At 35.4% G+C, this 288,358-nt stretch overlaps 2 protein-coding genes across 7 annotated transcripts; one reads left to right on the top strand and one right to left on the bottom strand.

Annotated features, from left to right (window-relative positions):
• Positions 1-73,136: 73,136 nt before the first annotated feature.
• On the top strand, positions 73,137-205,994 carry TMPRSS15 (transmembrane serine protease 15; the record flags this gene model as incomplete). 4 transcript variants are annotated; one of them, XM_082655188.1, is made up of 26 exons in its annotated part: positions 73,137-73,281; positions 76,186-76,316; positions 76,601-76,668; positions 82,482-82,633; positions 85,498-85,542; positions 87,320-87,355; positions 101,355-101,486; positions 107,433-107,541; positions 115,474-115,580; positions 122,468-122,608; positions 123,299-123,448; positions 132,656-132,761; positions 133,039-133,189; positions 135,728-135,863; positions 143,955-144,044; positions 146,574-146,699; positions 148,667-148,807; positions 167,152-167,262; positions 168,600-168,729; positions 179,381-179,476; positions 183,363-183,412; positions 184,138-184,312; positions 196,728-196,909; positions 198,175-198,270; positions 201,452-201,591; positions 205,839-205,994. In XM_082655188.1, the coding sequence occupies 26 exons, from the start codon at positions 73,137-73,139 to the stop codon at positions 205,992-205,994; spliced, it is 3,102 nt and encodes a 1,033-aa protein (XP_082511314.1). The 4 variants fall into 4 exon arrangements, with proteins under 4 accessions (XP_082511314.1, XP_082511316.1, XP_082511315.1 ...); XM_082655190.1 differs by lacking the exon at positions 85,498-85,542; XM_082655189.1 differs by lacking the exon at positions 87,320-87,355.
• Positions 205,995-209,647: 3,653 nt separating this feature from the next.
• CHODL (chondrolectin) lies at positions 209,648-228,720 on the bottom strand (the record flags this gene model as incomplete). Of its 3 annotated transcripts, none has more annotated exons than XM_082654702.1 (6): positions 209,656-209,867; positions 212,196-212,298; positions 214,175-214,261; positions 218,018-218,175; positions 218,315-218,624; positions 228,642-228,720. In XM_082654702.1, 6 exons carry the CDS (start codon positions 228,718-228,720, stop codon positions 209,783-209,785), a joined length of 822 nt encoding a protein of 273 aa, XP_082510828.1. In that variant the 3' UTR covers positions 209,656-209,782. The 3 variants fall into 3 exon arrangements, with proteins under 3 accessions (XP_082510830.1, XP_082510828.1, XP_082510829.1); XM_082654703.1 differs by having other exon boundaries at positions 214,175-214,246; XM_082654704.1 differs by lacking the exons at positions 212,196-212,298; positions 228,642-228,720 and having other exon boundaries at positions 209,648-209,867; positions 218,315-218,580.
• Positions 228,721-288,358: the final 59,638 nt, after the last annotated feature.

Below are 288,358 nucleotides of genomic sequence, written 5' to 3'. Positions count from 1 at the left end.
GAAAGAATTCTTATGGTTGTAAGTTATTTTAGTGCAACAATGTTTTGCTTTAGATTCTATAAACCCACAACACACAGCACAATTTCTTTTTTTATTTTCATTTTTTTATTAAAGTAATGGATGTACATGGTTTGAAAAGCCAGTTAATATTGTAAGGCTTTAAGGAAACCCAGCAGGCCCTGCCTCTCTCCTCACTGCAGAGCACAATTTCTTGAACACAGTAGAAGCTCAATAAATATTTGCTAATTTAATGATAAATGACAGCAATTGTTTGGCTTCAGTCTAAAATAGTTTGCAGTTTTAAGCATGAAAATTTTTTATGTAATATTTTTTTCTATCCCTCCCATTAGTTACACAAAATTGTAAAAATCATTTATCTGTTTCTGATATTGTAGTTCATTCTCCCTTTTGAGAGTATTTCTCTCCCACAAAGATTTGAAACACATTTTCCTACCACATATCTAAAAATAATTTAATATGGGGAAGAATCTGGGGTTGCAGTTTGAAGTCATAAAATAATGCATGCTAAAAATGTGGAGTATATGTATCTTTTCTTATCATGGAATATTTATAAATGCCACCTACAAGGACATCATTTCTCAGGATGTTCTAAGGCCCTAAGTCAGCTATTTAATGGAGAAGAATACTAAGAAATATGATTCAGATAAAATAGTTTTATGGTATATAATTCTTTTTTCATACATAATTTCATAATATTGTGTGCATGTTCCTATAATTCAGACTTGCACATGTTACATCAAACACTTTTTTGGCTTCTTTGCAGCAGAGTAAGATACAATTTTCATTAATACTTAACTTACTATAATCTGCATCATCAAGCTTTTTGTAATTAATGTAGCATTTCTAGAATTCTGTCAATAAAATTAAATCTTATATTTAATAGATGTAGTTAAGGATCATAATTTTATGTGAGCAAATAAAATCTGTACAAAGTCCAAAAGTGATCTTGTTTAAAAAAAAAGCCAGAAGTTCAAACTATTACAAGCTATAAGTCAAAGCAATTGCTCCCTTGTTTGTAGTACATGTGCTTTATCTTAAAAGTTATAGCACTTGCTGGTAGTGCCTGATAAAGTTAGCAGTTTTCAGCCTAATAGCACTGCTATCATTATTCAAAATAATTTATAATTTATTATCACTTATTCAAAATCAGAAGAAAAATCAGCATTTTTGAAATTAAACCTCTTCCCTTTTCCCTTCATTTTGAAGTGATTGGGAGGACAATTATATTTTAAGCATAAAAAAAATTGATACTAATTCACTGTTTTTACCTCTTTTTGTTTAATAATAGCAAACATTCTAAAGACAGACTTTTATTTTAGCTTCCAGTTTGGAATTTTTTTAACATTTGTGTGAACAAAAATAATAATTTGGAATTGGCATTTATACATGGTTCAAATCAAATTAAAAAATGACTAATTTTTCTACTGGGCTATTATATGAGTCCATAATAATTTACAGCCTCTATTGGAAAATAAGGCAAAGCAATACACTTAGGTTTCAGCTCCCTTAGAAATAATGTTGCTATTATAAGGGTCATTATGAGTGGCATGCTCACATGGAGACACTACACCATTGTCTCACATCTTTCCAGTCCAGGTAACTGCATGGTCTCATCCTACTCACATGAAGCAGATATCTCTGGGGAGGCTGCCGAATTCATCATGATTTCGATTCTGTGACAGGGCATACTTGGGCCTGTGTTTGAGCTGCATGACCTTTGCTCCTCTACCACGGAAGATGAAGGTACATTTGTGTCTTAGATTAGGCTAATCTGCTTCTCCCCACTCCATCCTATGAAATAGACAATTGGAATGGAGAATCATGAACCCAAATAGTGCTAAAACCTAATAACATCTTTTGTTGACACTATGAAGAGTCTGTGAAAAGTTGTTTTTGGTACCTCCAGAACTTCCCTCATCCTTGACCTTTCTAGCGCTTGGCTAATTAGCTCTTCCTAGTTTCTCTGCAAAATTCCTTTTTGTTGATCACAATAGCCAGTTCACATATCATACATCATATCCATAGCAAAAATGTATATCTTTCTTTATATTGTTGCCTACATACTTATCCATGTACCTCTGTTGATATATGGATAGATGGCTAGATGATAGGTAGGTGATAGATTATAGGTGACATATGGATATCTTTATATCTCTGTATATATGATATATATTGATATATATGACATTTTATATATTTCATAATACACATAGGGTTACAGTGGACTTAAGAGCTGCCCCTTTAAAAGTAAAATGTCCCTGATCACATTGAATAACTTAATGGTCACTGGCTTATGACCTCTGTTTAATACCATCTATCTGTACCAAAAGACTCAATCACATGCCAATGAGGCTTTGACCAAGATAGCACAAATTCGTGAGAGCAACCTAGCTGGAATAGTCTAGAAAAAGTAGATAGTAAATTATATCAATAAAATCAACTTTCCTGTTCATTAATGAAAAAAGTACATTAAGAAGAAGGTTGCCATTTACAAAAAATTGCCTTACTCAATAATTAATTATAATATGCAGTCAATAAGATGGAAGAGAGAAATTAGGAATGGATATTCTCAAGGTGTGAAATGCATAGTATAATCAGTTGTATAACCAATTTTCTTTATTAGAAAGAGTACTTGTCTTGTCCAATTCCCTGCAGCTGCTATAAGAATATTTCCTAGATAAAGATTGATTTATTCAAAATATTTATGTGAAGAACAGATAACTAAAAAGGGATTAAAACACACAGACACACATATGCATTTACAACAGATATGAGGAAAGAAAAGATAGTGAAAACAATACAAGATTGTTGTAAAAAAAAAAAAAAAGTCATAGCTGTGCCTGTATGGATACAGCCTGCAGACTTTATCAACTAACGCAAGGACAAATTTAAGGATCATAATCACAAAATGCACATTTTATAAAATAACATTCTGCTAACCAAGCTGACCTGAATTTTCAAATAAGCATAATATTCCTTCCGTGGTCAATGACCTCTCTTGTCTTTTACACAAAGTAACTACTCAAAGGCAGAGAGAAACGTGTGCTTTGATAAAACTGCTCATTCTTAAAGAGCTTCCGATTTTTATGCTGCACCAAAAACTCAGCTTTAGATAAGAGTGTTTTATTTCCATTTAACTTATTTATTACCTTTCTCCCTTGGGACTTGAAAAATTAGGCTAGAGCTACAACTTGGACAGATAGATTCCTTACCTAGCCCTTAACATGATTTCGATAGAATTTTATTTGGATACAAACAACATCCATCTCATAGTTCTCATTACTATAATCACATGCTTTATTAAAATAGTCTTACCAAACTTATATGTTACTGTGCCCTCTTATTGAACTGCCTCTAGAATTCACATTTTCAGTGAGGTCATTCATATTCTAAAGTACTTCTAGTGTAGTTTTTCTTATTGCCCCAACCTCACACATTCCCATTTATTGATCTAAACATTTATGCAATTTCTTTTTCTTTCCCCACGGAATTACTGTATGTAAAATTTTGTGTATTATTCCTATTGAATCTCTGGGCATATTTCCTCTTCCTAACTCCTACTTCTTGTCATGAGCTGCTCTATTATTGGTTTCATTTCTTGGTTGTTTTGTGTGTGTGTGTGTGTGCTTGTGCCATTCGTTTAAATTCATCTAATACTTTATTTTGGTGATTTGTGACATAATTTTGAGCTACTTTGCTATCATGAAGCTAATAGAAACCTAGCCAATTAGATGATTAGATATGTATCACTCATTTAGCTTTAAATTTTTCACATTACCCTGTTTTCTATGCTATGAGAAATGTCACACCAATAATTGACTGAGTTGAGTTCCACACATGAAAAGAAATAAGTTCACCTCTAGAACATGACCCATTTATTTATTTTCAGGCTAGTTTCTGTTAGAATATGATATATAAACTGTGAGACTTATTCATTATTTCTACCTCCAGATTTCTTTTCACTGAGAGAAAATGTTTGTTTAGTGATATGAAAATAAAATTGCAGGCAATCACACAAAGGGTAAGCATCACTCATTCAACAATTATTTCTTAATATTTAATCTAAATTTTCTATCCTTGATAGTTATTTCTCTATTGAGTGATACCCACTTCCAAAGCAACTTCTGACTGAAGCAACAATATCTTCAGAGAAAGATGAATTGTGCTGTCTCTCTCTAGGAGCTTTATTTTACTTCCCATTTTATCAGTTTGTTTCAGCCACGGTTACACAAAGGACAACTGCCCGTATTGCCTGCCCTTTGCTCTCACCCCAGCAGGCCGACCACAGTGATTGTGTTGTCTTGACCCCCATAATGTTACTGGATGTATTTAATTCTCCTGTCTGTCACGCTGATAAACTTCCTTGGCTTCTGCCTTGCAGAGCGAGACCTCAAAAATCTACCCTAGCTGAAAATAGCAGCATAGATACTACAGATAGAAAAAAGGTATAGTTAATTCATAGACATGAGATTCCCAAACCACAAATAGAATACTAAATTCTTTTTTTTTTTTATATATATCAAAACAGCCTAACTTCTTTTAGGAGACAATGTGTAAACTTGATACAGTTCTATTGAACTTCAGACTACTGAAACCCAACATTTCTGCCCTTGACAGTAAGAAAAACTGAGTTCCATCTCTTCTAGTTCACTCTGTAGTGTGTTCCACTATAGACAATGGTGTCCGGGTACCTGCTTTTGTATATCAATCATGCCTGGAAATAGAGATTTAAGAAGTCTTAAAAACAATGATGCTAACTTTTACAAACTTTGTGATTTCTCTACTTCCAGACTAATCTTTTTAAAGATACAAAGATTGGTTTCCCAGAAAAGCATTTTGTGGGTATTTAGCACTAAAATATCTATTAGTGGAAAAGCCTTATCTTATACCAGTACATTTCAAGTTTTTGAAATAGAGGAAATAAAGCCTCTCTGGCTTTGTTTTTTTACAATGTTAAATACTTGAGATAAGATTATTTACCCTTTGTTTCCCCCATTCTTTCATATTTCTTTTCCTCTCTTCCAAAAGCCTTCATATTAATACAATAAAGTTTATCACTATTGGTAACTGCTTCAAAAAAAAAAAGAAAAAGAAAATAAAGAATCTGTGCAACTCAAGTGAGACATATGTGAAATCAATGAGTAGAACTTATTAATTTGCATTATAAATGAACTTTAAGACTTTAAGCTCTTCTTTTTCTGCTTGTTTTATACACGTTGATCACCTTCACAAAGAGATATAGGTCAGTGTAGTCTAGGCCTAGAAGCACCACATGGTAATATTGAAATGTGTAATTCTTAGTCACTTTCTACAATATTCTTAAAATTTTACAAGAACAAGGAAGCCCTTAAAAAAGCATTCTCATTTTTGTTTTGTATATGGGAAGGGAATATATGAGACCAAGTATTGGGATCTGGAATTATATGTAAGAAAATCATAGCTAAGGATGACTTGGAGTCACAAAGAAAAGTTGGAGGGAAATGAAAGAAATGGAGAGTGAGTAATACAGGTGCTTTAGTGTCACTTTCTCTGGGAGAGGACAAAGGATATTCCCCAACTAATCCTTACTTGTTCCACAAAGTAGAACGATGACTCTAGTAGATTTGTTCACCTGAAAATTTACTAAAACACGCAGCTACTCTTTGTTTCAGACCCAAGTAAATAACAAAATAAAATATATTTAGGACAATTTACCAAATTTACTAAAAGCTAACAATGTTTCTAGTTCAATTTTAGTTTTCAGGGTAATTGAAAATTCAGAATCATTTTACTTACTGTAACATGAAAAAAAACAAAGTTATCTTTAACTTTAATAAAGATACAGGACTATACTGCATTTGCAGAGATAGTATACAGTACTGAGTCTGAGTTAGTCCTGTGACTAAAAGAAATAAGACTGATTACTTAAAATTTTACGGCATACTTGTGTTGCCATTCCCACAGGATTACAGAACAGAGTTTATAGGAGACTCTCCAAATTAATTCTGCCTATTAATAACATTAAATTCTCACCAAAATCTGTTAAACTATGTGGCTCTTGCACTATATACTTCCTCCCTTCCTTATATAAAGATTTTAATTATTATAAAGAATATTATAATAATAATTTATGAGGAACAAAAAAACAAAGACCCAGATGGAATTACATGGTGATTTACTACACAGGATCCAAGATTTTCACAAAATTTTTAAAATGCTATGTATAAAATTTATTTTTTGTATCTCCTGACAAATAACAAATATTAATAATTTATCCCAGTGATTCTTTTTTTATGGTAAAAATGCTTCAAGGCCCAGGAATGCAAACTGAATTCCAGGGAAATTCCAGAACTTAAGGTATCAAATTATGTAGTTAAATTGAGATAAGAAATTATAGGGGGACGAGGGGAAGATGGCGGAAGAGTAAGATGCGGAGATCACCTTCCTCCCCACAGATACCCCAGAAATACATCTACACGTGGAACAACTCCTACAGAACACCTGCTGAACGCTGGCAGAAGACCTCAGACTTCCCAAAAGGCAAGAAAGTCCCCACGTACCTGGATAGGGCAAAAGAAAAAAAAGAATAAACAGAGACAAAAGGATAGGGACGGGACTGGCACCAGTGGGAGGGAGCTGTGAAGGAGGAAATGTTTCCACACACTAGGAAGCCCCTTCACGTGTGGAGACTGCGGGTGGCTGAGGGGGAAAGCTTCGGAGCTGAGGTGGAGAGCACAGCAACAGGAGTGTGGAGAGAAAAGTGGAGAGATTCCCGCACAGAGGATCAGTGCCGACCGGTACTCACCAGCCCAAGAGGCTTGTCTGCTCACCCGCCGGAGCGGGCAGGGCTGGGAGCTGAGGCTTGGGCATTGGTCAGAGCGCAGGGAGAGGACTGGGGTTGGCGGCGTGAGCACAGCCTGCAGGGGCTAGTGCGCCAGGGCTAGCCGGGAGGGAGTCCGGGGAAAAGTCTGGACCTGCCGAAGAGGCAAGAGACTTTGTCTTCCCTCTCTGTTTCCTGGTGCGCGAGGAGACGGGATTAAGAGTGCTGCTTAAAGGAGCTCCAGAGACTAAAAGCCCGGCTAAAAGCGAGGACCTCAGAGACGGGCATGAGATGCTAAGGCTGCTGCTGCCGCCACCAAGAAGCCTGTGTGCGAGCACAGGTCACTATCCACACCCCGCTTCTGGGGAGCCTGTGCAGCCCGCCACTGCCAGGGTCCCGTGATCCAAGTACAACTTCCCCGGGAGAACGCACAGCGCGCCTCGGGCTGGTGCAACGTCATGCCGGCCTCTGCCACCGCAGGCTTGCCCTGCACTCAGTACCCCTCCCTCCCCCCGGCCTGGGTGAGCCAGAGTCCCCGAAGCAGCTGCTCCTTTAACCCCGTCCTGTCTGAGCAAAGAACAGATGCCCTCCGGTGACCTACATGCAGAGGCGGGGCAAAATCCAAAGCTGAGCCCCTGGGAGCTGTGAGAACAAAGAAGAGAAAGGGAAATCCCTCTCAGCAGCCTCAGAAGCAGCAGATTAAAGCTCCACAATCAACTTGATGTACCCTGCATCTGTGGAATACATGAATAGACAACGAATCATCCCAAACAGAGGAGGTGGACTTTGAGAGCAAGATTTATTTACTTTTTCCCTTTTCCTCTTTTTGTGAGTGTGTATGTGTATGCTTCTGTGGGAGATTTTGTCTGTATAGCTTTGCTTCCACAATTTGTCCTAGGGTTCTATCTGTCCTTTTTTCTTTTCTTCTTCTTTTTTTTAAAAAAAAAAAATCTTTTTTCTTAATATTTATTTTTTATTTTAATAAGTTTATTTTATTTTATCTTTATTTTACCTTTTCTTTCTTTCTTTCATTACTTCCCTCCTCCCTTCCTTCCTTCCTTCCTCCCTCCCTCCCTCCCTCCTTCTCTCCTTTCTTTCTTTCTTTCTTTCTTTCTTTCTTTCTTTCTTTCTTTCTTTCTTTCTTTCTTTCTTTCTCTTTCTTTCTTTCTTTCTTTCTTTCTTTCTTTCTTTCTTTCTTTCTTTCTTTCTTTCTTTCTTTCTTTCTTTCTTTCTTTCTACTTTTTCTAAAAATCTCCCAGAGATCTCTATCTCAACACCAGCACTCAGCTTCACTCAACAACCAGCAGGCTACAGTGCTGGACACCCTATGCCAAACAACTAGCAAGACAGGAACACAACCCCACCCATTAGCAGAGAGGCTGCCTAAAATCATAATAAGTCCACAGACACCCCAAAACACACCACCAGATGTGGACCTGCCCACCAGAAAGACAAGATCCAGCCTCATCCAACAGAACACAGGCACTAGGCCCCTCCACCAGGAAGCCTACACAACCTAATGAACCAACTTTAGCCACTGGGGACAGACACCAAAAACAACAGGAACTACGAACCTGCAGCCTACAAAAAGGAGACCCCAAACACAGTAAGATAAGCAAAATGAGAAGACAGAAAAATACACAGCAGATGAAGGAGCAAGATAAAAACTCACCAGACCTAACAAATGAAGAGGAAATAGGCAGTCTACCTGAAAAAGAGTTCAGAATAATGATAGTACAGATGATCCAAAATCTTGGAAATACAATAGACAAAATGCAAGAAACATTTAACAAGGACCTAGAAGACCTAAAGATGAAACAAGCAATGATGAAAAACCAATAAATGAAATTAAAAATACTCTAGATGGGATCAATAGTAGAATAACTGAGGCAGAAGAACGGATAAGTGACCTGGAAGATAAAATAGTGGAAATAACTACTGCAGAGCAGAATAAAGAAAAAAGAATGAAAAGAACTGAGGACAGTCTCAGAGACTTCTGGGACAACATTAAACGCAACAACATTCGAATTATAGGGGTTCCAGAAGAAGAAGAGAAAAAGAAAGGGACTGAGAAAATACTTGAAGAGATTATAGTTGAAAACTTCCCTAATGTGGGAAAGGAAATAGTTAATCAAGTCCAGGAAGCACAGAGAGTCCCATACAGATAAATCCAAGGAGAAATACGTCAAGACAGATATTAATCAAATGGTCAAAAATTAAATACAGAGAAAACATATTAAAAGCAGCAAGGGAAAAACAACAAATAACACACAAGGGAATCCCCATAAGGTTAACAGCTGATCTTTCAGCAGAAACTATGCAAGCCAGAAGGGACTGGCAGGACATATTTAAAGTGATGAAGGAGAAAATGCTATAACCAAGATTACTCTACCCAGCCAGGATCCCATTCAGATTTGATGGAGAAATTAAAACCTTTACAGACAAGCAAAAGCTAAGAGAGTTCAGCACCACAAAACCAGTTTTACAACAAATGCTAAAGGAACTTCTTGCAGCAAGAAACACAAGAGAAGGAAAGACCTACAATAACAAACCCAAAACAATTAAGAAAATGGGAATAGGAACATACATATAGATAATTACCTTACATGTAAATGGACTAAATGCTCCCACCAAAAGACACAGATTGGCTGAATGGTTACAAAAACAAGACCCATATATATGCTGTCTACAAGAGACTCACTTCAGACCTAGAGACACATACAGTATGAAAGTAAGGGGATGGAAAAAGATATTCCATGCAAATGGAAACCAAAAGAAAGCTGGAGTAGCAATTCTCATATCAGAAAAAAATAGACTTTAAAATAAAGACTATTAGAAGAGACAAAGAAGGACACTACATAATGATCAAGGATTGATCCAAGAAGAAGATATAACAATTGTAAATATTTATGCACCCAACATAGGAGCACCTCAATACATAAGGCAAATGCTAACAGCCATAAAAGGGGAAATCGACAGTAACCCATTCATAGTAGGGGACTTTAACACCCCACTTTCACCAATGAACAGATCATCCAAAATGAAAATAAATAAGGAAACACAAGCTTTAAATGATACATTAAATAAGATGGACTTAATTGTTATTTATAGGACATTCCATCCCAAAACAAAGGAATACCCATTCTTCTCAAGTGCTCTTGGAACATTCTCCAGTATAGATCATATCCTGGGTCACAAATCAAGCCTTGGTAAATTTAAGAAAATTGAAATTGTATCAAGTATCTTTTCTGACCACAACGCTATGAGACTAGATATTAATTATAGGAAAAGATCTGTAAAAAATACAAACACAGGGAGGCTAAACAATACAATACTTAATAATGAAATGAACACTGAAGAAAACAAAGAAGAAATCAAAAAATACCTAGAAACAGGGCTTCCCAGGTAGCGCAGTAGTTGGGAGTATGCCTGCCGATGCAGGGGACACGGGTTCATGCCCCGGTCCTGGAGGATCCCACATGTCATGGAGCGGCTGGGCCGGTGAGCCATGGCTGCTGATCCTGCGTGTCCGGAGCCTGTGCTCCACAACGGGAGAGGGCACAACAGTAAGAGGCCTGTGTACCACACACACACACAAAGAAAACCTAGAAACAAATGACAAGAGAGATACAACGACCCAAAACCTATGGGATGCAGCAAAAGCAGTTCTAAGAGGGAAGTTTATAGCAATACAATCCTACCTTAAGAAACAGGAAACATCTCGAATAAACAACCTAACCTTGCACCTAAAGCAATTAGAGAAAGGAGAACAAAAAAAAAAAAAAAAAACAACTTTAGCAGAAGGAAAGAAATCATAAAGATCAGATCAGAAAAAAATGAAAAAGAAATGAAGGAATCAATAGCAAAGATCAATAAAACTAAAAGGTGGTTCTTTGAGAAGATAAACAAAATTGATAAACCATTAGCCAGACTCATCAAGAAAAAAGGGAGAAGACTCAAATCAATAGAATTAGAAATGAAAAAGGAGAAGTAACAACTGACACTGAAGAAATACAAAAGATCATGAGAGATTACTACAAGCAACTCTATGCCAATAAAATGGACAACCTGGAAGAAATGGACCAATTCTTAGAAATGCACAACCTGACATGACTGAATGAGGAAGAAATAGAAAATACGAACAGAACAATAACAAGTACTGAAGTTGAAACTGTGATTAAAATTCTTCCAACAAAAAAAGCCCAGGACCAGATGGCTTCACAGGCGAATTCTATCAAACATTTAGAGAAGAGCTAACACCTATCCTTCTCAAACTCTTCTAAAATATAGCAGAGGGAGGAACACTCCCAAACTCATTCTACAAGGCCACCATCACCCTGACAAAACCAGACAAGGATGTCAAAAGAAAGAAAACTAGAGGCCAATATCACTGATGAACATAGATACAAAAATCCTCAACAAAATACTAGCAAACAGAGTCCAACAGCACATTAAAAGGATCATACATCATGATCAAGTGGGGTTTATTCCAGGAATGCAAAATTCTTCAATACACACAAATCAATCAACGTGATACACCACATTAACAAATTGAAGGAGAAAAACCATATGAACATCTCAATAGATGCAGAGAAAGCTTTTGACAAAATTCAACACCCATTTAAGATAAAAACCCTGCAGAAAGTAGGCATAAAGGGAACTTTCCTCAACATAATAAAGGCCATATATGACAAACCACAGCCAACATCATCCTCAATGGTGAAAAACTGAAAGCATTTCCACTAAGATCAGGAACAAGACAAGGTTGCCCACTCTCACCACTCTTATTCAATAAAGTTTTGGAAGTTTTACCACAGCAATCAGAGAAGAAAAGGAAATAAAAGGAATCCAAATCAGAAAAGAAGAAGTAAAGCTGTCACTGTTTGCAGATGACATGATACTATACATAGAGAATCCTAAAGATGCTACCAGAAAACTACTAGAGCTAATCAATGAATTTGGTAAAGTAGCAGGATACAAAATGAATACACAGAAATCCCTGGCATTCCTATACACTAATGATGAAAATTCTGAAAGTGAAATCAAGAAAACACTCCCATTTACCATTGCAAAAAAAAAAAAAAAGAATAAAATATCTAGGAATAAACCTGCCTAAGGAGACAAAAAGACCTGTATGCAGAAAATTATAAGACACTGATGAAAGAAATTAAAGATGATACAAATAGATGGAGAGATATACCATGTTGTTGGATTGGAAGAATCAACATTGTGAAAATGACTCTACTACCCAAAGCAATCTACAGAGTCAATGCAATCCCTATCAAACTACCACTGGCATTTTTCACAGAACTAGAACAAAAATTTTCACAATTTGTATGGAAACACAAAAGACCCCGAATAGCCAAAACAATCTTGAGAACAAAAAACGGAGCTAGAGAAATCAGGCTCCCTGACTTCAGACTATACTACAAAGCTACAGTAATCAAGACAATATAATACTGACACAAAAACAGAAAGATAGATCTATGGAACAGGATAGAAAGCCCAGAGATAAACCCATGCACATATGGTCACCTTATCTTTGATAAAGGGGGCAGGAATGTACAGTGGAGAAAGGACAGCCTCTTCAATAAGTGGTGCTGGGAAAGCTGGACAGGTACATGTAAAAGTACAAGATTAGATCACTCCCTAACACCATACAAGAAAGTAAGCTCAAAATGGATTAAAGACCTAAATGTAAGGCCAGAAACTATCAAACTCTTAGAGGAAAACGTAGGCTGAACACTCTATGACATAAATCACAGCAACATCCTTTTTGACCCACCTCCTAGAGGAATGGAAATAAAAACAAAGATAAACAAATGGGACCAAATGAAACTTCAAATCTTTTTCACAGCAAAGGAAACCATAAACAAAACCAAAAGACAAACTTCAGAATGTGAGAAAATATTTGCAAATGAATCAATTGACAAAGGATTAATCTCCAAAATTTATAAATAGCTCATGCAGCTCAATAACAAAACAACAAAAAACCCAATCCAAAAATGGGCAGAAGACCTAAATAAACATTTCTCCAAAAAAGATATACAGACTGCCAACAAACACATGAAAGAATGCTCAACATCATTAATCATTAGAGATATGCAAATCAAAACTACAATGAGATATCATCTCCCACCAGTCAGAATGGCCATCATCGAAAAATCTAGAAAAAATAAATGCTGGAGAGGGTGTGGAGAAAAGGGAACACTGCTGGTGGGAATGTGAATTGGTACAGCCACTATGGAGAACAGTATGGAGGTTTCTTAAAAAACTACAAATAGAACTACCATTTGACCCAACAATCCCACTACTGGGCGTATACCCTGAGAAAACCATAATTCAAAAATAATCATGTACCAAAATGGTCATTGCAGCTCTATTTACAATAGCCCGGAGATGGAAACAACCTGTGTCTATCATTGGATGAATGGATAAAGAAGATGTGGCACATATATACAATGGAATATTACTCAGCCATAAAAAGAAATGAAATTGAGCTATTTGTAATGAGGTGGATGGACCTAGAGTCTGTCATACAGAGTTAAGTACGTCAGAAAGAGAAACACAAATACTGTATGCTAACACATATATATGGAATTAAAAAAAAAAATGTCATGAAGAACCTAAGGGTAAGACAGGAATAAAGACACAGACCTACTAGAGAATGGACTTGAGCATATGGGGAGGGGGAAGGGTAAGCTGTGACAAAGCGAGAGAGTGGCATGGACATATATACACTACCAAACATAAAATAGATAGCTAGTGGGAAGCAGCCGCATAGCACTGGGAGATCAGATCGGTGCTTTGTGACCACCTACAGGGGTGGCATAGGGAGGGTGGGAGGGAGGGATACACAAGAGGGAAGAGATATGGGAACATATGTATATGTATAACTGACTCACTTTGTTATAAAGCAGAAACTAACACACCATTGTAAAGCAATTATACTCCAATAAAGATGTAAAAACAAGAACAAGAAATTATAAACAATAACCTCTCAATATATGAAGGGTATATTTAGGCATTCAAACACTTAAGAAGGAAGTGACCTCTTTCTTTTATTACAAACATTTATTTACATCCAAAAGCATTCTGTAATCACCCATGTCCTACTCCTGCCTCCGAACTGTAGTCAACAAATAAAAGGAAACTGCTGGAAATGCAACTGTAGTGAAGCCTATGTTCATTAGTCAGGTGGACCCGAGAGCCAAGGCTTTCAGCAGCCAGCTGCAATTGCTTTTTCCTCTGACATTTATGTTAAAGCCTTTGATTTTCTACTTTATATACATGCAAATGTTATTAGCACCAGAATGACTTCCATTCAGAATAAGTCATAACTTAAGACATGCCTGAATACTCCGTATTTTGTTTTGCTTTTTCAAAATGAAAGTTATTACTAGAACACATTTACTGAACCTTACAGGGTGCAGCTTGCTCTGTGAAAGGTAGAATTACATATGGTACCACCTGGAGGTCTTGAGAGGGTAAATTAAAAGGCAGGGAAATAAGTATACATACAAAGCATATGAAATACAGTTACTCATTTATTGTAAATGAAATAAAATGAAACACTGTGGAAGGAAGCAATTATCCACTTATGAAGCAGGTCTTATATTTTTCAAGCTTTGCCTCATTTCTCAATGTGTAACTTAAATATGACTTATAAAAGTATATAATTAAAAAGTTCTTAGAAATAATTGATGAAGCAGATAAAAAGTATGCAAAACTCTCATTGATTACCTTTTTGATAGAAGGACTATATGTTTCCCTGGTTTGTTCTGTTCTATATATGCACCAAAATTAAAGGTTCCAGAGAGCTTTGGAAAGGAAGCCAGTAAGAGACGTTGCAGCCAGTGAACAAGAGAAATATCTCCTTCATTAACCAGCAATTACATAGCAATTATATATCAATCTGAATTGGCTGGTGTATTCCCATAATGAAAATAAAGCAATTGTTTATTGTTTACAGCTTCATTGAGGTATGATTGGTAAATGAAAATCATATATATTTAGGCTGTATAACATGATGTTTTGGGTTTTTGTTAGTGTATAATGTGATTATTTCATATACCTTTCCATTCTGAAATGATTACCACAATCAAGTTAACACATCCATTAACTCACATAGTTAACTTATGTAGTGTATGTGTGTGTGTGGTGAGAATAATTGAGATTTACTCTCCTAACAAATTTCAAGTATGCAATACAGTATGATTAACTATAATCACCACGTTGAACATTATATCCCTAGAACTTATTCATCTCATAACTGAAAATTTGTACGCTTTGACCAACATCTCCTAATCTCTCCCACCACCCAGCCCCTCACAACCATCATTCTCATCTCTGGTTCTGAGTTTCACTATTTTACCCTCTGTATGGAAATGACATATGAGAATATTTGTCTTTCTTTCTCTGGCTTGTTTCACTTAGCATCATGTCCTCCAGGTTCATCCATGTTGTTGCAAATGGCAGGATTTCCTTCTTTTTATGTTTGAATAATATTCAATTGTGTGTATATATACCACAAAATGGCCAATGGTACATGGTAACGTGTTCAACATCACTAATCATCAGGGAAATACAAATCAAAACTACAATGAGATATCACTTCACACCTGTAAAGATGCCTAGTGTCAGCAAGACAAGGGGTAACAAATGTTGGCAAGGGTGTGGAGAAGAGGGAATGTAAATTGGTATAGCCATTATGGAAAACAATATGGAGGTTCCTCAAGAAATTAAAAATATAAATACTATGTAATCCAGCAATCCCACTTCCAGGTGTATATCCAAAGAAAATGAAATCCATGTGACAAAGAGTGATCTGCACTCCCACGTTCATTGCAGCATCATTCATAGTAGTCAAGATATGGAAATAACCAAGTATGGGTACATGGATGGATAAAGTAACTGTGTATTTTGCCAGTGAGTGTGATAGCCTGGAAAGAGCATAGAGGAAAAAAGCTATAGCACTAAGGCTAAATCACCCACTGAAGGGATTCTCTTTTTTCATTGTTTGTAAATGAATGGGTTCGAAAAGAGAAGGTCAATTAGCCATATAAGCTTTCTAAATCTCTAAAGAGCTAAAAATGAAAACAAAATCTCAATTTTGTAACCACTGTGAAAATAGAAATCTGTAGAATTTGTTTGAATTACTCGTGTATATTCTATAATTTTGTTATTTTTATGTAAATATGTTCTCATTGTAATTCACACAATTGGCCTGAACTTTCCAGTGAAACTCTCACTGTTCTTTTTCTCTTTTTCTCCTTAGCCATCATCTCTCTCTCTCTCTCTCTCTCTCTCTCTCTCTCTCTCTCTCTCTCTCTCTCTCCCGTCTCTTTCTCTTCTGTCTTAAGGAAACTAAAATTACAGAAACTCTGGATTCTGAAATATTTTCCTTTTGTTCTGGGATTATCCAAACATAATCTTCCTTTTCTGTTTACTCCCTTATCTTTTTAGCTTAATTTATTGGTAGCATCCACAGGGCAATATTATGAAATAATATCTTCATCATATTGTCTTCCTTGAAACATAAATCTTACATCATGGTCTTCTGGTCCTGATTGACCCCCATCCTCCTCTTCATACAGACACAGGACTTCTCCCTCATGATTAAACCTGTATTTCTCAGGTTCAAGAACTCTACTCTGTTCCTCCTCTTTTCAACTCTACTCTAAAACATTTTCCAAGAAAAAAAAAAAAGACTTTTTTCAAACCCTGGTACATTACTTATTTTGTATTAAATTAATTAAAGGTAAATTACTCTGTGTCATATTTGCATCTCAACATTGGATTCATCAAGGTTTATTACTCAACAGATTAATTGTTGTTCTCACATTTTAGCTCCATGATAGGAAAGTAAGAATTTGTTTTCCTTTAACCTGAGATTTTAAGCTGTGATATTTAGGCAAACATTTCTCTTTAACTGAAAGCTATTTCTACAATCAATTTTTTTTTTCTTGCTGTCACCTCTCATTTTTATTTTCCTTAGACCAAGTTCAAGTTCTCAACATCTTAAAAGGTAAATTTTAAGTATATTCTACCTGTTTCAAAATTTTTATTTTATTTTAATAATGTGTGAGACAACAAGCAAAGACTATGGTGTTCTTTCTGTTCTTTCCTCATATGTGACCATTTACAAATACAATAGTTACTTGATTGTGTCTAACAGTGATTTTCCTCACAAAATGGATTTCCTTTCTAGGTATAACATACCCCCTCAGGTGAGAGACCTGCATTAGAGACGTCATGGATAAAACAGCAAGTTCAAGCAGAAATTGTGAGACTATATCACACTCTGATAGAGCAAAGGTTTATAGGAACAAACTATTAGAATTTATTGTAATTCACCATACTGTGTTTTATACTGCTATTGTACATAATCATGAATAATATTTTAATGCAACTTTTAATCTTTTAAGACTTCATTTCTCAAAAACCCAATTAACTGCAGCATTCTATGACCTTGAGTGCTAGCAATTTTGGCTCTTTTTAGGGTGGAAATGTATTTTCTTTGTGTTATCAACACTGTAACAACATTAGTTGTGACTCTTTCCCTATCACTTGAATGTGTACAACTGCATTAGGAAGAATAAATCCAAGTCATATCAGAATTATAAACAAAAACAGAACAAAATATAATGACTCTCACAAAAACTTAACTTTTAAAAACAATATATTTGACCAAGGCAATTTTGCATAGGAAGTTTATAAAATTTTGCAAATAATTTTAATAAACAAAGATATAGAAAGAAATTCCTCTTCCCAGAAAGGAAGTTTATGCCTATTTTAGAACAAATGGAAGTAAATTCCAGACAACCCCAGTAGCCAAAGATAATTGATAACTTTAAAAGGGCACTGAAAATAATTCATTTTAAGTTATGACTAACATTCCATAGTAAATAGTTAAAAAGAGGGGAGGGATGTCTGAATGAAATATTATTGTAAAAGAAGAAACTAAAAATTATGAGACAAATTTTATTTCATAAGCTATTTCATAAAATTTTGCTTAAAACAGAAAATATGTATTATATCTGAGAGTGGAAACAGCATTAATGAAATGTTGATTTTTCCTTCCTATAAAAAGGGAAATGTTGGAGATTTTAGTTTTTCATGATGTCTAGCTATTATTAATGATACAATGTACATAAGGTATATTAATATTCTTTTTTCTTAATTGAGGTAACATTTATAACATTATATAAGTTTCATGTGTATACACTACAGCATGCCCACTACTGAAAGTTTAGTTTCCATCCAACACCATACAGTTGACCCTCCTTTACCTACTTCACCCTCCCCCCCACCCTCCTTCCCCCTGGTAACCACTACTCTAGCTTGTTTTTTTTTTTTTTTTTGGTTTGATTTGTTCATTTACCTTGGGTTTTATTTGTTTGTTTGCTTATATTTCACATATGAGTATAATAACACAGTATTTGCCTTTCTCCCTCTGACTCATTTCACTTAGGGTCATCCATGTTGCAAATGGCAAGATTTCATCTTTTAATGACTGAATAGTATTCCACTGTATATATATATACCACATCCTCTTTATTGATTCATCTATTGATGAACACTTATGTTGCTTCCATATCTCGGCTAGTATAAATAATGCTGCAATGAACATATGGGTGCACATATCTTTTCGAATTAATGTTTCTGTATTCTCCAGATTAATGCTCAGAGTGGAATAAACACATCATATGGTAGTTCTATTCTTAATTTTTTGAGAAATTGCCATACTGTTTTCCATAGTGGTGCAGCTATTTTGAGTTGACTTTTGTGTATGGTGTGATATAGTGGTCTAGTTTCATTCTTCTGTATGTGGCTCTCCAGTTCTCCCAGCACCACTTACTGAAGAGACACTTCTTTCTTCATTGTAGGTTCTTTGCTCCTTTGTCATAAAATAATTGTCCGTATACGAGTGGGTTTATTTCTGGGCTCTCAATTCTCTCCCATTAATCGATGTTTCTGTTTTTCTGCCAATACCATGATTACTATAGCTTTTTAATATAGTTTGAAATCAGGGTGTGTGATACCTCCTGCTTTGTTCTTTTTCTCTCAAGATTGCTTTGGGTATTCAGGTCTTTTGTGGCTCTATATAAATTTTAGGATTTTTTGTTCTATTCCTGTGAAAAATGTTATTGGGATTTTGACAGGGATTGTATTGAATCTTTACATTGCTTTAGGTAATATAGACATTTTAACAACGTTAATTCTTCCAATTCGTGAGCACAGAATAGCTTTCTATTTCTTTATGTCTTCTTCAATTTCTTTCAACAATGTCTTAGTGCTTTCAGTGTACAGATCTTTCACCTCCTTGGTTAAATTTGTTCCTAGGTATTTTATTATTTGTGTTGCTATTGTAAATGGAATTGTTTTCCTGATTTCTCTTTCTTCTAGTTCATTGTTAGTTTATAGAAATGCAACAGATTTTTGTATATTAATTTTTACCCTGCAACTTAACTGTACTCATTTATTACTTCCAAAAGTATTTTGGTGGAGTCTTTAGGATTTTCTATATATAAAATTATGTGATCAGCAAATAATGACAGTTTTACTCCTTCCTCTCCAATTTGAATGCCTTTTATTTCTTCTTCTTGCTTAATTGCTCTGGCTAAAACTTCCAATACAATTTTGAATAGGAGTGGCAAGAGTGGGCATCCTTGTCTTGCTGCTGATCTTAGAGGGACAGTTTTCAGTTTTTCACCATTGGATATGATGTTAGATGTGGGTTTGTCATATATGACCTTTATTATGCTGAGCTATGTTCATTCTATACATATTTTATTGAGAGTTTTTTTTTTTATAATAACTGGGTGTTGAATCTTGTCAAATGCTTTTTCTGCATCTATTGAGGTAATCATGTGATTTTTTTATCCTTCATTTTGTTAATGTGGTGTATCACATTGGTTGATTTGCAGATGTTGAACCATCCTGGTATCCCTGGAATACATCCTAATTTATCATGGCATATGATCTTTTTAGTGTATTGTTGTATTTGGTTTGTTAATATTTCATTGAGGATTTTTGTGTCTATGTTCATCAGAGATATTGGTCAGTAATATTCTTTTTTTGTGCTGTCCTTGTCTGGCTTTTGTATCAGGATAATGTTGGCTTTGTAAAATGACTTTGGAAGCATTCTCTCCTTTTCAATTTTTTGGAAGAGTTTGAGAAGGATAGGTATTACTATTTTTTTTTTTTTTTGAATGTTTGGTAGAACTTCACCTGTGAAGTCATCTGGTCCCGGACTTTCGTTTTGCGAGAGTTTTTAATTACTGTTTCAATATCCTTCCTAGTGACTAATCTATTCAAGTTTTCTATGATCCAGTCTTGGAAGTTTGTATGATCCTAAGCATTTGCCTGTTTCTTCTAGGTTGTCCAATTTGTTGGCATATGATTGTTCATAATATTATCTGATAATCCTTTGTATTTCCCGGTACTCCTTGTTATTTCTCCTCTTTCTTTCTGATTTTATTTATCAAAGCCTTCTCTCTTTATCTGTTAGTGAGTCTAGCTAAAGGCTTGCCAATTGTTTTTATCCTTTCAAAGAACTAGCTCTTGGTTTCATTGACCTTTTCTTTTGTCCTTTTAGTTTCCATTTATTTCCACTCTGCTCTTTACTATCTCTTTTCTTCTACTGATTTTGAGCTTCATTTGTACTTCTCTAGTTCCTTTAGGTGTAAGGTCAGATTGTTTATTTGAGATTTTTCTTGTATCTTGATATATACCTGTATTGCTATAAACTTTTCTCTTAGTACCACTTTTGAGACATCCCACAGAATTTGGAATGTGATATTTTCATTTTCATTTGTCTTCAGGGAATTTTTGCTTTCTCCTTTGATTTCTTTGTTGACCCAATAATTGTTTAGTAGCATGTTGTTCATTCTCCACATATTTGTGATTTTTCCAGCTTTCTTCTTGTAGTTGAATTCTAGTCTCATATCATTGTGATCAGGAAAATGCTTGATATGATTTCAATCTTCTTAAATTTAATGAGACTTGTTTTGTGTCCCAACATATGGTCTGTCCTTGAGACTATTCCATGTACAGTTGAGAAGAATACGTATTTTGCTGCATTTGGATGGAATGGTCTAAGTAAATCTATCAAGTCCATCTGTCCTAATGTTTCATTTAAGGTTGCTGCTTCCTTGCTTACTTCCTGTCCAGATGATCTATTGATTGATGTAAGTGGGATATTAAAGCCCCCTACTATTATTGTGCTGCTGTCAGTTTCTCCTGTTTGATCTGTTAATAATTGCTTTATATATATTAGATCCCCAATGTTAGGTGCATATTTATTAATAACTGATGCTGTGAGTTCGTCATCAAATTGAAGACCTCTGTTAAGCAAGAAGGAATTCTGTAGTACATAGCCTTCAGACTTGAACTGCAACATAGACTCTCTTTTGAGTTTCCAACCTGGTATCTCACCTTGCAGGTTTGGGACTTGCTGGTCTCCATAATTATGTGAACATATTCCTTAAAATAAATCTCTCAATCTCTCTCTCTCTCATATATATGTATATATATACACACACACACACACACACAAACACACACACACACACACACACACACACATTCTATTGGTTCCATTTTTATGGAGAAGATGATGAATACATAGTGTAAATAAATAGTTTAATAATTTAAGTAAAATGTTATAATGCTATTACAGAGGCTTATTCAAAGAACCATTGAATTCATCATCTAAATAGAATAAAAAACAAAAATCATACATTCCTGTCAATAGATAGAGGAAAAAATATGTAGCAAAATTCAACAATTTATTATAAAAAAATTTAGTGAATTTAATTTGATAAATGATATCTATGAGAAGCCTACTGTTATACCATATTTACTGGTGAAGTATTGAACTCATCCTGTTATGACTGAGAACAAAACAAGGATATCTTTTCTTATAATATATTTTTCAACATTGTGTTGGTGATCCAATCCAATGCAATGAGGTAAGAAAAAGAAATATATAACATAAATATCAAAAAGTAGTAAAACTCCTTTTGTGTAGTGCATTCATAGCCATTCAGTTCTACAAGTGTTTTAATTTCTATTATGATTTTCTCTATGATCCATAGAGTTATTTAGGAGTACTTTTTTTTCTTTCCAAACATTTTATTCTTGAATTCTAATCTTTTTTATCCTGGGCAGAGAACATGTTTTATGCATTAGCTGTTCTTTGAAGTCATTGAACTCTCTTTGGTGATGTAATATGTGGTCATTAAAAAGAAAAAAAAAATATGTGCATTTGAAAAAAAAAAGTAGTAAAACTATCTCTGTCCCAGAATACATAATTAAAAAAAAAAACAAATCTATCAGGAAACTACAGCAATTAATAAGTAAATTTTTAAGAGTCACATAAGAAAATGTCAAACTTTAAAAATCAATTATATTTCTTTATGCTATCAATAATGTATCTTTTTAAAATTCACATATAAATAGCATCAAACAAAATTCTTAGAAATCAATTTAACTTATTATGTGTAAGACCTCCAAACTAAAAATTACAAAATATCTCTGAGCTAATTTGTGACAAATTAAATAGATGGAGAGTTGCATCATATTTATAGATTAGAAAAATCAATATGTTTAGTTGTTAATTCTCCCCTGATTGATTTATATAGTCTAACCATAATTCCAGCAATTTTTAAATAGAAATAGGAAAGCTGATTGTAAAATTTACATAGAAATTAAAAAGACCAAAAATATTGAAAACAGAGCAATACATGGGCAGGATTTACACTATTTGATAAATATTTACTTTAAAGCTATAGTAATCAAGAGATGAGATATTAGCTTAAGGATAGACATATAGATAACTAGAACAGATTGGAATGTCCAGAAATCGATGGATACTTATAAGATACAATTGGATACAATTTTTGATAATGTACCAAGTTCATCAGGAAAAATTGCATTTCAACAAATCATACTGAAAAATGTATATCCATGTAGAAAAAAGCAAACCTGACTTTATACACACTATGTACTTTACACCATACACACATTAAAAAAAAGACATATTATTGACATAAACATAAATGATAAACTATAAAGGTACTAGAAGAAAACAAAGGAGACCATCTTCACCATCTGAGTTAGACAAAGAAATAAGACAAAAATTCAACAACAAAAGAAAAAAATGATGAATTTGATTTTGTGAAATTTTAAATGGTACAATTTTCCATTATAAGATGTTTTCCACTACAGAAAGCTTACATGATCAATAGGAATACTGCTCATGGTATTTGTGGCACCTGTTTCAGTCTTCATATTTCTCAGTTAAGAATTTTATTTTGAGAAAAAAAGTCATGGTCTGGTAGGATTGAGTCTCTTTTATCGATATTACAGAGGTGACATTCAGAGATCACCCTTAATCCCTCCCTTGACTATGAAATGTATAGCTTTTGCAGTAGGATGTTAATTTTGAGGCTTCCTATTCTTAGAGACAGGTTCACTTCTCACCAGTTTATCTACTGCCACATGTCAGAAATTTCCTGAATGGAAATTTTGTCCAACCACTTTCTAAAAACAGTCCCAACTCTTCTGAGCACTACTCTGACATTTATTAAAAGATATCCAGCTACCATTATTCAACTTCATCTATTTAGTAAGTGCTTGAGATTTTTATTTTGAAATCTCAAAGTTCTAACAGCTCTGGCTCAGTGTGCATTCAACATTTCTGAGTCAAATGTCTAAAATTTCCCAACCTGAACATGGATGCCAAAAGTAGACTTTATCATGCCTTCCCCATGGTACCACTCTCAATTTTTGCTGGAGAATGCCCGAGCACTTCACTACCTCTAATTCTTTTTTTTTTCCTCATGCAAAGATTCCATTAGCCATTTCCAAATAGTGTCTGAATTAGCTAAATGACAAAATAAGAGTGGGGGAATAGCTTAATCTCAATCCTCCTTATCCTGTCATTCTAATTGAACTGCTTTAATAATATAAGGCTATTAAAAATAGGTTTATTTGCTTCTGATTAGTGAACAAAGAAAGAGGTAGCTGCACCAGCTATACTTCCATTAAACTCCTGGCCTTAGTCTCAAAGCAGTATCCTCTCTCAGTCTGGATTAAATCATTTTTAACAAAGGATATTACTGACAATATAAGGACATAATAACAATGTAAGTGGTCACTTCTCTAGAATCAAACATTATAATTTCGGGGCTCCCAAACTAATTTGGTTGTCCAAAGTTTATCCAAGTGTTCAGGCTACAAAATGTTAAACAAAAAAATGGCTATATCAATTATGGCCCCATCCATTGATAAGGATTCTTAAAAGTTGTCATCTGCATCTTTAATATCTATCCTCACTAGAAATGGAAAGCATAAACTTGCTGCCTGCTTACTATCAAGTTCTTCACCTTAGAAGTGAAAGCCTACTTTTTAGCCCAAATGTTTTACCTTCTTTGCTGAAACTAAGTTTTGTACTTCAGGATTTTAAACTCTTGCATTATTAATGACTAGTATAAGATTTTTACTTTCAAAAATAAAACAATGCTAAGCACTGTTTTATACTCCTAAACCTCCAGGGCGAGTGGTTGTGAAGCAATCTCCTGTGCATAGGAGATACTATACCACCTAAGGTTCTTAATCAGCACCCATTCCAAATTAAGTGGAGGCATAAAAAGTTGCTTATGTGTGCATGCTCTGAGACAGAACTCTATTCCTCCCAAGGGAGTTAGGGTAAGAGAGAAACATATGTGTCTCCAATAGTGGCCTAGTTAAGGAGAAAACACTCAAATATTCTAAAGCTGACACTATCCACATGCTTACTTTCCTTCTTCATGTGTAATCCTGTACGAAAAATCATTGTGATAGTAGACCACACAGATTGAGGCATTTGGTATAAACACAGTGCGCAGCAAGTTACATGTAATTTTCCCAATGCTTTCAACAATCCTATGAAATAGTTACAATTACTCTACAATTCACAGTGAGGAAACTGAGGCTTAAATGAGTCAGGTGCCTTACTGAAAAGGTCACACAGTAAGGAACACAAAACAAATTCATGTGCAAATCTATCTGATTCCAGAGCTCACTTTCTTAATCACAACATGATATTTCCTAAAAGTGATGGGCTAAAATATAGAATATTTTATTGCCTAATTCAGGCTACTTAAACATTTTATTGTGAGGAGCAATATATCTTACACTAAACAATGTTACTTATCTTTTGTAATAACTGTTCACACCTTTTTTAAAGAGAAAAATACAAATCTCTGGGGAAATCTCTTTTAATTTTGAAGTATGTGTATCAAGGATAATATGTTTATTCTAAGTATAAACTTTGCTGACTCTTATAAGCAGCAGTAGCACTACTTATGTATTAAATTATTCATTTATGATTTAAATTCATGAACAATATCCAGCTCTAATTAACAATTCTAAACAGCTCTGCAGTAAGAATCTTGCTAAATATTTGTACTGTTTCCCCATGCTATTTTAAACAAAGATTATTTTAATTTAGTGATTTGAGTATCATATTGGAATTTAGAAAACTATATAGCTCTCTTCAGCTTCATTACTAAATTTCTCCTAAAATATGAAGTTGTTCAGTTTAAATGTCCTAAACACTGAGAGATGTAGCTGGCAGAATAAGTGGACTTTATGTGCTGTATATGTTTTATTAAACTGAATTCTAAATGACATAATTTTAATTGTTAACTTTTTAAACCCTATTTGACTAACAATTTCTAAGATAAAAATAAATTTGCCTAAAGAGTTGCTCAATGAAACTGAGTTTGCACAATCATTCCATTTTAAGATTTGGAAATAAATGCTGAAGTTCTAAGGAATCTCTTGTAATAGAGAGTTAATCCCTGAATGCCCTGTACATATTTTACTTAGTAAAATTTCCTTCTGTGGGCTCTTTAAAGTTATCTATTAAATAATTCTGTAGTATCTGTTCAAAAAGTAATTGCAGTAATTTTATTTCTTTGAAGAAAAATAATTGTTTGACTTTTCTAATTAAAGGATTTATTTCCCATGTTAATTATATTCATTTGATTGTATTCAAGAAATTCATTTTACTTTAAATAATTTGCAAAAGGATTCGTTTATTCATTTTAGTGATCTACAAGTAGCCAGAACTTAATGCTTCTGAGGAAACCAAATCAAATTGTGTCTAGATTGTTATTCAAAACTATACAAGAGGAGACATTTTACTTTTACTCCCCTTTGGTCCTGATTTCATCCTCTCAATTGCTAAAATTAGTAACAATTATTTGTTATCTCTTGTCTCCTAAAGTATTTTATTGAGTTAAATGACTATACTTCTTTCCCCAAGACTCACTGATTTTCACTTTAATAACTGACATAAAGCAAGAGTCTCTTGCTGAGGAATTTAAGGAAGTCTTCTCTCCCTAAGCACAGGACTAAAGGATGAGCAGCCATTCCCTTGTAATGAGAAAATGTTCAAAAGTGAATTTTGATAAATGAATAATTTCAAGGTATGGGAAGTTTAATAGGGATTTAGAAACTGAAGTTCTGATATTTCTGGTAAGTAGAGGTCATGACTTCACCAGATCAATTATTTCCTAATAGCAGATATATTTTTTAACTAACTCACATTTTGATGAGGAAATATCTGGAACATATCTAAATAGCTTTCCATGAAGGACTACAATTACACAATTCCATTGGCAATAATGAAGCCTTATCAAAACATTAAAATTAATCTCACATGCTCCTAAGAAGAGCCACGTATTTTTATATTAAAATGGCTTTGGGGGCAAAAGACAATATTCTACCCTAATTGAAGAATTTAATCACTTGTAATTCCAATTGAAGGAAAAAATCGCATCAGGATAAAATGGTATTACATCAACAAGGGGAAAAATATGATGCATTCAACATCTAACCAGTTTTTCTAGAAAATGATTTTCAGAATGCCCAAATTTCTAATTAGAGTTTATTTCATAATTACGAGTATCCTCTTTGAAACTTTGCAAATTGAGTTCTTTACGTGAAATTGTCTCCATTATAGAATAAAAGACTTCAGATATTCCAATATTAAATTTCCAATACTCACATTTCTACCTTTGATAACTAGGTCTCAAGAAACAAAGGATAAGTTTGAAAATGCTTTCTGCTGGCTTAGAGTATCAACTCTGTATTGAAATTTTATCAATTAGTTCACATTTATCTGTATTCCTATTCAATAATACAGCACTCAAAATATCCTACTGAATCATAATGTTGCATAATATGCACCTTCTGTGTGTGTGTGTGTGTGTGTGTGTATGTGTGTGTGTGTGTGTGTGTGTTTGAGTTGTAAGCAGAGAATAACCTAAACAAGTTATTGCTACTCCTCATACCTATATGTGCTAATTTCAACAAACCATGCTTAGGAAATTGTAAATCCAAAACAAAGAATCCCAAAGTATGGGGAAAAGCTTAACTAAGTTGCTAACTCATTCAGTTCCTATGTATTTGGAGGTGCCATTACATTAATATTAGCTCATTTATTGCCAGCTGATCTCTCTCCAAGAGCCACAAAGTAGGAGATAGTTTTTCCATCCTGCACTGGTTTCCAGAAGTCCAGAGACAATTTGTCTCAAGTAAAAATCATAACAATTTTTTTTTAATTCAATTGCCTCAGTTGGAAGCAAAAATCACAATGAATGTATAAAATCACAACTAGGAGAGTAATTGCTTTGTGCATGCCATGTGTGTGAACCTTGACATTGGATTGACAGTAATGATTGCCTCTAAATTCACCTGAGCCAAAACTTATAGCCTGTTATTCTGTTTTCATCTTGAACTGCCATATGAAAAGTGAAACTTTTCCTTCAGGGGAGTATACAAAGCAGAGTGGAAACAAAAAACAAAAGTAAATTTAATAACAAGTAAAATATGTTAGTGTCTAGAAAAGCACAAGCTCTGCTGCAAAGATTTTTTTGTAATTGCAGAAAACTGTTGTAAGGAAGACAAACCAGAGCCTAGATAAGTATATAGGACTCTGTTTGTTTAGGAGTTTTTTAAAATTTTTATTGGAGTATAGTTGATTTACAATGTTGTATTATTTTCTGCTGTACAACAAAGTTTATCAGTTATACATATACATATTCATTCTTTTTTTTAAGATTCTTTTCCCATATAGGCCATTACAGAGTACTGAGTAGAGTTCCCTGTGCTATACAGCAGGTTCTTATTAGTTACCTATTTTACATATAGCAGTGTTGTATATGTCAATCCCAATCTCCCAATTTATCCTTACCCCCACCCCTATCCCCTGGTAACAATAAGTTTGTTTTCTACATCTGTGACTCTACTTCTGTTTTGTTAATAAGTTCATTTTTCCCCTTTATTTTAGATTCCACATATAAGAGATATCATATATTTTTCTTTCTCTGTCTGACTTACTTCACTCAGTATGACAATCTCCAGATCCATCCATGTTGCTGCAAATGGCATTCTTTTGTTCTTTTTATGGCTAAATAATATTCCTTGTATGTGTGTACCATATCTTCTTTATCCAGTCCTCTGTTGATGGACATTTAGGTTCCTTCCATGTCCTAACTATTGCAAACAGTGCTGCAATGAACATTGGGATGCATGTATTTTTCGAATTATGGTTTTCTCCAGGTATATGCCCAGGAGTGGGATTCCTGGGTCATATGGTAGCTCCATTTTTACTTTTTTTAAGGAACCTCCATACTGTTCTCCATAGTGGCTGTATCAATTTACATTCTCACCAACAGTGTAAGAAGGTTTCTTTTTCTCTGCACCCTCTCCAGCATTTACTATTTGTAGATTTTTGGACTCTTCTACACTGGAGTCCCCAGTTAGCTTGAAGACCTCAGTGTGGCATATTGGGAAACCAAGATTTATCCATCTTAATTAGAATATTGGCTTTCATTTTGAGGAGTTTACATCTAAACAAGATTATACATTTGCAGTTTTGTACAATATCATGACTTAACATCTTATAAAAGAGTTGTGGCAGAGAAATCCATGATCAATCCACTAAGATTAAAAATGGACATTTAATTCAGTAGGTTTTTTGGTGAACTGCCTGCAGTTAAAATAACTTCATAACTATCGGTAACCTTATAGTAGTATTTGGCACATTATTTCATCTTACCTTTTTCGTTTTCATCATGGACCTTTCATTAAGAAATGTCCTTTTACATAGGTCCAAACTCCCAGGAAACTGAAGAACTGTATTATAATAAAATTCCTAACAAAATCACTGCATCAGAAATGAAAAAGAAGCATTCAGTGTTTTTTGAAAAGTAGGTCAATCATCTGCATAAATTTGATAGAACATTGCACTGTAATGTTGTGCCAGTGATTAATTGTGGATTATCTTGAAATGAGTAGGATAGAAATAATCAGCCAATTTGTAATGAATATCACACATAACTATAGAATTTATTTTACAGCTTCAAATATTAGAATGTCTCCCTGGCTTTGTTATTGTTTACCATGTATACATGGACTAAATATTTATAATCCAGGTCTGTATTAACTTCTATTTCACCTGACAGATGTAATAACTTCCAGTATTTTATTTGAAAAGGCCGGAATTTATATATACACATGACAATCGAACCCCTGAGGCTGATGCCAGAGGGTGCCAGGAGAATACTGACATTCAAGGCTGCGTGGATTTTTTTCCCAGCAGAAGGAGCATTTAAGTGGGTCATGGCCCAAAGGTATTGAACTTCTTCCCTGGCTGACAGCTATTTACCAGAGCACAGTAAAGTAAAGGAAGAGGATTAAAGAGCTCCAATTGATCAGAAAATAGCATTAAAAGTTGAAACCTGTCTCTACTCCCAGGACTCAGCTTTTGAAAATCTTTTAGTGAAACTATTGTCAAGGGATGGCATAATCACAGAATGAAGTAAGAAGATTTAAAATTCTTAAGCAGACAAAAATGCATTGAGAGTCTTAGTTTTAAGGGCCCGTAGGAAAATAGCCTTGTGAAACTGAATCACAGGGAATAACAGGGAATCATTGATCCTTTCAAACTATGACAAAAGATTTCAGGAGAAAATAGATCCTTCCATTCCACAGCCCCAGATGGAATAGAATGTTAGAGAAACATGTGAAATAATGGAATATGCATTTTATTTAATTTGAAATAATTCATACAAGCAATAAAAAAACATAAGGTTATTTTCATTAACTTGAAAATGAATATGCATTGTATATAAAAGAATGCAAAAAGTGTATATAATGAACTATTTTCTATGGCTGTATATTCCCATGGAGTTTCCATTCAACCAATTTCTGCCACAAGTTGAAAATGAAAGACTTAAATGAAATGTAAGTGATGGAAAGCTGAAAAGTACATGTTTTAAGAAAAAATTGGGTGGAATCTTATAAATGATACATATCTTATTTTGTATTTTCTAAGGGTTATCATTCCAGTTTGCGTGGATTTGTCTTTGGGAAGAGAAGATTGGTGAGTTTCCTGGGTCACCTCAGAGTAAGATATTTCCCATTGAAGCCTATGTAAAAAAATCTGAGAGTCGTTGAAAGATTTCAGTGAAGGTCTGGACATTTCTCATTGCTAAAATACTCATAATTTTGAAAGTTTGGTTTAAATAATGAAATGACAATAGTAAGTGGGAGACATTGAGTGCTAGTCATGTGCCAGGGACTTTTCTAAACACTTTACATAAATTGACTCAATTACAGTCACAAAGACCTATGGAAGGAAGTTCAATGAGTAGCCCCATCTTATTCAGGAGGAAACTGAAGTACATAATAGTTCAATAATTTGACCAAAGTCACACAGTCAGTAAGTGGTAATATCAGGAATTGAACTCAAGAATGTTAATTCTTGTTTACACAAGGGAAAAGGATATTGATAGAACTTGTAGAGTGATCCTGAAGTAAGAAGACACACATGCATGTAGTACTTTGACAAGTCACCCCAACTCAGAGCTACTTTTCACCTGTGAGATTGCAACTAAGCAGGACCCTATGGGGCCTTTCCGAGACAGACCCCTCCCCCATATCTTCTGCTTTAGCTTCCCTCTGAAGTACCTAGATAACAGTATCTGAGGCACATTTCCTGAGCTGTTTTACAGATGCTAAAACCACCACCAAATGGAAGAAATTAACTACTTGATGACCAGGAGCACATAGAGCCCCCCCACCCCAGACCTACTGATGCCTAAGGATTGATAATGTTAACCCTTGTGACACCACCCTGGTACCTCACCATCAACAAATCAGAGAATTGTGCAGGAGCTGATCACACACCCTGGGACTCTCCTATCTCACCTTGCCTCTAAGAATGCTTTGCTGAAACCCATTCGGGAGTTCAAGTTTTTAGAGCATTAGCTGTCCTGCCCACACTCTTTGCTTGGTGCCTTACAATAAATGCACTTTCCTTCACAACAACCTAGTATCAGTAGATTGGTTTTACTGCACCGGGGTGAGAGGACCCGTTTTGGTTCATTAACAAAATGGATTAGCAGTCTCCATCTCACAGCATTACTACATGCATGAAATAGAACAAAATACATGAAAGGTTGTTTTTTGTGAACTGTTAAATTTTGTATAGAAATTCTATTTTTCGTATAAAATACATTTTCAAAAGCTCTTGGAATAAAGTCATAATTCATTTGATAAATATTAGCCTCTTCCCTTCCTTTTCCCAAATGAAGGTACGAAAAGAGCAGCAACTCACCTCAGTGTGACCTTTAGGTCAGAAAAGCAAATTATGTTTATATATTTTAATTACTCAAACATCTATTCTTCATTTACCAAATTGGCTCATATAACTCACCTATACAAACAGCATAATTATCAAATATATTTTGAGTCAGTTTTGTTTAAAAAAAAAGAATAAGACATGCTCCATATATTGTAAAATTATCAGGCAACTTTCAAATCATTGATAGAAATCTTTTATTTATGTTAATATGTAGTAGTTAAATTTTATCTAAACAATAGTTTTTGACATTTATAAATAAAAATTGTAAAACAAATGCAAATATAATGGATTCTGGGAATCTGAATATCATAATGGGACAACATTACAACATGATATTTAAAATTATATAAATATATCATGTTGTCATTATAAGGCATATATTAATAAATTTGTTTTATCATATTCTATACTTAGAATTTTTTCAAAAACCAACCAAGCAAAAAGAACCAAACTTTACTGATTCCTCAAAATGCATTCTTAGTGTGTTGCATCTATTGCCTTATTCAAACAGCAAATAGCCTTATTCAGAAGGCGCTATTATTACCTCCACGGTGAAGATGGTGGAAATGTGGCAGGAAATTTACCTAATCCCCCAAGTTCCCAAAGCTTGTGTCAAATAAACTGGGCTGTGCAATGAGGAAATCTGGCTCCAGACTCAGCATTCTTAGTGACCCTCCTGTAGTGAAGTGTATTAAGATCTAAGATCAGTTAGACACAATGTCATAATCCTTTTTGCTGATGCATAGACCAGTATTCTCAAAATATACTAAGAAAACCAAAAGACTGTGGACCATGTTGGGAGACTGTGTTATAAAGCATCTTCTTGGATCACCCAGGGCCAATGAAATCAGAATCCTTTGTGATGAGTCTAGATATATTTTTTTTAACCTAACTTTAACGAAATCCCCAAATGATTCTCAAATCCATGAAACTTGAAGAAAACTGTGTGCTTTTTAAATAGGATACAGTCTGTGTTCTCAGCCCCTAAAACAGACACAGTATGCAAGCTCAATAAATATGTTAAATAAAATAAATTATAAAAGGATAAATGTGTATCAACAAATCCTTTTCTGCACAAATCAATAATAAATAAAAGCAAACATATTTGCCATAGCAGACACTCCATGCACATACGTTCAAACCAGCCTTCTTGGTTTCTTTCTTCTCTCATTTTGCTTCACCTGTTCCACCACTCTGAAAATCACTCCTGCACACCATTCTAGGGTTGATGAAATATAAGTGTGAAAGACTTTGGAATTTTCTTAAATGTTGGTAACTGCTTTGAAAAACAAAAGAGAAGCTCCTGAGGAGCTTATATATGTCCAAAGCACCAAACTTAGTGTTTTTTTAGAATTAAACATAGAGAGGGAAAATATAAATATTCTCATTTTTAAAGATAAAAATACTATAATTTTCACTGTCAACTTTCTCAAGCAACTAACTGTGTTCCTCATTTTCTTTTCATTTCTCCAATAATTCCCAAAGTTGCGTTTACATATACAACTAAGAATCCCAATACAAAAATGTCACATGACTCTAGGTGGTAGCTCTAGGCTTCTGTGATAAAAGAACTGTTCCCTTTCCCATTAGTTATTTATGTCTGTTTTATATGGATGTTTATTATGCTATATTGAAGGTCACATGTCTATGGTTATCTGTAGCTTTCCCTAAAAGTGATTGGGTTAATCATATGTTAGATGTTGTGTGAAGACAAGGAAATACAAATTTGAAATGCCAACCATGGAAAAACTGTTTCCCTAGATAATGGGTTTGAGTATCAAAGATGATTCTGCTTGTGCCCAGATGGTATTGATTAATGACAGCCTCTGGTTACCTGGCCATGTAAATTTTCCTTTCTTGAACTGTAAGTTTAAAATAGTTGCCTTAGACTGTTCAGGCTGCTACAAATAGTAAAAGACCATAGTCTGGGTGGGCTTATAAACAACAGAAATTTATTTCTCACATTCTGCAGGCTGGAAAGTTCAAGATCAAGACATGTGCAGATTGTGTCTGGTGAGACCCCCTTCCTGGTTCAGGGGTGGCTGTCTTCTCCCTGTGTCCTCACATGGCAGAAGGGATCAGGGAGCTCTCTGTGATCCCTTTTACAAGGGCATTCATCCTATTCATAAGGGCTCTACCCTTCTGACCTAATCACTTTCCAAAGTCCCCACCACCAAATACTATCATGTTAGGGAATAGGTCTCAACATACGAATTTTGCATGGACACAGCATTCAGTCTATAGCAGTAAGTTATTTAAACCAGATAATTCTCTTTGAGAAATTTTGTGTTAAGCTGCTGTTAGTGGCTATTAACTGTTATGTACAAGTTCTAGACTTAAGTTGTGAAATACAGTGTTAAAGAGCTGCTCCCCTTGAGGCCAGGTTTGATGGTAAGAGCAGCAATTAATATTCAGAGGAAATTAGCCAAGGGAGAAGGGGACTCATGGGACAAATTGAGAATCTTCCCGCATTTCCAATAGAAGCTTTGGAACTTTATTTTAGAAAGACAGCAGTCTTGTATGTTTTTTCCCCTCTAGCTTTAGTTCTTCCTTTTGTCTCTTCTCCTGTTCTGTTTCCTCATTTCTTATTTTTCTACACTTATTTAATTAGAGTTAGCTTGATGATTTATTCTTTTTTTTTTTTTTTTTTTTCTTTTTTGCGGTACACGGGCCTCTCACTGTTGTGGCCTCTCCTGTTGCAGAGCACAGGCTCTGGACACACAGGCTCAGCGGCCATGGCTCACAGGCCCAGCCACTCCGCGGCACGTGGGATCCTCCCGGACCAGGGCATGAACCCGTGTCCCCTGCATCGGCAGGCGGACTCCCAACCACTGCGCCATGAGGGAAGCCCCGATGATTTATTCTTAATTGTAAATATACACAAACAAAATGTTCATGGATAGTCTTGGGGTAAAGGTCAGGGATACACAAGGCCAACATATTTGAACTTAATTCTTACCAACATACAGAGTCACCTGTTTCTCCTAACCTGTTCAATAACTTCTTTCATAATATCTTGTGGTGACTAACTACACTTATCATCTCCAAAGTTGATTTTTTTCAGCTAAATAGAATTTATAAATTAGAAACATAATAAAATATATTCTACTTTTGCACTTATTTTATTCATTCAGAACATTGTCTTTGTGGACCCCAGAATGAAATAGTCACAATAAACGTTTTGATAAACACTTTGATTTTAGCTTAGGAGGAATTACCATTGACTACCTGGATAGGAAAATAAACAGTAATATTTTGTATTCTTGCTCAGCTAGCTGAATAACTGGAGAGCCTCATAAGCTGTCCCAAACTCACTCTAATAAGAAATGCTATTTTCAGGGTTGTGGGGCTTTGGCCTTGTGTGATGGAGGTGAGTTTCCTCTCCCAACGATGCCTAGAGAAATTGTGTCATTAAAGAAAACCTAGTACTGATGAATTTGAATAATTTCTTTAAAATTTTTACTATTTTATAGCTTCATTTCCATTTGGAATAAAAGTTTGAAAGAGTGAATGAAAAATACATATGAGGAGAAAAAAGCACAGAAAACATTTGTTTGTTCACATAAACAGTCATGTGGTGCCAGAATGTTTTATTACTTATAGCAGATAATCTGCTAGCAAACACATCAAGCATGTCCATGCCAAGAGCTAATGATAGGAAAAGTAGGATAAATATAATTCTGGGAAAGATTTGTATTTGATGGAGATGAGGCAGGAGACAGATGGGCCCTCAGGGAAAACGGTTTAAGTTCGTTCCCTGTGGACCGAAACTCTGAGAGGAGAATAACAGGACAGTTGAGAGAGGAGGCTGAGCCCTGCCCAGATAGAAGATAAGTGACCACATATTCTCGAAGTCAGGAGACCTACCCAACTACACATGTGCAGAAAGACTCCTTGGAGGTCAAAAGGGGAGTGATGCCATCTGATGCTCTCTACTCATAGGCCTCTTCGGTAGAATCCATCTTGGCTAACAGTTGCATGCGCACACATGGGAAAATCCTGAGATACACCAAATATGGACTCTGAACCAGGCAAATCAAAATGATTGGTCAAAGGAAACACGGAAGAAATGCCCCTTAAAAGTGATTCAAACTGCCACGAGGGTGCGACTACTCTCTGAGCTCACCCATGTGTCTATCCACATGTACTGTACTTCTTTTTTCCTAATAAATACTTTACTTGTTTCACTACTTTCCGTCTTTGTGGGAATTCTTTTTCTGCAAAGCTGTAGGGCCAGGGCCTTGTCACTGACGACTGGTCTAGCGGCCAGGATTCAGTGCTCTCACCGCCTCGACCCAACCTCAGTCACTGGCCAGGAACTGAAACCCTGCTTGAAGGCGCTGCAGGCCGAGGCCACCCAAGAACAGAGAGAGCAGAGAAGATGTGGGAATAATTTTTTTAATGAAATAAATGAAAATAACGCTCAAAATAACTAAGAAAGAATGCTCATTGATATTAAAATTTAAGCTGTATCATTGGAGAGATAGGAATTTTAATAACAGAAAAGACAATTGTAGTGAAGTAAGAATACAGGAAGAGGAGGATAAAATGAATAGGAGATTGGGTTAAACTAAAGAAGAATTTGCTCACTGGAGGAGGGAATTTAGTAAAATCAAGGTATCTTAAAGCTGACAACTTTTATAATCTCACTTTTCTGCAAGAGTCTCCTGAATGTTCAATTGTTCAAATAGTTCATCTTAACTCTTGCTTTTGGGCAGTGCCTTGATCATTTTGCAACATAGAAATAGTTACCATTTAAGCAGAAAAAAAAACATATTATTATCAATCATTATAGTACACTGATTTCCTTTCTAATCAGGTCCTTAAAGTATGGCAGAAAAGATATTACAATGAACGCCTAGCTAACATTCATATGAATAGGTCATGACAAGAATTTAACAAAGCATTATTTGAAATTTTAAAATACACAATTATTCAAAATGCATGAATATTGGCTGCTTGTTTAAAAAACTGAAGTGTTTTTATTACTTAATTTCAAAGTTAAACATTTTAGAATTTAAAAAACATACATCCAGGATTCTGATATACACCAGATCTGTGAGTTGGCAAGGAAATGCAGGTTCCAAGTGCTCATAATCTCAATTCTTTCTCCTATCAGGTTATACAAACTCTTTGTATTGACCCCCATAGAAAGATGTATCACCACAGTTTTGTCTAAGTAAATCCACATAGGTAAGATTTGTCTATAACTTTCCCTAAGCACTTTCCCTGGGAACCTAGCAACCCCATGCTCTTTAATTACAGGACTTCATGATAACTCCCTGCCCCCTTCACAGCTATCCTACATGAAAATATTCTGTGCCATTTAAGTCATTATCTCAGACCTCAACTCTCAGTTCTTAAGTGATTTTGGCTTTGGATAAACATCTCTGAACTGGGTTGCACTGCTATCCACTCAGAATATTTTACACTCTAACAGGAGATTTAAAGATGATATCGTTTCTCCCCATGCTATAATTTTCTGCCTTTAAACCTAACTAATCTGTTCTTGTCCACCTATAAATCCTACTTAATATATACTTCTCCTTAACCTGCCTTACTGTTATTGATTGTTGCTCCTTTGATCATGATGCTTTTATAACTTACATCCTTTCAAAACCCTATTTCTCTAAGAAAATATGACGAATGTTATTTGAATTGGAAAAAATAATGCAGTAGGTGTGAAAATTCTCAGCTCTATATTTTATACTCTGATAACTCTAATACTTTAAAGTTTTTTATTAAAATAAAAACTGCATTCACTATTTTTGTCCAAAATTCTTTCAAAACTTTATTGAACATACTGAAAAGAATACTGCTTCAAAGAAAGAATGAAGACTTCTGAAAAATAAGTGTTCCTGCCTTGTTATCATCAACTAAATTATTCCGTTGCTGACTATCTCTTGGTACATCTTTTAAACCCCCCGAACTACAGTTTCTCCATCAATAATATGATCACAGAAATCATTGCTTCCTTTTGGAGATATTAGCAGAATTACATTAATTTTTAAATGTAATGAACTATTTAAATGCAAAGCATTATAACGAAAAAGGCCATTTGCTGTGGGTAAATTTGTAAAAGCAAATTCAGAGATGAGTATGTGTAAACCTCAAATGGCCAGCAGTAATTCCTGAGAAGCATATGAGAAATTTTATCTGGAATTGGATATAAAGGGAGAATTGACTTTTTAGAGCAGATTGCTTTCAACATTAACCATAAGAAAAAAGATTTATGAGAAAGAATGCAGAACAGATTAATTAAAAGATTTCAGAGAAAACCATATGGATTTAAGGGCTTCGTGACTCTAAGAAAGAACAAATGAATGATCTACAACATTCTTCATTAAAGCATTCTTTCGTGATGATTTGAAATTGTTAATTAAATCTAGTTCAGTGTTCTCCTAGTGAAATTTCAACTTCCTTTAAATGGTGGCTGCAAAAAGAAACATAAGTTGATGTGCATCCATGCCTGACACAGAGGTTTTCTGCTTTAGATTTATTTTCTAGGCCAATGCTCACAGTGTGTCAATTTTCAATACCACACTACCCAACCAAATTTCTACCAAAAAAAAAAATTGCATACATGTATGCACATGTATTTTGCATATAATTAGAGTGTGATTTGTTATTATTGCTGTTTCTGTTAAAATCCCTACTGTGACTCAGAACCATGTTTATAGTGTTGGCAGTAATTTTTAGTAATCACTGATATGAAGGTCCTTGAAAAAAATAGCATAAAGCACCATACAAATGTAAAGAAATGTTTATGGTTTTTGCTTAACCACTTTTGTATCCTACAGCTTACCATGTGCTGGTAAAAGGGATAATCTGAAGAGGAATTAGCAATTATGTTTACCTTTCCTTGAATAACTGTAATTTTTGGATTTTATTTGAGGAAAGTGGGATAAAATGATGGACAGATGTTTTCAAATGTTCAAAAGGAGAGAAAAGTTAATTACAAAATTTCTGCAAGACTCCAGAACAAATTGTTAAATCACAAGGTTTTATGAAAATGTGTAAAGTTAATGTCAGTGACAAGAAGGTACATCGGAATGTATTTGTCCCTTATCAAAATCAGAGGTAACTATCTTTTGGGGAAGATAGGCTAAATCTTTATTACTTTTAAGAGAAATGATGTGGCAGAAATTCCAGAACATTAATCAAAGAGTTTCTCCTGCTCCTTTATTTTCAACATGAGAGTGTGCAGCATGTGGATAGAATCAAACTAGTTTCATTCCACTGTTCCTGAAATCTCTTCTTGTTTTATCAGTTGGAGTGGATCAGACCACTCGTCCCCATGAGTTGGAGTATTGGACGGCTCTAAAATTAAAAGGACAGATATTCCTGGCAGTGGTAAGGTCAGACAATATCTCCATTGTCCCACTGAAGGCAGGTCTAGTGGGCAAGACACTCCTTATTATTTAATATTAACATTTTAAAGAGTAAATTTATATCTTTTATGAATTGAGGTTTTCACCAGGTTGTTTTAAGTTTCACATCTTCAATTTCTTTCCAGATAAGAACTTTGTCTTCCTAAGAAAAGTACACAGAAATTTTTGTGTGACTTACTTGATAAAAATAAAGTCATAAATAATTACTCCCAACTTTTTTCTAAGAGAAAAAATTTTTTTGATAATTTATGGGTATAAAACAATAAAAGAATCTGACTATTTCCATAATACCTAAGATATCTAGATGTATCAGTTTCCTAGAGCTACCATAACAAAGTACCACAAAGTACGTGGCTAAAAAAACAGAAATTTATTCTCTTCTTCTGAAGGCTAGAAATCCAAAATCAAAGTGACAGCTAGGCTGTGCTCTCTCCAAAACCTCTGAGGGGAGGATCCCTCCTTGCTTTATCCAGCTTCTGATAGCCTCAGGCATTACTTGGCTTGTGGCAGCATAACTCCAATCTTTTTCTCTGTCTTCACATCACATCTTCCCTGTCTCGGTGTCTTTGTATGTCCATCTTTCTTATAAAGACACCAGTCATATTGGATTAGGGGTCCACCCCCTCCAGTATGATCTCATCATAACTTTGTTATTTACATCTGCGATGACCTTATTTACAAATAAGGTCATACTCTGAGGTATTGAGGTTAAGATTTCATATCTTTTTAGAGGTGAGACAATTCAATCCAAAACATGACACAAAACTAAGCTTACATCCTTTTTAAAGGTTATTAAATATTGGATAATTAGATCAGAAGATTGATGAAGACATAGTGTCTCCAACTAATAAAAGAGTTCAGAGAATTCTTAGCAGAGGAGAAAATTATTGAAATATGTCTTAAAGAATACAAGGAGGGCTCTAGTAAGGAAAGAGTGTGTGTCATGGTCCAAACTCTGAAAAGAATTTCCAGACACAAGGTAGAATGTAAAGAGGATAGAATTTATTAGAGGGAGTGGTCGCTGCCAGAACAGCAGGCTGACTTCCTAGTAGTCTGGGAGAGCTGACCCCGAACATATGCTATTAGTCAGTTTTTATAACCAGAGAAAAAAAAGGAATAGTCCGAGGTGAAAATTTCGTTTACTGATTGGTCGAGGCACATATACCTTCCTTCTATAGTCTGGGAGTGGGACAGAGCATATGCTTTTCCTTATTTGGGATGAGAGAGGAACAGGTCCTGTTGCCCAGGTGGGCTCAGGTATTTCGTATCCATTGTAACATGGTGGGGAGGGCGATGAGAGTCCGGTACGGTGTGTAACGCTGAAACTTTTTCAGGCAGGGTTGTCCTTTGTTCTTGAAGCACCATTGCCCTTGGAGTGCCACAGAGTGGAGAAGAGGATAGCTGTAGACTAAGAGAATACTTTATACTAAGGAGTGATGTCGTGAAAAAGCAAAATATGTTCATGAAACTACAAACTATTCAGAACTAAAATTTCAGATAAGTGGCAGGAGCTGAAGCTTAAGATAAACATAGGAACACTTATTAAAATTCTTTGCATCGGGGCTTCCCTGGTGGCGCTGTGGTTGAGAGTCCGCCTGCCGATGCAGGAGACGCGGGTTCGTGCCCCGGTCTGGGAGGATCCCACATGCCGTGGAGCGGCTGGACCCGTGAGCCTTGGCCGCTGAGCCTGCACGTCCAGAGCCTGTGCTCCGCAGCGGGAGAGGCCACAACAGTGAGAGGCCCGCGTACTGAAAAAAAAAAAAAAAAAAAAAATTCTTTGCATCATATTCCAAATTTTTCAACTTATATTTCTAAAAGCAATGGAAATTCATTAACACTTCAAATGATGGAAATATAGGTTATCTTTGTGTTATAAAAATCCAATCTTGTAGAAGTGCCAAGGATTAACTGGAAAGCATGTTTATCAAATATTCAGAAAATATACTGTGGAAATATTGTAGACATCTAGTAGGTATTGCTAATTATGTAGATAAAGCCTATGCTTTCTAAAGAGGAAGAACTTATAAAATTATATGGAAATTGCAGTAAGTAATATTATATATATGAAACTTTTAAAAATAAATTATTCAAGTTATCCAACAATGGCTCAGGTTGCCTCATATGATGAACACTTAAATATATTTGGGAAAATTTTCTTATTAAAAAAAAGAAGGAAAGATGTACACAATAATTAAAAACAAAATTTTAATTGCTATTCAGGATGGTGGTTTGAATCGATCTGTTTACTCTCCTTGAATATTGTCTTTAAAAAGACAAAAAAATAAAGAAATGGGTGGAAAATTCTGAAACTTCTACTTGAAAAGGATGTAATCAAGGGAGAGAACCATAAAAATATTTTACATGGTATTGTCAATATAAGACTATATTGAGGAACATGTCAACCTACTGAAATTCAGCATGTGCAGGAAAACTCTGTCTGGGTTGGAAGGGCACAGGATCTTTAACATTATCTGAGTCAGGCCAGGATAAAGCAATAAGATCCTAGTCTAGGCCAGCTCTTGGGGCACTTGCAGCCCAGGTGGATCACATATTTCTATTCCATAATTTGATGCAGCAGGTATACAACCCTTTATCTCTCTTTACTGGTCATCTACTCAACAAAGAAAGGAAGCCACCTGGACAATTTTCTTCTAAACACATTAATAAAAAATCAAAGGATAGCCTTGCTACTGGAGAGTCCCATCCTATAGACTACTTTGAGATAGATTGATGTGTGGTAGGACTGTGTATGGTAAGCAAATCTGGTTTCTATGGATATATGGAGCATTGCTTGGAAAATGTCACATAAGTTATACAGCTTATGAGAATCAAATGGAGATGTTTCAAGATCAAAAGAACTCTCTTTTGTGTAAGTAATGTAACTGCATACATTATTAGAGATTTCATATACTAATGTGGATCAATTCTTCTGATGCAGCAAGAAAGCACTACAGGTGTTGCACTGGTGACCCAGGACCTCTCCCTGCTTTGCTTGTGCCTCATGATTACATGTATCCTTGAAATTATTAGGAAACCTTGAAAGTAGGTAAGATGCTAAATGTGTGTGAGGCTGATTTTGACAGTCCAATAAGGTGTTATCTCACCAGAATATAGAGCAGCAGATTTTGACAATCGTGATCATCTTTCATTTGAAATGTATGGCATAAGTGAAGTAAGAATACTGCCAGAGATTACACCTAATTAAGACACACCAGTTGGACAAGTGAAAAATGCTCAGATGTATTTGAAGTACTACAGCAGAGATGAAGAATGGACCAATCCACTTAGAAATGAGTCTTCCGTCTAGGTCATCACCAGTATATTTCCTCTCCCCAAATCATAACCAGACCCATAATCAAGTAACATAAAATTACCCAAAGGAAAAAATAATTTCCTTTTCTGTTTTAACTGGAACTAAATGTTTTGAACAGAGACTCATACGTCCTCTGAGAAAAACTATTTCAACTATCAATATCAGAATAATGTGGAACCTCATTTAAGGAAAAAAAATCACTTATTATGGCATACGATATTACTCATTAACATGGATACACATCTAATAAGGGGCTTAACACAGAATCCCAAATTTTATTGCCTCCTTTTTAAAAAATTTACTAAGAACAGAGGTTTTTATAACTACAACTGTGTAAAGTTGATGGGAGCTAAGACATATCAGTCAGTGACAATAAACATAACAGGATGATTCATGAGCTGAAAACACATACATGCACACATACATATTTTTAATTACTTGGCATCATCCTCTGGTGAGTTAAAACTATATCTAAATCAAGAAATGATTTCATAGAGAAGGAAGCTGAAAAGAGGGAACATGAAAAAGACAGGGTCTTGGTGCTCTGGCTGGGTGTCAGGCCTGTGCATCTGAGGTGGGAGAGCCGAATTCAGGGCATTGGTCCACCAGAGACCTCCCGGCTCCATGTAATATCAAAAGGTGAAAGCTCTCCCAGATATCTCCATCTCAATGCTAACACCCAGCTCCACTCAACGACCAGCAAGCTAAAGTGCTGGACACCCTATGCCAAACAACTAACAAGACAGGAACACAACCCCACCCATCAGCAGAGAGGCTGCCTAAAATCATAATAAGGTCATAGGAACTCCAAAACACACCACCAGATGTGGTCCTGCCCACTAGAAAGACAAGATCCAGCCTCATCCACCAGAACACAGGCATTAACTAGTCCCCTCCATCAGGAAGCCTACACAACCCACTGAACCAACCTTAGTCACTGGGGGAAGACATCAAAAACAATGGGAACTACAAACTGATAGTCTGTAAAAAGGAGAACCCAAACACAGTAAGTTAAGCAAAATGATAAGACAGAAACACACAGCAGATGAAGTAACAAGGTAAAAACCCACCAGACAAAACAAATGAAGAGGAAATAGGCAGTCTACCTGAAAAAGAATTCAGAGTAATAATAGTAAAGATGATCCAAAATCTTGGAAATAGAATGGAGAAAACACAAGAAACATTTAACAAGGACCTAGAAGAACTAAAGAGCAAACAAACAATGATGAACAGCACAATAAATGAAATTTAAAATTCTCTAGAAGGAATCAATAGCAGAATAACTGAGGCACAAAAACGGATAAGTGATCTGGAAGATAAAAGACTGGAAATAACTACTGCAGAGAAGAATAAAGAAAAAAGAATGAAAATAATTGAGAACAGTCTTAGAGACCTCTGGGACAACATTAAATGCACCAACATTCGAATTATAGGGGTCCCAGAAGAATAGGATAAAAATAAAGGGACTAAGAAAATATTTGAAGTGAAAACTTCCCTAATATGGGAAAGGAAATAATCAAGTCCAGGAAGCACGGAGAGTCCCATACAGGATAAACCCAAGGAGAAATACACCAAGACACATATTAATCAAACTATCAAAAATTAAATACAAAGAAAAAATATTAAAAGCAGCAAGGGAAAAACAACAAATAACGTACAGGGGAATCCCCATAAGGTTAACAGCTGGTCTTTCAGCAGAAACTCTGCAAGGTAGAATAGAGTGGCAGGACATATTTAAAGTGATGAAAGGGAAAAACCTACAATGAAGATTACTGTACCCAGAAAAGATCTCATTCAGATTCGACAGAGAAATTAAAACCTTTACAAACAAGCAAAAGCTAAGAGAATTCAACACCACCAAACCAGCTTTACAACAAATGCTAAAGGAACTTCTCTAGGCAGGAAACACAAGAGAAGGAAAAGACCTACAATAACAAACCCCAAACAATTAAGGAAATGGTAATAGGAAAATACATATCAATAATTACCTTAAATGTAAATAGATTAAATGCTCCAACCAAAAGTCATAGACTGGATGAACGGATACAAAAACAAGACCCATATATATGTGGTCTACAAGAGACCCACTTCAGACCTAGGGACACATACAGACTGAAAGTGAGGGGATGGAAAAAAGATATTCCTTGCAAATGGAAATCAAAAGAAAGCTAGTGTAACAATTCTCATATCAGACAAAATGGACTTTAAAATAAAGACTATTACAAGAGACCAAGAAGGACACTACATAATGATCAAGGGATTAATCCAAGAAGAAGATATAACAATTGTAAATATTTATGCACCCAACATAGGGATACCTCAATGCATAAGGCAAATGCTAACAGTCATAAAAGGGGAAATCGACAGTAACACAATCATAGTAGGGTACTTTAACACCCCACTTTCACCAATGGACAGATCATCCATAATGAAATTAAATAAGGAAACACAAGCTGTAAATGATACATTACACAAGATGGATTTAATTGATATTTTGGGGACATTCCATCTAAAAACAACATTATACACTTTCTTCTCAAGTGCTCATGGAACATTCTCCAGGATAGATAATATCTTGGGTCACAAATCAAGCCTTGGTAAATTTAAGAAAATTGAAATTGCATCAAGTATCTTTTCCAACCACAATGCTATGAGACTGGATACCAATTACAGGGAAAAAAAAAAACTGTAAAAAATATAAACACATGGAGGCAAAAATATACACTACTTAATAACAAAGAGATCACTGAAGAAATCAAAGAGGAAATCCAAAAATTCCTAGAAACAAGTGACAATGAAAACACGATGATCCAAAACCTATGGGATGCAGCAAAAGCAGTTCTAAGAGGGAAGTTTATAGCAATACAATCCTAACTCAAGAAACATCTTTTATTTTTCTTTTTTTTAAACAACTTTATTGAGATATAATTTACTACCATAAAATTACCTGAAGAGTATAATTCAACACTTTCTGGTATTTACAAAGTTGTACAACCATTACCATAATCTAATTTTTGAACATTTTCACCACCCCTAGGTAATTCTTATACCCATTAGCAGTCACCCTCCATCTCACTCCCTAGCCCTTGCCAGCCACAAATCTACTTTGTGTCTGTATGGATTTGCCTATGGAATCCATATTTATAAATGCACTTCCAGGCAACTCCCATTGCATAGATCCATGGTCAGGCATTTGGGAGTCACTGGACCAGACTATTCCAAGATCATTCCCTAGTCTAAGCTTCCACAGCACAGGATGACAAGTGTTGACTACATCCAAGTAGCAAGCACTTTGCTCAGTGCTGGGGCTCCAAAAGAAATACAGTATAACCCTGCCCTTCAGAACCTACAGATGGTGGGAAAACCAGAATATACAAATAACTTTTCTTTGAGGTAAGAGGAACTATTCAAAACTATTATTGCAATGAGGGGAGGAAGACTACTACAAAAGGAGAGTGCTCTGTTAACAGGCTGTAAGATCTGCGAGTACCTCCTAAGCTGATAACCTTCATACAGTGTGAGAAGTACTGTAATAGCACATGCATAAGAAAGAGGCCTAAGACAGAGACGAGGGGGTGGTTAATTCTGCAGGTACAGAAAGGCATAGAGCAATGGGAACAAGTGAACTGGGTCTTGAGAAGTGAGAAGTCATCCTCAGAATTAACAGTGGCTTAGCATTTAATTTTTGAGGGCTTACCACACACCTATTATGCTAATTGCTTTCCATGCATGATCTCAATTATTCCTCACCAAACTCTTGAGTCAGGTATCAATTTATTTCTGCTGAATTTTGATTAAAGGATCTTCCCAATAAAGCAAAAAGACGCTGAGGCAGGAAGGTGGTAGCTTTGGGAACAGGCAGAAAAGCAGGGAGGGGGAAATGCTGAAGCTGCAGAGCAGAGGTTTCCTCATCAAGCTCTTCTTTAGCCAAGGCTTCCTGAGCTGTTGACTCCAAAGGAATAGGGGGCACGCTGTCCATTCATTCACGTATCTATTCAATCATCCATGTGCCAGGCATTGAATTAGGTGCAGAGGCTACAACCGGTGGACAAGAGAACATGGTTCCTACCACTGTGGAGTTAACATTCTGGTAGGGGAGACACACAGGCCAATTCCATCCCAGTGTGATAAAGAGGAATGAGAGGGTGCTGAGAGCAACTCCTGTTCTTGCAGGATGAAGGGGGGCTTACTGGAGGACCTCGAGCTCAGGGTAGCTGAGCACCACCAGTGAGGCACAGGCACTGACACTATCTCCCTTCACAAAGGACACATCCACAACCCTGACCCTCTGCAGACCTGAAAAAGTAGGGTCCCGTTGCCACGCCTCCGTGTCCCGGTCCAAGACAAGTGTCTTCAACAGAGCTTGTTCCCTGAGGGAAGAAACAGGTCCAGTGGGCTGTCCAGCCCAGATCTCCCCACCCCGCGGTCCGGCTGCGACCAGCCACACACGGAGCATCCAAGCCTGGGGGTCAGGGCTCTACCTGGGGACCCTCCTGGTCTCACACCCTCCCTTCCCTGGGACCCAGATGCATCACCAAGAAATATCTTAAATAAACAAACTAACCTTACACCTAAAGCAATTAGAGAAAGAAGAAAAGAAAAAAGAAAGAAACCCAAAGTTAGTAGAAGGAAAGAAATCATAAAGATCAGAGCAGAAATAAATGAAATAGAAACAAAGAAAACAATAGCAAAGATCAATAAAACTAAAAGTTGGTTTTTTGAGAAGATTAAAAAAATTGATAAACCGTTAGCCAGACTCATGAAGAAAAAAAAAGAAGACTCAAATCAATAGAATTAGAAATGAAAAAGAAGTAACAACTGACACTGCAGAAATACAAAGGATCATGAGAGATTACTACAAGAAACTCTATGCCAATAAAATGGACAACCTGGAATAAATGGACAAATTCTTATAAAAGCACAACCTTCTGAGACTGAACCAGGAAGAAATAGAAAATATAAACAGACTAACCACAAGCACAGAAATTGAGACTGTGATTAAAAATCTTCCAACAAACAAAAGCCCAGGACCAGATGATTTCACAGGCGAATTCTATTAAGCATTTATAGAAGAGCTAACACCTATCCTTCTCAAACTCTTACAAAATATAGCAGAGGGAGGAACACTCCCAAACTCAATCTATGATGCCACCATCACCCTGATATCAAAACCAGAAAAAGATGTCAAAAAAAAGAAAACTACAGGCTAATATCACTGATGAACATAGATGAAAAAATCTTCAACAGATTACTAGCAAACAGAATCAAACAGCATATTAATAGGATATTGCACCATGATCAAGTGGGGTTTTTCCCAGGAATACAAGGATTCTTCAATATATGCAAATCAATCAATGTGATACACCATATTAAAAAATTGGAGAAGAACCATATGATCATCTCTACAGATGCAGAAAAATCTTTCGACAAAATTCAACACCCATTTATCATAAAAACCCTCCAGAAAACAGGCATAGAGGGAAATTACCTCAACATAAAAAAGGTCATATATGAAAACCTCACAGCCAACATCGTTTGAAATGGTGTAAAACTGAAACCATTTCCTCTAAGTTCAGGAACAAGACAAGGTTGTCCACTGTCACCATTATTATTCAGCATAGTTTTGGAAGTTTTAGCCACAGCAATCAGAGAAGAAAAAGAAATCCAAATCAGAAAAGGAAGAAGTAAAGATGTCACTGTTCGCAGATGACATGATGCTATACATAGAGAATCCTAAAGATGCTACCAGAAAACTACTAGAGCTAATAAATGAATTTGGTAAAGTAGCAGGATACAAAATTAATGCACAGAAATTTCTTGCCCTCCTGTACACTAATGCTGAAAAATCTGAAAGAGAAATTAAGGAAACACTCCCATTTACCATTGCAACAAAATGATAAAATACCTAGGAATAAACCTACCTAATGAGACAAAAGACCTGTATGCAAAAAACTATAAGATACTGAGGAAAGGTATCAAAGATGATACAAACAGATGGAGAAATATAACATGTTCTTGGATTGGAAGAATCAACATTATGAAAATGACTCTACTACCCAAAGCAATCTACAGATTCAGTGCAATCCCTATCAAACTACCACTGGCATTTTTCACAGAACTAGAACAAAAAAATTCACAATTTGTATGGAAACACAAAAGACCCCAAAGAGCCAAAGCAATCTTGAGAAAGAAAAATGGAGCTGGAGAAATCAGGCTCCTGGACTTTGGACTATAATACAAAGCTATAGTAATCAAGACAGTATGGTACTGGCACTAAAACAGCAATATAGATCAATGGAACAGGATAGAAAGCCCAGAGATAAACCCATGCAAATATGGTCATCTTATTTTTGATAAATGAGGGAAGAATATTCAACAGAGAAAAGACAGCCTCTTCAGTAAGTGGTGCTGGGAAAACTGGACAGGTAGATGTAAAAGAATGAAATTAGAACACTCCTTAACACCATACACAACAGTAAACTCAAAATGTATTAAAGACCTAAATGCAAGGCCAGACACTATAAAACTCTTAGAGGAAGTCGTAGGCAGAACACTCTATGACATAAATCACAGCAAGATCCTTTTTGACCCCCCTCCTAGAGAAATGGTAATAAAAACAAAAATAAACAAATTGGACTTAATGAAACTTCAAAGCTTTTGCACAGCTAAGGAAACCATAAACAAGACAAAAAGACAACCCTCAGAATGGGAAAATATATATGCAAATGAAGCAACTGACAAAGGATTAATCTCCAAAATATACAAGCAGATCATGATGCTCAATATCAGAAAAGAAACAACCCAATTTATAAATGGATGGAAGACTTAAATAGACATTTCTCCACAGAAGATATACAGATCGCCAACAAACACATGAAAGGATAGTCAACATCACTAATCATTAGAGAAATGCAAATCAAAACTACAGTATGGTACCACCTCATACAGGTCAGAATGGCCATCATCAATAAATCTACAAACAATAAATGCTGGAGAGGGTGTGGAGAAAAGGGAACCCTCTTGCACTGTTAGTGGGAATGTAAATTGATACAGCCACTATGGAGAACAAGATGGAGGTTCCTTAAAAAACTAAAAATGGAACTACCATACGACCCAGCCATCCCGCTACTGGGCATATACCCTGAGAAAACCATAATCCAAAAAGAGTCGAGTACCACAATGTTCATTGCAGCTCTATTTACAATAGGCAGGACATGGAAGCAACCTAAGTGCCCATCAACAGATGAATGGATAAAGAAGATGTGGCACATATATACAATGGAATATTACTCAGCCATAAAAAGAAACGAAATTGAGTTATTTGTAGTTTGGTGGATCGACCTAGAGTCTGTCATACAGAGTGAAGTAAGTCAGAAAGAGGAAAACAAATACCAAATGCTAACACATATATATGGAATCAAAAACAAATGGTCATGAAGAACCAAGGGGCAAGACAGGAATAAAGACACAGACCTACTAGAGAATGGACTTGAAGATATGGGGAGGGGGAAGGGTAAGCTGTGACAAAGTGAGAGAGTGGCATGGACATATATACACTACCAAACTTAAAATAGATAGCTAGTGGGAAGCAGCCACATAGCACAAGGAGATCAGCTCAGTGCTATGTGACCACCTAGAGGGGTGAGATAGGGAGGGTGGGAGAGAGGGAGATGCAATTGGGAGGAGATATGGGGATGTATGTATAGGTATATCTGATTCACTTTGTTATAAAGCAGAAACTAACACATCATTGTGAAGCAATTATACTCCAATAAAGATGTTAAAATATAAATAAATAAGAGAAATTAAAAAAAATTAAAGAAATGATTTGAGCAAAAAAAAATTCTGTCTTTAAAATTCTTAATGAATGTGAGAGATATCAAGAGGTTCAATGATAGTAAAGCACGTTGGATGATTTTAGGAACAAAACTGTGAAGCTGCTAGTACAGTGCAAGTGATCTCAACTTTCCAAAACTAGATTTGAAACTTGATTCATTTAAGTAGAACCTCAACAGGGGGCACACCAGTCATTTAAAAACAAGACAAAGAATTGTTACACCTGAAGAATCAATACAAATCTCCCACTACAAGATACAAGAGAAAATATTTTAAGTAGAAGATATGAATGAAATCCCCCCTCTCCTTGACCAGTAACAGTGGTCTTGAAAAGACTCATGAGACACAGTAAATGTCACCCAGTATCAAGTTGACTTACCTTTAAGAAAGAATCCAGGACAGGTCACACAGCATGCAGTGTGGAAGTCATGTGACTCCCAGGCACAGGTTGCAACATTTCTAAATCACTCTGCATTTGGGACATGCATGTGCTAATAAGAGAAAAGGCTGACTGGGTACCACTTCAGCACAGGTAGGTTGTCAACTCTGGAATCCCTTCCATCTTTATACCTTCTTCAGCACATAACTTCCTTGGGCTGTCTAGTGCCATTCTCCAGTGTGGCTGCATCTCATCCATTACTAGTTACTCAGTGCTTACAGAGTTCTCAGTAAGAATTTTGGTGACACAAAACAGGCCCTGAATTGGCACAGATTATATTCTGCAATTTTTTCCACAGTTCATTTTGATCCTGTGAACGTTCCTTAAGTAAGTGTTGCAACAGGCATTTCACCAGAGGAAATGTCACAGACCAAAGAGTAATTCTTTCTTTCTGGAGAAATATTGCATCATGATTTTCAATTGGATTAAATGAAAGAAAATTTTGAGACAATTAAACACTGTTTTCAGCTGAGCAACATCAGTTCCAAATTGAAAAGTTCAAAGAAGTGTATTGAATACTGAAGTCATATAAATCAAGGACATAAAAGACCAACTGAAGAAATTGGGACATCAGAAGAAAAAGCCTGTGTGTGTGTTTACATATGAATATCTATTAAGTACTAAACATTATACATATGAAAATAATTTAAAATTTAAGAGGCATGGATACGAAAACCAGAAGTTTTCCTGTATGTGAACTGGGAATTCTAAAAAGAATTACATGGATGAAGAAAAGGGAATAATTAAATAAATAATAGACAAACAATTTCCTGATTTGAAGAACGATTTGAGCAAACACATTTATTAGGCCAGTTTCATGAAAAAATGTAAATCCCCAGGCACATTTTGGTGAAACATTTTGTATTTTAAAGATCTGGGAGGAGAGGACGTAACAGAGTAGCCATGGAAGAAGCACACGTGCAGGGAACAGTGCTTTGGTCTTGAATGTTGCCAAAATCTGTTCCTGGATAAGACAAAGGGGTTAAATCAAGAACAATTAGAACCTCGCATCTATGACATTTTCTTGAGGGAAAATAAGCTAGTGAATGGAAATGTGATGGGACAGCCTTTGGGGAAATAGAGCACCACTGAGTAGCTCTGCTTCTGGTAGTGAACTAGTAATAAATGACGTGACTGTAACTAAAGTCCTCTGCCAGCTGTGACTAAAACAAATAGTTTTTATTCACATAGCACCATCCAAAAGGAGGGTCTGCCTGTATCAAAACACTGCTTAATGATATAAAAAGGTAAGAATTTTCTTTTGAATCTTTAACATATTGACTTTATTTTCTTAAATATAACAGCAAGTGAGTTGGGGAAATAGGTAGGTTGAAGGTTAGACTAATCGCGATGCTTTGTCGAGGGCTGCACACATTGACACCCTCATCAAAATTGGGGTTCCGTTAGCAAAGAAGAAGGGAAGCAGAATTTTGGTTATGCAACTAACACTGTCTGCCACAGACACACGCAAATAAGCAAGTGGCAAGCGGGGAGCTGAATCCATTCTCAGAGGACTGCTGCTAGATACACCTTGCCTGCTAACTTGATGCTTAGAGCCACTCTCTGTAAGAACCAACTAACCAACCAACAAAACTAAGTTACAATGAAAGCGGTTCCAGTGGCATCATATTTTATCAAAAACTCCAGATAGGATTAATTTACTCTAAACCAGGCATGGTGGAGGATGGGAATGGGGAGGGGAGACTTTTTAAAATTTTTTATTTCACAACCTTTAAGTAAACAGTTTTGTTGTTGTTCTTTTAATTCCTGTGGTAAAAAGAACTCATATTATGACAAGTGGGTAAGCTAGGAAAAACTGAAATATATTATCATTATACTATTAGTATAATTGGTAAACCATTTGGCAACACATTTTCCTGCCTCGTTATTTTTCAAAATTTTATTTTTTGACCGCGCCCTTAGTTCTCCCTCCAGGGATCGAACCTGGGCCTACGGCAGTGAAAGCGCAGAGTCCTAACCACTGGACAGCCAGGGAATTCCCTATTTTTCAAATTTTATCAATGAAAATGTACAGTGTTATAATGATAGAAATCTTTGGAAAGAAGGAAATAATATAAGCTGAGTTCAACAGACCTTAATAATGGAACACATTTTATTGAGATGGCCAATTTATCAGAAAGGATGTTTTAATAAAACCAAGAAATAGAAAGTCTTCTAATCAGAGAGCAGAAGTCATTGAATTCAACTCCTCATGGAGCCTCTTGCTACACATCACAACACTGCACAGTCGAGCACCTCTCTGTGGCCAGATCATCTGAATTCTGAATCTACCACTTACTTGCTAAGCGACAGTGGAAGAGTGAATTAACTTCTCTATTCCTTGATATCGCCCTCCGTATAAAGGGAATTATATTAATTCCTACCTTATAGAATATATATGAAGATTAAATGAGGTTGTATCTGTGAAGTACAAGTACTTAGGTTATCTGTATACATAGTAGCTAAACAAGAGTTTGTAAAATAAAGCAATTGTGTGTCCTTGAAGCTAGAAAGGAAAACAAAAACCATTACAGAAAAAGGTATGCAGAGTTAAAAAAGTTTTCCTGAAAATATTTAGGGAGGGAATAAATATGTGATGAAAAGAGATATTTTGTTAACATTTGTCACATTCATAGCATCGAGTCTGGTGCAGAGCCAAAAATCAATGTTACTGTCTTTCTCTTTTCCCACCCAAAAATATTACGCTTCATTGTTATGTTTCATTCAGGTTATTAAAGGCTTTTAACACCAAGCCTGCTTGAAGATCAGAATACTGATGTATCTGAATCATCAAAACATGTAAGAAAATTGTGTACAAGTATATTTGGAAGATTTTTTAAAGCTTTTTTTCCCTGAATGTGGTATAAGGCAAAACAGTTTTCCAGTAAGATAATATTTTCAAAACATTTGAAACTTTGAGAAGTTTCTTCTCAAAGTTGGAGAAGTTCTTATCTGCATATATATTTAAATTTCTTAAATGATTTACCTATGTAACTACATAAGTAGTTGCTAAAGATTAAGATGTATCTTATGATTCACATACCATGGAAGACAATGACAGAAACAGACACACCCCAGGAGAAACTGAAAAAACCATAGCTTCTCCAACAGCAGAGATGTTTTAGGTTACTGGTGGAAGCCTTTTGCTCAATAAAGATTTACATGATGGGACTTCCTTTCTTACTATCTCTTGAGTTTTAAATTATTTTTTTGAAGTGTAAGAAATATTACAATCTATGCAGATTTCCTTTAAGCTGCATTCAAAGGAAAGACAGCAGATAAGTTTTGAAAACCTACTAGCCATAATTTTAAATTCAGATTTGACTGTGGAGTCCTACCAGGCAGATTTGCTGATTACAACAAAACACGGTTGGCCAAATCAATATGAATGAAAATTTTAATAAGAATACTTTTCTGCTGGCATGCAGCTACTTTACTCGTTTTCTTGAAGAGATTTTAATGTCAACATTCCAAAGATGTCTTCCTCTATTTTGACTTCTTTGTGAACAGATACTATTCTGCATTGTATTAGTCATGCATTGCTAGGGATTTCTTTGCCTTTAAAATCTTTGGCATCTTACTTTTTTGACATTCTATTAAGGCTCATTGTTTAATTTTTTCATCCTTTCTAATGCTGTATTTACATCAAGAAAACATAAACAGCATGCAATTTAGTAAGTCACTCTTGCTTTTCTGTACATCTTTTGTCTAGCTGTTGTATCCCCAGCCCTTTCCTACCGGGCTTGTAGCTTATGGGCTCAGAGCTCGTAACTTTTCACAAAGCATAATGCACTCATGTGCACAGTCCTTTGCATGAATCTGCAGAGTTGGCATTACTTAGGTCTGACTCTGAATTAAACCTATCAGGGACTTGCTTATTTTGTGTTTCTTATTTTAAGCAAAACAGCACCATGAGTTTTATGAATCAAAGGACTAATGAGCCCATCTGTCATATTTTGCAAGAATGCCTCAGTGAAGCACTTTTCTGACTTTAACTGGCACTGGGAAATTACTACATGTAAATAGACTCACTGAGATGTCAAAACAGGAGTGTAGAGTAAAGGAATGGCTGTATAGTTTCTCCACAGTGTTTGGTTGGGTTTAGAGCTTTGTTAGACAGTTTGGAGAAGTCTGGGCGCTAGAGGTTAAGTAAGATGTTCAGGATATGAAGGGGGTGAAAAGGAGTATGAAAGGGCTGGAAAATAGAATCTTCTCTCAAGTTAGCGAAGTTATGAGGTTTGGAGATTATTGCTGAGCTAAAAGGAAGCCTAAAGAGTAAACATGCCTCAGATAACACTATGAGTCTATTGGTGAAGAACATTTAAAATACTTGCTTTAGAGGTGGAAAACATAATGGCTTTCCATTTGAGAACTTGTGAAGGAACATGCTTTCCATTAAAATATTTAGGCATTTCTCCAAAGAAGATATACAGATTGCCAGCAAACATATGAAAGGATGCTCAACATCACCAATCATTAGAGAAATGCAAATCAAAACTACAATGAGGTATCACCTCACACCGGTCTAAATGGCCATCATCAAAAAATCTACAAACAATAAATGCTGGAGAGTGTGCGGAGAAAAGGGACCCTTCTTGCACTGTTGGTGGAAATGTAAATTGATATAGCCACTATGGAGAACAGTATGCAGGTTTCTTAAAAATCTAAAAATAGAACTACCATACGACCCAGCCATCCCGCTACTGGGCATATACCCTGAGAAAACTATAATTCAAAAAGAGTCATGTACCAAAATGTTCATTGCCGTTCTATTTACAATATGCAGGACATGGAAGCAACCTAAATGCCCATCAACAGATGAATGGATAAAGAAGATGTGGCACATATATACAACGGAATATTACTCAGCCATAAAAAGAAATGAAATTGAGTTATTTGTAGTGAGGTGGATCGACCTAGAGTCTGTCATACAGAATGAAGTAAGTCAGAAAGAGGAAAACAAATACCATATGCTAACACATATATATGAAATCTAAAAACAAAATAAAACAAAAAAAAGGTCTGAAGAACCTAGGGGCAGGAGAGGAATAAAGACGCAGATGTAGAGAATGGACTTGAGGACACAGAGAGGGGGAAGGGTAAGCTGAGATAAAGTGAGAGAGTGGCATGGACATATATACACCACTAGATGTAAAATAGATAGCTAGTGAGAAGCAGCTGCATAGCACAGGGAGATCAGCTCGGTGCTTTGTGACCACCTAGAGGGCTGGGATTTGGAGGGTGGGAGGGAGATGCAAGAGGGAAGAGATATGGGAACATATGTATATGTATAACTGATTCATTTTGTTATAAAGCAGAAACTAACACAGCATTGTAAAGCAATTATACTCCAATAAAGATGTGTAAAAAAATATTTAAGTAAACTCTTGATGCCTGGTTGAAACGATTTCTTCTTTAACTGAAGCACACTTGAATCTCCCCTTTTTGATTAGCTTTGTGATAATGCTTCCGTGAATTTTTAAAGAAGAAGAAGATGAAGATGAGGATGATATGGAACATCATTGAGTGACCATAATGTCTCTGGCATTACGCTAAACACATTGAGCCATAATCGGTTAACATCAGGAGGCTTTCTTTTATAGATAATCAGTATTTTTGTTCTATAGAGATATGTACCAGTGATGGTTCTATTAGGGAAGGAGAAACTTTGAGACATATGGAGTAAGAAATTCATTTTGGAGATTAGATTCTCCACAATTATGAAAGAATGCACAAAAGGAAAGATTAGGAAAAGTATGGTTGGAGGATCAGAGAAAAGTCACTAACAAGGAATCACAGACCAGAGTTAGTGAAAGCTATAGAAGACTGTTTCCTCTGCATTCGGGATGGGACAGGCTATAGATCAGCAGGATAGGTAATTTTGAATAAAATCTGTATCTAAAATGAGAAAAATGAAAAGTAAGTAAGAAACCGTGAGGACAAACCGAAACCCACAAAGATAAACTGAAACCCATACCTGTCATTCATTGCTTTTCTTATTGTTTCTAATGCAACGTGTAGCCTTAAGTGACCTGCAGAAGAAGCAGGGACCCTTCACCTTGGCACTGCAAAGGAGCTTGACCCACAGCTTAAAGAACCAGAAGGAACTCTGTGCTGGCTGCAGCCCCATGCTGAGATGAGCTAGCCAATCAGCAACAATGTGAAATCCACAGTGATGCCTAGAGCCATGGCACCAGCCTCCTAGTTTACTAGCTACTCTTTCACGTCCACCTTCCAAATCTCACTCATTTCTTTTGGGGCCAGCCTGGCCTAGAACCCTACAGAGAAGGGCATTTGAAAAATCAAGTTAATTTACCTAAATTTACACATGTGAAACCACTGAGTTTACTGTTTAGACCTAGACTACTTGAATCTATTTCCTGAATCTGGTGTTTATTGGCTTTAATACCTTAGGCTAGTTACTCAAATGTTCTGTGCCTCAGTTTCCACACCTCTCAAGTGGGAATAATAGTAGCACCTAACCCACAGTGTTATTATAAGAATTAAATAAAATAAAATACACATGTAAAGTTCCTAGAATGACACATAGTGTAGTAAATGACCATTAAATGTAAGAAATTATCTTTGTGCTTTATCTCATTTTACTCTATTTAAAAAATAATCACATGAAATAAAGATCTGTTCCCAAATGACATGTTTCTTCTCTGAGTTAGACCATACTGTGATTTTTAAAAATCATAATACAACAAAATATCAAGACTCCAAGGGTTTCATCTTCCCTTTATTGTCTATTAAGGGTAATACGTTGCTTTCAGCCCTCTGCCTGAAGGCAGAAACAACAATAGTGTGAGAAGTCTTTTGTTCAAAGCTGGCATTATAATTTTCAGTGGACATAACTGAAGAGATGTGTCAACAATAATTTTTCTTGGGGCAGTGAATGTTGAACTTAAACCATACGAAGAAATGTACTTACAGTCTCCATGAGACTTAATCCATTATCTTTCTGGGCAGAATTTGATATCAGAAAAATGCTATTCAGACCTTAAACAAAGGAGCAAACTATTCCATAAATAGATTAAGGAGAAATACATTCAATATAGTGAAAGCACAATCCCCAAACAAAGTATGGAAATTGCATATGTTATCTATTTTTCTTTAATGAAATTGTGTAGTTATCTAACAAGAGACGTGCTGACCTCTGGCATCCCTAAATTAAAACACTAGGTAGAATTTGAATAGAACCCTACAAAAGGGAAAATTGTTATCTGACCAGGCATAAGAATATATGGTCTCAAAGGAGAACTTTTTCTGAAGTTTTCTCTTAATAGTTAGACAATTATTATACCCATTATATTGATGAGGAAACTGACAGGGAAATTAAGTAAAAACTATCCACAGTTTTACAGTTAGTAACAAGAAGCCAAGATTTGAACTAAAGAAGGAGGACTCAAAGTCAATGTTTTTTACAAAGCAATGCCATCCCTTCACAATCAGGATGGAGCAATGAAAACTGTGACCAAGGTCTTGGAACATAAAATTCCAGATTCTTCTACGCAAAGACCAAAAGCCTATTTGAAACGTTTAATATACTGCACATTTTTATATCATTGCAGGTCACAGTAATCCTACATTAGTGCTGTTTCCCCAAATTGGTATTTGTTAGTATTAATATTCTCAATGTTCACAACTATTAGTACATAGCATTTCCCAATATTAGTGGTATGGTATTCAATGGTATAGTGGTCCCAAGTCAGATGTTTAAAATAACAGTTAAAAAGAGAATTTCTGAGTTTCTCACACAGCTTATTCTTTGAAAAGTCTGTGCTTTTAGAACTTCAATGTGCATATAAGTCACCTGGGCATCTTGTTAAAATAGAGATTCTTGGTAAATTATTCTGGTGAGATTTTGCATTTCTAACAAGCTTCCAGATATTTTTCAGAGACTAAATTTTGAATGGTAAAGATATAACCTCTTCACATCCTCTCTATATACCTCTCGGGGGAGAAAGAAAGCCCACACACCAGGAAACTCTTTGATTATATATTGCTGGGACTCACTGCAGTGATGTCTCTAATGTAACTAAGACCCAGAGTGACATCTACATGGTGCACCCCATTGGCAGTATATTCCTCAGTGCCCAGGCCTGGCCATGCTATTTGTACTTAACAGGAAATCAGAGATCAAAAGCTGGTTTCATACAACAGCAAGATCAAGTGTGCTTGTTATATATTACACAGTTTAATCCAGTATGGTGTCATAAAGGATAACAATATCACTAAATCAAATTACTAGTTGTTTTAGGTGATATATGAGTTTTAATATGTGCAAGCTACTGTTGGTGATTGAGTTAGTATTCTATGCAACCACAAAGTGCCTTCCAATTACCTAACAAAAAAATAAAGAAAGGAAAGAGATTACAGAAAAGCTAGATAATGGTGTTAAGGACTAAATGTTTGTGTTCCTCCAAAATTCATATATTGAAATCCTAGCTCCCAATGTGACATTATTAGGAGGTGGGGGGTCTTTGGGAGATGATTAGATCATGAGGTGAAGCTCTCATGAATGGGATTAGCGCACTTAAAAATGAGACCCCAGAATGCTCTCTTGCCTCTTCTGCCACATGAGGATACAATGAGAAAATGGCCATCTGCAACCAGAAGGGGGTCCTCACCATAACCTGATCATGCTGAGACCCTGAGCTCAGACTTCAGACTCCAGAATTGTCAGAAATAAATTTCTATTGTTTATAAGCCACCCAGTCTATGGTATTCTGTTGTAGCAGCCTGAAATAAGACAAATGGTGACTTTAGCAATGTTGTTTAAGGTTGCTCTTACCGTTGACTTCATGATGCTAAAGCTGGCTAACATTGTCTCGTCTAAACCATTCATTGTATAAATGCAGAAACTAAAACTCAAACAACTTACTTAAGTTGTTTAAGATAATGTTATTAGCAAAATCAAGAAGGGAACTTTAGATTTTGACTTTTAGACTGGCGTTTAGGAAAGAAAAGCCTCCTATTTACATATACATACCTCCACTATTACTGTATCAGTCAGTATAGGCTAAGTTATGCAGCATTAGAAAATGACTCTCAAGTCTCAGTGACACACAGCAAACATCCATTTCTTGCCCACGTTGCATGCCCAATTTTGGTCAGAGGTTGACAGAGCAGCCCTATCTGGGCAATTGCTTTTCTCATTGCACAGGGGAAAAATAATGACTTGTTTTTACTCATATTTCATTAGTCCAAAAAATCATAACATGACAGCATGTATTTTCTACTTGCAGGGAGGAACGCAGCAAAAGTCATGGTCAATCTTGATGTCAGTGGAGCAGAGAAGGATACTTTCCTACTAGGGTAGTATAAATAATATTTTTTAAATGATACAGTCCTCTACAATTACAAATGGTGCGAATTCTGTTGTTTTGGCATAGATCTAGTGTTTATAGTATACACTCAAGAAACAGCCCATAGTCAGTCTATTTTCTTTCCCTGGTGGTTCCAATTTCAACAATGTTTTCTAGCAGAGATTGGTCAGGTTTATTTTGAAGTACTTAAATGAGAGTATTCTCTCCTGTGAACAAGAATACAGCTATATGTATTTTTTATAATTATTGAGAGGGTGCCATTTTCTTTGTATTAACAAGAGGTCACGCATATGGCAACCCCGAAGCACAGGAAGGTTGACTCAAGTTTAAAGTTATAGCCCAGCCAGCTGATGTATACAGGCAGATAATTCCACTCTCACAAAGTTGTGACCACTGTCATTTCTACCTATGTGACTATAAAATCATTGAGTCTACTTCACTGGCTGCAAAATGACATCATTCCAGCTGGTCACAGCAGATAAAAATAAGAGATGCAGGAAAGAGCACAGGAGGTCACTTTTCAGAATAACAGACTTAACTCCCTCATGCATAATTCACAGAAGCAGCGTATCCTTTAGACCCTCTCTTTTGGATATTGTCTGCCAGCTGGTACCAAATATTAAAGAAATTAATGGATGAAATGAAACCAGAGAGGATGGTGTGTTTGGGAGAGATGGAGAGAAGGTATGAATAACATGTGTAGTTACCTTTTAGCTAAAGAGAGAGACCAGGATGCAAAGTGACTGTTTTTCTTAAATTGCTAAGCAAGCTCAACTTCTCCCAACAACCCTGCTAGGGGAAGGTTGGCTTTTCAGTTCTTTCTAACAGGTTCCTTTTGAAATGGATACAGCATTTTTGGCAATTATATTCCAATTATGTTTGTGTGTGTGTGAATATACGTGTGCTTGTTATTGTGTGAATGTGTATGCGATTCTGAGTGTGTGTATGTATGTGTGTATGATTGTGTGCAGGTGCATGTGTATATGTGCTTATGTGTGTGTTGTCATGTGAGTCTGTGTGCATGTGTTTATATGTGTGTAGGCTGCAGTTCTGACTGATACATAAAGCTGTTTATGATGACAACATTCTCCTCATTCTTTTCTTTTTTTTTAAATTTTCATTGAAGTGTAGTTGATTTACAATATTGTGTTAGTTTCAGGTGTACAGCAAAGTGAATCATTTATACTTATACATATATTTACTCTTTTTTTTTTAGATTCTTTTCTCATATAAGCCATTACAGAGTATTGAGCAGAGTTCCCTGTGCTATACGGTAGGTTCTTATCAGTTATCTATTTTATATATAGTAGTGTGTATATGTCAATTCCAACCTCACAATTTATCCCTCCTCTCCCTTATCCCCTGGTAACCATAAGTTTGTTTTCTACATCTGTGACTCTATTTCTGTTTTGTAAATAGATTCATTTGTACCATTTTTTTAGATTCCACATATAAATATCATATGATAATTTGTCTTTCTGTGTCTGACTTACTTCACTCAGTATGGCAGTCTCTAGGTCCATCCATGTTGCTGTCATTATTTTCATAATATGGATCAATTCACATTGAGCAAGATTAGTTCCTGACAATCTATTTGGATCATTGCACTGAAGAGTTTATTTTCTAGATCAGAAACACCTAGAGGATACAGACATCTGAGAGAGTTGCCGTCTTTTTTTATCACAGGGTTATTGAGTTTGAATTTAATTGAAGTGTGAACATAACAAATCTTGTTCAATGTAGATACTAACTTAGTAGTAGGAATTTTAAAATGTTTCTAAAGTAGCGTACTTTTTAGTAGTCTTCTCTTGAAAAGAAATGCGGTAGCTATTTTAATTGCATTCCATGGTTTAATTGCACATTTTAACTACATAACTATGTTTGGGAATCTCTCTGTAACATCTCTGTTTATTCATTATCTTCAGAGACCTCCGTCAAGCTGTCATTGCACTTGCTTATTTGCTCTGGCAAAATTTTTGTATAAGGGAGACGACAGTAGGATTATGTAAGGTGTTGGAATGGTTTATTTTTCCCTTATCTTCACAAAGTGGAGACTTTTTGATTGAACCTTTAATATCGTATTTTTGGTGAAAAGAGGTAAAAAATTTTAAAGCAGAAGTGTCAAATAAATGGTGATTAGGTTTACATGTCCAAAATCTTGAAACTATTTTTCAAGGCATTTTATGTAAAATTTGTCTGAAATGTTACAATCAACACGATTTTTTGATTACAGTTTATTCTATATCCACTCACTTCAAACTGCTACCTCACACAAAAACATTAATCCTACAATTAATCAAAATGTAAATTGATATGATCATTTTACCATTATCTTCAAAGAGATAGAAAGTTGACTGGCATGGCTTATTTCAAATTAACCTGGTATGAGCAGGCTTTGTCTTCAGAACTAATGTCTTAAAACTTCATTAAAGCAAAATGAAGATCACAGAAAATGTGTCCACAGTAGATAAGTACATTCAAGGTATCAGCAGGATATAAATGTGTATATTCTTGAATGAATGAGCTTATCATGTCCAATAGCAAGAGATAAAGTCAAAAGCTCTGGATATTTTAAAGTCAAAACCAACAAGAAGACATTTTTAAAATGCTTTAGAATATGCTGCAAATAGTTTGTGACTTTATCAAAGGATTTCACATTTTGGCTAAATATTAGAACTTCACAAACTAAAGAATACCATCTCCACTTTGTTAATGGTATAGATAAATCATAGGGATCAAATGTCCTTTAGACACCATTGCAGACCAGGGAGATAGCAAACTGAGCTCTCAAAACAAATGCCTTATGTTAACAGTACATCCACACATGTCCACTGTCCAAAAGATGTTTAGGATGATCTGAATTTTAATCTAGGATATCCTGGAAAATTGAAGGTTACAATGGAGTATAAATACTGTAAAATCATAAGAATTAGAAAAAATTTTTAAAGAAACTAAGAAAAAATAGACATGATATCATAATTAATATTCTAACGGCAGTCTATTAAGTTCAGAACTAATACATTCCTACACTGGAACACTCACTCATTGAAAAGAAAAATGTTATTAAAATATAGCAATTAAAGAATTTCTACTTTCAAATAAACAAGTGAGCACTTTCTAAAGATATTTTTTTAATCTTTTAAAAGTGCATCATGAATTATATTTAAATTCCTCATCAAAACCCATAGTTAAAGTTTATTATAAAAGTGAAGTAAAGAAGTAATAGGTTGATTAAATAACACAGATGTTTGTTTTCCTCTCACATATTAGCACAGATATAAAGGGCCAGGGCATGTGTCTGGCTCTGCCATTCACAAGTAGCTTCCAAGACCACTACTTTTCCCCATTTTATAGGCTTCAGGAAGAAAGAAAAAAAATTATAGCAAAGCTCCTTAAAGAGATGATCCAGAAGTTGCACATATAACTTTCTCTCATACCCCACTCTCCTGAAATTAATCACAAGGCCACATCTAAACTGAAAGAAAGCTGTTGTTCATGGCTCACAGGTAAAACTCAGGGAGTTCCATCTCTAAAAGGATGAGGGAGAATGAAAAGAGGGAAAGAGTGATCTCCACCACAGTTATGTTTATATAAATTTTTTCTTAGTTTTATGTAATCTCTCCAATGATCTAGTGTAAGAAATCTCAATTAACATATATGTACCCTACTTAATTCCTTATGTCTAACCAACTTCACCAAACTCATGCCTCTGTCATTGACTTTGCCACCCTAAAATAATGACTTAACAGCAACTTGCAGTAGCAAGTTATTTTATTTTATTTTTAATGTCAGTAGTCCCAACTCAGCAGTAGCAGCAAGAAACATTCATTAAACACATAATTCTGAATACATTACATTATTTAAGCAAAAGCTCACTACATATCTGGCCACTTCCATCTAGGAACTGACACTCAATAATAAAGGAGAAGTAAACAAAATTCATGTAAAGAAACTATGCATTTACCTAGTAAACAATATTACCAAAAGGGTTTATTTGGGTGATATCTAAAAAGACATAGTCATAAAGTGAAGTGCAAAATTTTATGTGGGAATTTTGACGTCTGGATCAAAGCTGAAAACTTTAGTTTCCTTAACTAGATGGTCTCTTAATTTGATCTTATCTTTATTCTTTCAGTTAGAAAAGAAAAGACGATGAGCTTTCTGAAACTGTTTTAATGACATGACAGTGAAAACTGCTTTAGCAAGTTAATGTGGAAAATTTGTTCTGTGGAAAAAGTATAGCTTGACCAAAGACTTTGGTGATGATAACAGGGCAATTAGATAAAAAGCACTGAGAAAATTTGACAAGTAAGCAGACTCCCTTTCAATATCAAAAAATCTTTTGACCTCCAGGCACTAAGATGATTAAAGTTCAAAAGTAGCATGGTGAGATGATAAATCCAGCCTGAGCTACAGATGTGGCCACCACAATAATATAAAATCATGGGGGTGTGAATTGGTTAGGATTCTGGATACATAGGACGTTTCTTTGAAAATGACCTAAACTAGAAGGTGACAGGGAAGAACATACTGATATTTTTTCAAAGCTCCCTACTAACCAACTAAGATGCTATAAAAAGTGTGGTAACCCCTACAAGAAAAAAAACAATCTCTCCCAGCCTAGCTCATTTTTCTTTCCTGAAGTACAGGTCTATTTTTGAATACTGCCATGAATAGAGTTCTCTTTGGGAACAGTTAAGTGCTATGCAGTTCAGCATGTCCAGGTATAATACCTTTGATTCAAAAGTTTCATAATCCACTTTACAGACAAAAGTAGATTGGAGAGATATGCTTGGTGAGAGTGACTTTCATATGGCAAGGTAAGAAGCCACGTGCAGAGCAGGAACAAAGGATGAAGAAAGGGGAAGCATAATTTGCATCAGCAAAGGGAAAGTAAATATGATTTCACTGTAGTCAGACAAGAGAAGGATAAAAAAAAGCTGCACTGAGACTGAAAGGTCAGTGGGAGAGATGAAGGAAAAGATCTTAAGAAAATGTTTGAAAAGACCTTGTCTCACACAGGTGATTTTTAGGTGATTCTCTGAAAGAAATCTGGGAAACAAAGACTTTTTAATGTGAAGAGACATAAATTATATACTTTCCTTTGGAAGGGACCATAAAAATCATAAATTCAGGAAATTTTAGAAATGAAAGTGATTTTAAGATCAATAACTTTGTCCTCCAGATGAGAAAACTGCAGCTCAATAAGAGGTTTAGTGAAATGCCCCAGGTTGCATAGGCAAGGTCCATGTCTATATGTAAAGGTGGGTGTACTGTCTATAGGACTAGTGCATTTTTCACGTCACACCACCTTCTTTGAATGGCAAATACATTTTTTACTAATTCAAGAGATGCAGTTTTGCAATTTAAACAGAATATTTCAATGTGTAACAACTTTAAAGGATTTCTTTTTATCGTCAACCTAAAAGTAGTACAGGAATCCAACTCCTGTTTGATCGGACTGTTAAACGATGCAAGAGATTACTATAAATTGAAAGGATTTTTATTCTCTTCATTTTCAGTTTTCATGTATGTATCCGTTAGTAAACTAGTATTCACCTGAAAACATTGTCCCTAAGTGAACTAAGTAATATTGTGTACTCAAATTTTTTCAGAGCCAGGAAGCTTTGGTATGACATCTAAACTAATTTTTAGGTATAGTTTAGTTGAATAAACTTGAAATAGTCTTTAGGTCAGAAATTACATTGGATGGACTTTTGTGTAAAGTCTGAATTGAAGCTGAAGATTAAAGCATCCTTCTCAAGAACCTAATTGAATGACTTATAAACCAGTTATAAGCTAGCCAAAATTCACCAGCAGGGGCAAAAAAAAAAAAAAAAAAAAAAAAAAAAAAAAAAAAACAGAAACAAAACAAAGAAAAAACAACAAAGTTCATGGTAAAAACTATATCCAATACAAGAATATTATGAAACTCAACATGGCTCTTTTATCTATCAGTCATCTATAAACCCTATCCTCTCCACCAGTATTGCTGAAAAGAACTCCAGAAAAGTTCTAATTTTCATCAATATCCTGCAATTTGTAGAAAAGCAGGTCAAATTGGTGAGTCAGCGCCTGAGAAAAGAGAAAATATCTCAAGACTAGCAACCCCTAGTAGCTAATGATGCTAGGGTATCTAAGTGGAGACAGGCAGAAAACCACAGGGCCTTGTGATCTCTCAGTGCTATTCATCAATTTGTAAGAAAGAGTATGCAGCACAGTTGTACCTCACACACATTCACAAACAAAAAAAAAACCCACATTAGTACAAAGGAACCTTTTGACAGGGTGTTCAGTAAAATTGCAGAAGAGAGAAAGGAATATGAGCCATCATACAAAGGGGGTATATAACCTCCTATGGGTTACTTCTCCTCTCTCAACACCTTTCCCCAAACCCTCAGTTTACAAAAAGTAAAAAAGCAGATCATATGCATTCCTCAAACTGTTGTTCATACAAAAGCACGGAGAATTCACCCACTCTATGGGAAAGCCATGGGAAAGAGCCTAAGAGAACTAAATAAAGCATGAACCAAACAAAAAGTAATAGCAAGGCAGCCATGCAAATATACCTCAGAAGGAAAGAAGGAAGGAGGGAAGGGAGAGGGGAAGAGACTAGTTTATAAAATGTTGCCCAAAACTTTGATTCTAGAAGCAAATTCAACAAAAGGAAAGTTTTCTACAGTACTATTTATTATAAAATAAGTTAATAAGAAAATAAGTTCAAGACAATAATAAAATAATAAAACACAAAAGTAGTTAAAAGAGAAAGATTATGATTTAAAAAACCAATTGCAATCTGAATCAGCAGCATGATACAAACTAACAATAAATTACAAACAACAGAAAACAAAAAACCCAGAGTTGAATATCGTATATAATTAAAATGTATAAGGGAGTTACAGATATGGTAACAATTGGAGAAATGTATAAATAATATAAAGAAATAACTAAGAGAATCCAACCTAAAAAAATTGGACTCCAACCCCCAGTAAGACATCTAGTAGATTGAACAACAAACAATTTCAAAATTTTAATAAAGGAAGGCTAATTTTTAAATAAAGTGGAAACTGAGAAAGGTACACAACATTCCAAGAAAACTCAATTCAGAATTATCAATGCCAAATTATTTACTATTGAACCTCATGTATGAAACAAGAATTCTCTAGGCAATCAAGCAGATATAAAACATGTCACATAGAGAAGTAAGATATGGAGTTTGCTTTAGACATTTTCCCAATTATGTTCTGTGTCAGAAAGACAATATCAGAAAAATATCTTCAGAATTCCAAGGAAAAAAAATAAACTTGTCATTTTCCCATGCATATAATCCCCAGAAAAGTATCATTCAAGTATAAAAGAAAGAGGAAGGTTTCTCACATATGAATAAACTCAAGGAATATATAGAATCCATCAGCCCTAAAAATAGCACACACAGAAAAACTGGCCGACAATGATGATGCACATGCAATCAGAAGATGAAAGAAAGTCATAAAAGAAGGCTAGTTCAATACTTGGCATCAGAGAATAGCAGAGGAATACCTACAAGCTTCTGAGGGAAAGATGATATGGCACCACAATTTTACATCCCATCAAATTTTTCTTCAAGTGTCAAAACTATAAAAAATAATACCTAGTGATCTAGAATTACAGTATCTAAGGATCCTCATTGACAAAGATGTCTAACAATATTTAAAGACCTACTCTTTTTTTCACCCCATAAGATGTTTATCAAAGTCCTCAGATATTTCACAAAGAAAGATTACTGTCCCTTGTAACACCTAAATATAAAAAGACTTATCAATTAGGTTTTAGAATACTGTGTCGAAATTATATGAAAAGTCAAAGAAAAACATACCAGCCTTGGAGTCAAGCAGATGTGTATTTCATACAGCTCTGTCATCCTTGAACCAGGAATCATAGGAGTCACCTAAGTGTTAATTGACTGACTACACTGGAGTATTTGGACACATTTCCAGAGAAAAATATCATCTGTAGAATATCCAAAAGTATTATTGATGAGTAATATTGATTTTCTTGTTTTATATATTTTTTTAATTTAGTTTTTATTCAAGAAATGTGTCCAATAACAACCCAGTCACAGGAATTCATTAAAAGATGAAAGCTATTGAGAGTTTCTCACATTATGCTGAATAGTGGAAGAAATGTTTTATAAATGCTCAGGGCCTTAATCTTTAGAGATTGTTTGCAGTTACTACAGCTACATAGGGCAGTCAGAGTATAAAATCACGCTGAGCAAATGAATGGACTATGTTATGCACCATGATTCTTAACTCTCTGGTCCTTATGCTTCAATAATATTAACAAGAGCTTATACACTCTTAATTTTCTTAGTTTCCAATTCTTATCCTTTCATTCATTATAGGCTAAAATACATATAATCTCCCCTAGGAGTCTCCAAAAGTTCAATATTGGCTCTACCTACTCCATTTTTCACTATCTTCAAGTATCTTCCTACTTCATTATTCACTTAACTGGAATGTGTCATTCCCATCACTGAACTTGTCACGATTTTGATTTCCTCACTGAAAGCTTCATTAAGAGTATTAATGATGCTGACCTATCCAGAGCTACATATTCTCTTCATTGACCATACCAGATATTTGTTCTTACTTATTTGTTTCTACTTCATCTAGATCATTTTAACTTATATGGTTAAGTTTTTAAATATATGTTTAAAATAAGTATTTTACTCTCCTATAAATATTCAATGACTGACTTAAGGGGGCTGGTTCTGTGACTTCCACGTTTCTCAAAGTAGAAAGTTCTATGCATAAAGTTTTTTCAAATTTACTTGTTATTTAATAAAGATGAAACTAATACACAGAGATATCAATCATATGCTTTCCCTTTCCCTTTATATATATATAAAGTGAAGAATATATATATATAATAGAAGAATGCAGAAAACTATTAACTCATATGTCTTAATCATCTAACTCTGTCAAGTTAATATGGTTCACTAATTTATTTCAAAAATTTTAAGAGAGCTGACACAATTCAAATACAGTTGAAGTCCCCTTGGTTGGTATTCCATTCCTATACTATCCAATCCCATCCCTACCTAGAAGTAATCATGATACTGAAGTTTTTATTTACCATTCCCATGTAAACTTTTATTACATATAACTGCATTACTAAACAAATTATTTTCTATTTTGACTTTAAATAGTGTAACACTGAATATATTCTTCTGCAGCTTGTTTCTTATTTTTTATTGAAATATAATTGACTTACAATATTATGTTAGCTTCAGGTGTACAACATAGTAGTTGATTTCCAGTCTCATAGTACTGTGGTCAGAAAAGATGCTTGATATGATTTCAATCTTCCTAAATTTAATGAGACTTGTTTTGTGGCCTAGCATGTGATCTATCCTGGGGAATGTTCCATGTCACTTGAAAAGAATGTGTATTCTGCTGCTTTTGGACAGAATGCTCTATCTATCTATCTATCTATCTATCTATCTATCTATCTATCATCTATCTATCATTTATCTATCTATCTATCTATCTATCAACTATCTGATGATGGACAGGGCCAGATCCTGGGGTATAGCTTGTTTCTTTGTGTAAAAGTTTGTTTATTATTTCCAAGCTGGTACATAGAGCTCCAGTTTGTACACTTTTAACTTGTGTATAATACTTTATTATTTAAAAAGTACAAATCATTTTCCTATTGATGGACACAAGTTTTCTCTCTATTTTGTGGGGCTTAAAATAGTGTTGTAACGAATATCATCTCATAGCCTGCAACTGTTAGAGTTTCTCTAGGATGTATAGTTAGTAGACTAATTCAGGGCTCAAATTATATATGCATATTTAGTTTTGATAGATATTACCAAATTGCTCTTCTATACGATTATTTGAATTTTCTTTCTCACAAGCGATGAATGCCACTGCTTAGTAATGCTAAGGATGTTAATTGTTGCTAGTATATTTGAGGTCAGTAATATTTCATTTTTTATTTTAATTGGAATTCCATAATTACTACTGAAGTTGACCATCTACTAAAAGTGAGAACCTATAGAAACTTGTGTGATCATGTTTTATTTCCGTATTGTTTGTTTGGGTTTGTGTTTTTGTTAATTGCCTGCTGTTTGTCTTTTATGTATTAATTAGTAGAAATTCTCCATGAATTATGGAAAATATTTTTCAGTTGTAAACTATAAGGGTACTTATCACATAGGCTCTCTTCATCTCTGCAAGCTGAGGGCAGAGTTTCATGAATGTTGTACGCACACACAGGGTAAGCTGAAAGTAGGAGAGTTAAAGCCCCATAAGCTACTCTGTACCAGTGAGCAAGGCTATTTGATTAATAAACATCCCTGCTTCCTTGCCCATTAATTGTGGTAATCCTGAGGACTTTTCTCTCTGTCTCATGCAGCAGTCCCCAGCAGGATTATGTTCCTGAGACTATGGTAGTTTCTGGCTTGATTACATACTTTTATTGGCTTTATTTTCCCCACTTTTCACTTTCCAACTCATTTCATGGACTTTCCATGGATTACCTTACAAATAAATTTTAGAAACTCATACAAAAATCTTTGCTGCACTTCTGTTCTGTTGTAGCCAAACAAAAACATACACAGTAAAAAAAGAAAAGAAAAAAAAAAGGAAACAATCCGTTTTGTGTCTTGTTTTTACTTTCTTTTTATATCTTTTGTTTAAAAATCACTCAGTGTTATTATTGGCTAAATTTATCAATATTCTTCTACCTAGTTCATCCTTTTATTTTTTAATAAAATTAAAAATGTTTATTCTTTTTTAAAAACTCCTTTAGTATCCCACATCAGGAGGACATATTCCTACATTTTCTTCAAACTTTTTTTTGCAGTTTTTCTGTATATTTAACCCACCTGGAATTTATTTTTCTTCATGATGTGAGATAAGGATCTAATTTTATTTATCCTGAGATGACTAACCTGCTGACCCAGCATCATTTCTTGAATAGCCATCCTTGTCTGACGTATTGGTAAGACTATCTTTTTGACATGTGAAGTTTCCACATATGAATCAGGATGTTTGTGGGATCTTTATTCTACTGAGATATTTTTGTACCCCTGGACCAATACCACGCACGCTTTATTATTATAACTGCTTAATGAGTTTTGTTATATGATATGTCAAGTTCCATTTTATTTTAGTAAATTTTTCAATTTCAGGACATATGATTTGTCCGTTTTTCACATTAACCTGTTTGTTTTATTTCATTCTGTCCTTTATAAATTAATGCCTTTTTAAAGGAAAGCTATTATTCCACTCATTTATTTGAACATATTAAGTATAATCACTTAAAACATATAATTTAAGGAAAATTTATAATATGAATGCTGATTTCATTTCTGAACATAAGTATATATATTTTTTATTTTCAATCTTATGTTTAATATATTATTGTCCTGTGCTTGGAACATAGTATGTGAACTCATTTTGTTATATTCTCCTTCCCTTATATAAAGTCAAAATAAAACAAAGTTCTACTCGATTTCCTGAAAGCAAATATGCTGCACCTGCATCAGCTATAATGAAGAAAACAGTCATTGTACTTCCATATTCTTGGCTCCCCAAATTCAAGTGTCATTCTCCAGGCTCCTATTGTATGGGAGGGTCTCACCTATTACTAGGATATAAATAAGATAAAGCTCTCCCAACTCCACCAGTGATGTCTCTCATTTCATGTGTATTTTAAAGGGATTAAGAATACAGTTAGTAGTAATTCAGTTAAATAAAAAATATAAATACATTCCATGACATACCTTTATTTATTTATATTTCACTTTTTACCAGCAAGGCTTTCAGAGAGCAACATGTGGTTCTTTTCCTTCAAGAGTGAAGAAAAAACAAACATGGCTCTTGCTTATTTTAGCCAATTATAAAATGCCACAATTTCAGCACATTGACCTCTGACCTAGTACTTCCTTATCTCTGGCCAGTTTTACTTGCCAAAAGAAGAGGTAAATTGGTTTACTTCAGAACAGGTTTGGTTTTATTTATTAATTTTTAATTCTAAACTCATTGTTATTCAAAGTGTGGAAGTTCCCATGATAAACTGTACTTTAATTATCAGAGAACAGTCCTGGTTTTCCCATAACCACAGTTATGAGTGTGGAATTTTCAACATGTCCTCTTGTTTTTATTGGCTTTTTTTTTTTTTTTCGGTATGCGGGCCTCTCACTATTATGGCCTCTCTCGTTGCGGAGCACAGGCTCCGGACGCGCAGGCTCAGCGGCCATGGCTCACGGGCCCAGCCGCTCCGCGGCATGTGGGATCTTCCCAGACCGGGGCACGAACCCGTGTCCCCTGCATCGGCAGGCGGACTCTCAACCACTGCACCACCAGGGAAGCCCTATTGGCATTTTTAAAAAGATAAAGTCCTGGACAAGTGAGTAATGTCTTCCCCACCCAGAATACTTTCTTAAAATAGAAAAAAAAAAAATGCTTAATTCCTCTCACAGCTGCTACTCCTGTTCATTGATAACTACATGAGGCCATAAAAAGTGGGCATATGAAGCCTTGTTTCAGTGGACTTTCCTTTAGGTTAGATCAATACTCCCTTACACTGCATAACTTCACATGGGTGACGTAATGACGATTACAAAATTTGTGATTGTTTCAATAAGAAAAAAAAAATATATATATATATATATATGTATACAGAGATACAGAAAAAGAGAGAGAAAGTGGGATATAGGGAGGGTGGGAAGAGAGATTAAGTATTAATATATATATTAGCTTTATATATATATATATACACATACACACACATGTGCTTAAAATTTATCTTTAGAATGTCTACACCTACATAAAACAGGAAAAAATGCCTTAATAATGACTTGAGTCAGAGGGTGGAAGGTTGATCTGTTAGGGACTCTTTACAAATATCATGTGCATGTGCCCAATGATTAATTTGACTACCATGAATTTCATATTTCTTCTACCAGTTCTCAAAATGATAAAGTATCATTTTTGTTTACAACATGCAGTTAACATCATTCACACTGACAACTGGCCTGTTCAGGTGATTAACATTTACAACTCTAAGCTTCTCTGTACTCACTAATATCTTTTTAAACATTAACTGCACTTTTAAAGGTACTTAATGTATAGAGACATAATGTTGCCAAAGGGACATACACAACTCATTTACACTGACTAGTAAGACTAGTGTAGATTTGTTAGACAAGTCTTCTTGGAAAACTGGAGAGCTTGTGCTCTTCAGCTGGTGAAGCTTCTATGCTCTCTCAGAGCCCTTAGAGTAGCAAACCTTCAAAAACCAAAGATGGGCTCAAAGCGAAGTGTACCCTCAAGGCACCATTCTCTCAGCACCTATGAAGTCATGTTTGCAGCTCTCTTTGCCATATTGGTGGTGCTCTGTGTTGGGTTAATTGCAGTGGCCTGGCTGTCAATCAGGGGATCAGAAAGAGGTAAGTCATATAGACCTGGCTACAGAAAAGTGCTCTCAGATGAATGTATACACTTTAATCTCCAGAATCCTGCCAGCATATTGTATGCATTGCTGTGCTTTCATGGCAAGGTGTTTATATTGCATCCAGATGCTTCACCGTAGTTTACTTCATAGAATTTTTTTAACATGATATATAATTTGAATTTTAATTCAGGATTCAAACATGAGACTAAGTTTTTAAAACAGAAAATGATAATGTTCTCAGTTCCAACATATAATAAAGTAGGTTCATAGCCTGTGGGTCTGTTCTGATAGAATTTAAGTCATAAACCTATTCAAACATTGTTGACCATAGAAGAAGATAAGTAGGCCAAGTTAAAGAAAAAAATATTGTTTATTTCTAGAGAATTATATGTTTATTCTCTTATTAGTACAACAATTTGAATTGCAACAGTATAAGGCAACTTGAATGTAATTGTGGATTTATAAAGATCTCAAGTTGCCTGAGTAGCAATTTGTGATTGACAGAAAGAAAAAAGAAAAGGTAATTCTTATTTAGAGCTAAATTACCTGTACCAACTGCTTTTAAAAGATCTCCAATTGTATTATCTTGTTACAACAAACCTATGAGTTAGTTTTTATTATTACCCTCCTTTTATAGGTGAAAAATCAGAGACAGAGAATTTAGGTAACTTGCTTAAATTTGCAACATTGCCAGGTGGTGCAAACTAGACAGTCCAACTTTAGAACTTGTGCTCTTCTTTACCATTTATTCATTTCTAAGATAATTTTTTAAAAATGGCAGCATAGCAGAAACTTGGGTATTAGATTTATTTTTTCTGAGAACATTTTCACATTTTTTAAAAAAATGATGAATTATATATAGGCATATTAATTCCTTCTGAAAACTCTCAGGGCAAAACGTTTTATATGTGAGTGATTTGGGTTTTACCAAGAAAACAAAATGCTCAGCCTTTTAGTTAGTTATTTTCCCTTAGTAAATAAGTAAATTAGAATGTAATAAATATGATTTATAGTTTTATAAAATAAGTCCAATATAATTTCTGGTTTATTTAACTACTATAGCTACATACAGGAATATATTTTAAAGAGAAAGAAAGCTTGTGATATTTTATATAATTAAAAGAACAATTTAATAAATTATAGAAATTCACTGAGACTTTTAGAAAAGAGGCTGCTTTGGTCTTACTTAAATACTGTGAATAACTTCAAGGATATGTAATTATTTGGAAGTCTATTGGAAGCCTTGATGCTCAATAAAAATACAAAAGTTAGTTATTTTACCAGAAAAATAAAAAAATAAATATTTATAAATGTTAATATGATTTAATTGTGAACAACTGAATATAAGAAGGGATTTGAGATAGGCAATAATAGAACACTAGAGGATATAAGACATTCTACTTTCAGTACATACTTTTACTTTTATATACTCTTAACACTTTTTATTGGAAACCATTGTAGACTTTTAAAAAGTTGCAAAAATTGTAGACATTCATCCAGCTTCCCCTAATGTCAATATCTAGTACACACATAGTATAATTGTCACAACCAAGAAATTAACATTGTTACAATGTTATTAACTGAACCAAACACTTTATTCAACTTTCACCAGTTTTACCACTAAGGTCTTTACCTGTTCAGGATCCAGTGCAGATTCCAACACTGGGTTTAGTTATCATGTTTCCTTAGTCTCCTCTAATCCATGACAGTTCCTCAGTCTTTCTTTGCCTTTCACTTTTAAATATGCAAGTCTAAATGTTATTTTGAATATTTAAAAAACAAATGAAATAGTACTAATAATATGTTACATCAATTATGCAATGGTAACTGTATAGACGAAGTGCAAGTTTATTGTTTAAAGTAATAATTCTACAGTTCCTTCTGGACTAGGAGATTTGTGTCAATATATGACAGATCTTGGGTTCTGAAGTCAGTCAATCCTTTTTCTAAATTCCAGATCTGTCACTTTTATCACATTGGGAAATTTTCTTAGTGAATCTAAGCCCAAATTTCCCCATCTGGGAAAAGAAGAAATAACATCTTCTCATACCAGGTCAATGCATCATTATTATTATATTTACTAATGATTTCATCATTGTGTGAGTTTCACCTGAAGCAATTCATTTTAAATATAAATATATATGCAAAGAAAATAATCTCATAATGGGATTGTACTGGCCTTAGTGGCATATTTTATTTCCCATGTTTGTATTCAGTTTGTTAGCTTTTTTCTTATATTGTTTCATATTGAGATAATAAATTTTCTGCAGCATTCTCAATAACTTCTCCAGTAATGACAGTCTCCATCTAATGGCAAAAGGTCATACATGCCAATTTTATAATTATTAGAATGAGAGAAATAGTTTCAAAGCTATGCTCCAAAGTAATACACACACTGAAATCTTCACAGCAATCCACATGTAGAAAATGAACAGTGTCCCTTGATGCCAGGTGTTCAAGAAGTATCTGAAAGTAACTACAAAACTTTTAATGGTCCACTTCTCACTATGTTTCCCTGAATCAGTTCCCATGATTGGTGGAAGTTGATCATCCCTGTATCTTCTAACAGAAATCTCAATGACAAAGAAACAAAAACCAAACAAAACTTGGAAGCTTGGAGAGTTGGTTAGACTTCAAAGAAAAGAAAAAAAAAATAATGGGATAGAGAAGAAGAAGTTTAATATTCAATCTTTTAAAACAACTAGATAGCTAAAAATATAAGTTAAAAAATAAAAAACAGCTGATGATGAAACACGAAGACTGCAAAGAAAAAAATCAAGAACTCCAGGGCCAGCACATTAAGCAAGAACTTTACTTCTATGTCTTAACCGGAATGTGCATATTTTCTCTTATTCATTATTCACATTTTCAGTGTTTTGTTTCTTATTAATTCATCTAGATGCAGCATTTGGAAAAAGTCATGAAGCCAGAGGGACATTGACAATAACATCCGGAGTTACATATAATCCTAATTTGCAAGACAAACTCTCAGTGGATTTCAAAGTTCTTGCTTTTGACATTCAGCAAATGGTAAGAGACCTTCTTTCCTCAACTAGTTTAAAATTTCATAACATAGTTTCGCTAACCACTTGCCAAAAGATACATAGATCTTGTTCTCTTTGAAAAAAATTAGTCAATAAATGTAAAGGTACTTACATTTACATTTACTCATACTTAAATGTATGAGACCCATCATCACAGAGAAGGAAATCACTCCAATACAGTTCTAAGTAGAATATAAAGATTACTTTGTTTAAAATTTTAAACAAAATCTTAAATTTAATATGCCTTTTCTTAACCTTTTCTTTTTTTAGATAGATGATATCTTTCAATCAAGTAATCTGAAAAATGAATATAAAAACTCAAGAGTTTTACAATTTGAGTAAGTATAGTTCAAAATTTTTCTATAGATAGAAAGCACAGGATCACAAAATAGTGATCTTTTTGTTAATATTTGTAAAAGAGTGTCACTATTTTTAGGAGAAAATGGAACATTTTGAATTTTCAACATTTTCCAGGAGGATTGAGAAAAGTGGCATAGTATAAACTTCTATATTTGTAACAAATAATAATAATAATGCTAGATAATTTATCTCATATTAACATGATTCTCTCTCCTAAGTGCAAAATCTTTCAGAGACACATGGAGAAGGCTGAGGTTGACTGCATACAGATGGCTAGGAGTCTTGACATTTAACCTATATCAAATAGAAGCCATAGGGTACTCCAGGTCATTGGAGAATGCAGTGAGCCTCACTTTATAGAAAGACTAATCTCACTTTATAGAAAGACTAATTGAACCTGAAAGCCTGGCACCAAAGATACTTGGTACATGGTCTTCACAAAAGTCCTGACATTAGTAAAAGGGTCCTTAGTTCTCAATGACCAAATAGAGGTAGGGAGGTCAAGTCAAAGGAAAAGAGATTATGTTTAGAAAAAGAAAAACAATGACAGAATTAGTTAATGGGCAGAAGGAAACTTTAGGCCTTGCCATTTCTTGTTGGAACAAAATGTATCCACTTAGTGGAAGCCACCATGAAAAAAAGCACAAAGATTCATTTTATACCAAAAAAAAAAAAATTAGAACTCTGTTTCCTTCTTTCTCACCTACTTATCTATCTATATTTATCATTCTTTATCCCACTGCATATTCATGAGATCATAGTCTCAGTAGCCAGTCCACCCTCCCTCCATCTACTGGCTTCATTCTTATCCACAACACAGAGGCTTTGACTCCTGTTTTCCAGGACTTATGATCTCTGATAGCCTCTTTCATGGCCTAATTTTAGGGCTATAATGACACAGGTGAACTCTCAGGAAAGGTTTTTATTATTTTCTTTTGTTTGTGTGTTTTCCTCAAAGCACTGTTTTAAAATATTTATTCAGTATTTATTCTGTGAAGGTAAAACCATGCATGAAAGATTTTATTTCACTTTATTTCTCTGCTTTGGAATGAGTGGAACCAATTTCTCTTTTGCAGTTTTGGAGAGGATTGACCGTGGAGATCTGCATTAAATCTTCAATTCAAATTTAGTTCTTAAAGGTTTTAGAACTAAAACCTTGCTTAAGGAGAGGTAACCCTGGTCCTTCCTCGCCTTCCTCAGGCTCTAACCAGTGAAACCCATGCAAAGCACAGTATCTAGTGCAGAGTTTATTAGGATAGTTTTGCTAATGGAACTCTTTGTCTTCTCTTGTTTACAACATGCTGGATAACTTTGTTTTTACTAGATTGGGAAAATTTGCTGAATATAGACTTTTATATAAGGTCTGGTGATTTATCAAAACCCGAGCATTTTCTTTGATATTTATTAAGTAAACTTATGTTTCTCTAGATAGTAAAATCACTATATGTGAAACTGTAAATTATTTGAGCTAAGGAATTATTTCTTTCCCTTCCTTTAAACTACCTAGGAGACTAATATAGTTCCTAAGCCTTGATACATATTTTATAACAATTCTCAAATAATATACTTCATCAGTGTAGAGAGACTTTCACCTCATTGTAGCTGAACTACTTTTAAATCAGAAGTGAGTTTTTAAAAGATGCAATGCAAAGGAATTTCATGAAAATGTCTGTAATATAAATTACAGGTAGGTACTTTGGGAGACAGAGAAGAAAAGGATGAGAAAAATTCAGAAGCAGGAAAGAAAGTAACAAGCAAACGTTTAGGTTTACTTTAAATAATCACATTTAAAATGACATATTCCACTTATAGAAAAAATTGACAGACTCCTAATTCCTTTTGTAAATTATTTTCACCTTAAACTCCAATTGATAAAATCAAGACACAGAAATAACTGACTTCTCAACTAACTAACAATAGCCACACCAACTGTGAAAAATACATCTAAAGATCCTTTAAAATGCCTATTTCCTTTTTTGTTACTGATTTTACTGAAATACGCATCCCATTCTTGTGTACATGGTCAAGTTATAGCACTCAGAATACTAAACTTAGTCATTAATCTATCACTTCTTCCTTTTAAAAATATTATTTAATGTCAAATCTTGCTCCCCCTGCTAAGTTGTGTGTGTGTGTGTGTGTGTGTGTGTAGAGCCACTCTACAGGACAAGCAAATGGTTTACACTCATCGGGGAACACTTTCTATTATTCTGCTTTGTGGAAAGCACTTTGACTCAAAGAGCATTTAGGAGTTGATTCTTCTAATAAAGTGCTGTTTACACTTTATGGCAATATGAAGCTTATTTTGCCCTTTGAGCACAGATAAGTCGTCAAGGTAGGAAAGGAAAGACTTTTGTTTACTCAGCAACCCTAGAGGTTATCAGTATCATTAAGGAAAATAAGAGATAAGAAACATTTGATTTATTGCACACAGGCTCTCTGTATAATGATAGGATTTATCTGTTAAAAACAAAAAAAAACAGACTCAGATATTCCACTGGAACAGTACTTTGAAATGAAAATGACCATTGTTTTTTTTTTTTCCCTAAAGGAAGAATTCACATTACCTTAATAAATAAATTCAATTTCACAGCAGTGATAGAGATCATTATTAAACTACTAACATAATATAGCTTCCTTATTACATGAAACACAAAAGTTTATTATGGGTTTCCTGATTTTTACTGTATATCTCTCTTATCTCAACATTTACTCTGAGTAAGAAACAAATTTTAAAGAATACAACTGTATGTGGATATAGGATCTGTCACTCCTGTCCTTGCAAAGTATAAATTATTAAATTCAATGTATAATTCACAAGTAAGAAAACACATCTTTCATACAAAGATGTTTTATGCCTGAGGATGAACTTATCCAGTTACTTTCAACTCAGTGAAAGAAAATTCCAGATTTGTATGCTCTCTACCAAAATTACCTTACCTCTTTTACTCCCTAACTCAAATAAAATAAAAGCAAGTGGTCAGTCAAACTTAATATGTGAAAGTTACACAAAGAGAAAAATCCGATTTCATCAGAATTAAAGCTATCTGCTGTGCAACCAAGGAGGTAAAGATTAGAAATTGAAGACAGAGAAACTAATGGACTTTGCTCACTCTCACTTTATCTTTACCATATTGAACCCTGTCCATTTAAGAATTTTGGGGGGTGACGTTTGTTAAGGAGATAATGAAAAGGAGGAGGCAGAGGAGGAGGAAGAGATGGAGGATGAGGGAAAATGGGAAGAAAAAGAACAGGTGGCGGGGAGGAGGAGGGAGAAAGGGAAAGGGACAGGAAGAGGGAAACTTCTATCTCTCAAAGTGTGGCGGCAATAAAATATCCATCCTCCCCCCCCCCAATTCCAACTAGCTATTTTCTGCATCTTTTTAGATATAAAGTTCTGGTAACAATGTAAGATGATAAAAACCTGGATCTGCATCTAGGCAAATGTGTTGTATTGTCTTTCCTATTGACAAATAGTTCATAATGGTGTTGATAGCAGTGGTATGTGGGGTGGGGATGGGAACTATAGCAAAACACATCAGGGAAACAGAGGTTCTGGGTTTTATTCCTTTCTCTCTCTCTGATATTAATAAGCTGTATAACTCTAGGCAAGGTTACCTATATTACTCTGAGTCTCATTCTCCCTATTTATAAAATTGCAATGTTGGCCAATATCAGATGCAAAAATAGAGTCATCTCCCTTTTCTTGAGCATCTGTTTAAATAAATATGGATGAGGCCTGAGAGTTGTATGCCAGTTAAGATTTTTTTAATTGCAATTAACAGAACATGTGACTAAAAGTGCCTTAAACAACAAGAATTTACCATCTGACATCACAAGAAATCTGGAGGTTTCAGCAGAGGTTAATTCAGTGGAACAATGACAGAGATATAATCAAGAATTTAGGTGGTTTCATTGTTTTACTGTACTATCTTTAGCTTGTCAATCATAGCTTGCCTCATGGTCCCAACATAGATGTGACAGTTCCAGCAATCACATGTATACATAATAACATTCAACAAAGAAGAGTAGTAGTCCACTATGAACCTTTATTTGATTAAATATAGAGAAGTTTTCAAGAAGTTTCCGATCAGCATCCCCTCATGTTCCATTGACCAGGGCCTTGTCATATGCCCATGAATAAAACTATCATTGACATGAGAAATGGTTGGAGAAGCCATGAGAAAATGGAGAGTTATTCTCAAACAAAATTAGAGACCAGCCAGCATGGAAAAATTAACAAGTGTGGAAGAATAGATAAAAACAGTGTCTGTGATGAAATCTATTTTTATCAAGGACAGCAGTGATTCCATGTGCGGGTAAATTTGGGAATCCGGACCTAAATAGTTACTAAGGAGCCTTGCCATTTACAAGATTTGGATACTCTGATTTAATCAGATGACTGGAAAGTTAAACATTCTAACATTTTAAAATAATATATCTAATAGAGGTGAAATGTGCAATTATTGATCAGAGAATCCTGTTCACATCAATCATGAAAAGCTAGCTACATAAAAAGGAATCACTTCTGTTAAACGATGAACCTGAATAGTAGCACAGAAACCAAAAAGGAATATCCTACCGAGAGGAAATGCTGATCTGCTGTGATCTTTCAGGAACATTTTTATCCTGTATATAGTCTTGGAGGAAAAAAAAAAAACATTTATTATAGGTTTTTATCAAGACATATATACATACAGATACATAAAGAACTCTTCAGGAGTTGATGAAACCCTTCAAGAAACTCATTAACTTAAAGATATCACAAGGATATGAATGTGAATGTGTAAATTTCAGAACCAGCAAACATGCCATGCAAAATCTGGTTCTCCTTGGTCTGCCTCTTAAGGGTCCAAGTAAACCCGGAGTACCCCCAGCTTACTGAAGGATACAGAATGAAGACCAGAGCTAGAGTTTGTTTCCCAAGCAGTTGTATCCTAAAAGCACAGTAGCAAAGTAGAAATGTAGACAGAAGAGCAAAAATCTCTCCAGTATTTCTAGTGGGCCCAAACTTTATTCATTTTTATGATTCTTTAAACTGTAAACAAATCACCAGTGAAGAAAACTTTGAAAATGCATATTTCAGAGAAGGCGATGAAGTAAAAGAGAAGATGACTTGGGTCATGTACTTGAACTCTAATGTTACGGTCGGAGACGAGTAGGCAAGATAATCCCAACACTTGACCATGAGACAGAATATCCCACAAATTCCCAATAATCCACTTATGCTTGTCTTCTTTCTACCCTTCTAAATCAGGGCATATTTTATTTATTTTATATTAAGAATATAGAAGAAAAAGTAGATATAAATTAGTTGCTATAAGCTTGCTATCAAGCATTCGTAAACTATATAGAAAATTTTTCTCTGAAATCAGTGAAACTACTTTAGACCTATTCCTACTTAGAAGTCATCTATGAAAAATTACAAATTCACATTCTTCATTATTTCAAACAGTAAAATAAGAATAAATGTCATGATACCATGTGATTTGGTTTAATTTGGCACAAGTATCTGTGGTCTAGCCTAGGGATTAGCATGCTAATGTGGAACTCAGAAAAATCAGGTTCTAATCTGGATATATCTTGTGTTCTTGGAGAAACATTGTCTTCAAATTTCTTTCTTCCACCTGTGAAATAAAGATAATATTTGATATGACCTACTTTGTATAGGTGTAATAAGGATTAACAGGGGATAACCGTGGAGAATTTCAAAGACACCTTACATAAATTGAACACAAATCATTTGAAGAAGGCTAACTTTTTTCTCTTATGTCATTTTTTTGCTTTGCAGAAATGGCAGCATTATAGTCATATTTGACCTTCTCTTTGCCCAGTGGGTGTCAGATGAAAATGTAAAAGAAGAAATGATTCAAGGCATTGAAGCAAAGAAATCCAGCCAACTGGCCATTTTCCATATTGATGTGAACAGCATTGATATTACAGGTACCTGTGAACATTATTTGATTTCTTTGAATTGTTAAGCTATGAAATTAAAATTCTAGCTATGTATCAGGGGAGCAGTGGGATCACCCTGGACTTTAGAAACCTGTCTTATTGACTGAGGTAACACATTTACATAGTAAAAATAAAATATGGAGAAACTGTTTTGGAGAAAAATGTCAGTGAGAAAATGTTTGTAAAACATCAAACATCAAAAAGGTTCTGAAAATACTGGCATGCATAAATGTTTGTGGGTCTGATCACACTTTTGCCATTGGCCAAGCACACCCTGACTTTCCAGGAACCCTGCATTGGAAAGTGACACATTACTTTGTGATAGTCATATAGATATTATTAGATTACATAGTCAAGTGGCAAATCCAGTCTCTGACTGAGGACTTAAAAGAAGGGCTTCCCTGGTGGCGCAGTGGTTGAAAGTCCGCCTGCCAATGCAAGGGACACGGGTTCGTGCCCCGGTCCGGGAAGATCCCACATGCCACGGAGCAGCTAGGCCCATGAGCCATGGCCACTGAGCCTGCGCATCCAGAAAGCCTGTGCTCCGCAACAGGAAAGACCACAAGAGTGAGAGGCCCACATAACACAAAAAAAAAAAAAAAAAAAGGAAGGAAAGGAAGTAAAAAGAGGGGATTATGAGTTTGATTCATCCCAGTTACTTATAAAAAATAAAACTTTATTTTAAAATGATAAATAATTTTAAGATAAAAATAATCAAAGGGGAAGAGATATAGGGCATCAAATATAATAGCAAGACAATAATGCCTATCAATGTTAGGTTATTCTAAATTTTCCATTTTGGTTATTTCCCATTCAATTTAATTCAACAAACATGTATACATGTATACCGAGTCCTATTTTGGTTGAAAACAATAGTAAGTTGCCAGGCCCATCCAGATCCACAATCTCTTATCTGTAAACCTTCAGGCTAAATATGTTTTAGAATTCAGAAATTTTTAGATGTTAGAAAGCTCATCAATATATAAATATCCACATCAAGTGGAATAAAGGCAAACAGCTTATTGCCAGTTCAAATAGTTTTGCTTCAGAATGAGATGTCAGTATAGATTTGCCCTTAAAGGAAACATAAAAAACATGCATTTTTAAAATTTTGTTATAGTGGATACAAAATTGCAGACCTCGAGTTGCTTTCCTTTACAACATGGGTTCATAAAGCACAGTACTCCTTCACTAAGCCCCCTACTATATCCTGCTGTGCCTGTTCAGTGAGAAGACAGCTCAGGCTCTTAAGTGCTTCTTCAACTGATGGTTTGGTCCCCTCTGGCATAGCTGCTGGAGCAGAGACTGTTTTGGATTTTTGTCTGATTCAAATGAGCTGAAAACTACTACTAACTATTATTAGCTACAACAGGTGGTTTTTCTATCAACACATTTACTCCTCATACCAATCTTATTACACAGTATCTTTACTACCCCCATTTTACAGATGAGACAACTAACATACAGAAAATTTAGCTATTTCGAGGTGGATTGAGGATTCTGACCCACGCGGTCTTAGCCTAATATCTGCGCTCTTAGCACTTATATTAGAGTTTCTTTGTAATAGTTTTGTCTTTAAACAATGTTGATTATTTTTCAATAGTCAATTTTCTTCTAGAAAGGTGGTATCTTGCTATCTTTATTTGAATAGGCATCAGTTTCTGGAGGTCTGCTGAGGCAAATGAATTGACAGGTGTGCTGAAACTTATTTTCATGACTCTATGGTGGGACTATTTGGGAGAGGGGAGTTTGTGGTTTTAAAAACTTTATTTATTCAATAAAACTATATCCTTTGAATTAACTTAGAATAAGGATCATAAATGCAATAAACTATATCACAACATCAACTCAAGAATATGATCCAGAAGTTGAAGTTACATTTAACTTGTTGAACTACATTAAAACACATTTATAAACATAATTAATATAATTAACATAATCAACATAATTAATTTTAGGTATTTAAGTTTAATATTCACTTGCATCATGTGAATTTTCAAATTTATTACATTTTTAAATTGGTTAATAATTTCACAGATACCTTTGATTTTTATATAGTATACTGTCAAACCAAACATAGTGAAAATTAAAATATTATCTTCTTTATGAAAATATCTTATAAAACTTATTTTATCTTCATCAATAATCTACCATATAACATTTATGAAACTGCTATAGATCTTTTAGAAAGAAGACAGTGCAGTAATGAAGAAATAACGTAATAAACAATCTAGTTAGTAGAAGAGGACATACCTCTTAACCCACTTACCATAAATATTGTTTTGAATGAAAACAAATTCATTAGATCATAAGATATGATTTTCTTTATTTTTAATATAGTCATCATTATATCTTTAAAAATATTAAACATGTTAATGGGTGAAGAAAATAGCTAGTTTTTATCTTTTATGTGAAAAGCACTTTATACTTAAACAGTACTTAGTTCCCTGTAGATATTATCATGTGTAAGATTATTTTGGCATCCATTTGTTTCAGTGCAAAACAATTGATTCTAGGTCTGACAAGATATGGTGTGTTATATTGTCTCTCTTAAATATAAATTATTCTATATAATTATGATGAATAAATAGATATCTTTCTTAAATGGGTAAAATAAAGCAAATATTTTGCATAGGTAAATTTATAGAGAATACATAGAGATTCTGGAAATTCATCAAATGTATCACAATCAAATTATAATTAAATAAATAAATAGGAACATTCAGGATGAGAAAGGATGAAACGGAAACTCTGGTAGATCAGATGCCCTTTGAATGAATATTCAAACTGCACTCGATGTTTTGTAATATATTTCTACTCTAAACCCTAACGTCAAACCAACTTTATTCCAGCGTCTTTGGAGAATTTCTCTACGATGAGTCCTGCAACAACTTCAGGTCAGTACTTATGGCATTTCAAAATGTATAATTTGGTGATCATAAAACTTTATGACATTAGTCAAGGATTCAATATTTTTCTGGCGGCTCTTTCTAAATTAGATATTTAGTCTTCATATCAAAATGTATAAAGCATACATTTGGTTAGGAATAACATAGTTAATAATATTGCAAAGTTCATAGTGCCTAGTTATATATATAAGGATATGCATTTCCAATTCCAATGCTCCTTTCATATTTTAAATTCTATATATGTATGTATGCATATATGATGTGTGAGAGTGTGTTTGTGTGTGCGCATGTGTGTGATCTCAAAATATGGCTCTGATAATGCAGCCTTGGAAATGAAACCCTGACATTTGTAAGGTCATTATAAATGAGGGAAAGGAATTTAAAATATAATGAAATGATAATTTTCAAAATGTATCATACTCTTTGGAAAGGACAATCTAAAGTTTAATGTTAAATTTGCTCTATTCCAGCATTTTCTCCACCCTATGTTTCTAACTACAATTGGTCACTACCTCTTCACTTTGTCTTATCAAGATCATACTGACTATCAAAAGAGTGCTTTGAGAAATTATCAATCATTTAAAAACTAACCTGAGTTATGTTAAAATGGAAAATCATTCTGTTGTAGAAAAATTGAAGTCAAAAGATTTGAACACGAATCCTGTCTGTCAACTACCAGAATCACTGGGCATTTCACCTTCTGAAAATCTGCTTCCCATAAATTGTAAATAATAAAATTTTCTAAATATTTTAGAAGTCATCACAAGTATTGAATTCATATAAAAATGATTTTAAAGTGTAAATTGTTATAAAACTATAACCACATTACTTTTAGTGTTATCCATAATCATGACCATTTTTATAATATTTGAAAAATCTATTTGTTTGAAGTATCTACTTGGACCAGGTACCATATATATATATATATATATATATATATATATATATATATATATATATATATATATATATATATATATATATATATATATATATAACATCTTTATCGGAGTATAATTGCTTTTAAATGGTGTGTTAGTTTCTGCTTTATAACAAAGTGAATCAGTTATACATGTACATATATCCCCATATCTCTTCCCTCTTGCGTCTCCCTCCCTCCCACCCTCCCTATCCCACCCCTCTAGGTGGTCACAAAGCACCCAGCTGATCTCCCTGTGCTTTGTGGCTGCTTCCCACTAGCTATCTATTTTACGTTTGGTAGTGTATATATGTACATGCCACTCTCTTGCAAACATTATCTCATTTAGTTCTCAGAATGATTCTGTAGAGACTAATATTTTTTCCACTTAAAAATACATAAGGAATAAAGAATGTGCCCAGAGCCACACAGCTATTAATTATCAAAGTCAGGAATTAAAAAGAATTCCTCTGTACTCCAAAGCCCATGGTCTAAGCATAACTCAAGCTCCTATTTCAAACAATAGCAGATTAATCTAGAACATTTTAGTCTACAGCCATTATGAAATTAATGAATTCTTATGTTTAGTTATTGATAATTGACAAACATCATCTTCATTATTTAAAAAGTAAGCACATCTAAAAACCTCTGCTGTACAGCTCTAAAAATCAATAAAAACATAATAGATTTATTTTCAGCTACAGATACAAATGATGTATTCTTAAGTTAATAAATATTAATAATTCATAGTAATTTTTAAAACTCAAGTAAAATATTAAACAGAAGGAATTCCTAATAATCAGCTTTTAAATGTAATTGATATTTTTATGTCATTTATTTTTACAGACAAGCTAACTACCAGCAGTCCTCTGGCAACTCCAGATCAGTTTTAATATTATTTCTTTTATTTTAAAACAACTTTTTGCTAATATTTCATTTTGACTCCTGAGAATTCTCTGATAACACAGCAGTTAACAGTACCCTTATTTAATAGATAAGAAAACTAGAGCATCAAAGTTTATACTTTTAGCCTAATATTTTACCAAAAATTAACAATATATTTGAGGCAATCAAGGCCTGGATTATCTGATCTCACTTCAGTCCTTCATCTATTAGAGCCATGGTTATTACCTTTTGCTAAGAATACCACCAATAGGATCAAAATATCTGCCAGAAAGGATGTAAGTTTCATAGGATGTGAGGGAATTTTTTCTCTAATTATTCTCTCTGCATGCAAGGGAGACATGCTTGCTCTTTCTCTTAACACGGTATGGTTGCCAAACCAGTACCAAAGTTGCCTTGGATTCATTCATTCAGCAATTTTTCATTAAATGCCTACCTTGTGCCAACTCCTGATATGTAACTGTAATGTGAAAATTTTTCTGGATTCCTAGTAATTGTCTACTGTACCTTTGTCTATGTGCTGGTTAACCAAAATGTCTTCTCTGGTCCTAACTTAATCTTCATGTTAAGTGGTCTGGATGTGAACCTAATCTCTTTAGGTAAACTCCATAAAGGCAATAGTGTGTGGATCGTCAGCTCCAAAAATAATACTGCCATTTTTATGTTATTAGAATTTATATCAAATGTTATATACATACAAGGAGAGAACATTTGTGAAATTATAAATGATCTCTGAGTAACACAATAATTCTTGGATAAAATGGTTGGTGTGATGTTTGAAAAGCAGAATGATATACGAATCATTAATCAAAATGCTTTATGAAACAAGTTATCCCACCTCTAAACCTATAGAGGTCTTTTATGGTAGGATAAGCCTGCCTGGGGTTGTATGTAGGTGTTAACCATATAGTAGCACAACATATTGAAAAATAAAACTGCTCTTCAGCCCATAGTCCCTTATCCAATGTAGAAAACTATTTATAGCCTCTAAAATCACCTTTCAACACACTTTCAAAAACTGATTTTAGGATCTATAGTGACTAATTCCTTTAATCTAAAATAAACTGAAAAAATAATTCTAATATATTTTGAGAAATTTATTTCTAAAACTTTAAAAGTCAGCAACAAATAGCTAAATTAGTGCTCTGTTTTCCATTTATCTGTCTGTTTACTGATTCACTGAGTGATTCAAATAACCCACAGTTATTGAGGACCTCTTAGGTATATAAAATGCTGTAAGAGAAATATGTGGAATGACTTAGTGGGGTAAAAAAATGTGTTAAAGCAAGAAATCCTTGGACTTAAGTTTTCCCCCTTACTCTCCTAAAGACAAACCCACCAAAATTATAAAAAGTGGCTGAACCATATGACCAATTCCTTGCAGGACTATGTCTTGTCCAAAACGTCCATAAGAAATTTGTTCACACCAAAAAGGTCCTTGATAATTTGGTCCTGTCCAAAATCATTTGGCATGGACCAAATATGCTCATGGACATTTTATATAGGACCAAATTTTAAGGACCTTTTGGAATGAACCAAATGTCTTATGGACCAAAATATCTCACAGGCCAAAGGTCTTGTGACATATTGGCCAGTATCAAAAGTTGGCTAACAGCCCAGTTTCTTCTGGTCAAAGGAGATGGAGAATGGGGAACAGAGAGCATGAGGGTAATACTCAACCCTTACTTTTCTCTCCTAGGGAGTGGAATAGAAATCTCCTTTCCTACATATAAACTATAAGAATGGGATCAGTACGTATTTAGTCCTATCTTTCACTCTTTATGTAAGCATTTGATAATCAAAATGAAGACCAAAAAGTAACATACAATTTTCAAACATTGAAAGTGTGTGGGTGAATCCACCATAACCATTTCCACCAATTACTGTACACATCACTTTTGATAAGCTACCTAGTCTTCTTGAACTTTGTATTTATTATCTGAAAGACAAAGATTTAAATATATATCTTAGAGTGGTCGTGAAGAAGAGAAATAATACAAATACAAATTAATGACTGGCATAAAGAGGGACACATGTTAGATCCTTTCTCCTTTCCCCCTTCAGACTTAGATCAAAAAAAAAAAAAGCAACTGGATACTTTTTTAAAAACATTTTTCAAAAACTAAACTAAGGTTAAGACAAGATTACTGTATTCAGTAATGCTCATTTTAATCTGATCATTTATTTGACCAAAGAAACTCCATATCCAAAGCTTTCCTGTTATTAGAGACTGTACTAAATTACTTTACTCAATCCTCACAAAATTATAATAAGGTGAGCAGGTGGCAAAATATCACATTCCCTCTTTTACTGGATCCATGAGTCCCCAGTCATCCTTCCCATTTATTCCTCTCATATGTCAAGATACTATAAATCTATAGAAGGGAAAGAGACAATTAAACTTGAAAACCGCAGTTTCCAAGCAATAATTTATTATGAATATGCCTTTCAGGGATGTTAACTTTATTCTCATTTTTTATATGCCTGGAAGACAGAGTGTGAGAAAAATCAGCAAATGCATGCATCATATACCTGAGCGTTAGTAATATTATAAATTATGCCGCAGAGAATTTTTATATGATAGTTGGTACAAAGTCCATGAAGATTATGTTCTATTGCTCAACTGTCTTTGTTGCCAATTACTGTAAAGTTTTACTAACCCATTTGGAAGAGTAAAGGGAGAGATGGGAACTAAGGTTGAATTATACCGATTGATTTCTGGCTGCTACAGTGTGCCTGAGAGGGGCTCTTTTGGGCAATTGTTCATATGCTTGAAGGGTTTCTAGAATACAGCTTGTTCTAGTCTTTTGTTGCTTACTGTGTAGGCAATGATTGAGAAAAAAACAAAAGTTTCATTACCATGGGCTTTCTCAATCTCCAACAACATGCAATTTGCCACAATTCCATTATGTGGAGGGGTTTGGGGACTGAAGAAAAGGAACTGGCTGATTTGGTGAAGAACATAAAGTTGGGTCAAGAGAAGTTAAGGCAGAATTATACTCCTCAAATGAATTAATTACCCCAGGACAAAGACACAGGCACTGTAACCAACACCAAATGTATTTTGACTTTAAGTATTTTTTTTCTCTGCATTTGAGAAAAAAGTATACATATATTGCTAAGCACTGTCCTCTAATTTAAGACATTCCTATGTACGTGATAACAGAATTAAAGTATCTTTCCACTATAATTTCATTTGAATTGACCAGTCATAGTCTTACTAAATAGATTAAATTTGTTCTTTTAAAGTAGATGAGAATTTCTGTAAGGTGATATCTCTTTTTCTAATACAGTACAATGAAATGAACTTGGTCCCACAATGCTCAGCACAGAGTCTGCACAAAGTAAGCACAAGAGATTCCTCACCCCAAATCACTGGACATTGATATGACTGTGAATCACTCTGAAGTAATCACATTTCAGTGTGTACTGACTCCTTCATAATATAAATATAAACAGTTACTTAAAACCTTCCATTTGCAGAATTCCAAATAATACTAATTTACTGGTGGGTTTTCATAATTTGCCAAAAAATTAATATCCAGAAGATAAAATACCATATAGATATAAAAATATGCCAATTTTTTCCCACTCAAGAAAACAGCAACTAATATTCAGACAATTTGAACAGCTTTTAATAAACAGAATCAATTATTATTCTCTTTGTGCACATTTCCTTAAATAGAATTTCTTAACTCCTTTGCTAAAAATTCCCTCTTGAGAAGTACTGTACAGATTTCCTAGAAAAGAAGAAATACTAGAGCAAAAATTAAGGAATGAAATGGTAAACTAAGTAGTACACAAATCAAAGGACTCTAGTTTTAAGAATGGAAGGTCATTTAAAAAAACTGGCATCTGGATAATTTCTGTAATAGTTAATGTGTTAACCAATGGTTTTGTGGGGAATTGAAATCATATATGTGTACAAAAGGAGATGAGACAGAGACAGCAGACTAGGTAAAAATAAAATCTGATAAAATCCCAAAACACACTTCCTTTATATAGCAAAACAATATTCATATTTTCCATATTGGTATTTATTTTTTAACATTTTTATTGGAGCATAATTGCCTTACAATGTTGTGTTAGTTTCTGCTGTATAACAAAGTGAATCAGATATATGTATACATATATACCCATATCTCCTCCCTCTTGTGTCTCCCTCCCACCCTCCCTATCCCACGCCCCTAGGTAGTCACAAAGCACCGAGCTGATCTCCCAGTGCTATGCGGCTGATTCCCACTAGCTATCTATTTTATGTTTGGTAGTGTATATATGTTCATGCCACTCTCTTACTTTGTCCCAGCTTACCCTTTCCCCTTCCCAGTATCTTCAAGTCCATTCTCTACGTCTGCGTCTTTATTCCTGTCCTGTCCCTATGTTCTTCAGTACCATTATTATTATTATTATTTAGATTGCATATACATGCATTAGCATACAGTATTTGTTTTTCTCTTTTTGACTTTCTTCACTCTGTATGACAGATTCTTAGTCCATCGACCTCACTACAAAGAACTCAATTTCATTTCCTTTTATGGCTGAGTAATATTCCATTATATATATGTGCCACATCTTCTTTATCCATTCACCTGTCGATGGACATTCAGGTTGCTTCCATGTCCTGGCTATTGTGAATAGAGCTGCAATGAACACTGTGGTACTTGACTATTTTTGAACTATGGCTTTCTCAGGGTATATGCCCAAGAGTGAGATTGCTGGGTCGTATGACAGTTCTATTTTTAATTTTTAAAGGAAACTCCATGCTGTTCTCCACAGTGGCTGTAACAATTTACACTCCCACCAACAGTGCAAGAGGGTCCCCATCTCATCACACCCTCTCCAGCATTTATTGTTTGTAGATTTTTTGATTATAGCCATTCTGACTGCTGTGAGGTGATACCTCATTGTAGTTTTGATTTGCATTTCTCTAATGATTAGTGATGTTGAGCATCCTTTCATGTGTTTGCTGGCAAACTATATATCTTCTTTGGAGAAATGTTTATTTAGGTTTTCTGCCCATTTTTGGACGGGGTTGTTTGTTTTTTGGATATTGAGTTGCATGAGCTGCTTGTAAATTTTGGAGATTAATCCTCTGTCAGTTGCTTCAATTGCAAATATTTTCTCCCATTCTGAGGGTTGTCTTTTCAGCTTGTTTATGGTTTCCTTTGCTCTGCAAAAGCTTTTAAGTTTCATTAGGTCCCATTTGTTTATTTTTGTTTTTATTTCCATTTCTCTAGGAGGAGGGTCAAAAAGGTTCTTGCTGTGATTTATATCATAGAATGTTCTGCCTATGATTTCCTCTAAGAGTTTGATAGTGTCTGGCCTTACATTTAGGTCTTTAATCCATTTTGAGTTTATTTTTGTGTACGGTGTTAGGGAGTGTTCTAATTTCATTCTTTTATGTGTACCTGTCCAGTTTTCCCAGCATCACTTATTGAAGAGGCTGTCTTTTCTCCATTGTATATTCTTGCCTCCTTTATCAAAGATAAGGTGACCATATGTGCGTGGGTTTATCTCTGGGCTTTCTATCCTGTTCCATTGATCTATATTTCTGTTTTCTTGCCAGTACCATATTGTCTTGATTACTGTAGCTTTGTAGTATAGTCTGAAGTCCAGGAGCCTGATTCTTCCAGCTTGGGTTTCCTTTCTCAAGATTGCTTTGGCTATTCATGGTCTTTTGTGTTTCCATATAAATTGTGAATTTTTTTTTTGTTCTGGTTCTGTGGAAAATGGCATTGGTAGTTTGATAGTGATTGCATTGAATCTGTGGATTGCTTTGGGTAGTAGAGTCATTTTCACAAAGTTGATTCTTCCAATCCAAGAACATGGTATATCTCTCCATCTGTTTGTGTCATCTTTAATTTCTTTCATCAGTGTCTTGTATTTTTCTGCACACAGGTCTTTTGTCTCTTTAGGTAGGTTTATTTCTAGGTATTTTATTCTTTTTGTTGCAATGGTAAATGGGAGTGCTTCCTTAATTTCTCTGTCAGATTTTTCTTCATTAGTGTATAGGAATGCAAGAGATTTCTGTGCATTCATCTTGTATCCTGCGACTTTACCAAAGTCATTGATTAGCTCTCGTAGTTTTCTGGTAGCATCTTTAGGATTCTCTATGTATAGCATCATGTCATCTGCAAGCAGTGACAGTTTTACTTCTTTTCTGATTTGGATTCCTTTTATTTCTTTTTCTTCTCTGATTTCCGTGGCTAAAACCTCCAAAACTATAATAATATTGGTGAGAGTGGCAACCTTGTCTTGTTCCTGATCTTAGTGGAAATGCTTTCAGTTTTTCACCATTGAAAACAATGTTGGCTGTGGGTTTGTTATATATGGCCTTTATTATGTTGAGGTAAGTTCCCTTCATGCCTACTTTCTGGAGAGTTTTTATCATAAATGGGTGTTGAATTTTGTTGAAAGCGTTTTCTACATCTGTAGAGATGATCATATGGTTTTTCTCCTTCAGTTTATTAATCTGGTTTATCACATTGATTGATTTGTGTATAATGAAGAATCCTTGCATTCCTGGGATAAACCCAACCTGATCATGGTGTATGATCCTTTTAATATGCTGTTAGATTCTGTTTGCTAGTATTTTGTTGAGAATTTTTGCATCTATGTTCATCAGTGATATTGGCCTGTAGTTTTCTTTCTTTGTGACATCTTTATCTAGTTTTGATATCAGGTTGATGGTGGCCTTGTAGAATGAGTTTGGGAGTGTTCCTCCCTCTGCTATATTTTGGAAGAGTTCGAGAAGGATAGGTGTTAGCTCTTCTCTAAATATTTGATAGAATTCACCTGTGAAGCCATCTGGTCCTGGGCTTTTGTTTATCCGAAGATTTTTAATCACAGTCTCAATTTCAGTGCTTGTGATTGGTCTGTTTATATATTCTATTTCTTCTTGATTCAGTCTCAGGAGGTTGTGCTTTTCTAAGAATTTGTCCATTTCTTCCAGGTTGTCCATTTTATTGGCATATACTTCCTTGTAGTAATCTTTCGTGATCCTTTGTATTTTTGCAGTGTCAGTTGTTACTTCTCCTTTTCATTCTTAATTCTATTGATTTGAGTCTTCTCCCTTTCTTTCTTGATGAGTCTGGCTAATGGTTTATCAATTTTGTTTATCTTCTCAAAGATCCAGCTTTCAGTTTTATTGATCTTTGCTACTGTTTCCTTCATTTCTTTTTCATTTATTTCTGATCTGATCTTTATGATTTCTTTCCTTCTGCTAACTTTGGGGGTTTTTTTTTTTTGTTCTTCTCTAATTGCTTTAGGTGTAAGGTTAGGTTGTTTCTTTGAGATATTTCTTGTTTCTTGAGGTAGGATTGTATTGCTATAAACTTCCCTCTTAGAACTATTTTGCTGCATTCCATAGGTTTTGGGTCATCATGTTTTCATTGTCATTTGTTTCTAGGTATTCTTTGATTTCCTCTTTGACTTCTTCAGTGATCTCTTGTTTATTTAGTGGTGTATTGTTTAGTCTCCATGTGTTAGCATTTTTTGCAGATGTTTTCCTGTAATTGATATCTTGTCTGATAGTGTTGTGGTTGGAAAAGATACTTGATACAATTTCAATTTCCTTAAATCTATCAAAGCTTGATTTGTGACCCAAGATATGATCTATCCTGGAGAATGTTCCATGAGCACTTGAGAAGAAATTGTATAATGTTATTTTTGGATGGAATATCCTATAAATATCATTTAAGTCCATCTTGTTTAATTTATCATCTAAAGCTTGTGTTTCCTTATTTATTTTCATTTTGGATGATCTATTTGTGAAAGTGGGGTATTAATGTCCCCTATGATTATTGTATTACTGTTGATTTCCCCTTTCATGGTTGTTAGCATTTCCTGTATGTATTGAGGTGCTCCTATGTTGAGTGCATAAATATTTATAATTGTTATATCTTCTTCTCAGATTGATCCCTTGATCATTATGTAGTTTCCTTCTTGGTCTCTTGTAATAGTCTTTATTTTAAAGCCTATTTTGTCTGATATGAGAATTGTTACACCAGCTTTTTTTGATTTCCATTTGCATGGAATATCTTTTTCCACTCGCTCACTTTCAGTCTGTATGCGTCCCTAGGTCTGAAGTGGGTGTCTTGTAGACAGCATATATACAGGTCGTGTTTTTGTATCCATTCAGCCAGTCTACGTCTTTTGGTTGGAGCATTTAATCCATTTACATGTAAGGTAGTTATCGATATGTATGTTCCTGTTACTATTTTCTTAATTGTTTTGGGTTTGTTATTGTAGGTCTTTTCCTTCTTTTGTGTTTCCTGCCTAGAGAAGTTCCTTTAGCATTTGTTGTAAAGCTGGTTTGGTGGTGCTGAATTCTCTTAGCTTTTGCTTGTCTGTAAAGGTTTTAATTTTTCCATCAAATCTGAATGAGATCCTTGCTGGGTAGAGTAATCTTGGTTGTAGATTTTTCTCTTTCATCACTTTAAATATGTCCTGCCACTCCCTTCTGGCTTGCAGAGTTTCTCCTGAAAGTTCAGCTGTAACCTTATGGGGATTCCCTTATATGTTATTTCTTGTCTTTCACTTGCTGCTTTTAATATTTTTTCTTTGTATTTACTTTCTGATAGTTTGATTAATATGTGTCTTGGCATGTTTCCCCCTGGATTTATCCTGTAAAGGACTCTCTGCACTTCCTGGACTTGATTGACTATATCCTTTCCCAAACTAGGGAAGTTTTCAACTATAATCTCTTCAAATATTTTCTCAGTCCCTTTCTTTTTTCTTCCTCTTCTGAGACCCCTATGATTTGAATGTTGGTGCATTTAATATTGTCCCAGAGGTCTCTAAGACTGTCCTCAATTATTTTCATTCTTTTTTCTTTATTCTGTTCTGCTGTAGTTATTTCCACGATTTTATCTTTCAGGTCATTTATCGGTTCTTCTGCCTCAGTTATTCTGCTATTGATTCCTTTTGGAGAATTTTAATTTTCATTTATTGTGTTTTTCATCACTGTTTGTTTGCTCTTTAATTCTTCTAGGTCTTTGTTAAACATTTCTTGTATTTTCTCTATTCTATTTCCACGATTTTGGATCACCTTTACTATCATTACTCTGAGTTGTTTTTCAGGTAGACTGCCTATTTCCTCTTCATTTGTTTGGTCTGGTGGGTTTTTACCTTGCCCCTTCATTTGCTGTGTGTTTTTCTGTCTTCTCATTTTGCTTAACTTACTGTGCTTGCGGTCTCCTTTTAGTAGCCTGCAGGTTCATAGTTCCTGTTGTTTTTGGTGTCTGCCCCAGTGGCTAAGGTTGATTCAATGGGTTGGGTAGGTTTCCTGGTGGAGGGGACTGGCACCTGTGTTCTGGTGGATGAGGCTGGATCTTGTCCTTCTGGTGGGCAGGACCATGTCTGGTGATGTGTTTTGTGGTGTCTGTGACCTTATTATGATTTTAGGCAGCCTCTCTGCTAATGCGTGCGATTGTGTTCCTGTATTGCTAGTTGTTTGGCATAGGGTGTCCAGCACTGTAGCTTGCTGGTCGTTGAGTGGAGCTGGGTCTTAGCATTGAGCAGGAGATCTCTGGGAGAGCTTTCACCATTTTATATTATGTGGAACCAGGAGGCCTCTGATGGACCAATGTCCTGAACTTGGCTCTCCCACCTCAGAGGCACTGGCCCGACACACGGCCAGAGCACCAAGACCCTGTCAGCCACATGGCTCAGAAGAAAAGGGAGAAAAAAACAAAAAATAAAATAAAATAAAGTTATTAAAATAAAAAAAGTTGTGAAAAATAAAAAAAATTAAAAGTAATAAAAATAAAGGAAAGAAAGAAAGAAGAGAGCAATCAAACCAAAAAACAAATCCACTAATGATAACAAGCATTAAAGATTATACTAAAAACACAACAATATATGGACAGACAGAACCCTAGGATAAATGGTACAAGCAAAGCTACACAGACAAAATCACCCAAAGAAGCATACACATACACACTCACAAAATGAGAAAAAAGAAATATATATATATATATATATGTAGAGAGCTACCAAATCAATAAACAAATCTACCAATGATAATAAACTCTAAATACTAACCTAAGATAAACATAAAACCAGAAATCAATTAAATGCAGAAAGCAAACCCTAAGTCTACAGTTGCTCCCAAAGTCCACTGCCTCAATTTTGGGATGATTCGTTGTCTATTTAGGTATTCCACAGATGCAGGGTACCTCACGTTGATTGTGGAGGTTTAATCCGCTGCTCCTGAGGCTGCTGGGAGAGATTTCCCTTTCTCTTCTTTGTTCGCACAACTCCTGGGGTTCAGGTTTGGATCTGGAACCCCTCTGCGTGTAGGTCGCCTGAGGGCGTCTGTTCTTCCCTTAGACTGGACGGGGTTAAAGGAGCAGCTGATTCGGGGGCTCTGGCTCACTCAGGCCGGGGGGAGGGAGGGGCACGGAGTGCAGGTTGAGCCTGCGGAGGCAGAGGCCGGTGTGACGTTGCACCCGCCTGAGGCGCGCCATGTGTTCTCCTGGGCAAGTTGTCCCTGGATCACGGGACACTGGCAGTGGTGGGCGGCAGAGGCTCCCGGGAGGGGAGGTGGGGATAGTGACCTGTGCTCGCACACAGGCTTCTTGGTAGCGGCAGCAGCAGCCTTAGCGTCTCCTGCCCGTCTCTGGGGTCTGCTCTGATAGCCGCAGCTCGTGCCCGTCTCTGGAGCTCCTTTAAGCGGCGCTCTCAATCCCCTCTCCTCGCGCACCAGGAAACAAAGAGGCAAGAAAAAGTCTCTTGTCTCTTCGGCAGGTCCAGACTTTTCCCGGACTCCCTCCCGGCTAGCTGTGGCGCACTAACCCCTTTTGGCTGTGTTCACGCAGCCAATCCCAGTCCTCTCTCTGAGGTCTGACCTCCGAAGCCCGAGCCTCAGTTCCCAGCCCCACCCGCCCCGGCGGGTGAGCAGACAAGCCTCTCGGGCTGGTGAGTGCCGGTCGGCACTGATCCTCTGTGCGGGAATCTCTCTGCTTTGCCGTCTGCACCCCTATTGCTGTGCTCTCCTCGGTGTCTCTGATGCTTCCACCCTGCCCACCCATCATCTCCGCCTGCAAAGGGGCTTCCTAGTGTGTGGAAACCTTTCCTCCTTCACAGCTCCCTCCCACTGGTGCAGGTCCTGTCCCGATCCTTTTGTCTCTGTTTTTTTCTTTTTTCTTTTGCCCTACCCAAGTACGTGGGGAGTTTCCTGCCTTTTGGGAGGTCTGAGGTCTTCTGCCAGCGTTCAGTAGGTGTTCTGAAGGAGCTGTTCCACTTGTAGATGTATTTCTGATGTGTTTGTGGGGAGGAAGGTGATCTCCATATCCTACTCCTCCGCCATCTTGAAGGTCTCCCCCCCATGTTGGTTTTGATATGAGGAACTTCTCTTTATTCATGGACCAAGACAGCTGAAGTGTGTTTATATACCAGAATGTGGAGATAGAGTACAATCTTGACATAATATAATATTTCCACCTTCAAATCAAAATATTTCAAACTAGAGTTATTTTCTAATCCCACCAGCTGTTTCTCTTATAATCACTAACATGACTAATGACCGTTGGTAATTCAACTGGCCACTCCAAAAGTGGACTTACCATCCTTAGCATCCCCTTAGCCACCGCTCTCTGATCAGGGGCACATCTGGTCACTAAAGCTCATCAATTCTACTTATAAAATAGCGGTTGGAATATGCCCCATCTCTTCTGCAAGTGCAAGAGTTGAGTTCCAACCCTCACCAACTTTCACCTTGACCATTGAAACAGTTTCTCAATTGGTCTGCTCTGAAGAGATTCTCCACTTGGTCCTGGAATTGTCTTTATGGAACATGGACTGGTCATATCACATATATATGTAAACACTTTCAATGCCATTGCTTATAGAAAAATACTTTAATATGTTAAAAGATTTTTAAAAAGTCCCCCAGAATTTGGCACTAAACTCCCTTCCTGCCATAGCTTCAATTAACATCCCAACATCTAGATAGAGTCCTCTGTTCTGCATATATTAATATGCTCTTGTCATATCACTATGTATACATTTCACATACCTCTCTTCCTTGTGTATTTCTAAGCATCCTTCAAAATTTAGTTTATGTGAAGATGCTTTCAATCCCTGCCTCAGAAGGAAAATAATCCATTGTGTAGCCCAGTCTTTGATGTTCTCATATCACTTTTTTCTACATCATTTAAAAAATTTATTAGTTAATGAAGCAGTCTCCAACTAAACTCCAAGCTCCATGAGAATAGCCTCTGCCTTACTCATCCTTTTATCTCTATCCCTTAAAAATCCATTACACAAAGTAGAAATAAATACTTGTAGAGTGAATGAATGATCATTAATGAAATCAAAAGATCCCAAGGGGTGTCACTTGCCAGTGTGGTTTTGAAATTCACTCTATAAAGTTCAATAAGCAACAGACAAAATATGAAACATCAGGAAGTGAAGTTCCCATGAGAAGCATTAGATTAGACAAAATTATAATTTTCCTAGTTATATCCCCAAATCTATTCTTATAGATGCTGAACACTTAGAATTCTATTAACAACTGTTAAAATGAGACTTAGAATTTCTAGAATAATGCCCTTTTTTCTCATTTATTTATTTATCAAGCATTTATGGAATACTATCAACACTATGCCTTTCATGGATTAGGGACTCAACAATTAAGGACTCTCTTGATGAGTATCTCATATATATCTCATAATATGCATATGTGTTTATTCAATACAATTTTTATCAATTATTATTCTCTTAAGTGGGAGTATTTTGTCATTTGGGAATGGCTCTGGTTTTTATCCTTTCCTATTTTAGATGTTAGGTGATCCTTGAATTTCCCAATGGTTTATATCCACGTTAATTACAGACAATTACAAAAGTCCAATTTAGTTGTATATATACTCAGCAACCCTGTCCATAATGTTCCTAATTAAGTATTACCTTAGCAGATTTATTGACAGAAGCACTTTTCTTTCTCCAATTAATTTCTTGGAGTATAAGGAGAAATTTCAGAATCAAATATATGTTCAAAACCCAGCAGATGGCAGTGTAATGCTGGTTTTAAGATTAAGAACAATAACAAAAAATGTTATTGAGCTTAAAGATTTTCCAAAAACTTTAAACTGTCATTGTTATTCTAATCATAGACAAAAAATATTCAAATTCTCACATTGCTTAGAAAATAAAAACATATATGTTTATCTAGTGGGCATACAAATATATTTTTAGAATTGCACCTAAAATTTCCAAGTCAATTTCTAGAAGTAAAATGTGTTTCTCAGTCCATCTCTATATCTAGAAATGTGGAAGAGGAGAAGGGGAAGGACAGGACAGGCTGAGAGGTACAAATTGATCAGATCATGGCCAGAGTATGGCATGGAGTCCTTCAGGGCCATGTTTGCACCTTTCCCCCTAAGAACCTCTGATTCAAGAAGTGAGGAGATATTGAACAGAAATAACCTTTGGGTTCCTCATGCTCAATGCACTGGGAATTTTAAGTGTTTTATTTTACTATAAAATAGCTTTCTTTGACAAATTTTACTCTGCAGGATACAAACCTTGACTTCAGCCACTATATTTTCAAATGATAAGTTTATAAGTAAATGAAGTGGCTACTAGATACTGCAGATGATGTGATACATATTCCAATAAATTGTCCCACATTACACATTACAATCCTAGGAGGTGTAAATATTGGTGACTAAATGTCCAAACTGTAGTACTGATTTGTGGAGGTTAAAAATCAACAAAATAAACATCATATTTGACATCTATGAAGAAATATGTATCATTTCTTCAAAATTTAAAACTCTAAGATTTTACAAATGATCAATTAATTAAATGAAATAAATATTTCTTTTGGAAATTGAAATACATGCTTATAAGTAAGCACATACTTACCTAAATGACAAAAAATACATGATAACTATCCAGACATTGTACATATCTCATTAGTTGGAAATTAAATCTACTATGTGGGAAACTTATAAATCCAATCTTTTTTTAAAAGGACATGTCTCAGTAGAGTGCCCACCTGATTCAAGGCTGTGTGCTGATGCTCTAAATTGTATAGCAATTGATTTATTTTGTGATGGAGAATTGAACTGTCCAGATGGCTCTGATGAAGACAATAAAATTTGTGGTAAGTGATGACCTTCCCTCCCTCTTCCCCCTTCTTTTCCATCCTCCCTCACTATGTACTCACACACATACACACACACCCCTCAAGTACCAAAAACTACTGGAGAATGATATATCCCAATAGCCATGTTTATAATTTAATACAAAACTCCAGAAAATAATTATATTAATATTTCCTAAACTTTATCACATGACATTAAGCATATTAATTAAACAGAATTCCATTCGACAAGTGTAGAAAGAATGCTGTAGTTAATGTCTGGGAGAGGAGATTGGCATTATTTTTCATCCCATATTAAGCTACTACAAACTATTATGAATTTGAACACTTTTTCACCGTCTTATCATAATATTGGTCATTTTATTTTTGCTATTTTAACAGTTTCTAACTCAGTAATCACCATCCCTTAATTTTTATTGTTGCCTTTATTCACCTTTTGGCAAAGAAACAAAAGATATCTTAAAAACTGTACTGAGTTGTAGTTCTGTGAACAAGGGAAATCAGCTACAAATAAGATCTTCATGTTTGATCAATAAAATATCTGTGTTTTTTTTTGTAAATTTTGGCATTTGTTTTGAGTGCTAATAATTTTTAAAATCACTATTATTATTATTATTTAACACTTAAGTAGTACTTACTAAATGCCAAACATGGCTCTAAGTGATATAAACATATTTCTTCTTTGGCTTATTTCTTCATTTTGTCACTGGGTAATATACACATGAAAGATTAACACATAAATGTACATACAGATTGGTAAGGAATGTGAGGAACTATCTGAACAATTCTAATCTATAATTTGTTCTTGAAAAATTAAACAGCAGGAATTGAACAAATTTTTGGTGTGGTTTACAATCAGTTTAAAAATTGACCATGAGTACTATTAGTTCCTGAAATGTGAAAAGGCTTTAATTACAATTTGCTACACTTTGTTCTTCTATTATTTGTTACACTTTGCTCTTCTTGCTTGATTTTAATTGAAGATGAATGCTCCATTACCAACCGAAGTTTAAAAAATTACCTATACCCTCAGTATATACTTGAAAAGACAGGCAGTTGTTCTGTTTCCCAGAACCAACTCAAAAACTGGCAACTTGACTGAAGAGTCTTCTACTAAGCAATCCTAATTCAAATGTTCTTGGATAAAATTCAAACTTCAGAGTTTAACTACATACTTTGAAGTGCACTCAGAGCATATTGGAAGAAAGTGTAGGCTACAGAATATTTTTTAATCTATTTTATATAACTAAGTTACTCAAAGAAAAAGAAAACAACATCCTATTTTGCTATGGTTTTCAGGCAGTTTTCAAAACCTTTTCACAGAGAATGTGATGCAAGTGTGCCATCATGAGGTAATAAAGGTGATGCTGATTTATATTTCAAAAATAATGTGTATCAAAGTGAGACACATACCTTTAAGCCTGTATAATGATGATCGATAACTTTAAATGGGGAAAAATATATAAGATGAATAATCAGAAAATGAACCACACCTATTATGTGCTCTTTACTGTCATGGAGTTTATAATTTTCATAAAAAAATAGTATCCATGCATATCAAAAAATAACCATAGAAATATCCTATATGTGGCAACTTGTCCTAAAACAAGTTATAAGGCCATGAATTATTTTTCTTAGTCATTCTAAACTCATGACGTGAACCTCACTATTAGAACTGAATTCTCTAAATTTGCCTGAAAAACATAATCAAACTGCATTATTATTTTTCAATATCATGGAGGTTTTATGTTAATTTAAACAGTATCAATTCACCATCCATGTCACTAACTTTCTTAAGCCTCTGAATCCTCGTTTGCCACTTTTACTTGATTCTCGTCTTTATTTGTGTTTTAAAGTTAGCATTATATCTATTTTTGAAAAACAATTTAAAGTTGTTGTGGGAAAAGTGGACAAATCAATTACTCTATCCATCTAGGATTTTTCAAGCATATATAAGTTGTTTTATTTATTATTTAATCATGAATGATTGTGAGTTCTTCACCTCAGCACCACCTCAAACTTCTATAGCATAATTTCTACATGAAAGCCCTGTCCATCAATCTATGTTCACTGAAAGATTATTTTAAGAGAATTCTCTATGTGAAACTGACCTTTGCTCTATCTCTTTTTTCTCCTCCAGCTGTGAGCTCTAATTCTAGTTTGTGTTATTAATAGAGTCATAATAATGTTAACTTGCTAAACAGCTTCTTTTACAGTCTTTAGTTATTTAGGTTTTCACAACTTATAGCTGACTATAGCAGAACCAAGATTTCTTTAAATTGTTTTTTTCTTCTGATGAAAATTGCATCAGCAGGAAAGTTCACTTTTTAGCTGACCTATGAGAAGAAGAGATGCTGACTCAAACAGCCTTTAGGACAATGTTCAGGCCTGTTTGGAAGTTGGCAAGTGTCTCCATAGATTGTTTGCATGCACAATGTATGTGCATGCCTTATACGTATGTGCACAATAGATGGGCAGAGATCATGTTTGATTTACGTTCCTAGAGAATTCAAAACCCTGAGAAAACACACAACTAATAAACATTGAGCCAGCAGAAGGAGCTGGGTCCTAAGAACACACCTATATGAATTCCATTCCATTACAGGAAATTTCAGATAGTGCAATAGAATGGCTGATATTATTTGGCAGGCTCATTGATCTCTCACTGAGAATTTTTTTTTGATGCTACACTTAAAAGAACTTCGTAGTCAAAAATTATAATCCTGAATACCCAGTAATCCTACTCAGCCATGGCTGGGTTATATCTGTTTTGCCAAAAGTCTGTCCTGCTTCATGACATGTAACATTAGGTTCTCCAGAAATATCCTGAAATTAAATGAAAGAATGTAAGAGAAAGTCCCTAGCACAAGCCTATATCTTGAAATGATAATATTTTGGCATTCTGAATTTTGCTATTATAAGTAGTTCAATATTATTGTAATTTTATTTTAAATGTGTTCAGAAATATTCTTCTTAATCTTTACTTAAGTGCAGGAATTCCCAGAGGCCCTTTAGAGCAGAACTAGACCTGTAGATTATCCATTTCCACTAAAACTCAGCAACTTCATAGAAAACTGAACAGGCAAACTGATCATATTCTTAAGGGCAAGCTAAATATTATGATAAACAATCTTAGCAATGTAAGACAATTATAGTTTATTTATCACTTACGTTATAGTCCAAGAAAGATGGCAAGAGGCTGTGTTCTGCAGACACTTAGCATGCCGGTTCCTCCACCATCCCTTCTGTGCCAAGTTCTCCCCTGGATCCTTTGCAACCTGCTGAGAGACAATGGAAAAATGTTATAGAAGATCTTTTTAGAAATCATATCTGGAGATAAACACAATCACTTTCACTATAGTTTATTAACCAGACTCTGTCACATGACCCATTTTAGGATATGCAGTCTAGTCATGTACCTAGAAAGGGACTGAATAAGGGTATGGCAAACATACAACAATCTCTGCCACCAGGTCATCACTCAGCTTTTTGGAAATTTATGAACCCCATTGTACAGCCCAAAGCTATTGATATCTTCCCCCCAAATATGTAGTGAGTGGACATGAAGAATTACTAAAGTGTCACCAGCTTTGCAAATAGGTTTTACAAATTCTAAAACCAGTCTTGTTTTTTTCCTTTTTTCACTCTATCTTTTTTTGCTCCCTCCTGTTTGTTGTGAAGTGCTGTTGCAAACGTGATCTATATTCTAATTTTAAAAACACTGGACATGATGAAATTCCTTTAATTTTCTGTTTCTTCTTTCATTTAAAATCTCTCTCTCTCTCTCTCTCTCTCTCACACACACACACACACACACACACACACATACACACACATCCTGCTTTTCAACGACTGAGTGATGTCACCCTGATAGCTCTATATATTGCTGTATTAGGCTAATATTAGGTATTGCCTGGCTTTGAATCAACCTTTGTAAGCTGGAAGAACTTATGTTAGTTAACTTACCCGTTCTGTACCTCAGCTTCCCCACCTAAAACTTCATAAATTTGTGGTGAAGGGGACATTAACACTTATATAATGACCTTAGAGCAATGCTGGCACATAATAAACATTCCACCAATGCTAACAGTTGTATTTTAGGGCTGGTAGGATTGATTGTTCTTTCTTACTGTGTTCCTAAGTGTCATAGTTTAAATATAAACTACTTATAATAGTGGTGGATTTTCTTGCACTGCCTGTACTCTTGGAGCCCACATGTTTCTTGACAAACTGTGACTAAAAAGCTCCATATATCACTTAAAATACAAGCAGACACTATTCTTACTTTTATGGTCATTGAAGCTAAGTGATTTTCTCATTTATTCGGCGTGGTTTGTGATGCACAGAGAGTTAAGAGTGAAAAAGGAGATTTTTTTTTTTTACAACTAGAAAATTATTTCGCTCTGCATTAAACAGACATATATTTTACTGTTTATCTTCAAATCATACAAATTAGCCTTAATTGTCTTTTCTGCTCCAGCAAGTATTACACGTAAGGTGATTCAGTTCTCTCAACAAGTCACAATTTTTTCTCTTTAATTTCCTGAAGTCTATGATATTGGGTTATTATCTTTTCTGTTCTTAATTTTTTTTCCCTTGGGAATTGGGCTATAATAATCCAATGCATAATCCAATGCAATTAATTCCTACGACATTATTCTTAAATGGACTTCGTCTTAAAATTTATTTACCTTTCTTTATGCCTCTACCTTATATGCCTTTTAAAAATGTACACCAAAAGTAGCAAAAAGCCAACCAAAATGTGGTATTTTTATCAAGATTTCTATGTGCTTTTCAATTTCTTTCTTCTGTTCATATAAAATGTTTGATGTCATATAATAGCTTGTGTTTTATAACTTGGCAGAATTACTGTGTAATGTTACAGTGGGTTTTTCCATTTATCAATTTAGGATTAGCTTATTCTGCACTCAGATTCCAAGGGCAGCAATTTAATTTTGATAAATTTCCTTGATTTCCCTGCCCTCTATCAACACTTCCAACATACGAGGAATAAACAAAATACCAAAAGAAAAAGGACATATTCCAGGAGTCATTATTTTAGAATTTTGGTGTCAACAGTAGTAAGAATATAGAAAATAACCTAAGAAAAGCTAAAGATTGTGAAAATCAAATCAGTTTTATTTTTAATGCATACTATACATAACAAGTATAAAATAAAAAGCTACAAATTATGACTCCTCTTTCATGCTTTCAAGATTTTAATCTAGTAGGAAATGACTCAGATATAAACTAAGACAACTAGTAATTCATGACATTAAGGAGATGTAAGAGAAGTACATGAAATAAATGTGCAACAAGAATTAAAAGAGGAAAATGAGTTGTCATGGGAGAGAAAAACACACTCAGGAATATTGAATGAAAATATTGAGCTACATTGTGAGTCCATACAAAAGGAGCAAAAGTGATGAAGGTTAAAAGTTGTGTGCAGTAGATTGAATGGAAGGATCTCTTCAGGCCCCTTTCACCATATGTATCATTTTCCTGGCCATTTTCTGATCATTTTCAAGAAAACGTATCACTAGTGTGCATAGAGGAAGTTCACCCTAGCTCCAATTTAATGGGGAAAATAAAGTAAAAAATAGTAGTTGCTTCTTTAAATTGGAAGTTTACAATTAAGGTGTATTTGTTTTCTTACAAATATAAAAGAATATACTAAAAATGCAACTTAACTATGGGTATTTAGAAATAGAATGATTTTCTAAAGGATCTATAATGGGTTGTGTAAGAGTATTTGAAAATAGCTAATAGATTTAAAACACAAAATCTGATCTATTTCCATTCGATCATTTTAGTTTTGTGAAATGGCCTCGTAGAGATTTAATCATGAGTAGTCTATGAAGGTTCGTTAGGCAATTTGAATCCCATTTCATTTGAGAAACCCTTCCAAGATTGTTTTGTCTAATATTAATTGCCATTTTTTCACAGCCACAGCTTGTGATGGAAGATTTTTGTTGACTGGATCTTCTGGGTCCTTCGAAGCTGCCCATTATCCAAAGTCTTCTAATCCAAGTGTTGTTTGTCGGTGGATTATACGGTAATATACCATCTTCTATTCCATGTTCTTAAGTCATAAAGTCTTTCTCTGATGCAGTTAGTCTTACCATATTTAGTAATGTATTTATGTTTTGGACAATTTTTTTCATTAACTACGAAGCAAAGCCTTCCCAACTGATATCCTGTCCAAGAAATTTCTCTCTCATTCTTAACCTTTTAAAAAGGAATTTTGCCCTATGAACAATAAATGGGGCCATCTCATTGGGCTTTGTAGAAAGTTTTTTTTTTTCCATATAGTTGGCACAAATCAAATGCTGCCAAAATTAACAACATGCCTGTATGTCTGTGTATTGCAAGAAACTGTATTTCACTTAGCTGCATCTTAGCTACAGAGTAGTTCCTTTCTCATTATGCTTGCATCCATGTGAAATCTCCGACGGTGTGATTTGGTCATGGCAGATCAAGAGCTGGGAAACCCATTATTCTCATCCTTTGTGTTGTATCTTGAATAACACTTAGTTCACTTACTATATATTTGACCTCCAAGTCTTAATTCAATTGACGAATCCAATCATTATGATGATCAAAATAATCAAACTGCTGATAGCTTGTCTACTTTAATATTTGCCTAAACGTTTTTCACAGAGGAGTAGTACCTAATGTTTCTCTCAGATATTTCAAGGTAAAGATCATTTGTACTAGAATAAATATAAGGAGCTCTGAAATAAACTCATTACAATTGTTTTAAAAGTACAAGATTTCTCACAGCCTTAAATAAGTTAAGATGCAAGTAAATTTCCCCCAAAATATAGAGTTGACCCTTGACAACAGAAGGCTTAGGGGTGCCAATAGCCCATGCAGTCAAAATCCCCATATAACATTACAGTTGGCCCTCTGTTCTATGGTTCCCCAGGGTTTGTGTAGTATACATTTATTGAAAAAATCCACATATGAGTGGATCCACATACTTCAAGCCAGTATTGTTCAAGAGTCAACTGTATATATATATTTTCTATTAAGCCACTGAACATTTTTCCCCACAGAGCATTCAGCATAAGTGCTCTGTGGAATTCATTTTGAGAAATGCATTCTAGTTCGTTCATTTTTCTTTACAGCTGGATGAGATTATGGTTTCCCAATCTGACCTACTATATATTTATTTTAATCATTGTGATAACTCACTAGAAAATGGGGAATCAATATAACAGCTGGTTAGAGAAGGCTAAAAGACAGAGCTTTGGGTTCTTGCCAAACAAATGATAAGAAATGGCCCGATAAAGACTCACAAGAGTTGTTTTCCTGAGTAGACATATTCCAGAGATGAGATGAGGTATGAAGGGAAGATTGTTCTAAGCACATTTACTTGGCATTATTCAGGAAACCAAGAACATCTTGTTCTGCTTAAATAATTTCTATTTTGGAGCTCAGCCTCATGTAAGTCATGTGATATAACTAAGAGCACTATTTCCTTTTTTTCATGCTCTAAAGAACATGTTACTTGTGTTCCAAAGATAAGATTTTGTATTTAAAATGGCAGTTCTAGGTAATTCTTGTCAAGTGAAAACTTAAAAATTTAGAGGACATCATTTCTAATATAATCACATCATATTTAAAAAGAAGCATTTATAAATGGCTATTAGCATTGTTCATAAAAAAAATGAAAAATATTCAATTCTTTACCTAAAATGCCAGCAGAAAAGCTTAGAAAAATCTTAAATTACTTCCTTTGAAAATTGAAAGAAAATGAATTCTAACTGATCTACATTCCTAACTACACAGTGATTTCTTCATGTGATCTTTGAAATTTTATTAATACTAAATAATGATAATTTAATTGTTCAATCCACTTCTTAGTAGAGTTAGGTCAAAACTACAGGGAGGTCTTATAAGCAGATCACAATAAACTTTTTCTATAATAGTACATAATATCATTTATGTAATAATCACACTATGTTAATTAAAGATTTGTATGGTTCTATTCTTTTTACTTCTTTTTCCATCACTTAATTTTTAAAACTATTTTAAGAAATCCACCATTAATCTAGGGATGATTTTTAAAACCTATAGCATCTAAAATAAATAAATACTGTACTTCATGATAAAATTATGATTTAAAATTATATAAATAATCTAAGTGTATTTTCTTCTCAAAACTGATTACTACATTAGAGATGTATTAGACCTGATGGTTTGTTTTTCCTAATGGTGATCAAAATGGGGTTAAGACAATAATGTTTCTTACAAGCTTGGAAGACCAAATAACTAGTGGAGAAATGGTTAAGATGCAATTAAGCTATATTTTGGGATTATATTAAGACCACATGTAGCAGAGTGTCAGTGATGGAGAATGTGAGCACTGGAGACTGTCGGCATGGGTTTCAAATCTGGCTTCTTCAGATTCAAGATATGTGATCTCAGAAAAATAACTAAATCTCTTAGACAAAATTTCTACATCTATAGAGTTCAATATCTCTAACTACAGGGGTCAAAGTCATTATGAAAAGTAATATTGAATGTAAAACACTTAGCACTCTATTATATGCTCAGTAAAAATGGGCTCTAAAAAGAGTAGCTATTGATACAAAAATGTAAAATATAAAAATTACATTTAGGAAATTATCCTTTCCTTCAAAAATTCAGAAGGTAACTGTGGTTAATATTATAAAAACATCAGATATGATATTCTACAATTAATCTCACCTTTATAAATGACTTTGTTTTATTGCAAATAAGTTGGCTTTTCTGAAACAGAAGAAAGTAGAAAACAGTATGCACTCATTTCTCTCCTCTACCTATCTACTTTGAAAAAGTAAACAGCTTCTGAACACAAGGTTTCCTAGGAAGCTCCTCTTGCATCCTTTAGTTTCTTGAAAACAACATCACTTGTTAAAAAAACAAACAACACAAACAAGCAAACAACAACCAAAAAAAAACCTCACTGTTTTCTTGCCTGGAGACACCAAAACTTTCATTAAAATAAGAGAAACCATCCCTGAAGGCAGCTTATTTCTTCTTCCTCTGTCTTCTTCAGTTTTGATGCTGGATTTCCTAAAGTTCGCACTAGCAGACTCACTTTCCACATGGCTGAAGAGACCTAACAGAGGTAGAATTTTTTTAAACAGCTGCCATCATCTGCTTCTCTCTCCTTCTCTCAGTCTGCTCTGGGAGTATCTCCTGCTCCCTCATGTTGATCTCCTTCCACCCCTGTCAACCTCCTGTGGTTACTAAATACATCTGAGGGTAGCCCATGAGCATGGCATCTTCTGCATCTGCCTATCTTCCTCCAGTGGCCCTCAAACCTGAGAGCACATCACAGTCGCTCCTGGAGTATTTAAAAATGTACATCCCCAAATCCATTCCAGAACCATGGAATCTGAAATCCAGGGTTGAGGTCCCTGTGTCAATATTTTTTAAAACCAACCCACCATTGTTCTAACATCACCTTCCTGACAGCAAACACTGGTCATATCCAAAAACCTGGGTTACTGCTTACATGTCTTTTAATCCTCCCCTGCTAGTCGCTGCCATTGCAATGTTGTCAACCACACTCCTTGAAGACTAAACCTTAGCCCTACCTCCAGCCCCTCATCAGGGATCTAATATGTTTGCCAAACCTCAGGTCTTGCCCCAAATGGACATTTCCCAACCATGAAACTTAGAGTTTCAAAATTAACTACATTTGTGATGAATGTCCCCAGTTTACCAACTGATCAAGGTACTACTGATAACTTACCGAAAATCCAAACTTGCCATGCCCCTGGGCAGGAGCCATGATTCAATCAGCAGCCTCCACAGCCAGCCTCTGAAGCCAAGTATCTTCTCAGTCTTCTTCTTGGCTTTGGAGACTAGATCTCTCCCTATTATCCACCCTTTCAATATTCAACCAGCTTCAACATTATCTATGCTCTGCTTTAATTGTTTGGCCTTCCTCCTTTTTGCAGAGTTCAGGAGAACCTTGTACCTCCAAACACTAAAGAATTACTCACATTTCTGATCCTACACTTCAGTGAGACAGTAGAGTTATAAATAGGCATTGCCCTGGACACCTTTTCCCCAAACTGAAAATTAAAATTTGAACATTTTTCCCCACAGAGCATTCAGCATAAGGTAGATAAGCCATTGGCAACTTGATTATTTTGATCATCATAATGATTGGATTGGTCAACCAAATTGAGAGCTTGGAGGTCAAATATATAGCAACTGATCCAAATTTTATTCAAGATTTAGCACAAATGGTGTATATACAGGGTGTTCTCAGCTTTTAATCTGCCATGACTAAATCACACCATAGGAGATTTTCATACAGATGTTGGCATAATGAGATAGGAATTATTCTGTAGCCAAGAAGCCTCAGCTTTTGTTCCCCCACAGATATGTTGATTTAACAGTGAAATGTGAACCAAAAGTCATTTATGGGAATTCCAGAATTCAGTTAAGAAGTTGAATACCCCAGGTGAACACAAAGCCAAGGACAGCTGCACTGAAATGGACAAGAAGATCAAGTTTATTTTACCCTCCATCAACTCCTTCCCCAACACAGCACAGCTCAGCACAAGTCTTGACTCACTACTTCTTCCTTGGAAGGAAAAAGAAGGATGAAACATGCATCCAGTGTCCCAGCTTTTCCAAGAGCTGCCTAAGAGACTAGTTTCTGTCTCACCTCATATGGATAAGTGATGGAACTGGTATTGTTTGGATGCCTGAGAGATACTGAGAACAAAGAGAAGTGGATACAGCTTGCTATGGCCAGCAAGGCTTGATACAATTGGGAGAAAGTGTGCAATTCAAGGCTTCTCCCTAAGGATGGAAAGAAAGAAGTGCAGCATGCTTCCAACATTCTGTTTCAAGAGCTTCCCCAGCAACGGGTATATGTCTTGCATGAATGAGGAGCTGATGAGCCAGCACAATTTGCATGGACTGTGGCTGCAGAGAACAAGGTATAGTTGGGTGACATGCTGTGGTAGGACCAGAGAATATGCAGCACCACATACAGACACCAGACAGAGCAAAAAATTAGACACCACTCAAAAAGAAACTTGCAAGGTTCTAATTGCTCTTGAAGAGTCAATGGATCTCATACTAAATCAAAAAGGAAATTAGAAAATGTCTTGAAGCAAATGAAAAACAACAACAACAGCAACATACTAAATCTTATGGGATAGAGAAAAAGAAGTGCTAAGTGGAATAACCTAGAAGAAAAGGATAAATCCCTAGAAACTTACAATCTACTAACACTGAATCATAAAGAAATACAAAATCTGAACAGACCATTTCCTAGTAAGAAGATTGAATCAGTAACCAAAGACCTCCCAACAAAAAAACCATGACCCACTGGTTTTACTGGTGAATTCTACCAAATATTTAAAGATGAGTTAATACTAATCTTTTTCAGACTCTTCCAAAAATTGGAAAAGAAGGAACACTCACTTTGATACCAAAGCCAGACAAAGTCACCACAAGAAAAGAAAACTACAGTCCTGATAATATACCTCTGATAATATAAATGTACAAATCCTTAAGCAAAATACTAGCAAACCAAATTCGATGGAAAATTAAAAGGATTATACACCATCACCAAGTGAGATTCATCTCTGGGATGCAAGGATGTTTCAATATATAAAAATCAATCAACTTGATACACCACATTAACGGAATGAAGGCTAAAAATCACAGGATCTTCTCAACAGATTCAGAAAAAGCTTTTGACAAAATTCAACACCCTTTCATGATAAAAAACACTAAGCAAAATAAAGATAGAAGGAAATTACCTAAATCTAATAAAGGTCATACAAGAAAAGTTCAGAGTAAATATCATACTCAATGATGAAAACATAAAGGCTTTTCCTCTAAGATCAGGAAAAAACAAGGATGCCCCCTCTCACCACTCTTATTCAACTTAATACTGGAAGTCCTAGCCAGAGCAATTAAGCAAGAAAAAAAAATACAATATATCCAAACAAGAAAGGAAGAAGTAAAATTATCTGTTCACAGGTGGCAAGATCTTATATATAGAAAACCATAAATTCCACAAAAAAACCTGTTGGAAATAATAAAATAATTCAACAAAGTTACAGGATACAAAATCCACATAGAAAGATCACTTGTGTTTCTATACACTAATCATCCAGAAAGGAAATTAAGAAAACAGTCCCATTTACAATAGCAGTAAAAAGAATAAAGTACTTAGGAATAAACTTAATCAAGGAGGTAAAAGACACAGTGAAAATAATAAAACATTACTGACTGAATGTAAAGACAAATAAATGGAAAGACATCTCATGTTCATGGATTTGAAGACTTAATATTGTTAAAATATAATAATGTAATATAATAATGTCCATACTACTGAGCATGATCTATAGATTCATCACAATCTCTATCAAAATCCCAATGATATTAAAAGAAAAAAAGAATCCTAAAATTCATATGGAACCACAAAGAACCCCAAATAGCCAAAACAATCTTGAGAAAGAGAACAAAGCCTCATACTTCCTGATTTCAAAATATATTACAAAGCTACAGTAATCAGTACCAGTATAGTACCAGCATGAAAATAGACATACAGACCAATGAAACAGAATAGAGAGGTCACAAATAAGCCCACACATATATGGTCAAATTATCTTTGACAAGGATGTCAAAACTACACAACAGGGAAACAATATAGTCTCTTCAACAAAGGGTGTTGGTAAAACTAGATATTCAGATGCAGAACAAAATTGGACCTTTACCTTACACCATACACAAGAAATAAACTCAAAATGAATTAAAGGCTTAAACATAAGACCTGAAATCATAAAACTCCTAGAAGAAAACATAAAAGGAAAGCTTCATAACATTGGTCTTCACAATGATTTCCTGGATTTGAAAACAAAAGCGCAGGCAGCAAAAGCAAAAATCAACAAGTGACAATATATCTCATTAAAAACCTTCTATACAGCAAAGGAAACAACAGAAAACAACAGAATGAAAAGGCAACCTAAGGAATGGAAGCAAATATTTGCAAACCATATATCTAATTAGGGTTAATATCCAAAATATATAAGGAGCTCCTACAAAACTCAATAGCAAAATAAACCAAATAAAAAGTGGGCAAAAGACTCAAATAGATATTGCTCAAAAAAAAAAGGCATACAAATGGCTAAAGTGCATCGCTCAACATAGTAATCATCAGGGAAATGCAAATCAAAATCATAATGGCCATTACCAAAAAAACAGAACATTATAAATGTTGGTGAGAATGTGGGGAAATTGGATCCCTTGTGTGCTGTTGGATGGAATGCAAAATGGTGTAGATAGTATGGAAAACAGTATGAAGCCTCCCTAAAGGCATAAGAAATAGAACCACCATATGATCTAGCAATCCAATTTCTTGGTATTTTTCCCAAAGAATTGAAGTCAAGATCTCTAAAAGATACACACTCCTATGTTCATTGCAGCATTATTCACAATAGCTAAGAGGTGGAAACAAACTAAATGTTCATTGACAGATGAATAGATAAAGAAAATGTGGTGTATACATACAGTGGAATATTATTCTGTCATTAAAAGAAGGGAATCCTATCATAGGCAACAACGTGGTTGCACCTTGAGAACATTATGCTAAATGAAATAAGCCAGTCATAGGAAGACAAATCCTGCATGATTTCACTTATATGAAACATCTAAAGTATTCAAACTCAGAGAGTCAAAAAGTATAATGGTTGTCATAGGCTGGGAGAGAAAAAATGGGGAGTTACTGTTCAGTGGGTATAGAGTTTCAGTCATGCAAGTTGAAAGAGTTCAAGAGAGCTGCAGTATAATATTGTGCTTATAGTTAAAAATACTGTTCCATACATTTAAAAATTGTTAAGAGAGTCTATCATGTTACATATTCTTTATCACAATTAGAAAAATACATTCAAATTCTAGAATACATTGAGTTGTGCCAACTGTTAAGAGTGTAATAGTCTATTTTTTGCTTTTAATTTAGTGTAAACCAAGGACTTTCCATTCAACTGAACATTGATTATTTTAATGCATATTATACAGATGTATTAAATATTTATGAAGGTGTGGGTTCAAGCAAGATTTTAAGAGGTAAGTTAAAACAAATATACAGTCCATTATCAAAATGAAAATATGTGGAAAACTTTTTGGAGTGATGTGCTTTCCCTTTGATTTTTTTTTTTGAGGTTGTATGTCTGGTTTTATTTTCTTCCAGATATGTAGCAATATGATTTGTGAAATAACCCATTCTCTTATTGATGCGAGTTGTTTGTTTGTTTGTTTATTGGAGTATAATTGCTTTACAATGCTGTGTTAGTTTCTGCTGTACAACGAAGTGAATCAGCTATATGTATGCATATATCCCCTCCTTCTTGGACCTCCCTCCCATCCACCACCATCCCACCCATCTAGGTGATCACAGAGCACTGAGCTGAGCTCCCTGTGCTATACTGATGGTTCCCACTAGCTATCTATTTTACACATGGTAGTGTATTTATGTCAAACCTAATCTCCCAATTCATCCTGCCCTCTCCTTCCCCCACCCCCCATGTCCACACATCTGTTCTCTACATCTGTGTCTCTATTCCTGTCCTGGAAATAAGTTCATCTGTACTATTTTTTTAGATTCCACATATATGCATTAATATATGATATTTATTTTTCTCTTTCTGACTTACTTCACTCTGTATGACAGACTGTGAGTCCATCCACATCTCTGCAAATGACCTAATTTTGTTCCTTTATATGGCTGAGTAATATTCCACTGTATATATGTACCACATCTTCTTTATCCATTCATCTGCTGATGGGCACATTTAGGTTGTTTCCATGACCTGGCTATTGCAAATAGTGCTGCAATGAACACTGTGGTCCATGTGTCTTTTCGAATTATGGTTTTCTCCAGGTATATGGCCAGTAGTGGGATTGCTGAGTCATATGGTAGCTCTATTTTTAGTTTTTTAAGGAACGTCCATATTATTCTCCACAGTGGCTGTATCAATTTACATTCCCACAAACAGTGTAAGAGGGCTCCCTTTTCTCCACACCCTCTACAGCATTTATTGTTTGTAGATTTTTTGATGATGGCCATTCTGACCACTGGGAGTTGATACTTCATTGTAGTTTTGATTTGCATTTCTCTAATATTTAGTGATGTTGAGCATCTTTTCATGTGCCTCTTGACAATCTGTATGTCTTCTTTGGAGAAATGTCTATTTAGGTCTTACACCCATTTTTTGATTTTGAACTGAATATGAGCTTGTACTTTAAGTTACTGAAAGGAAAAAGAAAAACTGGTCCTGATTATAAAAATTAATAATTTAGTGCTCTGTGTAATCAAACTTCTTAGTAATAAATGATGTACTGTTTCACATGATTCTCTTCTAATTGATGTTTTAAAAATCATGTGGAATTCTACTATACTGTAAGTGTTGCTCCCCATTCATCAAAATTCAAACAAACCCTAAAAACAGCTATTTTGCTTCAACAATGAATCTCTTCTTTTTCTATTTTTATTATGCACTCTGCTTCTCAGTCTCTTGAAGGACTATTACTAATAAAGTTGGTAAAACAATGAGTAGATCAGGATGTAGTCTCACTAAATGGAAGGTGTGGATGGTATTGTTATTATGTAGCCATTTGTCATTATGGACATAGACACCAATGGGAACTGAGAAAGGGTAGGGAACGCTCTAATAATACATGTGTGACTACCCCACTTTATTCCATCTGGTCCCCAAATGAATAGACCTATTCATGGTATCCAACAAAAGTAGGAGTGAAATTCCAGGAGGAAATAAAATAAGGATGAAGAAAAGAATGTGGCAGCGGAGTCCAGGGAATAACTAGTTTTCCTCACACATTTGAGGAATAGTCAATAGTCATCTTAGCAGAGCTAAGGTTACAAGTGACATCTCTTATTAACATGTATATAAAGCTGTATTTATTTTAATAATTTTGGATTTTAAATTGCACTTGTGAATAATGAAAATTAGATCCTATCGAATAAATGTTTTGATTGACTTATTGATTTGAGAAATATTTAAGCATATGATAATAATAAGTACTTTTTATTGGGTGCTTTTAATATGGCACACATCATACTGAGTATTCTTTGTGGCTATCCTTATTTAATATTTTCAATAAATCTACAAAGTATGCATTACAGGAGAAGAAAATGAGATCTAAGAAGTTAAATGACCACAAGTCGACAAAGCTAGTTAGTGTTGGAGATAGAAATCAGACCCAGACCCTCCGACTTCAAACACAATGCATTTATTCATTGTGTTTTAAAAGCCCCAAGTACAAGTATAATCATGAGTATACATAAAACAGATGAACTCATGGTAAATCACATTTGGCTTAAATAAATGGACCAGCCATTTCATAATCTACTTATTTCTGTAGTTGATAAATCTAGCTCCTTAAAATTATGTCAACATAAATATTTACATAGGTGGACAAATAAGCCAGTTCATATAAATTTCTCCAAGGGCTAATGTGATATTAATAATAAATTTTAGCATACTTTGATCACTTGCAATATGCAAAGTAGTGTTCTCAGCACTTTAACTCAAAGAAAAAAAATTCTCCCCTGAACCATATTACACAGGTGCTATTAGAATCTTTATTTTACAGATAAAAACTAAATTCATAGAGGTTAACTTCCCAAAAATGATAGGTGTATATTACCCTCATGTTCCCTTCTCTTCAGATACCATTTGCCTGAACGCTATTTTTACTTATTTTCACATGCTTAGAGCATCAGAAATACATAACTAAATCTTAGAATCATTATATATAGTGATGTCAATAATGCACAAATAATTATCATAAAAATGCAATAAGCTAAATAGAAAATAGAAAAAATCTAAGAAAATGAATTTAAATTATAACAAATAGGTAGTTGTTTAATTTTTAAGGTCTTTTTGAAATATAAATGTATTTCAAAGTTTTTTAAATTAAATATTTTAATTTAAATTGAAAAAATATGAGAAATGGCATTAGCTGTTAAAATTGCTTTTAAAGTTTAAAATAATACCTTTTTTAAAGATATGTAAAAATGTCTTACCTCCAGCATCTAGCCCATGCCTGATATATTGTAAAAATTTAGTATTTGTTGATTTAAATTTAAACCAGCAGGTTTATATATCATGGTATTATAGTAGTTAATTAATGGAGATCAGTAGCATTTCTTATAACTCTACAGTTATTTTGTTTTGTAACAATGCTGATACTTTCACTCTTGATTCAAAATCCCATCTTTTTTTCTAAATATTTTAGCAAGTTTCTTATTGTGAGAGATGTGTACACAATTACTTTTATTAAATTACAATTCAGAATAAAGATAATTATCTTTATCACGTGGAAAATATATAGATATTTTAATTAAATCAAGGAAAATAAGATTATGTAAAGGAATTATAAGAAAATAAAAGTATCGGTACCATAAAATAGTTCTTATATACTTGATTAGGGGTAAGTTAGTATGAACAAATTTTAAAGGCATTTTTCAGTCATTTTTATATACAGTCATGATGTAAAAGTTCTCTGAATAGATTAACAGGATAGTAGTCAAAAATGTTTTCTTTAAACTGTAGTGATGAAGGTAAAATATTCAATTCATTGGTGGTAATAATTAACAGTACTGGGTATGGAAGTGGTAGAAGATGATAAATATGCTCCATTAATGCTTTATTCAAAAAATACATAGATATATTTATGTATCCTCAAAGAAAGACAACAGAAACAGCCTGTATGAGCACGCTGAAACCAATTTCAAGTTGACAAGCCAGGAAAATGCATTTCTGTGTGTGTAGTTGTTACACCATTCTTTATATCCTAAGTGCTTAGCTCTTCTTCTGTTCCCAAAGGACTATTAATAGCATACCCCCAGTATTGGAGCTTAGCAGTTTAAGGACATGTTTTTAAAACTGAATCACACAAAAGTGGGCATAGATATAGACAAAGTTATATAATAAACATAGTGGATCTTCCTGAATTGTCAACTTATCCTACAACAAAAATAATCGTATTGTGGACACGGAATTAAATAATATATACAAACATTTTTCACAGTAAAACATTTTTATTAAAATTTGTGCTTTTATTAGAACACTTTCATGTAGTGTTAGAAGTACCCATTCATTCACTTCTGTTGATAGGGGTATGTTATATGGAAAAGTTTAACAAGCACTGGCTTAAGGTGTTGGACTTCCCAGAGGCTCTTGAAGATTCCTCAGTGATAGTCCCTGGAAAAATTAAGAACTACTTCCTCAGTACTCCTATGGCATTTCTCTCATATCTATCAATTCCAAAGTAATTTTTTTATAATTCATTAACCTGAACTTTTCTAATAGGCTAAGAGGGGAACTTGGTTATTTCTTCTCCAGCATTTAGCACCATACCAAATTTATAGTGAGCACTCAATAAAATGTGTTGTCTATATTAGAAATCCTTTATAACACACAAAGAAGCTAATCTAACTGCAGAATTTCTTCTCTTATGAATAGGATAAAATAAATAGTTTTGAGCTAGATCTGTTGAATTATACTCTATGGAAAGTCTGTTATCCTTGCCCATTGCCCTCATCTCAAATTTCCCTGAATTTTAATTATGCTTCCCAGCTTTCCTCTTTTGCAAAACTTATTCACCAGAGCCTTTATTGTTAGAAGACAAATGAGTTAATTCACACAAGTGTGGCTGCTTGGCAACTTTAATATCCATAGCAATATTGTTTTTTAGTAAAAGGCACTGGATTTTCTTAAGGAATTATTGCTTAAAAGTTACTTGTGTCAGGTAGAGAAAAATCCAGGCTTTAGAAATTATTAGGAAATTATTTTTTTCTTTCAACTCCTGCCCTGACTCTTTTATGACTCTTTTATGTAGGCAAACTCTATTGCTATATTTACTCACATCTTAGTTCATGCATCCAAAAATTGATTAAAAGTTTCCCATGTCTGACACAATGGCAGAGACTCAGAAAGCGTTAAGTGTAGTCTCTGCGTTTTCAGGGCTTACAATCCAGTTGAGCAGATCAAGGAATAATAGCTAGCATTCACTGAGCACTTACTATATACCAGTCACTCTATCATGTGGAAATTACTTATTTACTCCTTATCACAAATGTTTATGGAAGGTGTTATACCACAACAGAGGAAACTGAAGCACTGAGAAGTCTCATAAGACGTGGAGCCAGAAATGAATCTCATGCTGACTCTGGAGCCTCTGTTTTTAACCAGTGTCTTCTACTACCTTTGTGGATGCATAAGATAATATTCTCTCCACTGCATCTGTGGCTCTGGGACTCTTTCTAGTCACAACTTTAAGAATGTGATAAAAGATTTACAAAGCCTCAATAGATGCAAATGTTCTACACCATTTCTAGAAATTTATGTGTAACTCTGAAGCGTATTAATGAATCTCAGGACATAAACCCCAGACTGACTAGACTAGTACAATAACATTAGACAACATGGGAATCCAACACATCACAACCATGAAGGGTGCCATTGAACCAGTAGCCACATTCAGATCCTACCAGAAGCCATGGCCCCCCCCAAACTCCATTGCTATAGAAAATAAAGAAAGAAAGAGAGGCAGATAGGTTTGAAGCAAAGTTTCTAGAATATTCACATGCTTTAAGCAACTAGACATTTATGGACTACAAAGATTTTAAATATGACAACCATTTGGGTTACACAGTTACATATGTTTGTAGAAGGAATCTAAATAACCAATGTAGTCCTTCATGAGAAAATACTGAAAGAATGAAATACAACTTTATTGCAGAAAAGAGTAAGATATAAATCAATGCTTATTCATGGCTTTCTTTCCATTAGATTTTCCTGAAATTATCATGCATGTAATCACATTTTTTCACTAATTTCTACATGATAAGCACAGAATTTTTCAGTAGTTTATGAAAGCATCTTTCTTCAGAACTCAATAATTAACAGTGGTGCTTTGTCTTCAATCTGCAAGTGAGATACCTTTCATAAACTTGAATCTGATACCCAGTTCAAACTGTCGAACTAAAATGTGAAGCCATTGCTTCCTATCCTTTTTTTTTCATTATCACTCCCACTAAGAAACTTTTAGACCTTTTTCTCCCCTAATTGCTCCCCATGAAATTTTAATATTTCAGATATTCTCTATACCTGTTTATGTACTGTACGGCTATCTTGGGCTTTATAAATTTAAAAACTAAGAATTTTTCTGTCCCTGAATACAAATTTTTACCACGTAGGTGGCAATATCACCCCCTTTGAGAATGTATGTGGTAAATAATAAATTTCTATAAAAGCAAATTTTATCTAACAATACTTTTTTTGGTAAATCACCATGTGAGTACTTCTTATTTCTCAAACACTATATTAACCCTTGAAAATAAAAAGGCTAGAAAGTTAATATCTTTTGTAGCTAGAATTAAAATGGAAAAGAGATAAGATCAATATCTGTAGAAACAATCCTTAAATTGTCTAGGATTATTTTGAGGTCCTACAGCTATATGGGTAGAAAGCTAAAGAAATACCCTTATTTCTACTATTGTGATTGAGTTTAGCCTCTGTTAGTGTGGCATGGGAAAAATGTGATAGAATCAAACTCATGTTTTGTTTTATAACTGTTTAACTTGTATGTTTCTTAGATTAATTTTTTCTGTAAAAGAATGGATCTTTTTTTATATGTGTTTACAGTGTATCTAACTAACAATTAAAAATGAAAATATAGTTTATCAAACCACAAATATATGTAATAATTTGAAACATTATTATTATAGGACAAGAGATATTTATTTTAAATAAATTAATTATAGAACTAATGCTTTTAGTTAAGAGTAGGATCAGATAAAAAATTGATAGATCAATTGATAGATCAATAGATTGATTGATGAATGGATAGATGGATGGATGGACAGATCAATAGATAAGTGAATAGATATATATGTACATATAACAGTCATTCATTTTCTTTTGTAGCTTCTCTCTGGTCAAATAATCCTGGCACAATTAGGATTTTTTCCAATCAAGTTACTGCCACTTTTCTTATACAATCTGTTGAAAATGATTATATTGGCTTTAATGCAACATACACTGCATTTAACAGCAAAGTGCTTAATAGTAAGTATTGTTTATTCCTTAGCCTTTGAATCTTCAGGTGCTTTAATACTGTAATGGAATTTTAAAAGTAGCAGGACCTAATATTTTAGAACAGGGTCACTATCTGTTTCATTATGCAGGTTCTTTAATGAGTATCTCTTATGTATACCTTTCTCCAGTTGATACTTGCAAAGAAATGAGAAATTAGAAAACAGCTCACATTCTTCAAAACAATCAAATAACCAATTTGAGAAAAATTATAAATCAATAGGAAAATTAAACTTTTATATACTGCAAGTATTCAAAGCTTAAGAAATTAGCATAAAACTAATTCTGAGAATGTTCCACATCAACCTAATTTTGACCAGAGTATTAAATTTAGTAAATAAGTAGGGAGAGAAAAAAATTTGGGACAAAGTTTATGTGAGTAAGCCAACAGAGGTAAGATATAAAAATTAAAGAACAAGATGCTTGTCTTTGCTGAAGCCCTAAAGGGGTATAGGAAACATAAGAACACAGTTGGCAACAAAATGATGTGGGTTTTTTTTTAACTAAATGGAATTAAACAATTAAAATGAATTTAAAAAATGATTTTGTGCATGCCACTTAATTATAAACTGTGTGAATTTACGTTATTTTCAATTCAATCTATTATAATTAGTCATATTGTTGACTACATTTGAAATATTTTATTATTTTTTTAATTTACAGATTATGAGAAAATCAACTGTAATTTTGAAGATGGCTTTTGTTTCTGGATCCAGGATCTAAATGATGACAATGAGTGGGAAAGGATTCAGGGAAACACCTTTCCTCCCTCTACTGGTCCAAATTTTGATCACACTTTTGGCAATGATTCAGGTATAATTCATATTTAATTCATAAACTAAAAGAAAAGTGTCATGCGCTGTTCTATAGTTCCAGACATGCAGGCCCAGCGGCCACGGCCCACAGGGCCAGCTGCTCCACGACATGTGGGATCTTCCCGGACCGGGGCACGAACCCGCGTCCCCTGCATCGGCAGGCAGACTCTCAACCACTGCACCACCAGGGAAGCCCCAGATTTTCTATTTTTTTGATCATGGACTAATAAATGAATTTAAATGAAAACGGTAATCAAGTAGGCAAGTAAGTGTATTTCAAGAAATATATTTTTTACCCTATATATTCATGAAATGTTGAAAAGTACACAGAGGCCATTAGAGACAAAGAGACTTGGGTTGTCACCCTAGATTTGCCACTTATTATTAACTAAGGGGACTTGTGGGAGGTAAATAACTGTTCTGAACTTTGGTCTACTCTGCCTTAATTTCCATTTTCTGATTGTTCATTGCTAGTGTATAGAAATGCAACTGATTTTATATGTTGATCTTGTACCCTGCAGCCTTGCTGAAACTGTTTATTAACTCTATTAGTTTTTTAAGAATTCTTTAGAATTTTCAATAGATCAAGATCATACCATTTTGAAATACAGATAAAAAGGCAGGTTTACTTCTTCTGATAAGCTTTCTTAGTCCGTCAGGGCTTCCATAACTAAATACCACAGACTGGTTATCCTAAACAATCAATATTTATTTTTCAAAGTTCTGGAGACTGGAAGTCTGAGGTCAGGATGCAAGCATGGTATGGTTCCGATGAGAGTCCTCCTTTGGTTCATGGACACCAGCCTCCTTACTGTAATCTCACATAACAGAGAGAGAGAACATAAGAGAGAGCTCTCTCCTGTCTCTTCTTATAAGATCACTTATATTGACACCATCATGGGGCCTCCACATTCATGACCTAATTATATCCCAAAGGACCTATCTCCAATATCATCACATTGGGGTTTAGGATTTCAATGTATGGGGTGGGGGGGGGACAACCATTCAGTCCATAGCAGAAAAACTATGGAAGAGCTGATTCTAAAGCATGGTCCCAAGGGAAAAGTGGTGTTTTTGTAGGTATATTTTTCACATGAGTGGGATATTAGAAATGGATTTCAGGTGGAGACATTAACATTGAGACAATAAAATTTGAGAAGACCAGAACTTATTGGGAATTATCAGGAGATAAGGAACTCATAGTGAGAAGACCAACCATGTAAACCTTGGAAGCATGTATTCATAATACTAAATACAATCTAATTACAAATCTAGAAGTAATATGGATCTTACAAAGTAAGGAAAAGGACAGAATAGAAATTCATACATTTAGATAATTTTCTTAGACAAAATCTATCCTATAGTATCTCTTTTTACCAATGAGAATTCAATTCAATTCAAAGAACACATATTAAAACCTCTCTCTAACCAGGTATGGTTCTAGGCATTGAGGACACAGATCACACATCACCATTTCTACAAAGTCTTTCTGGAGCCTCCAAGTTAAAATCTTCCTTTCCGTTAAACATCAAAGCACCTCTTTTGTTTTTCCTATCACATGGCCTTATATCTGCTTACTTATTTGTTTCTTTCCAACACAGTATTCTCTTCAGGAACAAGAACATTGTCTTTTTCATCTTTGAATTGCTAGTGTATTCTCAGTGCCTGAATCTAACATGTAAAATTATTTTTAAATATATGAATGAATGTCTATAACTTTTATTCAGTAAGTCATTTCTAAATAAGTGATTGACTACATGAAATTGCTTATAACATAATAATAGCTTGAGCACATATGCATTGTAATTTATTATTAATAGCCCCTTATATTACAAAGATCAATATCCTTGTTTTTATAACCTGAAAAGTAAATGGCTTAAGTTAATGTCAATTGTGAATGACATCTAGTAAGGGTACATTAAAAAGTTATTTTTTTCATGGTAGAAATGTATCTGAGTAATCCTGATTCCTTAGAAAATACATCCTCAGAATAATAAAATACAGTTCATCATACTACTTCAAATTGAAAGTATTTCTTAATAAAATGTGCCTAATTTTAATCTATTTCCCTACGAAATCATTGAAAGTTCCTCTCAGTGTGTTTATTCATTCCTTTATTTAAGAATTATTTTTTGAAGCCAGGCCTTATTCAAGGCCTCAGAATGTATCTGTGAATATAAAAAAAGATTTTCTGCTCTCGTGGAACACATATTTTAGCAAAGAAAAACAGAAAATAAGCAATATGCATAACAAGTCATTACATTTTGGGGGTCTGTTTAATGTGAATGAGTACTCTGGGAAAATACAGAGCTTAGTAAGGTCAGTGAGGAGGGCAGGTGTTAAGGTGCTTTTGCAAATTAAAATAGAGTCATCAGTTCGGGTCTCATTGAAATAGTAAGTGACATTTGAATCAAAACTTCCAAGGAATGGAAGGAATTAGCCATATAGATTATTCCAGACAGAGGAAACAAGCAGAGTAAAGCTTCTAAAGGGAGTGTGCCTGACGTGCTTGAAGAAAGGCCAGGAAACCAGCATGGCTGAAATGGAATCAATAGGGACAGTAGGGCCTAGATAATAACAGGTCTTCCATGGCTTTGGCTTTTTCCCCAGTGAAATTAGGAACTATTGAAGTTTAAGTGTAGGAATGAGAGAATTCACACTGGCTGGTAGAATATTTTATGGCAGGGCAAGGTGTTGTCAGAGAGACCAGTGAAAGGCTATCACCTAATCCAGAAAAGAGGCCATGGGACTCTCAGATATGGTGAGAAGAGGTCAGATTCTGGATATAATCTGAAAGTAAAGTTAACAGGATCCTGCTAAACTCGTTACTAGTGTGGACCTATAGACAAAAAATGTGCACTGCATAGATGGCCAATCTCATTAGACCTACATGTTTAATACTGAAAATTATGACATGTATCATCTCATACATAATTTTTCTCTTTTGAATAAGTGATTTCCAGAACCTGATCCTCTATGGATAAATTAGTAATCTCCACAGCTGAAGACTAACCCCAAGTGATAATCACCCAACCCTCTAAAGAATCCTGACCTAAAACAGTCAAATAATTTGACCAATTTTTTTCCTTAACTTTAATAAAAAAAAAAATGTCTCTACCACACTTGGACAAGGGTAGTTAGAGGAAAGTGCAGAAAGCATTTATATCTACTGACTATGGCAGATAGCTTTTACGTAGCTGAAATCTTTGACGTTCAAATTATCATTTTCTCCTTTTATGTCATCATAATAAGAGATAAAAATAATTCCACTGATATTTGAACACTATAAGTACGTTACAGGAGAAAAATGGTTTCAGCTTGCCAACAGATTAAATAATGAAAGAAATAAAATGAAACTGACCAAAGTGAAAGAGGTTGAATGTCAGGTAGAGGTTTTAAATAGTTGGGTTGGAAATGGAGTCTCAGGAGAAAGTCGTGTAGCAGGAGTTATTTAAAATGAGATGAGTTAGAGCAGTTCAGAGCCCACCAGAGGCAGCACTGTAATGAGAATGGATGAGAGGCCTTAATAGGTCCTTTCCAACTCTCATACCAGTGATTTCATAACCTACCAGTCATTCCCCCACAAGGGGCATTTTTCTTCCAGCCTGCTTTTTTATGTGTCAGAACATTCTGCCTCTGAGATGGAAGGGAATTAAATCTCTCCCGCTGTTCCTCTTACCCATGAAGGTTTTTTTAGTTTTTTACCTTCACTTTAAATCACAGGAAAGTCTCTATGAAACAGATAAACTTTGAATTAACATTGCTTTAGGGAAGAACATCCAAGTCCCTTAACTTTCTGAGTCCTTCTGAAGAAGTTTCTCCTAGTGGAGCACCGACTCCTGAATCTCTGTTTTTTCAATGCTCAGTTTCTCTGTACTTCTCAGAAACAAAGGGAATTGGCGGAGACGGTGGCCCTGATACAGGGCAGCATCTTGGGATGCTCAGCAGTGGCCTGTTTTTTCAGAACGTTCAGGGAAAATGAGGTTAGTAACATGTGAAAACTTAAGAAATGGAAGAGTCACAAAAGAGCTAGTGGAGCCAAAGAAAACATTTTTTATTGGCCTTTCTTGGTGAAATCATAATTTTTCTAACACCTGGGGGCTAGCATAGTGTAGTAGTAAAGATCATTAAAATAGAGACCCTGATATCATAGCTAGGTTTAAATTTGAGCTCTGCCATTTAGACAAGTTATCTATCTACTATCTCAGTTCCTTCATCTGGAAAGTGGGTCAATGATAATAGAACCTGACTTTGGAGGCATGTTATGAACATTAAATTAGTATGTTGGAAAAAAAACTTAGGAAAATACCTGGCATATGAAAAATGCTTTATAAATGTTAGGTATTATAACTATTTTCTTTTCATGCCACAGATGTATTCAACAGAAACAAATTGGCTGTGATATTGTTCTAAATACTATTGTTCAATTTTCAAAAGTATATTAAGTCTTTTGGATAAGTCTTTTACTTAGCTTATAAACTTATTCTAAAATAAGTAGAATTTTAGTGTTTCAAAGTAAAATTGTCCTTATTTCCTTATCTTTCCTGTGATGTTGAATTTCAGAAAATAATATTACTCTTTAATATTGATAGAATCTGACTGAATTTGCACCATTCTCCAATCTAAACCTTTCAATATTTATCTACCAGATTCAATTAACTTTATATGCACCCACAAACTCACAAAGTGCTTTATATAAGCTTATTTTCTTCTTGAGAGGGACCTCCAAGTTTCCAGAAGATCCTGCCATCTCTGCAGTTTCTGCTGTCTCTACATCAGCATCAGCACATGCCCAGCACTTCTTTTTATTTGGGCTGTTGGAGGCAGAGGTTAGGTTCAGTTCATAGAGAAATAAGCAGAAAAAGAGATAGGTAGAAGTTGTAAGAGAAACCTTATGGCTCACAGAGAAGGCTCACTGAATGCTTAAATTACAAAATGTTCTGGGTTTGAAGCTGACTCTGTGATTAATTCCAAGAGCTCTCAAAGATATTTCAAGAAAGCTGATGGAGATGCAAGAGAGAGAAGATATGGGAACATATGTATATGTATAACTGATTAACTTTGTTATAAAGCAGAAACTAACACATTATTGTAAAGCAATTATACCCCAATAAAGATGTAAAAAAAAAAGGAATTATCATTTAACCATATAATTCCCCATATGGTTATGGAAAATATCTATTTAATCATTTATTTTGTGCAGTACTTTAATAAATTAAAAAAGCCAGTCGAATTAGTGTAACAAGAACATATTAAACAGTATTCAGCTAATCCATATAGAGAATTCAAAAATGTACCTTGTCTTTCTTTTTGCCAAATTTCTAGTAAGTTTTAAAAGTCACATGTAAACATAAATACAATACACAACGGAATACACTAAGTGACATCAGGGAAGTACAAGTGCAACTGAGAATTCCAAAGGAGGGGTTATATCTAGTTGGAAAGACCAAGAAGGGTTTTCTGAAGGAGATGTTAATTTGATTTAAATGACCTCAAAAAATTTGTAGGATACTGACAGGTACAATTGTAAGGAAAATTAAAAGGACAGGAAAACAGAAACAAAACCCCCAAGAGTTATAAAATTTCTCGGTGATGGAAAAATTAAAATAATCTAGTTTTGTAGAAGTGCTGCATGTCAATATTAATACATGAATTATAAGAACTATGGCTAGAAAAGGATAGTGAAGTCAAAGCACAGAGGCCTCAAACATCACAGTGAATTTGTTGGTTTAGTAGGAAACAAAGAGGTGGTGAAAAATGTTGAATAGGGACAGATTAGATTGTACAGAAGGAAGCATTATTTAACAATGATGTAAGTGATGAAGAATTCTCACAGGGAGTCAGAGTACTACGAGACACACTTGGAAAAAGATAGTGACTATGATGGGATGACTTAAGTCTTAGTCCCAAGTTTTATGATGTTCCTACTCCTCCACCTGGTGAAATACTCCAGCAGAAATATTGTGTGGACTTCTAGTTTCCATACTCTGAGTTGGTTCTGAGTAGAACCAACTGGATGTACAACTATTGAGAATTTATCAGATGAAGAATCAAACTGAAATTGCACCATATTAAAATCATTGAAGGGAAAAAGGACCGATAATCTTGAGAAGACCAAGAGAGTCATTATACTGGCCTTTACATATTTGTAGAGCTACCATAAATTCATCTTATCCTAATGAGCCCAGGAGGCAAAACTGGAAATAATAGGTGCACAGTAACTTATTCTTAAAAATGAAATGAATTTTCTAATCATGTTGAAATGGAATGGGCTGCCTTGAAATGCAATGATTCCTGCTGCATTTGATATATGTTAAACAGACATCAAGTGACCCCCATAGGCAAAATGTTGTGGATGAAATTTAAGGACAGTGGGTAGTTAGACTAAGTAAATTTTTATGTCAATTATAATTCTCTACTTTTGAAATTCATAATTTTATGAAGAATTTCCTTCCTCTTCTAATCTGTTAACTAAAGAATTTAGCTTATTTCATAGGAATAATAATTTATCATTTTACTTTATTCAAAAATGCACAATTCTATCTGATACTTAGTGTATTGTGTTTTTTTAATTTATTTATGCAAAATTCATAAGGTATTACAGTCCACATAATTAATTTTTTATCTGAACCATGATACAAAGCTCATAACATCACGATACCTTAATTGGACGGAAAACCCCAAGTTTATTACTGTTTAATGGGTAAACAGTAAATTCAAAATATTTCTAATTATAACTAATTGATTGTGAACATGGCCAAACATAAATAGGAGCATGATGTGTGTTTAAGTTATATAATTGCTGCTAACTAGAAATATTTCTGAATAGCGTAGCCATTTCAGTACTTATTCATGGCATTCAGTGGCATTTTAATTATTTCCTCTAGAACTATACTCTAAGCAACTCAAAAGGGACTTGGAGTTGGACATTTAGAGAGTCGATTCTGGAATATGTCTTCTGTATCTATACTACTTTTTATTGGGTTGAATAATTGAACACTAACTACATGGCTAAAATAAGTACTCATGAAATATCACAACAATATACAAAGTGTGAGTAGTATGTTAATACTATAAAATATTAAATACACATTCATTTCTATTTTACCTTTTGTAATCTAAATCCAATGATGTGCATATATTACATTTAGTAAGATATTTGATGATGATTTCACCTTGATAAAATACTCATTCTGAATAATTTTTGCCTCATTGATCTAAATATGCATTGATATATCTATTGGCAGTTCTATTAGCATTTTTCTTTGTGTCTTGTCCTTACTCCACATGCTATAAATAAACGGGTCTGAATTTTATACATAGCATTGACTATAAAAATTTCTATATAAAACGTTTGTGGTTCAAAGGATACCATCAGAAAATTTTTAAAATAACCCACAGAATGGGATAAACTATTAGAAAGTTTTATGTTTTGATCAAATATTTGAAAATCATATTCCCTGGTGAGGGAATTTTATCCAGAATATAGAAAGAACTCTCAAAACTCTATAATAGAGAAAAATAATGGCCAAAGGATTTGAACACTTCTCCAAAGAAGATATATGAATAGCCAATGACATAAAAGGATTCTGAACATCATTAAATTAAACATCATTAAATTAGTCATTAGGTACATACAAATCAAAACTACAATTTGTTACTTTTCACATCTACTAAGACGGCTATAATCAAAAAAACAGACAATAACAAGGGTTACCTCATATTCATATACTACTGGTGGGAATGTAAAATGGTGTGGTCACTCTGGAAAACAGTCTTGTAGTTCCTTGAAAGGTTAAACATAGAGTTTAACATTATTAATACAGTTAAATACATGACCCTGCAATTCTACTCCCCAGTACATTCTCAAGAGAAATGAAAATGAGCATCTTCATAAAAACAAGTTGATAGCAGCATTACTCAAAATATCCAGAAAAGCAGAAACAACTTAAATGTCCTCTACCTGGTGAATGGATAAATTTTACAATGTGATATATGCCTACAATGGAATATTATCCTGCCATAAAAGGTAATGAAGCACTAGTACATTAGAACCTGGAGGAACCTTGAAAACACTAACTAAATAAAAGAAGTCATTCACAAAAGACCATATGTTGCATGGTTTCATTTACACGAACTCTTCAGAATAGGCAAGTCTACAGGTTTAGATTAGTAGATTAGTGGCTGCAAGAGGCTGGAAGAAGGGTGACAGGAATGGGGAGTGCCTGCAATTGGGCATGGGTTTCTTTTTGGAATTATGAAAATGTCCTAAAAAAACCACTTCTGTTTGAAAGCACAAGAGAGAAGATGATTGCTTTCAAATAATCACTAAATTTCAGCATTTCATAAAAAATTACATTCCAATAAAATTAAATTTATACAATATTTCATTTGCTTTACATCATATTCGGTTTCATGATTCCTGCTTTCTGTCATAATACATGAGCTGCAGACTAAAAATAAAAAAATTAAATCTGTCTAAGGAAACGTTCAAGAGATCTCATCCCAACAACTCTTCCCACACTTCAGATGACTCAAATCATTGGATGCAAGAATGAATTCCAGACCAGAAAGCACTTTATGCAGTGGCTTGAGCTACTTAGAAAGCTCTTATGTGGATTAGCATGTTTCCTGCTCCTCTGTGATCTAACTAGTTATCATTCAAAGGAATATGGAAGATAAGACCGTTGTAAAATCAGGTCACTTCTTATTTAGAGAAACACAGTATAGGCGATGGAATAAAAAACTGACCTTCTTTGAAACACTTAACTTTGCCTTCGAATTTGTACTTAACTAGTTGCCTATATCATGCGTTAGTCCACTAGCATAACTTAATATCTTAATGGACTGATTGTTTCTAAAGGAGTGAATTAATCAAAACATCTAATAAATTGGAATTAAAGTGGTATTTGGACATAATAATATGATGAAACAGTCACGTGGACTCATAGTAACTCAGACTTTGATATATCCTTCCAATTCAAGGCTATTGGGAAGTCCAGAGTTGAGAAGTGATTTTCTTAAATAACAATTGGTTATGGAAGCTGTCTTCTGGCTTCCAGTCCATTGTCCTTTCCACTGTACCTAAATACATTTCCTTATATTTTCATCTTAAAGTTGTGCTTTCCTGCTTATGAATGATATAGCTCACACAACAAATATGCTAATAGTTAAGTGAAGTAAACAATTTTTGTTGTTTTTACAGGATTTTACATTTCCACCCCAACTGGACCAGGAGGGAGACGAGAAAGAGTAGGACTTTTAAGTCTCCTTTTAGACCCCACTTTGGAACCAGTCTGCCTTAGTTTCTGGTATGTTATAAACACATATTCAGTAACATCTTATTTAATGAGTAACGTTGCCAGGCTCAAATTTTACTAAGGTGTTGTCCCAAGTTTTAATGTATTAGTCATTACTTTTCCAGCTGATAAAGTAGCAAAATACTGGGAAACTCCCTCCTTTTCTCTAGCAACTCCCTCATCCAAGATAAAAGGGGGTATTTGAGTTTAGAAGGGTTTAGAAGAACCCTAAAATATATATATTCTAATGTTGTAGGAATCCATTCATTTTTGCTTGCTTCCAAACTAGGTATTATATGTATGGTGAAAATGTCTATAAACTAAGCATTAATATCAGCAGTGACCAAAACATGGAGAAGACAATTTTCCAAAAGGAAGGAAATTATGGAGAAAATTGGAACTATGGACAAGTAACATTAAATGAGACAGTGGAATTTAAGGTTGGCAAAACGCTTTATAATCATGTATTTGTATTATAAAAATGGTGGTACAATTACAGTTTATGGTGATATGGTGAAAAAATTAATTTACTTTCTGGGTATAGCCAAGTCACCCTACTTTCCTAATCTTCCTCCTTTATTATCTTTGAGTGCCTCTATTTTCAATTATTCATTGACTTATTAAAAACCATTTACTGAGGAACGATTTACTACATGAAAGTACTACTTATAATGAGCCATAAAAGTCATAGAAACTTTGAAGGATATTTCAGCTTTCTTCAGCAACTTTCTAGCACAAGCCAACCGTGTTTTCCTATGTCCCCTGCCTAACTAGGTCTTGCAACTTTTCACATACACCACCTAGATTAGCCCTGCACTTTTCTAGGGAATCATCTTTTCCTGTTAGAACATCCATCCCACCAGAATCCATCCACCCTGCCCCACTTAATCCCATATCTTTCCTTTAGAAACAAATTCTATGAGCCGTCTCATTGGGAAGTCTCTGATCATTTATTTTACATTAGGGTGAATTAATTTTTCATGTAACAGCTTCTCGTGTTTTTTCCTAAGGGTGTTTGCAAGTAAAATGTAGGATAGGGGCTTCCGTGGTGGCGCAGTGGTTCAGAATCTGCCTGCCAATGCAGGGGACACGGGTTCAAGCCTTATCTGGGAAGATCCCACATGCCCAGGAGCAATTAAGCCCATGCACTACAACTATGGAGCCTGCACTCTAGAGCCTGCAAGCCACAACTATTGAAGTCCACACACCTAGAGCCTGTGCTCCACAACAAGAGAAGCCACCCAATGAGAAGCCCACGCATCACAAGGAAGAGTAGCCCCCGCTCGCCACAACTAGAGAAAGCCTGTGTGCAGGAATGAAGACCCAATGTAGCCAAAAATTAATAAATTAATTTAAAAAAATAAAATGTAGGCTAATACAGGCTAATCGTTTGACCAAATTAACAATGTTTTAGTTGGGTAATTTCAGACAAGAGAATATAACTTTCAGAAGATATATATTTGGACAGACACCATCATCAGCGAAGTTTCAGTGCTTTCCTGTGACTTGAAAAAAGGCAGGAGATAATCAATGACCCTCATCTGTATTCCTCCCATCTTTCTTTTTTTCTTCCTTTCCTTTTTCCTTATCCTCTTTCTTCTGATTCTATACTTCTGTGACGTTTTCTTCTCCACCTTTGTTTTCTGATAATTCAAGGAAGGGTTAAGGAAAATGGAACATGAAGGAACAAAGAGATGGCAGAATCAGGGAGCTAAGTATTTTAGTGACCAAATCTGGCTCAACTCACCAAGCGTTTCTTAAAAGTAATTAAAAGGGGGCTTCCCTGGTGGCGCAGTTGTTGAGAGTCCGCCTGCCAATGCAGGGGACATGGGTTTGTGCCCCGGTCTGGGAAGATCCCACATACTGCGGAGCGGCTGGGCCCGTGAGCCATGGCCGCTGAGCCTGCGCGTCCGGAGCCTGTGCTCCGCAACGGGAAAGGCCACAACAGTGAGAGGCCCGCGTACCGCAAAAAAAAAAAAAAGTTATAAAACTGCATCCACTTTTTCAAAGTTAGTTCATCAGGCAGTGTGAGAGCACCAAGTTCTACAGATATTTGCACGTTGGCTTTGCCACTTTGTTGTGAAATCTTGAACAAGTTACTTTAGTATCTTTGACATTCTGCTTGTGCATACATAAAAGGGAGAGGACAATTATTTGGAACAGTGTCTATCATGAAGTAGGTGGAATGAATGAACAAATGAGTGAATGGATGACTGTACATTAGTGTTGGGAAAAGTAAAAGAGATAGTGTATACAATGTGCCTTGCACAGTAATTAGCATATCAGGTATTCAGTTTATGTCTTTCCTTTCCCAGACAGGAGAGGATTCAGGAAAGTCCAGTTAAAAATACCCACTGTTCTTAAGAACCTAATATGTTTCATCTGACCCCTGGACATTTCTCCCAAGTCTGAGTTGGTGTCCTCTGAGCATCACCCTCACAATATATCCCACACCAGCTTCCTGGGTAAAAACTATGACCAGTACCAGCTGTCCCTGAACAACTATATCATACTCATATTTTCTCTTGTTTCCTTCTTCTCTCATTTAAATTATCTAATCAATGTGTCTTCTCTTCAAGATTGTATGCTCTAAGAAGGCAGACAGCTACTCGGATTTTTAATATTGTTAGGGAACGAACCTAGAATAAGATTGATCTCCCCTGCCAGATGATGTGTATATGTGACGGAGTGGAATGGAGTATGACAATATCACGAAAGAAAGAGCTAGAGACAGAAACTGTGACAATGTTGGCTAACAAAGAAAGAAGACACTAGTGAAAATTTAGACTAGTATGAGCACATAATAGGAAGCTGGGCTCAGCTGAAGGACACTGAAAAGCAATATTTCACTTTGCGATAACTTGTCCACATTTACTTGGGCATGGCAGTATTGATTCTCCAGAGAATACTGGGCCACAAGAAGAATCAAAGAGAAAAGATTAAAGCAGAATTGTTTTATGTGCCTCTATGAATTATAGGTTGCTTTTAATGCGTTTAAAAACCAGTTCCTGAGTGATATAGCATTGGATGACATTAGCCTAACATATGGGATTTGCAATGTGAGTCTTTATCCAGAACCAACTTTGGTCCCAACTCCTCTGCCAGAACTTCCTAGTAAGTAACCTGAACATGTATTTTTCCTAATTATGTTATTACTATTTTCAGGTAGATCTCTCTCTGACTTACATTTTTATTATCTTTCCCTAGTATTATTATTTTCACTGAAAATCAAAACCTTTAAAATATAAGTAAAATGGATACTAGTAAAATATTACATATTATATAAAAATTCACAATGAAATTACTTTGTTATGCATCATGTTTATGATAATTTTACTAAATTTTCATTTTTGATAATAATCAAAGTGCTTATTTCTATTTTGTTTTCAACTTAATACAAACTAATGCTGTATTAGCCATGTAGCATGGCCTATAGTCTTTTGGGAAGAAGCCTTAAGATTCTCATAGCCTTCTTATGAGAGTGACGTTAAAATCTCAAGAGGAGTTTACTTAAGGCTGAAACCCACCAAGCCTATTTTCAGAATAATTTAACATAATGATTCGGTCTGGACTTTGAATATACCTAGATCACACAAAAGATTTTTGTCCTGTCATGGTGCCTTTTTGTAAGGCCTTGCAAGAGCAATGCCCAGGATTTCCAATGTGCTATGGAATCTTTTATCTCAAAGGAACAAAACGGAGCCTGTATCTACCTGTGCTCTTAAATTTGAAACATGACATTTCAGAAGCAAAAGGTACATTATCAACCATCTTATTAGGCCAAAGGCGACAATAACTTCATACCACTTTCAGACTATGGGATCTGACCAAAATAAACAAACAAATGAAATGTGTGTGTGTGTGTGTGTGTAGTGATAAATGATATGAAACAATCATTACCTATTGTCCCTCTATTGGGATGTTTTCACTACATTGTAGTTTTGATGCAAAAACATCCCTTTTGTTTTTGGATTATGGTGGTAGGAAGCTCATCTAGCTGTACAGCTTTGCTTGTGTTGAACCTCATAGATGTTTTTGTTTTATCATAAAACACAGCACTTTTTCCATTTCCCCTTTTGTGCCAAGCACACTTGAAATTCTAACCATATTCACATCAGCAAATCAGGTGGCAACCTATCCAAATTTGATTTTACTTCAAAAATTATATATTTTTATGCTTCTAATTTTGTTGTTGTTTGTTTGTTTGTTTGGCGGTACGCGGGCCTCTCACTGTTGTGGCCTCTCCCGTTGCGGAGCACAGGCTCCGGACGCGCAGGCTCAGTGGCCATGGCTCACGGGCCCAGCCGCTCCGCAGTATGTGGGATCTTCCTGGACGGGGGCACGAACCCGTGTCACCTGCGTCGGCAGGCGGACTCTCAACCACTGCGCCACCTATGCTTCTAATCTTTAAGTTAAACAAAAACTGACTTTTCAGATGAGTGTCTTTAACAACTCAAAAGCTTTAAAGACAAATGACTGGCATTTGAGAATGTATGACAAATGAGGAGGAGAGTAATCACATTGTCATACTTGTCCCATGCCACCATATTGAATGTGCACTTACATCCCACCAAAAGGCTAATTTATACTTACCATCATGTGTATTAACATGTTTAGATGCATGTATGAGTTATACATATATTCCTCAATATTTCAAGCATTCATTCGAATTTTATAAATATCTGCTACATACAAAGCACTGCACAAGAAATGTAAGATGTAGCAATAACCATTGATACATGAAATAATATATAATATTAATGAATTAACAAACTAATAAATATTAAAAGCAATATATAACTATCTGCCCCTAAAAGTAGTAAATGAGAGGATTAAGTGATAGAAGACTTTGGAGAAGAGAGTGTGAGCTGGAAAAACCTTCAAGGAAGCATTCAGTTTAAGAGATAGAATGACACTCAAAATTGAAACAAAAACAGGAAATTACCATGCATTCCCACAGAATTGTGACAAGAAGTTTTCTTGACACCAAATTCTGGATCTAATTCACCTTTGCTTCACTGGTGTCTGACTGATTCTTAACATTGCATAAATAGATCATCAACAAATACTATTAGGTATAAACTTATCCTCTCTCATTGTCTTTCTCTCTCTATTTTGGCTGTATGTTCTAAACATTTTTGCCAAACAAAATTCTGATACCAGAACTAAAGCTTGGAAATAATGGTGGGGCTAGGGATGGATAAAATACCACATGAACACAATAATTTGGGCTTCACAGTGTTGTTTAAAAATAATTGTCTCAGCCTTCCCTGGTGGCGCAGTGGTTGGGAGGTCGCCTGTTGATGCAGGGGACGCGGGTTCGTGCCCCGGTCCGGGAGGATCCCACATGCCGCAGAGCGGCTGGGCCCGTGAGCCATGGCCGCTGGGCCTGCGCGTCCGGAGCCTGTGCTCCGTGGTGGGAGAGGCCACAGAAGTGAGAGGCCCGCGTACCGCCAAAAAAAGAATAATAATAATAATAATTGTCTCACTTCATTTTGTATGTGTCCCACTCCCTTCCTGTCTGTTATATGAAACATTTTCATGCCAAATATTATAATCATTAAAATCACTCCTGGTTTGATAAATAATTGCTATAGATACCAAATATTAGCAACATCTTGCTATTTTGATATTGCAATCATTTAATAAAACAGATTGTCTTGGGCTTCCCTGGTGGCGCAGTGGTTGGGGGTCCACCTGCCGATGCAGGAGACACGGGTTCGTGCCCCGGTCCGGGGGGATCCCACATGCCGCGGAGCGGCTGGGCCCTTGGGCCATGGCCGCTGAGCCTGCGCGTCCGGATCCTGTGCTCCGCGACGGGAGAGGCCACAACAGTGAGAGGCCCGCATACCAAAATAAAAAAATAAAGTTAAAAAAAAAGAAAAACAAAAAACAGATTGTCTTCATAATCCTTTCTGCTAGCATGTTCTACTCATCAATAAGTGGTCAAGAAGAAAAAATTTTACAGGTGAAAGTAACATAGTTTCATAGGCTCAATATCTTAAAAGTAGCAAAATCTCATCACTGTATAAAATAGAAAATTTGAGATAACTTTCATATGTAAAGTCATACATATATAAAGAAAACTTTAAATATGATTTTTCATATTAGAAATGTATCTGTCTAACCCACACAGTCCTCCTATCTCTTCCAATCAGAAAGAGAAAAATATAATACCTCAATGTCAAGGAAGCATGATATGCCTGCATATTTTTACAATAGGGAAATTATAACGGTAGAATAACCCATCTGATTTTAAAATATAAACTTTAGAATTTTCCCAGAGTGTATTTGTTCCAGGTTCCAAATGGTTCACTTCAGGGCAATATTTAGCACAGCAGAAAATGCTAATTACCATCAAATGCATTCTGAACAATTTCATTCTAATGCCCTTTGCAATTGGTTCAGCGAAACTCTTACCTGAGCAAAACTTTTCTGGTTCCAGATCACTGATTTGTTTAAGCAGAAACAAAGGGAAACCATGGTTGACTGGCTAATAGTCTTTTCTTTGGTTCTTATAGAGCATTTAAATAAGAAAATAATCAAGTAACTGACGAGCTAAGGCCATTTTTCTCTGCTGTTCCTAGGGATCTAGGTTGTGCTTTGTTTGGGGAAATGTAAGTTCAGTTTTCATAACTGCAGGGCTTTTTCCATCATGTGATTTTAATCACTTGCTGCTGCATCAGCTCTATGATTTTTGCCCTGTGACATTGGCACAAATAATTTAAATGTGGGGATTGTATTGAGAACATTTTTAAAAAGTAAACATTCCATTACACAAATATAATTCCAATTTGCAACACAATTGGAATGCTTCATGACAAGCACCTACTAAATAGAATAGGTATATACAAAAAGAAATCAACCTTTCAGCACCTGGCTTATTTCTGGGCTGTTAAAACTAGTTACGGAAAAAAAATAAAAGGATAAGCTAGTTTTAACTATTGTAATAGTCACTCTATTTCTATAGTTTCACTCTATTTGGCCATTATTAGTCCACTTTCCATTTCCAAAAGCAAAATAAAAGTTAATTTGGAAAGTTTATAGGCTTGATATTATACTTAGAGCTAAATGATCTTTAACTTTAGTTATTCATGTAAAAATGAATCAGTACCAATTTAACGCTCATGTAATTGATGGTCATGTAGAGCTGCTTGCCTTTTATATCATTAGTATGATTTGATACCCTTAGCAAATTCCAAATTAACTGCCCTCATATGCTCCTACATCAGTATGTTTTTGGCTACTCTTGTTTTCATCTTTTTACCTTCAAAACAGCCTATTTATTAGATCTATTATTGGCTAGATGGCTAGTGATTATAAATAAAATGTAAACCACAGGGAATATAAATTTGAACTTTATTGCCACAAATTTAATAAAAACATTTGTATCGTAGCTGGTCACTATAACCTGTTAATGGAAATATAAATTTTGACAAACTGAACCCCAAAATTTCTTTTTATATTACCACTTAAACTTTTAAAATTGTTGTGTCTGTAATACTTTAGGACTTGTTATCTATTACTATGATTATTTTTAAAAAACTGCTGACTTTGAAAATTAGCCGCTTTTAACATATTCAAACATCAATGTGCGGTAGTATTTCTTAAACTGCACCTATTATTTCCCTCACATAAGAGTAGCAATCAGGCACTTCCCTGGTGGTCCAGTGGTTGAGACTTCGCCTTCCAATGCAGGGGAGTGTGGAAGACTCAACAAAGACTTTAAATTTGGTCCACATTAAAAAAAAAAACCTTAAAAAAAAAGTAGCAATCAGAAACCTACTTTTATCATCCTTATTTCTTGTTTTAAATATCTTGTCATAAATAACTTTAATTTGAACCCTTTTACTGTAAGTGAAAGCTGGACTCTCCTTTTTTTCACCCTTCAGTAAATGCCTCCACATTGACACATATATCATTTATGTCAGAGGTTTAAGCATGGATTAAAAATGACATGCCTCGAGGAAAATATCTATTCCTGACAGCCATTTTGCAAAATACTGCATATTATTTACATATTGCATGTCATGAAGATTCCTACTGGCATAGTAAGAAATTAATCAAAATACAAATCTTTGAGAGAACAACTCTAAGAAAAAGAACAATGGTAGAATTTAACAACTGTAATTGAAGAGTTCCCTGTATCAGGCAAACTATTTAACTCTCATTCTGTGGGTGGAGATGGTTTATTAAATGACACAGCAGGACTGTGCTCTCCAGAATCACATTTCATGAGTCTTTGGCTCCTCTAAGAAGTACATGCTACATCTCCGCTATAGCAACACCACCGTTAAAATAAATTGTGTCATCATATTTAGAATGGCTGAAAGTGTTTTTGCCAACTCCTTACAGTCGTTTATATACAGAGAGTAACTTATCAATCTTATAAGACCAAGTGTCAGAGATACTTATCATTTATTTGACATAAAATTATATTTGAAATGTATTTCAAAAATACTTCTTAAATATTTTATTATTTTTTAAAGTATTTTTGGTTGAATTTCCAAGAATTCTATTCAGAGGAGAAATGCTAAGTCAACTGCCTGCCTTGACAGACTTAACAATCACACTTGACAATATTTTAGTTCTGGTTGTGTGTTTATTTAAGTCCTACCTACTCATCTGCATATAATATAATGTACCATCAAGTGTTCAGAGAAGTGAACACTCAATACATTCTCCAAATTGTTGGTTATTTCCTATATGAGGAGTATACGATTTAGAATTTTTTTTCCTTGAAGAGAAATGAGAATGATGCTTAAACAACAACACTCCCACTGGCCACACTGGCCATGGCTAAATTTAAGAAGAGCTGGCTTTCCCCCTCACCAATCAGCAGTGTTATTTTTGTCCCTGCAGTTACACTCTCCCCTCATCATTAGTTTTCTTGAAGATTGAAGAAAGCATTTCACGGCACTTTAGAGTTACTAAAGTTAGGTGAGTTGTGTGTATGTGGGAGTTGAGGGGTTGTAGTGGATGCTTCTTCAGAAATCTTGTCAAGACAATAAGTTGCACAATCGAGGAGAGGATTTGCCTTGGAGGAACTGTTGCTGTAGGAGTACACAGTGCCCTCAGCCTTTCCCAGTGGAGAACCTGCCCTTGTTCCGAATTATCACTCTTTCTTTGGTTCCAATGTCTTCTTCAACACCCTGTGTACACTGCTTTCTTCCTTCCAGGTCTGTCCATCATTGACCTTACTTGTTAGTGCTCTCATCCATGTTCCCTTCTGTCCTCCTTCTCCTTGTCACATACCCACCAAGTGCCACTTACTGAGACTCAGCCTAAACCCTGCCTATAGCTCAGACCAGATGGTTGAAATGATTCTGTTTAATCAGCCCAATAACAGACAGTAACATACTGTGAGATGAGTTTGAGGTTAACTGAGTTGAAGCCTTGACTTTGACACTAAGTGGTTATGCTTGGCATTAGCAAATAACAGAACACCTCCGATGCCCAAATTTTCCGTTAGCAGGTGCAAAGCAGGTGCTTTGTGACCACCTAAAGGGGTGGGATAGGGAGGGTGGGAGGGAGGGAGACTCAAGAGGGAAGAGATATGGGGATATATGTATATGTACAGCTAATTCACTTTGTTATAAAGCAGAAACTAACACACCATTGTAAAGCAATTGTACTCCAATAAAGATGTTAAAAAAGAAAATTGAAATAGTCATAGTAATTACCTAATTCACAAGAATGCACTGACAACCAGGACTGAGCACGCCAGGTAATGTGTAGGCACTTTTCATAAATTATGTCTGATTTTTACAACAACCTTGAAAATCTCTAATATATATCTAGTTTATATATGAGAAGACCCAGTCTCAAAAAGAAAAGTAACTAACTCAGAACGATAGTTTTAATCCACCAACTCCAACACATCTTTCCTTTATACACCACCTTCTCTCTCCAGATAAGACAATGTGCATGGAAACTTTGCAAACAGTAAGGTTTTTTAAAAAGATTTTATTATTCTTGCTAAGTTCAGCTGGTTCTGGACAAGCCAGTTGCAGGAGGGCATATAAGGTAGACCAAGCCCTTACAGAACCAAACCTTATAGAACAGGATATGTTGGCAATGATACTAGTTTGAGCCACAGCAACTGCCTCTCTCTGTCCCGTTGTACATATCATAAAACCCAAATCTAAGAAGATTATTACATACAAACTTGAAAGGTGCGCATGAATTGAAAGGATCTACATAAATGAGGCAGATGACATGTAAAAGAGGGATCAAACAAGAGGATCTGATGGAAATCACTGCTGTAGATGTAGAGACATTTAATTTTTCCCTCCTCTAATCTGATTTCTGTGTTATTGGGAGGAAGTAATACCATTATCGTCTACCTTTAATAATAGAAAAATTATCTACTTATCTCAGTTTTATATATTCTTCTAATTAGATTATTTTTATTCTTTTGATCTTAAGTATAACATGGTAATAAAAAATAAGATAGAACTGGGATACTCAAAGTGGTTGATGAAGTTTTACATTCGTTTAGAATGTCTTTCTAATAAGCAAGATAAATAAAGTAGATTAAGAATTTCATAAAGTTAGTTAACCCACTTGAAGCATCATACTCTTAACTGGAAGATCTGTGCTTTATTTTTTTCTAATAAATTTGCATTAAGTTCAGTTCCAAATTGACTCCTGAACAGTCTAGGCCAATTATCTAGAAGGTAGAGATTTTATCCCCCTTTCCTGACAGTCAAATGCCTCAATACAATATTCAGGATGGTGAAGCTTCTTCTCTACTGAAAAAAAAGTAGGAAAAAAGAAGAAATAACAAGAAATGGCAGGATTAGTAATTTACTAGCCCTTCTCATAAGAGAGTGACAGATGTAAGATTTGTTCTATTATGAAGATTCATCTTTTTTTCTACAGTAGAGCATTGATACCTTATTTCATGAAGCCTATTTATAAAAGATGCTTTCAAAATTGTTTTCTTGCCTAAATAATTTTGGGAAATGCTGAATACTATTATGCCTTCTTGGAGAATCACAAAGAACATAAGAGTATTTAAGGTTTTGAGAAATTCTTCAGTAAAGAGACCTGATAACCTATATTTTTCCCTTACACAAACTCTAAAATGTATCTGTCAAAACCAGTATTCCAAGAAATATAATTGGAAATTTATGGGCATATAGTATTATGTCTGAAATAAACAATATGTTACTAATGATTTTTCAATGCTTTCCTTTTCAGCGGACTGTGGAGGACCTTTTGAACTGTGGGAGCCAAATACAACATTCATGTCTATGAACTTTCCAAACAACTACCCTAATCAGGCTTTCTGTAAGTCATTTCTTTTCCAGCCATGAGAAACAAATGTATATATCAAAGTTACATTCTCCCCTTGACACAGCAAAGTAATTATAAATTTGCTGTATCTGAATACAACTACCACATCTGTGAGATTGTTTAATAGAATGATAACAAGAATAACAATAATTAATTACTAACTTTTTAGCATTTATTTTATGCCAGTCACTGCACTAATGCTTTATATACCTTATTTTAGACAGTTCTCACAATAATTCTTTAAAACAGATGATATTATTATATTTCTCAAATTTAAAAGTTGAATAAAACCAGTAAGTGAAAGAGGCAGCCTTACCCCAGACACCACTCCCCTTGATTATGCATATAATGTTTATGGTGTGTATAACAAAGTTGCAATTCCATAGAATAAGGTCAGTGGAAAGTATAAAAAGCAAAGAGCCAGTTGTGACATACACACCCTTTATAAATATAGACTAAGGTCAATAAAGCAGGCAGTTATAGTAATGTGATTAGATTCCCAATATAAAAGATGAACTAATAAAGAGGATCACTAAAATATTCTAAGTCTAGAGAGAATAGACTAGTATGCTAAAACCATAAAAAGCTTGTCTCTAGGTCATTAGTCCTAAATAGAGAAGCTCATAAGGCTGCTTAGAGATTGTCTGTGTTAAAGATGCAGATTCCCAGGCCCATCCTACAAAGATTCCACTCCAGTAGTTCTGAGAAACAGACATGTTCTTCCCCTGCCTTCCACAGCCATCCATAACACCACCAACCTAAATGGAAAATTCTACCAGTGAAAAAAATGCCCCAATGATAGTGAAAAATGTGTCATTAGAAAATGTCATTTCTTCCTTCAAATGATCCAGAGATAAGTATTATTTTGATAGGATAATAGAGTCACTATTATAGGGAGATATCTGATTCCAAAAAAATAAACAGCCATTAATCTAATTTGACTTGTATGGGGAACCAGAGATGATCATCTCTTCTTCGCATTGGAAATATCTTTTAAACGTGTCATTTGTACAAAGTAATGATTTAAAAATATCTGAAAATAAGCAGAACATTGAACGAACAATTTGGAGAAATTTATTAAATTTATTGATTTATTCAACAAATATTTATTGAATGCTTCATCTGTTAGGAACTGAACTAAGTAAAGAAGAAACAAACATAATTCAGTCTACATAAGGATTCAGATAAATTGTCAGGCATCACAAAATGTCTAAGGTACTGTTTGTAATAAGTGCAAAGGCAGGAGACTGTGGAGGGACATGAGAGGTACCTAACATACAAAAAGTTCAGAGGTAGAAGACCTTGATTTTTTTTTTCTTGAATTTTCAAGCAAAGTTAAGTAATAATAACAAATGAAGTGTGAAGGTATTTCACACCACATTAAGCAGTTTGGATTTTATTCTGAGAGCACTAAGGAAACTTTAAATGGTTTAGAGGAAAATAGTGATGAAATCATGTTTGCATCTTCGATGGATCCATCTGGCTGTAGAATCAGAGACAGGTGGTAAGGGAGCCATCAGCATCAACAATTAGGAGATGAAAAATAAAGGTGACTTGAACTCAGATAGTGGCAGTGGAGACTGAGAAGGAAATAGGATTCCAGGGATATAGGAGGTAGTATTGGCAGCCTTGGTGATTGATTGGATGCAGTAGGAGAGAGGACATCAAGGGAGATGCAGAGGTTTCTGGTATAGAAACTATGAGTAGATGATTAGTGGTGCTATTCACCAAGATAGGAAGAATGAAAAAATGAATGAGTTGGGGAAAGAGATAATTGAGTGTTCCCTGTATTACACATTGAATTTGAGATACGTACATCTGTACACAGTAAATAATTGAATAAATGGATCTGCTTCTCAAAAAAAAGTGTAGAAAATAAAGACTTAGATGTCATTACTATGTTGATGAAATGATTTCCTTAAGAGTGAATGAGAACACTCAAGCAGAATGAGGAAAGAACCTAGAACAAAATCTAAAGACTAAATCTTTTAAGGAATCAATAAAGAACAAGGAGTGTTTGTTGTTACTAAGGCTAGTAATTTTGTTTTGTTTTGTTCCAAAAGGAACTACCATCATATGACACATATAAATAATGGCAACAATTGCTTAAAGAAATACTAAAGTTTAGTTGCCCTACAAATTGCATTTTAATCACTTCGTTTTCCTCTGCATTTAGTCATGGAAATAAAATAAATGCAAATAGAATATTCACATCTTTGACATTCATAAATTTTAGATTGTAGGAGTAAAAGCCTATTGGCAAGCTTTGATTAAAGTATTCCATTTTATATGAAATAAAGCAAATTCAATTACAGTAAATTATTTCGTATTTAGTTGAAATTTTACTACAAATATTCTGGAATAGACAAAATGTTTCTTCACACACACAAACAGCTTGTAATATTGGTTTATATAAAATGAAATAAATCTTTGAAAGTAATTTGAAATTCTCAAGAGATTGAAGTTTTGAAGAGAAATCAAAAGAACTATGTTTAAACTATGTTGTTATTTATTACTTTTAAGGTGTTTGGAATTTAAATGCACAAAAGGGAAAAAATATTCAGCTTCACTTTCAAGCATTTGACTTAGAAAATATTGCAGATATTGTTGAAATCAGAGATGGTGAAGGAGATGATTCCTTGCTCTTAGGTAAGTCTCCAGTTTAAATATTGTGAAGGTTGTATGGCTCAAGACACTGGACTGATGGAGAGAGCATTTCTCAATAAATGTAGTCACTCTTTTACAACTAGCAAAGTGAAATTACAGCAGTAGAGTAACATGTCAAACTGTATGTCACACTTCCAATATGGGGAGTGTTTACAATGATGACAGAATGGTATTTTTCTGAAGCATTCTTGGCAAACGAGGATTCGTAGTTTTGATTCAGCAGTTCCTACCAGCTGATATTAATTTACTACAATAAGCATTACACTTTAGAGACTAAAAGCTAAGAACATCCATTATGCAGTTTTCTATGCATTATGTGTACATCGTATTTCCAAAGATAGCTATTATATTATGTTTTATTTCACTTCAAACTAGAGGAACAATTGTGTTTGTTGTGCAAAATTTTTAAATGCTTTTTACTTTGAGTTTCACTATTACTTTGATTGTCTGTGTCTCTAGTACTAGCTGCTTCTATATAAGTATCTGAGAATGAGTCAAAAGTTGAGCAAGTTGATTTTTCCCTAACATCTGTTGATCATTATTTTTTTTAAATAGACATGGGGGAAAGTGTTCTATTCTACAGGAAATTATTATACCTAGATCATAAAATACATGTTAATATAATAAAAATCTATCAAGTATAATGGCTAATATCTTGCTCAATTACTACCAATTTTTAAGAAAGAAGTGTCTCTTGATAAGTCACGCACTGAACTATGAAAATACATGAAATGTCAACTGGACTGCAGAAACAGCACACTTTACAAGTGAAAGTATTTTATCTAACTGTACTTTAGACCTGTATTAATTATTTCCTATAAAATCCAGTCAGATAGCTATACAATCACATGAACACTGCAGCCAGTGGATGAAGACTCCAGAGGGCATGCTCTATAGCAATGAAGGAGCAGAGTGGTGGAGAGGGTTCCCCAGCCATACTAATCAGTCACCATTATGTAGGCTCTTCAGAAAAATCCCACAAAGTTCTAAAGTACAAGTTTCCTGGGAGAGGATTTTGAGAGTCACACACAGAACAAATAACAATGAAAGTCTCGGTGAGGTGAGGAGCCTTGTGCTAGCAAGAACTGAGGAACTTCAAATTTGATTTTCAATACAGTTATAAACACATTTTGAGTAGTTTTTCCATTTTCAGTTTACTCTGTCTTTCTAATAAAAACTTCAGTGTTCTCATGATCTAAGAAAAATCAATTTTTATCATTTCACCTCTTAGTATTTCCATCAATCACGGAAAAGTAAATACGAATTCCAAAAGGATCTCAGAATCATCCTTTTCAAATATGTAGGTGAGAAGTTCTTTTGATACAGAATCACTTTCAAGGATTCCAATATATAAAATATTTAATAAGATGAATGTATTTTTAAACTAACTGAAGCCTTTAGTTTTTAATAAAGAATATTTTATTGTTTATGAAACCCTCAAAGCCCAGGGATTAGAGAGAAAAAATTGAAAACCATCATTTAGGTTTATATTATCAGTCTCTAATTAATTCATCTTTCAGATTAGGTTAGTGATTCAATTTATAAAAAATATAAAATAAATTTAGACAAAAAATTATTAAGGGAGACTATAAGCTCTGTTATTTTATAAGGGTCTTTAAAAACAGGCAAACAATTATTTTTCTGTGATAACATGAGCTTTAAATAGTAGTGATGCAAAGCCAGACAATATTATGAGTAATTCATCATTAAATTATAGAGCTGCAGAAACCTTAAGTAATACTGGAAAAGATCAGTAGAGAAGTTGGCTTTCCTAGAAGCAGTGCCTAAAATGTAAGAGAATGTATGCATTTACTTACATGTGGTGCTTCCTGAGCAAGCCAGGCTGCATGTTTCATACCTCTGGGAGACAGAACTGAGAAAAAGGGTATATTCCTTCTAGAGTCAAAGGATCATCTCACTAATTTTTTTTTTTTTTTTTTTTTGAACAGCTGTGTACACAGGGCCTGGTCCAGTAAAGGATGTGTTCTCAACCACCAACAGAATGACTGTGCTTTTTATCACTGATGATGTGATGGCAAAAGGGGGATTTAAAGCAAATTTCACTACTGGCTATCACTTGGGGATTCCAGGTAAGTGCACTCGGGATTACATGCTGCCTTGTAACTTTTGGAGCAAAACAGTAGAAACATACAGGAGGGAAGATTTGTTCAAGATGGCGGAGTAGAAGGACGTGCGCTCACTCCCTCTTGCAAGAGCACCTTCACAGCTAACTGCTGAACAGTCACTAACAGGAAGACACTGGAACTCACTAAAAAAGATACCCCACATCTAAAGACAAAGGAGAAGCCGCAATGAGACAGTAGGAGGGGTGCAATCACAAAATCAAATCCCATAACTGCTGGGTGGGTGACTCACAAACTGGAGAACAATTATACCACAGGAGTCCACCCACTGGAATGGTGGCTCTGAGCCTTTGTCAGGCTTCCCAATCTGGGGGTCTGGCAATGGGAGGAGGAAATCCCAGAGAATCAGACTTGAAGGCTAGCAGAATTTGATTGCAGGACTTCAACAGGACTGAGGTAAACAGAGACTCCACTCTTGGAGGACACACACAAAGTAGTGTATGCATCAGGACCCAAGGGGAAGGAGCAATGACCCCATAAGAGAATGAACCAGACCTACCTACTAGTGTTGGAGGGTCTCCTGAAGAGATAGCGGGTGGCTGTGGCTCACCATGGGGACAAGGACCCTGGCAGCAGTAGTTCTGGGAAGTACTCCTTGGCATGAGCCCTCCTGGAGTCAACCATTAGCCCCACTAAAGGGCCTGTAGCCTCCAGTGCTGGGTCACCTCAGGCCAAACAACCAACAGGGAGGAAACTCAGACCCATCCATCAAAAGACAAGGAGATTAAAGTTTTACTGAGCTCTGCTCACCAGAGCAACAGCCAGCTCTACACACCACCAGTCCTTCCCATCAGGAAGACTGAACAAGCCCCTTAGATAGCATCATCCACCAGCGGGCAGACAACAGAAGCAAGAACTATAATCCTGCAGCCTGTGGAACAAAAACCACATTCACAGAAAGATAGACAAAAGTAAAAGGCACAGGACTATTTACCAGAAGAAGGAACAAGATAAAACAGAGAAAAACAATTAAATGAAGTGGAGATAGGCCACCTTCCAGAAAAAGAATTCAGAATAATGATAGTAAAGATGATCCAGAACCTCGGAAAAAGAATGGAGGCAAAAATCGAGAAGATGAAAGAAATGTTTAATGAAGACATAGATGAATTAAAGAATAAACAAACAGAGATGAGCAATACAATAGCTGAAATGAAAAATACACAAGAAGGAATCAATAGCAGAATAACTGAGTCAGAAGAACGGATAAGTGACCTGGAAGACAGAATGGTGGAATTCACTGCCGTGAAACAAAATAAAAAGAATGAAAAGAAATGAAGACAGCCTTAAAGACCTCTGGGACAACATAAAACGCAACAACATTCACATTACAGGGGTCCCAGAAGGAGAAGAGACAGAGAAAGGACCTGAGAAAATATTTGAAGAGATTATAGTTGAAAACATTCCTAACATGCAAAAGGAAATAGCCACCCAAGTCCAGGAAGCACAGAGAGTCCCAGGCAGGATAAACTCAAGGAGAAACACACCGAGACACATAGTAATTGAATTGACAATTTTTTTTTTTTACATCTTTATTGGAGTATAATTGCTTTACAATGGTGTGTTAGTTTCTGCTTTATAACAAAGTGAATCAGTTATACATATACATATGTTCCCATATCTCTTCCCTCTTGCATCTCCCTCCCTCCCACGCTCCCTATCCCACCCCTCTAGGTGGTCACAAAGCACAGAGCTGATCTCCCTGTGCTATGCAGTTGCTTCCCACTAGCTATCTATTTTACGTTTGGTAGTGTATGCCACTCTCTCGCTTTGTCACAGCTTACCCTTCCCCCTCCCCATATCCTCAAGTCCATTCTCTAGTAGGTCTGTGTCTTTATTCCTGTCTTACTCCTACGTTCTTCATGATATTTTTTTTTCTTAAATTCCATATATATGTGTTAGCATACGGTATTTGTCTTTCTCTTTCTGACTTACTTAACTCTGTATGACAGACTCTAGGTCCATCTACCTTACTACAAATAGCTCAGTTTCATTTCTTTCTATGGCTGAGTAATATTCCATTGTATATATGTGCTACATCTTCTTTATCCATTCATCTGATGATAGACACTTAGGTTTTTTCCATCTCCTGGCTATTGTAAATAGAGCTGCAATGAACATTTTGGTACATGACTCTTTTTGAATTATGGTTTTCTCAGGGTATATGCCCAGTAGTGGGATTGCTGGGTCATATGGTAGTTCTATTTGTAGTTTTTTAAGCAACCTCCATACTGTCCTCCATAGTGGCTGTATCAATTCAGGGCAAATATTAAAGACAAAGAAAAATTATTAAAAACAACAAGGGAAAAATGACCAATAACATACAAGGAAACTCCCATAAGGTTAACAGCTGATTTCTCAGCAGAAAAACTACAAGTGGCACTATATATTTAAAGTGATGAAAGGGAAGAACCTACAACCAAGATTACTCTACCCAGCAAGGATCTCATTCAGATTCGATGGAGATTTCAAAAGCTTTACAGACAAGCAAAAGCTAAGAGAATTCAGCAGCACCAAACCAGCTCTACAACAAATGCTAAAGGAACTTCTCTAAGTGGGAAACACAAGAGAACAAAAGGACCTAGAAAAACAAACCCAAAACAATTAAGAAAATGGTAATAGGAACATACATATCGATAATTACCTTAAATGTGAATGGATTAAATGCTCCAACCAAAAGACACAGGCTCACTGAATGGATACAAAAACAAGACTGTATATATGCTGTCTACAAGAGACCCACTTCAGACCTAGGGACACATACAGACTGAAAGTGGGGGGATGGAAAATGATATTCCATGCAAATGGAAATCAAAAGAAAGCTGGAGTAGCAATATTCATATCAGATAAAATAGACTTTAAAATAAAGAATGTTACAAGAGACAAGGAAAGACACTACATAATGAACAAGGGATCAATCCAAGAAGAAGATATAACATTATAAATATTTATGCACTTAACATAGGAGCACCTCAATACATAAGGTAAATGTTAACAGCTATAAAAGAGGAAATCAACAGTAACACAATAATAGTGGGGGATTTTAACACCTCACTTACACCAATGGACAGATCATCCAGACAGAAAATTAATAAGAAAACACAAGCTTTAAATGATACAACAGACCAGATAGATTTAACTGATATTTATAGGACATTACCTCCAAAAACAACAGAATAAACTTTCTTCTCAAGTGCACATAGAACATTCTACAGGGTAGATCACATCTTGGGTCACATCAAGCCTTAGTAAATTTAAGAAAATTGAAATCATATCAAGCGTCTTTTTGGACCCCAATGTTATGAAATTATAAATCAGTTACAGGGAGAAAAACATAAAAAACACAAACACATGGAGGCTAAACAATACGTTACTAAATAACCAAGAGATCACTGAAGAAATCAAAGAGGAAATAAAAAAATACCTCGAGACAAATGACAAGGAAAATATGACGATCCAAAACCTATGGGATGCAGCAAAAGCAGTTTTAAGAGGGATGTTTACAGCAATACAATCTTACCTCAAAAGACAAAAAAAAAAAAAAATCACAAATAAACAATCTAACCTTACACCTAAAGGAACTAGAGAAAGAAGAACAAACAAACCCCAAAGTTAGTAGAAGGAAAGAAATTATAAAGATCAGAGCAGAAATAAATGAAAGAGAAACATAGAAAACAATAGCAAAGATCAATAAAGCTAAAAGCAGGTTCTTTGAGAAGATAAACAAAATGGATAAACCTTTAGCCAGACTCATCAAGAAAAAGATGGAGATGACTCAAATCAATAAAATTAGAAATGAAAAAGGAGAAGTTAAAATGGATACCACAGAAATAAAAAGAATCATAAGAGACGACTACAAGCAACTCTATCTCAATAAAATGGACAACCTGGAAGAAATGGACAAATTCTTATAAAGGTATAACCTTCCAAGACTGAACCAAGACAAAATAGAATTTCTGAACAGACAAATAAGGAGTAATGAAATTGACACTGTAATTAAAAGTCTTCCAACAAACAAAAGTACAGGACCAAATGGCTTCACAGGTGAATTCTATCAAACATTTAGAGAAGAGCTAACATGCATCCTTCTCAAACTCTCCCAAAAAATTGCAGAAGAAGGAACACTCCCAAACTCATTCTACGAGGCCACCATCACCCTGATACCAAAAACAAAGATACTACAAAAAGAAAAGTACAGACCAATATCACTGATGAATATAGATGCAAAAATCCTCAACAAAATGTTAGCAAACAGAATCCAACAACACATTAAAAGGATCATACACCATGATCAAGTGGGATTTATCCCAGAGATGCAAGGATTCTTCAATATATGCAAATCACTCAATGTGGTACACCATATTAACAAACTGAAGGATAAAAACCACATGATCATATCAATAGATGCAGAAAAAGCTTTTGACAAAATTCAACACCATTTATGATTAAAAACTCTTCAGAAAGTGGGCATAGAGGGAACCTACCTCAACATAATAAAGGCCAAATACAACAAACCCACAGCAAACATCATTCTCAATGGTGAAAAATGAAAGCATTTCCTCTAAGATCAGGGACATGACAACAATGCCCACTCTTGCCACTGTTATTCAACATAGTTTTGGAAGTCCTGGCCATGGCAACCAGAGAAGAAAAAGAAATTAAAAGAATACAAATTGGAAAAGAAGAAGTAAAGCTGTCACTGTTTGCAGATGACGTGATACTATACAGAAAAAATCCTAATGATGCCACCAGAAAACTACTAGAGCTAATCAATGAATTTGGTAAAGTTGCAGGATACAAAATTAATGCACAGAAATCTCTTGCATTCCTATACACTAACAATGAAATATCCGAGAGAGAAATTAAGGAAACAATCCCATTCACCATTGCAAGAAAAAGAATAAAATACTTAAGAATAAACCTACCTAAAGAGGTAAAAGGCCTGTACTCAGAAAACTATAAGACACTGATAAAAGAAATCAAAGATGATACAAACAGGGGCTTCCCTGGTGGCACAGTGGTTGAGAGTCCGCCTGCCGATGCAGAGGACATGGGTTCGTGCCCCGGTCCGGGAGGATCCCACATGCCGCGGAGCGGCTGGGCCCGTGAGCCATGGCCGCTGAGCCTGCACGTCCGGAGCCTGTGCTCCGCAACGGGAGAGGCCACAACAGTGAGACACCCACGTACCGCAAAAAAAAAAAAAAAAAAAAAACCCCAACAACAACAAAGATGATACAGATGTAGAGATATATCATGTTCTTGGATTGGAAGAATAAATATTGTGAAAATGACTATACTAACCAAAGTGATCTACAGGTTCAACACAATCCCTACAAAATTACCAATGGCATTTTTCACCCAACTAGAACAAAATATCTTAAAATTTGTGTGGAGACACAAAAGACCCCAAATAACAAAAGCAATCTTGAGGGAAAAAAATAGAGCTGGAGGAATCAGACTTCCTGACTTCAGACTATCTGCAAAGCTACAGAAATCAAGACAATATGGTACTGGCACAAAAACAGAAATATAGATCAATGGAACAGGATAGAAAGCCCAGAGATAAATCCAAACACCTATGGTTAACTAATCTATGATAAAAGAGGCAAGGATATACAATGAAGAAAAGACAGTCTCTTCAATAAGTGGTGCTGGACTACCAAATGTAAAACTGATAGCTAGTGGGAAGCAGCTGCATAGCACACGGAGATCAGCTCAGTGTTTGTGACCACCTAGAGGGGTGGGATAGGGAGGGTGGGAGGGAGGGAAACGCAAGAGGGAAGAGATATGAGGATATATCTATATGTATAGCTGATTTACTTTGTTATAAAGCAGAAACCAACCACCATTGTAAAGCAATTATACTCCAATAAAGATGTTAAAAAAATATAAAATAAAAATTAAAAAATAAGTGGTGTGGGGAAAACTGGACAGCTACATGTAAAAGAATGAAATTACAACACTCCCTAACACCATACACAAAAATAAACTCAAAATGGATTAAAGACCTAAATGTAATGCCAGAAACTATAAAGCTCTTAGAGGAAAACATAGGAAGAACACTCTATGACATAAATCACAGCAAGATCCTTTTTGATCCACCTCCTAGAGTAAGGGAAATAAAAACAAAAATAAACAAATGGACCTAATGAAACGTCAAAGCTTTTGCACAGCAAAGGAAACCATAAACAAGACAAAAAGACAACACTCAGAATGGAAGAAAATACTTGCAAACAAATCAATAGACAAAGGACTAATCTCCAAAATATCTAAACAGCTCATGCAGCTCAATATTAAAAAAACAAGCAACCCAATTAGAAAATGGGCAGAAGACCTAAATAGACATTTCTCCAAAGAAGATATACAGATGGCCAAGGGTCACATGAAAAGCTGCTCAACATCACTAATTATTAGAGAAATGCAAATCAAAACTACAATGAGGTATTACCTCACACCAGTTAGAATGGGCATCATCAGGAAATCTACAAACAGCAAATGCTGGAGAGGGTGTGGAGAAAAGGGAACCCTCTTGCACTGTTGGTGGGAATGTAAGTTGATACAGCCACTATTGAGAACAATATGGAGGTTCCTTAAAAAACTAAAAATAGAATTACCATATGACCCTGCAATCCCACTACTGGGCATATACCCAGAGAAAATCATAATTCAGCACACACACGTACCACAATATTCATTACAGCACGATTTACAATAGCCAGGACATGGAAGCAACCTGAGTGTCCATGGACAGATGAATGGTTAAAGAAGCTGTGGTACATATACACAATAGAATATTAGTCAGCCATAAAAAGGAACAAAATTGGGTCTTTTGTGGAGATGTGGATGGACCTAGAGACTGTCATACAGAGTGAGGTAAGTCAGAAAGAGAAAAACAAATATCATATGCTAACACATATGTGTGGAATCCAGAATAATTGTACTGATGACTAGTTTGCAAGGCAGAAAGAGAGACACAGATGTAGAGAACTAACGTATGGACACCAAGGCGGGAAAACAGGGGTGGTGGTAGGGGTGGATGAATTGGGAGATTGGGATTGAAATATATACAATAATATGTATAAAATTGATAACTAATAAGAACCTTCTGTATCATGGAGATATATAGATATATATGTAGATGTAGATATAGATATCAATATTTTCATTCATATATGTAAAATATAACTCTGCATTCAACAGTCTATAGAGAATTTTTATAGCTTGCTTCTCCCCTTGTACTATGATTTTTTTAAATACTTCTGTCCCACAACTTAGTAGTTCTCTCTAGATGCAAATATGTCAGAAAAACAGAATACACATTCCTTCCTACCTCTATCCTTCCCTTCCATAAGAGATTGTGGTCAGTTTGTCTTTAATTAAAATGTCTAGAAAAGAGGTAGTGTTGGAGCATTGTTCATCATCTGGCCTATTATCTGATCCTAGAATTATCTGTACAAATCTCTGCTCCTCTACTTACAACTGGCCTAAAACTTAGACTCCATGCCAGAAAGTTGTATGCTTTCATCATTACTACAAATATGAAAATTGACCTGTAGCTTATATACCCTCTGGCCCTGAAAATAAGTCATAACAATTGTTACTACCCAAGCTACTTAGGTGAGAGTAAGTTGTAGCCCAGCCAACTATCCTGTTCCTCAGAAGAATTTTGTGATGTTTTAGAAGCAGCTACTTATGATTTATAAGCAATGTTGACATGAATCAATCAAAAAATCCATTAGTGAAGTAAACAAAAAAATCAATTAATGAAGTATATAAACAAAAGTTCAACGAAGGAAGTAAACGAACAAAAATATTAAGGACTATGAAAGAACATACAACACCAAAGGAAAGCAATAAAGACTTTTAGATCAACAGAAAATTGGAATTTATCTTAAAATAGAGTACATGAAAAATGAGAAAAATATAGAAAGTGATATGATTTATAATTATTTTAATTTATAAATGGTATTATTTATTTTTAAATTATACTTATAATTATTTTTCAAAATATCAAAAAAGAAAATATATTGACATGAAAATATAGTTATGTGTATAAATATATAATGTATAAATTATATATTATACATTATGTATAAATATAATGTATAAGATATATAGACATAGAGAGAGATATAATGTATAAAAATCAGAAATTAACTTAGAGGAGAAGTAAATCACTGCCTTGGAAAGTATTAATCAAGACAATTTTCAGACTACCATTATGAATTGTCACTATTCTATCCCTATGGCCACCTTTGGGCAGAGGAATTTCTCGTTGAAACTTTACCACAACCAGATTATTATTTCTGACTTGATCAGAAGTTTTTGTTAATGGTGTGAACTGCACAGTTTATTTTGCACACCTATTCAAAAACCCTGGCACCAAAATACCACATTGTCACAAAAGTGCAGCACAAAAGCATGATCAAGTAAGCAAAAACAATAGGTAAAGAGATGGAAAAATGTGGGAGTCTGTGATGGGCAAACAGGAAAAAGACCAACCCACAAGTTGAAAATAATAGAACCAGTTAAAACTAACACTGAAAGGTGTAATGGGAAAAAATGATATACTTTCTAGATCTGATTAAAGTGACTGAAAAATCATGAAGTCTTATTGCTTACTGTAAAAAATTTATAAGCAGAAATCAGTGTTGTAACATTTCCTGTTTAAAATTTTTAATTTCAAGAGGAAAACTTTTCAGCAAATTTTTTTTCACATCTTTATTAGAGTATAATTGCTTTACAATGGTGTGTTAGTTTCTGCTTTATAACAAAGTGAATCCGTTATACATATACATATGTTCCCATATCTCTTCCATCTTGCATCTCCCTCCCTCTCACCCTCCCTATCCCACCCCTCCAGGCGGTCACAAAGCACCGAGCTGATCTCCCTGTGCTATGTGGCTGCTTCCCATCAGAGTCAGCAAATTTTTTAAGGAGAATAAACAGAATCATTTTTCAAAGATGTCAAAAATCAGTTCAGCTTTATATTTTAGTCATTTTATGGTGAATATTTTAAAACAACAGAGTGACATTTCTAAATTTTTGAGGAGAAACTTCTGCAATAAAAAATGTATAGACATCAATATCACTTGTATTTGAATGCTATAGAATTAAGTGCTCAGTTCTATAAAGTATTTTAAAATAGAGCAAGAAAATACGTAATAGTTATTCTCTTGGAGGGGTGAGCCTCCAAACTTTTTTCCAAGGATGTCATGAAAGGAACTTTTGAGAAATACTATATATTTTTAAAATTTATTATATTTATTTATTTGTTATTACAATAAAATTTATTTTTCAACATTTATTTCTAGTAAGTATAAAAACACAGAATAAACTAAGAACTTGTAGCACATTATATTAACTGCAACTCTAATTAATTATTAGCTGTTTAATATTGTCCCATATCTATTCACCAAATTAACATGAACTGCAAACATAAACTTTTTTTTTCACTTTCTTCTTTTTATTGAAGTATAGTTGATTTATTATACTGTGTTAGCTTCAGGTGTACAGCACAACAATTCAGTTATATATACTATATACATATATATATATATATATTTCTTTTCAGATTATTTTTCCTTATAGGTTATTACAAAATATTGAGTATAGTTCCCTGTGCTATACAGTAGGTCCTTGTTTGTTATCTATATATTTTACATATAGTAGTGTGTATATGTTAATCCCAACCTCCTAATTTTTCCCTCCCCCCAACCCCCTTCCCCCTTTGGTAAACATAAGTTTGTTTTCTATGTCTGTGAGTCTCTTTCTGTTTTGTAAATAATTTCATTTGTATCATTTTTTAATTTTTTTTAAATTTTTATTGAAGTAAGGATGATTTACAATGTTCTGTTAGTTACATAGAAAATTCTAAAGTTGCCATCAGAAAACTACTGGAGCTCATGGATGAATTTGGTAAAGTTGCAGGATACAAAATTAACACACAGAAATCCTTTGCATTCCTATACATTAACACCAAAAGATCAGAAAGAGAAGTTAAGAAAACAATCCCATTCACCATCGCACCAAAAAGAATAAACTTATGTATCATGTTTTTAGATTCCACATATAAGCAATATCATATGATATTGGTCTTTGGCTGAGAAGTACTATATTTTTAAAGAAATGAAGATGAATAGTAAAACCAACTGAACTAATGAGATAAGAAAACTAATAGCTCTAACCAATAAGGGAGTGAATTTATTTACAAATCCAAACAACTGAAATAATTATTGAGCATTCCGCCATCTGCAAAAGTGAAAGCATCTTGAAATTTTAGAGAAATAGTAGGTCTTTAAAGCCATATTTTAAATTGTAAGGGAAAAGGGAGGAAAGAAGTGGAAAGAGAATAGGTTGGGAAAAGGAAGGCAGCAACATCTCTTCTATTAAAAATATTACAGTTACTAGCTTTTATTAGAGTCTTATAATAAGATAAATACATTAGGATTTTGAAAAATAGTACAATAAATTTCCCTTCAAGATAAAAGCCAAAAGAACGTAATCTATGGCTTCCAACAAAAAATAGATTGGAGCTTTATGGCATAGGTGTTGCTTATATTTGTTTACCCTTTCACTAGATTTCAGTTACTATGATTATGTTATTTAGGTAATAAATCATTTAGAGAAATTGAAGCTAAAATGGAGTCTTCCATGACCATCACTGTGTGCTTAATATGCTGGGAATGTGGTTTCATATCCCTCTTGGCCACAGGACAGATGCTTCTGGAGAGTAGAAAATGGAGGGATTGAGTCATCATCAGCATAATCTTCTCCCAGAGAGATTTTTACACCAAAAGGCTGAAAAGCAATTATAGAAACAGGGAATTGGCAGTGGCAGATAATCACACTGGTAGTGGAAAGAGACATTAGGCACACATATCTGTTTATATTGGTGCTCTGCTTTGCTGGTCATTTTAGGAAAAAGGGATCAAAGGAATATCATAAATTTGCAGCATGTATGTGCTTCATTTATCTTCTGAGATATTTTAGGGACACCTTCCAAAGCATTCAGTTGATGAATAAAACAATTATATAACATATTTTTGTATCTCCTTTCTTTATCTTAGTTTTCACATTTTATTTACATTAAACTAGAGTATATGAAATATAGATTTATTAAGATCACTCTCCTCTGAAGTTCCCTTCATTGCTCTTTTCTGAATATCAGAAACTTAATTTGGAATTCAATAGTGCTTATCTGGCAACTGTGGAAGTGGCAGCTGATTACATTTAGGGGTTTAGAGCCCTCCCCAGATTGTGTGGCATGTGCCTTAGAGATCAATTCAGTTCCATTAAAACCAAGCATATGTTGACTAAATGAGGCAGGGCTACTGGAGACTTCATAAAAAGAAGATGGGAAAATTCAGTTCTTAGTAATATTTTTTTCTCTCTCTCTCTCACTATGGGTATAAAATTATCAGAAATAAGATATAAGAGGCCACAGAGAGTTAAACTTTTGGATTAAAGACTTCTTAATGAAGCCGAGCTGTTATATGTTACAAAGAATCAGAATTCAGTTCATGCATGTAAAGGGAAATTTTGAAAGAGTTTATTCACACTTCTCCTCAGAATTTGTCATTCTTTTCAGTTCAGCAGCAATAGATTGTTTTGCTCCATACAGCATTTTTTCATCCAATATATTCATCTTATAGAAATAGGTTAATATTTCTATGTTCATACGGTATAAACTTAACAGCTTTGGCTAGAGCACAAAAATAAATTACAATTTTCAGATATTTATACATGTTTTCATTCATATTTTTATTCAGATATTTAAATTTTCATTCAATGGATATGTGTTCTCCAATTAAATATAGCCTGGCTATACTAGTAAAAGAGTAAAATTATTAATAAATTATCTATTATTAAATTATTGATATTGAAAACTCATTTTTACATAATGATTTTAACAAACTATGAAAACAAAGAAATGGGGTAATATAAAAATAACTAGCTGTGACTAACATTCTATAAGTATATTATGATATTTGATTATGGGTACATAATTAGGCCATCAGGTTTTTAAATAAATATAATGCTTATTAAGTATAGATTTAAAATAGAATATATAAATTCAAAAACATATGTACCTAGCTTTAAGTATTCCTGTTTGCTAACTGAAAATTAACACTAGAAAGATTAAAATGTAAATTCAGTTAGAACATTAATACTTGCCTGTAGAGTAAGTAGCTGTCTTTGCCCATTTATCATCTCACTAACCTGGTTTAAAAATATATGTTTGTGGGGCTTCCCTGGTGGCGCAGTGGTTGAGAGTTCACCTGCCGATGCAGGGGACACGGGTTTGTGCCCTGGTGCGAGAAGATCCCACATGCTGTGGAGCAGCTAGGCCCGTGAGCCACGGCTGCTGAGCCTGCGCGTCCAGAGCCTGTGCTCCGCAACGGGAGAGGCCACAAGAGTGAGAGGCCCGCGTACCGCAAAAAAAAAAAAAAAAAAAAAATATGTGTTTGTGAAATAAATTGATAATTAAATTTACAAGAACCTCCCTAATAGTATTATACTTGATATATATAACTTATTCTCATTGGATAAAGATTTGTAAAAACAACCAGCCCAGTCATGCTTTCCTTAAAGTATTTTTTATTAAAGTAACTTAAATTTGGAATGAAAAAATATAGACTTCATCAAAGTTTAAAATAACCTATACCAATAGCTCCAATTATTGTTGTGAGATACCCAGAGGAAAGGATTATGTGTGATTTCTTGCATTATCTGGAGGGGAAAGTCGCACAACCAGAACATAGAAGTAAGAATAGTAACTTAAAAATATCAATGAAAAGGATGATTTCTAAATGTTACTATCAATACTTTGCTGTTAAGGATAAAATTTATTCTGCATTCAATGTATTCATATTGGTATACTAAATGCATTTAACTTTATAAAAATTTACTCTCATGATATACCTAAGACATAAGTAGTATTTATCCTATTTGACAGTGAAGGAAACTGAGTTTCTGAAAGACTAATTTATTTGCCCAGGGTCAAAAATAAATAAAAAGGAGGTGGCTAGTATGGTATTGGCACAAAAACAGAAATATAGATCAATGGAACAGGATAGAAAGCCCAGAGATAAATCCACACACATATGGTCACCTTATTTTTGATAAAGGAGGCAAGAATATACAATGGAGAAAAGACAGCCTCTTCAATAAGTGGTGCTGGGAAAGCTGGACAGCTACATGTAAAAGAATGAAATTAGAACACCATACACAAAAATAAACTCAAAATGGATTAAAGACCTAAATATAAGGCCAGACACTATAAAACTCTTAGAGGAAAACATAGGCAGAACACTCTATGACATAAATCACAGAAAGATCCTTTTTGACCCACCTCCTAGAGAAATGGAAATAAAAACAAAAATAAACAAACGGGACCTAATGAAACTCAAAAGCTTTTACACAGCAAAGGGAACCATAAACAAGATGAAAAGACAACCCTCAAAATGGGAGAAGATATTTGCGAATGAAGCAACTGACAAAGGATTAATCTCCAAAATATACAAGCAGCTCATGCAGCTCAATATCAAAAAAAAGAAACAACCCAATCCAAAAATGGGCAAAAGACCTGAATAGACATTTCTCCAAAGAAGATATACAGATTGCCAACAAACACATGAAAGAATTCTCAACATCATTAATCATTAGAGAAATGCAAATCAAAACTACAATGAGCTATTACCTCACACCAGTCAGAATGGCCATCATCAAAAAATCTACAAACAATAACTGCTGGAGAGGGTGTGGAGAATAGGGAACCCTCTTGCACTGTTGGTGGCAATGTAAATTGATACAGCCAGTATGGAGAACAGTATGGAGGTTCCTTAAAAAACTAAAAATAGAACTACCATACGACCCAGCAATCTTACTACTGGGCATATACCCTGAGAAAACCATAATTCAAAAAGAGTCATGTACCATAATGTTCATTGCAACTCTATTTACAATAGCCAGGACATGGAAGCAACCTAAGTGTCCATCGACAGATGAATGGATAAAGAAGATGTGGCACATAAACACAATGGAATATTACTCAGCCATAAAAAGAAACGAAATTGAGTTATTTGTAGTGAGGTGGATGGACCTAGAGTCTGTCATACATAGTGAAATAAGTCAAAAAGAGAAAAACAAATACCGTATGCTAACACATATATATGGAATCTAAAAAAAAAAAAAAAAGGTCATGAAGAACCTAGGGGCAGGATGGGAATAAAGATGTAGACCTATTAGAGAATGGACTTGAGGACACAGGGAAGGGGAAGGGTAAACTAGGACAAAGTAAGAGAGTGGCATGGACATATATACACTACCAAATGTAAAACCGATAGCTAGTGGGAAGCAGCCGCATATCACAGGGAGATCAGCTCGGTGCTTTGTGACCACCTAGAGGGGTGGGATAGAGAGGGTGGAAGGGAGGGAGATGCAAGAGGGAAGAGATATGGGGATATATATGTATAGCTGATTCACTTTGTTATAAAGCAGAAACTAACACAGCATTGTAAAGCAATTATACTCCAATAAAGATGTTAAAAAAAAAATAGGAAATGGCTAAGCTTCAGATCAAACCAGTCATATGATTCCAGAGCTTATGTTTTAACCACCACTCAAATCAGTAAATTTTATCTTCATAATTCACAGAATCAATTTTTATTTTTCAAATCAATAGAGTTAACATCAGCCAATCAGCTGCCTAATTTTTAAATGTTTTTTTGAAATCATACTTTTAAAGATTTCTTTGTATTGTGTCAACTCTATTACTAAGGTTCATACTGATTTTTGAGGCATGTCACTCATTTAACATAAATTAATTCACTTAACACTTAACAAATATCTACTGATTTCCTACTCTGTTCCAGTCATTTTGTCAAGTCCTAAGCATATAAAATGAAGAAACAAGGCATAAGGGTATTACAGATAGTACATTGTACATTCAATTTAAAGAATGGACCCGATGAGAATATAAACAGATAAAACTTTATTTTTCTCTACTTACTTTATTTCAAATCTCTATCTTTTTTTTTTTTTTTTTGCGGTATGCGGGCCTCTCACTGTTGTGGCCTCTCCGGTTGTGGAGCACAGGCTCCGGACGCGCAGGCTCAGCGGCCATGGCTCATGGGCCCAGCCGCTCCGTGGCATGTGGGATCTTCCCGGACCGGGAAACGAAGCTGTGTCTCCTGCATCGGTAGGCGGACTCTCAACCACTGTGCCACCAGGGAAGCCCCAAATCTCTCTTTTTATTCTGGGATATTTCAGGCAGATCTCTTCATTTTTCCAGTTATTTTAGGTATGCAATTTTCTTAACTGGGTAATTAAACCTCACTTTTAGGTATTAAAACGTACAGTCAAATACAACATTAAAACCTTAATATCATCTAAGTCACAGCTCTTTTTTAATCTCCCAACTCAGGCACAAATCTTGGCCCGATATTTTAAAGTAGAAGAAGGTGGAAATATTGTCTTTAACTTATTTCCCACTTTCTTTCCCTTCCATCTTCCCATAGCTCCAGTGTTGGAAGAGAGGCAGAAAAGGATAATCTTCCACCACTGTAGTTTTCTTTCAGCTAACAGTAGCTCCTGGACAAATGCTAACTCTTTTGTAGAACAGAGTTGTGGGTTCTTTGGTGTGTTCCTCTCCCCCCTCCCCAGGACCACTGCACAGTAGGCATGGGTAGTACACTACTTACCCTGTGATCTCTTATAACCCTGCTTTGCTCATAATCCCCACCAGCCAGGCTTCAGTCCCGCACGTATTTGTGCTGGAGCCAGCTTGTCCTGACAGGCGAATGTCACTCAGTTATCTTTCCCAGTGTCCATGTGGCCAAAACGAAACTCATGCACTGCCCTGCACATGGAGAAAATGCAGGTTTTTTCTACTGCCACCCTCTCTCTTATACCTAACTATCATCAAGGAAAGTTCCAGCCAAATGTCTGGCTTCTAAATTCATTACACAGGAAGTGAATACTGATCTTTATTTATATAGCTATCTACCCACAAAATTTAGGACACTAAAGTTACCATCTCCCATGAAATTTTTCACTATACTTCAGTTTAGTCTGGTATTTTTCAAAAAGTGTATCATGAGGGCTTCCCTGGTGGCGCAGTGGTTGAGAGTCCGCCTGCTGATGCAGGGGACGCGGGTTCGTGCCCCGGTCCGGGAAGATCCCACATGCCGCGGAGCGGCTGGGCCCGTGAGCCGTGGCTGCTGAGCCTGCGCGTTCGGAGCCTGTGCTCCGCAACGGGAGAGGCCACAGCAGTAAGAGGCCCGCGTACCGCAGGAAACAACAACAAAAAAAGTGTATCATGAAATCAATTTATTGAGTTTTGGCCACCATTCTTTGCTATGGAGCAAAATGGATGGAATGGGATGGAATAGAATAGAATAGAATACAATGGGATGGGATGGGATGGGATGGGATGGGATGGGATGGGATGGGATGGAATGGAATAGAATAGAAATAACAGAACAAAGTAAATTTTAATTTAGTTACATGCACACACACACACATATACACATTGGGGTATGCCCTAGAGTACAATTTAAAATATGTATTTTTACTGTGGTCCCAGCTGAAAAAAGTACCTGAAAGTCCCTGCACTAGTCCCATGTAAGCACTAGCCCTTATGACTCTGCAGTGTAACAAACTTTCAGCTGGGGAGTGAGATGACCTCTCTTCTTTAAGGAAACCCAGTATGAGTTGGTTCTCTCGGGGCATCCTTCACTTGGTTTGCTGGATGGCAACTTCCTCCCATATTGCACATGAAAACACTATTCCTTAAGACCCTTATTTAGTCTGTTTCTAGAAAAAAACTCGAATCCTCTTTTTTATAGCTGGAAATAGGTGCTAGCTAGAAATTTATAGTCACCAGACTAGTTTCAGTAATTTTTAAAGTATTAGTATGGCTACATTTAGTACCTCTCTTTAGAACATTACAGTATTTGTCAATGCTCACAGATTTGGGGCTACAACCTAGATTCTAAAGCAACAGAAATTATTCCTTTCAGGTGTCATTACATTTGGCCATCATAAATTCAGAAAGTCTCTATGGAGACCAGTACCATTTGTTTTTGAAACCATTTTAACATGAATTGTGTATCTATGAAAACAGTACAGTATAGTAGTCAATGATTAATATTCATTAATAGCTTTTAAAATACAGGTTTCCCTGTTCCTTTTTTTTTTCAAGTGCTTTTTCTTCTCCATTATTGTTGTACATGCACCACTAGGGGAAGAAACTTCAAGCTTCTCCATACCCAGCTAATATTTCCTTTCTCAGAGGGTCCAATTCCCGTGTGGCCCCAACAGAGATCCTAATATCAGGATGTAGCTACCCCTCCCAAGTCAATCAGAAAACAACTCGAGGAAAGCAAACCCCTCTTTCCAGTGAGATGAAGACTCTCCCAGGGCAAAAGTCCTTAAGATTTAAACAAACATTTACAGGAAACATAGTTCTCACTCCTTTTACACAATGAGTATTTCAAGTAGACATCTTTCTGCACAACTCAAATTCTGGAAAAAACTACCGGATCTACTCAGTTCCTTCTTTGTCCAGCCTCTTCATTTTCCTTCTGTTTCTTAATGTCCAAGCACATTCCCATGACTCCAACCCTGCTTTTCTTGTTTGGCTCTCCATTCCTACCTCCCTTCATATTACCACTATTGCAGGTTCCATTTCTTTAGATGACTTTTTCCCATCTCATCACATTTTAATCAAGCTCACTGCTTCCAGCCTGGTCCAACTTTGATCCCACCAAAAGGCCCTTTCCACATTTCTATATAATAAATGTTTGGAGGTATCATTTGGATGGTAAAACCAAGAGATCTCTTTATGCTTGTGTAACATGCCAGTGGTTGTTACTTGTACTGGGTTGGCCAAAAAGTTTGTTCTGGTTTTCCCATAACATCTTATGAACGAACTTTTTGGCCAGCCCAATATGTTCATTTGGGTTGGAAGAATTTGAGACTCACAGAGATGGTGCGGGAGAGGTATGTCCAAAACCTCTCAGCCATCTCTTGCAACTGCCCTGCCCTCTGCTGCAAAGGAGATGCTTAAGGTTTTATACATGCTCTTCTTAAGCCATGCCTCTGGCTTTGACAGAACTATTGCAGAAACATTCTGAGCAGTAAGGGTGTAGTCATAGCCAATATCAAAGCCAGCTTTAACTATGCACTGTGGCAAATAACAGGATGTTTAAAGGGGCAGAAATGGGATGGGTACTCTAGAACCGTCTGTCATTTCTTTATCCTATACAGTACATATTTTTCCCCCACAGAGCCCTGCAAGGAAGACAATTTTCAGTGTAAAAATGGAGAGTGTGTCCCACTGGTGAATCTCTGTGACAGTTTTCCACACTGTAAGGATGGCTCAGATGAAGCACATTGTGGTACGTTTTATTTTTAGGAAAATACTTTTTATCAGCTTAACCTCTACATTTGGATTCTACAGATGTGAAAGGAAGATTATGACTATATTTATTAGGATATACTTTGGTACTCTGAAGTTATGATCTCCCGGTGATTTCAGCACCGCTGTCACCATTCTGGTTAGAATAAAAGTTAACATGCAAACTCTTGTTTCTGTTTGTTTGTTTAAACTTGACTACATTTAATAACTTTAAGTCTAGGACAACCCATCTTCAGGTAAAAAGCATAAAATACCACAGAGAGACAACAGCCCACACCAGGCACTCTAGCATCACTCTTATTAACTATTATACTCTGTACATTGCCTACACACAGAGGCACCCTCATGCTCATTTATAACTGTCTTTCTTAGACTTGTTCCTTCACATGCTTGATTCTTCAGTATCTACTACTCCTTCTGCCTGCGACTCCTGTCCAGCCCCACTCCAGATCTCTATCACATTAGGAGTAATGGCTACTTTTACTCTGTCTTACTTTTATTTCAGAGCACATACTTAATGCTATTTATGATGTGCCATGCACTGTAACTAAGTGCTGTAAAACAAACTTAACATAATTAGAATGAACTCTATTTCAGTCATGAGAAAGCTGAGGCTTGGAGGAGTTAAGGGGCTGCCAAAGATCACACACCTAACAAGGGCTAGAGCTGTGTTTCCAGCCTAAGTCTGTCTAATTCTAAAGTGCATGCTGTTATTCTTTTTATAATAGGGAAAAAATGTAAACATAACATTCACTTACAGAATTACAATGTGGCGTCTGTGGGTAAAACTATGATGGGTGATATTTTACCTGTTTGATAAACTAGCTTAGCTTAACCCAATCCCCACTTAGCCACTAATGGCCTTAACACTCTATCCAAAATGGTTGTAAGACAGAGGGGAAGATGATGGAAACCAAACAGCAAAAGAATAAGGGCAAAGAAAATAGCTTCTGGAGAAAGAAGTAGGAAAAAAAAAAATGCTTACAGTTATTCCTGAACTTGAGTTTTCCTTCTTTTAGAGAACACATTTGTAAGATATTCTCTTCAAAAAGCTTTATTTTCTGTTTATTTGCTGTATTGGTATGCAGTGAACTCGCATATCTCTGCCCTTTCCCTTTTTATAGTCATATGAAAGAGCAAAATTAAGTCTACCGAATTTATCTTTTTCAACTTAAGACTTCCAGCATACTGTTACGAAAAATTACATACTATCAATCTCTAAATTCTCAATGTTAAGAACATTGCATGTTTAGAGTCCATCATTTCCTTTTATCAGCTTAGGTCACAATGACCCTATGTATGATCTAATCTCTTTAGTGCGTCTCTTCAATGGCACGACAAACCGTGGTTTGGTGCAGTTCAGAATACAGAGCATATGGCATGTAGCTTGTGCTGAGAACTGGACGACCCAGATTTCAAATGATGTTTGTCAGCTGCTGGGACTAGGGTAAGTAATTCTACCCAGCTCTCTCTTAAATTATTCTCAAGCATTTTTATGGGTTTCAAATTGGGTTTATTAAGAAATTTAAAATTTATGGAAGTTATGGATTTAGAAAATATACATGATCAAAAGGAAAAAAATAAAAATCTTGCCTAACCTCATTCTCAAACAACCACAGTTAATAACCTTTTTATAAATATTACATAAATATAAGTATATAGAAATAGTATATTAAAAAATCATACAAAATACCATATTATGCTCTGTCTTGTAGGCTACTTACACATGAACATTTCTCATGTCATTAAATATTTTCTGTAGATTTTTAAGAAAAGGAAATATTCCATTTTATGCTATATTATAATGTATATAACTAATCACAAGGGTAACGCAGAGCACATGCTTTTGCTGTATCTTTGTGACATGTTCATAATAGTTCTTTCAGAAGATCTGTATCAGTATAATTATTGTGATAAAGAATATGCAAAATTACAAGACTTAATTCAAGTGACAAATCCGTATTAATGATTCACCAAAAATTTACTTTACATCCCAGTTTAATATCATAATATATTACCTCAAATATATAAGTTCACTATATTCGTTTTTTACCTTCCCTTCAGTCTCAAAAGTGATGAGGTGAAAAATGGTGGGTGAGAAGTAGTAATAATTTACTTCATTTAAGCTGTATAATCTGTCAACTCTAATTCACCATTCTGATCCTTTGGTATTCATGATTTGAGAGACTTAACCATATTGGGTCACATATGGTTATTTATCACTCATAGCGCTATATTATTTACCAGGTTGGCCTGTAAACTAAGAGTCTATAAATGTAAGACCCATGTCTATTTTATCCATTATTGCATTGCTAATATCTAGACTTATATTTGTTTCAAAATACAGGTGCTAAAAAATATTTGTTGAAGCAATAAATTATTCTTTATGTATAAGTATATATGTAAATATAAATATTTCTAGCTAAATAAATGTATGCCAGAAGTATACATTTGCCAGTTATAAATCATTATAATTTCCTTTCCACCTTGAACTGGAGAATTGTTTTCTAATTTATTTTAGAAGATTACACAAAGTTACAAAGGAAAATAATTTAAGTCCACATCCACCTATACTCCCAGCATTTCCAAGTTATCTCAGCTATTTCTAGTTCATCAAAATCAAAGGTAATTGATTGCTTTCCTCTTAAGGGGCCCTTCTTGCTGATTAATAATTCATAGAGTCATCATTCTATACACAGATTTTTGAAATTTATTTCAAAATGTTTATTTCTTAACCCAAAACATATTTTCCACTAGAAATAATGTTAGTGCAGTGTTTAATTTCTAGTAGACTTGGAGAGTTATATTGATTACCAGTGCCAAAAATAGCACCTAACCACCACATAGAGATATTTTACAATAGGAAAATGTGTTGAGGCCCCAGTCAGAGTGTCAGAAATGCTCTATAACTTCTTGGATACTAGAAGTTGGATAACTACTAGTTGGATTGAGAGCTTTCAGCTCCCTTTACCTCCCAAAATGCTGTTCCTTCAGAATGGGAACTCGCCAGCTCCAAGTCTCATGCAAGTGATGTCATCCTCGTCAGGAAGGCAGTTCTTGTCAAATTCAAATGGAGGAAGTGAGTTTTACCATCCATCATGTAAATAATCATCAATTTGGTTTATGTATATTATTTGGAAACCTTGCAATTTATATATATATATCCCTTTTATTATACATTATAGTTTGTGTTCTAACAAAAACCCTTTTAACCTGGGGAGCTTTGAGACATAAAGAGTCTTGGAGGAGGTTAGGTTAGGGGAAATAAAGTTTTTTGACGAAGAATCAACAAAACACTGAAACAGACAATTGTTTAACCCCACTTCAAGTAAAGCACTGCATAAGTGGCGCTGACTCCAGGTTCCTACTTTAATGTTGATTTTAGTTCAATAGCAAGTTCATGCAGGTGAGGCCCTAGGAAGTCCTTTGCTTCCACTACTAAACTTGCCAGTAATGCTGAGGAACTATTTTATAGACTCAGAAACTTAGTAAAATTTAGGCTGAGGAGATGGGTTACTTGACCTTGTGTCCACAATGGATGAATCTAAATGCCCTGGATGATTGGGCTTTTATTACACAGGAGCTTGAGTCCCAATTCGTCACCTAAGCATCACTATATGCTTATAAACACAGGTGTTCTTTCCACTGTGGTTTGTGAATCTTAACTGAATTGTTTCCTTGAGGATAGATCAGGGTTAAGATGAATCATTTACAAAGATCAAAGTGATTGATATCTTCTTTGGCAGAAATATTTTGAATGCATTTGAATAAAATTCGTTGGGTGATTACATAGTGCTGATTCCTTCATTTGCATGAGAGAACATATTGGAAAGGAAACATTTATCTTTATTATTTTTTAATAGTTGCTAATATAAATATATTATTTTATTTACTCCCAGATCGGAAATCTAAGCATTGGTAATGATATTGTGCCTGGTCTTCAGATGAATGGGACATTGTTTTTGCTTTAAATGCTTATGTGGTGGTGATAGACACGTAAATAAGCTGATTCACTTTGTTATAAAGCAGAAACTAACACACCATTGTAAAGCAATTATACTCCAATAAAGATGTTAAAAAAAAAAGAATTACAACATAATGTGATAAATACAATGTGCTATAGGAGAACCTATACTCAATTTGGGCATGTCAGGAAAGGCTTTCTAGAAAATGGCCTGAGCTGTGTGGATGACAGCCAATTCCACACAACTATCTATTTACATGTTTTTCCCCCCCAACCATATTTTACTCTCTAGTTCACTGACCTCATTTCTAATGACTCACAGTCCTTCCAGATGGAGACAGGGACAGAAAACTAGATTTTTTTAGTGTGTGAAAAACGAGTAGTACATCCCACTCTTGGATACAATATTTTTCGTGAAGGTCAGGCGCTTGTTTTCTTCAGAAATGAGTCAGGTAATCTCTGCAAAGACTTTAATCTTTGGACCTGCACTTATTAAATAGTCTCCATAGTGCTCTAGTAATTGAAAGAAAGTTAGAGCCTTAATGAGAATTTGTCTAGAGTGGTGCATGGTAATGAAAGAAAACTTGGCGAGTTTAAAATGATGTGTTTGGTACAGTGGGAAGTAATTTAGGAGTCAATTTATTAAAAAGGCACTGTAGTCTCTCAAGATTATTTATTCAGATAGGATACAAAATGCAATTCCCCACAGATTCTAGTAAATCAAATGAGGCAGATTTCATCAGCTTTTCCTTTTCTAAATGAAACATTTTCATTCCCTGCCATTGATAGCTGCATAAGTAAAAAGTACTTTGAATAACATTTTCCTGTCTCTGATCAAAGTATGAAAGAAAACATTTTATACTGATGCAAGAATAAATGTTAAGGAAACTTAGAGTAGTGATTTTTAAAATGGTATTTCCTAGGAAAGCACACTGCCCTGTTGCTAACCCAGTAAATGAACTATGCAGTTGTTTTGCCCTGCTAAGCGATTAAAAACGAGAAGTCATCAGGTCTGTACAGCTCTACAAAATTCAGGAAATACTAATGTTTTAAAAATAGAGTTAGTTATATGTATCCCTATGAGGCAGCCCTATGAGGAGCTGGTGTTAATTTTTAAATCGCATAATAGTCCTGGCTAGATACCTTCAGTTCAAATATCAAAAACATCAAGTTGAGCCTCTCATTCTGAAACCCCAAATAAGAAACGGAATTACTTCAATGTTCTTCCATTTTAGAGGTGTTTCAAAAATTTGGGGGGGGGGTGGTGAGGGGTAAAATTTTTTTAAGTTAACCTGCCAAATAAATAGAGCATGATAATTTAATTTCCTGTGTAAGCACTACAGCAAATTTGTATGCACAATTTAGCACTAAAAATAGGTTCCTGGAAAACTGAAAATAGAACCTGTGTTTCCTATTAGTTTAAGAAATTGGTAGAAAAATAATGTTCCTCTTCTTGACTATATTTTCTGTCAGTGTCCCCAAATTTTCAACTATGTGGGAAAAAGCCTTAACATAAAACAACAAAGATTAGATATAGGAATTAATAGAAAATATATAACTGCTACATTCAACTTTAAATGATTTCTTTTTATTTGCTAACTTGACACAAAAATAATTAAATAATGTTTTCTGTTATTTTTAAATTTTAATTTACAAGTTCAACACCAAAGGAAATTTTAATTTTAGTCTTAGCTATGTCCCTAGGGTGGGATGAGTGAGGCAGTGAGCTGGTCAGGTAGGGGCGCTAGGGGGAGGGGGTGAAAAGAAATTTTATTTTACTTGGTTTAACTGACCTAGGTAAAAAGCTCATCATTTGCCAGAATTGCAATTTATAACTCTGATGGGGTTTTTTTCCTGTTTTAGAATTAGAAATGCATTAATTAAAAATAAGTAAAGAGAAAATAATAGCAAACTACTGTAACTGTGTAACTTCCTAAGATTCATCTTAGGCTTATTATCTAACAGGGTTGGGGAAAACACAGTGGCTAGGTAATTACATGTGCTACGGGCAAGGGCATGAAAGCAAGCATACCACCGTACCACTGATTTGTAATCCAGAAGCTAGATCAGCAGCTCCCAGACCTGGTGATGCATTACAGTCACCTGGTCATGGTCCCAGACATTCAGATTCAGGATGGTCTAGGTCAGTGGTTTTCAGTGTGTGATTTTAGAAGCACGTTAATAACTGAATCACTTTGCTATACAGCAGAAATTAACACAACTTTGTAAATCAACTATACTTCAATAAAATGAATTTAAAAAAAAAGCAAATTAGCAGCACCTGCAACACCTGGGATGCATGTATACAGACGCATATTCTGGAACCGCCACCTCAGACCCACTCATCCGAAAGTCTAGAGCTGGGCAGAGCAATCTGTGTTTGAATAGCTCTTGGTGAGTCTGCTGTTCACTGAAGTTTGAGAACCACTATCTAGGGTAGATATCCTTAACCTTCTTTTGCGTGTGTCATGGACATTTTTGGCAGTCTGGTGAAACTTGCCAACCTCTTCTTAAGTTCATATTTTTGCATAAAGTAAAATACACATAACTACAAAGGAAATTCATTACATTGAAAAAAATTATCAAAGTATTCAAAATACAGGGTGGTATTATATATTTTTTTATTAACATAGTAAATAAGATATACTGGCGATTCCAATGATTATTGTACTATCAGAAATGAACATAAATGATATTTTTACAGTTATACAGTAACTGCAGTGTGATCTGAAGATATCTGCAATTTGTTTTAGTGGCAAAAGTATAGGTATTTCTAATAATATTGTGGTTAGTCACCTGAATTTGTATCAGAAGAAAAGGCTATATTTCAATTAGTAAAAATAAAGATGTCATTATTTCTCCTCCAAATATAAGCCCCCTACAGGTTACCATGAACTACTAGGGCCTCCATAGAACCCAGGCTGGAATTTTGGCTAGAATGAGGCCCAGAGGTCTTGGTTCTTTAAAGAAGCCCCCGTGATTCTGATAAGTAGTCCTCTCATTTCAAAGGAACCCATGGAACTTTGTGTACTTGTTTCAGTAAAAAACATAGAAATTGTACAAAACATCTCCAAAGTTTGGCAGTTTGATTTCATCTGATGTTAAAAACAAAGTAAGAACAAACAAACAAACATTTGTTTCCTACTGCAACCAGGTTTAAATACCCTATGTGAGGGTCATCTCTGACTTAATCCAGGGGATTCCTCAGCTTGTCATTCCAACACTAGCCTATTTTAACTTCTCTGGAAAACTTTTTCCCCCAGCAGATCAAAACAAAATTAGAGAGTTTAAAAAGACCACTATAAGTAGGACATAATTAAAAGGGAAAAAAAAAAAATCATGGCTAAGTTTTCAACAAACACAGGTTGGTATTATTGCTTGCTTGGAAAAAAATCATTCCTGATTTATCCCACTAAGTATTTGAAAACATATTATTGGGAATTAAGGTACTCTTTTATGTGAAATGTCACTTATTTTTATTAATACAATTTAAGGAGAAATCTCTTTGTCTTTAACTTTTATTTTGACTTACACTCAAACGGGTATTTTGTAACCCAGAGAGATTTATGTGGCAAGGAATTTACTGAGAACATAATTATACACATAAAGGTTAAGAAAATCTCTTTTGGTCAGTTGTGAATCATCTACCAATAAATTTTCTGCAACATAGTTGTTTAGTCTATAAAAGTCTGTTAACAGAGTTAGGGATTTTATTTGTTTGTTTTTGTTTTTTACTCAAAGACTTTTTTCCACGTAAAGTTTGTTACATAAAAACAGCAAGATATTATGGTTTTCCCCAAACCAAAATATCTTCACCATTCCCTTAAATCCTGTTGTTTGGGGAGGGGGAGGGAGGCTTCTATATTCTAAAATAGAAACAGATAAGGACAGGAGAAAACTATCATCCCTTGAATATATTCTCAACAGTTCAATTTTTCAGTTCTGAGATTTTGTTTCTAAATAATAAATGGTGACTTAATATATTGTTGCTAACCTTTTATTTTGCCAAGAATATTTTAAATATTGAATATATCTTTATCATCTCCACCATTTCTTAAAATAAGAAATAGTTTGTCATAAACTTCTGCTGCTTATATTCTGCTTACTATGAATACAAACTGGAATAAATTGTGTTCAGTCTGAAAAAGGTGAGCTTGATTTGGAAGGATTTGAAATGCAGTTACTCTGTCTCTAATTAAATTCCAACTTTTAACATCCAGCACTGACACCTGGAAATATTTGTATGAACTGATGGCCTCTATACACCACTCTTAGGTTGCTGATACCAATATTTACAACAAAAAATTTAATTATGGGAGTACTTCAGAAGTTTTTTCCAAAAGAATGTTTTTTCCAGTTGTTCTGAATAACCCCAAACAATATATCTACACCATTAACTGCAGTCTTTTCTCATATAAAGTTTGAGGCTGCATATATAGAACACAATCTTAGAATACAAGCTTTATGTGTGTCATTTTTTCCACGTGTATACATAATCTCTATTTTTCTCCACCAGATCGTGAAAACATCACTATGGAACAGCACTTCAGAATCCCAGGGTAGCATATTTAATGTTTACTAAATAGTCTATTCTTAAAGATTTGCCTCTAGTCTTTCTTCTAGAGTAGGCATGTGTTAAAAATTTAACTGCCAATCCTATCAGTGCAATGCCAGTGGTAGGTGTGTAATAAAGAGATACTAGATTAAAAACTGATTTATAAATAATTTTTCAATTTAATTTTGTTTTGAGTTTCCAGAGAAATTAATGCATCCCCTCAGGATCTGTCTTTAAAAAGACAGCTAGGCAATAGACTAAAAACAGCTAGAGATAATAGAAGGCTTAAATCCACAACTCTGATGTATATTTTTAATGAATTACTCTTCTAGATGTCCCCCCACGTAGTCATGAGTGCTGTCAAATGACGAAACTAAAACAATTTAATAACGAATTTGACGTCCTTTATTCAAGAGTAAACAGCCCATAGATTGGGGGTACAGTGCCTCACAAGCAGTGGAGCACTATTCCTGAGGGATTTGGGGCAACAGTGAGTTTTATGGAACATTAGAAGAGGCAATGAAGGTCAGGGATTTCCTTATAGGCATATAGGCTACCAGGTCCCATTTTCTAGGGTAAGGTGAGCTAGCTAAACCTGAGTTGGAAGATTGTGACTGGTGTTACATTTTCTTTCTATATTTCAGGAAGTGAAACACTTCCTGTAAGTGTAGGTTGACTTAGGTTTAGATTTGTGATGTGGGCCAGGCCCCTGGGTGACCACCATTTTGTGGGTCCTGATATATGAATTAACTTTATCAGTGGCTTAAACAGATTGCTTATAGTAAGATTACTATAGGTAACTAGAAGTCACTTTGGAAACCAACGAGCAGCCGCCTGAACAAGTAAAGAATTAGATATTTCATTTGACTATGGTTTGCGACTAGGAAGCGTCAGAATCACCTGGAAGGTTTGTTAAAAGACTCATCACTGGATCTCACCGCCAGAGTTTCAAAATTGTGGGTGGATCTGGGATAGAGCTGGACGATTTGTAACTAGCCCCTGGTGAGGCTAATGTTGCTTATCTGGATTACACACCTGGAAAATCTTTCATCATGGAGAGTCGGGAACATAGAAAACTACCTAGAAGAATATACAACACACATAGGCATTCAGCAGAATAAGGATACTGAGAACATGAACCAAAAGTGGTAAAAGAAGACAGACATCTAAAAGGGAGATTGGAGAGTAACTAGGATCCACCAACTTGTCCCTCCCAGTGAAGAGGTACACTAATCAACCAATTCCAATGATGTTTCTGGAGCCTTCATGTAAAGTCAACACAACTAGAGCCTCTTCAAATTGGATAGACATTCCCTGATATTCTTAAAAGTCAAGATTAGTGTTGATGAATTGTACCAGAAGCTGTACCGACGGTAAAATTCAGTCATCTAAAATCTCTTTTGATCCACATCCTGTCTTCCCTAAATGTGTGAGTCCTTAACTAAAAGATTCCTGCAGTGGTAAAGTCCTTCCTGATCTAGAGCATTCCTGATCTTCTATACCCTCTGCTGCCATTTGAGATCTTTTTTTTTAAACTGAAGTATAGTTAACTTACAATATTATATTAATTTCAGGTGTACAACATATTGGATATTTTTATAGATTACACACTGTCAGGGAGGAAGAAATTTTCCTCTACCCTTCTATAGCTTCTTCTGGCTGGTCTAAATTAAATTGATATGAGACAGATTAATAGGAAGTTTCTACCTCTTAATCTACCTCTTTGTCCCTCCTTCCACCCATTTCCCCTCTGGCAACCCCTGTTTGTTCTTTGTATCTGTGAACAAACCCCTGTTTGTTCTTTGTATCTGTGAGTCTGTTTCTACTTTGTTATATTTGTTCACTTGTTTTGTTTTTTAGAAAACATCCAGTATTTGTCTTTCTCTGTCTGACTTATTTTGCTTAGCATAATACCCTCCAGGTCCATCCATTTTGTCATAAATGACAAGATTCCATTCTTTTTATGGCTGAATAATATTCCAGTGTGTGTGTGTGTGTGTGTGTGTGTGTACCACATCTTATTTATCCATTCATCTGTCGATGGGCACATAGGTTGCTTCCATATCTTGGCTATTGTAAATAATGCTGCTATGAACTTTGGGGTGCATGTATCTTTTCAGATTAGTGTTTTCCTTTTTTTTTGCATGTCTTTATGCCTGTTTTGTTTTCTGACCTATAAAAAAATATATTTTATATAAGTCCTTAAATAAGATGATTCTTCTTCCCACATGGAAGGAATATCTTAATCTTTAGCAATAATAGTAGCAACACTCATTTTCCCTTTGGTAAATCCATTTCAGGTTTTATTAAAGGAATGGTGATTGATTTGTGTGCTTGAGTTAACATTTATCTGTTTATAAAATGAAAGTGCAAGATGATAAATTCTGGGACATTAAATACAAGCTCCATTGTTCCAGTTCTCTGTTCAGTGAATGAAAGGTATCAGACACTTTCAGTTTCTTTAAGGTGTTGTCTTACCGGAAAGAGAAAGGAAACACCCTCTACTTCATTCTTTTCCTCTTACTGATCATAACAGCCATGAGTGTTCCTTGGAAACTTCCTCTATGCACACAGACAGAAAAGGGTCAGCGTTGACTATAGCCTGGAAAAAACACTGGACCTTCTTTTGAAGAGGGAGTGGATGGGTCCTTCAAGATACTCTAAAAGATAGGAACCACATCATCTCCCTGCCAGCCCAGAGAAGATAGCAGGAATCAGGATGTTTCCAGCCTAAAGGCATATTTTTATATGAAGATTAAAATCTGGAATAAATAAAAGGCAAGAAAAAGATTAGAAAGTGAGAAGCTAAAAGTTTCCAGCTAAGCCTAGGGAAGAGTGGATAATTAAAAGAAATCTTCAGTGAAGGTTCACAGTTGAGAACTGTAACAGGTTTTCAGGGATAAGAAAGACCAGTAACTTAATGTCTTTTGTCACATGGAGGTGTCTTTTTATCCCATTCTGGTTCACCATTTGACACTTGGAGGTACAGGCTGCATACTCCCTCTTTTAGAGCAAAAACATAGCTTCCGATTTTAAATTAGGGCTGTTAGGCTTTGAATTGAATGAAATATCAAGAACAAAGCAACAAAAGTAAACACTGAGGATCTCCTTTTTCTATGTTGTTCTCAGGCAACGTGCATTTTTTTAAAAGATGAATTACACTTAACAGGAAAAAAAAAGATTAATAAATTATGTCGCAGCAACTCTTTGAAGTTGTCATTATAATTGACCATTATAGAAATTGTTGGACAACATAGAAAAGTCAAATGAAACAAATCAGACACTCAAATGACATATGCACTGATTTTAACTCTGTTAAATAACATATATGATCAGGCAAACAAGAACAAGAGGTATTATGCAAAAATTAAAATTACATTTCATGTCATTATGAGTAATTCTTCTACTGAGTTGTACCATCTTTTAGACATCAAAACATTTGAAGCTTAATATTAAAATGTTAATCTCTTTGCCTGGGATTTCATAATTTATTTCAATGTCCACAGCATTAAATAACTAGAAGTTTCGTTTATGACTTTTTTGTTTGTGTTTTTGTTTTGTCTGCGTGCTTTTCCCTAGGAGTGGAAACTCATCCATGCCAATCTTTTCTACTGGACATGGACCGTTTGTACAACTAAACACAACACCTAATGGCAGCTTAATACTAACAGCGAGGTGGGTCTCAAAATGTGTTCTTTGACTAGTTGTACATGGACAGGAAAGAAGGTGGATTTTGAAGTCAGTCAGATTTTAATACCACCATACATGCCACATAATCTTGAAAGTTATTTAATTTTTTTGTTATTCAGGTAATCTCAAACAGTATCTAATCTAACCTATCTGATAACATTGCCTAATCCTCATATACATATGGTAACAGGGTCAAATGAAGTATTACAGTGTAATTAGAGAGCACACTGATAGAGGTTCAATAAGTTTTACTTCCACGTTCTTTTTATCCATACTCTTGGATTTATAAACAAGTAAACCCCATACAAAGAAATTGTGAGAGTTGGAATAAATAGATCCAATGTTGATCAGACTAAAAAGAGTGACACAATTAGTTATCATCAAAAGAGAAGAAAGGGATAAAAAAAGTCATGGTATTCTTTTCTCTAGCAAATAGAACATGGTTATTAAGTGAAAGAGTACAGACTTTAAGTTGTGTCTGCATTTTCTCCTTTGCTATTTACAATCAGGTTCACTTTTACAGCTTTTACTCATGTTTTAAAAAGCAGCATCCTTCCTGTATTCAAAGATCTGTTTTAGCTTAGATTATGTCATTTCTGCTGTTTGGGAATTAATGATAACTTCGGTTGAAATTGGCTTCTGAATTTTACAGTTCCATTAAAGGCCAGCTTGGATGGGAAGATAGTAACTTCAAGAAGAAGCTGTAACAACAGACAAGGATTTAAGATATCATTGCTGGTGCATTAGCTTGAAGTTCTTTGTTTAATACACTTAATGGTGAAAAGTGAAATTATATAATTACTCAGCTCTTCATGAAAAGTTGCCATGTCTGTGAGCTCAACCAGTAAAGCAGATTGTTAAAGGAGTAGTTTTAGTACCAAAGTACTTTGCAGTTGAATATTTTGTATGAATATTTGCAGGGCCTTGACTGATTTTATTAGTCTCATCAAGGGTGAAACAAACCATCTGCAAGTGAGAAAGTGGCCTACTAGATTTCCTTTCTATAAAGCATGTCTAAATTTGCATTATCATTATAGATCTTGAACAGTGTGTATGCTGAGAATGTCTCTTATTTATATTTCATAGACATTTAAGAATCAGTTAGAAAAAAAGGAAAAAGTACAGAATATTTTATATTAATTATATGCATATTTAAAATAAGAACTAGTTTATTCCATGCTTATCAACAAAATGCCAGTATCATTATACATTGATGTCTTTATTGTATGTATGTTCATGTTATTTGAAAGAGACACCATTTACACACAAAGATACTTGAAACTTTCATCACATCAATAATCCAGAACGTTCTTAATCTCTTCCTTAATTAGCCACCTTATACTGGGTTGACAGGAAATCAGACATATATGCACTTAGTTAGTATCTATGTATGTATGTATGTATGTATTTATTTATTGCAGAAATACATTTATTGCCCCATGAAATCTGGTGTTTTTGAAAACACCCTTTCACTAGTGGTCATAATAAAAAAATTAGGAAAGGAAGAGGATATCAAAGAAGATGATTCTTCCAACTATGAAGATCGACTTAGATCCCCATTTTTTTCTCCTATTATGAGGCATATGCATGACTAGACTACGATTTTCCCACCACTGAGAGAAGGCCATTCAACATGGTACCAGCAATCTGACCTGATATAACTGGAGATGTACAATTCATGCTGCTGCCAGTATTGGGTTTCCCTTTCCTCCAATTTTTTGTCTAGTAGTCCTAGATAACAACAACAAAAAAAATTTGACTTAATATATATTGATTGACAATGTGTTCTAATCATGGTGCTAGGTACAGGATATAGAGTGCTTATCAACAGTTTATTGAATGCCTGTCTTGTGACAGATGCTGTGGCAGAAACTTTGCAATGTTACAGAGGTTATTTCTAGTCTCTTTGACTTAAGTAGCATGGCTCCACTGTAAGGATGAGGAGAAAAGCCTGGTGTTGATAAGTGACTTGGACTCGTTCACAAAGCTGGAGGCAACATGAGATTCTAACCCAGGTTTATCTGGCTTCAAAGCCCTCCACTTGCCATTCTACTGTGCTACCTCTGAACTCTCCAAGGCAGCATATCACTTTAAATAACAGTTCTGGAAAGGAAAAAGAAAGAAAAAAGGCCACTTGTTGGGCATATATAGGGAGAGAAATCAGTTCATTTTGTCAACACAGTAGATACAAACCCATCCATTTGTATCCCGATATTGTCCCTCTGGGCTGAAAGCAAGACACAGGATCATGGCATTTACTTTTTTCCCATACAGAGGGCTGACCTAATTCTGACTCCAGAACTGAAGGCCAGGACAGTTATTCTATTTTCCTCTAATCTCTATAACGTACCTGGACAAATGTACTCACTGCTCACTCTGACCATAAGTGAAGCAACTTACTGCTGTATACTGAGACCCTACGTGTGTGTTTGTGTATGAAAATTTTGATTAACCAAAACACTTGAAGAATGAGGTGTTAAGCTCAGTTTAATTCTCTGGTAACCATTTAGTTAACCAAAAACTTTTCTGTGCTTGCTGAAAAGAAATTCATCCATTTTTCACAGACCACAGAGTCTTAAATATTGTTTAACACCTAAAAATGATGAACCATTTTGAATATGAGTTTTCATTGATGGATATTGTAGATGTAGAAAGTTTGAATGAAACTTGACAGTATGCTGGGATGCATCCTAAAAACGACTTCTCTCCTAACCATAGGTGGATAACAGAAGAAGCATTAACTGAGACTTCTTCTTTGGGGAATTATGAATGCATATTGATTTATCTATATCTAGATAGATATACCTACATGCACATTGCTTATTAATAAAATGTATATTTACTTATATTTCAATTGGCTATGTCTGCTCTCGGGGATTTTTCAGACAACATGAATGCATGTAATTTCAAGTAATCCTTATCATGTATGTTCCAGACACACTGAATTGTTTTGTTGTACTTAATGATCTCATATGCATCTTGGGCCATGTTTTATGTTTTTTGACTTGTTCTTCCCTAAAATTTCAAGCACCTAAAAAACATGCACAGTAGGTGTTGTTAAATATGTAAATAGAAACCATTAAAATTATATGTGTGTACTTGTGTGTTTTAAGGCAAACGATAGCTACAGTAGCTGCCATCAGAGAAAGGTGTGGGCAAGTACTTTAATTCCTTGTGTTATACTGACCTCTAGTGGTTAGTAAGTATAACACATTTAAAATTTTTTCTTTGTTTTAATTTTTCTTTAGAATTCTTGGCTTTGAAAAAAGTTGGTATCCAAATATTTAAATGGGTAGTGAGTTTTTAATTATTTATGCCTGCACTTTATTTTATATTTACATGTCTGCCTCCCTTGAAAGCAGGACTCATGATTCATTCATCATTGAATTCCCTGAATAAAGTACACAGCCTCACACAGAGTTTGGGGCCCTGAATAGGCCCTCGTTAGCAATAGTGAAGCATATTCTGTATCATAGAACGGTGAAATCCAAGGTTGGTTCACAGAAACTAACAGAAGCTACCGTTCATCAGGTATTCATTGTGTATAACACACAATAATAATTCCATTGCAAATATTTATTTACATCTCACAAAACTCCAATAAAGTACTACTGCCCCTGTTTTATGGATGTTAAAACTGAGTCTTGGGGATATTGAGCAACTTATCCAAAACCACATGAAGAGTAAGCAGTAGAGTTAAAGATACGAACTCATCTTTATTTGACTTTGAGGATTTTCTGCTATGCATTTTATGTATGACACATTTAAAGGTCCATTTTACTAAAGAGAAAAAATAGGACAACTTACACTATGTTTTGCTTTAAAATGTTGTGTGCACCATTTTTGAAATACAGTTGTTCTTCTATTACAGTAAACAGTGCTTAGAGGATTCACTGATTCTGTTACAATGTAACCATAAATGTAAGTAAATATTTCCTCCTGTTCTCCTTCAAGTCTTCAGTTTAAAATTCTGTTTATTTCTTTTTTAAAATGTATCCATACACCCAAAAGGATGTGCACAAAATTTCATTAATAGTAGATAACACAGACAGAGGCGGCAGAATTTTAAAAAGGCATTTAAGAAGATATTATACTTCACGAATTTCCATGTCCTTTGAAATCTTGAAAAAGATGATTTTTTTATGAGTCAATTTTAAATTTCCCTGTGATATGTGAAAATTTTAAAAATGTGCACTTAATACTTATGGGAGTACTGTAATGAAGCCTTGAAATTACACCATCCTGAGCTTCTCTGTGTAATAACACCTCCATCATTCAAACTCCTGAAATTTACTCCAATGGCAACAATGAAAACAGTCAACATGCCTGGATACAGTTCTCTCCAATATCACCCTGTAAGTCACTTTGAAACTTGAGTCTTCTCATCCTGTTGTTGTGATCTACAGGGAGTGTCCATTGCAACACATCAGTGAGAAATCTCCATACATTATGAAGACCGTCTTTAGGCTTTACTGAAGATGGTGGCAGTAGCAATGGCATCAGTTTTTCCTATTCAGTCATCACAATCATTCTGTTTAGAGTCACTATGTCACCTAAAGTTATTTTGCAGTGATCCACTCAATTTTCATGACCAGAGGAAATCCACCAAAATTAACTACAAGTTCTTTCTTCAATGATCTTAACAGCGTGTGGAAAAAAACTGGTGGCTCAAGAAGTTAGCCCGAAGATCGTTGGAGGAAAAAATTCCCGAGAAGGAGCCTGGCCTTGGATCGTTGCTGTGTATTATAACGACCGGCTGCTCTGTGGGGCTTCTCTGGTCAGCAGGGACTGGCTGGTGTCGGCCGCCCACTGCGTGTATGGGTGAGTGTGATATCACAGCTGGCCCTTCCCCAACGAGGTGACCCCAGCAGACACTAGGCATCCCATTTCAGGCAGCCTCCCCAAACCCTCCCAGCAGGAAAATGCTCCTGCTGTTTATAACATTATAAACTTTCCAATCATTTTCCCATTAAAATCATGTATAAAAATAGAGAAAGTATAATTAAAATTTATTCTTCATTAGACCCTTGGATCAAGTATTATGGTTCATACATTCATAAAAATTGAAATTTCCACCTATTTACAAGATAAGCATTTTTTAAGGTATAAAATTAGTTTTCACTATGTAAATTTTGCTGGTTATCAGCCAATTAGGACAATATTTATTGTCAGCAAAGTGTCAATGTCAAAAAAAGCATGTATAGATAGCCTTCAAGTTACAAATTAAAAAGTGTGCCCTTTGAAATTCACGTGTAAGCGCTTTGCTCTGAATTAGCATAAAAATGTTTCCTTAGTTCTCAAGTCAGATCTGTTTTGATGCTAACTGTAACTAAAACTTAGAACTAATATCAACCATGTCGAATTCTTTTTTTGATATGACAAAATACATGCTGAATTTTAGAATTTATCTTCTCCCTCTAGAGCAGCCATTCTTAAAGCAGTGTCACAGGAGAAAAGAGAGTGGGTGGAAGGGCCTGGAAATAAACATCAATATTCCTGGGCCCAAGAACATGTTAATTTCTTCTTCTGCCTGAAAGAGGGCACCTCTTTAGGTAATTGTACTCCAACCCTTCTGAATTAAGTTAGAAAAAAACGTAACTTCCTCCTAAAGATTCATAAGCCCTGACAAGGGTGATTTCCTGCCCCAAGAGACTTCCAGGGAATGACCTTACCTGTGAGGATTAGAATGAGCCTCTAGAGTTCAGAATCTCTGAGAGAAGTGTGTGTGCTCAGAATGGAGGATGCAGCCTTAGTTAATCAGGATGAAAGACTAACTCCGTACAAACACAGGCATTGAAAGGTCTTGGATGGATGGAGACAAACTATCAGCTACAGGAGGCTGTCAAAATTATTTGGGAGATAGGGAGGGCCAGGGAGAAGGAGTATTAAAGGATTGAGCCTACGCAGAAATACCCATAATACAAGAGTGAAAGTAAACTCAAACTCGTAAGGCTGGGAACCTGGAAATGAGGACCCTCAGCTACATCCCAGCTTGGCCAATTACCTGCGCTCCAGAAGGACTGTCCAAGGCACTGCCCATCTACATCTAAAGCTGTCTGAGTCTGTGCATTACACCCGTATCTGGGTGACTAAACTATAGCCTCTTGCATATCTAAACTACACCTTCTTAACTTTGCTGCCTCTTGATAATTATATTTTAATCTGTTTTCAGCCATATCATAACAAATGTCTACAGCAGCCAACTTTCCCACCCACTGCTAAACAAGACTTCAACCTTTACCTATACATACTCTATGCCTTAGGTGTGCCACAGGTGGGTAACGTATATCCTAACTGTGTTACAAGTAAAAGGTATCTTTAGCTAGAAATTCAGTGTTTCCTGCTGCATCATAGGTAGGTCTTAGTAAGACAGCCACCTCCTGTATTAACCTCAGATTTTGTAAATTCGTCCATTTGACGTTCTTGCAGAACATATGCTTTCTAAAAGTCAACCAGGCTTGCAGTGATATTAGTGACTTCTTTCAATTAGCTACCTTACAGATGTACTTACTATAGGTCAATTATACCAATAACATCTTTTCAAACCGTAAATATATGAGGGAAATAGAAAAGCAGTTTCGTCTAATATAAACACATGTTCAGTCATATAGGACATAAAATGTCTTTTCACACAGTTTCAGTTTGAACAAAAGCAAACAAACATAAGCTGTAACAGAATCGTGATGAAAAACATTTGCTCACCAACCTTGCATTTTACTCTCCTTAGCCACTCAGTGGTATTAGTTCTTATTTTTCCGGTTACCAGGAGTTTTCTTACTTTTTTCTTTATGTCTCTAACCAAGAAAGTTTCTGATATTATTTCAAATAGTTTTATCCAAAAAATATTCTTACCAGTATGCTAATACTGAGTCTTATTTGTCTTTTAAAACTCTACTTATACAGTAAAAAGCTTAATTTCCTAATAAAAAGAAGAACCCAGATCAAGAAACTTATTGAAACCATACTACACAAATGACCTGACCCCAAAGTAAATCTGCTCCAGGAGTTTTCACCTGTGGGTAGTTAAATGGTCTAATCGGACAGTTCGCTGTCTGCATTCAGATTGTCCACACTCTCTTTCCCACCCCTCAGCCTCAGTATTCCTGGATGTCACTAAACTTCCCTGTGCCTGTTCTGTTTCTCCACTACCGACTTGTCTTCTTTTCCAACCTTAAAAGAGATATTTGTGAAGTTTTAAGAAATATTTGCTGTGATTTAAAGACAAGGTTGACTTCAAACCAGAGAATATTTTGATCCAACTTATGCTACTGACTTTGTGTGACTTAGTATCTGTGGGTTTCAGGATCCTCATCTGTAGGGTGTCCACAGGATATCTACCTCCTAGGGTGATTGTCAGGACAAAATTAAGATGCTGCAATGCTTTTGCGTACTGTGAATTATAGAAATGTGCAATAAAATTTTTATTGTTTCCTGATCAGGAAAGGTCTGTGAAAGAAGACTCTAAGTCTTACCCACGAGACATTCAGCACATTTATTTTCTAAACTTTTTATATTGATATAATTTCAAACATGCACAGAAAGTGCAAATAACAGTACAGAGAATTCCTGTGTACCTTCACCGAGATTCACCAGTTGTTTACATTTTATGCTAAGAAAACTTTCTTATCATTCTTTAATTCCCTCCAATTTGGAGAAATATTTATTTTCTGAATCATTTGATAGTAGGTTAGACATTGTGCCTCTTTACCCTGTTTTTTATTTTTACTAAGAACAAGGATATTTTCCTACATAATCACAGAAAATCATGGAAATTTAACATTAAGTCAATACAATTATCTAATCTAATTATCTAATACAGTATGTATTCACTTTTGTCAATTGTCCCAAATATGCCCTTTATAACATTTGTAGTTTGTTTGTATGTTTTCCACCCGAGAACCAATTTAGGATAACGCACTGCATTTATTTGCTATGCCTCTTTCATCTTTAATCTAGAATAGCCTTTCCATCAGCCTTACTGTCTTTGTCTTTCTCAGGTTTTCTTTCTTGTCTTTGTTATTTTTCTTAATACAAGCAAGTTATTTTATAGACAGTCCTTATATTTGGGGAAACCCTTCAAGCTTTCTCCCTTGTTGGTCTTTATATATCCCCATTCTTTGAGAACATTTTTACTTTCTGGCAAAATAAGATGTTCCAGGTTCATCTTGTGCTTTCCCTGCCTTTGCCTTGAAATCAAGCTTTTTATAAGAAACCCCAAATCCATTTAGCTATTTTAGTTCCTTTTACATTTTAAAAAACAAGATCTTCCATGCCCCTTGCAGCTGCTGGTGTGTCCTGCTTCTAGACCCTCTCAATGGACATAGCTCTGTACATACAAATATGAACTCATAAGGATAGCTCTAATTCATATAATATACCATAGGGTACATCCTAGTCTTTTTTCCTTCCGTATTTGTAGCTCTTATCTTATTTGTGCTGTCCACAAAATATCTATGGATTTGCTCACGCTTAGAATGGAAAAGTAGTTTGAAAATTGTGAACCCATACCACTGTGTAAAGCAAACTTACCAACTGGAGTTTAATATTTGTTTTCATTTTTTTCCCACTGATATATAGCAAAATGCATAATCTTAAGTATCTAATTTGATGAGTTTTGAAAATGCATCAGCCTGTATAACCGACACTCCTATCAAGACATAAAACATTTCTATCACTTAGAAATTCCTCTCATACCCCTTCCCAGTCATCACCATCCCTGAAGTGGACCCCAGAAGGGACCACTATTCAGTCTCCATGGGGGGTGGGCTGGTCATTTATAGATTTACAGTCTGGATCACATCTATTGAATAGACATATATCAATGATGAAATTACCCATAGAGAAGCCTCTTGCCAACCTTCCATTCCTTAACTTGCTCTTCAGAGAAGACCAAATGCACCATATGGATTACCTCATTTCTTGTTAAGATCATTTCTTGAAATAGGTGTTAATATTTCTGAAGTAGATGATTTCATAATGAGGTGTCTTGGTGTATGGCAAGAAATACAGACTACTATTTATACTTTATTTAGTGCTAAATTAATTTAACTGCACTAATAAAACTTTGAAAACCAACTTTTTAAACAGTATTGACTATAAAATAACATTGCTTAATTAATTGATAGTACAATTACAATTTAAAATTTGGATTCTTTTGAATGCCTCAAACATACTAAATAGGTCTAGGATACAGAATCTACTCAAATATAATATTTTAAAAATTATTTCATTTCTACTTAAACCTACTCTAAAAAATAAACATCATGGGTTTAGTTAATTTCTCTATTTATCTACCTATTTTTACGGCTTTAGGAGATCAGCTAATAATAAATTATCTTCTTCAGGTTGCAGAAATACTATAATACTTTTTCAAGATTATAGTAACTTTTACAGATCAAAAAAGGAAGAATATTTTTCTAGGCGAGTAGAGATTTCAAGATTAGATTAGTGACTTACTGGTTTTGGGTTATGGCATAGATCTTGACTCCAACGGATTTCAAGCTTGAGTTGCTATTCATATTTTTGATAGGTAAAAAATTTCTTACTGCTTCACTAGAATCTTTTAGATTTTTGCCTTTCTCATAGGTTTTACCAATTTCCAACCTGACATCATCTCCTTAAAATTATGCATTCTTCAAGTCACCCACGGCCCATATCATATAACCCATTTCCTTGACATTATTCTGTTAACACTATTTTTAATAACACACTTCTTATTAGCAGGTATCTTATTATAGTTATTAGTCTACCCAGAAGTTTTATTTCCTAGAAGTTCCAGCATCACATCTCTGAAGCTAGTTCTAGTTTGAGAGCTAATTCATCATCTTGGATCACATTACTGTGCCCTCTTTTTCCTTATGTATTTTGTGTAACCACTTGTCCTGATATGGCTTTATTTACAACTCCCCTCTCTTTACCTGGCTGTTATGTGTGACCACTGGTTGTGCTCAATCTTTCTGGCTCCTGGGTTGCTTCTTGTTTTTCATATATCTATTCAGTCACTGAGCACTTATCTTGTGCCAAGCTTGTTCTAAGTTTTGGGGATAATAGTGCTCTACGGACGAACAAAGTCTTTGCCCTAATAATGCTTATATTAGAGGATAGGGCAGGAAAACAGAAACCTTGAGAAGCCCAGCTACCACAGTTGATCAGGAAGTGACTGGCAGTGGGGTAGGAACAAGATTGGAGATGCAGGCAAGACCAGATCCTAAGCTCTGGTGAGGACTCAGTTGCCCATGGTAAATGGGAAGTGAGAAAATTTAGAAGGCAGAAGAGTGACATTATCTAATTAGGCATCTGTGTGGTGATTAGACTGCTGAGAGGAGCAAGGATAAAATTGGGGGGACCAGTCAGAAAGAAACAATGGTGGCCCTAAGATTATGGCTGAGGAAGCTGGACAAATGTCTGGATCTCATTAGTAAGTTCAGATGCTTAGAGCTATCTAAACTCAGTAGTGATCACAGATAGATGAGGAGAAGAACCAAGGATTTGGGTTTGAGCAATAGGATGAGTGTTGATATCATTTACTGAGATGAGGAAAATGGGAAGAAACAGGACTGGAAGGGGAATAAAAGTTCTGATTTCTATATACTAAACTTGAGACTTCCTACCAGAATTGAAGTGGTATTTACTGGCCAATTGGCACATAGGCACGTGAATCTAAAGTTCAGAGGAGAAGTCAAGAATTAAAACACAAATTTGGAAGTTTTCAGCATATTTCTGGTATTTAAAGTCATGGCATTGGATGAGATCATCTATGGAATTACTGTTAATGAAGAAGAGAAGAAAGCGGAAGGCAGAATTCTAGAGTATTCTAAATATTTAGATTTTTGAGAAGAAAAGAGCTGGGAAAGAAAAACTGAGGAAAATCAAAGAGTGAAATGAAAGGACAATCACAAGTGTGTGGATAGTCCTGGCTGGTAGTCAAGTGAAGAAAGGAGCTCAAAGGTGATTCCTTAAATTTCTAGAAATAATCCACCAGGTCAAATAATGCTGAGGATTATTTGGCTTACTCCTGTTTCCCTGTTCTTACTTCTCTTTTTTTACACTTAAACAAATAAACGCATACCTTTATTTTAAAAACATGCTTCTACTTAATGAAATAGAAATACTCACTTGTATGACAATCTTGTCCCTACTCAAAATAAAGACTAATAATTGAACACATCCTCCCTGTCTACCCTTCTTTCACAATACAACTGCCTTTTACACACTTTGTTTTTTTGCTTTTGAGTTTCTTTATCAACTCATGGGCCTTCATTAACAGTGTATTTTATTAACTAGGATAATTATTATGATTATTATATGATGCCCAAATTGTTAAAGCTAGCTAGTGTTATCCCATTTAATGTGGCTCCTTTATTCTTTAAAAATTACCTCTGATATTCTTGAAAAATTTCTTGCTCTCTGACAATACCACCACATTTCAGGGGCATTCTAATTTTTACTTGCCTTTAAAAAAAGGAGTTGGCTATTCTCTCAGGAATCTTTTCCCATTCATTTTAGAATGATTAATAGAGACCAAAAGCTCTGTGCTGTGGGTAAACATTGGGACTGGCGGTAAGCAAACTTGTTGAGGTTGCTTTATGCCACCATTAGTAATGGTAGAACATAAAAAAAATTCAATTTATGGTATCGGGTCCCATTGATCTTTTTTTTTCCTTTCAGCATATTATGTTGCTCTATCATAATTATCTTACCACATTTACTTCCCACCACAATGAAAATTCCATGTACAAATGGACAGTCTTATGCTCAGAGTAGTGAAGTTATTTACAACCCAACACAGAGCAACATAGAACGGGGCAGCGCTAGTTCATCCCATCCAGTGCAACATCTGTGGAGCATCTAGTGTGTGCCAAGGAGTATGCTAGGCTTTGAGGTACAGAAGTCAGGATCATGTCTTCCTGTTTCCTATCAAACTGTACCTTTCTTTCCCTTGCTACTGAGAAAAACACTCTGGCCAGAGCAGGCAAAGGTGAAATGTAGCAAAAATTCAGCCAATTTTCTCTACCTAAAGGTAAGCTATTTCTGCCATCTTTAGCCTCAGCTGAATTGGGGTCTGCCTATCCCATGGGATTACGTCCTGCTCCTATCCCCACCTGTCTTCTGTCTTATAGCTTCTCCTTGCTTTTTTGGAATGTAGATGCTTTGAAACAAGAATATTTTGAAACATAATTAAGTCCCTTTTCTTCATCTGCAATGATTTCTCGGAAGGCTTTCTTCCCCCATTTCTTGGTTTTGGGTGAATGGAAAAGCTAGAAGGATTTTATATTGCTCAGTACCCCAACAGTGATTACAAAGTATGAATTCTTGGGTACCATGCCAACCTTCCAAATTAGAATCTCCAGAACTAGAAACTAGGAATCTGAATTTTTAGAAAATTTCTCAGTTGCTTCATAAAATTTAAGTACCATTGGCTATGACTTCTGTATTCTCAAGTCTTTGTCCTCAGAGAAAAAAGCTCAGAGACAGGACACCAGGGAGGAGATTTCACCCTACCCCTTCTCCCTGGACCGGTCAAAGTGGGCAGGGGAGTCCCAAGGGACAGTGGAAGTGGGTGCTGTCAGAGCATCTGAAATTATCATTATGTCCAACTTGGCCAAAGTACTGATTCCTCTGACCTGAAAAAGGGAAAGTGAGAAGGCCTTTGATAATCAAACAGGGCCTCTGCAGCACATTATGCCCTCCTGGCCCAGCACCTGGAGAGTTAAGGAGCTGCCACCAATCAGTAGAAGCAGAGACATCCTCCCCTACCTGAGCCCAGGTAACCAACGGCAGTGGGAATGTCTCCCTCTCCTGCCTCCCAGCCTGCCCCTCATGTTCTCAGTCCCTCCCACAGAACCTGCCCATAGCTATATGAGGCTCCCCAGTATCCTGGTGCAAGGGAAGCCTCTAAAATCAGACCATCCCACATAAAGTCTCTGCCCTACCATTTTATTTTATTTTAATTTATTTTATTTTATTTATTTATTTATTTATTTTGGGATCATGACTTTATTTTATTTTGAATGTGTATTTCGTACCAGTATAGACTATAAAGCTTACATACAAAGACATCCCAGGAACAGTGAGCACCCCAGTGCCAGATTTCCATCTCCAATTCCCCATTCAAAGGCCCAGCTGGAAGGGAGGAAGCTTTCCCAGACTGGTGGAGTATGGCAGAAGCCCCCAGACCTAGGCCGAAGAGAGCCTACAGGCCCCAAACACACCACTCAGAGCATTTAAAAAAAATGTCTACAATTGATGGAATAACCTTAACCAAATATCAGTCGTGCTCAAACACAGAGAGGCTTTCTCTGTCCCTCCGTAAAATACACACAACTCATTTGTCACCACTGGGAGTGCTGGTGCTCCAATTTTCTACTTTGAGAGATGGAAATTAAGAGAGAGAATTAAGTTTATTCTCGCTTTCCTAAACAAACTATATTTTAGGAAACCTTATAAATATAATCGATGGGGAAAAGCTTTTATATAGTGTTTTCTTTTCTTTCTATTTTTTTTAAACATCTTTATTGGAGTATGATTGCTTTACAATGTTGTGTTAGTTTCTGCTTTATAACAAAGTGAATCAGTTATACATATACATATATCCCCATATCTCCTCCCTCTTGCGCCTCCCTCCCACCCTCTCTATCCCACACCTCTAGGTGGTCACAAAGCACCAAGCTGATCTCCCTGTGCTATGTGGCTACTTCCCACTAGCTATCTGTTTTACATTTGGTAGTGTATATATGTCCTTGCCACTCTCTCACTTCATCCCAGCTCACTTTCCCCCTCCCCGTTTCCTCAAGTCCATTCTCTACGTCTGTGTCTTTATTTCCATCCTGCCTCTAGGTTCTTCAGAAGTTTTTTTTTTTTTTTTAGATTCCATATATATGTGTTAGCATACGGTATTTGTTTTTCTCTTTCTGGCTTACTTCACTCTGTATGACAGACTCTAGGTCGATCCACCTCACTACAAATAACTCAATTTTGTTTCTTTTTATGGCTGAGTAATATTCCATTGTATATATGTGCCACATCTTTATCCATTCATCTGTCAATAGACATTTAGGTTGCTTCTATGTCCTGGCTATCGTAAATAGTGCTGCAGTGAACACTGTGGTACATATCTCTTTTTGAATTATGGTTTTCTCAGGGTATATGCCCAGTAGTGGGATTGCTGGGTCATATGGTAGGTTTATTTTTAGTTTTTTAAGGAAACTCCATACTTTTCACAGGCTGCAGGTTTGTAGTTCCTGTTATTTTTGGTGTCTGCCCCCATGGATAATGTTGGTTCAATGTCTTGTGTAGGCTTCCTGGTGGGGAGGGACTCATGCCTGTGTTCTGGGGGTTGGGGCTGGATTTTGTCCTTCTGGTGGGCAGGGCCATGTCCGGTGGTGTGTTTTTGGTGGACTTAATATGACTTTAGGCAGCTTCTCTGCTAATGGGTGGGGTTGTGTTCCTCTCTTATTAGTTGTTTGGCATAGGGCGTCCAGCACTGGAGCTTGCTGGCCGTTGCATGGAGCTGGGTCTTAGTGCTGAGATGGAGATCTCTGGGAGAGCTCTCACTGATTAATATTAAGTGGGGCTGGAAGGTCTCTTGTGGTCCAATATCCTGGCCTCAGTTCTCCCACCTCAGAGGCTCAGGCCTGACAGTAGGCTGGAGCACCAAGACCCTTCCAGCTACATGGCTCACAAGGAAAAGAAGAACAAAACAAACAAACAGATAGAACCTCAAAACAAATGGTAAAAGCAAAAGTAAACAGACGAAGTCACACAAAGAAACATACACACACACAGTCATAAAAAGAAAGAAACAAACAAAACAAAACAACAACCAAGAAAACAGACAGGACTATAGGACAAATGGTAAAAGCAAACCTAAATAGACAGAATCACACAAAGAAACACAAACACTCACAAAAAGAAAAAAAAAAAAGGAAGAGAGCAACCAAACCAATAAACAAATCCACCAATGATAACAAGCACTAAAAACTAAACTAAGATAAATATAAGACCAAAAACAAATCAGACGCAGAAAGCAAACCCCAAGTCTGCAGTTGTTCCCAAAGTCCACCACCTCAATTTTGGGAACATTTGTTGTCTATTCAGGTATTCCTCAGATACAGAGTTTATCAAGTTGATTGCAGGGATTTAATCTGCTGCTCCTGAGGCTGCACAGAGAGATTTCCCTTTCTCTTCTTTGTTTGCACAGCTCCTGGGGTTCAGCTTTGGTTTTGACCCCAACTCTGCATGTAGGCCACCCTCAGGTCTATGTTCCCTGCCCAGACAGGAGGGGGTTAAAGCAGCAGCCGAATAGGTGGTCTTGCTCATTCAGGTCGGGGAGAGGGAGGGGTACAGTAGTCATAATTGGAATGCGGGGCGAGCCTGAGGTGGCAGAGGCTGGCCTGACGTTACACCAGCTTGAGACATGCCATGTGTTCTCCTGGGAAAGTTGCCCCTGGATCACGGGACGCTGGGAGTGGTGGGCTGCACAGGCTCCCAGGGTGGTGTGGGTAGTGACCTGTGCTTGCACACAGGATTCTTGGTGGCAGCGGTGGCAGCGTTAGTGGTCTGTGCCCATCTGTGGGGTCCAAGATGATAGCCGCAGCTCACGCCCATCTCTGGAGCTCACTTAGGTGGTGCTCTGCCTTCTGTGAGCACACAGAACAGAAATTCCCTCTCCTTGTGCACCCTGAAACAACCGTCTCTTGCCTCTCCAGCAGGTCCAGACTTTTTCCTAGGCTCCCTCCCGGCTAGCTGTGGCGCACTAGCCCCCTTTAGGCTGTCTTCACACAGCCAACCCTAGTCCTCTCCCTGGGGTCTGACCTCCAAAGCCCGAGCCTCAGCTCCTAGCCCCTACCCCCGCCAGCGGGTGAGCAGACAAGCGTCTCAGGCTGGTGAGTGCTGGTCGGCACCAATCCTCTCTACCCTACAATTTTAAACTGTTAGCACCCAGTTTGTTCTAATAGTAAAATCCATAGAACTGTGTTAAAGGCGAAATGAGATGATGCAAAGTGTTTGGCACTACACTTGGCACAAAATAGCTTCTCCATAAATGGGAGTTGTTTTACTGCTATAAAACACTTAGTAAGTTTCCTCAGATTTTAAGGCAGTGCGGTTATCAGAGGGTGTTTTCTGGATGCTTGGGCATTCATCGGCTTTACTGAAGACTGCTACTTGATCAAACATAATCCTTTAGGAAATATAACAATGTAATGAATAGATAGATAAAAAGACAAACAGATGGACTTGAAATAACTTCATGCTCTTTATATATTTATATATTTGTAGGTGACTTGTATTTTAACATTTGAAATACCATGTTAAACTAGGCATTTGCAATTATTGAGAATTAAATCACTAGCTCTGCTCTAATTGCAGTTATTGAATTTTGACTTCATTGTGAATATGGCTCAGTTGGCTTAATTCCAGCTGTTCACTGGTAATTTCTTGGCATGAAGATGTTGCAGGCCAGTAGCACATTTAGGAGTCCCTGTACACTTTCAGATTCTAATATACTCTCCAATTTAATCTGCCTGTAACACAAACGTTATCTTTTACCAGTACACTATCAGTGGTCAACATTGTGTATGAAAAATTATTCGAGTTCATTATGTGTGGAAATTACTCAAGCTCATGTATTAGCTTATAAACATCATAATAGGTTTTACTGCTTATGTGAACTCTGTGTGAATTCAGTGACCTCCTAAACAGGAGATGCTGCTGAACCTCCTTCCATTGTTACCATAGCTACTGTGGTTGCTGAGGGAAACCCTGCACAAAGATGCAGTCTCCACACTCGAATATGATCTAAAGCAGCGTTTCTCAAACCTGGCTATGCATTATCATCAACATGGAGATTTAACTGAAAAATGAATTTTTAAAATGCCCCTCTCCATCCCAGACTCATTAAACCAGAGATGGAGAAGGGGGAGCAGGTAACAGCATTATTTAAAAGCATTCCAGGTGATTCTAATGGGAAATGGAAGTTGAGAACCACAATCTAGAACCAGAGATTAAGAGATGATTTAAGAGAAGTTATAGAGATTAGCACAAATTAAGTCTTCCTCTATGATCTGATCAGAAAAAATTGAAATTAAGGAAATATTTTTAAAGAAGAATTCTTCAAAGAAACTCAAGAATATTTGAGGATGGGAACACATAATTCTGAAATACCTACTGTGAAGATCTCTAGAATCTAACTGTGGTGGATGGAGTGTTTCTTATTCTTCTTTTTCTTAAACTTAAGGAGAAATTTAGAGCCATCTAAGTGGAAAGCAGTCCTAGGCCTGCATATGACATCGAATCTGACTTCTCCTCAAATAGAAACTCGGTTGATAGACCAAATTGTCATAAATCCACACTACAATAAACGGAGAAAGGACAGTGACATTGCCATGATGCATCTTGAATCGAAAGTGAATTACACAGGTAAGAGAAATCAGTTTTAGTCATCCTATCTGCCCAAATTAATTCAAAATTAGATTTGAAATATCAGTACCAGTGCATTAATAGTCCATAAAAGTTGGATAATTTGTTATAGAAATCGCTATAATTTAAATGGAATTGGGGAATATAGAGAAACACATTAAATTACCTTCATCACAGTGCTTAAATCCAACTTTCTAGAAAATTGAACAGTAAAATACAACTCTAAGAGCCCTCTATATCAGTAAACTCCAAGGAGCAGCCCAGAGATAATAGGTCATGCTCTATTGTGTGCCGTCTTTGTTTCTCATGGGAAAGAAAGATAGGTCCATCTGCCACAAAGGCCAGAGTAGGACAAAGTGAGAGACAAGCATATGTTCAAAGAGCAAAGTGAGTAAGAATGGTGATTCATAAAGGAGATTCAATAATATTAATAAAATGGCAGATGGAGGACTTCCTCCAAATACCTAGATAAGGTGCAAGAAATCACCTGAGGGAGTGAACTTCATCCTGAAGGGCTCTGCTCAGCTCCAACCTTTACACTGAAGACTTTCCCAGTGTCCAGTCAGGAGAGAGTGCGTCCCTGTGCTTCTCTGGAATTCTGTCTCCGCATGCGTGAGAGCACTTAACAAAGGCAGATGATTGCTGCAGTTCATTGTATTAGACCTATCCTTTTATTCACTTTTGTGTCTGCCTTGGGTTTTACATGTCATGGATGTTGAATGAATGTTAGGAGGCTTGCAAACTGTTGGAGAAAGGCTGAAAAAGTCAGCCACCAATGTTAATGCCTCCGTAAGTACCCTATAAAACAATCGCCTAAAAGCTTTTTGAATGTGTAGGTAATTGGGGAAAATAACAAAAAAAAACCTCAGAACATTTGCCCAAGTTTCTCTTAACTGACCCTGAAAAAAACAGTCTTACCAAGATTTTCATAAAACTGGAACCACATTCTATTAAGTACTGTGATTATTTAAAAATCAAATGTAAATGACTAATTCCAGAACTAGGATGTTGTGTACATAATAACAGAGTCATAGAGACAATGGAGAAGATCCTAAAAGGCCATCAGTGGTACCTAATCCACTGTCAAAAAAGTGCTTCTCTGAAATGCTTCTATCCCCTAAGATTGATGTCTAAAAAATGTCCAGGCAGGATAAAATGAAAATACAAGGCTTTTTTTAGATGAAATGTTGAAAATGATTGATTTTTAAAACTTTTGGAAATGAATGTGTGTCTGTTCTTGTTTTTGTTTTCTTTCATGTTTACAGATTATATACAACCTATTTGTTTACCCGAAGAAAATCAAGTTTTTCCTCCTGGAAGAATTTGTTCTATTGCTGGCTGGGGAACACTTGTATATCAAGGTAAATTACCAGACTCAATAGAAAACGCCTATTAGTAAAAAGCATGCTATTGCTCTATCCTGTGAATATTTTCAACATTTAAAAAAACTCTTATACTATAACAATTGTCTGCAATATCTCTTAAAAGCACTGTCTGGCTTATATTCATATGTTGCATATTTGTAGAGTTAATTTTTTTTCCAAATTGCATGGAGCATATTATAAAACTATAATTCTTATTAGAGAGAAATTCAAGCATTCCCTAAGCTCAATATCTAATTTTAGTATTATAAACTCTCTGATGAAAATATATACCTATTGAAATAAATATAACCAAAGGCTACAAAAATGTATTTTTATAAAGCATATGGATAAAGTCTCATCAAAAGCCAAGTTATTAACTGTCACATTTTCCAAATCAATAAAACTATTTGTATTTATGATATAAATGTTTCACACTCACATTCCCTAAGATGAGAAGGGAGTCAGTTTCAACATGCTCATTCTGCCTACTGACAAGAAGACTCAGATATGGCATGAATCTTACATTGAAGACTATAAATTAATAAACCAATGACTCACCAGCATTATTTAATAGCGTATTTTCCAAACAAAGAGTATCGAATTATGTTGTACACCTGAAAATAATATAATGTTGTATGCCAACGATACCTCGATAAAATTTATTCCAATGTCCTTGCAATATTTCATCAACTCTAAGATGTACATTTTTTCACATTAAACTATGTAAAATAAAAAAAATGCCACAGTTAAATTGGAAAATTTATTTTCTTTCTTCATGGCAAATAAAGCATGTCTTACAGTGGAAAAAAATAACCACACTTTTTTTTTTTTTTTTAAAAAAAGCATTCTAGTACTTCAAACCCTCTAAACGTAACTGCAAGTTTCACTGGTTTCAAAATTCCTAATAGGAGTTACTCCACCTAGGCTAGAGTTTGACCACTCACTAATAGTTAAGCAAAAGGGAACAGCAGTATTGTTGGGTGGAAAAACCTGGTCTCTAGAGTTACAACAGGTCATATCCATGATATTTAAAAATCCTAATTGCATTTAAGATGAAAAGGCACAAAATCTTGTGGAGAGGTGCATGTCCCAGAAGCAAAGGATTCACAGCTAAAATACTTCTTGTAAAAGAGAGCATAAAATCTAAGTCAAACCCTTGCCTGACAATTCTGACAAAGGTTCTCCACTGCAATTACGTTATGTTGTTGAAATGCTTCATTTCCGCTGCCCATAAAGTATGTTGAAGTCAAAGTCTGTATATTATTGTATTTCCTCCACTTGAAAAATGTCATGACTTATTAAATTTGAAATCTAAAGAGTAAAAATGATTCTTAGATAGATATTTTCTCTATCAGACTTCAAGCTAAAAGACATTTATGACCACAATGTACTCTTCAAAGCAAATTATCTACTAACAAAATTTAAGACTCTTTATTCCATAGGAAATTATTATTGTTTTAAGAGTTGAGTAAACTTGCTCACATTTGTTTATTGTCACTAAAGATATGCATTTAATTGACTTAGGAAAAGTCTCTAGGAGTGGTATGGAGACAAGAAAAAAATCTGCATCTGAGATCAATTTCATTTAGGAATAAACAGATTACTTTTAAATACTTCTTGGGTGTGGCAATTTTAACAAATGTTATGAACTTTTTCCTAGGGTTTCCAACTATTTCTAAAACCCCAGTTTTTCCCCTTTGAGTATATTACACTAGTTAATTTTTTAAGATCATGAACATGTTGCTTACTAAGAGAGAAAGGAGTATTATTTGATTAAATTAAGGCAACTAGTAAACTTAAATAACTTTACTGACATTTTTATGTGGGTTTTTTGGTATGAATATGTATATTTTCAATTATCCTCATGGTAACTCATGTTGACAAATATCAGTAAGAACACTGCTCAAATTTCTTTCTACCAAAAAGTTTTATCATATATCCAAACAATTTTTTCTTCCTTGACAAGCAGCAAAATTTTCTTTTATTTTTAATTCTAAAACTAATTCTACCAGCCCATCCTCAATCTTCATAGAACAAATGACAGTGAGATGCTGAAAGTTCTCCCCCATCTTAACCTCTCTAAATCACTTTTTAAAATTCAAGTTCATTGTCAAACTTGAAAAGTCATCCAGCCTCTGAAGTCACTGGCACCAGCTGGTAATCGCCTCCCAACTTCACACTGTCATACTTTGAAATTGACCATGTTTGCAGTGTTTACAACAGACAAATTGGCAGACAATACACAGTGGGGCTTTGTTTTTATTTCTTGAAAAATCGGTTATTAAACATTTACCAACACACCACTGATTACATATACATTGCTTTACACCTATGTGCGCGTGCGCGTTTGTTTCTTGTCTTTTTAGTGTGGTGATGAAACTTAGCTAGAAATGAGGGCACATACATTTTTGCAACAACATTGGCTGTCAAATGTACTAGCTTATTTTCAACTTTCTGCCTTTCCTGAGAAAGCAAATAGAATTGCTAATTATTAGAAAGTGCTTATCATGTACCTTTTCTGGGTGCACTAGACACCTGTTTTTTTCACATTCCTCTTGGGATTAGTATTTCGGTAAACAGAGATTCATGCTTCCAGTAGATGAGTCATTTTGTGAAAAGCATGGAAGTATACTCTGCTACTAAATGCCTCCTTTCTCTTCCCCTGCACGTGGATGACAAGCTGATTGCCCTGAGACCAGGGCACAGTTCCTCTGAGCTTCGTCTCCTGTTCAGTACGCACCTGTTTGCTCATACAGCCCCACGAAGGAGCTGAATGCCATTATAAGGGAGCACCTCTTCAGGTGCCAAATGAAAAGCACTGCTGGATTTCTGAGACTTTGCTGATTTCCATGAATGAAACTTTTTGTGTTGGCGGGCTTTTTTCCCCCATAAGCAATGCTGTAACCATGTGAAATTACTGAAAATACCTAAAGACCGTCTAGTCCAACCCACCATCCCTGCTAGCCCTTGGGAACTAAAGAAGTGTTTTACTGTTACCCACTTGGCAAAATCTGCAGATGGGCTTTATTATGTGCTTTTAGCTTTTAGTTCCATTATGTATACACACAGTACTCAGTAATGAGAGTGAACTATTGAAATAAAAAGACTGATGGTGGCTCCTTCAATGATGATCACTTCTGACTTCTGACTGGCTGGCTGCATTATCCATTTTGAACAGGTCCTCCTGCAGACATACTGCAAGAAGCTGATGTTCCCCTTCTATCAAATGAGAAATGCCAACAAGAGATGCCAGAGTATAACATTACAGAAAATATGGTGTGTGCAGGCTACGAAGAAGGAGGTGTAGATTCTTGTCAGGTAAATATGTAAAACTGCTCACTCAATATTTCCAGAAAGCATTGCTACATGATGAGTTCATCACTCAACAATGATTAGGGAGTGCAGAAATCATCAGGGTCTTAATTTCATTTCCTCATTTACAAAACTGTGACTTTTCACTTTTATTTGTGGCTTATTTGCATAGTACTCCTGGGTGGACCTGAGCATTAGAAACAGAACTAATTTTTATCAACAAAGGTTACAAATCAGATGCCTTTAGAGACTAGGCATAACATGTGGATGTGTCTGACTGCCAGGAAAAGTATGCAGTATTGGGCCTGGGGGTGAACTGAAGAGTATGTACCTTAGCTAGAATCATTTATTTTCAATTTCAAATTCTTTAAAACCCTATTCAAACAAATCAAAGAAAAACAGGTCTGTGGGCCAAATTGGCCTGTACTCCTCTAATTCTCAACCCTGATTTAGAGTCTAGTCCAGGCGTCCAGTGACCCAGAATAATTTCTGCATGAAAACCAACCTAGAGAGCCTGCAATATGTTTGAAGTATCACTAGCTTTTTTTTTTTTACAGAATAAAAATTGATTTATTTAAAAAACAAATACTTTGAGAATAACATTAAAATAAGTAAATAGAAGCACTAATAAGTTGGCATCCAGTGTCCTAATGAGGTTTTCAATTGGAACTTTTTAGAGAGGTGTGATTTTTTGCTCATTCTTTTGACTTGTGTGACTTTCAAAGAAAACTCTTACCCACAAACTAACCCTCATGGAAGATAAAAACATGTTTTTATTTTTTTTTGAATTTTATTAATTTTTTTATACAGTTGGTTCTTATTAGTTATCTATTTTATACATATTAGTGTGTATATGTCAATCCCACTCTCCCAATTCATCACACCACCACCACCCCTGCCACTTTCCCCCCTTGGTGTCCATACGTTTGTTCTCTACATCTGTGTCTCTATTTCCACCTAGAAATAATGTAGCCATCTATCAGCTCCATGAAATCTATATACATTCAACAAATAAAAAGTAAATTCTGCTAGATTTTAGATTTATAATTAAATTTTAGGTGCCGTATGGACTAGCCATGAAAGCATGGATTCTGTGCTCAAACTACTTTTTTGACCCTTGCTTTAACGCTTACCAGTGAGTCTGGGCAAGTCACTTAGGTATTATTGAGAGGTTTAAAAGAGATAACACATGTAAGGCATTAAGTACGGGCACAAAAATATTAACAATTTTTATTACGAGATTTTTAAAATAAATTTTGGAGCATATTTTCTATTTGAAAATTAATAAAATATTAATGCACTAACATCTACTGGATTAGATTAAACCTGATAGCAGTACTGAGCAAATTACTAATCTACAAATGCAGATGTAGCGATCTATACTGTGAGGAAAAGGCTTCACTTTGTTAAAGTGTAAACAACTTGTTATCTATATGGACACATACTAATACATATGTCATAATAATTGGACTGAATACAAGACTTTCTTAACAGACAGTTAAACAGGTGGATCCGAATATGTGTTCTCTAGTGAAGCCAATGTCTCATGTCATCTTAAATGTTCAGCTTAGTTTTATATTTATTCTGCTTTGATGACACTTGCATATTCAAGACGAATAGGATAGCATTCTTGTTTACAATTTTTCTCTTATACTTTCCTTTTAAAATGAAGAGTGTGCTAAAGGTAAGATATATTGCCACTTAGAGGGAGATTTATAGAATTATTGCTCAGAAGGGAAATCAGCTGTACAACTTCAATTAGAGTTAATGGGGGTTGTGTGGCAGGCACCTCATGCACTAGGTAGAAAATATGACTGCTGATGTTATCGATGCTTGGGTTACATTAAGCCAGCAACTCATGCCAGATCTCTGAAATCTCATATTTGGTTCCAATTTCTAGAGAGTCTAAGTATGTTATTCATTAGCAAGTAAGAAAGCTCCCACACAAGGCAATACCTTGTATAATATAATGTTATCATGATTGAGTAATCGATCGTCTAGAGAGTTACATGATTTTCTTTGTTCATCTTTAATATTGTGTTAAAAAGGAGGACTGATTACAAAAGGATACATTATTTTAAATTATGCATATGTTACTATTGATATATCACTTGAACAAGTTCTTTGAAGCATTATTTTTTCCCTATAGTGGTGAAGAATTTGCCTTATTAGTCATTCACATGTTCTTGAATATCTTCTGGCTTCCCAAAGGCTTGTGCTTGCTAGGCAGCTGTTTGGATTTTAAGGCACCATGAGTGGCTGTCAAAAGTCCTCTCTCTATAAAACTAAGTGAATGACACAAAGAGAAAACCCATTCTGCTGACTATTCTGAGACTTGTTCTATACACTACTGGTTTTTGAAATGTGGCCTCCAATCCAGGAGATCAGCATCACCTGAAATACTGTTATAGGTGCAAATTCTTGGCCTTGCCAGAGAGTCACTGAATAAGAAACTCTAGAGGTGGAGGCCCAGCAATGTCTGTGTGAGCAAGCCCTCAGGTGATTCTGATGCAACCCAAGGTTTAAGAACCACTACCCTAAATAAAAATGGTCTTCAACCCTTATACTCAGATGTTCAGTCAAAGAAGTTAATGATTTTTGTTTTCCTTTATAAATATAGCATCTCTGTAGAAACATAAATTTTAGGTTAATACTTTATGTTCTGGACATTCACTCATATTTTTGAAGTACTTACACATCTCTGAGATAATGGAAGGAAATAACTTCATTGAACAAATCAGAAAATGAAGGCGAAGAGAAGTAACACAGTAGAACTGAAATGGTGTATGTAGTTAGATGATGGGAAGTGATAGACACAGACAGAACACTCAGCTGTTTGGCCTCAGGCCTGCTGGTGGATTCTTTGAATAACAGCCACTGAGCCAGTACGTGCTGGGTAATTTAAAATCCTTGTTCAAGTAATCAACGTCTGGATTCTACTGTCTTTTAAAAAATATGAAATTATTTTTGAAGATATGAAGCAAACCAAATGACTCCTTTTTAAAATACCCAAACATTTGAGGTTTATTTTTACTAACTTCTAAGTCACGTATCACTTTGAGTCAGTATTTATTCTTACCTTGAATTGACATTGTTCCGTAAATATTTCTGAACCATATTATGAACTAAGGGCTTAGGATGCAGAAGTACAATCACAACCCCCGCCTTCAAACAGCTTGAACGCATTTGTTACATCTAGAAAAGGAGTAACCCATGGTTGCCAATGAGATTTATACTCCTCTCCCTCAGGAGAGAATGGGTGATTTTCTAGACCACAATTTTTTCCCTTAAATATAAGTCCCAAAGGTGATAAAGAATCAGGCAAAATGTCTCTCAGGATACTTTTTAACATAAGCTTAGCTGAAATATTCTATTGTACCAGTGATTTACCAAAGTACACAAGGCTTTAAGTTCCTTCATAAATATAAAAGAGATTAATTTAAAATGCTGTCACAATTAATATGGGAGACAATATTTGTCAATTCTCTGTCATTAAATAATGGTACTATACATTTGCATTATATTCATTTGCATTACACGGGAATAATCCTGTGGAAATAAAATCTATGTAATTAACTCAACTAGGCATTGCTATAATTAACATTTATGAAAATTAAAAGCATTTCATCAATTAAGATAGATGAAAATGTGTGCCTCTCACTAGAAATTATATCACAAATGTGCCTATTTCAGCTGAAATATTGTTTTTTTTCAAATCTGACTGTGCTTGTCTAATGCTAAAAAGTTAATGCTGCCCAAGAGAACTAAAATCAACTTTATGTGTGAGTTATTAGTTATCCTAAAGCACATAATGTGGAATATTGTCTTACCACAAAGCCCTTCATAATACTTAGGACATATCTCCTTTAATAAAAGGATTAGCTTTTAACATATATTTTGGTTGGGATGCTCTCAGAGTTGTGCCTTAGAAAATTTCTTGGTACCCATTAAAATGCCATACTTAAAGCAAGGAAATGCTTGCTATAAGAGTAAATCATAAAAAATTACATATAAATTTTGTTTTAGTTGCTATAGTTTCTCTGTGTACTTACTGAGCAGTGAAAATTTCTAATTCTTGACCTAGAGTGATGGTGAGAATATTTACAGATGACTTGCAATGGCAATTAAACCATATTTTTGATCTTCAGTTTTGAACTTATTTGCTTAATATATATATATATATATATATATATATATATATTTATATCAATTGATCACACATCTACAATTTTCTTTTGCAATTTACTCTTTAGGGGGATTCAGGAGGACCACTCACGTGCCAAGAAAACAACAGATGGTTCCTGGTTGGTGTGACCTCATTTGGATACCAGTGTGCACTGCCTAATCGCCCAGGGGTGTGCTCCCGGGTCCCGAGGTTCACAGAATGGATACAAAGTTTTCTACATTAGAGTGTTTCCTGAAGCAAAGATGAAAATCAGGCAGTTTTCCCATTCCACTTTAAGAAGCATGGAAATTGAGAGTTTTGAAAAAATCATTTCTAAAAGCCTTGATTCTTTACCTAAGCCACTGAAATGCTGGGGGAGAAAACAAAAACTAATCTTTACAATAAAAAGTAACTTTAAAATAATAAAGTTTTATTTTATTGTGAACAGTTATTCTTTCACAGATATTTCCTTTGTTCTTAATCATTATTTTTATCATATTCTCTTATTTAAAGGAATGTTATTTTAAAGCATATACTATTACACTTAAAGTTTAAGCAAAATTAGGAGAAGCAAAATAAACTATTTGCACAAAGTATGTTATTGTTTAAAATAGACTGCTGTAAATTATCTAATTCCAGCTTAGATCACTATTATAAGAATCTCAGTCATTCTCCTGCTTTTCTATCCAAATGCATTTCCAATCCAACTTGAGCACATCCTTAATATTTTTCCCACTTATCAAAAATATTTATTGTAAGCTCATGTCACAGACCTGAACTAAATCGATTGCACAATTCTCTCAAATAAGCTAATTAAACAGCAAAATAGCACAAGTCCATATATCGCCCTTGTACTAAAATTAAAGCTAAATTAACTAACATTGTCATACTTTCATTGGATCATTTTTTACCTGGATTATTCATACGGTCCGTTTATTTCAAGCTAGTGTTTTTTAGGTTTCCAAAAATTATCAGACATATCAAAGAAATACAACTATTACAAATGTGGTTTTTCTCTGATAGATGAGTTACAGTGGATATTTCTAACATGTGCAAAACTTATTTAGACACAGCTGAATTGCCCACTGGAAGGCCAAAAATGTGGAATAAATGAATTTGCTCCACTGCTTTAAACTCTTGGATCATTTCCAGAGTAAGTGTAAACTTCAATTTAGCTTACCACACAAAATCTACTGATTTATTCAGGAAGACAAAATTCATACAAATTAATACAAATGTACACACACACACACACACATTCTTGCATGGGTCTATATGGTCCAAAGTAATAGAAGAGAGAGTAAGGTTTCAAGCAGTTGAAAGAAGGGGTCAATCAGTTTATATTGGCCTTATGGAAGAAAGGAGACTTGGGCTACACCAGAGAGGAATAGTTGTTACTGACGTACTGAAGAGGCAGTGGGGACCACCGTGTAAGTGGGAGAGATCCTGAAATTTCAGGGAGAAGGGACAGTAGATAATCATGAGTTGTCCTAGCAAAAGACTCTCTCTGGGCAATGGTCAGAGAAAGGGAAAACAATACCATATAAAGAAGGTGACATGTATACACTGCTATATATAAAACAGATAACCAACAAGGACCTACTGTATAGCACAGGGAACTCTACTCAATACTCTGTAATGATCTATATGGGAAAAGAATCTAAAAGAGTGGATATATGTATAACTGATTGACTTTGCTGTACACCTGAAACTAATGCAACATTGTACATCAACTATACGGCAGTAAAAATTAAAAAAAGAAAAGGTGTATCCAGATGATTGAGGATTACAAATTCTTGGTAAACAATCACAGGATTTATTCTTAGGACAAAAATTGGGAGTCCCTGAACACACTACTCTTTTTTAAAACCTTTCCAATGACCTGTTCCTAATAGGAAGGATGGAGTGGTTAGGAAGGATGGAACAGCAAGGGTAGGGTCTGCTGTTTGATTTTATTTCCTGAATATTGCTCTGCATTTCACAACATTTATTAGAAGTATGCTCTGAATATACAAATACAACATCTATTCCTTTTTATTTTTCAAAGGTCAGCTTAAGGAACCCTTAGGACAGTCTCTCTACCATCTTCCAATAAGACAGAAGTTCATTATCCCAACTCTAGGAACTTATGCATTTAGTAATTGACACCGGAAGAGTAATCCAGCTCTGGATCAAGATAAAAGGCAAAACCAAGTCCCTTCCCCATTGCTTTGCCTCTCCTGCCCTGCAGCTGTTGCAGTTGTGGGTGGCACAGATGATGGGGAAAGCCTAGTCTCCCTCCATCAAGTCCTGACTAAAGGAAGAAATGCATGGTGGGAGCTTGGAGGGAAGAGGTAGATCCCAGCAGCTGGTCTCCTATTCTGCCCAGAAAGATGGGTCGCCAAGAAAAGAAAAAGAAGTGCTAAATGTGGGCAGATCTAAGCTTAGAACGCAGCTGCCTATTTCCTCAGTCTCTGAGCAGCTGAAAAAGGACCAATGCCCACTAATTTCTATTTTGCCTCTTAATTTTGCCAACCAACTGGAGTTGTGAATTGCCTTAGTGAAAGCTCTTCATTATCTAACTGAAAAGATGAGGATTAAAACAGTGTACAACCATAACTTCCATTCTTACCACACGTAAACAGTCATTTGTTCCCCTAGTTTATTGCAAACATATCTGTACTTTGTTCACTTAAGATATTGAGACAACACCAATGATCATTCTTCAGAAACAAGAACTTTTTATTTGGTTAAAAGGAGCACAGAGACATTTGAAGACCAGATAGTTACAACTCTCTCTTGAGAAGAAGGAGCCACAAGCATTGAAGGAACTAGAAGATAGGACGGAGGCACCCCAGTTTACTCTCTCAGCCAAACGTGAACAGCGAACACGTGATCATTGATGCCCTCCAACCCATTTTTATACTAATTCAGTTTCTTTCCTTGCGGAAATGTCAGTGTGCTGTGCTTAACTGCACACTAGTGGTGACCACTCAACTAGTCCCAACTGTAAAACCGCCTTATATGCTGACAGAGGCTAAACGGAGCTAGGAAAAACCTTAGACAAACTCTGTAGGTATCGGCCTCCAGGGTCAGTCCCAGACCCCACACAACCATCTTTGTGTTGTTGGCAAGGTAGGGGCCAAATCGATTCCAGAACCCTCAGAGAGCTACTTGTGGTTACATAGGCAATACGTGAAGACATATGATTTATATCATGTATGCCACTTTTGTTGCTCTAGATTGAGTATATTATTGTTTATACAGCTATTAACAAAGTTATTACAAAATCTGTTGAATTTTAAATGCAAAATAATTGTAAGGCACATGTCTTGCACAACTGAAATTAGACAATTCTTGCCTCCAAGTAAAATATTTGACTAGATTTATACCACGGTTAATGAAATAACTTTTTATTTCTGAAGAGATTTCCTAAACCTACTCTGACCCAAAGCAGAGAAACTAAAAGAAGATGAGCCATTTCTAGAAAAGAAACTTTTTCTATGGTAATATATTTATGTGTGTGTGAATTCAGTTGACAACAGTGATACATTTCTTTAATCAAAACAGCATGTATTTAAAAATGAAACACTGTAAAAATAAATACAAGAACAGTCCATTTTTATCTAACACTTATGTAAAGGAAAAATATTTTGCACACTGTAAACTTCAATGCAATTTACCTTACATTAACTAGATTACAACTTATGAAAGGTGAAAGAAACAAAAATAACTGCTTCCAATGCACATACTTCTCTGATGTGTTCATAGCAATTTAATCTGCATGGTCCATCCTATTTACTTGAAGTTTTGGTGCATCCTTTAGCAAAATAAGCATGTCTCACTCCATTATCAGCACAGCGTTATTTTATAAATGAAATAATAAACATATAAAAATTATTTTAATATTTGCCTCAAGGGGGAGCTTACAGTTCATCTTGTACATCCTTTGAGATTTCAAGCCATTCCAAGCTAATGTTCTGATGCCATTCCTTATACAGATCCAGAATTACAAAACTCTATTTTCTTTTCTGGAGCCAAGTCAATGAATTATTATACTTCCATGCCACTTTCTTTCCTGGTGCTTTTTGAAATCCACAGTGTGGACTGGTGTGGGCTAGTTTTTGTTCTTCCTTTACTGAAAAACAGAAGAAGTAATAAGTTCAATGTCTGAGACTTCTTATCAAACTAGGCATGTCTTGGTCCAACTGGAGATATGTCAGACCCTTATTATGAAAGCGTCTTTCTTCTCTCACCAGCATACTTTTCATTCCTACAAAAAATTCTAGATTATTCCAGTATGTGAAGATGGTAATCAGTCTGTCTATCAGACATTGCAGAATTCCTTCAAAGAAAGAAATGAAGTCTTCCTAAACAAGCCTGAGTCATACAATTTTATATTACTTAACTGACTTCAATTTAACTGTGAATTTGTTACTAATAAATTACCGTATCTAAATGATATGTTTTAAAGATTTGCACCCAATTAAGTAAGATCAGTACATCTCTATCTATGAAGTCATCTAACATGAATGGAAAATAAGCCAAGCAAAGTCTATGAAAAACATGAAAGTTTCCTAAATGGTTAAAACAAAAGGGTGGTTAAGTTATTAATGTGGCTTTTGTGTAGCATTAGTATTTATTTAATTTAGGAGTTATTATGAGTTAAGGAAACAAGACTTCTTATTTTGAACATGACATGGAATGACAGAAGCCATCATGTGTACCAGATTGGAATTTAAACTTTCTGCAAGGCATTCAGATGACAATGGAGTTGAGTCTTTGATGAAGTTTCTCCTTGCTTTCCTGGAAGAAAGGAAAAAGGGGAGGATCTAAGAGAGAATGAATTAAGTGCTAACAACTTAATTTCAGAGGTAGTCTATGTTGATTTATTTTCTCACTCTGAGAATTTCAAACAAGTGAAAACTCCACGGGTCTTCAAAGTATAAAAACCTGGAAGACTTGAGAATGAGCGGAATCTCCACAACAACACACTATTTGGAAGAAGGAAAACGAACTTCAGAGAAAACTCCAAAAACAGGCACTTTACTAATGTTAATTTTAGAAGTGAGAAGGTCTACATAATTTTTTTCAAATCCTTTTTTTTTTTCAAATTGATTTGTTATTTACAGCTCTTCTGTAACAGTTTGGCTGGGTTATGGGGGGATTTCTATCAAATCCTCGCTCTACTTCATTGTTTGTCGTAATCATAAATTTTCTTTCCATCTATAGCCTTAGGAATTAAGGGTAAAAATTAGATATTTACTATTGTCTTTATTCTGCATAAAATATTGAAAAATAATTTTAAGTGTGTTGTGTATATATATATATATATATATATATATATATATATATATATATATATATATGAAAGTCAAGAGGACAAAATATGTCACAATAGGTAGTATTAATTTGCCAGGCTTTATTTATCATTATTCAAAATGTCTTCTTTAAACAGCCAGTAAATCACAGGTTGGATTCTTTAAAAAATTTATGTGAACCATTTAGAGTTTACATCTATTTAATATTTTTTCTGGGGCATTTTTACTTAGCAATTCTTTAGGGTTCATTTCAGGAAAAGAAGAAGATGAAGTAAAGTCAAAAGAGAAAAATGACTTATTTGCAGGTCCTTCCCTGAAGGAAGCATTCTCTTAATCAGTTGTTATTTAAAACACTTTGACAAAGATGTCTAATTTATTCTAGCAAGCACACACTAATTAAAATCCACATCTTTTCCTTTTTCCTTTGATACATATTTATATTTCATACATTAATGTTTTAGTTTAATTGCCAAACTGACACATATGAAAAAATTTCACCTGTAACTCAGGGTATGCGTAAACAGATATAAAAGAATACTCTCAAGAATCTTGCTGTTAAGACATATCACTTTATTTCAAGATGCCTACTAAAAAGTAACCCATTTTTACCATTATACTATAGTTCCTATACTTAAAAGATCCTTTGGAAATAAAACAGAAGCTATGAATTGAAATTTTGAAAAGGTACTACAAAGTTCACTTACAAAACTCAAGTCTGTCATACAACTTGAGGTCAGAATTGAAAGGTTTAGCATTAATGCTTATATTTAATAAAAAGAGACAGTGTAACATAGTTGCATATGTTGTGAGCTTATAAGCATTCACATTTCAGGTCCATCACACACATTAGCTATGAGACCCAAGGCAAACTGTGTGACTCATCTAAGCCACCATCTTCTCAACTGAAAAATGGAAACAGAAGGATACCTACTTCATATGGCTTGTGAGGATTAAACGAGATAATTCATAATCCTATAATCAAGGTATATTTTATTAGATTATGTATACGGGTATGTACTGACAGACATGAAAATCAAAACTTTCTTAAGACAACTTAAAAATATAATTTTATGCTAAATTTTTAAAGAGTCCTGAAAACCTATTTAAAACTTTTCAAGTTGTCTCTGCATATATGAGTTATTTACCTTTTATGCAGCATCTGGAAACAGCAGGTTCCGAAAGCAACCAGTATCAGTAAGAGCAATGGGATCGTTGGTATAACAACATAGATTAGATTGGGAATTATTCCTACAAAAGTAAAACAGTCTTAACGTAAAGAGATAGTTGAGGCAGGATTCTGACATGAAAGTTGTATAAAATCTTTCCAAAAAGTTAAGGCAAAGTATAATTATTATCAATAAGATTCCAAGTAAAGTTCTTCCCAGAATACTGAATAATCTAATGAAATAATATATTCATGTTTCATTAGAAATTAAAAACAAAATATACTGCATGGTTGCCATGCTCCACTTAAATGTCCATATTTCCAAAACTATTATTAAATCTTCAGTTAAGATAGGGACTGGTTTTTACAACATATTAATAATCTCAGTTATCTCGCTTCATTCATCCTTCTCAGTTATTACTTTGAGAAACAAGTACTGATTATTAAAGAATAATCATGATTAAAATAATTGCTGATTTATTGGATATGTAATTATCCTAACAAATAAGCCCAGTACCATGATGATACGCGTGACTCTCTGAGATTAAACCAAAATACGTAAATATTAAATGATGATAGAGTCATAACCTAGAGACATAAGACTACAGAGGCATAAACACTTGATCTTCATTAAATTCTAAAATGGATCATCTTTTAATCCTGTTCTATCACATTTGATAACGTTAGGTATTCTTGGTAAAATAAAAAAGTGCCACACTGATGTCCCATACAGCTTAAAATGACTTTATCAAAAAATTTTTCAATGTCATAGGAGGGTAAATATTCCTAATGTAATTATTTACTGATCTATTTAATTAGATTTACATGTTCTGAATGGTTTTAAAATCAGACACCTGAAAGTGAAAAGCGCTAAAGTTTAATATCATGTCCATACAAGAAAAGCAAATTGGAAAACTATGCATTGAGCTAGCAAATTGAAAGCCATCATCATAATTAATCTAAATAATTCTGGTCAAAGTGGACAGGACTTAGATCAAACTCTCCATTTAACTGCACATCATTTCCTTTGTTAAGAGAAGAAAAATTAACTGAGGTCAAGTGATGGGGTATTTTGGGGATAATCTGCTATGTTTTCATCCACTCTTGAGCCTGTTAAAGTGACCGCAAGCATTTTAAGGATTCAAGACACATTTCCTTTCCTTTTCAAAAGACCATCATGATCCTTTACATATAAGAGTAAAGAAAAAAGAAAGTATTTCATACTCCTTCATGGATTTTGCATCACCTGTGGAAAGACTTTGAGACTTTGGGTCTTTGGCTCAATCTTTACGAAGTAACTAGTATAAATTAATATTCCTGTCCAATTGGCATAGGGCCATGCTAAAACAAGCCCCTAAAGGATCCTAAGAGCAGTTTTTGACTAACATGAGATTTGCACTGGGATTGCATTTTGTGTCTTTTGCAGACAGTGGCGTGCTGGAGACACAGAGTTGAAAGCTCATTGGATGCCTACTACCCAACCTGCTGTTCAGTGATGTCACTTGGTAGCTTGAAACTGACCAGGGTGGGAGTATCCACACCACAGAAAACTCAAAGTCTACAAATAAGGCTTTTTTAAGCCCAGCCCACCCCAGCCAATCCCTAAACATTTAACAGTACCCAACTGTTTATAGGCCACTGAATGCACCCATTTACATCATAACACCTACATACTGGGGAAGATCCTTGTGGATCCACGTTTTGGTGTAGGATATACTTAGTTTAGTACTAGATACATCCACTTAAGTGAAAATAGAAAGAAAACAAAATAGGTTTTTCTATTCAAAAACTAGCTTAGCATCATTTGTTCTAACCTAGTCCTAAAGTAAATTTCCATAGGCCTATATTTAGTGCACTATTTCACCAAGCAACAAGATAAGTTGGGGCCAACGTGAAGCAAAGTGTAAAAGTACATTTTCTTCTCTTGATAGGTGAGTTAGAGACATGTGAACTAATTACCTGCCTCAGTAACAACCACGTTTTGATGAGTGTCTCCAGGTTGATTTGTAAAATAAGTCTTTTCTATCGGAGCTGTTGGATTAATCTCTGTAAATAATAAGTGCAGTTGTCATACATAATGATAAATAAGACAAATACAAATGCAGATGAAAATAAAAGTTTATTATAAAACAAAATAAACATTGATTTCTAAAAAAAATTCCAGCTAATTGTATTTTGAATTTAAATTTATATGAAATGATCTAACTATAAAGTCAACATTTAATTACCTCTGAATAAAGATCTCTTTGCAACTTGGATCCACTGGGTGAACCCCTGTAACCCCAAACTGCATTTAGCAATCCAGAGCATCTATGATGATGATAACCGACTACAGGTAATAATGACAAAGGAGGTACAAAAGTAGGAAAAGATAGGCAAGAATTGGTGAGCATAACATGAGACACTAACTGCGATTCAAAGACCAGCAGGATTATTTCTGTACTATTATTGGTGTATAATTTAGATTTCTCATCACAACAATAAGCAGCAGATAACTGCATGTGGACTGCACCTGGAATTGATGATTCAAGTAAAAATGTTCTAAAGCACATTTCTGTCCCCTACAAACAATGTCATCTTAGATTTGCTTTCCAATAGTGTCTACTTCTTTAAAAAATAGTCATAAATTAAGGCTTGCAAGTTGTTTCTTTCCCTGGTTTTATGAGGCAAGATTTCTTCAATTGTCACACACTTGAAAACTGTTGAAATATCTTACAATGATCTGGTACTGCTCTCTTGCCTAATTATTTTTTTCCCTAGGGCACTATTAATTAAATTAATAGTTCAGAGAAAATAAATTGAATTACTAAGAAAATAACCTGTAAATTTGTTTTCATTTGTTCCAAAAATATAATTCTGTTTATTTTTGTCAATCATTGGAAAAGAAAAAAACACATGCAGCATCTTACATTAGTTTTAGAATATTAAATCATTTTAATGTCATGTTTACTCTAATTTGGTCACATAGTCTCTATTCATTAGAAGCTTAATCATACACCATCCTATAATAATATTTATTATTCTGATACACGTATATTACCCTGATACTTTGCCCGACACAGTCCTATCCTACACAGAATTTAGGCACTCTATGCCCCTAGGTGCTCAACTGGTATTTGCTGAACAAATAATACAGATATTATGCAATTTATCAACATAGAACTGGTTATCTTTAAAATATTTTAACAAACTTTACTGCAACTGCCGATTAAGTAACAAAATTTTAGAAACATAATCTCCTACATACTATTTTTAATGTCTAAGAGCAAGAGTACTTAATGTGGGCTTCCCTGGTGGCGCAGTGGTTGAGAGTCCGCCTGCCGATGCAGGGGACGAGGGTTCGTGCCCTGGTCAGGGAAGATCCCGCATGCCGCAGAGCGGCTGGGCCCTCTGTGAGCCATGGCCGCTGAGCCTGCACGTCTGGAGCCTGTGCTCCGCAACGGGAGAGGCCACAACAGTGAGAGGCCCGCGTGCCACCAAAAAAAAAAGAAAAAGAAAAAAAAAGAGTACTTAATGTAATTTTAATAAATATAAAAATCAGATTCAGAAGTATCCCCTTAAAATGTCTTTGGTTAACACTGATAGACCCAAAGAATAGATAGTCAATGCACAGAACAGTGACAACAACAACAAAAAAGGTGGAGAAGAGAGTGAGAAAACTCAGCCGTGAATTATTCAGTTTCTGTAGAGCTAGGTTAATTTTTTACCACTTTGGATATCAGTAGCCATGCTATTAGACAGTACGCAGGAACAGAAGCAGGAGACTAAGTTCACGTGGTACTTTTGGTATAGTTGGAGAAAAAAGTTCAAAATAATCTGTAAATTGTAATTAGTCTCACTACTTGATCCTCCAATCCCCTCACCACTAAGAAGTTAACTACTGGGCTTCCCTGGTGGCGCAGTGGTTGAGAGTCCGCCTGCCGATGCAGAGGACGAGGGTTCGTGCCCTGGTCAGGGAAGATCCCGCATGCCGCGGAGCGGCTGGGCCCGTGAGCCATGGCCGCTGAGCCTGCGCATCCGGAGCCAAAGAAGTTAACTACTTACCATCAGAAAAGCACTGACTATACAAGCAAGGAATTTAATCAAACCAACATCCTTCATAAATAAGACACTAAGCTCAAGGAAAGAAGGTTAACTACATAGAAAATATATAAAAATGAAAATATTTAAAGTAAAACAAAGTAGAAAAATTCCATACATTAATAATTCTAGGAACTTTTACACTGTAGAAGTGTACATGTGCTTCAAAAACAAAAAATACGTGAAAGAATCTTGTTAAAAAACTATAGGTATTTGAAGATTTAGGTAGAATATAGAAGATAAATGAAAAACTAATTTTATGTCTAAAATGTTCTTCCATGAGTAACATAAATAGACTACCTAATACAAAACAAGAGGATTCTGGGGAATAGTGACCTGAATAATGTGGTAAATATGATATAAAATAAAATAAAATACAAAGGGTCACCTAAAAGCTCAAAGAATGAAGATAATATTGTATTAAGAATATGCTGTAATATACTTTGTTTCATTTAATAGTTTCAAGCACACAGTGTCACAAATTTAAAATATCAAAGAATTTCAACTTCATATTTTTCTAGGAAAAAAATTAAGACAAAGAACCTAAGTGTGTAACAGATATAGCTTTGCAAAGGCTTCTAGGAGGGTAATGATGCATTTAGCAACCAAGAGGTTTAAAGACTAAACTCACCAGGGATAAAGAAAGTAGGCTAATATACTCAAGAACAGGATAAACATAAGAGAAGGGTAAATCTAATCCAAATAATCCCTTGTGCTTTACAGTCTTATGAGAAGAAGAAGACTCATGTAATTTCAACAGAATAATGGAAATAGCAGTACTTGATTGTAATTGCCTTCCACGAACACATGTTATGAGGTCAAGCAGACAGCCCTTGGAAGAGTTCAAATGAAACTTCCAAACACTGAAAAGAGGAAAACAGCAAAAAAAAAAAAAAAAAAAAAAAAAAATCCTCATAGCCTAAATATCTAATTTGACTTTCTTTGATGATTAAAACGATGAGTTTACATCGTTCTGATTAGTCTCTCTTTTGGTCAGATATCAATTCAGTTGAGTTGTTCTAGTCAAAGGAACTCAAATTTACTATTTCAGCAGGAAACCACACTAGCGTAGCTCAGGTCAGTGCGATCTTCCCACGTGCTCCATACGGCAATAAGTTGGAGAGTTCAAACAAAAGCGAACTGCCTGCCGAGGCATATTCCAAAGAATGAGGATCACGCGGAGAACGAGGCACACGCCCCTACTTTTCTGCACCATGGTTCTCTGACTTTCACTGAGGAGCACAAACCAAGTATCACGTCATGAAATGATAAGCTAATGTCCCAGGAGAATGTTGATTGCTTCCCTTAAATTCACCAGAAAATCTAAAGAACTACGGATCAGATGTGTAAACCTACAGGTGCTTTGGTGTCTTACACCTACTTCACACACACTATACTAAATTTTGAAATATTTTTAAATAGATATTTATTCTTCATAAAATCTGTTTACAAAAACACAGTTTGGCCTTAATATTAGAAATAATTATTTTCTCTTAAAAAAACCCCTCTGGATGTTTTCTAGTTGCTCCCTTCTATTTAACTCATAGGGCAGTTTGCTTTATAGCCTAGTGTGCTTCAATACTTTGTCATCAAACTGCAAAGTAATTCCATGTTTCACAGCAGAAAAACAAAACAAGCCAAAGGTAGTGAAGGTTAAAGATAAAACTTAATATAAGCAAATATGCACAAAATCTGCTCCTACGGAATTACAATGCTTCCTACCTGGTTCATACTTGCAGATGTAATTGTGCTTCATGTTGCACCTGTCGTCATTCCACTGGTAAAGGTAGGGACCCCCGAGGCCAGGATTGGCTGTTGGCTGATGATACATCACAACACACTTTTCACTTCCACAGGAAGGTTCATCAGTATACCAGTTTCTGCCAAGTACAGAGCAGCAGGAACACTTCTCAGTGACTTCGCCTGTTCTATTCTGACATCCTCTACAGATAACAGAAATCTCCCTTTGTCCTCTGCCCTCTGAGTAGCCCCCTTTGCGTCCTCAGGATCCCTACTCACCGGTACTGGGAACTACTTCCATCGGACCACTGGTAGAGATCTGGGCAGGCACCAGATGTTTGCCCCTCTCCATTTCTCCAAAGCCCTATCCAGAAATCACCATCAGAAATTCCGGTTCCAGGCTTTGTCAGGTTTTGCAACATGCTTTCTATTAACTTCTGTTCTGCTTCATTCTCAAGGCTGAGAAGGACTCCCCCTTCGCTCTCACAAGCCAGGCGTGCCTCCTGAAAGCTCACTCGGCTGGATAGCTCATGGAAGTAGGCCATCTTGTAGCAGGGATGTTTGAAATCAGCAAAACATACCTTTTGGCCTGAAGAAAAAAGATGCCCATGTACTGATTATCTGAACCATATTCATAATGCTACTTACTACAAATTAAAATGAAAGAACCAATCAAAACAGAAACAATCTGCCAAGAATGCTTCTCCCATTGAACCACTGCATAAAGTTTATTTTCTAGATTCTTATTTCAATTTACAAAAGCAAATTGATTCCCTAATAAACTTGTAACATAAACTTTTAAAGGAAATTTTTGTAAAGGGAAGTCATAATTCTCCTGGCTTAGATTTTGTAAACTGACACCATAGTGAGTGAAAGTAGCTTAAAAAAGTCAGGTATTCACAGTAAAGGAAGCTAAAAGGTCAAAATTATGAAATAAGAATCATAATTCATAAAGGAATTATTAAAAACAAGTAAAAAAAGCAAATTTACATAAGGTATCATGAAGTGAATACATTTAAATAATTGAAATTTAAATAAAGTGGCAAATTTAAGGTGTAAATATTTGTTTTTATTGTATATATCTGAGAGCAAATACATTAAAATTGAAAGTTAACAGAAGTCAGAATGAAGGTAACACTAATAATAAACAATTTATTGGGGACTTCCCTGGTGGCACAGTGGTTAAGAATCTGCCTGCCAATGCTGGGGACACGGGTTTGAGCCCTGGTCCAGGAAGATCCCATGTGCTGTGGAGCAACTAAACTCGTGTGCCACAACTACTGAGGCCACGTGCCACAACTACTGAAGCCCACACGCCTAAAGCCCGTGCTCCACAACAAGAGAAGCCACCGCAGTGAGAAGCCCGTGCACTGCAACGAAAAGTAGCCCCCGCTCGCAGCAACTAGAGAAAGCCCACGCACAGCAATGAAGACCCAACACAGCCAAAAATAAATAAATTTTTAAAAACCAATTTATTAATATAATATTGTATTAGAAGTGACAGGTTAACTTGCTAGAGTACTTATAGAATACTCAGAATTTGGAGGTGAAATTGAAAATGTAATTTTTATTTTCACTGGTATTTTAAAGGTTTTTATAAATTACAGCACTCAGTTTAACCATCTATCCTGATATCTATTAATGATTTTAGAAGTCACTATATAGAGAATATAAATTTGTGTCAAGATATTAAATGGAACCACAAGTTAAGCTTAAAATAATTCTTGAGATCTCTTAATGAAATATCACCTTTTATTATCAAGCTTCATTGCTGTGACATCACTATACTGCTCAGACTACATCAGTGAAGACTTAAATACATAGGCAATGAAAGTTTGACTTAAAAGCCCTCTTAAAATTGAATTTCACATACCTCTAGGAATTGAGCACAATGAATATTCCTAATTACTTAGTGACATAACTACAAATATGAATGATCATATTGGGTCATAATACAGCCATATATGTAACAGGGATATTACAGTGTACAGGATTTAGCAGTGGAATTCCTATTGTTGTACTGTTTACACCTGCCTCTTTCTTTTTTTGTTTTTTGCGGTACACGGGACTCTCACTGCTGTGGTCTCTCCCGTTGCGGGGCACAGTCTCCGGACACGCAGGCTCAGCGGCCATGGCTCACGGGCACAGCCACTCCGCGGTATGTAGGATCTTCCCAGACCGGGACACGAACCCGTGTCCCCTGCATCGGCAGGCGGACTCTCAACCAGTGCGCCACCAGGGAAGCCCTACACCTATCTCTTTTTACCACAAATATGTATGCCAAGATTATAGACGCAATCTCCAGAACAGTCACGCTGTTTTGTTTTGTTTTTCATTAGCTTCCTTCGTTCACCTCTGATCTCTGCTGTCAACTTTAAAAACTGCCGTGGATCCCTCTCTGTCACTGTTCCTTAACCCCAGCCTGCTGTCCACAGCTTTCCACTACCCTTTTAGTCCCTCTGATTTCAGCTTGAGGTTTGACCTTGGAAAATAGACTATCTAGTATTTTATGTAAAATTAAGGCAAATTACTTCATGCTAAGAAATCAAGGCATAGTTTCACTGCTTACAATTCTTGTTGGGATTGAAGGCTTTTTCACTACGCATTTAATTTTGTAGCCAATCAAGAAAATTTGACAGTAGTGAAGGGCTGGGGGGGGGGTGTATTATATTTAAACATTGGCAAAAAAAGTAAAGCATTCAAGCTTTGTATTCTTAATTACAGTATATCACACTGAGCCAGCGTCGGTATCACATCCATTCTCCCCCAGAATCAGCAATTAATGACTGGTGATGACACTTAGAGGCAGGAGGGAGCAGAAATCAGTGGAAGGCCATTAACCTCACAACAGTGTCTGAGTAATAGGCATTCAATAAGTTGACACTGCTGAGAACAGCCAACTAATAACAGAGCAGTTCCAGCAATGCAAGCAAGACAGCCAGTTGTCCTCTTTGTCTCATTAACTGTGATCTGGACCCAGGAGCAACACACTGAATAATAAGAACAAATTAAGAGACTGCCCCAACTAATTGTTAATGAAAAATAACAGGCTCCTATGAGTGACCACGGGGAAACTGGAATTAAAGAGACGTCAAGAGGACAAACCAGTCTGAAACAAATAATCCTGGAGAGATGACCACGGAAGTCCCAATGGTTGATCCTAATAAAATTATTATTTTTTAAAATCTTCTCCTAATTTATTATTAGGGTTTGTGATGTCTTCATTGTTTAAAATGGTTGTTCCTGGAAATACTCTAGCAATGCCATTAAGCCTAGTGATTTTTATGCCTGTATTTTTAAAGCAAGCTCTGTTTCCATTTTTATCTTCTACATCTTTTTCATATTTCTAAGTCTCAAAATATATCTGGACTACATTCCCTTGAGTTTTCAGTTTGTTCAGTTTTTTACTCCAAGAACTCTCAGACTTCAATTTGATTCCAGCACTTGTGAAATATTAAGTTGACCAATGAGATTGTTTTGCAAGATAATAGAAAGAAGCCAAATTAAAAAAAAAAAAAAAAAAAGATTAGCCAGAAGTTTTAATGAGTAAAAATTATTTATGTAACAAAGCCAGCACAAGTTCGGAAAATGCCTAGGTATGACATATATGCTAAAAGTCTCTTCTCATTATCTTTGACGTACTAAAAATAAATGCAGCAGAGATTTATTACTTATGGTGAGAATACAAGAATGATGATGAAAATTACCTTATTTATAAAATTAAAATAGCACTTCTAATTAAATACATAAGAGAGCTTTAAGTGTCTTGTAGAAATTCCTAATATCACTATTAGGTACTAGGAATGTCAATCTGTAGATAAATGTTAGTCTGTAGAGAAATAATAACAATAATAATTAAAGAAAAATCCATAGACAGGGATTATATTTAAAATAATTAAGAACTAATACTGCACAAGCCCTGGATCACAGCCAGCCTTGGCACTCTCTATGCCGGGCATCCTCGCTTTGGCTGTGGATGATGGAGTGGTCCAAGGGTCTTAGATGAGGGGATGCAGACTGTAGTGGCTGCATAGCAGGGGGAATCTCAGAGGATCAGGACAGTGGCCAATTACCAACTACAGACAGATATTAACTCCAAAGTGCATTAATTGAATATCAGCTGTGTCCACAAATTTTAAACTGAAAAGTCACTAGCAGTTCAGATCTAGCAAAGCAATTTTAAGGAAATTATAGATACATTGTAGTTTTTATGGTATCTCTATATAAAATCAGTTAAAGCTGACACTGGGAATTTCTTCATATCCAATTCTCTTTTACTACTGATTTCCACCTTATGGTGCAACTTTGGTCCAAGTTGCAGCAAAATCAGCAGAAACAGCAGCTACTGAACTGCTCACCACGATTTCAGCTGATCACACTTGGCTGTAATAGCAGTGGAACTCCCAACAGCTGGGAAACAAATGTTGCCCTAATTCCCAGAAAAGTCCCATTAATACGGATCTTCTCGAAGCAACTTTCCCACTTCGGTAAAGGCTAATCTTCTTAGGGAACACTTATAATTAGCTCCTTTCTCATTCTGTGAGATCACATAGAGAATTTCCTTTTCTCTTACGTTTAAATATTATATTCAGATAAAATCCTCCATTGACTATTTTGACCAGCAGAAAGCTAGTCTTCCATCTACTACATCTAATCTTCCATCTACTATCCTACCCCCCATAAAATATTCAGATAACCATAGAGTAGTTTTTATCACACTAAGGCTACCTTGATACTGTCTAACAATAATTTACTAAATGTTACCTAACACCTGTAGTGGGAAACCTCTCTTGATTGTTGGCTTATGTGCAAGAAAGACCTTTCACCCAGGATTCTACACCTCCTGGTTTCATACATACACACACACGTGCACACACGCACACTCACACACAACTACATACATACACATGCACTTTAATTTAGAGATAATTTTCAGTATTGCCTACTAAAATAAACATTCCTATCATTATCACAGCTAAGATTCTGCTACTATTTCCATGCATAGATAATTCTGTCCTTTTTCTCAGTCATGAAAATTCCTTTAGCGCTAAATATTGGCAGAGTTTTCGATGCTTTTAGCAACAATGTAAAAGCAGGGCCAAACTCATAAAGTCATGGCAGTTTACTTTTTTCTTCCTGAATAGAAAGGATCTATGACTTGGTTTTGATTTGCTTATATTTATCAATTTTCTGGAAGTTAAGTCTTCATTTAGTTTTGAAAGTAAGAACATTTTTCTTATACCTCACACTATAATCATATATTGTCAAATTAAATAAGCATTGAATTTATATCATATTTTTCAGTAAAAACATGGAAGATTATGAATTTCTGTTGTTCAGTTATGATCTACCTTTAGTTGCAAAGAAAAAAACCAAGTTGTACAAAAGAGGACCTACATGATAAATCTTCCCCAAAGCAGACTGACCAGACTTTGGACATTTTACTAGAATCCCACAGAATAATTTGTTTTTCATAATTCTTTCTTACTCTACTCAAAATCAAAGGAATAAATATGCTGCAACTACAACATACAATGTGACATGACCTCCAATAGTAAAACTTTCAAACTAAAAAAGGGAATGTTCTCAACCATAAGTATTCTGCTTTCAGTGTTCAATATTACACCTACTTTTTAAGACATTTCATTATAAAAATGTTTTGTTATAATAAATTTTATTTTTTCAGGAAATTTTATAATGCAATTAATTGCATAGTGCACTATTAAGATTGTGCTCGAATCCGTTTTCCTATATTGATAAACAACCAAAACTGTAGTCTTGGTCATTGTTTGCATGATGGTGGCATCTGCAAGCCCTACATCTCCACCTGGGAAGTATCACAAACTTTCTGAGAAGGGTATGAAATTTATTTTTTTAATCCAGTATTTGAAATCAAGATCTAGATAATAAATTGTAAACCAAGTAGATAAATTGTAAACTGCGTGAGTGAAGAATTCAAGCATTCAATCACTAAGAGCTGGCTTGGAATCCCAGAACTGTACTGGAACTGTGGGGATGTTGGGGACATTATTTAAACTTTCCTGACCTCAGTTTTCTCACCTAAAAAGTGAGAGTGGTTAGGAGTTTTAAAGAAATAATGACAATAATAATAGCCTGACAGGGGAATTCCCTGGTTGTCCAGTGGTTAAGACTCTGCGCTTCCACTGCAGGGGGCACGGGTTCAATCCCTTGTCAGGGAACTAAGTCCCACGTGCCATGTGGCATGGCCAAAAAAAAAAAAAAAAAAAGCCTGACATTTATCAATAGTTTAGTGTGCAGGGCCTCACTGCTAGCACAATCCACACCTTTGGGTAAATTAGGAAAGATGATCTCTCCTGGTGATACAGGCTGCTCAGCTTGAAAAAGTTATGCTCTCCTCCAGGTTGCCTCAGCTGCAGGCACAGGGACTGCCGCGTTGAGCGCCCCCTCACAGCTTCCTGGCCGGCAGCTGTGTCCATGAAACAACCTGCACTACTGTGTTTGAACCCCTTTAACCCTGCAACAACTCTGTGATGAAGGTGCTTTCATCCCATTTTAAAAATGAGGCAAGGGAGGCATAGAAAAGTTAAATAATTTGCCAAACTCACATGGCTCATAAATGGTAAAGTGTTTAGAACCAAGCAGACTGGCTCCACAGTTCATACATGTCCCCAGATTTCTATGCTGCCTCCATGGAGGTCTCAGATATATTTTTCTAAGGTGAAGAATTTCATGAATAAAGGGATTGATTAATATGTACATTATTACTATGACCTATGTTACCACGTTCAGCATTGGTCTGTTATTGATACCAGATGGCTAACATATACTAGGGGTTGTACATTGAGGGTTTGTTTCTAAGCAGAATGTAGATTTTCTTTTACTGAACATTTAGACACAGGATCCATATTGGAACATCTATCTCAGATTTTCAGACCCTTTATGTCCTTAATGATTTTTTTATCTAGCCCTTCTATTTTCCAAGTAAAACAAACAAGGTCCCAACTGAACTTTTTCCCAATTACAAGGAGTCAAATTGTCAGGCTGTGTTACATTATCAGTAATATGTTAAAACAGTGAAAGAAACAATCCTGTGTCCATCCGTCCACCTGTGTGCAAAGTACCTAACAGAAGAGAGAGGGTTGGAGAAAGTAAAATTGCTAGTGAGACCATCAGCTGAATTTCCACTTTGGACACCTTTATACAACACTGTCCACTTTCTAATGTTAATGTAACAGATATTGCCATCTTCCAGAAAAAGAATTATAAAAACAAAATGATAAAATGATGAAAAACAGCCGTTAAGGATTAATGGCTATGGTGAATGTGTAGTTTATTACATGACTGGTAATAAGATTAATTTGTTCCTTTCTTGCCCAAGAGATACTTAAAGTAATTGCATCTCTGAAAACTGCACTGTCATCACTTTATGCTTTTGATGATGTCATGGAAAATAGTACCATAGGCTGGAATACGCTCAGCAGTTTTTTCTTTTTAATTTTAAAAAGTTTTTGTATCTCCCTTGATCTAGGTTACTGGTCACCACCCATGATTTTGCAATATTCTGTGGCATTCGCATGATCAAAACGGAAGTGTCTAAATCGTCCAGTCTTCTAAATAAAATGTTTGCCAATTTAAATAAGTTCAAATTAATACATATTAAAGTGTTCTGCAGAAATATGGAGGTACCATGAAATACACTTAATGCTTTCTGCAGCATAAACAGGTTGATGGATCACTGCTGTGTGCACTAAAAAGAGAAAGTAAAAACAGACACACACATTACTTCAAAACACTTCAAATGCTTAAGAATATGCATGTGCTCTTCAAACATATCCTCCCATCTCAGAGACCTGAATTTTGAACTCTTCTTTTTCATATGTATCCTTATACCCAAAAGTAAAATCCTCTTACTTTTGTTCTAAAGGTGTCATTACCCACCAGTCACTTCACAGATTTAAATGATGGCAGACCCCAGAGATATCCTCTACACATCTGTGTGTACAACAAATCAGTACAGGTCCAAGACCTTAAAAGTAGTTCCCAAGTTAGAATCACAAATTCACTAAAAAAAAATTTGATCATTATCCTTATAGTTTATATTTTTATTGCCTATCCATGAATCAAAATAAGCATAGCCAGTAATCTACACAAATACTTTTCTATTACTGCTAGCTGCTATTAAATCTTATGGGGCAGATTATGATGATGTTTGAAATGTTATTTCTCATTTAAATATTTTCACTTCATTTATAAATAATGCTCTCAACTTTAAAAATGGTGGTGTAGCTAAAAGTATCAGAAAGTATCTTATTGAATAAAGTACTAAAATGAGAATTGCTGTAAAGCATTATTTTGAGAGTTCCTGTCTTTTTTTCTGCAGTAATTATTTTGGTACACTGAATAGAAATTATAAATGGTTGTGCTGATATTCAATAATTAGAAAATCTATTCCATATATTTTAAGTATGCTCCTAATAATGGCTCCAAAGAGTTTGTTTCACTTGACAGACAGCTGAGTAGAATTTTGGTAAATGGTCCCTAACGGCATGAAAAAGTTTATGTACTTCTCAAAGCTTAACATCAACCAGGGAGACATTAGACCTACTTCTTCCAAAATGTCAGGCTTTAAACTCCTCTGTACTCATGCCATTATGGCTGAAATACATATTATAAAAAATTAGTCTTCAAAGGATAAAATCACAAATCAATTTCTAATGGTTAGATTTCAATGTGAGTTTGTAAGGCCAAAGACAATTAAATTATTCATAAGAAAAAACATAACTGTTTTAATATCAAGTAAACATCATCATTTATGTTAAATCAAATAGATCATGTTCAGTTAATTAGAAATTTTCCAGATGGCACCTACAAGATGCCTATAAATACTTAATAGGAAAACAGAGCAAAAGGTTTGCAGCAATTTATGCAATAATAGAACACAAAATAAACTTTTCATCAACAATTTTTTCAAGTTTTTTTTTTTAACTTTATGTATTCTTTTTCTCCCTTTGCAAAGTTTAAGGCATACAATAAGAATATACCTAGTGGATATTATTTAAGTCAATGAAGTGTTTCTATGTGTTTAAGAAACACCTTATGCTCAAAGCCTGATCTCTGCTGTTAATTCATTTGCAAGAATAAATCTGACAGAGACAAGGGCAGTCAGATAAGTAATTTACACATTCAGATGAGTTTTATGGTGAACTTATTTTTAAGCTAAAATAGGGGGAATGGGATCTAATGCTATTGCTTTTGTAACCTCCTTGTTTGATACTGTAAAGTTTTCATTTTATAAATGAATAATAATAACAGCCTGAAAAAAATGTAAGCAACACGCACTTCCAAGTGACATTTCACAATGTATTTAATTCCAGTGTCTCCTGAGGGCCAAAAAGTTAGTGGAGAGTAATTGATAACCAGACATTGAAGGATTATATTCAGAAGATGTAGAACATCACATTGCTGAGGGAAGATCAGTAACGATTAAGCTTAATATGCCAGTTTCTAAAGGTCTAGTTTCACTACTGATTAAGTTGCTGTTAGCTGTCATCTACCTCTACCTCTAGTGACACCTGTTACACAGATGCACAGAACGTGAAAAGGAACTTGTGCTTTTTACATTAAAAAACTTCCCACACTTAAAACACATGCCCACATACATTCAACAAATATTTATTGCAACACTTTAATTAGCATCACAAGAGATTTCAATAAGGATAGCCATGCTCAATTTTCCTGTAAGGTCCTGTTCATTCATCCTAGGCTTTTGAGAATCTTTATGTTTTTTAAGAGACCTTCCCCAAAAGTAAGGGAGAATGAATGCAACACGAGTTGCTCAACAATAGGACAATGAAAGTGGAAGGAAAAGAAAAATCAAAGCCAGCTCCGGGAAGCTTGCCAATTCCGATCCATTTCCCTTGCACTGACTCGACCGACCTAATTGGGCACCCACTGTGTGCACAAACCTGCATCGATGACCATGTACACCTCAACCCAACTCGAGCAGACTTCATGTTCTGAGAAGTCCCCAACTTGGAATGAGGTATGTAAGGGCGTCCTCACACAACGACCAGTCCCCTGGTCTTTGTCAGCCCTCCTGAGAACAAAGGCTGCATGCCCCTGGGTCTGTGAGCCCCACACGGCGAACAGGTCTGGTCTCGGAAATCATCTGAGTGAACCCTGTGCGGGCGAGGACTGAAGTCGAGCCAGGACGACATGGGGTGGCATTTCTGCAGCGGTTCCTCTGTCTCTGGGCTCCCTCTGCCTACGCCGTACCCCACCCCTTCTACAGGTACCAGCCCTACCCTGCGGCCAACTCTCTTACAAAGAAAGTCGACATTAGTCCTAGACAACGCTGTACTGCTCAGGATGAAGCGGGGCTCGCTTCTCAGCTACTGAACCTGGCGCTTCCAAAACAGTTAAACTTTTCTGTGTGTTTAGTGGGGCTGGGGAGAAAGCAGAATACAATCAATTCCCCCCTGCCTCCTCCGGCCCCCTACCTACCCCGCACGGGTTTCCAACCCCTCGGAGAGCCTCCACCCCAAGACAGGCCGGTCCGCACCGCCTTCGCGCCCCGCCGCCCTCTCTCCCGGCTCGTGCGCTCGGCGGATGGCCCCGGACTCACCGCTGACCACCCGGCGGCAGAAGGCCCCGTGGCCGCAGAGCAGTGCGGCGCCCAGCAACAGCGAGACCACGCGGCTCATCGCGGCGCGGCGGCGGCGGCTGCGGCGGCAGCAGGTGTGGCGTGGAGCGAAGGGGCCTCTGCCCGCCGCGCAGCCGGGGCTCTAACCCCGCTGTCTCCCTGCCTCCCCGCGGGGCCCTACTCCGGCCGCCCGAACCCGACTGCCCGGCCCCCTGCACGCATCGCCTCTGGCCAGACCTGGCGCCGGGCGCGCTGGTGCCGCGCGCGAGTGTGCCGGGCTAGAGCGCACGACCCTGAGGGTGCGCGTCTCGGGAGAGGCAACAGAAGTTAGGGGGTCCCGTGTCTATCCCAGAGGTGAGGCAGGAGCCTCGATTTGGATCCCACCGCGCCCTTGGCGCCTCTCCTCGGCCTCTGGCAAGTGAGGGGCTGGGCCCATGCGACCTCCTGGTCGCGGCTCCCGCAACAGCAAAGCAGCAGCTCTGCGCTGGAGGCGCCGTCTTATATACCCACATGCCGAGGTTCCAGCCCCTCGCGAGTAATAATTTTTAACTACTTCGTCTCTCCTGTCATGCGGAGCATCCCGGCCCCTCCCCTAAAAACAGGAGCCACTTTGCAAACAGTCCAGTCAGCGGCCCCACCTCCTCTCCGCTCCTCCCGGTTTCCTGTTTCCATTCGCTAGACGACTGGATACTCATTTGTGTAAAATGTGACAGCTTTGCTATTAAACTCTGGCGAAAGTTGGATCCATTTGATCTTCTCAAAGATTAATGTCCACGGGGATGCCAAGTTGTGGGGCCTTTTTTTTTTTTTTTCTGTGCTCAATTGTTTGCTCATATGTATTGCTAGATGCAGGGCACTAGCCACTATTTAAAATGGATTGGCGGAGTGGGAGCCAAAACATGCTCCGTGAATTATACAGTGTGGCAGGTTTTTCTCCACCTAGGTTCTGCAAGTAGATTACTTCCAAGCAGGCTGTTTGACTAAGTTGCCAAGGAGTAAATTAAAGAGAATATTTGAAACAGTTTTCCCAAATGATTTCAATCTCAGTCTTTGTAGCTCTAGGGAAAACCATCAACATAAAATAAATTTTCTGAATACTTGGGAATTTCCTGGACATAAAGGTATGTATTTCTTTGTAATCATCTATCAGTGACCTGGGATTTACATCAGAAGCAAACCATTCTAAAACCTACAAAGGCACTTTTCCATAACATGACTTGGTCTTTATTGTAATAACAGTCCACCCAAGGATGCTGCATTTTCCTGGAGTACTGAAAAACAGTCCATGAGAGTTTTATCTATATCTAGTCCATGATAGGAACCCTGAGGAGGCTCTCATAATGGGCTTCAGTAGAACTGGTATTTTGCCATTATGTTGCTTTAAATGCACCAGGATTTGTTAAACGAAATCCTTTGGTTTTAATGATTTTGAAATCCTTTGGTTTTTACAGCACCTCCCTGTCTTTTGTTTTCGTAAGCCACGAGTACACTCAACACTTGTTGGACTGTTTTCTTAGGGGAAAAAAAGTCAATCTTTCTATAGTAAAGACAAGTCATATAGAATAAGAAATTCTAACACTTGGAAAGATCTTAAGGATTATTAAATCCACCCTACTCAAGAAAGCAGAATTCCAAAATAATTATAATATTGTCTATTACTTTATTTTCCTTATACAAATATTAAAGATAATTTATTCCAGGGCCATGGGCAATTGGTAAATCATGTAAAGGATATGGATCTTGTGAGTTTCTCCACCAGCTAAAGGTCCAAAAGAAACAGGTATTGCTGGGATCTTGAATGGAAAATTAAAAACATTAAGTCCTCAAAGCAATTGGAGGTATATGTAAGCTCAGCCCTGTAAATCATGTCATAGAGTGTCACTGGGTATGACTGTAGTCAGAAATTTGTTCCAGGTGCCTTCAGAGTCCAGTGTGGAGGAAGAAATGTAATGATGACTGTGTGTATAAAGGCTATAGTGGAAGAAAGTGTGAATGAGTATCGTGGTTAGCCTGGAGGAATGAGGAATTAGGGATTTTTGCAGGAATTCTCTAGCCACCTTCAGGTTCAGTGTGATGATCCTCATTGGCTGATCACCTGGATGACTGCTCCAGGTGCCTGAAGAACTAGGTAGGGTTCTGAATGGGAGCTCCTTTCATGCCATCCTACTCCCAGATAATCATGTGGCTCAGAGCTATCATGGAAAGGTCCCTGTTTGGGAAGGAATGCCAGTGGATTACAATAGAAGCACTGGGTGTAATTTTCCACATATGGATAACCCCCCAAATGTCCCTAATGCCTAAAAAGCCGTCAAGTCCTTGAAGCCATTATTGGCAAGGGGGAGCCCCATGGTTTTCGTACTTCAGAAAATCCAAATTATATTAATAACTATATCCTCAATATGGTTGCACAGGCTTCCTAGTATAGTTTCTTATCTTTAGGCTATGATTATATCAGTTCAGGGTGGCCACGCCCATTAATTAGGGCTACTTAGCAGTTATTCTGGTAGCTGTTTGACTTCTCAGAACAAATCATTAAAGGCTCTTTTCAGATATGATGTTTTTGAGGAGACCAGCTGACAAGACAGGTTCTTTATTTGTTTCTCCATCACAGAAAACATCTGGATGGATCATCATTAAATTCATAGAGCACATTTTGGGTAGTCATAAGTATAGAATATTAGTGGTACTTGATATTCTCTTTGAAGAGCATGGGGCAGAGAGTGTCTGTCTTAATTTTTTTTAATATAGCATATAGTAGGAGACAAACTTAAATATCAGCAAAATTCCTTTTCAAAAATACAAAGTTATGGAAAGTTAGGGGAAAGCAACAAATGTTAATTTTTTAAACAAATGACTTTCATTGTTTTTTCCTGTGAATACGCACAAGGCATCACAGGAGACAAATTACTTTCTCATAGCAAACATATTTTAGTCCCAGAAATTTAACTGCTTTTGGATCAATCAGGAGATGAGGGCTCCCACAAGAGTAACCAAGAGAACCTGAAGTTATGTGAAGAATGTTTGTGCATGTGTAGAGCTGGGCTTTCACATTCCCTGAAACCAAGGTGTGACAAGACCATGTGACTGGTGACTGGCAAATCAGGAGAGAGGTCTGTTGCAAGTCAAGATTCTTTGCCCAGTTTTAAAAAAAAAAAAAGCAACTCAAATGAGAACTTCAAACTGATTAGGCTAAGGAGTTCAACATTGATTCAACAACCTAAAACATTACTCTTCAAGGCCCAGAATAGAAAGGTGATCTCAACAAGAGTGATCCCAAAGAAATCTCAGGCAGAGTCAACCAATGCATCTCCAGAAGCTCTGAAACATCAATTGAGCAAAAATATCTGGAATCCAAAGTCTTGGAAAGTGACATCAGGGCCCTTAATAAAACACTATGGAATCTGTATGCCCCAAATATACAACCTCCTCCTTCAATCTCCCTATTCCTTTTCAAACGTCTGCAATTCTCAGCAAGCATCTGTTTTGTGTGCCCATTAATAAGCCTCAGGAACAGACAGTCTGAATTACAGGTACTGATTTGCACTCAGTGGCTTCTCACTTGGGCAACTCTGTACAGTGGCTTCAGCCTCAGCTGGGTTCACTCACATGTGTTCCAGAGCAAAAAGTGACAAAGGTGGTTATCTTACTCAGTTTGGGCTGCTGTAACAAAGTACCATAGACAGGTAGCTTACAAACAACAGAAATTTGTTTCTCACAGTTCTTGAGGCTGGAAATTGGAGACCATGGTACTGGCATGGTTGGGTTCTAAAGAGGACACTCTTCTGGGTTTCAGACTGCCAACTTCTGGTTAGGTCTTCACATGCAGGAAAGACAGCTAAAGAGCTCTCTGGGGTCTCTTTTATAAGGGCACTAGTCACATTTATGGGAGCTCCACTCTCATGACCTAATTACTGCCCAAAGGCCCCACCTCCTAATGCTATCTCATTGGGCAGTAGGATTTCGACATGAGAATACGGAGGGGGATACAAACATTCAGTCCATTGCAATGGGCTACAAAGGGGATTTGTTATATTTAAAATTATTACAACTTTATATTAATATATTTGAAATGTTATTGGAATCCAATAGTAACTAGTTTATTCATTCTATTACACTTTAAAGATGGTAAATGATTCTCCTGAGCATTATCAATAACACTGCCAAGACATAATAAATATTTGAAAGTGAAAAATAAACCTATTACAATATAACCACTTCAGCAGTAGGCGAAAACTGTTTCTTTTTTTCTACATAATGGTTAGCTGTCACTTCCAGGAAGAGACCATTGAATCCAAGGTTTCTCCTCCCAATTCTTCAGAGGTGACACCTTGGCATTTGTGCAGTCCTGTGACTGCCTTGAATGCAAGGATGAGCAGCTGGTCAAATTCCCCAGATTTACTTGTTCTTTTCAAACCATGTCTGTGCTATGGAATACATGACCTGCCTCATTCAAGAGCCAGTTCTACTCTTCCTCATAATCCCAGGAGAAGCCTTAGTCTTTATAGGGCTATCTTAGGGAGCTTCACTGTTCATAATGCTGTTTGAAATTTAATGAAGAATTATATACACTATAAAAAACTACCTTCCTATCACTTAAAAGTTTAAATTTAGGAACTATTGAGTCTGTTACATGTTTTGACCATTCAGGTGATGGGTTAAAAATATTTACGGAACTCAATTACTAGAAGTATATGTTATCGGATCTGAAGAATCATATAAATTTATGTGAATGTGTAATTAAATATCAAATCAGTAAATTAAAATTTCCTTTTAGTGCTTCTTTATTAACTGAAAGCAATGCAATCAGTACCACTGTTATCAATTTACCATGGGCCAATACTTTTTATTCTAATCTTGGCTGAAATACTAAAACTGGTCTTAACATACATTAATACAAACAAGCAAAATTGAGGTAATTAAACCAAAAAAAACTATAAGCTAAAGTCATCCCTACTTCAAGTATCCGGCTTGAATTACCTAGGTATGTAATTGACAAATTCCTTATTGAGTACTGTAATATGGAAAAATTATTTGGCTAGCAGAATCATTAATGCAAGGTTTTAGTTAATATGATCTTGGGCAAGTTTCTTCATTTCTTTTGGTTTTCACTTTTAAAATATAAAAAAAGAATGAGTTGAAGAAGTTCTGTGCCTCCTGACTGAATGGCATTTGGCCCCAGAAATATTTCACAAATTTTTCAAATTTTAATCTTTATGTGTACTAAGAATCATCCCCAGCCAGGATGTCAGTAATATATATAATATAAATACATACACACTAATTTTCCAGATATATACAGATGCAAGTTTAATTTTTAAATGTCAATAAATTCATAAAAAAATTTTCCACGTTTTTTATCAATATTTACTGAAAGAACAGTTGTTATTATGTGGGGTCATGGAAAAATATGTTTGTTAAAAATAGAGCATAATAGTCAAAGAGGTAGGGAATCACTGAAGTAGATTATTTCTAAAGTCCTTTTCAGCTTTATAATTCTCTCACTTTAAAGTTAGGAAAATCTAACACTTCTTTTCCTTCCTTCGGTTTTTTCTTTTCTTTCTCCTTCCCTCCCTCCTTCTCTCTCTTCCTTCCCTTGAAAACAGACAGTGTCAATTTATAACTAATGGGTCCACTCTCTTATTTGATTTCCAAGTTAATCAGAAAATAGGCGTCCTGGAAAATTTTCCTATGATCCTGTGAGTAACAGATCGATATATCGCAGATGCCACATAAATGTTAAATCCAAACAAAGCAAAATAAAACTGAGTGCCAGGTTGAGTGAAAGAAAATACAACTAAGAGACCATAAACCTATAAATAAATATTTGATGAACCCATATTTCCTCCTATAAAAGTTCTCCATTTTATTCAGAAGGAACTTGTATAGGAAGAGGAATATCTAAAGACCTAGAAAACATAAAATATGCCTTTGTTGTGTGCACAAATATTCAGTGTTTCTCCAAATATATCAAGTGACTAGAAAACAATGGTGTCAGAGCAGCCATAATAGCAATAAAATGGGTTATGTGGAATGACATATAAAGTTAGAGAATTTGGGGGAAAAAACAAAGGTTTTAGAACAAAAAAATCAATTTATATATCCTTCTGGAGGTACATCTGTCACTTCAGTATTTGTTCATACACTGTTTCTCAGGGTAAAGGCTTATGTGCCAAATTCATGTGTACACTGCAGCACAGCAAAATGGAAACTTTAGAAAAAGCAAGGAACACAACTGTCAGGTAACTGGTAGCTACTGGCATCCATAAAAGTCTCTATCCTCTAGACTATGCTTTTTAAAAATATATATACAAGTTATCATTTATGTGTAATAAAGTCTAAATATTCTGCATTGTAAAGAAGCCCTTTTAAAATAAACCTGAACACAAAGGGGAAAAAAACAGCAAAAGTTAGTACATTTCTATTGTCAAATCTCTTATGTCAGAAAAAAATAAACTGACAATATTACATAAGGAGTTGACGCTATAATATTTCTCTCCAAAGAGTGGACACATAAGATTCATAAGACAGCCTTAATTTTCAAGAGCTTTCAAGAACAGAGAGGCAAGAAATCATCATGAATCTATTAGCTAAACACCTCCTATCTTTTCTAACAGGTAGGAGTCATTTACTCTGATACTAAACAAAAAGAATGGTTTAGATTTTTAAATATTTGTGAAGTCGAATAATACAACAGTTGCAAAAAGATATAAAGTTCTTAATACAAAACTGGGATGATCATTGTGGATTCAGGTTCATTTCCACTGGGGCTCATTAGCATGTAACCTAATGATTTTTGAAAAAAAAATAATACATATTGGGAACAAAATGGGGGACAGAGGTAGGCCTGGATATCTTCATCCCCAACTCATTCCCCGACCCATCTACATCAACCCATCCTAAACAGATTACTTCACCCGGCTTACTCTCACACGTTGAGGGTCACTAGAAGGCTGGGATCTTCTCCCAGACTGTACATTGATTTCTCTAACCCAACTTCAGAGTTCTGGGTGCTAAGAAGCTCTTTACGATTGCTCATAAAATGAAGACACCGTCCTTTTCTTTCTGCCTAGATCTGCAGAAAGACCTTTCCTCCCGGACCACATAATCCAAGTCCACCCCTGCTTATCTCTCTCCCAGTTTATTTCTATGACTGCATCTGTGACTCATTCAACAAACGTTGAAGGAGCACATATTGTACTTTTTTTTCTGTTAAAATTGAGGGTATACTTGTTTGGTTGTTTAACGTTTGTCTGTCCCCCCTAGATTATAAATTCTGAGCTGGTTTTATTTTCCACCAGTAGGTGCCTGATAAATATTTATCAAGTAAATAAGTGTAAGAATGAACGAGTCTCTGAATTAAGTTTTTCACCTTCACCTGAAGCCAGATTTTGGCACTTCTCCCTTTTCATTTTCTGCTTACAGGAATGAGGGTGGGGGTGGGGGGGGTGGGAGGGACCTTGGATATGGCATCCAGCACAGGAAGGACAGTCTCCTCTCCTCCATATTTCCTCCATCCCCTGGCAGGGATGAAAGGAGGCTTCCACAAGTCTGAAGAACCCTCTAAACCTTACTTTTCTTTACTGATAACTGACAGATGTTAAGCTTGCAAAGGGACAGGTTTTCAAGAATAATTCACATCACTTGCATTCAAGAATCTTAGTTTAAACCTTTCCTTCCTATTCTGCAGAAATTGCAGAGTCACCCACATTTTAGCCGAAGATATTTTTTCTAAGAGAGAATGAACATGAATCCAAGATTCAAATGTACATTTCTTGATGAGAATGTTAGAGACTCTAAATCTTGTTTTTCTGTCTCCACAAAGCTACGTACTTGCATCAGTAATGTCTTCCATGAATATGGTGACCATACATCCTGATTTGCCTGGCAAAGTTCTACTTTGCGCAGAACAATGCCTGTCCACAACTTTTTGATTGACTGTTACCTCCTATATGAAGCTTATTTTTTAATTTCCAGAAAAAAATTATGTTCCTGCTCTGATTTTTTAAAATGGTATACTATATTTCTTCTCCAATAGTTAGTTAGGTATATCATGTCTCTTTATGTAAACACATCAATTTCCTTTAGGGCAGATTAAATAATATCATGTCATAAATATCCTGTATCCCAGTGCCTAGGAATTCATAAATGTTGACTTCAATTAAGTGTTTTCAAAATCCTACAAATAGAAATTACACAATAAAGTTTTACCTATCTGAATGTTAATATAAAATTTCACTACCTGTATGTATTCTTATATAATGTTTGCTACCTGAATGTAAGATACTGAGGATATCTTATAACTATAAATAGAAAATGTGCATTTATTGTTCAAATGGTTATCTGAAATTCATACCAAAATTATTAGGATGCAAAATATTGTATTTTTATCAAATTGCTGCAAACATTTTGAATTATGAAACTACCTACTCCTTTGCTGAGCCCCACAACTGCAATTCCTAGCATGGCATTGAGGTAAAATCTAAAAGAAACAGAAAGCACCTAAACCAAGTGGCCATAATGACCATGCTTCCTTCCAAAGAAACCTTAGATATATTTTGTGGAACACTTAGGATTCATAAAACACATTTTGAAAACCAGAGTTTCAATCAATAAATAGCTATCATATCCTGAGCTAAGGATCATAATGTTCAGAATCTACCAAAAGCAATCAAAGCTCAAATAGATGAAAAAAGTTTTTAAGGTTCAGAAAAAAATAAAGGATAGTTGAGTCATTTAATAACCAGCAGATGATACAAATATAACTGGACATTCTAAATCTATACACTTTTAAGAGGGGAAACTATTCATTTTTGAACACTTGAGAATTTCAAATTTCTCCCTGGATTTATAAAAATCAAAAAGGAATACCAGGGGCTTCCCTGGTGGCGCAGTGGTTGAGAGTCTGCCTGCTGATGCAGGGGACACGGGTTCGTGCCTCGGTCCGGGAAGATCCCACATGCCGCGGAGCAGCTGGGCCCGTGAGCCATGGCCGCTGAGCCTGCGCATCCGGAGCCTGTGCTCCACAATGGAAGAGGCCACAACAGTGAGAGGCCCGCGTACCGCAAAAAAGAAAAAAAAAAAAATTTAGCTAAATATGAACTATTTGTCTGTCTTTTCTGTCTCACCTTTAATGTTCTAGTTTCCAATTGCTGTTCTAGGTTGTCAGAGCAACAAAATGCTATTTTCAACAAGTTTTGGTGGAAAACCTGTGTAGAACACCTAATTTAGCGTAAGTGAAATATATTCAGCTGGTTGCATGTATGACAGATTTTTAAATTTTTTTAAAGAATTATTTGATTGTATTATTCCTGATAACTACTGCTTCTTAAACCTTTTATGACATAAAATAACTCTTACAGTTCATAGACAATAACAGGAATAACTTCAGTGCATACATACCTGTAGTCACTCCAAAGAGTTGACTGGGATTTAGGTTTTAGCTTCCCCCAACCCCAGTACATCCAATTATCCTACACACCATCAACACGTAGTTTGCCTGAAATACAGATTTCTCATATATTCATTATTTTAATTTCTTAATTTGCTCCTGCTGTCAACATAAATATACTTGTAGAAAACATAAGACAAATATTTTAGAAGGAAAATGTATGCATAATGCCACCAGCAAAAGCTCCTATTAAAACACACACACAAAGGTTTTCACGTATATTAATGCTCAAAAGCTTTCAATTACATTCTGGCTGATAGACTAAAATTTGAATTCCCTCGTCCTGCATCCAAAGCCCTCCAAAATTTGACCCTCTTTACCTTTCTAGATTTATTTCCATTTCCTGCTTTCATAAATCAGCCAGCACCCCCAACCAGGTGACTGACAGTCTTTGTTTTCTCACCACGATGCCCACTGCTACAATTTCCCCCACCTTTCCATGCCTGTCTCTTTCACTATGCCTATCATAAACATTGGCTCCTCTTTTCTCAAAAAAAGTCATCTCAGATCACTCTCTCACCTTTCCGAAATGGATAAAACACTTATTTTGTCCTTGAATAAAATCTACCTTGTAGAATGTTTTGGACTATCAATTTTCACAAGTTACTTAGCTGCTTACATGCATGTATTTTACCTTCTCAAATGGAAGGTAAGTTAGTTCAGAAACAGAACCATGTTTGGTGTGTATTTTTTCCAATCCAGCAACAGTGTTGTCTACTTCATTTAATAGAAGAGCCTTCAGAGTAGAAGTGGTGTTCCAGATCCTTCCTGCTTTCCAGTGATGAACTTTGATAACTCACTTTGCACCCATATATTATCAGACATATGGGAACAGTGCTGGGGATTAAAGGCGAAGGGATGTATTGTTCCCTCTCTCTTCTTTTAATTGCATTATCTTCTTTTATCCCAGATATTGCATGACTGTTACGAAGAACCACTTACTTCATGAGTTACCTATCAAAGGGGACCTTAGCATACACTCAAAATGTATCGATACATAAGGAAAGCTGTAAAAACAGGTTAAGAGCTAGGACACAACATCAGAAAGAGTGGTGTTTCTTTTCTGCTTAACTACAAGCCAGGTAGTTAAGCCAGGTTTCATGACAAGACAGGAAAAATAAAATATTCTGTACTCTTCTTTCCTTTTCCTACACACATAAGGAAGTCACCTGATATCCTTTCAGAAACATGATCATCTAAGCAACTATCCCCCGCAGAGAATAGTCTACAGTCATCTGGCTAACACCCACTTTCCACTCACAGGGCAACTCTGACAACAATCAGAGAGTAAAAGTAGAGCATTTGAATGAGGATATATTAGTTTTCACATGAAGTAGCTTATTTATTGTCATCAAAGTGAAAAATAATAAAATGTGATTTGCTTTCTTGCACTTATGTTAATGTGCACAGTTAACCATGAGCCTTGGGCATGGAAAATTTCTTTATCTTAGCATTTTTAAAAGTTAAGCTTTATTGATTCATTGTATGAATAATACAATTTGGAATATCATTCCTCGATATATCACTAAAGAATTAAAATATCATGCATTCTGTATTATGTGTTTTTTGAAAGTTGTGGTCAGACTACAGACAGTATTTTATGGACTTAAACTTTTAAACCTTGATAGATTATTTTAAGTCACAGTGTAAATTAGTAAATAATACAATTTTGAATATGAAATCTTTTCATTGGCACTTTAGAAGAGCAGAAAAGGGAATGCATAAAGTCTTACCAGAAGTAGCCTAACAATTATGAACCAAGGCCAAATTATCTTATTAAAAATATATGTATATTTCAAAATATTTGGGTTGGTGTTTTATAGTAAAATATTAGCTGGGCTGTTAAAGCTAAACTCAGGTCTTCATAACATATCATGTTATTGGAGACTATGAGTCTTTCTTTCTTAGGAGAAGAATAGCAATAATAATATCAGTTTATAATTACATTCAGAACAGGCACTATTCTGAAAGGTTTACATATGTTAACCCACTGCATCCTCACAAAATTCTTATGACACTCCTGTTACCCCCATTTCTAAAGATAAACTGAAGCACAAGGATGCTAAGTAACTTGCCCAAGGCTACACATGGCTAAAAGACGATAGCTGGGATTTGAACCTAGGCAGTCAGGCTCTAAAATCTGTGCTCTTAACACAATATCAAACCACCTCTCAAGAGGAAGCCCTCCTGAGCAATAGACATGGAAAGACTGGAGCCTCCACTAGCCACTGTTCCCCGGGACAGACTTTTTCCCATTCCACATACCTAATCCTCCATCCATCACACAGCCATTTGCCAATTCTAATCAAAAGTAAGTCAGTGTTTCCCAGAGATGATCTAGAGGGTTTTAGGTGAAATATTTTTTAAATGTTAATAGTTATATATTTACTCTTATGTGTATTAAGAAATCAACATAATTAGCACATCAAAAACATGATCTTACAGATATTACTGCTTGAACTAGACTGAGTGACTAATTTGGATCATTTTCAAGAAAAAATATTAAGCAAATAATAGGACAAATGGGGCAGAAATATTGAAGATGGCATGTGACCAATGGAAATTTGCTGAACATTAACCTCAGCAGTGCTTTTTTCTGAGAGCTCGATTTCCAGATAAACCAGTCCTGGAGTATCTCAGTTAAACTCAGGCAGGATTATTGTAACTGTGTCTCCTTTGCCACCCTTTTCTTATATAAAACTAGAAGCTTTCTCCTGTCACAAACACCCAGGGCCACTAAGGCAGTCATACCCATTATCCAGTTCTGGTCTTTCCAAAGAGAAGCCTATTTAGGACCCAGCAAGGCTCATGTCTCTTTTGTTCTCAGAACACCTAGCCAGGCCCTTTTGTAGAGGCCCAAGCAGCAAACAAGGGTAAACATGAAAAGAGATGGAAAGGAAAAGGGAATTGTGTGACACTTGGGAGACCAAAAAGGGAAAGCCCCTGCTCTGTGCTGAGTGGTGTCTTAAGCACTGTACTGACTAGCTAGTTTACTCTTCCAAATAACTGAGCTGAAGACATCGTTGTCCCACTTTTATAGATAAGGACACCAAAACCCACAAAGCAAGCAGAGTGTACACCAGGCTCTTTGATTCTGAAGCTGGAGGACTTCTACTGTACTGAGCAGTAGAGACTGAAGAAGGGAAGCAATACATAGAGGATGAAATGAAGTTGAAAGAGACCTTGAAAAGATATGTTTCAAATCCTCTTTTTTTAATAAGTTAAAAATTAAAGTAAGGTAGAGCCAAATTGTCATGCACGCAGACCTACAACATGGATATTCAAATGGCCAGTTCAGTGCTCTTTCTAGCACCCTTTTTGGAAAAGCTCGGGTACTGGCTGGAAGGTAGAGCTGAAGAAGATGCTTAAATTAAGTCAGATGGAAGGAAGCACTTCTATGCCAAGTCACAGAGCTAGGATACGCCTAATGGTCGGAAGCCATGGAAACAATTTCTGCTAAACAGGTTATAAAATAAATAGGCAACTGCGTGGAACTTTTCAAGCAGTGTCATTTCATGATATTGGAACAAAAAGTACTGAGCACTTCAGTGGACTGGCAGGGAGAGGAGCTGACAGTTCATCAAAATCTTGATTAGAAGTCCTGCTTCTTTATTGTAACATTGATTAGTACTTTTTTTAAAATTTTAAAAGCTGAGCAAATTTGTTTCTGCAAAGACAAACTACGACAGACATTCTCCCCAGTGAACTATAATATCACCAACTAAAGGGCCATTTTTGTCTTTATATCCCCAGAGCATCTTGCCCATGGTTGGGGACATAAGGTTTGTTGAATTGAATCCAACACATTATAAAAGTTGAAACACCTGTGCAGGAATAAATGAAGCTCCTCTAAGTGTAAGTGAAAGAAAAATCATAAAATAAAAAAGCATTTGTACCTCTAGCAGTTTGTATTTATCTTCTTTTAAAGCTATCTTTTGAGTAAGTCATTATCATAAAAATAATTTTGGTCAATTATGACATAAATTATGCTAAAATTATAACTTTGCTACTCAATGATTCAGTCATATTTTACCTTTTTCATTGGTATTTTAATGCATAATGCTGCTATTAAGAGGCATATTAACCCACCTTGTAACTCCAGACAATCCTCTTTAACTAAACTTTTTGTTTATAAAGTGATGCTAGATATAAACTTTCTATTATGTTAATTACTTTGCATTTGTATTTACCCCACTTTGTCTTTTAATATTTTATAATAACTGATAAAGCCATATTATATGGAGTCAATGAGCATTAGAGATAATGAAATTCAAGTAATTTCAAGCCTAAATACTTGAAATTCTATTTAGTTTTTATTTCCCTTTTCCTTTTCTAGCGATGACAGCAATGTAAAGCTATTTCATTTAAAAGGTCACATTTCACAAGAAACTAATAGTGCCAATTTTGTAACCCTGAAATGCATGATTCCCTCATTGAAAACAGTCTTTTCAAGGTAAAAAAAAAATCTGTGGCCTACAATTTGAGTGACTTTTGTTTTGCTGTTTTAGTATGGTTCTACTTCTTCCCAGCTCTTTTCTCTACAAGGAATGTTCTAGGAAAGCGAGTTCTGTGTGGAACTAGAACGGTGAAGGCTCTGAATGGCATTGAGAAAATTGCCCAAGGAAACAAAGGAGGATACTGTAAAGGTAATAGCTTCCTCTCAGGGTAAGTTTAGAAACTTTTTCCCCCTAAAGTCCAAAATTATATTTTATTTGGCTACTACCCACTTAATCATTTGAGATAGGTTGTACTACTTTCACAAATATTTACTCCCCACTCACACCTTTTACGGGAGGAGTAAAATTCCTATTCAGTTGGTTGATGTTGGCCACGTGACTGACTGGCCAACAGAACGTAAGGATGTGACATAAGCCATATCCAAGCAAACACTTAAAATGTGCGTGGGTGATTTCTCTTGTTCTTTTGCATTTTAGATCTTTCCACAAGGAAAGAGCTCTCCCAGGTGGCAACTGCTCCTTCAGCCTGTAGGATGATGGGCTGCAGGATGACGGACATGTGACAGCAAGCCGATCCTCAGTGACAGCTTAGAGCGTAGCCTCCGCAGCCAACCCACAGGACCATTTTTGGAAATTAACTGTATGTTGCTGTAAGTTACTGGCATGCTTCAATCCATTGTTATGTACCATTAGTACAACAAAAACAAACTAATACAGAAATTGATACCAGAAGCGGGATGCCTGAAGGAAAACGTAAAATTAATGACATTGGCTTTGGGGCCAGATGTGGGTGGCAGGAAACTACATATTTTTAGAGATTATCCTGTCCTGTTCCACCACTGAATGTTGGGTGGGGGGTCGGGGGAGGGGCAGCTGTGTTGTAGAGATTATCACAAGATTTTGAACTTCAAGTCTGATGTCATAAGAGCATAAAACTTTGAGGGGAGAAAGGGGTCTTTACTGGCATAGGGGTGAATATTTTTTGTGGCTGGAAGAAAGGAAAGTTATTATTTGTCATCCAAAGAACAAATTATGGGTAGATTGAATAATTATACCACAAATATTTGTCCTCCCTACCCCATCGCTGAAGAAGTACGTGTTTCCACACTATTGATGTTTGCCTTGACTATGTAATTTGCCTTGACCAAAGGACTATGAGAGGATATGACATACAACCTACTCAGTCAGAGACTTTAAAGGTGCTTATGTGTTTTGGTTTGGCCTCTTATCTCTTCCTTTCTGCCATCAGAAGAATATGCCCTAGTTAGCTAATGTTTATTCAACCTGCATCTCAGAATGACAGATATATTGAACACACCTAAATGTGCCTGGAGCCTAGAGAAGAGGTGCCTCAGCCATCTAGCAGACCTGAATAAGGAATAAATGTTTTTTGATACAATCCATGGAAGTATTGGTGTTATGTGACATTATCACAGAAAATCTGACTAATATACAATTTCACAATAATGGGTCAGTAATCTATACACATGAGAAAACAAAAGTGATATTTCACCTGATCTTGCCTTCTCCCATTTTCATATATTTTATATGTGTAATTTTTACAGTTTTATTTGTAGTTCTGCTTCGTCGTCATACAAAAGCACACTTTCGTAGGTGTTTGTTGTTTTAACCCATACTTCCCTAGAACGTCCAAGGGACTTCAGGAGATTCACAAATTGTTGAGCTCATGAGGTCAACCTTGCTATTCCTCCAAATAAACTTTAGAGACCCTTAATCTGAGAGGATTTGTCTTTTTATGATAAATTAGGAAAGTGTTGCATTAGACACTACTTTCATTTGGTGGGCTAAAACACAACAACAAAACCTTTGTGACGCATCTAATGGTAACCTCATTAATTACTACCCTACATATGTTTTATCTCATTATATCAATGTTTTTAGTTGAAATGAAGCATCTTCTGTTTTATAATAACCCTAAATCTCACTGATCAAAACTAAAGAGAAAAAAATCTTTGACAAACCAGCCAATTTAAACAAAAGAAGTATACCAGGGTAGATATTAGGGTTTTAGGATTTGAGTCCTCTTCTAGCTGCCCGCAGAATTAACAAGAGGATTAGGTTGGCTCATGAGCACCTTCTCATGCCAAAGTAGACACCAGGGAACTGAAAACACAGCTGGGACACTTAGATTATGCATGTGACAAACCCTCGAGGAACTGCCAGCCAGATGCCCACAGAAAAGCCAGCATTCCTTGTGCAGCACAGATATGAAACTAATGATGCATTCCATGATTCAGCCATTGAGATAAAACCATCTGTTGGTTTATTCACCCACCATTTTGTCACTACAGATGAGCATTAAGAAAAAAACATGGCACGAAAAGCAATTTACATGGGGAGGTTTCTGGTGTGTAGATACGCCCTAACGACTACACACATCCCTAAATTTGAAACTGTCTATTACAGCACTATCTTATGTTGCACCATCCACACAGTATGTATGTGACCACAGCAGGTTGAAAAATTAAACTACTGGCTGCAGTAAACTTTCAGATTAATTAATTTATGAGGATAACATGTAAGATGTAAAAAGACTTGAGAAAAGTCAATCAGGTTAATATTACTAGTTTTTAAAAATTGTGAACAAATGGCATTGTCATACAAAATGGTTAAGTTTGTTCCTATCAAATGAAAAGATGCAAAACTGAAAAATTAGTAGTTCAACCATAGCCAACTTATTATTCTGAGTGCTTATATAGTAGTAATACTCATAATAGTGACATCAACATGAAAGTCTTGGTTTTTTAGAAAGCTAGAACTTTTTATTGGAAAGCAATATTTTAATTCAGATGTTGTCACTCACTGTCTTTTGTTTTGCAAATGTATCTACCCAAAAAAGCATTGTGGAGACTTGTAAATTTTCCAGTTAATCTATGCTATAAGCAAGTGAATAATAACATTTTATGGATCATTAAGATTTAGAAAATGTTTTTATACAATTTTACCAGCATACCTCAGAGATATTGCAGGTTTGTTTCCAGACCACCACAATAAAGCAAATTTCACAATAAAGCAAGTCACATTCATCTTTTGGTTTCCCTGTGCATACAAAAATTATATTTATACTACACTGTAGTCTATTAAGTGTGCAACAGTATTATGTCTCCAAAACCAATGTACATACCCTAATTTGAAAATACTTTGTTGCTAAAATTAAAAAATGCTAACCACCATCTGAGCTTTCAGCAAGTCATAGTATTAACAAAGGTCACTGACAACATATCACCATAACAAACACAATAATGAAAAAGTTTGAAATATTGTGAGAACTACCAAAATGTGACACAGAGACATGAAGTGATCAAATGCTGTTGGAAAAAATGGTGCTGATAGACTTGCTCAACAGTGTTACCACGAGCCCTCAATTTGTAAAAAACACAGTATCTGTGAAGCACAATAAAGCAAGGTATGCCTGTTTGTTGATTCCATTAACCACCCAGTATGTTAGTTACTATCATCTGCATTTAACCGTGAGACTCATGAGTATAGGAGAGAGACATGGCCCTGTCCTCTTGCCCCATCACAGAATGGGTAATCAGAAGAGTTTAGACTTGAACCTAGATTTTCTAAATCCAAATCAAGTTGAATTTCCAATAAGTGAACAGATTTTTCTATTTACTAGTTAAATTAACATGTTTTCCCTCTTCATATGAGTATTGCATTGACAAAAGTTAAATACCCACTACATACCTACAAGTATGCTGTAAAATTTTTAAAAATATTTTTAAATGTAAATAAACACAGGAAATCTTGACAATTTTCATGTTAAGAACCTTAATTTCATAGCAAAATTATTTGGCACTTACCACCATTAGAAATTTATATATTATTTAAGACAATTATTTTCCTTACAATCTGTTTGGCTAGAAGATGAAGAAAACTAAAATTGGCTAACCTAAGATTTTAGAAGCTTTAAGTATACAAGGGCTGAACCTTTTCTCTGGAATGTAACTATTATTTGTTTTTCTCTCTCTCTTTCTGTCCCCAGAAACAAAATTAAAAACAACTTTTACTGCTTTAAAATAGACTTTGAACAACTACTTTAAATATATGAATCCATATATTTATTTTATTATAAATGACAGGAAACATGAAAAGTTCCAGAGGACTATAATAAAAAATCAATTTATATAAAAAAACAAGATATTATAGCAGCACTTCAATGAGTATTGCTAAGAGACAGGAAGAGTATCTTCTATCTAGGACAGAAAATGCAAAGCATTTTCTTTCGATCACAGCTCATTTTATCTATAACTTAAAATAATGAACCTATCCCTTGGAACTCTGGGAGAAATAAGCAATTCATTTCCCAAGCGTGAAGGGGAAGAATCCTTGTGAAAATGATGTACCTCAGTTTTTCCCCAAAGTTGGCAGCCCTCACAGTCATTAAAAGACATACAAGGCAGCAGCGTTTACCTTTGGCTCCTGTCCCACATCTCTTTTAGATCCCTCCTCCCTCCCCTCTTCCTGCCTTTTCTTCCGATGTGCTAGAGCTGCTTGCTAACAGGATCATCCCTCCAGATGGAGTGTATTGTCTGCGTGTGTCCATTTATTTTATATGGGTCTTGAGGATAAGTACCCCTAAAATCTAAAGAATTACTATCTTAAGACAGTTATTGTGTGCTTATAGGTTATTTAATTTTGAGTAGGCAATCTATACTTTTTCATTAACTTGAAATCAAAGATATTTACTGTAAAGTATCATCTTGTTTCAATTGTTTTCCTAATTTTCCTGGTTTCCATTCATTCCACCAAAAAGTAACTTATATTAGTCTCAAGTGTTCTTTCACCTATACTTTAAGCATATATGAGAAAAATATATAGTCTGCCTTCCTTCCCACTAGAATTTTATTTTTTATTTTATTATTATTACTTTTTTTTTGTTTTTTGGCGGTACGCGGGCCTCTCACTGTTGTGGCCTCTCCCGTTGCGGAGCACAGGCTCCGGACACGCAGGCTCAGTAGCCATGGCTCACGGGCCCAGCCGCTCCGCGGCATGTGGGATCCTCCCGGACCGGGGCACGAACCCGCGCCCCCCCGCACCGGCAGGCGGACTCTCAACCACTGCGCCACCAGGGAAGCCCCCTCCCACTAGAATTTTTTACTCAGATAATTGAATAACATACAAATGTTTATGTTGCCTTTTTAAAAAAATCACAATATATTCTGAGGATTTTGCATTCAACTACATGAGATTCTTCTTTTAAATTGTTAAAATATGCTTCATTTATATTAACACTATAAGAAGGCCTGTATGTCTCTAAAAAACAGTTTAAATGTTACACAGAATAATACCTAATCAGAGAAACGCAACTCAAAACTACAATGAGGTATCACTGCACACCAGTCAAAATGGCCATCATCAAAAAGTCTACAAGTAATAAATGCTGGAGAGGGGTGTGGAGAAAAGGGAACCTTCCTACAATGTTGGTGGAAGTGTAAATTAATGCAGCCACTCTGGGAAACAGTATGGAGGTTTCTTAAGAAACTGAAAATGGAGTTACCACATGATCCAGCAATCCTGCTCCTAGGCATATATCTGGAAGACTAAAGCTCATTTGAAAAGATGCATACACCCAATGTTCATAGTGGCAGTATTTATAATAAGCAAAACATAGAATCAACCTAAGTGTCCATCAGCAGAAGAATGGATAAAGAAGATGTGGTGTGTATACATATAATTATATATATATATGTGTGTGTGTGTGTGTGTATATATATATATACACACACACACACATACATACATAATATACATACACACAATAGAACATTAGCCATAAGAAAGAATGAAATAATGCCATTTATAGCAACATGGATGGACCTACAGATTATCATACTAAGTGAAGTAAGTCAAAGACAAATATATCACTTATATGTGGAATCTAGAAAAATGATACAAATGAACTTATCTACAACACAGATATAGACTCACAGACACAGAAAACTAACTTGTGGTTACCAAAGGGGAAGGGGGGAAGGGATAAATTGGGGATTAACAGATGCATACTACCATATATAAAATAAACAGCAAGGGAACTGTATAGCACAGGGAACTGTATCTTGTAATAAACTATAATGGAATAAAATCAAATAAAGAATATAGATATATACATATATGTATAACTGAATCACTTGGCTGTATACCTGAAACTAACACAATATTGTAAATCAACTACACTTCAATTTTAAAAAAGAATAATACCTAATCAAGTTGTATAATTCGTTTAACAGAATTTTTTCCTCCTGTGGGCAAATTGAGTCTATAAGGTGACATCTACAGGTAATAAGCAATTGCCCTTCAATACAAGACCAAACACAGTAGATACACACTCAGGAGTAAACAAAAGAGCTAGTTACCTTTTTAAGAATGACAATATTTTAAGTGAACATATGTGTGTTTAACTCAAATGAAATACATCACCTCTTAATAATTGCATACTTAGGATTATTACCTAAGTAACAACTATTTTATGTAATACCACAAATCATGAAATTAACATGTGTGTGGGTGTATAAAACTTTTCCAGTTCAGCAGAAAAATCAACTCTGTAATGTAAAGAACACTGAACTGCACTTCCATTCAAGCCTTTTTAAATGTAAAATTCACGAAGTATAACATGCGTTCAAAAAATTACACAAATCATAAATGTCCAGTCTACAAATTTTCACAAAGTGAACACACCTGTATAACAAGCATCCTAATAAAGAAATGGAATATTTACCAGCACCCTGAAGATGCTCGCATGAAAAGAACAGCCAGAGGTACTATCTTGACTGAAGAAAGAAAAAGTATCTTTTATGAGAAGTTGAAGAAAAATTATTAAAATTCTGAAACTATTAACTTGAATACTTCACTCCCTCTCCATATAGGAAGTCTATAACCTCCTACCCTCTCAGCTTTTCTACAAAATGCTATAAATATAGTTCATGCTTGAAATCACAGGAATGTGAAGGTTTGAAGAATGGGGCATATTCAAGAAGGGCACAAAAGTCCAAGTTCTCAATCCCAAGGGAATATAACAAATTCCGTACTAATTTGTGTCTGGAATTTAAATCTCAGAGATTAGATCTAAATCTTCAAGATGGAGAACCTGAAAGTGTCAGGGCTTCTAGTGAGTACCAGCTCTCAGCATCTTTTGAACATCGGGCAATTACAACTAATTAACTGTTAATTACAACAATTGACAATAAGGAGGGCTAACCATGACTGAGTGTTTTGCCATGACATAAGCTCTTCTAGACACTTTATAGGATTATCTCATTTAATTTTCATATCAACTTTATAAGGTAAGTACAAGTATTATCCCTATTAAAGATGAGCTAAGTAAGGTAGAGAGGGACTCAAGTGATAAAAAAACTATTTGGAATGGGTCATCCAGCTTGGAAGTGGTGGAGGCAGTATTTTAAAGCCAGGCAGTCTGATTTCCACTACAGGAGGGGCTCACAACAAGTCTCTGACAGAAGTCGGAGGGTTCTAAGAGTCAGCTTGGCAAGAAGTCGTGGAGCATATGAGGGGCCTCAGTTGATCAGGCAGCAGAGTACAATAGGGCTCCAGGCACAGGAACTCAGGAAACTGGAGTCCAACTCAGTATTCAGAGTCCCAAGGGGATTTAGCATGGTCAGTGTTAGGGTTCTCATCACCCATTCCACTGGGACTCCCTGGTGATAGTTTAGAGGGTCTCCAAAATTGAGGCAATTTTCCTCCAGCAGATGGTATTCTCTCAGTCAGCCTCTAACACTGGCCTCTGGGTAATGATAGGCTTCTTTTAGTTTAATGATCCTTTCCATGGAGGTATCACAAGGCTCACAGATATATTCTTTCTTGAGAAGAGAATTCCCTGACTTCTTGTGTTAAAAATATACATATATGTTGATATGTATATTTCAATGGCTTTAGACAACAAAAGTTTATTTTGTGATTATGGAATCCCATGTGGGTAGATTTTATTTTTTAGTTATGCCATCTAGCACTGGTGATTGTGATGGAAAACTGATAGAAAAATGGCAGAAGCACACCTACTGAGAACTGCCTCAGCCTGTAAGTCCTAACTGCAGAGGAATCTGAGTAACAGAGCAGTACACGTGGTATCTGGTGGGCCCTATGTGCCCACCACACACAGCTTACTCTTTCAGAAGTTGGAGACATTCCTGTTGCCTTTCCTTGTTCTGGATTATTGATCCTGGCATTCTGTTTGGTCAATTGTGAGTCTCAAATTTCATTGGCCGTTTCTCCAGGGAGGCCTCCAAGACCCTTATACAAATTGTATTTCTTGTAGGGAATGCTGTAATATCCAAGTGTGGATATGAACCTCTTTAAAAAAAATGTATTAATGTAATTTGAATTAATTTTGTAACTCAAGGAAATAATTCCTATGGTTTTCTCTTGGTGCCAGTGACAGCACTTTATAGATATTGGAGATGAAACGTTCTAGAAAATATACTGATTGAGCTCTTTGGACCAATAGCTTTGGTTCTCAATTTCCATGACTCTTACTGATTATCACTCTTCAATTTCTGATCATTTCTCCCACTTATGTGATTAAAAACCTTCTAGTCGTTGGCTCTTTTAACTTTTTAATATTTTTTCTATTCAATTCCTCTTCACATGAAATATTATAATAGTTTCATATCAATAATATAGAACTTTACTGGCAATGAGGCTCTTTGCATCCCTGTATTTATGGTGCTCTTAGAAGTTTTATCTTGCCTGGTTGTACTCAAAATTCATTGTTTGACTCCATTTCCAAAGCTGAATAATAATAATATCTCTTTGTTAATTATTTAAATCAAGGTTAACAATTGCACACAGAAGAAAATACTATTCCATCCTCCCCATGCAGAAACCAATCTAACTGAGACTTGAAAAGATGCTTTCAGATATAGAAGCATATAGGAATAGTGAGTTTTTCAGATGTATGCTAGCAATAGTGCATTTTTCTAGACTAGAAATAGTGAGTTTTTCAGATGTACGCTTCTGCAGCATTTTTCTAGACTAGAAATAGTGAGTTTTTCAGATGTATGCTTCTGCAGGATTTTTCTTTTCCAGATAGTCCCCAGAGTGCTTTATTGAGGTCCATGTAGTCTTGATCCAGAGAATTCCTGATAAACAAATGTTTGATAATTGTAAGGGCTCCAAGATTCCAGGACCAATCAAATTCTTGGGTATAACCTTTAGAGGGAAACCTAAACCAGATGGTAAATTCAAGAATTAAATTGGCCTCTGAATCACAGATGGCTTGAAACCAAACAAACTAAATATGCTAATATTAGACTAATAAGAACATGGATTCTTTCAGATGTAAGTGAAATATACATATACATTTATACACTACATATACATACACACATCCACACACAAAGGTACATATATAAAACCAAATCAAACTAGCTAAAGCAAATAGGAAGTCAAGGACTTGAAATTTGAGCATGACTGGATGAAGGGACCCAAAGGATATCAAGACCTTGCCACTCTATATTGCTCTGATCTGCTTGGCCTCATTCTTAAGACATTTCCCTCCACATGCAGCTGATGCTTGCAATCCTGATTGTTCCTGCAATCATGGTTGTGAAGATCAATTGCCCAATCTCCCAAGGTGGGGTTGGTGGATAGGAGGGTTAGTCCCACCCCAGCTGAACAAGTTTATTTTGGAGTGATAGGAGTTTCCCATCGGAGGTGATTCAGAGAACAATATTTTTCCTAACAGTGGAAATTAAAGGATAAAAGCCTGAGCTCTCTCTCCCATTAGTGAATTACCTAGCACAAGCCTAAGCCTCGAGAGAATGAGGCAAGCTGCCTCCAGATCATGGACAGCAACCTCAAACCATAGCACCTTCTTTACCAAAATTATGTTTAATGTTTTAGGATGATCGTGGTTGTTTTATCATGACTATCTTTGCTTATATTTTCCTGTGTAGTATTTTAATTTACCACCTTTACCCTTTTGGACTCTACTTTTTACCTCTTATTGTTCATATGTTGCTAATTTTACATTCTTGTTATTTCCATACTCTTTTTTAAAAGTATCAGCCAAACATCATAGCAGGGGCAGATGTGAGGTTGATCTATGCTGTAAATCAGGGATATTAGGTAGCTGTCTCCTGTATGATACTGGCCAAAGTTCAAATACTGTCTGCACTGAGCTGGCCCAAGAGAGATTCCTCTAGCAACTAATGATGCTCAAAAGAATGCCTGGCAAATTTTAGATGTTCAATAAATATGTACTGAGTCAATGACTATCTTCCCCATTTCATCCTTATTTGGATTCCTTAACTATAAAATTAATCTACAGTGAGAATAAATTACCCCCCTTTAATTTACAAGTGAAGAACGGAGGGCAAGATAGGCTAAGTAACCTGAGAACAATAAGTGATTCATTGAGTCAGGCTTAGAATTTGTGTAAATATCATGTAACTTGATTGAATAGATGTTAATTAATGATTGCTATATGCAAACCACTTTGCTAGGTGATGGTGAGATAGATAATTAATAGATTAATAGATAGATGTTATTCCTATCCATCCTAAGCATACAATCTAATTAGAAAAATATAGAATCTAAACCATAGCATGAAATACGTACTACCTAGATTTAAAGAAGCAGGAAGTCCAGAGGACGGTGAGATTCATTATGATGAATAGACCTAGTAAAGATTTAAAAATGAGGTGACTTAATTTTCCCTTACTGGATAAGACTTTAAACGGTAAAGAATGGAGAATGCTGGGCTAATGTAATAATACAAGTCATAATTTAAACCAGTGAAAGTTGAAGGAACTTGGATATCCGAAGTGATAAAGTATAGGTAGTGATAAATTTAGCATTACAAATTTATTAGAGTCCATGGATAGGAAAAAAATAATTTCAGAGACCATAGCCTCATTGAAATTTTTGAGGAGAAACTTGTCATCGTTCCCCATTTATCTTAGAATTTGTAGCTTGAACCCTTCCAGTAGAGCAAGAATAAACTACCTAATTCAGTAACCAAGGATCTCTCCACTCAGCTTTCTCAATCTAGTTCACTGTTTACAGTGGTGAGAATACTGCCCTGCCTAAACCCTGACAACTGTTGAATAAACTCATTTTGACCGAACCCATTGGCTGGGCTCAGTCCTTGTTCCAGTGCCTCAGTTTTACAGATAAAAATCCTCATAGCGGCATAGTTAATTGAAATCTGCATTGGCCTATGCTAAGTGGCTTTTAAGATGCACACCCAGAATTAGATCAGATGCCCCCAGCTTCTTAGCCTCTAGTCTTGTTTACCTTACCCTTGTTCAAACTTATACTCAGTCTCAGCTGGGCTCCCTTCACACCCAAGGTCTACCTCCAGCATTTCCATTTCTTCTATATTCCTACTAGTTTCTTCTACCTCTAGGTTCAGCCCACCAAATGACTGGTACCACACTAAGATATCTAAACCCTGTTGGTTGGAATAACAGAGAAACGCTCTCTGTGTCCCAACACAGGCAAAAATGAGAATTGGACAATAATAGCATTTGTTGTTTGACTGGTGTATACTAAATAAGACAAAATGATCAGTCACTGTGGACATTTTGTTTGAATCCTAGATAAGAAAAGATTGCTTTCTGCCTCCTTAGAAGTTACAGGCATTTTGGTCATGCTAATAATCATTTCATAAACAATAAGTAGTCTGTACTGTTACAAGTCCTACAGATATTAAAGGCTGAAAATGTACAAATAGCAATCTAAAGCTGGCTATTTGTAGCTAAATTATAAGAGAGTCTCAAAAGATGTACCTTCGATTAGAACATTACTCGCAATTGCAGTAACACATGCCGAAAGAAAAATTTTTCATGTATCAGAAATTGGACCCAGGTAATTTGCTTGACATCACCTAACAACTTAGAAAACAAACAAATCATTGCATCTCTGCTAGTGTTTCCTGAATGATGAATGCAATCAATATAAGTGATGGCTCTTTAAACGAGAGCCCCATCTCTTCTTCCAAATAATGTGATGGTCTTAGGCCTTTTGCTTCCATCTTAGTTTGCATGTCTAGCTAAGATAAACATGGTATTTACACATCTCACTGCAGGATCATTAGCAATTTCCCTTTGGAGATAAATATTTTAAAATGCCATACTGTCATAAGCGAATCTCAACATATAATTTATGTATAAATAAAGAATAAAAGAATGAATGAAAACTATTCTCATTTTAATACAGAAATCTTTCTATAAATTTGTTTCTTGATCAAGTTTTTTATTAAAGTCCAAAATATTTATCTCAGTATATTTTGATAATTTACTATTTTACCTATAGTTTATGTAAGTTTTAAATTTATTTATAACATGATTATTTAGCTCTGGCTTTATGAATTCTTTTAGTTTAATACTTATTTCCAATAAAAACATGCAAAGACTCATAATAATAAATAATAAAACTGTAAATGCCTGTTTGCACTGCTTTAAGTCTAAATTTACAGATCTTAAACATAAAAATTCTCTCGTTTCTATTTAGGTTTCAAACTAATTTTTTTAGACATCTTTATTGGAGTATAATTGCTTTACAATGTTGTGTTAGTTTCTGCTGTATAACAAAGTGAATCAGCTATATGTATACATATATCCCCATATCCCCTCCTCAAACTAATTTTAAATGTGTCTAGAGTGTCATGATCAAAAGCAACCTTTTCAAAATGTGATGTATAGCTCAACACTCATATCTAAAACCAGAAAGAGTCTCTTATTGATCTATTGACTTCTGAGGGCAATTATGGTGGTTTCAGACATTAAAATTGCTATTAACTACGACATTGTTTGGGCAGTGGCAAAGCCATGCTATTAGTTAACGTTCAAACTGATATTGATTGGCTTTTTTCAACAATAAATATAAACTTGCTAGACACCAGTGTTCAACTATTTCTTTTCTGACAGTTATGGAACTAGTAAAAAGAGATTCAAAATGGAAGAGATTCAAAATGGTGTTGCATGACCATTCCCATACCTGAGACAAAATTACTGCTTTATTTATGTCCATATAGCACTCTGTATGTGCCTCTAGTGGAACATTTACTGCATAGTATTTATTGTTTACTTTTGTACATGAATTCTAAGTTCTTTAAATTCCAGTGGCCTACTTAATTGGAAGGCTCTCAGATATTCATCATTGAATAAATATTTTCAAATGAACGAACTTACGATAGATAAATTTCAATCAGCAGCAATAAGTCTAGAGAGGCGTGACCAATAAGGTGTTGGGTGACGATTGAAATGTTCTAGGTGAATGCTATTCAATACAGGAACCACTAACCACATATGACCATCACACACTTGATATGTGGCTGATATCACTGAATTTTAAATTTTATTTTTCTTTAAAGTTAAATTAAAATATAAAGAGATATACAGTTAGCAGTTATTGTGCTGGACAGCACATTTCTAGATGTTCTTTAAGGAATAAACTTTGGCAATCTTCCAAAAGTATAGATAATTTTCTTTTATAACTGTCAGGAAATCCAAAAGCTGAAATGGGAATTCAACTATAGATTTCTCTATAGCTATGAGACAGATGTCATAGTCAAGTTTTCATTGATAATGACCAAAAACCACTGAATAGCTAAATAAAAAGTGAGAAGATATTCCACAACCAGATCTAAAGACTCCAAAATTCTTGCCTTTTGCTGTCATGATTATTTACTGAGCCCCAGAGCCAAAATCAACTGAAGCAGATGAACAGAAATTAAATGCAAAAGAGGGTGGCCAACTCTATTGGCCAATAGGGTTGGCTACTAAAAAAAGCAGTGAATATTATCAGTGTTCATTCATCTTGAAACATACAGGTCTCAGACATGAATTTCCAGAATGTAACAGGCAAACTCACAATGCACCAAGACTGTGTGCCATGCCACCAAAATTTCCCCAGACTTGTTTAGACTGATGATAACCTTCCCTTTGGACTCATTGTTTGGCCACTGATTGCTTTTAATTTGACTTACTCTCCTCTAACTTAAGTAATTCATTCATTCAATAGTTATTGGGTATCACCCTACATGCTGTTTAGTGTCCCAGGCACTGGGGTACAGATCTGAACAAAGCTGACCAAAATCCTTGCTTCCTAGAGCTTAGAGTAGGGCAATACAGGACATAAACAAACTACACAATTAAAAGACAGCATGTGCTAGTGGATGACAAGTGCTATGGAACAAAATCAAGCAAGAATAGGGAGTGTGTGAGAGTGTGTGTGTGTGTGTGTGTGTGTGTGTGTGTGTGTGTTTAGGATGCAAGGCAGCAAGCCATGTGATTATTTAAAGAAAGAGTATTTCAGTCAAGGGGTAAGAACAGGGGTGGGGGATGGGAATCTTTGAGATAGAGCAAGAGAACTGTGTAGCTGGAACAGAATGCAATTAGAAGAGCAGAAGGAGGCAGATCAGAGAGGTAATAAGGGCTAAAGAGTATAGACTTTGAAGACTATTTTAAGGACTTTAACTTTTACTCTGAATGATATGGAAAAATTTTGGAGAAGTAACATTAACCTTTGATAGGGTTAGTATGCCACTCTGACTACTGTGTTAAGACTGCAAGGGGTCAAGAGAAAAAACAAAGAAATCAGGTTCAGGAGCTCAGGATTAAGAGACTTTGCAGTTGCTCAGGTAAGAAATGAGGGTAGCTTGGACCAGGTGATAGCTACTGAGGCGGTGAGAAGTGATCAATTTCTAGATACGGTTTTAAGGTACATCTAAGGCTGTACCACTGGATGGACTGGATGGATCTACTGTAGATGTGAGAAAGAGGAGTCAAGATGCTTAACCTGAATAACTGAATGACTGGAGTGGTACTTACTGAAATGAAGGCAACTGGAAAGTTGGGATTTGGAAAGAGAAAATCGGGAGCTAAATTTTGAATTTGGTTGATTTGAGATGTTTCTTAGACATCTGTGTTTAGTCACAGATTTTAAAAATTGTAGAGTCTGAAGAAAAGTGTGGAACTATAGATATAAATTTGGGACTTATCAACATCTAAACTCTGTGTGAAACCCAGAGACATCATGGAAGACTGCCAAGAGCAGAGAGGGATACAAATGTTTGCAGCAAATGCAGAGCTGTCCATGATGGTGAGGTGAAAGGCACCTCCTAGAAAAGCCATGAATCCTAAGGGCAAGCAAAAGAGAAACTGATGTTGCTTATTGACACCTGGGAGTGTCAGAGTACAATAGGTAAAGATCATAAGGATGACCCTGAATTCCTCAGAAAGGGAAAACATTGCCTAATGTTTAAAGTATATGTTCATTTAAAGGAAAAATCTGAATTACATTTTTAAAAGGTCTACTTTTAAATTTACATTTTAAAAGGTTCTACTATAAAGGTTTGCATATAAACATTAGTAAAATTTTTTAACTTTCAGTAATTTGGAAAATCTATTCTGGGACATGTACCCTTACCATTCCAAAAACTGAAGTGTTACTACTATCTCCACCTGTGATACGTGGGACAATTAAGAAACTTTCAGACTATAGTTAACAATACTGTATTATATGTTTGAAAGTTGCCAAGACAGTAGATCTTAGAAGTTCTCACCACAAGAAGACAGTTTGTAACTACATGAGGTGATGTATGTTAATTTATTGTGATAATCATTTTGCTCCACATCCATAAATCATTATGTTATATAATAAGTAACACAATATTATATGTCAATTATATCACAATAAAACTGGGGGAGGGTACTCAGAGAAGAGAGCAAACTTGTTTCTTGTTCTTTATTTTATTCTTCTCCCCCATATGCTTATTGAGCTTCTAGAAAGTTCAGCATTATACATTACTAATGGACTCTACTCTTTGGACCTATCATCTGTAGCCTGAAGAAATTATTCTTTTGGAAGTGTATTAAAAAAAAAAAAGTGACACCTATTAAGTAAACTAGACCCTTGCTAGAAAATTTAAGTTTCACTGGAATTAAGCAATTTGCTATTCTCAATGGAGATCTTAACTCAGGGGTGTTTTGTGAAGGTATAAATAGGGGTGAGCAGATTGTTCTCTTTCTAGAGGTTATAGTCTCATTGTGACCACAGAAAAATCGTTTCCAAGAGTTGCTTTGTTTGTATCCATCAGGAAAGGGAGGAAGGAAGATATTTCAATAGTCCTATATACTTTGTTAAAAGGAAAGGCTATCACTGTTATTATATAAATCAGTCTAAACTCTAGTGTTTCATGTTTTGAAATTTACTCAGGGATGCTTAGTGTTTTTTCAGGTACTGTGTCTCAGAAATAATAAACTGCAATGGGAAAAAATACCCTATGTTTTATGTTAAAAAATAAACTAAATGTCATGGAATGGCAGAATCTGAACTTTAATATAGTTGCAATATGTCTGGAAGTATGAGTATTATTACCATAATTTATTTACCTATTCCCCAGATAACCACAGTACTCATTTTAAAACAATCTTATAGGACCATGGTATGATTTAGAATCAAGAATCCATATGATGTCTTAATAGTTTCTGGTAAGATTCCAGTTTCTATGAGTTTCTCTTCCATTTCAATAGCTACAACATTTTTTTAAAGTACACAGAATCTTAATTGGTAAACTGCAGAGATGCCTTGAGATTTTTATCCTAAGGTTTTAAAAATTTCTAAACAGAGCACAAAAAAGAGGCAAAGTTTAATTTTTTTCAATGAGCCGATACTTTTTTTTTTTTTTTTTTTGCAGTACGCGGGCCTCTCACTGTTGTGGCCTCTCCCATTGCAGAGCACAGGCTCCGGACCCGCAGGCTCAGCAGCCATGGCTCACGGGCCCAGCCGCTCCGCGGCATCTGGGATCTTCCCAGACCGGGTCACGAACCCGTGTCCCCAGCATCGGCAGGTGGACTCCCAACCACTGCGCCACCAGGGAAGCCCGAGCTGATACTTTTCAGGATTATTTTTTCAGTCACTGACTTCTCCCAGTTACCACTCTAAAGAGTATTAAAAATGCATAATAATTTCATTCTTTTACATGTAACTGTCCAGTTTTCTCAGAACCACTTATTGAAGAGGCTGTCTTTTCTCCATTGTATATTCTTCCCTCCTTTATCAAAGATAAGTTGACTATATGTGCGTGGGTTTATCTATGGGCTTTCTATCCTGTTCCATTGATCTATATTTCTGTTTTTGTGCCAGTACCATACTGTCTTGATTACTGTAGCTTTGTAGTATAGTATGAAGCCAGGAAGCCTGACTCCTCCAGCTGTTTTTTTTTTTTTTTTTTCCTCAAGATTGCTTTGGCTATTCAGGGTCTTTTGTGTTTCCGTATAAATTGTGAAATTTTTTTTTCTAGCTCTGTGAAAAATGCCATTGGTAGTTTGACAGGGATTGAATTGAATCTGTAGATTGCTTTGGGTAGCATAGTCATTTTCACAATGTTGATTCTTCCAATTCAAGAACATGGTATATCTCTCCATCTGTTTGTATTGTCTTTAATTTATTTCATCAGTGTCTTACAGTTTTCTACATACAGGTCATCTGTCTCCTTAGGTAGGTTTATTCCTAGGTATTTTATTCTTTTTGTTGCAGTGGTATATGGGAGTGAATCTGTAGATTGCTTTGGGCAGTTAGAACACTTCCTACCACCATACACAAAAATAAACTCAAAATGGATTAAAGACCTAAATGTAAGGCCAGTCACTATAAAACTCTTAGAGGAAAACATAGGCAGAACACTCTATGACATAAATCACAGCAAGATCCTTTTTGACCCACTTCCTAGAGAAGTGAAAATAAAAACAAAAATAAACAAATGGGACCTAATGAAACTTAAAAGGTTTTGCACAGCAAAGGAAACCATAAACAAGTTGAAAAGACAACCCTCAGAATGGGAGAAAATATTTGCAAACAAAGCAACTGACAAAGGATTAATTTCAAAAATATACAAGCAGCTCATGCTGCTCAGTATCAAAAAAACAAACAACCCAATCCAAAAGTGGTCAGAAGATCTAAATAGACATTTCTCCAAAGAAGATAAACAGATTGCCAACAAAGACATGAAAGGATGCTCAACATCACTAATCATTAGAGAAATGCAAATCAAAACCACAATGAGGTATCACCTCACACCAGTCAGAATGGCCATCATCAAAAAATCTACAAACAGTAAATGCTGGAGAGGGTGTGGAGAAAAGGGAACCCTCTTGTACTGTTGGTGGGAATGTAAACTGATACAGCCACTATGGAGAACAGCATGGAGGTTCCTTAAAAAACTAAAAATAGAACTACCATACAACCCAGCAATTCCACTACTGGGCATATACCCTGAGAAAACCATAATTCAAAAAGAGTCATGCACCACGATGTTCATTGCAGCACTGTTTACAATAGCCAGGACATGGAAGCAACCTAAGTGTCCATCAACAGATGAATGGATAAAGAAGATGTGGCCCATATATACAATGGAATGTTACTCAGCCATAAAAAGAAACAAAATTGAGTTATTTGTAGTGAGGTGGATGGACCTAGAGTCTGTCATACAGAGTGAAGTAAGTCAGAAAGAAAAAAACAAATACCGTACGCTAACACATATATGGAATGTAAAAAAAAAAGAAAAAAAAAAAGAAAAAAATGGTTCTGATGAACCTAGAGGCAGGACAGGAATAAAGATGCAGATGTAGAGTGGACTTGAGGACACGGGGAGGGGGAAGGGTAAGCTGGTATGAAGTGAGAGAGTAGCATTGACATATATACACTACTAAATGTAAAATAGCTAGCTAGTAGGAAGCAGCTGCATCGCACCAGGAGATCAGCTCAGTGTTTTGTGAACACCTAGAGGGGTGGGATAGGGAGTGTGCGAGGGAGATGCAAGAGGGAGGGGATATGAGGATATATGTATACATATAGCTGATTCACTTTGTTATACAGCAGAAACTAACACAACATTGTGAATCAACTATACCTCAATAAAAAATGTGTAAGAGTAGACTTTGATTAATTTGTTACTTTTAATTGAAACATTTCTATTGAGTCCATTTCTCAAATCATATAATGGCTTTTGAGGGAAAATAGGATACTAAATAACACCATTCAATTTTGGAATACATTGCATGCAAATAGAACTCTAAGATTTATATCAGTTGCCTTCAAGATGGTATTTTTCCATGAGGGAATCTATGAAGATAAGAATGGTGGCCACAAATTAATATTTCATAAGTATCAATCACAGTCATACCTTTGCTGTGGATCAAACTACCCAGGTTGCCTAAAATACTAGACTGTCTTTAACTGAAATTACATCAATTTACTGGCTAAACTGAATATCTCATGCTGAGCAGAGCATAGTAATACATGCCTTTCATTAATATAAAATTAGTTATGTATTATTTTCTAAATACTATTTGGTGATCAAAACCTTCCAAATATGTGATAGATGAGAGAAAGTAATTTTTAAAATTTTTATTGGAGTATAGTTGATTTACAATGTTGTGTTAGTTTCTGCTATACAACAAAGTGAATCAGTTATACATATACATACACTTTTTTTTTTAGAATCTTTTCCCATATAGGTCATTACAGAGTATTGAGAAGAATTCCCTGTGCTATACAGTAAGTCCTTATTAGTTATCTATTTTATATATAGTAATATGTATATATTAATCCCAATCTCCCAATTTACCCCTACTCCCCGACCCCTCTCCCCCCCGCTTCCCCGTGGTAACCATGTTTGTTTTCTACATCTGTGACTCTATTTCTGTTTTGTAAATAAGTTCATTTGTACCATATTTTTTAGATTCCACATATAAGTGATATCATATGATATTTGTCTTAGAGAGAGAAAGTAATTTAAAAAGACCCTTAAATGAAAAACTTGGGAATGGTAGAGTTTTAAGAAGCCATGATTAAAGACTGCAAATTAATATAATTGAAAATTTCACTTATAACAAGAAGTACAATGTCATCTAGAAATGAAACTTGAAATTATAAATCCATAATGATCTGCCAATTTAAATGCAACTTAGAAGGAAGAGTATTTGAAATTTTAAAGCAAACTGTATGCTTGCTCTTATGTATGTGTACATTTTTACTTATAAATTGTTAGGCGGCCACTTGAGAATATTGCAGCACTTCATTCAAAATTTGAAAAGAAAGATATATCAGCTGTCTCAGTTGACATTTCCCTCGTATGTCAAAAGCTAATGTATACTCAGATGGCTCTTAAACTTTGCTTCTATCTCCACTCTTTCCCTCATGATCACAAAAATAACTCAGTGAAGATCCTCTCAGATTTAAGCAAAACAAAATTCTTGTGATCCCAAAGATCACCAAATAATATAACTGAATAATTTTGATAGTTTTAAAACTGATTTGATCTGCACATCCAAAACCCATTGAATTTAAAACTCAGAGTTTAATGATTGGATTAATCTTTACCATCTAAAGTGTTTGATTTATACTGGCTGACATTCTCTAACAATGATTTTTCAAGATGAAGTTTCCTTTTAAATTATTCAAGTTAATCACTGACATTGAATGATAAGCTAGCATTAGCAGATGTAGATACATGCAGAGTACTTACTGCCTATGTTAAATTCTGCAGGATATTATACTTTTAAGGACCAGGATGGACAAAGATGAAAATCTGGTCTCATTCTGTTGAAAACCTAGTGACTTTTCTATTAGCAACAGTCCACTTTGTCAAAAGTGAGAAGATTTACATAAAATTACTAAGAAACATGGAACATTAAATTAAGGACTAATTCTGTGGTTGTATGCTTTCCATTTATCATCTACATTATCAGTGAATCATTTTAATTTAAAATGTATTAAATAAAACTATTTTATAATCTAACCTTCTACTTTCTCAGAAATTATTAGAATAAAAAGTAACTTTTTAACAATTAAAAAGTTTTACAAACTTTAATAAAAATTGTTTATAAAAATTGCATCAAAATGTGCTTTTGCCTCTCTCTCATATATGTGAAATGAGGTGGGAGAAAATATTTGGATGCAATGTGACTGACAAGGGATTGATTAATTCACAAAATATACAAACAGCTCATATAGCTCAATATCAAAAAACAACCCAATCAAAAAATTGGCAGAAGACCTGAATAGGCATTTCTCCAAAGAAGACATACAGATGGCCAAAAGGTATATGAAAAGATGCTCAGCATTGCTAATTATTAGAGAAATACAAACCAAAACTACAATGAGATATCACTTCACACCAGTCAGAATGGACATCATCAAAAAGTCTACAAATAATAAATGCTGGAGAGGGTGTAGAGAAAAGAGAACCCTCCTACACTGTTGGTAGAACATAAATTGGTGCAGCCACTATGTAGAACAGTATGGAGGTTCCTTAAAAAACTAAAAATAGAGCTACCACATGATCCTACAATCCCACTCCTGGGCATATGTCCAGAGAAAACCATAATTCGTAAAGATACATGCACCCTGATGTTCATTGCAGCACTATTTACAATGGCCAAGACGTAGAAGCAACCTAAATGTCCATCGACAGATGAATGGATAAAGATGTGGTGCATATACACGATGGAATATTACTCAGCCATAAAAAAGAATGAAATAATGCCATTTGAAGCAACATAGATGGACCTAGAGATTATCATACTAAGTAAGCCAGAGAAAGACAAATATCATATGATATCACTTATATGCGGAATCTAAAAGAAAAAAAAGAAAAGACAAATGAAGTTATTTCCAAAAACAGAAAGAGACTCACAGACATAGAAAACAAACGTATGGTTAACAAAGGGGAAAGGGGGGTGGGGGGAGGGATAAATTAAGAGGCTGGGATTAACTTATACATACTACTATGTATAAAATAGATAAACAACAAGGACCTATTTTATAGCACAGGGAACTATACTCAATATTATTTTATAACCTATAAGGGAAAGAATATGTACATATATATACACACGTATATATAAAATATATACATACCTATATGTATATATGTATAACAGAATTGCTGTGCTATACACCTGATACTTACATGATACTGTAAATCAACTATACTTCAAAAAAAATTTTTTTAAAGAAAGAAGCAACAGATAATTTAAGAAAGTGGTTATAAAAAGATCCTTAAATGAAAAACTTGGGAATGGACACAATCTCTAAATTCCAAATGATTTTCTGCATTTAAAGGATGGAGCTTTTAGGACATGGATTAAGTCAAATAATTTATTATATTAGTTGTTCACTGGTGAATTAGAAATGGCTCCTGTCCTAGTTTAATATGTCAAGGAAAGAAAACACTTTTCAAAATAAGTGTCTATGAAATGCTTGATTGTTCATATCCTTAGCCAAGGAAGTTCACTAAGTCAGCATATCTTCTGGTCTTCAAATTAGAAGACCTCTCTGTTATTAAATTAGCAACAAATTAATAAGCAAATTACCCTTTGGCAACTGGGTTCAAATACAATAAGGCTAAATTTTGATTACCTTTCCCAAATCAAGTAACTGATTTTGTACCATAAGAATTTATTGACATAAAAATGTCTGTGAACATTTTAGCAATTCCCTATTTATTAAATCCAAACATTGCAAATACAATCATATTTACAGATAATAGGAGTTAGAATTTGAAAGGTGTCTTTGTAGATTTAATCAAAGACACCTTTCAAATACAATCATATTTACAGATAATAGGAGTTAGAATTTGAAAGGTGTCTTTGTAGATTTATTTAAGGACCTTGAGGTGGGCCCTAAATCCAATGACTAGTGTTCTTATAAGAATAGGAGAGGACACATGCACACACACAGACGGGGAGAAGGCCATGCGAAGACAGAGGCAATGCTTGGAGTGATGCAGCTACAAGTCAAAGAATGCCAGGGGTGGCTGGGAGCCATCAGAATTTGAACATATCTTTTTAGGTTACAATTCAATGGACTGCAGCCTCTAAGTGGTTAGACTAAAAATATTGATTTGATTCAATCCCTTTTCTATTCTAAGAAATGTTAAGATTTTGCTAAATACATCAAATGCCTAAGGTATGTGAGAAATGAGATGGGGGATATAAAGAGGAAAACTAGTTAACTTATGATCATCTTACAACTAATTTCAGAGAGTATTTCTAATAGGATAAAAAGAAAAAGTGTCTGACCCCCACTGAAAAAAGTACATTCCTCATGAAAGAAACAAGAAGAGCAGGTAGAAATATTCTGTGGTAAGGGTATTACCTTAAGATAAACAGCTTACTTGGAAGTTCAATTTAATAGTCTATTGAAATAATTTATATCCTAATTTTATACATTTTCTCAGTGTAATTCTTTAGATACAATTATATCTACCATTTTTTGTTATATGAATTTTATTCTCTTAATGGTATTATGACTATGAATATTGAAAAGATTTTTTTCAGATGTCCTCGATCAATACTAAGCCAAAATCTCTAATGGCTAAAATCCCAAAAGCTGGCAGTACCAAATGCTAGCAAGAATGCAGAGCAAGAGGAAATGTCGCTCATTGCTGGTGGGAATGCAAAATTGTACAGCCACTTTGCAAGACAGTTCGGCAGTTTCTTACAAGAATTCTATCATAAGATCCAGCAATCTAGCTCCTACATACTTACCCAAACAAGCTAAAGACTTACATCCACACAAAAATCTGAGTATGAGTTATAGAAGCTTTGCTCATAATTGCCCAAAACTGGAAGCAACCAAGATATCCTTTAAAAGTGAATGGGTAAAAAAAAAAAAAGTGAATGGGTAAACTGTGGTACATCCATACAATGGTATATTATTCCACAATAAAAAGATATGAGCTATCAAGTCATGAAAAGACATGGAGGAAAAAAAGATACTGCTAAGAAAAAAACCTGAAAGGGCTACATACTATGATTCCAAATATATGACATTGCAGAAAAGGCAAAACTATGTTGACAGTATAAAAAAAAAAAAAAATCAGTGATTACCAGAGGTTCAGGGAAGGAGAATGAATAGGTAGAGCACAGAGGATTTAAGTCAATGAAACTACACTGTATAACACCGTAATGGTGAGTACACATTATACATTTGTCGAAAACCATAGAACTACAAATACAGAGTGAACCCTAATGTAAGAAATATAATTTAGTTAATAATGTATCAATATTAGTTTATTAATTGTAAGAAATGTACCACACTCATCAAGATGTTAATATGAGAAACTGTGGGGAGAGGGAGTATATGGGAAAGAAATTCTCTGTAGTGTATTTTCTGAAAATCTATAACTGTTTTAAAAATTAAAGTTTATTAATAAAAAGTTATGTTTCTTCTTATCCTAAATCAAGTTTGATTGAACCAATGCAGCCCTTGAGAGTTATGTAGGATTACCCTCCTGACCCATGATGCCTGGTTTATGAGCAATCATTCTATTTTCCTCTTCTGTATATTTTCTGGAGCTCTGTTACAATAATGTTTAAAAGCCAAGAAATAAACCTGTATTTGAGAACTAAATCTCTAAATGTAAACTTATTAGCATTTTAGATTCTCTATCCAGTAGGAAATTACTTAATCAATTTATTTTAATTTTTTGGCCTGTAGGATCTCTCTCAAAATCTTTAAAATGGTATTAGACAGGGGCTGAAATTTTCATTTTTTTAAAAAAATGCCATTTCCTATAAATTTTATAATATTTTATATTCCAAGAACAATTGTATGTGTTAAATGACAGCAGCAATATTCTAATATGTGCTTAATTTTTTCATTTCCTCTGTCTCTTTGGGCATTGGGGCAGAGCTATCCAATGCCACAGAATGTACTTTTTCCCTTTTGGTGCTATTATTATTGCCCTTATTTGAAGTTTTCCATACTTTTGTAATAATACAAGACATTAATCTAAGGAGCACATCTTGGAGTCACACATAAAAATAAAGATTTCTCTCTTCAAAAGTATGTTGTTTATCCTTCTATAATACTACCACAAACACCAAAATTTTTAAAGTGTAAAACATGGAGAAAATCTGCTCTTTGGAGTTTGGAGATTTTGTTTTCTTTTGTATGGGGACAAATTATGCCAAACAACAATGTCAAATCATATTGACTAAACTTATTATGGTTTCTATGAAGTTATATTATTTTAAATAACTATAATACTGCCTTCTGCTTTTAGTTTAAACATTTTATAATAAAACTTTATAAAGTATATGGTAGAATTTGAGTTATAAAGGAGGAAATAGTACAAATAGTTCATTGAAATAGTCTGTTTTAACCTTGTTCGAACACTTATGTTATCTTCTGTAGAATGAAGCATATAATTTGCTTTTGATTTCCCATTTCCCCAAGATTATTTGAATGTACAGCCTCCATAAACTATTATATCTACCTAGGGAATATGGGAGTTCTTTGTATAATGTACTACATAGCACTGAACTGAAAAATCTAATTAATGTACATGGTAGAGGAATCTACGTGCGTTCAATTGTCTGTGTTATTTGCTGACCTGTAGATAACTTTCAGCTTACTATTTTCAAATAAATAATAAAGTCCACTAGTAACAATGGTTTTTCATTAATTTATCGCCCTGTGATTGTCAACTCAACTGTGTGCCTCTCTCCTTAATGGGGACACAAAATGCTTAGGTAAGTTTAAACTATCATGAAACATTTACTTGGTTGCCTTTGCAAATTATACAGTACTCAGGTGAATAATTATGAAGTAGACAAAGCTTCTATGTTTGCTTTTCCTTCCTCCCATTTGATGGTCCTTTGCCCAGGTGCCTTTTGCCTCCATCACCATTTTCTTGGCTTCCTCAGGACTCGGATTATGGCAATTCTATACGGCATCCAGTGTGTTATAACGTTGGATATTTTCCCAAGACTCTTTGGCAAGGGCATGAACTGTCAGCAAGCACCAGTGGCCCCCGGGGTGTAGGGCTGCTGCAGCCTTAAACAATATAGACCTAGTTGTGCTAAGCAGGCATGGCTGAAGCAAAGATTATAAAGAAAAAAAAATAGGTTACAGGAAATTATTAGTGTTATGGTTAGATAGGAAACATAAATACACTTCCCCAACTAAGCTACTTCTTATGTTGTCTTGATCTATGTGACTTTGAGGTCAAACAATGAACTTTGGAGGAGCTAAATTTGGATTCCTATTGTTTGTCCATAAGCTTAAAGATCACTACACCACTTTGTCTCTAAATAGTCTTAGTATATATGAGAAAGTAGACTTCCCATGGATGCAGCCTTATCAGACTTAAGTAATTCCTTGGAAGGAGGTAGTAGAAACAGCCAGTGTACACAGGACTAAAAATGTCTGCTTGTAAAAGGTGGCCAAAGCTTTAGTCTTAGATATAACCCACACTCAGTTCAGTACGGGGGTGCCAGAAACAAAGTTTTCAAGCAATAACTTAAATTAGGAGGGGTTTTTTTAACACACTAAATGTGAAACAAAGGAACCTCAAATAAGACCCTTTTTGGGGGTTTCCAGTACTGCACATTTGAAACTTTGCAAGACCACATTTTTTCCAAACACCCTTCTCTCAGAGAGAAGGTAATATTCACAGGTGGGCAATGGCCATAATCCAAATATGGTAGATCCACAGTGCCAAAATTAACTTGACCCAGTAGGGTTCCAGTTCATTTTCAATGTTCAGGTAAGGACAATTGGCAGCAATTGCTATCCTGGCGAAAACAACACTGAGATGATATCCTCAGTACTACCGAGTCCCTGCTACGCTCCTTGGCAAAAGATACTGGGTTCTGGAAGCATAAATTGGCCTGAGGTAACTGCTCAGGAAGATGGAAATTTGCTTGTTGTTTTTAACTTAGTGTGACTGAGGCAAGTGCTGTGATAATCTACGTCTTATTAAGTCTTTGGTCTCCTTAAAAAGTCAAGCATGTCATAAATCATACCAATGTTTTCTTAGGTTCCTCTCCCAAGGTAATGGAAATAAAAACAAAAATAAACAGATGGGAGCTAATCAAACCTTCAAGCTTCTGCACAGCAAAGGAAACCATAAACAAAATGAAAAGATGACCTACAGAATGGGAGGAAACATTTGCAAACAATGAGACCAACAAGGGATTAATCTCCAAAATATACAAACAGCTCACACAACTCAACAACAAAAAAAACAAACCAAAAAAAAAAAAAAATGGGCAGAAGATCTAAATAGACATTTCTCCAAAGAAGACATACAGATGGCCAACAAGCACATGAAAGGATGCTCAACATCACTAATTATTAGAGAAATGCAAATCAAAACTACAATGAGGTATCACCTCACACTGGACAGAATGGCCATCATTTAAGTCTACAAATAACAAATGCTGGAGAGGATGTGGAGAAAAGGGAATCCTCCTACACCATTGGTGAAAATGTGAGTTGGTGCAGCCACTGTGGAAAACAGTACTAAGGTCCCTCAAAAACCTAAAAATAGAGTTTCCATATGATCCTGCAATCCCACTCCTGGGCATATATCCAGACAAAACTATAAATCAAAAAGATACAGGCACCCCTATGTGCATAGCAGCACTATTCACAACAGCTAAGACATGGAAACAACCTAAATGTCCATCGACAGATGAATGGATAAAGAAGCTGTGGTACATACCCACAATAGAATACTATTCAGCCATAAAAAAAAATGAAATAATGCCACTTGCAGCAACATGGATGGACCTAGAGATTATCATACTAAGTATCAATAAGTCAGAAAGAGAAAGACAAACACCATATGATATCACTTATATGTGGAATCTAAAATCTGACACAAATGAACTTATCTACAAAACAGAAACAGACTCAAAGACATAGAGAACAGACCTGTGGTTGCCAAGGGGGAGGGCTTGGGGGATGGATGGAGTAGGTGTTTGGGGTTAGCAGATGTAAACTAGTGTATACAGAACGTATAAATGTATATATATGAATCACTTTGCTGTATGGAAGAAATTAACACAACATTGTAAGTCAACTATACTTCAATTAAAAAAAGGTCACGCATGTCAAAGTTGGTTTTGAGAATATGGAAGCTACTGGGTAGCTGAACCTACTCCAGACAGACACAGATCTCACTGAGGCGGTTGATGCAGCCCAGCTCTCTATGCATTGAGAACATCTCTAATTGAGACTTGGAGAAAGACAGGAGAGAAGCCTTTGGACTTTTCACTCACAAAGGAGGGAAGAATTTTGGATTTCAATCATTTGTCCACTGTACTTTAACTTGCAAAGGGAATATGTGAATATTAATTTTCCCATAAAATTCATGAGGTAGCCATATTCAAATTTATATTCCTATGTTGCTAACATTTTGTTACTGAACTATGAACATTTTTCTTGAAACATCTTTATGCTATATTTATTGAAGTATAAAGAACTTCTGATGAAACTGGATAAAGTTTTAGGTAAATAAAAGAATGAATTTTCAGGGTTAGTTGCATAGCAATCATGAATTCAGTATCATTATTGTCCCGTTCTGACCATTTTAAGAGTCTTTTGTTCCCAGAAAGATACTCAGATGCAGCGGCTAGGATCAGGGGAGTGACCACATGAAGGTGACAGCTGGAGACTCAGATTTGGCTTATCTCTCTGAGGGCTATATCCACACATGACAGACAAGATAATTTTAGCACTGTGGACCAACAATCTCTGGATAGTATGTATAGGTGGGGTATTAGCTCCTCTCCAAGAGGAGGGTGCTGGAAGAAAAAATGCTGTCTTCTTTCAAAGTTTAACAGAGAATAAGGTTTGGGAAAATTTTAAGAGAAAATGTCTGTTTCCTTCCACGTGGAAATTGATCAGAAAGCGTAATATTCCCAACCTCTCTCCATGCCCTTTACTCACTCTGCCCAAAGGGAGATGCAGTGACTTCTCTAATTGTAAATGTGATAAGGATATAATGGGCTTGCTGAGCTCTTGTTTTCTCTCAGGAGCTGCTTTTTGCCTGTAGGATGGAGACCTTCTCTGTTTCTACAGCAAGATTTTGACTTAACAGTAAGAGCCTTCTTCTGGTCCTGTTTTGCCATAATTGAATAGGTACATCTGTCTAATTCTAGGTTTCATTTCCCAGGCCCACTTGGTGGTTACATTAAGCTACATACTCCAACTTATAGTAGCAATAAAGATGATGTTTCTGCTTTACATTTTCCTTACTCTTTTTTTTTTTTGGATTTATCATTTTTTTAGATGCCACTGAGGAAAAAACACAGTGTTTCATAACCTCAAAGATCCTAACACCTGTGCTCAGTCTAGTATCTGGAAACACATCTCTGAACAGTTGTATTTTAATTGGAGTAGTTATGAATTTATTCCCCCAAAACGTATGACTATTGCTAACCAACACTACCATAAATTAGCATAGGAATCATACCTCACATATCATCATCTCTCTGGGCAATGTTTCCCTGATGAATGTCTATTTTAACATCCAAATTTCATAGAATGTACATTTTTCTCAATACAATGTTGACTAGCTGATGTTTACACAAGAGTAATTTATAACTCTGTCTCCAAAACTCAAACAAGATGATATGCAGGGAAAGTCTTGGATTACAACCCAGACGCAATTAAGAGGACATCATCAGAATTATGTATAGACATTTTAAGGATACCAAATGTTAATATTGGGCAGGTATGTATGTCTGAGATATCACTAGAGCTGAAGTAGGCATCAATGCCTAAGAGGTCACAAAGATGCTAGAACAGACATCCTTGAAAGAGACAGTGATATGAAGAGCTACTCTTTTTGAAAGTTTCTTGTTTCTTTATGAAACATAATCACAGAAAAAGGGAAAGTCCATTTTGCAGTTTTTTCATTCTTATTCATTGACCACCTCCTCTGAAAGTATGAAAAAGCCATCAAGGACAGGGGAATCTATAGCATCACCTCCAAAAGTGTTTTAAAAAACTGTTTCCTGCTTTGGTATTTGTTTGATGTTGTTGCTTTTCAACCCAGCCCAACCATATCATCACTTTTTTTTGTTGTTTTTTCTTTTACAGCAATGGGCAGCCACATAACCTAGACCTGGCCAATGAAATGTAAATGGAAGTCTGCGTGGCACTGTTTGTGAGAAATCTTTTATTATTATTATATACGTTTCAGGTATATAGAATTATGGCTCAATATCTATAAACACTACAGAGTGACTGACCACCATCATAAGTCTAGTTACCATCCATCACCATACAGTTGACCCTCTTCACCCATACTGTCCGTATTCACAGCCTTCTGTCACAAAAAATGACATTTTCAACGATCCAACTTATTTCTTAATTTTGTTCAAGCTTCAATTTTCAACTTTACTTCGTTGAAAACATTCATTATGTGACATTTTCCAGTTGTTTTATTGTATACGTTTGTCTGCTTTTAAAGATAAATTTATTTAATGTCAGGCATTACTTACCATGTTGTAGATACAGTATTTGTGACTCTATTAACTTTACATGTTAATGTACAGAAAGCAACTTTTAAATTATCTAATGAGCATAAAATGATGCTCTAAGCATTTCACACCTGTACATATATATGCATGTGTTACACATATATACATATATGGTTTTCCCAATTAAAAAAAATATGGAACCAGGAATAAGCTCTTATTTAGCACTGTCACCCCAAACAGCCGATGTTCAGAAATAGATTGGTGTTAAAATGCTTTACCTTCTAGAAAGCACTTCTCAAATGATACAATGTTAGCACACACATGCACGCCCACACACACACAGTACTAATTCAAAATAAACTTGCTAGTTGGAGCTGCATGCATAAGTTCTCAATTGCTTTCAGTTCCCAGTATGACTCCTTTAGAATTACAGAATTTAGACAGAAATAATCACTTTTATGACTATTGGTAAAAATGAATTATTGGTATATGATGCAAGCAAACTACAGACTTTAACAATGGTACATTCAGGGAACTATATTCAAGATCCTGTGATAAACCATAATGTTAAACAATATGAAAAATAATGTAAATATATATGTATAACTGAATCACTTTGCTGTAGAGCAGAAATTAACACTGTAAATCAGCTATACTTCAATAGTTTCTTTTTAAAAAACACTTAAAATAAAATTAAAAAAGAGATAAATGATAAACAATGGTTCATTTTTCATTTAGGGATTCAGATATCAGAACCTTTTTTTTTTTTAATAGATCTTTCCTGGAGTATAATTGCTTCACAATACTGTGTTAGTTTCTATGGTACAACAAAGTGAATCAACCATATGCATACATATGTCCCCAAATCCCCTCCCTCTCATCCTCCCCATCCCACCCCTCTAGGTGGTCACAAAGCACCAAGCTGATCTCCCTGTGCTATGCTGCTGCTTCCCACTAGCTATTTTACATTCGGGAGTATATATATGTCGATGCTACTCTCACTTCGCCCAGCTTCCCTCTTCCACCCTGTGTCCTCAATTCCATTCTCTATGTCTACATCTTTATTCCTGCCCAGCAAGTAGGTTCATCAGTACCTTTTTTTTTTTTTTTTTTTTTTTTTAGATTCCACCTATATGTGTTAGAATACTGTATTTTTCTTTTTCTGACTTACTTCACTCTGTATGACAGACTCTAGGTCCATCCACCTGACAACAAGTAACTCAATTTCGTTTCTTTTTATGACTGGGTAATATTCCATTGTATATATGTGCCACAACTTCTCTATCCATTCATCTGTCAATGGACATTCAGGTTGCTTTCATGTCCTGGCTACTGTAAATAGTGCTGCAATGAACATTGTGGTACACGTCTCTTTTTGAATTATGGTTTTATCGGGGTATATGCCCAATAGTGGGATTGCTAGGTCATATGGTAGTTCTATTTTTAGTTTTGTAAGGAATCTCCGTACTGTTTTCCATAGTGGTTGTATCAATTTACATTCCCACCAACAGTGCAAGAGGGTTCCCTTTTCACCACACCCTTTCCAGCATTTATTGTTTCTAGATTTTTTGACAATGGCCATTCTGACCAGCATGAGGTGATACCTGAATTGTAGTTTTGATTGGCATTTCTTTAATAATTAGTGATGTTGAGCTCTTTTCACGTGACTCTTGGCCATCTGTACATCTTCCTTGGAGAAATGTCTATTTAGGTCTTCCACCCAGTTTTTAATTGGATTGTATATTTGATATTGAGCTCCATGAGCTGTTTGTATATTTGGAGATTGATCCTTTGTCTGTCGTTTCATTTGCAAATATTCTGTCCCATTCTGAGGGTTGTCTTTTTGTCTTGTTTATGGTTTCCCTTGCTGTGCAAAAGCTTTGAAATTTCATTAGGTCCCATTTGTTTGTTTTCGTTTTTATTTCCATTACTCTAGGAGGTGAGTCAAAGAAGATCTTGCTGTGGTTTATGTTAAAGAGTGTTTTTCCTATGTTTTCCTCTATGAGTTTTATAGTGTTTGGTCTTACATTTAGGTCTTTAACCCATTTGGAGTTTATTTTTGTGTATGGTGTTATGGAGTGTTCTAATTTCATTCTTTTACATGTAGTTGTCCAGTTTTCCCAGCACCACTTACTAAAAAGGCTGTCCTTTCTCCACTGTATGGTCTTGCCTCCCTTGTCGTAAATTAGGTGACCATATGTGCATGGGTTTATCTCTGAGCGTTCTATCCTGTACCATTGATCAATATTTCTGTCTTTGTGCCAGTACCATACTGTCTTGATTACTGTAGCTTTGTAGTGTAGTTTGAAGTCGGGGAGCCTGATTCCTCTAGCTCCGTTTTTCTTTCTCAAGATTGCTTTGGCTATTCGGGGTCTTTTGTGTTTCCATACAAATTGTGAAATTTTTTGTTCTAGTTCTGTGAAAAATGCCAGTGGTAGTTTGATACGGATTGCATTGAATCTGTAGATTGCTTTGGGTAGTATAGTCATTTTCACAATGTTGATTCTTCCAATCCAAGAACATGGTATATCTCTCCATCTGTTTGTATCATCTTTAATTTCTTTCATCAGTGTCTTATAGTTTTCTACATACAGGTCTTTTGTCTCCTTAGGTAGGTTTATTCCTAGGTATTTTATCATTTTTATTGCAGTGGTGAATGGGAGTGTTTCCTTAAATTCTCTTTCTGATTTTTCATTGTTGTATAGGAATGCCAGAGATTTCTGTGCATTAATTTTGTATCCTGCAACGTTACCAAGTTCATTGATTAGTTCTAGTAGTTTTATGGTGGCATCTTTAGCATTTTCTATGTATAGTATCATGCCATCTGCAAACAGTGACAGTTTTACTTTTTTTTCCAATTTGTACTCCTTTTATTTCATTTTCTTCTCTGATGGCCATGGCTAGGACTTCCAAAGCTATGTTGAATAAGAGTGGCGAGGGTGGACATCCTTGTCTTGTTTCTGAACTTGGTGGAAATGCTTTCAGTTTTTCACCATTGAGTATGATGCTTGCTGTGGGTTTGTCGTATATGGCCCTTTATTGTGTTGATGTAGGTTGCCTCTATGTCCATTTTCTGTAGAGTTTTTATCATAAATCGGTGTTGAATTTTGTCAAAAGCTTTTTCTGCATCTATTGAGATGATCATATGCTTTTTATTCCTTAATTTGTCAATGTGGTGTATCCCATTGATTGATTTGCATATATAGAAGAATCCTTGCATCCCTGGTGTAAATCCCACTTGATAATGGTGCATGATCCTTTTAGTGTGTTGTTGGATTGTTTGCTTGTATTTTTTCAGGATTTTTGCATCTATGTTCATCAATGATATTGGTCTATAATTTTTATTTTTGTGATATCTTTCTCTGGTTTTGGTATCAGGATAACAGTGGTTTCATAGAATGAATTTGGGTGTGTTTCTCCCTCTGCAAGTGTTTGGAAGAGTTTGAGAAGGATCCATGTTAGCTCTTCTCTAAATGTTTGGTAGAATTTGCCTGTGAAGCATTCTGGTTCTGGACTTTTGTTTCTTGGAAAATTTTTAATTATGGTTTTAATTTCATTACTTGTGATAAGTGTGTTTATATTTTCTAATTCTTCCCAGTTCAGTCTTGGAAAACTACCTTTCCAAGAATTTTTCCATTTCTTCGTGGCTGTCCATTTTATTGGATATAGTTTTTTTGTAGTAGTCTCTTACAATCCTTTGTATTTCTGTGGTGTCAGTTGTGATTTCTCCTTTTTCATTTCTAATTTTATTGATTTGCATCCTCTCCCTTTTTTCTTGATGAGTCTGGCTAAGGGTTTATCAATTTTGTTTATCTTCTCAAAGAACCAGCTTTTAGTTTTATTGATCTTTGCTATTGTTTTCATCATTTCTATTTCATTTATTTCTGCTCTGATTTTACGATATCTTTCCTTCTACTGACTTTGGGTTTTCTTTGTTTTCTCTCTCTAGTTGTTTTAAGTATAGAGTTAGACTGTTTGAGATTGTTTTGTTTCCTGAGGTGAGACTGAATTGTTATAAACTTGCCTCTTAGAACTGCTTTTGCTGTGTCCCATAGGTTTTGGGTCTTCACGTTTTCATTGTTATTTGTTTCTATGTATTTTTTTTCTTCTTCGTTTTCTTCAGAGATCTCTTGGTTATTTAGTAGGTCACTGTTTAGCCTCCATGTATTTGTGTTTTTTACAGTTTTTTTTTTCCTCTAACTTATTTCCAATCTCATAGCATTGTGGTCACAAAAGATGCTTCATACGATTTCAATTTTCTTAAATTTTCTGAGGCTTGATTTGTGACCCAAGTAGTGATCTATACTGGAGAATGTTCCATGTACACTTGAGAAGAAAGCGTATTCTGCCACTTTTGAGTGGAATGTTCTATAAATATTAAATCTATCTTGTCTATTGTATCATTTAAAGCTTGTGTTTCCTTATTTATTTTCTGTTTGGATGATCTGTTCATTGGTATAAGTGGTGTGTTAAAGTCCCCTACTATGATTGTGTTACTGTCAATTTCTCCTTTCATGGTTGTTAGCATTTGCCTTATGTATTGAGATGCTCCTATGTTGGGTGCATAAACATTTATAATTGTTATATCTTCTTCTTGGATTGATCCTTTGACCATTATGTAGTGACTTCCTTTGTCTCTTGTCATAGTCTTTATTGTAAAGTGTATTTTAACAGATATGAGTATTGTTACTGTAGATTTTTGATTTCTATTTGCATGGAATATCTTTTTCTATCCCTTCACTTTCAGTCTGTATGTGTCCTTAGGTCTGAATTGGGTCTCTTGTAGACAGCATATATATGGGTGTTGTTTTTGTATCCATTCAGCCAGTCTGTGTCTTTTGGTTGGGGCATTGAATCCATTTACATTCAAGGTTATTATTGATATGTATGTTCCTATTACCATTTTCTTAATTGTTTTGGGTTTGTTTTTGTGGGTCTTTTTCTTCTCTTGTGTTTCCCGCCTGGGAAGTTCCTTTAGCATTTGTCATAAGCTGGTTTGGTGGTGCTGAATATTCTTATCTTTTGCTTGTCTGAAAAGCTTTTGATTTGTCTGTCGAATCTGAATGAGATCCTTACTGAGTAGAGTAATCTTGGTTGTAGGTTTTTCTCTTTCATCATTTTAAGTATATTCTGCCACTCCCTTCAGGCCCACAGTTTCTGCTGTAAAATCCCCTGATAACCTTATGGGGATTCCTTTATATGTTATTTTTTGTTTTTCCCTTGCTTTTAATATTTCTTCTCAGATCCCTATTAAAAAATTAGTTATTACTTCCATCTGATCATTACAAATATGAGACCTCCTAAAATATACTAAAGATAATTATCTATAAAATTCAGAAATGGAACATAAACAAGTTTATAAAATTAAATATTCAAAATACAGAGAAATACGTATGCTAAACTGTTAAAAATTAGAAATATTGGAAAAAGTGGGCTATATGATATACTATACACAAAAAAATTTTAATGAGGAAAAATGAACTACCTCAAAAATTTTTGAAGTACCCCTTTTCCCTGTCTCCATGATGCTACTACACCTTGTGGTTTTCCTCCTACCTTTCTGGATACATTTAATAAATCTCCCTTAGGGAATGAGCAGAAAGAGCCTTAAACTCAATGTATTCATTAGGCTACTTTTCTTCTTACTTTATTCATATTTCCTGGTTACTTCCTCCACTGGGAGGTCCCTCAATTACCTCTATATTCTGATAACTACAAATCTGTAATCTCTAGCTGTTACCACTTTTGAATATCACTCCACATATCCAGCTTCTGATAAACATCTCCATTAAATGCTCAATATGTCCAACAATTCAATGTTTTCTCAGAAAGTCCTCCTGTATTCTCTAGCTCAGTAAATGTTCCACCATCCACCATCATATCCAAACAAGAGTGAATTTTACTCAAGTCTCACTGAAACTCACATGTAATCATCAAATCTCATTGACAGCATTTCCATAATACCAGTTAAATCCATCCAATTCTCTCCTCCCTGTTCGTAACCTTGCTGAGGTTGTCATGATCTTCTAGACCATCATCATCCATTGGACTAATTGCCTCATTTTTTGACAATCTTAAATAGGCTATTCACACTGCGTTGTGGACACTTTAAAATATAACCATGCCAGTCCTCTGTTCAAAATCAGTCAATAAGTAAAACCTCAGTTCCTTATAAACCTTTTCAGACACACCTTCTATCGCATGCCCTTTCATATTCAGTTCAACCATACTGAATGTTTCCTACACATGAAGTGCTTTTTCTGCATCTAAACCTTTGAACAATATTATACAAGCTGAAATACTGCTCCAACACCTCTACTTCTTTCTTTACCTAATTACTTGTATGAATATTCTATAGTTCTAATTAGATAGGCTTTCATCAGGAAGTTTTCTCTGACATCCCAACACCAGGCTAGGTGTCCTTTTTATGTGTTCTACAATATCTGGCACTTAGCGCTCTTTGTCTTTTACTACTTTGAACTGTAATGGATTAATGCATTTAACAGTGAGGGTGTGAACTTTTCACTAGTTACAAACATCATTTCAGGACCTTATCCTTGTTATATTCCCAGTGTTTGGTGCAGGTCTTTATAGTGAGTGCTCAACCTCTATTTCCTAAAAATATTGAAGACTAAGAGGAAAGCAATATCACTGCCAGGAACAGGGACATTGACAATGGAAGCTGATTTGGGGACTGAAAGTTATTTCAGTTATATATTGAGATTAAAGCAGTACTGGAATTCCCAAAGGAAAGTTTTGGTAGAGATTTGGCAATATAGAATTGAGTTTTTGATTCCAGGCATAGGTTTTAGCCACACGAATGCTGGTGGTAACTGAAGTGGTAAAAGCAAACTAGGTTCTGAACATAAGGAAAAACAAATCTTCAGAAGAAATTATGAAAGTGCTAAAATGATTAGTTTTATTGTGTAGAAATCAATATTTGGCTTTCTGTTAATATGGTGGACATTACTGGGAGATTGTTTGCTTTGCTGACTAGCTTCATAAATCAGCTGATATAAAGTATCATTGTTTAATATCAGCCTTTACTTTTCCTCAGAATAATAAAGTACAAAAACTCTAGATACTTTAATTAAAATTTAATATCTATTTTGGTATTAAGAAATAGTTAATAGTATATATTTGACGCATTAAAAGAATATCTTTAAGATAATAGGGAATTTTATGAATTTCCTTTAAGGGATCCTTGCATAGGAAGAAAGTATTTGTGATAACAGCCATAAAACCATGTTTTTGTATGACACAACATCTAATGGACAGATGTTTAGAAGAACACTGATTTTTCAATGTTAGTTTCACAGTTTTCGGTAAATGGGCAAAAACTGAGTGAAGTTATTTATACTTCTCTAAATAATTCCACTTTCCCAAATGGATTCATAATGATTTTATGAAAGCTTCTCCCCTCCTTCAAAATAACGTTTGTCAGTTACACATTCCAGTCACCACTTACAGTTAACACAGCAATACTGTAGGAAATGGAAATAAACATTTTCAGTTGAAACCATAATATATGAAAATCTCCAACATCAATAAAGGAGGAAATTTTTCTGAGTATTTAGAAATGTTATCTTTTTCAGGGCTTCCCTGGTGGTGCAGTGGTTAAGAATCTGCCTGCCAATGCAGGAAACATGGGTTCGAGTCCTGGTCTCAGAAGATCCCACATGCCGCACAGCAACTAAGCCTGTGTGCCACAACTACTGAACCTGCACTCTAGAGCCGGCAAGCCACAACTACTGAAGCCCGCATGCCTAGAGCCCATATTCCACAACAAGAGAAGCCACTGCAATGAGAAGCCCACGCACCACAATGAAGGGTAGCCTATGCTCGCTGCAACTACAGAAAGCCTGCACACAGCAATGAAGACCCAATGCAGCCAAAAATAAATAAATAATTTTTAAAAAATATAAACCTATTGAGTTGATAAAATATCAGAAGTTCTAAAATAATTTTAAAAAAGAAATGTTATCTTTTTCATTTTAATAAAAGTTTCATGTTGAAAATTTTAGTATTCTAACAAAAAATTCGTAATAGCATGAGTTGTTTGAGATATAGTTTGTAAAAAACCTAATAAGGGAATATAATTTGAGCTGATTAGAAAATCTCAGGGAGGGCAGACAGCAGAAGCAAGAAGAACTATAATCCTGCAGCCTGTGGAACAAAAATCACATTCACAGAGAGATAGACAAGATGAAAAGGCAGAGGGTTAAAACCCAAAACAATTAAGAAAATGGTTATAGGAACATACATATCAATAATTACCTTAAATGTGAATGGATTAAACGCTCCAACCAAAAGACACAGAGTTGCTGAATGGATACAAAAACAAGACCCATATATATGCTGCCTACAAGAGACCCACTTCAGACCTAGGGACACATACAGACTGAAAGTGAGGGGATGGAAAAAGATATTCCATGCAAATGGAAATCAAAAGAAAGCTGGAGTAGCTATACTCATATCAGATAAAATAGACTTTAAAATAAAGAATGTTACAAGAGACAAGGAATGACACTACATAATGACCAAGGGATCAATCCAAGAAGAAGATATAACAAGTATAAATATATATGCACCCAACATAGGAGCACCTCAATACATAAGGCCAATGCTAACAGCTATAAAAGAGGAAACCAACAGTAACACAGTAATAGTGGGGGACTTTAACACCTCACTTACACCAATGGACAGATAATCCAAAATGAAAATAAATAAGGAAACACAAGCTTTAAATGACACAATAGACCAGCTCGATTTAATTGATATTTATAGGACATTCCATCCAAAAACAGCAGATTACACTTTCTTCTCAAGTGCGCACAAAACATTCTCCAGGATAGATCACATCTTGGGTCACAAATCAAGCCTCAGTAAATTTATGAAAATTGAAATCATATCAATCATCTTTTCTGACCAAAAAGCTATGAGATTTGAAATGAATTACAGGGAAATAAACGTAAAAAACACAAGCACATGGAAGCTAAACAATACGTTACTAAATAACCAAGAGCTCACTGAAGAAACCAAAGAGGTAATCACAAAATACGTAGAGACAAATGACAATGAAAACACGATAATCCAAAACATATGGGATGCAGCAAAAGCAGTTCTAAGAGGGAAGTTTATAGCTATACAAGCCTATCTCAAGAAACAAGAAAAATCTCAAATAAACAATCTAACCTTACACCTAAAGGAACTAGAGAAAGAAGAACAAGCAAAACCCAAAGTTAGCAGAAGAAATCATAAAGATCAGAGCAGAAATAAATGAATTAGAAACAAAGAAAACAAGGTCAATAAAACTAAAAGTTGGTTCTTTGAGAAGATAAACAGAATTGATAAACCATTATCCAGACTCATCAAGAAAAAGAGGACTCAAATCAATAAAATTAGAAATGAAAAAGGAGAAGTCACAACAGACACTGCAGAAATACAATGCATCCTAAGAAACTACTACAAGCAACTCTACGCCAATAAAATGGACAACCTGGAAGAAATGGACAAATTCTCAGAAAACTATAACCTTCCAAGACTGAACCGGGAAGAAACAGAAAATATGAACAGACCAATCATAAGTACTGAAATTGAAACTGTGATTAAACATCTTCAAAGAAACAAAAATCCAGGACCAGATGGCTTCACAGGTGAATTCTATCAAACATTTAGAGAAGAGCTAACACCCATCCTTCTCAAACTCTTCCAAAAAACTGAAGAGGAAGGATCACTCCCAAACTCATTCTATGAGGCCACCATCACCCTGATACCAAAACCAGACAAAGATACTACAAAAAAAGAAAATTACAGACCAATATCACTGATGAATATAGATGCAAAAACCCTCAATACTAGCAAACAGAATCCAACAGCACATTAAAAGGATTCTACATCACGATCAAGTGGGATTTATCCCAGGGATGCAAGGATTCTTCGATATACACAAATCAATCAATGTGATACACCATATTAACAAATTGAAGAATAAAAACCATATGACCATCTCAATAGATGCAGAAAAAGCTTTTGACAAAATTCGACAATGATTTATGATAAAAACTCTCCAGAAAGTGGGCATAGAGGGAACCTACCTCAAAACCATAAAGGCCATATATGACAAACCCACAGCAAACATCATTCTCAATGGTGAAAAACTGAAAGCATTTCCTCTAAGATCAGGAACAAGACAAGGATGTCCACTCTCACCACTATTATTCAACATAGTTTTGCAAGTCCTAGCCATGGCAAGCAGGGAAGAAAAAGAAATAAAAGGAATACAAATTAGAAAAAAAGAAGTAAAACTGTCACTGCTTGCAGATGACATGATACTATACGTAGAGAATCCTAAAAATGCCACCAGAAAACTAGTAGAGCTAATGAATGAATGTGGTAAAGTTGCAGGATACAAAATTAATGCACAGAAATCTCTTGCATTCCTATATCCTAATGATGAAAAATCTGAAAGAGAAATTATGGAAACACTCCCATTTACCATAGCAACAAAAGAATAAAATACCTAGGAATAAACCTACCTAGGGAGACAAAAGACCTATTTGCAGAAAACTATAACACACTGATGAAAGAAATTAAAGATGATACCAACAGATGGAGAAATATACCATGTTCTTGGAATGGAAGAATCAACATTGTGAAAATGACTATACTACCCAAAGCAATATACAGATTCAATGCAATCCCTATCAAATTACCAATGGCATTTTTTACAGAACTAGAACAAATCATCTTAAAATTTGTATGGAAACATTAAAGATCCCGAATAGCCAAAGCAGTCAGGAGGGGAAAAAACGGAGCTGGAGGCATCAGACTCCCTGACTTCAGACTATATTACAAAGCTACAGTAACCAAGACAATATGGTACCAGTACAAAAACAGAAACATAGATCAATGGAACAAGATAGAAAGCCCAGAGATAAACTCACACACCTATGGTCAACTAATCTATGACAAAGGAGACAAAGATATACAATGGAGAAAAGACAGTCTCTTCAATATGTGGTGCTGGGAAAACTGGACAGCTACATGTAAAAGAATGAAATTACAACACTCCCTAGGGCTTCCCTGGTGGCGCAGTGGTTGAGAGTCCACCTGACAATGCAGGGGACACGGGTTCATGCCCCGGTCCGGGAGGATCCCACATGCTGCGGAGCGGCTGGGCCCGTGAACCATGGCTGCTGAGCATGCGTGTCCGGAGCCTGTGCTCCACAACAGGAGAGGCCACAACAGTGAGAGGCCCGCATACCGCAAAAAAAAAAAAAAAAAAAAAAAGAACACTCCCTAACACCATACACAAAAATAAACTCAAAATGGATTTGAGACTTAAATGTAAGAGTGGACACTATAAAACTCTTAGAGGAAAACATAGGCAGAACACTCTTTGACATAAATCACAGCAAGATCTTTTTTGATCCACCTCCTACAGTAATGAAAATTAAAAAAATAAACAAATTGGGACCTAATGAAACTTCAAAGCTTTTGCACAGCAAAGGAAACCATAAACAAGATGAAAAGACAACACTCAGAATGGGAGAAAATATTTGCAAATGAATCAATGGACAAAGGATTAATCTCTAAAATATATAAACAGTGCATGCAGCTCAATAGTAAAGAAACAAACAACCCAATCCAAAAATGGGCAGAAGACCTAAATAGACATTTCTCCAAAGAAGACATACAGATGGCCAAGAGGCACATGAAAAGCTGCTCAACATCACTAATTATTAGAGGAATGCAAATCAAAACTACAATGAGGCATCACCCCACCCCAGTTAGAATTGGCATCATCAGAAAATCTACAAACAACAAATGCTGGAGAGGGTGTGGAGAATAGGGAACACTCTTGCACTGTTGGTGGGAATGTAAATTGATACAGCCACTGTGGAGAACAGTATGGAGGTTCCTTAAAAAACTAAAATAGAATTACCATATGATCCAGCAATCTCACTACTGAGCATATACCCAGAGAAAACCATAATTCAAAAAGACACATGCACCCAATGTTCATTGCAGCACTATTTACAATAGTCAGGTCATGGAAGCAACCTAAATGCCCATCGACAGATGAATGCATAAAGAAGACGTGGCACATATATACAATGGAATGTTACTCAGCCATAAAAAGGAACAAAATTGAGTCATTTGTTGAGACGTCAATGGATCTAGAGACTGTCATACAGAGTGAAGTCAGAAAAACAAATATCGTATATTAATGCATGTATGTGGAACCTAGAAAAATGGTACAGGTGAACCAGTTTGCAGGGCAGAATTTGAGACACAGATGTAGAGAACAAACGTATGGACACCAAGGGAGGAAAACCACGGTGGGGTGGGGATGGTGGTGTGCTGAATTGGGCAATTGGGATTGACATGTATACACTGATGTGTATAAAATTGATGACTAATAAGAACCTGCAGTATAAAAAAAAAAAAAACAACTAATACTAAACTTTCTTTGGGTTATTTGTATGGAAATATGTTAACATAAATGTTTCAGACATTATATGAAATTTCTAAAAATCTTATATGTTCTGGTATAACGTTATGTCATAATTTTAGTTATTACTTTAAAATATATATATCAGAAATAACAAAAAAAAAGAAAATCTCAGACATGTCAATGATTACTATTAATAACAGGCATGATATTTTTGCTGTTACTGTTTTCCATAGTGGTTGTACCAATTTACAAATCCCACCAACAGTGCACAAAGTTTCCCTTTTCTCCACATCCACACCAACCTCTGGCCATTCATAATGGTATCAATTCTAATGCAAGTCAGTGTTTAGGTTTTTCTTCAGTTTCTATTTAATTCATGCTTGATTTTTGTTTTTACTTTATCCAAGTAGATCTAAAAGTCATCACAAATTTCTACTATACAAGATGTTAATGAGTTATAATATGTAGTCCAATAGTTCTCTCCAATTTTAGAGTAAAACAACTTTAAAGTTAATCTTATTAAAAAATAATTGAACATACCTTATGATTCTTGAAGTTAATCTCTTTTCATAAGTTTTAAAAACTCATAAGGACAACATAATGTCTTAAATGAAAACAGGATTAACTTTTCTAAAAGTAGGGTCAGTAGATTTAACCTTAATAAAGGTAGGAAATGGATTTTAAATAACTTTATTTACATACATAAAATCTTACTGTGTCAAAAAGTTACTGAACCCTTGAGCTGAAGCAATGCAAACAAAAATACAGTCTACTGCCTCTTTTTATTCAAGACTTTGAAAACACAGGGTTTTTAAAGTTTATTTTATTTTATTTATTGTGTTGGGTCTTCATTGCTACACGCGGGCTTTTCTCTGGTTGCTGCGAGTGGGGGCTACTCTTCATTGTGGTGCACGGGCTTCTCATTGTGGTGGCTTCTCTTGTTGCGTAGCACGGGCTCTAGGCGTATGGGCTTCAGTAGTTGCGGCACGTGGGCTCTAGAACGCAGGCTAAGTAGTTGCGGTGTACGGGCTTCGTTGCTCTGCAGCATGTGGGATCTTCCTGGACCAGAGCTTGAACCCATGTCCCCTGCATTGGCAAGTGGGTTCCCAACCACTGCACCACCAGGGAAGCCCGAAAACAGTTTCTTGATAAGTGATACGTTCAGGTTCAAATATAGGATTGATCAATTATGGAAATGCATTGGTTTCTTGATCTTTTTAAATTACGCTATATAACCATAAAAAAGGTGCTGTTTGAAACCAAAAATATAGAAATTTACATCTTTAATATGAAAGCTGTGCTTTGTTTTTTGTTGCTGTTGATTTGAGTTTTTGCTGCCTCAATACTCATTTTGGATCAAACTTAAGCCCACATTTCTTTTTCAACTGAAATGAGATTATTTCCTTCTTTGTTCAGGATGCTCGTAAAATATGAAAACTCTTGCTCATATATGTAACAAGTTGGAAACTGCAGCAAAATGTTTATTGCTGTACTGTGAAGGGCTGGCTACTCTTCTTCACATAAATCCAGAACTTATCTAGAAGCAAATCAGTAATCTCATATTGAGTATGATCAGACTACGGTTCCTCCTCTCTCTTAAAGTTTCCAAGCCAAGTATAAGAGTCAGAGAAAAGACCCTCCCCTGTCACGTACCATTATTGAAAGTAATGTTCAATGTTAAGCAGTTCTCCCAGGTAGTTTCAATGACACTTGACATTTGCCTTTTCTCAAATCTTGCCTTCCCGTCACTCAAATGCAAGCAGCATTGAAAACATCAAGATTTATTTGCATCACGATTTTCACAAAGTTTCAATTTATTTTTTTAACCTCTTAAAAATTTTTCTTTTAACAATAAAATATTGTTGACTATAGATTCTATGATGTTCAGCAGATGTCTAGAACTTACTCATCTTGCATAATTGAGACTTTATGCCTGTTAATTAATATCTCCCTATTTCCTCCTTCCCCCAGCTCCTGGCAAACATAATCAAGGTAATTCTACCTTGATTCTATGAGTTTAACTATTTTAGATACATCATATAAGTAGAATCATGCAGCATTTCTTTTGTGATTGGTTTACTTCACTTAGGAACTCTTACAACTTAAAAAGCTAATAAAACCTGACTTAAAAATGAGCTAGACACTAAGGAAAACATATAAATGGCCAATAGGTATATGGAAAGATGCTAAACCTCACTAGTCAGAGAAATATGAACCAAAATCACAATAAGATAATGTCTCACACCTGTTCCTATGGCTATTGTCAGTTTTCTTTAAAGTGGAAGAACCTTGCCACTAGAGGTCAAAACATTTCCCCCGCGCCTTGAAGAGACTTGGCAACTGGTTCATATGACGAAAATTGTTTGCTAAGTAGGTTGGTTTCTAGAGCCATCTTTCATCTTCAAAGAACTCTGCAAAATCTGGCCTTTTTTGAACGTGTTTCTACAATTTACCGTCAAACTTGCATGATCCAGGTTTTGTAATTAAAAAAAAAAAAAAAATGAAAAGAAAAAAAAGAAGAAGAAAGGAAGAAATTACAGGACCAAGGAGGAACTACTTAACCCCAGGACAGCAAACTAGCCTGTCAAAATGCAATTTCCAGGTTTTTGAGTGGGAAACCCCAGCTCTTGGTTCTGTCCCCAGATTTCACACTGGGAACTGCTAGTAGTTTAGTCTGCAGTTTCCCCTGTAGTTTCCCATTTGTTTGGAACCTTCCCCAGATTTCACGCTGGGAATTGTTGATGACTACAAGCTGGAGTGGGATTGGGTCTGACTTAAAAATGGGACAGGATCCGGGATTGGATTAGGTCCAATTTAAAAACCAGACCGGGTCTGATTTAGGCTGAACTGCGTCCAGTGAAAGGCCTTAGGTGAATAAGATTTTGTTTAAACGGAACCCTTTATACCCAGAGTGTATAAAGGTGCCACCCTCCTACACATGTTTATTTTATGCCTGAGAACTCTGATCCCAGAAGGTGTAGATATTTACAAAAATGGCATTATCTTACTAAGCTTGCTTTGTGTCCTGAGAGCCTAGCTTGGTAGCTGTCAGGTTCAGT

The sequence above is a fragment of the Grampus griseus genome (assembly GCF_964374135.1).
Source record: "Grampus griseus genome assembly, chromosome: 5".
In the NCBI taxonomy this organism is placed as follows: Eukaryota; Metazoa; Chordata; class Mammalia; order Artiodactyla; family Delphinidae; genus Grampus; species Grampus griseus.
This window is presented reverse-complemented; position numbering and strand designations above follow the sequence as displayed.